The sequence below is a fragment of the Aquarana catesbeiana genome, linkage group LG04, assembly GCF_042186555.1.
Source record: "Aquarana catesbeiana isolate 2022-GZ linkage group LG04, ASM4218655v1, whole genome shotgun sequence".
In the NCBI taxonomy this organism is placed as follows: Eukaryota; Metazoa; Chordata; class Amphibia; order Anura; family Ranidae; genus Aquarana; species Aquarana catesbeiana.
In genome coordinates, this window is record NC_133327.1 from 575,973,034 (window position 1) to 576,261,391 (window position 288,358).

General features: G+C 41.4%; 1 protein-coding gene and 1 long non-coding RNA gene across 8 annotated transcripts; one reads left to right on the forward strand and one right to left on the reverse strand.

The window, feature by feature from the left end:
* Positions 1-2,929: 2,929 nt before the first annotated feature.
* LOC141140686 (uncharacterized) lies at positions 2,930-13,291 on the reverse strand. Of its 2 annotated transcripts, none has more exons than XR_012243982.1 (2): positions 12,049-13,291; positions 2,930-3,336 (listed from the first exon to the last, which is right to left on the reverse strand). It is a non-coding gene; the product is annotated as an uncharacterized lncRNA (long non-coding RNA). The 2 variants fall into 2 exon arrangements; XR_012243981.1 differs by having other exon boundaries at positions 12,041-13,291.
* On the forward strand, positions 11,236-214,852 carry BCL11A (BCL11 transcription factor A). Of its 6 annotated transcripts, none has more exons than XM_073628108.1 (4): positions 11,236-12,108; positions 16,882-17,211; positions 207,241-209,257; positions 213,310-214,852. In XM_073628108.1, the coding sequence occupies exons 2-3, from the start codon at positions 16,983-16,985 to the stop codon at positions 209,253-209,255; spliced, it is 2,244 nt and encodes a 747-aa protein (XP_073484209.1). In that variant the 5' UTR covers positions 11,236-12,108; positions 16,882-16,982; the 3' UTR covers positions 209,256-209,257; positions 213,310-214,852. The 6 variants fall into 6 exon arrangements, with proteins under 6 accessions (XP_073484209.1, XP_073484208.1, XP_073484211.1 ...); XM_073628107.1 differs by having other exon boundaries at positions 11,244-12,040; XM_073628110.1 differs by having other exon boundaries at positions 11,254-12,040; positions 207,241-208,977.
* The last annotated feature ends 73,506 nt before the right edge of the window (positions 214,853-288,358 follow it).

Genomic DNA, 288,358 nt, shown 5'->3' on the forward strand with positions numbered 1-288,358 from the left:
GATTCGGTGTGAATGGGGGCTTAAATTATAACTAAAGGCAAGACTTTTTTTTTGTTTTGGATAGAGCAGAGCGGAAATAGAATGCTTGTCGTCAGTTTTTATTGCTGTCTGTGCTCCCGTTAAGGAGATTCACCCTCTCTATTTGCCATGTTTACTATTATCATTGAAAGTCAAAGTAAAAATAGTAAAGAATTCAACATTTTGAGTTGTTCCCAGAAAAGTAATAGAGGGGAAATCTTCCAATGGGGACACTAGTTCAGGTGACCCGGGGATCTTCAAGGAATTCTCTTAACTTGCAGGGATTTCCCTTCACTTACTGTTTGGCTAGAGGACAGGAAGTGAGGGGAAATCTCCCCAATGGGACACAGATGGCAAAAAATAAAATCTGACAGGGGTTATAACCCTCCCTTACTCTATTCAAAACGAAAAAAAAAGTTTTGTCTATAGTTCTACTTTAAAGCTTATATGAGATTTTAATTAATGGGTTTACTGTTTTGCAAATGCCCTACTACTTGTATCTATTAGAACATGCAGAATAACAGTTAAAGCAGTATTAAACCCAAAAGCAAACAATTATTCTATTGCGGCTTACCAATTCTTAGATGTGATCACTGCATTGTTTTTCTTTTTTAAGCTTTCTTTCTTCTATTTTCATCTGGTGATCCAGCCAGCAAGTCTGTTGTTTTCTAAAAGCACAAGCTCTCCAGAAGAATGTATCAGTTTACACGGATGTCACAAACCATTTAACACTGGCAGGGGTGCTTATAATGATCAGCTGTTATTTATTCATGTAAAACCTTTATCCCAAAAGGAAAAAAAAAAACTGTTGTAACTGATTATAAAGTGTGAGCTGGAGTTTGGCTTCAATTTGTTAGTGTATTTAAATCTGCTAATATTAACACTCCCCTCCCCCCAGACTGACAGTGCTGCTGACAGCCTCCTGTGCTCCTTCCTCCAGAGTTGTGTCTCAGTAATACAAGAGGTGTGTTTTTGGTCAGATAACCAGGTGAAAACAAAGGGAAAGAGAAAAGAAATGAAAACTGATCCAGCCACCACATGTAATGATTGGTAAGCTGCAATATGTTACATTTTTGGTTTTGGGTTTAAAACCGATTTACCCACTTAGCGACCACCCAGTGTACATTTACTGCAGCTGGTCTGCGCCATATCATTTACCTAGTAAGTGATCTGACATGTAATCTGGTTTCCGCTGTGATTATACACAGCAGGAGCCCAGTGGTGAGTATGGCGGACTTGATGTCCACCGTTTAGACATTACAGAGGCAGAACAACAATCTGCCTATGTAAACAAGACTGATTGTCGTTCTGTCAGAGGCGAAGTCAAAGACCTGTGTTCCTGCCTTCCCCTCTTCAAAGCACCTCCCCCACAGTTAGTAAGCACAACTAAGGCATACATTTAACCCTTTGTTCGCCCCTGATGTTAACCCCTTACCTGCCAGTGTCATTTATACATTGATCAGTGCATTTTTTTTAGTGCTGATCACTGTATTGGTGTCACTGGTCCCCCAAAAGTGTCACTTAGTATCAGATTTGTCCGCTGCAATGTCGCAGTCCCGCTAAAGATCGCTGATCACCGCCATTACTAGTAAAAACAATAAAAAAAAAAAAAAACACAAAGTCTATAACACAAAAGGGTTAATTTACTAAAGGCAAATAGACTGTGCACTTTGCAAAGTGCAGTTGCTGCAGAGCTTTGTAAATGAGGTAAGGCTTCACTTTGCAAAGAGTACCCAATCACATGCAAGGAAAATAAAAAAAACTGCATTTTTGCTTGAACATGATTGGATGATGGACATCAGCAGAGCTTCTGCTCATTTACTAAGCTCTGGAGCAAGTGCACTTGCAGACTGCAACTGCACTTTGCAAAGTGCACAGTCTTTTTGCCTTTAGTAAATCAACCCCAAAGTGTCATCAGTACAGTGGCAGTGCATATTTTTGGCACTGAACACTGTATTAGTGTCAGTGGTCCCCAAAAAGTGTCAAAATTGTCAGGCGTCCGATTTGTCTGCCGCAATATCGCAGTCCTGCTAAAACTTGCTGATCACCGCCATTAATAGTAAAAAAAAAAAAAAAATATCCCATAGTTTGCAGATGTTATAACTTTTGCACAAACCAATCAATATACACGTTTTGGGATTGTTTTTACCAAAAATATGTAGCAGCATACATATTGGCCTAAATTGATGAAGAAATTAGATTTTTTACATTTTTTTTATTGGATATGTTTTATAGCAGAAAATAAAAGGATTGGATTTTTTCTCAAAATTCTCGGCCTTTTTTTTTTGTTTATAGCGCAAAAAAATAAAAACTGCAGAGGTGATCAAATACCACCAACAAAGAAAAACGTTATTTGTAGGGAAAAAAAGGACATCAATTCTATTTGGGTGCAGAGTCGCACGGCCGCGCAATTGTCAGTGAAAGTAACGCAGTGCCGTATCGCAAAAAATGGCCTGGTCATGAAGATGGGTAAATCTTCTGGAGCTGACGTGGTTAACAAAGTTTTGTCCCAACTACTAATATATTTATTGTTCCAAATCACACCTGATATTTCATTCTTCCAGCGAACATGTCCAGAATAATTCTGTAGCCCAATGAAGATCGGTATTGCATTGCAAACAAATGGTGAAATGCGGGTCCAAATTGTACGAAAATGCGAATAAATCTTTGCCCAAGGTAATCGATCCTTTTAATCCTCACTGTGATTCTCCTTTAAGAATGATGATGAAGCCAAAGTAATGTAGAAAGGATATAACAAGCGACAACATGAGCACTGGTTTTCAGACCGCAATTGCGTACACGCCACCCCAGGACCATTGAATAAAGCCCCAACTGTCCGTAATTATGAGACAGATATAAAATCCCCGCAGGCATCCCACTGAAAAACACAATAAAACTGGCTCACGAGAAATTATTTTAACATTCCCTTTATTTACTACAGCCTGAAAAAGAAAGAAAAAAAAAAAAAAGGTGCATAGTATAACCACTGTGATTTATAGAGATTTCTGGAGAAAATGGCATACAGAATACTAGAGATCTCACCAAATGTGTCACTCTGTGCATATCATAATTACAGGAAATACATGAAGATTTATTCAAGGGACTTGTGAATGACATTCATAGCTATTTCTGAAAAAAAAGTTCTGAGATCTTATCAGACGGGAGGAGATTTGAGATAAATTGGGTGATTGTGGGGAAAGATATTTGGCTGTGCACAGCTGACTTCCTGTCCAGTGATCCCATAGAAAGATATAGCAGGCTGCCTTTTCCTAGCTCCAGATGGCCGATAATGTCTGAAAATTCATTACAGTCAGCTACCTAAAAAAAAGATAAAATACTTGAGGATTATGTAAGGCGGTGTTTGTAGTAATGAGGATGTGCAAAGTGCAGTAACCATTAACAACCAAGGCTGACTTCACTTTAACCGATCAGGATAATGAAATATATATAACGACTGGTTCGGCTTCTACACTTTGTCGGTGCTGTCCATCCTAATAAAAAAAAAGTTTGCTTAAAATAATTCCAACCGTTTTTTTTTTTTTTTTTGTAAAAGAAATGTGAATTTTTAAATTTTTTTATTTTACAATTTCATGTTTCCACACAGTTGGGCGATTTTTTATTTTTTTTCATGTGATTGTGCTACTAGAATTGCCCACCCTTAATCACTAGTGGTTAAACATTATTCTATACCAGTGATGGCGAACCTTGGCACCCCCAGATGTTTTGGAACTACATTTCCCATGATGCTCACCTACACTGCAGAGTACATGAGCATCATGGGAAATGTAGTTCCAAAACATCTGGGGTGCCAAGGTTCTCCATCACTGTTCTATACACTTAGGGAACAATATAGCGTAGCATGTAGAAAGGATTACACATTAATGATTCCTTTCAACTCTATGGGTTTGATTTACTAAAGCCTGTTCACTTTGCAAGGGAAATTGTACTTTTGCAAGGGAATTTTCCCCAGTGAATGTGTTAAAAATTTCACACTTTGCAAAAAATTTCCAATCCCATGCAAGGAGGATTAAAAAAAAAACAGAATTTTTGCTTGAGCATGATTGGATGTTGGAAGTCAGCAGAGCTTCACTACATTTTCTAAACTCTGGGGAAATTTCCCTTGAAAAATGAACAGTCTAATGTTCGCACAGTGCTCTTAACTTACGCAATCAAACGCTATTCCATTCGACTCTATAGGGTTGATTTACTAAAGGCAAATAGGCTGTTCATAAAGGAAGTTGCACTTTTGCAAAGGGAATTTTCCCCAGTTCAAACAGAAGCGACAGTGCTGCTACCCATACTACATACAGATGAAAGAGCTTCTGGGTGCCCGATCCACAGCCATTTCACTGAGTGCATATATGAGTTATGACTAAGGCCTCATAGGCTGAAACGTGTCAACTGACCTTATCTGTGGTTATGTACCGTGGTTCTTGAATAAAGGAGAAGATTTTGTTAAGAGCAACTATTGGTGTGTGGATCACCTTTCTATATAATTTTCCCCAGTGAATGTGTTGAAATTTTACACTTTGCAAAGAATATCCAGTCCCATGCAAGAAGAAGAAAAAAACCTGAATTTTTGCTTGCACATAATTGGATGATGGAAGTCAGCAGAGCGTCACCTCATTTTCTAAGTTCTGGAGAAACTTCCCATACAAAATGAACAGTCTTTTAGTCCTTTTATAAATCAACCCCAGGTGGTTACAGGTACGTATTGATTTTTTATCCTCTTATTTCTTATTTTACTTGTGAATAGCAGCCATTTTTTCAATACTTTTTGGATCATATGGCCAAATGTTATGGGAACACTTGAACATCATACCTTAATGAAATGCTTGGACATGCAAGAAAGAAAAAAAATTACAAATAAAATCAGCATTTTTGCTTGCACATGATTGGATAATGGAAGTCAGCAGATCTTCACCTCATTCTCTAAGCTCTGGGGAAAATTCCCTTCCAAAATGAACATTCTTTTTTTGCCTTTAATAAATCATCCCCATAGAGTGGTACATGACCATACTGATTTTTTTTTTATCTTCTTATTTCTCATATTTCGTGTGGCTAGCAGCCATTTTGTTCAATACGTTATGTACATTATATAGCCAAATGTTTGTGAATACTTGACTATCATACCTATATGAGATTCTTGGACGTGCAATAAAAAAAAAACAGTTTTTGCTTGCAGAAGTCAGCATAGCTTCACCTCAGTCTCTAAGCTCTGGGGAAAATTCCCTTTAAACAAAGTGAAACTTCCCTTGCAAAGTGAACAGTCTTATTTGCCTTTAAAATGGTAGTAAACTCGCCAAAAGAAAAAACGATTTAACCAATATTACAATCTAAATATTTATTTAGAAATAAAATGGGCACTAAGAGTAAGCCCAAAAATCATTCCTACTGTAAAAATACTTTATATTTGAAATGCTGCTGTTCTGTAATAGTTGTCGCCATATCAACTGTGGTCTTCCATGTCTGTATTCCAATATAATTTTCCTCTCCGTAATCAAGCGCATGCGCACTAATAGCCGTATCCAAGCCTTGAGCAAATCAGAGACTATCCTGTTGCTGGCTTAATTGGAAGCATCGCGGGATGTCGGGGCTGATGTGGACAATAGGAAATGACGCAGCCCTGGCATAGACACTGCACTTTTCTGGCAGGGTCTCTGCTTAGTGAAAAATTTTGGACATATGGCGCATGCGCGGGCTACGTCATTAGCCACAAATATACCTATAACTCACAAGGCAAGCAGGTAAGGAGACATTCTTCTAAAGCAAATAATTATAAAACCTGCAATTGTCCACAGGAAGAAAAGTCGTCATATTGGAAATACAACTGCTTTAATAAATCAACCCCACATGACCAAACCGATTTTTTTATCTTCTTATTTCTCATTTTAGGTGTGGCTAGCAGACATTTTTTTCAATACATTATGTACATTATATGGCAAAATGTTTGTGAACACTTGAGCAGCACACCTAAATGAGAGTCTTGGACATGCAAGGGAAATAAATACAAAATCTGCATTTTTACTTGCACATGATTGGATAATGGAAGCCGGCAGAGCTTCACCTCATTCTCTAAGCTTTGGGGACAATTCTCTTGCAAAGTGAACAGTCTATTTGCCTTTAGTAATGCAACCCCAGCGACACCAAGTGTCACCTCATTCACTAAGCTTTGTAAAAAAAAATCCCTTGCAAAGTGAAGTCTATTTGCCTTTAGTAAATCAACACTGGATGAGCTTCACTTCATTCACTATGCTTTGGGGAAAATTCCCTTGAAAAGTGAACAGTCTATTTGCCTTTAGTAATGCAACCCTGGCAGAGCTTCACCTCATTGACTAAGCTTTGAATAAAATTCCCTTCCAAAGTGAACAGTCTATTTGCCTTTAGTAAATCCACCCTGGCAACACTGGCAGAGCTTCATCTCACGCAGTAAGCTTTGGGGAAAATGCCCTTGCAAAGTGAACAGTCTATTTGCCTTTAGTAAGACAACACCGGCAGAGCTTCACCTCATTCACAAAGCTTTGGGGAACATTCCATTGCAAAGTGAACAGTCTATTTGCCTTTAGTAAATCAACCCCGACAACACCGGCAAAGCTTCACCACATTCACTAAGCTTTTGGAGAAGTTCCCTTGCAAAGTGAACATTCTATTTGCCTTGAGTAATCAACCCTGGCAACACCGGCAGAGATCATCTCACGCGCTAAGCTTTGGGGAAAATGCCCTTGCAAAGTGAACAGTCTATTTGCCTTTAGTAAATCAACACCGGCAGAGCTTCACTTCATTCACAAAGCTTTTGGGAAAATTCCCTTGCAAAGTGAACAGTCTATTTGCTTTTAGTAAATCAACCCCGACAACACCGGCAAAGCTTTACCACATTCACTAAGCTTTGGGAGAAATTGCCTTGCAAAGTGAACAGTCTATTTGCCTTTAGTAGATCACTAGCGATCAATTTGGGGCAATTGTTAGTAGCACGTTGGCATTAACAAAAATCACTCATGGGTGCCCAGCCTTGGCTTGATGGGTCTTTAGATTCTAGAAATTCTTACTAATATCCAGATACATTTTCACATGTGTCAAAAATTAAAAACGATGACAGTGCAGGCTGTGTTTTACCGATCTTAAGGTATAAGTAAAGTGTAGAAGAGAAAGTATCTATGGGCATATACAGGGCGGTGTACACAGAGCTTTATGTGCTCTCGAACTGTGGTTGGGAAGTCACCTCTTTGGTCTAACGGCTGCATAATAATAAATAAATCCACTGTAACTAAGTGCTTTTGAATTTATTGTGAATTTTGTTTAAGAAAATCAATATAACAATGCAATTTATTGATTGAAAATAACCACTGAAGGATTTTTTTCCATAACCTCCCCTCTCATTTTTAAACTTATATAATTAATTGTTTTTCATTACAGAAGCTACTCTGTGTGGTCTGAGCATTAGAACAATGCATACATTTCCTCTCTGTGTCATCTATCAATATACCTGTGCGCGGAGCAATATTAGATGCTGGGTGCATATTTTACTTCGGTAAGTGATTTCTTTTTTTTTTTTTTTCTGTATTTTCTACAGATGTGTTCTGGGCAATCTAGACGCTAACGGTTACACAATTCTCTATAGGAAATAGCAATTTGAATAACACTTCTAAATGGATTTTCTTTTTTTTCGAACATTGCAAATTTTCAGGATATTGTGCTGATGTTTGCAGTGTGGCTAATACAAAGTAAAAAAAAAAAAAAATGAATTGGAAATGTGGCAAATGAAACCGATGTATATAAATAGGGGTTGAAGTCTGACATCCCTGAAACATTATTGGGCTAAAAATATAATTTCTACAACTATGATTTGAGCATTTTTTATGTTTAATCCTAAATAGATTCTTTGTACTAGTATAAGACGTGTTTAGGTATATTGTGCTGCATATTTACCCAGAGGCCTTTTCACTGGTCATTTATTGATAGGCATAGGTCTTTCTCTGTAGAACATATGATTTTTTTTTTGTATAATTTATTATCTGACAGCAAGTTTTGAAGCTCTTACAGTGCGAGGGTTGGGAAATATTACTGATGAACCAGTATATTTACTTTCATTGCCAAGAAAAAGGGAAAATATTCAGCTCTTTAGGTTGTCAACTCCTAGAAGCTAGGCGTTGTCTACTTTTGCCTAGGTTCCTCTTCATAATACCTGTAAACCCTTTAGAGATTGTACAGCCCAGTGTAAATTGCTGGCACTCCATAAAATCTGTACAAGAATAATAATCAAATTAATTAATGGTTTCTAATAATATCAAAAATTCCATCACATCGAGTGCAAAAATTTCCAGCCCCGAAGTGAAGAATTCAAATGAGCCCATTGAATGCCTTTAGATGCTAGCAAGTACTTCAGTGGGATATCTAGATAAATATATGTTTTCCTCATAAGGTACGCTAAGAAACATATGCAGAATGTATGACATGAAGCCATACCTCCAAACTCCTCCCACTCTTTGAATGTAAACACCCCCCCCCCCTTTATACATGCACTAATGCAAATGACAATAAATAATGCAGAGTCAGAAATGATGCATCAGCGTTATGCTGATTTAAAGAACTTAACATGTTATCTTTTCCCACCATATACGTTAATTTATAATACACTCCTTGGAATAAACATTGCACCCAGCACAGTTTGGAAAGCAGATTTCAGAAGTCCTGCTTGTTGCCTGCCCACTGCATTTCCGCATCTTGCTAAAAATGTATGCCAACAAAAGGAAGTGGTAGATATCGATTGGAAAGTCTTTTTTTTTTAGCCAAGCTTAAAGTTCTGGAGGACACTGTTGATGCAATGAATGGACCCAATGAAGAACCTTCTCAATCCTACCTACGCGTTCCACTAATTTGCCTCTCGATTTTAAGATTGGAAGAATTTTTGTAACCTTGTTGAGACTCTTTTTTTTTTTTTCCCTCTGTAGATTATACTGGGAAGTTCACTGTTTGTGAATAAACTTCAGATCCAAGGGGGTGCTACTGCTGGAACTACATTGCCTCTAATATACAGGGCTCTCTGCCAGCAGCAACTTGTGTGTAGGATTCAGGCAGAGTCTTATTTCCAACAGCTTTTCTGCACATTCCTTAATAAGCTTCTTCAAAGCCGTCTGTGCCCCCAAGACAAAGTCCTGTCAGTAGAAACACAGCTACAGTTTACTTTACATTATTTTTCTTTATCTTAGAGTACCTCTACAATTCACTAACATGGGATGGCTCTGACATAAGACTAAGACACTCATTTCCACCACTAGTATCCTTTTTATTATCGATCACTAGAAAGTTGAAAATAGACATAAATTTGAACCAATTTGCATTGTCCTTTTAACTTATTTTCTTAAAGGGACCATTTAGATTTTTATAGTCCTACAGGGACACTATGCACCCCATTCTAAAAATAATGAATATGAGCAAGCCTTTTCTGTGTCACCTTTGCCTGCAACTTTTTCACATTTTTGGAATACCACTAAGTATAGAAGTTTTATAAGCTGAATCTCTCGGTATAGAATTTACTCAGCTAGCAGATAATACTTTGCTGGACAAAATAGTGATTTAAAGAATGGCAATAGCAGTTCTGAAAACAGCACTTGACATCTTATTTTATTGGCTTGTTCTAGATACAGTTTTTTTCTGCTTTAAGTTGCACTGGCCAAGGCAAGTCTTTGGACGTCTTTTCATTCCTTCTGAGCACTTGTGTTTCTCTGACCACTGGCTGGCTTTACCAGTCACCTTAAACCAGTTGAACTCTGCCCTTGTTTCTTGTGGCCTTCCAGCTATAGAATCTTATGTCCTCCCTGCTTCATTGTCTGCACATACCTATCTCTCCTTCCTGAACAACCCCTCCTCCTCGTACTTAACTCCTTCTACTCCGACAAAACATTTTTACTCCTATAATGTGCCTAATGGCATGCATTCATCTTCAATATATCTATCTATCTATTATTCTATCCTAAACACCCCCTCCTACTACTTAACTCTTTCTGCTCCGACACAACATTTTCAATCCTAAATGGCATGCATTCATCTTCAATATATCTACTATCTATCTATCTATCTATCTATCTATCTATCTATCTATCTATCTATCTATCTATCTATCTATCCTGAGCATCCCCTCCTCCTCCTACTTAATTACTTATACTTTGCCACAACCTTTTCAGGTTTAAAATGTCATCTATCTATCTATCTTTCTATCTATCTATCTATCTATCTATCTATCTATCTATCTATCTATCTATCTATCTATCTATCCTGCCACATAATTTGGGTATTCTAAAATGTTTCTTATGACATGCATTCATATTTTACCTATCACTTTACCTATCTATCCTAGACTGATCAATCTATCTATCCACTTACTTTTGTCTAGTTTATATCTATATCTATATATATATAGATATATATATATATATATATATATATATCTATATATATATATATATATCTATATATATATATATATATAGATAATACACACACACACACACATAAATATATATATATATATATATATATATATATATATATATATATATATGAATGTTATACAGGAAATACATAGATATGTATATAGTATATTACATGTTTTTATATGTATGAGTGTCAAGGTTTATAACTATATTAATATATCTCTATATCTATATAGATAGATATATCTATCTATATAGATATATATATAAAAAACATGTTTTATATGTATGCATTTATAACTATATCAATATCTCTCTCTCTCTATATAGATAGATATATATATAGCTATCTATATATTACATGTTTTATATGTATGAGTGTAAGGGTTTATAAATATTAAATAGTAAACATTTGATGGAATAATCACGCAATCAACATTCTGTAACGCAGATATAAGTAGATTGCATTGCTTATTCTAATTTGCATCATAGGTAACATAAGGCACAAAACATAATTGTGACAGATAGTAAAATTTAAAGTGTTGTTTTATCCCCCTCCTTTCCCAGAGTAAGTTTTTATTTATTTATTTATTTTTTTTAATTCAACTTCCTAACCCCTCCCTCTTGTTTAACTTCTATTTATCTGTCATTTTTCCCATCTGGAAAACTTTTTAGTTTTTTGCTCCTGTAGGTAGCGCATAGTTGTGCCCCCCCCCCCCCTTTTCCTGTTCATCATGGACCTGAGCAGCCTTTCCTAGTCCAGCATCATCTTGTGTGTCACCTTTCTTCTCTGCTGATTCCGCAGCCTGTGAGTGTTTGTTTGGATCTCCCAGGGTTGGACGTATAGAGTGTGTTTATGTGATAGAGGCTGTGATCTCTTTCCTCTGTGCTATCTCCACAGCAGGATCAGATTCCAGCTCAACATTGTGCTTCTTTATTTTTTTTTTTTCTTTCAATAAGCAGCAGCTTGTGTCTAGCCCCATCTCCTCTCTCTCTCTCTCTCTCTCTCTCTCCTCACCCTCCCCCTTGTACTGTGAGTGCCCTCATTCCCACCCCCTCTCCTTCCGATCACTGTCCATTGGCTTGCCCGGGTCTGGTTTTCCTGTCCAGCCCCTTATGAGTGTCCATTGGTGTTGCCGTCCCTCCTCCTCTTCTCTCCCCCTGGCCCTGCCCATGTTTTGTATGTCTCTGTCCATCCAGCTCCTGACGTTCAAGTTTGCAGGGACGTCACGTCCGCACTTGAACTTGCAGCTCAGGGGGGCTTTTGCCATTTTTTTCATTTCTCTCCTTCTCTATCTCTCTCTCTCTCTTCTTTTTTTTTTTTTCACCCCCCTCCAAAAAGGAAAAAAAAAAAAAAAAAAAAAAAAGGCATGACGGCTGTCCCACAATTCATCTTCCCCGCACCATCTTTGTATTATTTCTAATTTATTTTGGATGTCAAAGGCATTTGATGAAGGTATTTTCTCTGGAGTCTCCTTCTCTCTAACCCTGCTCTCCCGATGTGAACCGAGCTCTCACAAGCCACCCACCAACCAACATGTCTCGCCGCAAGCAAGGCAAGCCCCAGCACTTAAGCAAACGGGAATACTCACGTAAGTACCTTGCTTAATCCGTGCTTTACCTGCAGGCGGACGTAGCTTCACAGATGTTTTGTACAAAGGTGAGAAAGGGAGGAAAAAAAAAAAAAGTAATTTCATCTTGACTTAATAGCTTTCACTTTCTTCTAGTTTGTAGAGATCAGCTACTTTTTATTCTTTTTTTTTTTTTTAAAGAAATTGTGGGAATAAAATGCCTTGAGGAATCCACACTGGACATTTGACAGGGATCGTGCAGCCATGAACTCAAGCTTGCATGCCGGATGAACCTAAATGCACCAAAGGAGGCACAGCGCTGTCCTTTGAAAGGCAAACTCTTCTTTATCATTGAAGTTTGAACGCTGCAACCTTTAGGTGCAAGGTTTAGCAAAGGGATCAGGGCTTTGTGGTTTTTGCATAAGGGAAGGCGAGCTGAGGGTCTGAGTCTGCTCCCTGCGTTGCTTCTGTCCTGCTGTAGCGAGCTTGCTCCATGGAGCCCTGTGAGAGCAAGGCACACAGTATGTGTGTGTGTGTGCTGCACGGGGAGATCTGATGTTTCCAGGCAAGCAGCCCTTTTCAAAGAAATCTCTCCCCAAACTCTTCTTTCAAAACTTCTCCTCGTTTGCAGCTGGCAGAGGAAATCCCTTCCGCTCCCTCTCTCTCGCTCTCTCTCTCTTTTACTATTTTTTGGAAGATTTTCAAAAAAGTGGAAGTGGATTTTGATTGGGAAAAATCCTCGTGTCTGAATGTTTACAAGCACCGCGTGTGCAGAGCTTCTTGCCAACAACTGAGACAGGAAAAGCAAAATAATCTCCAGAAAAAAAAAAAAAAGTCAGCAGAGAGGGAGAGAGAGAGAGAGGAAAAAAAAAATGATCAGAAGAGGCAGATCTTCTGTCGAAGGAATCAAATTGACTGTCGAGTTGTAATCTACAAAACGTTAAAAAAAATAAATAAATAAAGTGTGGAGGGTATTCTGTAGGAAATTATTAATGTTATTTTTTCTGAAAGGAGCCGTAGTCGTTTTCCCTCATCTCGGAAACAATGAGTGAATTGTCAGCAGCTTGTAAACTTGCAATGTAAAATTACCATGCGTATGATCTCTGTCAGCCCTGCTTAAACCATCTACATGTATGTATTCTTAATGGCGTCCGCATTTTTCTAAACAACCCTGGAATGTCTAGAGGCGAGCACTGGGGATTTTTGAATTTCTTTTCCTTTTTTTTTTTTTTTCATTCCAGGTGTTTTGATGTCCACCTGACAGGTCTCACCCCCCCCCCCCCCCCCCGAGCTCATGCAGCTCATTCCAATTTCCAGATATTGATCAGTATGATAGGAAATTGTGTTTTTCATCATTAATAAATAGTGGCTCATTTTCTCAGTAGATTTACCTTGGGTTGATGACCTTCTAACGTACCAACAGAAAGAGCAGCAAAGTTACAATGTAACAAATAACCACATATGACCCTATAGCATTATTTTCCCTATGGGACTTTCGAGGAGGTTCGTTCAACGATTCATTCTCACATCAAGCTAAAGCTTAAGTTTTTAAGCTTAGATCTCAGATTAGACGTAGGGTTAGAATTTCTCCATTGTCTGTTATTTTTTGCTCTTGTTGACTGCTTTAATGTTTATTTCTGGTATTGCTCACCCCCCTCCCCATTGCCAAGGGAGCTCCGGGGGACTTGATCGACAACATGAGGTTTCACTTAAGACATGCTTTGTGATACCAGACCTGACCGCTAGGGAGCAGAGAGAGATCAGGAAACATGTACAAACTTGAACCTGACCAGTTCAACACATATTCCTACATTTTCATAATTTGTTTTTCTTCATGGTGGGGGGGGAATGGGAAGCACATTTTTCCTCCTTCTCATTTCTTTGTCCATATCCACAATTTATGTTGCTTTATGTAAATGAGGCAATACGGACCATGAATTAAACTACCTTGGAAAAAAAATTGAGCCCATTGCTCCTTCACACTTTGGCTGCCGGTCATGCGTTTTAACCATATATACATATGTTAACGTCTGAGACATGCTCTTGATCCTCTTAAAGGAAATATTTGAGGTTTTGAAAAATAAGAATGCGCAAAGTGGAAACATTTGGCTTCTAGAAACTAGATGACGTGTTTACGCAATATATTACATTTAAAAATTAATTTTGTGTTTAAGAGGAAAACAAAAAAAAACATTGCTCCAGCTAACATTTTATATCCTGTTTTATTTCTAAAGAAGTAGTCTGTTTATTTTTTGAGTTGAGTTTTGACATTCCGAGTTCTAGACCTTTGTTTTTTCTTTAAGTTTACATTGTTCTGTTCTCTATTAACTCAGATGAAGGGAAGCAAGAAGTCTTGTGTAAGAGAGGGGGGAGGGGAGGGAAACAGGTTTTTCCTAAAACAGAGAGGTTCCTTGTTGACTGTCTGACATGTTTGCCTTTCATCCACGTGTTTGGACAGAGAGAGGAAGAGGGAGGGATAGAGCCCTCTGTTCAAGCTCCCATTGTGCCATTATTATTTGCAAAGTTCACATCAAAAACGATGGCTGTCCGGCCCGAGATCTTTATTATTTATAGCAAATCCCAGACTAGTCCGGGCACAGGATAACATTATTATTGTGTTAAGCTGTTCCCTGCTTTGCACTTCCAACCGTCAATGAGAAAGTGCAAGTATTTTCTTCCAGGGAGAATAGGAACGACACGCCAGAATACGATTAATTACAAAAGTTCAGAAACTCGAACTCACCCTAATGACTCGCCAGGTTTACATTTTACTACCAAAGTCCAGCGTCCGTGTGAAATTGAACACAGGTTTCATGTCCATACACCTTTTTTTACACGTGTGCAATGTGGCTGAGCTGTCACCCATAGACTCCACTGAATCTCATTTTAATAATAATGGCAACACTTGATAATGAAATCATTTTCCTGCATTATTTCTATACATCAGTTGCCAAATATATGTGTTGAACGCCATGTAGATTGTACTTATTTATCAGGATGTATTCCCAGCTAATTAGATATAATTTACGTCGAGTGCGCCGGAAATGTTAAGGTTATGGATTTTATATCTGTACATCTGATCATCTTGTTATTTTCAAGAACTTTGCCTCCTATAAAATTAATTAGGTGAAATGTGGAGGAGTAATCAGCTACCTCTGAATAACCACTTCATTTCCTGGTTTTGATTGTAAATCAAGCTGGTGACAGCACTCAGTAGACTTTTGCCTATTTTATGCTCCTGTCTTTTTAACTATTCCTGAGCCTCATTAACATGACTACATCTTCAATGATTTGACAGTCCAGAATGCCACTGAATTTCAGTTTATTTTTATACCTGATATTGATTTCATTTTAATCCATTACAAGATTTAGCAGATTCAGTGTTTGAAATGACATGTGACCCATTCATTAACTTAACTCTATAGTCTACCTAATTGTGAAATGAATTCATCTCTGCTTGTCAGTACAATTCATGAGCTTTATTGCTGATATGCATCCCTTCATTGCGGCATGGAATTAAGTGATCATGCTTGAATAAGACATCAAGAAAGAGATCTATATGATTGTGGTCAAATGGAACCCCTATACAGTTAGGGGTGATGTAAAGGTCTGCAGTCCTAAAGGCAAAAACTTCTGGGATGGAAGGACTTTGTCCTAGTTGAGGCTCACGTCTAGTGAGGTATCACTCTTGTGTCTTTCATGTTGCTCAACTGGGAGCTACTCCAGATCTCCCCCTTTAATATTCACTCTGCGTGGGGCTGAAATAAATTTAACCTGAGTTCAGTAGATTTTTGCACTTTACCGAGATCTGTTCCAATAGTCTGCCACCAAATTAAAATCTATTTTTTGATTCTCTGTGGCTTTAAGTTCATTAAAATGTGAAATTGGCAGTCTTCTTAAGAAGGTCAGAGTGATTAACTGTTTGATAGTTATGTTGGGCACCCTGATATTTTCAAAATGGGTTTTCTTTGTGCTTTAATTGACATTGTGGTGTCACCGTTGTCTTCATGTGACAAATTGCAGGGCACCTTTTTCTTTCATTTTTTAAAAATTTTTTTTGGCTTGTTAGGATTTTCATTTATTTGCAAAGGGAAATATTGTCACTAAGCTGCTTTCTAAGAACGACAGGGCACTGACACCGTCAATAGGGTTTCTTTGGAGGCATTATTTTAGCCATCTTATAAAACGACTTGGAAGTCCATGCAGACAATCTGTCAAGTTTGACAGCAGTAGAATAGGTATTTCAAGTTTAAGGAATAGAGTCCTATCAGCTGTTATGAAATGTGGCATTCACTTGACCACACTGACTTCTACATGATGGTGAAACATGAGTGTAAACACGTTTGGAATATATTTTAGAAGCTTCTCTGGCCACGTTGAAAATAAATTGATAACTGCTGCACTTGTATCGATCACTCAGAAGTATTCGGAGGATGCATCTTCAGCTGATTTTTGCTGAAGCCAGTATTTCCCCCCCGCTTTATTCTGATTCATATACAGAACATGTCAGCTCCTTTTTTTCCTCATTCCGATGACAGCTGCAAACAGCATTTTAGGCTAGGGCAATGTAAAGACCAATGGTTAAATCGTTTTTCAAGCAAAATTTACATAGGTATTTGTTCAACATACATTCACAAGCTTTAACAATATCATCTCATCATGCTCATAACAACGGGTGCAAGTTCTGGTGAAACCCTGACATTTTTCCAGGTTACGTTGGTTCCACCAGTCTGTTAAAGGCATTGATATCTGTAGAGTTTGTAGTAAGTAGTTGTAAGTAGCATGGGTTGCATTCTATTTTCCCCCTATTTTCTCTTTCTCAAGAGAGCTGATATTTTTTTCTTTTGTGTTCCATCCTGCAGCCGAACCTGTCGAAGCCATTTTAACAGACGACGAACCAGACAACAGCACATTGGGAACTGGAGAAGGGGATCATGACCTTCTTACCTGTGGTCAGTGTCAGATGAACTTCCCATTGGGGGACATTCTTATTTTTATTGAGCACAAACGGAAACAATGCAATGGCAGCCTTTGCTTAGAGAAGGCTGTGGATAAGCCGCCCTCGCCTTCGCCAAGTGAACTGAAGAAAGCGTCCAATCCTGTGGAGGTTGGCATCCAGGTCACTCCGGAGGATGACGACTGTTTGTCAACGTCATCTCGAGGAATTTGTCCAAAACAGGAAAATGCAGCAGGTAAATCCGATGAGTGGAACGTTACTGTATGTTTCTCTTGGTACCTTGAAAAACATGACCTTTGCTATGAAAAAGTTTCATTTGACGTGTGATGTCCTTGTACTAGGTGCACACAAGGTCATCTATGACAATGTCTTTCTAAGTTGATAAAAGTATTATTATGACTTCTCATTCACAGGCTCCACAAACAGTTTCACTGTTCTAAGAGTCATACGTAAGGTGTTTAAGCAGCAGCCATAGCATAGGAAATAACCCATAGCAACCAATCAGATTTCATGTTCGCAGCAGTCAGCAACAATGCAAGATGATTGGTTATTATGGCCTACTGCACTTTACACATTGCTATTTGCCTAATTTACTAAGCTTGCATCTATTTCTAATTTGTAGAACATCCCTATCTAAAGGCATTTAAATGTAAAGTATTCTAAAAATTTATTTCACAAAGCTTCAGAATTCTTTAAACCCAGCAGAAAAACAGAGTACATCTAAAGTAGGTGCTGCAAGGGTTAAAACATGTTTCAGCTAGCCTTGGATCCATAGTGGCTGTCAGCATGCAGACTGTAATTAAACACAGCCCCATGGCATAGTGACACCCTGACCTTGACTTTAAGATGCCATTTTCGACTGGCCAGACCAGAGTAAAGAGGGCAGTTGCTGAAGCGCACAGACATGCTTATTCGAAAAGTTTAAGGGCATGTTGGAAATTTCAAAAGGTTGGTTTGACAGGAAAGGCCGCTCTCTGCAGCCTGTCTCTTCAGCCAAATGATAAATGCCTCTCTGTGCTTTCCCATACCTCTGATGTGGCTTTGACAGATGTATCTTTATTTTCTTTGCGGCTTACACAACCACATTTCTTCAGTATGAGCCAAGCACTGATTTTTTTTTATTTGTTGTATTAAAAAATAGATATTGAAAACCTATAGCATTAAAATACATTAACAAGGAATCCATTAGTTTAGTTGTCGTCCTTTATGAACTTACAACAAGACTCTAAAACCTGATGAAGTTTTCAGCGTTGCGGAAATGATATTATAAAACTGCTGTAGTCCTGGAATTGCCGTTTCAACTCCAGACAAACCTCATTCCCAAGAATAGATCACAAGTGTATTACTCTTTATGAGATCCCCTCTCTTTTGTATCTGTTGTTTTAACCTTTTAGACACAGACAATGAAATGTGAATTGACTCTGCAGCCCAGCACAGTGTGAGAAAGAGCACTGGGTAGTGTATTTAGTATCAGGTCACTGTGTGAGAAAATCAAACAGTTACATCTTAATGTAGCTCTCTCCCCAATGCAAGATGGATGGTGTTGTGAACTACAGGAGTGTCTGGCACATACTACCAGCTCCTGTTCCGCAGGGGAGACAAGCATAGTCTTTCTGGGTGGCAGAATTTTGTGGAAATGAATCATCCTTTGGGGTTCTTGTCCATGCATAATGAGAAGAACCAAGCGTTTTCAAATGTTTTTGAGTTTTGTGGATCTTCTGGACCGATCAAAAGTATTATACTTACCGTATGTTATTCTAGCTAGAACTTTTTATCACTGGTTGCTCCGTATTGTTTTAAAAACCTCATATGATGGGGTGATGGTAAACTCAGCATTGCAGTTTAGGTTTTGTTCTTTACCCTCAATGTCAGAGTAGGTGTATGATGGGTCTGTAGACTAGAATATCTGGCAAACTTATGAAATCATCCTAGATTCATTATCAGTGCCAGATTTCAGGTATGAAGCTAGCCTTGAGCCAGCAGATCCAACTGGCTGACCAGATTATTTAAACAACAGGATCTTTTTGAGCTTTGGCCATATACAATTGCAGCTAAATCCTGTAGATCGTTTTGCTTTAGTTGAGAATCTTTAAGGAACACAAGAGGCTTTAGATACTGATTTTTAATGCCTCCCTACACTAATGGATGTGCTACCAAACTGTCAATCCTAAAGAGTCAATGTCTGATTGTAACTGATCGGATATTTGGTTGTGATTCCCGTACCCATACAGTGCTTATTGGCAGATTTGGTCTTACATATATTAGGCTGGCCATACATTATACAACTTTCCTTTAGATTTACCAAAACCATATAATATGAGGTCAAACCTAAACACTTATAATTTGTATGCAATAAGGCAGGCCCTTGCACTACATAGTTGAAGGTAAATATAAAGGAAATTGAACAAAAATATTGTATAATATATAGCCAGCTTTAGTCTCCCAACATGTTTGTACATTGTACCTTAGCAAGAAAATGTACGACTGTATAGCCTTATGCTATCTACAAAAATGACATTAAAACAGTTCTGTATTTGCAAGTCATTCAGTATAAACAACTTCAGGTCATTTGGGATGAAACAGATCTCTAGTTGTATATGACAAAAGAGTGCAGGTAGTGCTTGTAATGTGCACAGATCTATTTCACACTATGTGCGAAAGAATGGAAGCACTGGTTTGCTGCTTTTGGTGTGTGTGGGGTTAAGCTTCTTTCCTCTCCTGAAGGCCAAGTTTCCAGTGACCATTTCCAATTGCTGTCTTTCATTGAAGGGACCTGCAGCAAAAGAGCAGCTCATGATTAATGAAGCCAGAGCTTGGTGGAAGGGATCTGTAGCCTTTAGAGATCCAAAGTCATTCTAAATAACCAAATATGGAGTAACGCTAGAGTGATGTAACATCGTATTTACATATCGGAGAGCTCTGTTTAAAAGACAAAACACAGTATCTGTCAAGAAGGAATTAAAAGCAGACTGCTTGCCATTGTCCCAAACAGGTCACTCAATTGATAAATTCCACATGCTGGGTTTGATGCTACTGTACCAAATAGATGTCTTCAGTTGGATCTGTTTTTACAGTTTGTGTCAGTTTGCTTCTATTACCTCTAAGGATATAGCAACTTTTTTTTAAAATGTAATCCTAACAGGTTTCTGCATTTACAGCCTTTGATCCATTAATAGTTTTAATCCAGAGATTTGGATCCATTTAAAAATACAGCTAAGTTCCTTCAGGGATTATTTCAAACGTTCTTTAACAAGCAAATTCCGAATGCACGGTAGTTCAGTAAATGGTGTTCTGTGTAATCTTTACACTAAGTTGAAATGGATCTAAGGATTGTTCTATCAGGTGCAAAATTCAATCTCTACAGAACACATCCTTCTGCATATACAAATACTGCCAGAAATGGGATTCTTGATAGGTCTAGTGTTTAGCTATAAAGACAATTACATTTATTGTGGTTAAATTAGACTAATAGCAAGACCTCTAATTTTGGTTCAATTTACTTACAAGAATACTATATATATTTTTTAGTAGTGAAAATGTATATGTAAAAATAACACTAGTGGGTCACCTACTAAAAGTCAAGAGTTCCTCTTAATCCCACTAGACAGTTCAAGTCAAGATCCAGTATGAGATAGGGTTGAAACTAACAAACAAAATAAACACAACGTAATTAGATGCTTCAGCTGGGTTTACGTTCAGCTGGCATAGATGGACTCTCAAGTTAAAGCCCACCAACTCCAAGCAACTAAAAGTGCTAGCATGCCCAGCATTCTGCATTTCCTGCACTGTGACACCTACAGGTTGTGCTAGTCTTGTGTACAGATATGTTTATAAAGAGATTTTTAAAAAAAATAAGATCTACCTTTTTATCGATCACACAATGTTGTATTTGATAAGGCCATACAAAGTGCAATGGGTTTGCTAAAGCCAAAGTGAGCAATCAGAAAGTAGTTTCCAGTTATTTTAGAGGTGTGACTGACTACTAACCTTCTTCCTGACTGTCTGTTATTGGCTATGGCGCCCTATTTTTTGCATTATGCTATTAAATAAGCTTTGTTATGTTTTCAGCTACTTGCTGTTCTTTTGTGATTTAAAATAAGAACCAGGAATATATTTGGATATCTTTTCCTCTGGGTTGACATAGCATCAAAGTCATCAAGTGATGACATTTTAGAACAGAGAGCTTCTGGTTCTTGAGTTGTTACCCACTTGTGTAGAGCATGGAATGGAGAGGACCATGGGGCTCAAATACCAACGGGGTAAATTTTACTCCAACCTGTGTACACTAGATGTACTCAGTTAGCTTCAGGGGAATTTAAAACATTGAAATTCCCATAATCTTAGTATTTGAAGTGAACAATCAGTGTTTAAATGACCCCTGTAGTACATCAATCTGTTTACTATACCTAGCTGTATCCTGTGTCTTAGATAAGTATCCACAATATAAAGTATCACTCATACCTAAACCTAAATACAACTCCATATCAGCAAATGATACAATTGATTGGAGCATCGCTTATAAACTGGAGGGGTTACGTACAGAATGATAACTAGATATTCTAACCATACAATACAGGACACAGGACTTGTATTCTTAGACCATGGGTCAAATGCAGCTACCGTCAAGTGATTTGAGACTGGCAATATAAAGTATCGCTCATACCAAAACTTAAACCAAGTTCCATATCTGCAAATTACGCAGCTGATTTGAGCATTACTTGCGAACTATAGGGGTTAAGTAGAGAGTGATAACTATCTTTTCCATCTTGCTCTCTCGTGTGTGTCCTGTATTTGTACGTAAGTGGAGCCAGAGAAAAGATTGTTTTGAGTTGCCTGTGACTTGAGTGAGGTTGGGCAAATGTTCTACCACCCTTGCTGTGATGAGAAATCTGTCTGTGTATGGCCAACCATTGTTTATTAGTTTCATGCTTAGCCAGACAATTAGATCTTTCGCTAGATGGACCTTTGTGACATTTTGTGTTTTTCTATATTCTTTAGATAAATACCATAGCGTGCAATCTGAAAAGCTGCAATCAGCTCCTTGCTTTGTTTAAACAGACAGGTACTACCCATGTAGTAGTAGCAAGGCATCATTATCTTTTTACTAGTTGTCAAGAAAGGCACATTTTCCAGATCTCTGTTATCACACACATGCTGCTTCGTTGGCAGGACTTTCCTTATAACCGGGAGTAAAACAACACATTTTTACAAGATCACTTAGAGATGTATATATACAGACATGAATATTCTTTACGCCAAATCAGTTCAAACAGCTTTCACTTATACAATTGTTTCTGATCTATACACTTTAAAAATGACAGAATGCAGCCCTCTGTTTTTGGCATGCTGCCAAAAATACTACATTTATCTCAAAAAAGGGAAAAACCAAAAAGACCTCCCCACATCTATGGCTTGAATTGATTTAATTAACATGCGGTCATTATAAAGGCCCTGCTGCATTGTAAATATAGCATAGAATGTCTGCAAAATGCATAGGAAATCACAAATGTATTCCTTGCATCTGAGGAATTGTGTTCCTAAACGGGGGGCATGATGTTAGCTGCCTACACTGGAAAGATTTAAAATCGCCTTGAGAGGGCTGAAGATGTTGCTGGCTTTCCCAGCATTTATTGGGTTAATTGTCGTACCACATTGGTAGCAGTAACAAAAATATATAGACTGTTTATCTGAACGCAATATTGCATAGTTAACCATATTATTTAATAAGGCCAAGCGCAAGTGTTGGAAAGCATAGCAGTCAATTACAAATAATCTTCCATTATGCTGACTGCTGTAATCTGGTTGCTATGGGTAACTGCACACGTATTTATAATTAGACTTGTATGTGTTATGTCTCTGTAATAGTGTGCACATTCTTTAAATACTGATAAATCGTTAATTTGAAAGCCTGTAAAAGGCACTGAAGAGGATAATGATGGCTGCGTAACTGTGCAAGTTTGTCTTTGAAATACAAAAGAAAAAGGTGTCCCTCATATTAATTTGTGATATGGAGAGATTCAGTGACATTTGGTTAAGGTGTGAAATTCTAAATACAGAAAAGAATTGTTTTGATTCAAACTTTTTTTGTTTTTTTTTAATCTTCGTATTAGTGCTGCCTAGCTTGTCCATAATTGTAGGCTAGGGGTGTAGAAAGCATTGCTAAGCTCTCACATTACAGTTATCATTTATCTATGGGCACTTTTAATCTAAAGCTACAATGCTGTGCCGTGGGAGGGACTGTCAGTGGAGACAATGATAACATTTGTGAAGGAGTTGCAGTGAGGGACGCCGGTGCTTCAGTCAGGAATTTTGATTCATCCAACGTAAACAAAATTGATTTCCTTGTCATGTGATTGCCAATCTTTACGTTCAACAACCACGGGTGCATTTATTACGTGAAACGTATAAAAATTGAGATGCCCTTTGGAGACGCTGAAGTAGCTGATTATTCCAAAGGCAGGAGCAATGGCTCCTTTCATATTGAATTAGGCACCGTTTTGCCAGCTACGTAGTTGGCGCTTGCATGCTAGGGTACCAGTTTTTTGCAATAAAAGACGCTTAGCATCAAGCTGGACATGGCTTGGCAGTTTGCCATCCCTTACTATGAGATCTAATCAGTAAGCATCTTTATTTGCTTTCTGCTGGTGGAGGTTCTGTTTGTGCCATGGGTAGGCTGGCAGTTATGTGATTAGATAGAGGGGTTTGTTCCTCTTTTATTCACGCCCAGACGCACACCTAATACACCCTTATCCTCACTGGAGATCTTATTGTATGGCTTTCCTGCTTAGGTTATTTGTATCTGAGCACACACTGATAGATTTCCTCTGTGCTGCCTAACAGATCCATTCAGGTTCTGGAGATGGATGTTTATGAATGAATCCACTAAGTGATAAATCTGCTTAAACTGACTCTTCATTCTGAAGTCCACAATACGTGTATTTTTTAAAAACTTGTCAAGACGGTATATTCCAGTAATATTCATCACAGCTGAACTTTATCCTGGAATTGCTGTCAACTGTTGGCATTTTAAGGTGTTATTATAGCAAAACATTATGAATATACCAGATTGGACTACCTGTTTTCTTACAGTAGCAAGAACAACGGTATGTGAAGAAGGATGGTTGTGTTAGCTCTAATATGCAGATTTTTTGTGTGCCTCGGTGCCCACCACAACCCTTGTAGACTCTTTTTAAGCCTGGTGTGGCATAGTTGCCAACATTTAATAATCACTTTTAGGAAACCTATGGTCAATGTGATATGCAAGGCCTATTATAAGCGTTATACTGAATGTTCAAAGTGGATTATATACCCCAATTAATTATTTAGTAAGACTTGTATGCATTTAACAGCTGTTATGAAAAATATATATTAACTTTTGAACCGATTCTCGTTAAAGATGATGGTCAGTAAAGAAAAGAAATGTTTCCTGGTACTTATGTCGCCATTCGAACCTGGGAAGGCACAGATAGTTTGTGCATACTTATGTGACTTGTCACTGAAATTAGAGGAAAGTATACTGTGTCTTTTCAGCTGCCTTTCTTTCTGTATACCTCAAGCCTTTCTATATCCAGTAAACATTTAAGCACACTTTGGAAAGATTTTGCTGCTCATCGAAGGGTTGAGAATTGACTGAATCCCATTAGGCCTACTTGTGGTTGCCCAGGTAGTAGTGGAACTGGACTTGTAGAGGAAAAGTTGCAGGTGTGATAGTATGACTCTGCTCTTCTGCATTATGGCAGTGCAGACTTTTGTATTATGTAGGAAATATTTTAAGTTACTGCACCTAAGAGAAGCCTTTAGTGACTTGATATCAGTGCATGCAAATTTCCTGGCAGTGCAACAGCAGAATGTTAATGCTGTACTCACCTTTCTCCGTAATAGAGCTGTACACAGCTACAAGCAGCAATTCTAATGTGCAGGCAGTCCAGGGAATTGTACAATCCTTAGCACAGTGCGTGTGACAGGGTTGTTAAAATTTTCGATATGCCTGTTTCCTTTTTCATCTGTGCAAGTTACCTTTCTTTTTCTTTCTGTCCAAGGCTGACTTTTCTTAATTGGCAGTTATGACTACAGTTTGCAAAGGGTAAAATACAAACAGTTTCAAACTTTTTACTGCATGCATTTTAAAGAATACTACAAAACTTGACAAACTGTCATATCGGTTTTTGGCATCACTTATTGGATTAGCTTCAATATTATTCCATACTAAGCGATTTTTGTCTAGCCTTACAGCGGCTACCTCCCATCCTCTAAAGCTGAAAGGTTGGTGTTTTCATTAGACACTTTCATTTCCTTTGTTTAATGATGGGAAGGAGTTTTAGCAATATGCCCATTTTGCAGGCAGAACATCTTCGTTGGCAGATGGACCAAATTAACAGAGTGTACAAAGAAGAAAGAGGCATGCTTATAATAAAACACACTTGAACACATTCGCCCCCTTCCCAGTTTGCTTAGTTAAAAGAGCGTTAACAGTGTTTTTACAGTTTCGTATGCTCTTGTGAATCCACATTGGGCCATAATGGAACCTGTTTGTGACTAGGGTGCTCCAGGGTGTTAACTGGACAAATGCTTGTCAATCACAAAGCTGCATATGGTGTGTTTGAACCAGACTATGGAGAGCATTTTAGACAATGAAATGGAATATTTTAACAAGGACAAAGCCATCTAAGAGGCACAGAGTCACACAGGCTTGGTCTAGACTAGGAAAATATCCACAAGAGACTTTCGGAGAATTTGTATATTTTAAATGCTACCATAGTAAATGTGTGCACAAAGCTTAAAAGTCTATAAAACATACATAAAAATGTAGTGGAGAACTTCAATTGTAAAGTGTAGTAAATGCGTACATTAGTGTATATCGGTTTCAAAGATACCCAGCATCTTTACAAAGTCTATAAGTGAAAAAATGAAGTTTCAAAGTGCTAGTATACGAAATAGAACTACATTTTATTGAGCTTCTGTGGCTGTAAAATATAAAACAGCAGTTTGTGTTATGCGTTGACTTTTGGCTCACCTTTAGCAAATTTCAGAATCTAGTTTTAACAACTCCCCCAAAAAATTCCCTTGCACAGATGTGTAGACACGAAGAGGTGTGTTTGAAACTAACATGCCTCATCCTTTTTATACGACCTAGAGTTTTTCTTCCCACCCGAGAACCTTCCTAAAAACCTCCCTCTAAAATTCATCAGTTTTCATCTTTAGAAGGTTTAGAGTGTTTTTTGGCAGTCATACACAAGGCAAAGCGTAGAATGACTTCTTACAGGTCCTCTTGGTTTCCTCCATAATGTTGTAATATTAATGTTGGAACTTAGCTTAAGTATATTAGAAAAGAATTAGAAAAGGAAAGGATGCCTTTACTGAACTGGGTTAGTGAAGACCCATTTGTAGGCCATAAATGGCAACAGTATAATATGCGTAGATTGCCTTTTTGACAATTGTATTTGTTACATCTAAATAAAGACAACAAACCCAGGCAATGCACTTAATAAAAAATTACAGAAACCAGGTTATTTACCTATAGTTTTTGTTACATAAGATTGGGCATTTAATATTTTAACTCCACACAAGCCAATATGTTTGTTCTAATTTTTTTTAAGCCATTGCTGCGATCAATCATTCAAAATCTGAAACTAAAACAAATGAAATAGCAACAAAAAAATAACTTTTACTGTTTAAAGCATTGCCAGCGTGGTTGTACTGTGAAATATATAAATCTTAAAGAAAGAAATAAAGAAGTATATTGTAAAAAAAAGATATAAAACCCAATATAAATAAAAAATTTTTTTGCTCTTAAAAAAAAAAGAAAAAAACATTTTTTTTTTTTTTTTAAACCAAACCTTTCAAAAGCTTCAAAGACTACATTTTCTTCCGATGGTAAGGCTATGTGATGAGTAGCAGAGGGGAAAGCAAGAAGAAAGAAAGCATTTCTTATTCTCAATACAAGTGGATTGCTTAACAAGTCAGTGCAGGCACATACTTGTTTGTACAATAGAGATAAAAATTCCTGTATAAAAATAATTCACTTGCTGACAGCAGGCATTGTGCAGGGGCTGCCTCCTTTGTGCGGGCCGCGGGTCTGAGATCGAGGATCACGACTTCTGCTTTTTATGCAGAACAGTCTATCACGATCGCTTGCTGAATTCTGCCTAAAAGTTAATTGCTTAATTTTTAGAAATATTTCAACCTCCCTTTGTGACATTTTCTTCTTTCTTCTTCCCTGGTAAGACGGCTGTAGTGTTCTGCAGACGCTGCAAAAGGGGAAACGTTTTTGGCAGGTTAAGAATTGTGGCCCATTCTTGATGCATTTGCATTGCGAGCTATTGTCTGTGTGTAGTCTTTTGTCTTGGCTCTGATAGCGTCTATGTAAACTATTGCTGGGATCTAGTTCCTTATACAATAACTTTACCACTGGGAGGGATTCTATGTATCGAAGACCTGTGGCTGAAAAAGATGTCTGGAGGAATTTTTTTTTTTTTTTTTTTACATTTGTTTTTTGTGTGGATTTTATTTCAATTTAAATTGACCATTTAAAACACGTAATGACATCTGTTGAGAAGCTCATCTTCCCTGAGCTAATGTGCTAAATTGGTTTCATTTAAGTTTAAATTGCCTAAAAAATAGTGGTTTCACATTGGAGATATTTTCTGACTTTGTGAGAGTCGTTACTATACAAGGATGCTCCTGTCGCTGCTCTCCTATTTGTTTTAAGTTTTGATCCTATCCACACATTCCATAGATGAAAATTGGGTTTCTTTTTGAAGGCATAAAAAATCCAAATGCTAGATTCTGCTAAAAGTGATACAATTGGCTTTGCATCTTTCTCCGTTGTGTATAAATTATGAAAAAACTAGAGAAGTGAAGGCTTTGTTAGCAAGGTATATTGTAAACATACATGCAGTCTTTAGAGGAAAGGTGTGAAAGATAGAAGACTGAAAATTAGCAAGAATTGGGAACTGTTAGGCTCAAGATGCATAAAGGAGGTCTTCATCACATCTCGGCATCAAGCAAATCACACTTAATGGAAATATTATGATATGGAAGTGTAAAATTCAAATGTGAGACCACTGGTGAGTGAGACCGGCCGGCACTAAGTGAGATGACAGGATCCTGCAGCTCATACTGTGGAGCAGTGTCTCTACACTACCACTTTTAGTAAAGAAGAATGGTCAGTATGCATGAGATAGCAAAGGTAGAGTTTACCATCCCAGACTACGAGCCAGTGCTTGTATTTGCAGGCCTCTACCATCTCATAAGTGCTGCAAGAGACAAATGTGTCTGGCATAGACAGGGTAAAATATGCACAAACACAGCTAGACAGTCATTCACTGACACTTTGGATAGCTGAGCTGTTAACACTTTCAGTCCTTTAGAGTATTGTAATCACATGCATTTGATTGACTACAAATCTCTATTTCTATATCCTTATAATTCTTTAATCACCCATGCTAATCCTAAATATCTATTAATCTAGAACAGAGGCTATACAGCAATAATGCATTGACTTTTGAATATATAAAAAACATATACATCATCAGATCAATGCAAGTATGGCGACTTTACAGTAACTCACAAATGTCCAAATTACCATGAAGAGTTTAATTGTAATGGCATGCTGTAAAGTGGCATACCTACATAATCTATAGCTACCATAGTTTGTAACATAATGTGTAACTTGTTGAATTTTTTTTTTATCAGAAAACGTTTGTCTTCCTACCTTAGTAGTTGATTGTTCTGGGAACTGGAACTGAGTTTTGCTCAAAGATTGACTGGGCCTTAGGTCCTTGTAACATGTCATATTTTTTAGCTATTGTTGACAATTTGGTCATTTTGATCATAGAGAATATTTCAGCTATCCAATAATTGAAAATCTCATATGATAATAATTGGAAGTGTTGTAAAATATCTGTTGTAGCAAAACACTACTAAAAATATACTTACAAAAACATGGAAACAATCCATTCATTGAACAGACTTTTGACAGTCCAAATAAGTGATATCTATATAGCACAATGAAAAGTTAAGCCTAAAAGCAAGCTTGTATGTCTACACCATGGCTTACAATTGGTTGACAAGCAGACAAATATCATGTTGTTTGTTAGACTGAATATAAGATTACTCTATATAAGTCTAGCAACAGTCAATGGATCTCGTAGAACAATGGTTTTGTTGACATTTCCAAAACTACAGTTAAAGCAGCTTGTATGAAATTTGGTAAAACCAAAGAGTATGAAATCCAAAAAATGCTGTTCATAAATTTTGATTCATCTGTGTTACCAATGCTTTTGTATAGCCCTGATAGGAAATCCAACCCAACCAGTACCTTTACTGTGCTGCTGTTATTGACAATCATATTGTTCCCATAGCTGATTAAACCAATTCATGGGGGGGGGGGGGTTCTGGAAAACCCACAGGAGATAAAGTACATCTGGAAAAAAAAAGGCAGAGGCGGTTTCCCTCCAGGATAAATTTAGTCTGAGAATTGGATGTATTTAGACATCACACGTTTCACTAACACATTCAAATGGGAGGTTCCTTATCGACCTCATTCTGTTTTCCATATCAAACTGGATGTTAACAAAGAAATATGCTGTATGTATTCTCTTGAGGGTCTTATTTAAATGTAGGGGATTCACATACAATATTTAGCCAACACTTGGGGTTATTAAACACAATTATGACAGCAACATCTATATGGGTCATTGATACTACCCTATATCTGCTACACATGGGATAAAAATGGTATAGGTGGAATTTAAATTAGTTTTTGAGAAGATGACTAGCTTGGTATTTTACTTTGTCTAATATATAATTTCTCCATCATAAATGCACTTTTTTGTTATTTGCACCCAGGTTGTCTGTGGAAGCGGATACACTCACTTCTTTTCAATCATCATTAGGGTCATTTAGAACTGTTTTTGTGGCCACAGTTATGATTGGCCTGCCTGGCAGAGAAGTTTTGGAAATGTTTGACAGAAGATAACTTAGAAGATAGCATATGTTTCCATAAGCAGTTTTATACTATGGTTGTTCTAATGCAAAGCTGCAATTCTACATGTTTGGTAGGACATCAGTTGCATGTGATTCTAGAAGAGATAAGCAGTGCTTCCCTGGCCCATATTATAATAAAATGTCTGAGTGACCTATCAGTGGGAATTTTAGTAAATCAAGTCCCCCTTTGTGTGATCTGCAAACTTAGGTACCCCTAATAGTCACTTCACACCTTACCAAATCGATAGATCTGTAATCAACCCATCTTCAACAGAACAGAACTAAGGCACTCTTTCACTGTTCCCACAGCGTATACAGTGACTTGGCAATAGTCAACACATGGTGCCCATACACAGATAAACATAGAAATCATTTGCAATTGACATGACCATGTATATATCTTTATTGTGATTATTATGCTGAAACATCTATACTTGACAAATCATTCTTTTTTCTATGTGTGCTAACTGAGTATGGGGGAATCATAGCAGGTATGTCTGCAAGAACTGGCTCCGTGTTGTCTTCAACAGCCAACCAACCAACCAACCAGCTAACCTCCCTTTTAATGATTCTAGTTCAGAAAATAAAAGTAAATATCAGAATCCTATTGGTTGACAAGGACATTACTTACAGTTCTCATCCTTTTATACTAGAGGCCCAACTGGGCTACTGTAGGTTAGTTCATTTACAGTATATGTATAAAGATGTATGTATTTCAGAACTTCTTGTTTTTTCTGGACCCTTCCCCGCCAAAAACCATCACCAGAATAGATTTATATTAATTTAACAGTTATTTCTGGCAGGAAAAATCAAGTAACGGCCAGTATTAATATTAGTTGGAACATACATCTTTTCGAAACCGTGAAATTGATTGATGGTGCTACTTCCTCAAAAAGAGTTACTAAACGGCAGTAATAACTGATTTTGTCTCACATGGTTTGTCTAGTACATGCAAATCTCAGTTTCTAAAAGGTAGCTTGAGACACGGGTTTGCATTTGACTGTCCAGAGTCACCACAGCGGATATTTAAAGTGGTCTGTGTGATATAGCCTAAGTTTCACTTCTCTGAACATTAGTCTGTTCCTTCTCTGTAAATGTAAGCCCAGCTGACCGTGCAAACACAGGACATGCAACCTCCTACAGCTGCATTGGGATATACTAGAGAAACAAGTGAATTTGTGGAAGTCTGCAATAGTGCTTAACACTTTAGAGCTAATTCTTTCTTATTTGTACGCCCGCTTCTTCTTTCAATGTAAGCATCATCTGCCTAACTTCAACCTTATTGTTCATTAGCAGGATTAAATATTTGTATGTTACTATTATATTTATATACTTTTTTATATCTATGTAATGGTGTAGCACATCTGAACAATGCTGGGCGTTATAGATGGTCGAAGCCCAAGCTACATGGGCTTCGACCACACGTTCCATGCACATGTTCTGCCCTTGAATGGTTGTTGGTATCGTCATATTTTCCCCATTGTGCAGTAACTGGTTGTTGAACCAGTAGGCATGAATTCCGCGTGTTGCAATAATCACCCCACTAACATTTCATGTCTGCAGCTAATCATGCGCAGTTGCTGCATAGTCGGTAACACATAATCATGGGCAATTGTGCAACTGAAAATCATGCCTGTCTTAGCAAAGTAGCATTTGCTCCTGTCTTAACAAAGTAGCATTTACAAGCTATGAGATTGCTGTAGGCTTTCATAAAAAATTAAAAAACAATCTTGAAACTTGTTGCAACTGATTAAGGGTCTTTTCACACGGGACGGATCCGAGATGATCCGCCCCGTGAACATCCGCTTGCTCAGCGGGGTTCGCTCCGTTGTTCCCCGCTGAGCAAACGAATGGAAAAGTAGGTTTTTCCTCCGTTACACTTTTTCGGAACGGAGCGGGTGGGATGTCAGCGGACATGTCACCGCTGACATCCAACACTCCATAGAGGTCTATGGAGGGTCCGTTCAGGTCCGCCGTTCAGGTCTGCCTAAAAAACTGACAGGCGGACCTGAATGGATCGTTCATGTGAAAGAGGCCTAAAGCTTTTGCCATAGAAACGGTAAGTCTATCTAAATGTGTCTAAGGCCTGATTCACACCTATGCATTTTTTATTGTGTTTTCAGTTTTGCAGAAACGCACTACTTTCCATTTAACATGGTTTCCTATGGGTCAAATCTGTGCATTTTATGGAAAGGGCCAGGGACCAGCAGGTTGTGTTTTTGGTTCTTATAGGCTTCAATAGATCAAAACGTGTATTGAAAAAAAGCGATATGCACCTGGAATATGCATCAACTGCAAGCTGCATAGGTGTGAACCACGCCTAAATGAACAAAAGCAAAACCTGACAAACTATTTGTTTTGTGGAGAGGACAATCTAAGGGTGGCCCTACATGTCCCGATGACAACATGCAGTGTAAGCATAGCTCTCTGGTATCCCTGATTTAGGGTGTCATTTGGCACTAAATACCTCTGTCCAGTTTTCCTCTTCAGTTGTCCCTCTGATGTTTAGGTTTGTAAAAATAATTTACATTTTAACAACCAAAAGTTTTACGCTACTACATCACACCCAACAATAAATTATTGAATTAGTTAATTAGCAAAGTCATGAAAAGTGGTGTTTAAAAAAGTGTTCTGGGTTTAACCACTTAAGGACCGAGCCTCTTTTTTACATGTGGTGTTTACAAGTTAAAAACTGTTTTTTTTTTGCTAGAAAATTACTTAGAACCCCCAAACATTATACATTTTTTTTCTAACACCCTAGAGAATAAAATGGTGGTTGTTGCAATACATTCTGTCACACCGTATTTGTGCAGCGGTCTTACAGCGCACTTTTTTTGAAAAAAATACACTTTTCTGAATAAAAAAATTAGACAAAAGTAAAGTTAGCCCAATTTTTTAAAATATTGCAAAAGATAATGTTACGCCGAGTAAATTGATACCCAACATGTCACGCTTCAAAAGTGCGCCCGCTCGTGGAACTGCGACAAACTTTTACCCTTAAAAATCTCTATAGGTGACGTTTAGAAAATTCTGCAGGTTGCATTTTTTGAGTTACAAAGGAGGTCTAGGACTAGAATTATTGCTCTCGCTCTACCGATCATGGTGATACCTCACATGTTTGGTTTGAGCATCGTTTTCATATGCGGGCGCTACTTACATATGCGTTTGCTTCTGCACGCGAGTTTGGTGGGACGGGGTGTGTTTAAATTTTTTTTTTCTTATTTATTTTACCTTTTTAGTTTTTATTTTTACACTGTTTAAAAAAAAATTGTGTCACTTTTATTCCTATTACAAGGAATGTAAACATCCCTTGTAATAGAAAAAAAGCATGACAGGACCTCTTAAATATGAGATCTGGGGTCAAAAAGACCTCAGATCTCATATTTACACTAAAATGCAATAATAAAAAAAAAAAAATGTAATTTAAAAAAATAATTGAAAAAAAATGGCCTTTTAAGAGCTATGGACGGAAGTGACATTTTGATGTTGCTTCCGCCCTGCAATGTCATGGAGACATCTTCTCCTCCCTCGTCGCCATGCCAAGGAAGGAGGAACATCCGATCGCCTCCGCCGCTGCCGACGGCTTCGGTAAGCGGCCGCGGTGGGCCCCTCTCCCACCGCTGATAAAAGTGATCTCACGGCGAATCTGCTGCAGAGACCACTTTTATCTTGAAGCGGACCGCTGTCCGAACAAGAGGATACCGGGGTTACGGCAGCTAGCTGCTGCCATAACAACGATATCCCCCGTAAAGTAAGGACGTACATCAGCGTGCGGCGGTCCAGAAGTGGTTAACCAATCATTTTTTATGCATTGATTCTCTCAGACCTGCGTAACTGGGAATGTGGCAGAGGTATTTTCATGTACCTGAAAGGTGGCCCTCTTTTTTTATCTTAGAAAGTTGGGAATTATGGAGTAAGAGATATGAGCATTGATTTTGATAAATGGACCTTACGAGTGTAGACAGCAATAACAAGCATGTTAAATCCACAGAGGCGCTGCCAATATGTTGAAAAATCCCATTGTGGCCGTACGCCCATTGTTCCCTTTTTTGTAGAGAAAAGGGACCAAACCATTTAACGTGCAAGTGGCATATTTTCTTGTCATCCAAATCGTCAAGATAATCGAAGTGGGTCCTCGCAGTTTTTGTGTCAATAGGTAAAAAATCTTTCCTTATGCCATTCTCAGTGAGAGATCCATTTCTTTATGGCTTCCACAACAACACAAGAAATGGTAAAATAGGGATAGTCAGAGGAGATCGAGAACAGAAAGTAGGTGCAGAAAGGAGCGCAGCGGAGTATTTCAAAAAGTTTCTTTACCGGAAAGCAGTTTAACTATATGAAACCTAAAGCAATGAAGGAGTTAATTGTGCTTACTCTGAAAACGTGAGTGAAATGAGGCAAAATAAGGCCACATAAAAACATAGCGAGGCCTGGGGCACCACTGCCTTCTGCACCCCTAAGCACCTCTCTATAAACGCGACCCTGCAGGTTTGCATTAGAAAGAAGGATGGGGGGTGGGGGAAAGCAGAGGGATACACTGCACTGTGTTTTTGGATGAATTTTACTGATAATTTGCTAAAGCTCATTTGAATTTTAAGCACTGCTTTAATCTTCAAAGGCTAAATTGCTTTATGAATATGCATGGTGTGGGCAGACTTTAGTTCATTACCTAGTTGTAAATTCTAATGACCATTAGGTCCTTGCAGTAATTGCGAATTGTTTTGCATTTTTGATTGGCTTATTAACATGTGCATTCGGCACACATCAGGCCGGCCTGTCAGGCTGCTGAAGGAAGGAAAAAAAAAAAGGTGAAAATTGTTTATAGCACCAAGATTCTTAAGACTTTTCATTTGGTGGAAATTGATGATGTAAAAAAAAAAAAGATAGATTTTTTTTTATTTTTTATTATTTTCTTCTCTTCTCCAGAGTGAAAGTTCACCAAGAGATTTGACATATTTAATTTACATGATGACTTTGCACTCCTTCATTAATGCAATTTGCATATGAAGCTGTTGTTAATCACTTTTGATCATGTTTTGTGTATTAGCTGCCTCAGTGGCTCCCCCCCCCCCTCAGTTGCTCAGACAGAAAGCTGCAAAATGATGCATCTCCTTGCCAACTTTCCTTTAGTGAATTGAGGAATTAGGATCCTAACCTCTAGTAATTAAATATGTTTTATCAGTTTTCCCATTTACGTTAAATACAGTTGCTGGAATGTACAACGAAACTGTTCCCATTTGGGGGAGACATTCCTTCAAAAATGGAGATCTGTTTCCCCTTCTTTCCCAGCGGTTTAGCTGGATTGATCTTGGCAGCGAGGTTAAGCTGCAAGCAATTTGACAATGGTGAGAAGGAATGCTTTAGTGCTTGCGCGGTTCCACCAGGCTGCAGGATTCCAGGATATAAACAGTGGCCTTTTAGAAAGATCTATCATTCATTGAGGCCGAGCTGCTGTTAGAAAAAAATCAGAAAGGTGCGTTTGTACCTCTGCCCAATGCCCAACAATGACATGGATCTTCTTTTGCTGGAATATACTTTATTTTCTCAAATTATTGTCAATTCCCAGAATCAACTTTTGATTGAATCGGAAAGACTCTGCGATTCATACATTTTTCATTTGCAGATCTGTCAGGCGATCGTGATTCATGAATTGTATGATTCTCAGCTGACGGGACAATTCTGCAGAAATGTATTCAGGCAAATGAATACAAAAAAAAATCATATTTCACTGTTCTTAAATCGATACGCTTATTTTTGGTATTAAAAGGGCGCTAAAACGTTGAGATTGCTGTTAGTTTGGCGCTGTGTTGATTTTCCTGCTTTTTTTGTGGGGATTTTCTACATGTTAGTGGAATTTATTAAGTTAGCCCCCAGTCTCTACAAGTTGGGTTCGATAGTGTTTAGTCAATATGAAGACCATTCTTCTAGATTTGCAATTTCTTTAAAAATGTAACCATTTTTGCAGTGTTATACCCTATGATGGGGTCAAAATTTTAAAGCTTCAAGTTGATCAAATTTCAGTTCCTTTTTAAATTCATGAACAGTGTTTGAAAGCATGGTTAAGGCTATTATTTCAGTTCCTTTTAATACTTGGACACTAGTTATGCATGTATATGTTTGTGTGTGAAGTGTGTGATAGTTATATATATATATATATATATATATATATATATATTCATACATACACATTCTTATGCCCTGTACACACGATCAGACTTTCCGCTGGAATATGTGCGATTGGAGCTTGTTGTCGGAAATTCCGACCATGTGTAGGCTCCATCTGACTTTTTCCATCAGAATTTCACATACACAAAGTTTGAGAGCAGGCTATGAAATTTTCTGACAACAAAATCCGTTTGCGTAAATTCCCACCGTGTGTGGACAATTCCGACACACAAAGTGCCACGCATGCTCAGAATAAATTAAGAGATGAAAGCTATTGGCTACTGCCCCATTTATAGTCCCGACGTACTTGTTGTACATCACCGTGTTCAGAACAATCCGATTTTCCGACAACTTTGTGCGACTGTGTGTATGCAAGACAAGTTTGACCCAACATCCGTCGGAAAAAAATCCATGGATTTTGTTGTCGGAATGTCCGATCAACGTCCGATTGTGTGTACAGGGCATTATTGTTTATTACATACAAGTTTTTCAGTGTATTGACCCACAGAAACCAATCAAAATTCCTTATGCAGAAGTCTGATCAGCACAAAAATTCTGATTGGCTGCTAAGGGTTCCTGCACTTAAGAATTAGTGCACGGAAGAGAATTATTGAATAAGGTAAACTTTGCCTAACAGTTCATTTAGATTGCCTTGTTCCTGAACCTCTCCGTTAAGTAAACCTACATAGTTATTTATTTAGGCCTTTTTTCAATAGACATCTTACCCTAAGCCGGACCTAATAGTGCCCTTCAACTCGTCGATGTGGTATGGTAAAAGCACGCTTCAGTTCAAAGTTGTTAATATTCAGCCTGGAAACAGTATCCAGAGCACAGATAAATTATTAAATGCTTGAACTTTTTAGGCAGTAAGATGAACTGATGGGGTCCATCTGTGAGATCTAGGGGCTTTTTATTTGTGTGTGTCGAATGATTCTGCCCTCTACGACTCCATAGCCTTTGGTCTCTGGCCAAGTGCATGCATAATTGATTCCACACTCGCTATCATTTTCTTGATGTAATTGCTTCAGTGAGATATGATGAAATCTAATGGATAGTTTACCATTTCAAAATGATAAAAAAGAGTTAATGTCCTTGTCTGTGTTGGTCAATGCTAGCGGTGTGTGACGGTATTGCCATTTTCCTTTTCTGTTGCTGTTTACTGATCATTAGAGAAGATGGTCTTGTGTGTTACTCAAGGTTTCTGGTGTACCTCCTATGTGTCTGTTCAGGCTATAGATCTGAGTTGGTAATCTAACCTGAAAAGTGGCCATCAATACATTTGCATTAGTCACTTTTTCTCAGTTTTGTTCCTCTTTATGATCAGCGGACTTCTCCATTAAAAGAGTGCTGACAATAAAAAAACAATCAGGATATCAATTTGTGTCTTTAGTGCAGCAGGTGAGAATGAAAAGGAAAAGTGACTGGTTGCTACAACAACCAAGATTACTTTTTATATATACTTTCAATCAGAAGACCCATTAGGCAAAAATTTGCTTTGTAACAGTAAAGGTTGGACGTATTAAATAACTGCCAGTTCTAAGTCATGTGACAAACGTGAACATGGCTTAAAGTGAAGTTCCAGCGTTTTTTTTTCTTTTTCTTTTTAAACATGCCCATGTTGTTTCCAGTGAATCCTACATCAATCGGCATTAATATAACATGTCGGTTTAGTAAATATCTGCTTGCTGACCAGCCGCTGTCATTATACTGCAGCAGGTTGGCACAACTGTAAGAATTTCCGTTGGTGTATGTCGGCCGCTTTAAGAGCTATAGGAGGCGCGACATTGGAGCTGATGCGCGTGGCCGGTGACTGTGATGTCTGCCGGTGACCCGTGATCGCTTCTAAGAGAGCCAGAACGGGGATCTATCAATGTAAACAGACAGATCCCTCTTCTGTCAGGGAAGTAGAGAGAGATCTGCTGTTCCAAGTAGTCAGAAAAAGCGATCTCTCTCTACTCCCAGTCAGTCCACTCCCCCCAGAGTTAGAAACACCTCCCTAGGGAACACTTAACACTGTCCGCCACAATGTCACAGTCCCGCTAAAAATCGCTGATTACGGCCATTACTAAATAAAAATTTTTAAAAATCTAAATGCCATAAATATATCCCCTATTTTGTAGATGCTATAACTTTTGCGCAAACCAATCAATATATGCTTATAGCATTTCTCTGACCTCATAGTCCACTACTCCTAAATAATTCTGTTGCATATCAGTAATCCTGTATCAACACAGGGGAATAGGAATAGCAGAAAAGTGTTGCTGGTAGCAACCAATCAAGGATAGACAATCATGTAAATGGGACATAGTGTTAGGAGCAGTGATCCATTACTAGTTACAAAAATGGGGTTTACACCCGTCCATCCATTTATCTATCTATCTATCTATCTATCTATCTATCTATCTATCTATCTATCTATCTATCTATCTATCCTTCATATGACCCATGCAAAGCTTGACATAATATGCATCAAGTATTTTTTTTTTAACCACTTGACCTTCAGAAGATTTACCCCCCTTCATTACCAGGCCATTTTTTGCGATACGGCACTGTGTTACTTTAATTGACAATTGCGTGGCCATGCGGCACTGTACCCAAATAAAATGTATGTCCTTTTTTTTCCCCACAAATAGAGCTTTCTTTTGGTGGTATTTGATCACCTCTGCGTTTTGTATTTTTTGCGCTATAAACGAAAAAAGACACAGACAATTTTGAAAAAAAAAGAACAATATTTTTTACTTTTTGCTATAAAATATACCCAATAAAAAAAATGTAAATAAATAAAATTTCTTCATCGATTTTGGCCAATATGTATTCTGCTACATATTTTTGGTAAAAAAAATCCCAATAAGCGTATATTGATTGGTTTGTGCAAAGTTATTGCATCTACAAACTCTGGTGTTTCTTTTTTTTTTTTTTTTTTACTAGCAATGGCGACGATCAGCGACTTATAGCAGGACTGCGATATTGTGGCGGACAAATTGGACACCTAACTGACACTTTTGACACTTTATGGGGACCAGTGACAATAAGGTCACTTTCACACTGAGGCACTTTGCAGGTGTTTTAGTGCTAAAAATAGCACCTGCAAAGCGCCTCTCCTGTCAATCCAGTGTGAAAGCCCCGAGTACATTCATACTAGAGTGGTCCACTTGCAGGACGCTAGAAAAAGGCCTGCAAGCAGTATCTTTGGGGCAGTGGAGGAGCGGTGTATACACCGCTCCTCCACCGCCCTGCCCATTGATATAAATGGGCAGCACTGCCGAAGCACCTGTAAATCGCTTCAGCAGCGGTGCTACAGGGGCGGCATGAATCCCTTTGGCCGCTAGCGGCGGTTAAAAGTGCCCCGATAGCGGGCGAAAAGCGCCGATAAAACTATGATAAATCGCCACTGCCGATGCTCTCACCGCCCCAGTGTGAAAGTAGCCTAATACAGTGATCAGTGCTAAAAAATATGCACTGTCACTGTACTAATGACACTGGCTGGGAAGGGGTTAACATCATTGATCAAAGGGTTAACAGTGTGCCTAGCCTGTGTTTACTCACTGTGTGAGAGGTGCTTTCACTAAGGGAAGGCAAAGATCTGTGTTCCTGCTTTGCAGAAATACAGGATCAATACCTTCCCTTTTGACAGAATGACCATTTGCCTTGTTTACATAGGCAGATTGTCGTTCTGCCTGTGTCCTATGTAATTGGCGGGTGCTGGCGGACATCAAGCTCACTGTACCTGCTGCTGGGCTCCCGCTGTGTATGATCACAGTGGGAGCGGGTCGCCTGCGGCGTGCACGTGCCCCAGACCCGGAAGTGTCAGATCACATACTAGGATCTAGCACAGAGCGGCCGCAGTAAATGTACGGTGGGCGGTCCACAAGTGGTTAATAGTGTAAAGAAGAGTCTGAAATAAGTCATAGTACTCAACCAAAATCCATATTTGACTAATCTAACCACATCTGAAATGTGATTGGTTGCTATGGGCCACTGCACTTTACACTTCCTCTTTGCTCCCTGGCTGCCTTACGAAATAAACCGGAATGGCTGCATTCATAGGCATCGCCTCTACTGTAACAAAGCAAATGTAAAGTGCTCCATGTTGAATCTTTTTCATCTAGAGTGCTCCAAGAATACCAATGAAATGTTAAAGGACCAGCCAAATTAGCATGAAATCTGACAAATAAGCCTGATCCATAGACAAGAAGCTTAGTTGTTCCGCAGAGCCTATGAACCGCGCTCTGAAATATCATGTGAAATGAAGAGAAACGTTAATGGCTGCTAGCACTTCACATGATGCAGAAATACATGTGTTTGCTTTTCGTACTGCCGTGTTGTCTTTGGCAAAGCCTTGGGACTGAAGCGAGGGTTTTGTAAGTCATAATAAAGGCGAGCACATGATGTGACATTTGATCAACAAACACACACTTATGCCAAAGAATTCTTGCCATTCGCTGAGTGTAAATCTGTAAAGCAGTCCAGTGGGATTCCCCCCTTCAGTGAGTGATAAGAGGGCTAGAATACAGCATGGCACAGGCCTCCAATGTGGATGTCACAATTGTAGAAGCTAATGTGGGATTGGTAGCTGAGCTGGGCTTGAGATGGGGTATACCGGCAATGTTCTTAGCAATACCTGTAGATTGTATCTTTATATACAAGAAAGTCATTATCCACCACAGAGGTCTTGTAAATAAGCAACATAAGCTCTGTTACTCAAATTATTACAAAAAATGTCAATTAGCAGCCCCATTACTCCATCAACATACCATCAGAGGGACATTTCTGAAGCTTGGAGCATCTGAGAAAGAGCTGGTCACGGCTTGAAATGTCACTTTTGATGACGTGTTGATAGAAACGTTATGCTGCATTTTTTTAACATATTTGAAAAAAACTTTACTTATCTATAAGAAGTGAATGTGTATGATAATTTTCCTGTATGAACTGATCGCAACCTCCTGAATGCCAAAAGGGTGGTGATCCGGGCACCTGGTGATCATTAAAGGAGAAGTCCAGCCAAAGCTCAGTTGGCTGTACTTCTCCTGTGGATGACAGGAGTTCAGTTCGTTTTGCACTCCTGTGTCCTGTTTTCACCAGACAGCGGGCTGAAGTCTGCTGTCTGCTGACGTCACAGAGCCGGTCCAGGCCCGGCAAGATCGCAACACTGGGGTCAGGATCTGCCCACATGTCTGGACCGGCACCCGGCTCAGCCTTTCAGTGAGCCACTGAGAGCCTGAGCCGGCCACTCCCCCGCCCTCCACTGCTCAGCATTGCATTGAGTGAGGAGAGGCAGAGCAGAGATGAATGTCAGTCACCAGCTCTCTGCTCAGGGAGCTGTGAGAACCGAGCGTTCTGCGTTGTTTGATCGCTCGGTTCTCAGTGTTAGAGCCGGCAGGGGACAGATGCAGCATCGGATTGATGCTGCATCCACCTAGGTAAGTATAAATCTGCAAAAACTCCAAACCCCATACCTCTCTTTTAAAGCGACTGCTGGCGTTGGCATCTTCCCTGTCTTCATGTGCTGGCATGGGATGACTTAACTCTTGCGCATGTTCAGGAGCCACTCATCCTGGCACACAGGGATCAGCATGCACAGCTCGGTTTACAATGCCGGAGAAGACAACGAGCAGGCGGGTAGGGAAATTTTATTGCATAAGCGTTCCACTTTAAGCTTTAAGGCTAAGTTTAGGTATGACAATTTTTACAAAGTTACACCTTGGACCAATGTAAGTATGTATATGTAAGATTGCCCTGGATGATGGAAATTACTGTAGTAGGCACACCACTACTTTGATCTCCACCATGCCAAGTACCTGCCCTGCTACATTGTGAATACAGGAGGTTTCTCACTCAGCACAGGTGCCATGCAGGGAGCACTTTGCATTCTCTGAATGAATGCAAAGAGTTAATTGATTGGGGGGAGGAAGGGCAGCAAGGTCACAATCTCCACCTTGTCCAGTTAGAATACACTTTGCATAAATTGAGAACATGCAAAGTGATCTTTGAATAGTGCCTGTGATGAGTGAGTGACCTCCTGCGTTCAGTAAGCAGCAGGGCAGCCTCTCAGCACATGACTCGGAAGCTAGTGGAGATCACTGTAGTAGCATTGCCTACCACAGTGATTCTCGTCATCCAGGGGCATCCCACACGTATGACACATACATAAACACACTGGTCAATCTGGACTATGTAACCATGTAACAATTGCCATACCTAAACTTCAGCTTAAAAAGTATGCACTCCTTATTTTGAAATATGTACATTGTTTTTAATGCAATCTGCTAAAAAAAAAAAAAAAAAAAAAAAAAAAAAAAGAGCCATGACAACTTTGATGTCAGCGTGGGCAACAGCTTCTAGGCTCCAGGCCCTGGTAGTTTCCTCATTGACTCAAGAATGCTTTCTGTTTCATCTATGAGTACATCATCAAGATGTTTATAGCCAGAATAAGTTTAGGCAGTCTGTGTTGTCCATAGCAACCAAGCAGATTCTCATTTTTCTTCCTCCCAATAAAGGAGAATGCAGTTGGTTGCCAGGCAACAAAGAGCTGTTTTTTTTTCGACAGACAATTTTATACAAGACCCAGAGTGTTTGCCTGTCAGTTCACACACATGTATTTGTTATATTGTAGAAATTGTGCTTCTGGCAGGTGTTGGTAAAGGCGTCCATAGATGATGCAATTTTCTTTCCTGCAGCCACGGATTGCAGGAAAGAAAATCGTTCAGTCATTCTAATGCGTTCTCCCAATGGGGGGTAGCAGAGAGTCACCCCCCCACCCGGGAGAACACAGTGATTATTGCTAGTGGCTTTAGCTGCTGGAAATAATCGCATTCTAACAACCAACATGCTGGTTGTACCCAAGTAAATCAATGGATCAACTTGGGTACAATCAGCCTGCCCATACATGATTTGAATCTCGGCCTATCCCCGCAGAACCGGCTGAGATTCAAACCGTCTATGACCAGCTGAACAGTGAATTGTTGGCCTTGTTTTATGTTTTTGCATCAGGGCCTTAGGGGTCTTCCTGTACCCGATTACCATTGTTGATGATGGCTGTTCACTTAGAACCTGACTTTTTCGCACTACACACAGACTGTAGGTGGTATGGATGGTGAGGCATCTCAACTCCCAGTCCTGCATGGCAGATCTTGATGGGCACCCCGATAGTCCTATTGGGGTAGTTCTGTCATAGCCACACTTTATTGTGACCCACCATACAGACTTTTTAAAAAAAAATGTGTAAGCTACGCCTGATATCTTCCATTTCTCACAGATAGGTGGACTTATTACATTTGTTTTAAAGAACGTTTCAGGCTGTTTAATGTCCTAGAGCTGTAGCACTTGTGTTCACATTCTACACAGCCACCGCTGTCCTACTAGATAATAATAGAGAGAAAAGAAACAAAAAATAACACATATCGCCTTTAACACAGCACTACCATTGATAGATACCCTCGTTAATCCTTTCCTTGCCAACACAATGCACTGCTTGCCTCTCTAATGCTTGAAAAGGCTGCTCTGTGGCTTGATTCATTTCCCGATCTTGGCTATAGAGAGCTATGGCACTGAAAAGCTTGCAGTGATAAATAGTGTGCATTCTGTGGAGGTGAGAGCACAAAAATGAGAGTGATCGCCTTTGTGTTGTCTAGGTCCTGGCCATGTACTTTCTAATTCCCGAGGTTTCTTTCAACAATTCTGTCTGGACTAGGAGGGGCTTAAGCCAAGTGGTCCATCACATCTGCTCCGGAGAAAGTGGCAAAGAATGGAAGTAAGTTGTAATAGGCCGCCAGCACAATGGAAAAATTGTACACCGAGAGCTCCAGCCTCTATAGTCCTAGTGTGGCCAGACTGGTTTAGCAGACAGAATGATAGATGGCTTTGTCAAGGGTCCCAGGGTGTGCCCTGATCTTAAAACACTTTGTTTATCTTGAATAGCAAGGGTAAAGCAGCAGACATAATCAGTGTCTAGTTTGTAGGCGCTTCATGGGATGTGGGGGGTGGACTGGAAAGAAAATATTATTTAACCTCTTCATGCCACCATTGCAAAAAAACAGGATTATAGTCAATATTATGCTGCCAAGTGCTTTTACAGATCACATACAAGTAAATCTGTTGTCTACAGCAACAAATATCCAAAAAAGCGGCAATGTTTTAAATGGTCATCATTCACAGCGCAGTTCTGCTTGTGACTTTTTGTCGGGATTCACACCTATGTGCTTGCGCTAACGTGTGTTAAAACCAGAATCTGACCTCGCTCCAACATGGTGTATATGTGCATTGCCATTCATTCTGAATGGGATCCCAAGGACATGTTTGATCATTGCACCTGCACTTCAGGGCATCATATACATATACACTATATTACCAGAAGTATCGGGATACCTGCCTTTACACGCACGTGAACTTAATGTCATCCCAGTCTTCGTCCGTGGGGTTCAATATTGAGTTGGCCCACCCTTTGCAGCTATAACAGCTTGAACTCTTCTGGGAAGGCTGTCCACAAGGTTTAGGAGTGTGTCTATGGGAATGTTTGACCATTCTTCCAGAAGCACATTTGTGAGGTCAGGCACTGATGTGGACGAGAAGGCCTGGTTCACAGTCTCCGCTCAAATTCATCCCAAAGGTGTTCTTTTGGGTTGGAGTCAGGACTCTGTGCAGGCCAGTCAAATTCCTCCACCCCAAACCCGCTCATCCATGTCTTTATGGACCTTGCTTTGTGCACTGGTCCAAATCATTTGGTGGAGGGGGGATTCTGATGTAGGGTTGTTTTTCAGTGGTTGGGCTTGGCCCCTTAGTTCCAGGGAAGGGAACACGTAAGGCGTCAGCATACCAAGACATTTTGGACAAATGGGCTCTGGTGCTGTTTTCAGGCACATTAGTAGTACAAGCAGCACCCTGGTGCTGTTTTTAGGGTAATGCGCAGTACGGGTTGCACACGTGGAATCATGGAGCATCATGTAGACCCAAAGATTTAGGTCCCTTTCATACGAAGGGTTCAATCAGGTCTGCCTGATTGGACAGTTAATTCACCCCTATAGACCGGTGGGTGTAAACTGACTTGTATCCATTTGCACCTGCCTACTTCCAGTCTGATCCAGCTCACTAAAAAAAAAAAAAACAGAAGGGAATCCATCCTCCTCCCTCTAGTCAGATCGGATCAGAGGACAGTGGGGTGTAAATGGACAGCAGAGTCCATTTACTTCCGGCCGCCCATAGAGGCCGTGTCTACTCAGCATAAACTGAGCATACACAGACCTGTCGTCCACCCGCTCTGCTCTGATCAGCAGAGAATCAGTGGACGGGTCCCTTGCTGATCAAAATGGAGTTTGCCCCATGTGAAGGGGCCTTAGATGTATGATGACTTGACTGGAAGTTCAGGAAAGTGCTGAGGAGACTTACGCAAGGTACAGTAAACTATAGCACCTAAAATGTAAAACTGGGCCTCAATAAAGGAAAAAAACATATATTAACTTGTGGTTGGGAGGAGTGTAAAAAGCAATGTAACATTGGGGGTTTAATACTACTTAGTTAAGAGTACATTCAAAGTGCAACGTTTGCCTTTATGCAATACAAATAAATGCATGAAAATGTGCTTGAAAAATATTTCTTGAACATCAACAATTATCCATCATGCTGGAAGATATCTCAGACAGTCATTTTTTAACATTAGTTATTGCTTTTTTTCATTTGCCAACTACAAACAATTCCTAAGTCTTCATTCCACCAGCCTGAAAAATTTGGTAACGTCTAGGAAATGAGCTTTGTTGTTAAATGCTTGAGGTGATTGTAACCGTATTAGTGCACATGCAACAGAAACAATTGAGTACTATCCTTGATACTTTTTTATTTACATTAACATACAATTTTTCAGGACAAGCTTTGGGGTATGTCTCCTTCATCAAGGTCCAAGCAGCACATGCTTGGACCTTGATGAAGGGGACATACCCCAAAGCTTGTCCTGGTCCCAGCAGATCCAAGCAGTAGATCCAAGCAGATCCAAGCAGTACATGCTTGGATCTATAGTATATGAGTACTGCTTGGACCTTGATGAAGGGGACATACCCCAAAGCTTGTCCTGGTCCAAGCAGTAGGTCCAAGCAGATCCAAGCAGTAGGTCCAAGCAGATCCAAGCAGTAGGTCCAAGCAGGTCCAAGCAGATCCAAGCAGTACATGCTTGGATCTATAGTATATGAGTACTGCTTGGACCTTGATGAAGGGGACATACCCCAAAGCTTGTCCTGGTCCAAGCAGTAGGTCCAAGCAGATCCAAGCAGTAGGTCCAAGCAGACCCAAGCAGTACATGCTTGGATCTATAGTATATGAGTACTGCTTGGACCTTGATGAAGGGGACATATCCTGAAAGCTCATCCTGAACAATTGTATGTTAGTGCAAATATTATAGTATCAGGGACAGAACTCAATTGTTTTTGTTAATAAATGAAACACTGTGAGCAAAAATATTTATTAATCATTTTTGAATGTATTACATTCTGCTGTAATTCTTTTGACATCTCTGGCATGGATCACACTGCAGTCTCCTCGCCCCTTCCATCCATTGCATCTAGCGCGTACAAAAAGTCTTTGCAAATCCCTTGATATTTGATATTAAGCCATGTGGAGTATTAACCTACAGCCTGAACGGCAAAACAAGCTTCATTATTTTACCTTTTTAGACGGAACATTAAAATCAAAGGCAAAATGCAAGTCCTTTCTGCATTAGTGTAGAGCCCATGCTGTTTAACCCTTTTGTGGCCTGGACAAAAGATAGCAGGGGTTAGTGCGGAGCAGTCATCAGCTCCCCATGGCACTGAATAGGTTAAAGGAGATCTGGCAAGCGTGTAGAGAGAGAAGATGGGTGGGGGTGGGATGATGCTGTCCATTAACAGATGAACTTGGATGAAGTCCAGGCTTTTGATGAGAAAGTGTCATAGCCCAGGAGCATTCAATATTTTTTTTTATACCTGCTGACTGTTCATCATAGTCTCTTAGGTCTTGTGGCTTGAAGGCAGAAACAAAACAAAATGGCTCTATTTTTATGTGTGTTCTCTAGAACCAGTAAAGACCAGTCATTTGGCCAGGCAGGCAGGTGCCATGGTGTTTTCCTGTTTAGTTAAACATAAAGGAAGCACACAAAGATATAGTGATGATGATAAACACAGTACAGCCAGATATTACAGGGATAATGACAGACCTTGTACTTGCTGAATAAGCTAAAAGGCAACTTGAAAGGTTCTGTAGTCTTTTGAGCCAATCAGAAATGATCTTTCCTTGGTCTGATTACAGTAATGCTGTTGGTTACCAGACTTTGCACATTCTCATTGCGTTGTCTTTTTTTACTGCCGTCTGACTTTTGAGTCCATGCTGAGGAGGTTCACCTTCTCTACGTGTCCTCCAGTACCACTGTCACTGGGTCAGAAAGTGATGAGAAATCTAAAATCTAGAGTTGTCACCACAACAGGAAATGAGGTGAACATTTCTAGTAGTGAAACAAGTTCTAGTGACAACTATCTAATTTGTCTTTCCATCACTTTTGAAAGACTTCCTCTTACATCCTGACAATGGTTGTAACCATTCCCTCTTATCCAAAATACAAAACAAAAAAAGTTTTTACTTTAGATATACTTTAATATAGGAAACAGAAAGCAGCAGCATTGTCTTTGTAATTTATTCTGATATATACTACTTGTAAACTGAGATATGTAAACTGATTCCTAGATCACCAATGATTTTTCAAATTGTTTGGATTAGTGGGTGTATCAATGCATAGATCGTAAGAGTCCATATTTAATCTGTTACAGTCCAACTTTTCGGCCTAAAAATCCTAATTCTGTAGAGCATCAGAATAAGGCTCCTTTCACAGGGGTGTTCTGATCAGGTCCACCTGTCAGTTTTTCAGGTGGACCTGATTGGAAAGTCCATTCATCCCTATGGGTAGGTGGGTGTAGACTTCCTGTTTACACCCGTCTACCTCTGGGTTCGATCGGGTCTGCAAAAAAGGAAAAAACAGAAGGGGAATCTGTCCTCTTTGGTTTAGTCGGAGCAAATCGAAGGTAGTCGGGTATAAACAAGTACAAGTCAGCGGAGTTCCTTTACTCCCAGCTGCCCTGGGCTCGGTCCGTGTCCGCTCTGCAGAAACTGAGTGGACAAGGATGTGTCATCTGCCTGCTCTCCTCCGATTAGCAGGGGATCTGTGAACTGATCCCCTTCTAATAGGAATGAAAGCTGCCCCATGTGAAGGAGTCATAACAATACACAAGTACAATTTTGTGGTACTATCTGTGTGATAATGTCCTTAGAGGATCCCATCACATGCAAGTCGTGTATCTCATACCTTTTCTCTGCACTAACACTTAAAAAAAACAATAATCTCTGAAATGGTATAGTCCTGATGTTATCAGATGTGATTTTTTGACAAAACATTGACTGCCCAATTGGCATAACCAACCTGGTATCATTGTGGCTATAAGATTGCGGGTACATACAATACCTGAAGAAAGAATTGTTACTAAGCACAAAATACATTTGCAGTGTGTGCAGATATTGGCCTGCCGGTGCTGTTTGTTTTTTTGGCCCATATTGAAAGAAGGTCATCTTCCCTGATTCTTTTTAATGAGCCACTGCAAGTAATGTAGTTTGATCCATCACAAATCTCTCCTGCCACCTTTCTAGCACACAGTTTGCACAACTTGATGTTCTATCATTTTGATGGCAACTTGATGCCAAGTACTCCTTTAAAGTAAATTTGTTTTGAGAGAAATATGGGGAAGAGTCACACTCTTGACCTTTTGAAAATGCTACTTACCTGGCTGTTCTGCTGACCCATTGACTTTAGAGACATAGTCACTTTGCCCATTCAGAGTAAAGCGACACCCCAGCACCATTGAAGCCTTGCTTCATTACTCTAATGAAGTTGGGCTTCTGTGTATCGAGTAGAATGTGACCTTCCTTATGTGACAGTGCTGTGGCATGAGTGGCTAAGAGTCAGCTTTGAACACCATGACATGGGTAGGGCAGTGGGTAATCTCCCATGCTGTCCAACACCAGAGCTTACTTGGGGTGGACTCCTGCGGTGGGAAGGCTGTAAGGGATTATGTATTGGTGAGTTTGCCTTGTTGGGAGGTGATGGATTATCAGGGAACAGTGCAACTTTGCCATGAATCAGCAAGTGTCAATGCCTCCTTAAAGCGGTAGTAAACCCTCCGAAAGAAAAGCGATTTTAACAAGATTATAAAATAACTATTCATTTAGATTCAAATAGTTACTAGGAGTAAGCATAAAAATAGTTCTTACTGTAAATATTATATTTATCCGAAACGCTGCTTCTTCATAATAGCCGGCGCCACCTCAACTGTGGTCTTCCGTGTCTAAATTATTATTTATTTCTGCCTGCAGTACATTTTCGTCTCCGTAATCCCGCGCATGCGCAGTAATAGCATCGCTCCATCTGTGTCTCCTCAACCCTGTGATGTTGCGAGGATCCTCTTGTGGATGAATTAGGAGGAAGCATCGTGGGATGTCGGGGCTGACGTCGACAACAGGAAATGACGCAGCCCCGACATAGACACAGCATTTTTCCGGCAGGGTCTTGGCTTGCGGGAAAGATAGAAGATACGGCGCATGCACGGGCAATGTCATCACAAACGAATATAGCGGATACTCGCAAGGCATGCAGGTAAAGCCAAAATTATATATGGCAATTAATTTTAAACACTGCAATTGCTAATATAATAGAAAGTCATAAGAATGGGTATACAACCGCTTTAATATTGACCTGTAATAGGTATATGGATTAGAAAGGCTAGACAAAAGTCAAAACGGCATACTCCTTCCTGGACAGTGACTCAAAATGTTGACGCAGAAGGGTCAGCATGATAACCAGGCAACCAGCAGAAGAAGCAATCTGTATATTTTATGACAAGTCTCCTGTAAAATATCAGTAATTTCCCCCCAAAAACCCAATATAGTCTAAACAGTAATTAGGTTTTACATTGTGTCACTTTTATGTTTTTTAAATTTATTGAATTTATATCAAAATACCTGTCGATCCTGCCAGTGACTTCTTGTTTGTTGGCAGTGGCAATGATCTATGGGGTCATCTACCCTCTGTAGCGTTGCCACTGCTTGTGTGCATGCTCCAGGGTGTCTACAAATCTTCCTTTTGACTTGAATGGCCTGAGTGGTGGTCAAGACTAACCTGCTGTGAATTGTAATGACAGGAGGAGGCACTGTCATTGTGACTCTAAAGCTGGCTATACAAACCTTGTGTTTCATACGATTCCTGTGAATCGGTTAAAATTTGAGCCATGGGAGGCCCTGCTAACACCACCTGGCTGCACAAACTTCGATTTAGAGATCAAAGGAGCTAAGCAGAAAGATTGGCTGAACAGTTACTACAGCCAATCAATGCTTTCATGCTGTTTAGAGGAGATGGGGGAATCTATGGATTTCTCTCGTTCATCACATTGGGTACGTGTATGGCTAGCTTTAACTGCCCTATTTGCCTTGTTTGATCGTGTTTGCTGTCCTATAGCCCAGCCCTCACCTCTGTAATTGACAACGGCTTCTGTGCATCCTTTGCAGTTTCCAACTGTAGCACTCTAATGCCCCGTACACACGGTCGGATTTTCAGACGGAAAATGTTCGATGGGAGCTTGTTGTTGGAAATTCTGACCATGTGTAGGCTCCATCGGACATTTTCCATCAGAATTTCCATCACACAAAATTTGAGATCTGGATCTCAAATTTTCCGACAACAAAATCCGTTGTCGTAAATTCCTTTCGTGTGTACACAATTCCGACGCACAAAGTTCTACGCATGCTCGGAATCAAGCATAAGAGCCGCACTGGCTATTGAACTTAATTTTTCTAGGACCGTCGTACGTGTTGTACGTCACCGTGTTCTTGATGTTTGGAATTTCCAACAAGATTTGTGTGACCGTGTGTATGCAAGACAAGTTTGAGCCAACATCCGTTGGAAAAAATCCATGGATTTTGTTGTTGGAATGTCCGATCACGTGTACGCGGTATAAGCTGTGAGGAAAAGAGGGAACCGAGTGATTATGTGACTGATAATACAGTAAAAGCCCTCATAAGAGGAAATTTCAGGGGATTTTAAAGAAGAATTTCAGATATGGATAGTATACCTCTGGAAACCCCTCTAGAACAGGGTTTTTCAACTAGGGTTTCTCCAGAGGTTTCTTGTGGTTTCTTGAGCAATGAGTAATTTCTGCCTTTCAGATAAGTTCCCATTGAGACCAATTTTAATTTCAATTTTAATCTCTAAGGGGGTATTTCTTCCCAATATCCACAAATATAAAGAGTATTCTTCCCACTGTCCATCACACTACTGTATCATGATTTGTAGATAGTAATTTTTAGTAGGGGTTCCTCGAGCCTGGAAAGTTATTTCAAGGGTTCCTCAGTGTTGAAAAAGTTGAGAAAGGCTGATATAGATGCCCATGGGATCCCTCCAGAACAGAGTTTCTCAACTAGGATTCCTCCAGGGTTTTTACCTGTGGGATCCCTCTAGAACAGGATTTCTCATCTAGGGTTCCTCCAGAGGTTTCTAGCGGTTTCTTGATCAATGAATAATTTGAGATAAGTTCCTATTGACACCAATTTTACACACGATCGGATTTTCCGACAACAAATGTTCGATGGGAGCTTGTTGTCGGAAATTCCGACTGTGTGTAGGCTCCATCAGACGTTTTCCATCGGAATTTCCGACAAACAAAATTTGAGATCTGGATTTCAAATTTTCCGACAACAAAATCCGTTCTCATAAATTCCGATCATGTGTACATAATTCCGACGCACAAAGTTCCACGCATACTCAGAGTCAAGCAGAAGAGCCGCACTGGCTATTGAACTTCCCTTTTCTAGTGTCGTCGTACGTGTTGTACATCACCGCGTTCTTGACGTTCGGAATTTCCAACAAGATTTGTGTGACTGTGTGTATGCAAGACAAGTTTGAGCCAACATCCGTCAGAAAAAAAACATGGATTTTGTTGTCGGAATGTGCGATCGTGTGTACGCAGCATAAGAGGGCAATTCTTCCCAATAACCACAAATATAAGAAGCATTCTGTCCATCACACTAATGTATCATGAGTTGTAGATATAGTCGTTTTTAGCAGGGGTTCCCCAAGCCTGGAAAGTTAATTCAAGGGTTCCTCTGTGTTGAAGACGTTGAGAAAGTCTGATGTAGATTCTGAAAACAGCTATAGCAGGCACCGCAGCTACAGTGATCTTCACTAGCAGTGTCACGTGCTGCCCTGCTGCATTATGAACACAGGAGGTCATCCAATCAGCACGGACATTGGACAAGGTGGAGAGTGTGACATTGATGCCCTGCATCTCCACCTTGTCCAATCAGAGAACGCTTTGCATTCACTGAGAAAATGCAGAGAGATCTTTGAATGGCACCCATGCTGAGCAGGTGCCCTGCAAGCTGGACCAATGTAACTTTATAAAAATACCCATACCTGGAATTCTTCCTTAATGATTGAAAATCAGACAGATTCCTTAGTACTGGTTGTGCATTTACAAACACTTCAAGCCTCAGTCTACAGGTCCTGTTGATGATAGGATGGCACTGTATTCCAGTATATTCACCAACGTTTGCTTACACCTGCCACACACTGTAGATTCGTCACTTTCAGGAAGAGATTTGTGACTGCGGCATGTTTTGTGAGTGTCGGCGTTTGCTGCCATTAATCAACCTTATACTTGTCTTGTTGGAGGATTACCAACTAAGGCTCAGGTATTTCTCACGCTGCTGTATATACTGTCTGTTATTCTTATCAGACATGGTTTTTATGTTCTATTATAATCCTCCCTAGTAAGAGAAAAATCATTGTACATACAGTAAGTGTCGTGTAATAGGTTGCAGCTTCCTCAAATACACGGTAATGCTTGAATACATTCTCACACTTTTAGCTGCACTTGCGGATGGATTAATAATACATCTCCTTTAAGAACTGCCTTCAGCTTTGATGGATGGGAAACAATTTAAGGTTAACTATTAAATGTGGGCAAATCTAATAAAAACGAAAATATGTCCCCCAAGTTACTGTTCCGTTGCAATCACTATCATTCTCTCCTCATTTAGCTATTATCCTTTAACGAGCCCCTAATGTATATACAGTGGTCTGCAGTGGATTCCTCCCTACCTTATTTACAAGATAATCAGATTTAACCAGGACTGTAAGCGGCCAATTATTGTAGGAAAGGGTACGACTGATGCAAGGACATTAACACTCACCTTTGAGGGTTCAAATTAAACAGTAAGTGGCTCAATCCCAATTATTAAAGGAAATGTCTTCTTGTTGTTTAAGAGACTTGTTATTACCATTAGTGCAGTAAGGCCACGGCGCGTTCTTTTATTTATCAGCTGGCAAATGTTTAGGCATTAATAGAAGGTCACTGCGCCAATTGGCATTGAAATGAACTCTGTGACTGGGTTAAAGGGAATGTATAGTCTTTTTTTTTTTAAGCTTATTTTAGATACGCATATAAAATAAATAATATTGATTTAAAAACACCTTTATGATATGTGTCATTGTAAATTATATATGCAAATATTTGCTTATTGCATAGGCCTGCTTTTTTGTGCAACACAGTGTTTGTGCTTTACTGCTTCTCCCCACAGTGCAAATCTACTATACAATTTACACAACGTTGAAGGTGTCATTCTCTTTGTCATGTGACAGTTTTGAGGCCTGGTAATTGGCTGTTAAGCCAGAGTTTCCATCACAGGAGTAGCATGTAGTAGTATGCACCTCTCCCTCCAGCAGTGCATTGCCAGAGTAGCCAAGCCAGAACTATGTTATGTGAGAAGGATGTCATCAGACCATATGTGTGTTCCCTAAGTGAGCAAGGTGACAGAGTCTCTTTATCCCCTTTCTGTTGCCCCCATCCCATCTGGCTCTTTAAGAGGGTCGTAACGCTGGAGTTGTTTCCCAGTCATCATTTCACTGTGATTGGCAGTTACAGTGATCACGTGATTGATAGCCCATCCTGCCAGCTCTCAATTTTTTCTTTGTGGCCTTGAGCTGTTGGTGACAGTGCGGTCACAGCGCTGGTGGTGTGCGATTGCATATATGTGGCAGCATGGTTCACCTCTGTGCTGCACTATATATGCCTACAGCTTTCAGGAAGGGGTTCGGTACAGTTAGGCCTCATGCACACTATTTTCATTTTTGTAAAAGCTGTTTCTTCTGATAGCAGATAATCAGCATTAAAAATGCACCTAAGCCACGTTCTTTTATGCCCAAATGCTTAGCTGCTAAGACCCCTTTTACACTGGGGCGGTTTGCAGGCGCTATTGCGCTAAAAATAGCACCTGCAAACTGACCCGAAACAGCCACTGCTGTGTCTCCAGTGTGAAAGCCCCGAGGGTTTTCACACTGGAGCGGTGCGCTAGCAGGAGGGGAAAAAAAGTCCTGCTAGCAGCATCTTCGGAGCGGTGAAGGAGCAGTGTATACACCGCTCCTTCACCACTCCTGCCCATTGAAATCAATGGGGCAGCGCTCAGAGGCGCTTTGTGGTGGTTTGTAACCCTTTCTCGGCCGCTAGCGGCCGAATACCGCTGCTAAAACGACGGTAAAGCCCCACATATAATAGCGGCGCTTTACCGCCGATGCACCTCCCGCCCCAGTGTGAAAGGGATCTAAGCGCGCTTAAGCATTAGGCCATTCTAGCGATTGAGCGTATATTAATTTCAATGGTCAGAATAAATGACAATTCTGCCCACTGAAATTAATAAACACTCAAGTGCTAAAAGGGCCTAGCGCTTAGGTGCGCTTAGCTGCATTTGGTGTTTTTTATGACCAAAAGCTCCTCTCCTGAACGCGTTTCAGGAGAAGGAGCTTTGACTGCCTCTAAATGCTGTTGATCGTAAACTCCTCTAAAGCCTATGTGGTTGATTTACTAAAACTCAAGAGCGCAAAATCTGGTACAGCTGTGCATGGTAGCCAATCAGCTTCTAACTTCAGCTTGTTCAGTTAAGCCTGGAAGATGATTGGCTTCTTTGCAGAGCTGCACTAGAGTTTGCACTCTCCAGTTTTAGAAAATCAACCCCTCTGTGTGCATGGACACAGAGGGGTTGATTTACTAAAACTGGTGAGTACAAAATCTGGTGCAGCTCTGCGTAGAAACCAATCAGCTTCTAACTTCAGCTTGATCAATTAACCACTTCAACCCCGGACCATTTGGTTGGCTAAAGACCAGAGCACTTTTTGCAATTCCGCACTGCGTCGCTTTAACTGACAATTGCGCGGTCGTGCGACGTGGCTCCCAAACAAAATTGACGTCCTTTTTTCCTCACAAATAAAGCTTTGTTTTGGTGGTATTTGATCACCTCTGCGGTTTTTATTTTTTGCCCTATAAACAAAAAAATAGCGACAATTTAGAAAAAAACCCATTATTTTATACTTTTTGCTATAATAAATATCCCCAAAAAAATATATAAAAACATTTTTTTTCCCTCAGTTTAGGCCAATACGTATTCTTCTACATATTTTTGGTGAAAAAAATCGCAATAAGCGTTTATTGATTGGTTTGCGCAAAAGTTATAGCGTCTACAAAATAGGGGATAGTTTTATGACATTTTTATTAATATTTTTTTTTTACTAGTAATGGTGGTGATCAGCGATTTTTATCATGACTGCGACATTATGGCGGACAGATTGGACACTTTTGGCGCTATTTTGGGACCATTCACATTTATACAGCGATCAGTGCGATTAAAAATGCATTGATTACTGTGTAAATGTGACTGGCAGTGAAGGAGTTAACCACTGGGGGGCATTGAAGGGGTTAAGTGTGTCCTAGGGAGTGATTCTAACTGTGGGGGGAGGGGCTATGTGTGACATGACACTGATCACCACTCCCGATTACAGGGAGCTGTGATCAATGTCCTGTCACTAGGCAGAACGGGGCTTGTTTACATCAGCATTTCCCCGTACTTCCTCACCGTGAGACGATCGCCGGTATCCCCGCAGCCATCAAGTCCGCAGGACCTGTGATGGTGCGTTAATATGCCTGTACGTGCCCTTCTGCCGACGTATATTGGCATGAGCCGGTCGGCAAGTGGTTAAGCTTTGTCCAAAAAAAAAAACTGGAGCTGCACTAGATTTTGCACTCTCCAGATTTAGTACATCAACCCCATAGGCTTTTATAGGGGTGTGTTCAGGGGCTTAGGCAAAAAAATGCCAAATTCCCAAAAGTTTAGGAGCAGCAGTGTGCATGAGGTGCACATCCAAATGTACTTGCTGCAAAGTAAGAGCGGGGTTTGGGAGAATAAATCTTTATAAATGTAGGGCTCTTTAAAGTGGTTGTAAACCCTTACATATTCCCAGTGAAGTGAAAGGCCTCGGGTGATACACAGATTAAACAAATCCTCCTGCATAAGTTTTGCCTGTTTATCTGCAGCCATTTGTCCTCTACATCCATGTAAAATTCAGAGATGAAAAAGATTTTTCACAGACTCGGAAAGCAGGCGACGGGGAGTTGCAGTTACACACTGTACAAGAGCTCTGAGAGCTGATTGGAGAGAAGGAACCACACCCCCTTCCACACAGCTCACAGGAACAGAGCTGAGGCTGTCAATCAGCTGGAGGTACCTCCCCAGTCACCTTTTTAGCTCTTGGTGTCAGGAAATCTTGTCAGAAGTGACTCATGCTGATAACAGGGGAATGAGATAGCAGACAGAAATGACACTTAGTGCTTTAGAGAGAGACAATCTGCTTTGTTCAGATTTCATGTCTGGGGTTTACAACCACTTTAACACAACCAGTGCTGGGCTCCGTTGCTCAACACAATCCCAATACAAGAAGTAGTAAAAAAAAACATTGTTTTCGATAGTATGTTGGTGCTGAAAAATGAAAAGGACTGGTTGAATTTTATTACCATGAGCATTGGATGCACAGAAGCCCTACAAAAAACAAGAGGGGGGTGTGCTATGCAATGCAATGCAATGTACTGTAAAAACCAAATGTAGGTGCAGTCTGCATGCATTATCACATGGCTTTTAGTGTGAATGAGCCCCTAGAGATGTGAACTAAAGTCTGTCTGCTGAAGAAACTCATCAGCTACTAGCAGGGTGGTTAGGGATTTTTTATTTTTTTCCAAACAAAACAATCTCCAGTGTTTCTGTTACTAATTAGTAACACAATGAAAGCACTTTGAATTCCATCCTAAAAAAATGTGTTGTTATTATTATAATTTGGCATCCCAAGCATTCATTCATAGTTCCTGGAATTAGCTCAGATGTGTTTGAGCTTGGCAATGGTAGATAATCGTACGTGGCACCATTGTGAAATCCTGCTGTGCCCAAGCTGCGTGTGCCATCTTGTCACTTGTTGTAACCATTCTGTCACCATATTTTTTTTCTGTAAAGAGAGTCGGTAGCACTTTATTACAGACTGTGTAGGTAATCTGATATCTGTCGTAGTATCTTAGAGCCTACAGATATTTTAATGTATTTAAACATTATCTGATGTCTGCAGGTGCCTTTACCCTGATCCTGTCCCTTAAGCCTCGTACACACGATCGGATTTTCCGATGGGAATTGTGTGATGACAGACTGTTGGCGGAAAATCCGTTTGTAAGCTCCATCGGACAATTGTTGTCAGATTTTCCGCGGACAAATGTTGGATGGCAGGTTTTAAAATTTTCCACGGACAAATGTCTATTGTTGGATTTTCCAAGCGTGTGTACACAAGTCCGTCCGACAAAAGTTCAAAGTACAAACACGCATGCTCGGAAGAAAGGACGAGCCAGAAGCGGTCGGTCTTGTAAACTAGCGTTCGTAATGGAGAATAAACATTCGTGACGTGGCAAATTATGAATTCTCAAAATGCAGCGCATTCTCTTCTTCTTTAATGGGATAATAATGAAGCTGCTTTGCTGGTGATTCTGATGGATTTATTGCAAACAAATTTTCAAAGGCTTTTTTTTCTAGTGATATCAATAATAATATTATTAGGCTTTTTTTTTGTGGGGGGGGGGGGGGGCAAGTTACCATGACACCATTATCCTGTAGTTTTTAGGATCAAAGATACAACTATGTTGTTGTCCCTTGTCAATTTTACATTGTATTTTTTTTAAATGTAACTGCCTACTCCCAAACTGTCATTTGAATTAAAACACATAACCAAATATTATTCTCCACAATTTTTTAATTGTGCATTAAAAAAGAAAACAAATAAAATTAGACATGCTATCTGCCAATAGAACTTTAACCAAAAAGTGCCCTCTATACATCCAAAAATATAGAAAATATAACAAATCAAATCATTATTATTCAACCAAAAAATAAAATAAAAGCCTCATGCATGTGTCCTGCTTCTTAATATAGGGGGTCAACAATGCCAAGAGTTGGTGAAAGCTGGGGATCCGTCATCCGGAGATAATTCTGAAAACATCCGGATTATTCTCCTGGAGCTCCCGCAGCAAAGGCATATGACATAATTGGTCACGATTAATAAAGCAACCAATTTTTGGTCCAAGAACTCCTCCTCCTCCTGTTCCTGGACTGGACTTGGGTCAAAGTAATAACTCCAAGGCCAATAATAAATAACACGTTATCTCCTCTGATTCCGCAACATGTCTGGTTAACGAACGGCTGTTCAGAAACGAACTCTAAAGCACGAAATGAAATGCGCGAACTGAAAAGCGCGAATCAACACTCACCAAAATTCTACTAACACGAAATTAGCAGAAGGAGCCCAAAGGGTGGCCCTAAAGCTGAAAAGCCATGTAGTACGTCACTACGTTCATGTTTGTTGGGCGACAATTCCTTGCCGTTTGTATGCAAGACAAGTTTGGGCCAACGCCCTTTGGACAAAAGTCCACGGTTTTGTTGGCGGAAAATCCGATCGTGTATATGAGGCTTTATAGAAGTTCTTTTCAAATCTTTAAACCAATGTTATAGGATTTTCTAACCAGACTTTCCAGAGATCCTACATTTAGCTGAAGAGTCAATATTCTGGTTGGATTGTTTCTACCTGTTGACAATTATTGTTTTGAACCCGAAAGAGGTCAATGCTATAAACCAGTCTTTTTTAACCAGGGTACCCAGGCACCCAGAGGTGCCTTGACAAAAATTGTATTTAAGCCGGAGGGTGGATGAAACCTACCTTTTAGTTACACAAAGCCACAGGTTTTCATTGTATACCTTCTAGCTTCCTACCTCCTAACAACCAATGACATCATCAGTTGATAAGGAGAATGTCCGTTGCCTGCATAGCATCCTTGTTTGACCTTCCCTTGCCTCTCTCCATCAGCTTTGGGGTCTCATTAGCTAAGTGATGGAGAAAAACTGAGGGAGAAGAGAATCACTGGAATACTAGTCAGTACAAGTTTGGAAAAGTGTATTTGCTTTGGAAAAATAAATCCCCTCTAACGTTGGGTGTCCTACATGTATTAATGTTGCTGCATTATGTAAAACTATTAGAATAGTTTTTAAATTTTAGAATGGGGCGCCTCAGAACTGTTTATAATTTTGGAGATTGCCTTGAGATTGTCCATAATAAAGGGTGCCTTGACTGAAAAAAGGTTGAGAAACACTGCATAGTCATCCGCTAAACACTCCCCTTGCCATATATACAGATGTGCACATTCACTAGATGTGAAAGTGCATGTTCGTTGGACAATCTATCATGGATCTTAGAGGTGGTGAGTTATTTTCATGCAGTAAGTGGCATGTTTGTATGATGCCCATGGTAACAGGAGGTGTTCATTTGTGACTATTTGCAATGGCCAACCCAGACATTTTTTGTGGCTAAAGTTGTCCATACAAGGCTCAAATTTCTGCTGATTTCTGTTTTCCAAGGGTAGCCCCAGTCAGGAAAATTTTCAGCTGAACAGTGACTTCAGCCTATCAGCTGCAGTCACTGTTTAGTAGAGCTGCACGATTCTGGGAAAAATGAAAATCACAATTTTTTTGCTTAGAATATCACGATTCTCTCATGATTCTCTCGGCGTAACATCATCTTTCACATTATACAAAAAGCTTTACTGTTTGTTTTTTTTTATTCATTAATGTGTATTTTGTTCCCAAAAAAATACATTTGAAAGACTGCTGCGCAAATACAGTGTGACATAAAATATTGCAACAACCATTTTATTCTCTAGGGTCTCTGCTAAGAAAATATACCGGTATATAATGTTTGGGGTATTAATTAATTAATGTATCATTAATGTGTATTTTGTTCCCAAAAAAATACATTTGAAAGACTGCTGCGCAAATACAGTGTGACATAAAATATTGCAACAACCATTTTATTCTCTAGGGTCTAGGCTAAGAAAATATACCGGTATATAATGTTTGGGGGTTCTAAGTAATTTTCTAGCAAAAAATACTGAATTTAACTTGAAACCAACAAGTGTCAGAAAAAGTTTTAGTCTTTAAGTGGTTAAACTTCCCTCATTTACAGACCAAAGTTCATTCCTTTGATCTAAAGAACAAAACGTTACAATGTTTATAGTTAGCTCAGAGGCTGAGGAATGTTGTGAAACTTGGCAGACTGCCTGTTTTTTTTTCTCTTTGTTTTTTGCTAGCTGTTGGCTTGAGCAGAGAATTCTGCATAGAATCTGGAAAATGCTTTGTTAGGATCGCGAGGGGGAAAGAATCTCGATTCTTAACTATTAATCGTGCAGCTCTATTTATTAGGTATTCACTCAGACAGCCGCGGGTGCATCAGCTGTCAGAATACAAAGCCAGCAGGATAGATTCGTGGATGGAGAAATCTGTATGTGTATGTCTAGCTTATGCTTGTATCCCATGCTTGTATTATGTTGCAGTGCAGTTATACACCAGGAAAGGAGAGAACACTCACTTGATTCTACCATGTCACTCCCTTGCTGAAGGAAGCAGCGAGGTGCCATACAGTCATTGCTGTTTTGCTGAATAGCAAACTTCTGCAGATTTTCAAACATCAAGGGAGTGACACCAAAGGAGCAAGTGAGTTTTGTCTTTGGAAATCCTGTCGCTGGCAAGTTAATGCTAGCAACAGGATTGCTGTTGTGACATGGGTATGAGCTTTCCTGTATTAAAACAGCCAGTATGCAGCAATTTCTTTCTTTGGTGTATACTGCTAAGCTGAACTCCACATGTAAAACACATCAGACAGACATAAATTAAGGCAGCTCTGCATTAATTAACATGATAAAAATAATAATAATACATATATAGATATCTATATATATAGCTATATAGCTATATATATAGATATCTATATATATAGCTATATATACAGTATCTCACAAAAGTGAGTACACTCCTCACATGTTTGTAAATATTTTATTATATCTTTTCATGTGACAACACTGAAGAAATGACACTTTGCTACAATGTAAAGTAGTGAGTGTACAGCTTATATAACAGTGTAAATTTGCTGCCCCCTCAAAATAACTCAACACACAGCCATTAATGTCTAAACTGCTGGCAACAAAAGTGAGTACACCCCTAAGTGAAAAATTTTCAAACTGGGCCCAAAGTGTCAATATTTTGAGTGGCCACCATTATTTTCCAGCACTGCCTTAATCCTCTTGTGCATGGAGTTCACCAGAGCTTCACAGGTTGCCACTGGAGTCCTCTTCCACTCCTCCATGACGACATCACGGAGCTGGTGGGTGTTAGAGACCTTACGCTCCTCCACCTTCCATTTGAGGATGCCCCACAGATGCTCAATAGGGTTTAGGTCTGGAGACATGCTTGGCCAGTCCATCACCTTTACCCTTAGCTTCTTTAGCAAGGCAGTGGTCGTCTTGGAGGTGTGTTTGGGGTTTTTATCATGTTGGAATACTGCCCAACCGGAGAGCTAAATGTACACATTAACCACTTCCCTACCGGGCCAATTCTGACATTTCTCTCCTACATTTTTTTGCTAGAAAATTACATAGAACCCCCAAACATTATATATGTTTTTTTAGCAAAGACAGAATACAATGGCGGTTGTTGCAACTTTTTATCTCACACAGTATTTGCGCAGGAATTTTTCGAACGCGTTTTTTGGGGGAAAAAAAACAGTTTTGTGTTTAAAAAAAAAAAAAACAAAACAGTAAAGTTAGCCCAATGTTTTTGCATTTTGTGAAAGATGAAGTTACGCCGAGTAAATAGATACCTAACATGTCACGCTTCAAAATTGCACACACTCGTGGAATGGCGCCAATGTTCGGTACTTGAAAATCCCCATAGGCGACGCTTGAAATTTTTTTACTGGTTACATGTTTTGAGTTACAGAGGAGGTCTAGGGCCAAAATTATTGCTCTCGCTCCAACGTTCGCGGCGATACCTCACATGTATGGTTTGAACACCGTTTTCATATGTGAGCGGGACTTACGTATGCGTTCGCTTCTGCGTGCGAGCACACGGGGACAGCGGCGCTTTAAAAAAAAATTTTGTTTTTTATTGTTAATTATATATTTTTTTTTTTTTTTGACACTTTTTTGAAAAAAAAAAAATTGATCACTTTTATTCCTATTGCAAGGAATGTAAACATCCCTTGTAATAGCAATATGACATGTCAGGTGCTCTTAATACTGAGATATGGGGTCAATAAGACCCCATATCTCACCACTAGGCTGGGAAGCCTGAAATAAAAAAATAAAATAAAACGATCGCCGCTTCCCACCCATTTTTGAATGGAGAGGCCGGGCGTGACGTCATAACATCGCGCCCGGCTTCCGACGATCATAGAGACTCCGGTGTTCTGTTGAGAAAGTTCCGCTCGGCGGATAAGGACCCCCCTCTACTGTGCAGGCGCTGCGCCTGCGCAGTAGGATCCGGCGGAAATAGCCGAAGATGAATAGGGGAAAATCAGCTGTACACGGCGCCTGTAAGAGGGCCCCTCGCGGGCTCGCTTCGCTCGCCACGCTTCGCTCACCACTCTTCGCTCGCCACGCTTCGGGGACGGCCTCGCTTCACTCGGCTCTTTTTTATTCCCCCTCTAGGTCCACTTGGATGGTGTGGAAGGAACCTGGACCCAGGGCGCAGGCGCCGTGTACAGCTGATTGTAGATTTTATCCTTTGGCTATCTACGGCGACTGATATTAGTTCGTACTGCGCAGGCGCTGCGCCTGCGCAGTACAGGGGGGAACTTATCCGCCGAGGGAACTTTCTCGGCAAGACACCGGCGACCACCTGGTCCGCCGGAAATCTCTATGATCTACATCCGGCGCCGGCGGATCCACTCTCCGCCTCACCGATTGTAACGGTGAGTCGAAGCAAGCACCGGAGGGCGGCGGGAGGGGGGACGTCCCCTCTCACCTCCCATAGGAACGATCAAGCGGCGGAACGGCCGCTATGATCGTTCCTATGGTGTAGAGATTCGCCGGCTGAAACCGGCAATATCTGAATGATGTCTGTAACTACAGGCATCATTCAGATATACCCGCCCAAAGCCAAGGACGTCATATGATGGTGGGCGGGTGGGAAGTGGTTATAAAGGAATACATGTGAAATGTATTAACATATTTGTCCTTTAATTCCTCTGATTTACATACTCTGAGAGAGGAACACCATTATTCATAGTCTACTTCTTTGCATCTTCCTGTCCTACCAGATAAGTTGACATTGGTAGGTAGCTTTATAACCTCTTTTTCTTGGACTGTTTATATGCATACAGTGAGAAGGTTGGACATCTCTTAATTTCCTGCACTGCTGTTGCTGCTTTATATAGCAATGCACTGAATATTTCTGCAAAATCTCCTTTATAAATGTCATTCTAGTTAAAACACTTGATTATCACCTGCTTCATAGCCTTCCCATTCATAACTGCTGTCATGCAGCAGCTGGGAGGTCACTTGTTTGGTATGAGACATCTGACAAGTGCCACATAAATGAAGAACACAATATGTACTTGTACAACAGCCTATATGCATCTCCCATAAACAACGAGACAAAGAAATACTTGTCAGTGGGTGGTGAATGACTGTATAAGCCAGGCCCCGAAGCCTTCTTTGCCAAAGGGTTAAATGTGTAATATTACCTTGTGAACACCTGGTGGTCAAAGCTTGGCCCATCATTATTATGTAAATTGGAGGCACATCATCTTTTATTCATGGCGGGCAGAAAGTTTATCTGCATTATTAGCTTTTAGCAAGAACTGGGAGCTCCATAACCTTAGACCTCAGAAATGCGAGCCATATATTTGTGGATGTCTATAGACAAGGCACTTTCCTATGAATTTTATCGTCCTTGTACTGCTGCTTTGGAAAAAAAAAAAAGAAAATAACAGCTAAAGAGAGACAAAGTACAAATTAATTTTGATGGTGATAAAAACTGTGACAAGTCCTTGTGACTCTCAAGTGAAAGTAAGCAGTCATCAGTTACTACTATAGTGTCTGATCAGTTGTTAATGTCTTCTCGGTAAACGGTAGTGCAACTGCATACAGTATAATCACACATCAGAGTCTGGCTGTGCCCCAACTCTGATAGCAGCTTCTGCCTGAATTGTACTGAGCTAACCTAGATTAAGGCCTGACTAGGCAAATCTGCAGTAAGGAGCATTTTACTGTAAAAAGTAAGAAATCTAACCAAGTGGTCTGTGCCATAGGACTATTTTCATAAATCTGTATGATGAATGGGACCAGGAAAAATATAAACTGGGCCCCCTTGTTGTTGAAAAAATATAACAATCTACATCAGTAGTTTTCAAGCTCCAGGCCTCCCTCCTCTTGGGCCTCCAGCCAGTTGCAGATCCCCTAACTTACTACAGTGCCTCTGAGCCCCCATAATGCTTCCAACCTCCCATAATTGCCCACAGTGCGACTCAGCCCCCACAATGTCCCCCAACCTCCCACAGTGCAACCAGCCTGCCACATTGTCCCACAGCCTGCTGCAGAACCTCCAGCCCCCTCCATAATGCCCCAACCTCTAACAGTGTTCCACAGTACCTCCCACAGTGCCTCCTAGCCCAAGCAGTGCTCTCCAGTCTCCTACAGTGTCCCTGCAAAGCCTCCAGCTTCTTGGAAAAACCCCAGCCCCCGCATCCCCAACAGGGCCACCAAGTCTGCTGCAGAGTCCCCTAACTCTCTAGAACCCCCATTCCTCCACAGTGACACCCAGCTCCATCCAAAGCCCTCCAGCATTTCAATACATATTTTGCTTTCCTATACAATTATTATGTGAGCATACACTTATTTGATGTTGAAGCATGGAAGGTCTTGGTAGAATTTACCATGTGTACAAACAAATAGCAACCACCCCAACCTATAACTAGCCTTTACCGCAAAGAGCACATGGAAAGGAAACGCACATCAAAAACAAGCAAAAATTCCCAGCTCACCAGCTAGCCTGAAAAAAATAAAAATAAATAAATGTTACATACCCTGGTCTCAGTAGGGTTTAAAACCACATGTCATGACAGCTGCCAAAGGCAGGAGTATTCCTTTAAATGTTTTCATTGCAGTTTTAGTATGATGATGCCATCACATATAACGGGAACATTTCTGTATATTGGGAGACTTTTGATAACTCTCACTCAGACTGCAGGTCACAGAAGGCCTCTTCAAATGCACCACAATTGTGATACTAGGGGATACTGGGGAAGAAGAAATCATAAATGAGGTCTCATGAAGCCATTAGCCACTGAGATATGTTTAGGTGTTCACAGACATAATAGCGTATCAACCTAGCCTTTTCTAGCCAGAAGACGGCCTAATGTCTATAAAGCTTGCCATACATGGGTTAAACCGAACAGATCCCCCCATCAGCACAAGCAAGGTGGATGGAGGAATCCTCCTCACTGTCTTATTGCATTCTGATAATGGTACTCCTTCGCTGTCAGTATACACTGATCAATGCTGCAGCCGATTGGCTGCAGGTGCTGATTCAAAGAAAATGTTATCACTAGATTGACTGCTCTTCAACAGGAATGGATAGATGGATTGAACTTCGGTCAGTCCAAGATGAATTTTGATTCATATATAGTCAGCTTAAGACACCTGTGGACACCAATGGCCAAGGCTTCTAGTGGAGAATAGAAACTGGACAGATTTAAAAACCTTGTCTTATCACAATTGTTTTACTCCTGATAAGCCAAGGGGACCGTTCTTGTCTAGAAGCCACTGAGGAAGGTTTAGACGTACTTGTACTTCCAGGTGCCTTTTACTATTAGTGGCCAACTTTAAGGTGAAAGTAGTGAAAATGCATCATTATGAGTCAATGGGTCTCAAGCATCACCAGAAATTAAAGTTACTTAATAAGTGTGAATTCACTTTACATTTTTTTACTGAAAAGAAATGATTTATCTATCCCCTTTTTAAGTAAGCTGTAATAAATGGTCAGCCCAAGCAAACAGTCAAAGTTATGGGATGTGAGGATGCCTCTCTAGTTTTTTTTTGTTTTTTTTTTTTTTACTAGGACCCTGTAACTTTTTTAGTTAAGCTTCTAGATAGAGGAAAACATTGGGAATCCAATAAACATGTAGTTAAAGTAGATGTAGACCTGAACTGAAATGAATGCCATTCAATTAATTTTAATAAAATGCTTGTTTTCACCGTTTTTATCCCTGCATTTGCTGCTGATCTCCAGCAGCCTCCTTACAGGCACATCCTGTCTGCATACGCTCCAATGATGGCTGCATGTCATTTCTCAAGATGGGTTTCCTAATGGTGACAAAAGACGCTTTTAGTTTCCATTGGAAGCCTGCTTGACAAAGTGACAACACAGGAGCACGGCCGAGAGACGGGGACAGTGTTGTCACCTTATACCAGAAAATGAGTGAACAAGGACCTTCCCTACTAGGATATTATTTTAATGAAAGCTGCAGAATTAAAGATTTAAAGTAACCTTTGTATTTTCATTAACATGTTCAAGATTATGTGAGATTTTACATGTACTTGAAATGTGTGAATACATATATAGCATATAACACATTCATAAATCACATGCCACTGGTAGCCATGTTAAAAAAAAAGAACACAGTAACTAAATATAATAATCATTATTGTCAAATATTTTTCTAAACAGTATATTTTGCCCAATCTTCTTAAAATATCAAGTACACAATACTGTAGTAATAGTTCACTGTTCTGAAAATTCTTTATGTTGCCTATAATTTTGCTGGCATTTCAAAAATCTATAATGTCATGAATTCAGTCCTTCTTAAAATAAAAAAAAGAATACAAAAAAGATACAGCAGAGGAAAAAGCATATTTCTCACAATGAAAATTGGAAAAAAACATGTCATTACGGTGTTTTTGTTTAGTCGGCTAATCAAGTGTGTGATAGATATCTCTTGATTTTTGAGTTAAATCACCTTTAAAATGCCGCAGACCTGTGTCTGACTGGTTAATAGGCTGTTGAATGAGTTGTGTATTATTTTTACTTCAAACTGATTGAAATGTTGACTAAAAATCAATGCTGTTGAGTAGTGATAATTTACAGTGCTCTGCGTGCTAAGTAGTTGTGCTGTGCACTTGCCGGGGCCTACGTCTGGCGCGGGAAAGCTGTGTACCGCGATGAATCAAATGTGTTATGGGTCAGCCCTTTTACTTGTTCCATCATGGCTTTTACACAGTTGCCATGTAATTTATGGCGGCTCTTGCGTTGTCAAACATTTTCATTGCAGCTTCCTCGGCTTATCCCTGACACAAACACGCCAGCTCCGTAGCCACTATTGTTCCGTAATCGGAGACGGCGACTATAAAACATCAAATTACACTATCTTCAGGCTAATTTAAATGCACCGCAGATTGAAATCAGAGCTCGTTTGTCCCTGATGCAAATTATTAAGTTCTAATTATAAATATCCATTTAATTACTCCATACATTTTTATTTCGCAGACCAATTTTGGCAATTCAGCATGAGATACATGAGAGAAGATCTGCAGTAATTAATTGTGCACTTTTCAAAATGTAAATGGTGGTGCAGGCAGACCTTTTTTCCGAGTGACTGACTACGCTTTGCACACGGTTTAAGTCCCAGGGTGCGTTTATTTTCTCTAGTGCTATAATATTTTCACAGTGAAAGATATTCTGCCAAGGTGTCTGAGCCCGGCTTGGTGATCTATTTCCCCTTCCTTAAAAAACATTTTAAACTAAGGTCAACACGACCTTGGGATTCATTCAAATTATAGTTCACCAATTCAGAGATTTTCATTTTTCCCCAATTTTCCTCACACTGGGATGACCAAACCAAGGCAGCAAAGGTTGATTCTTGCAGCAAGTGAGTTGTGTATTATGGATAAGGCACGGGCAACATCTGGTGATGGGTAACTGTAGTGTAGGCCTGGGAAAATTGCCAGTATCCCAGAAAGTATACTCTTCGAAAACAATACAATAATGTTTACATACAGATAAAGCAATAATGAAAATTGACAAGTACAATATACCACAAGTGGTTTTGCGTTCCACCTGCAAAGGGTTATTCACCAATGCCTGCCATTGCTGCCACCAACTATAATTTGATCCTAGGATTATAAAGGTAAATGCGCTGGCAAATGAGGTGGATTGCCATCTTCTGAGTTTTGGCTACTACTGAGTCCTCTGAAGTTTGGAAATATAACAGTAATGACTAGGTATTGATCCATTGACTCAAAAGAGTTGGTTTGCTAAATTGGAGAGTGCAAAATTTGGTGCAGCTCTGCATAGAAACTAATCAGCTTCCAGTTTTTTTGTCAAAGCTTAATTGAACAAGCTGATTGACTACCATGCACAACTGCACAAGATTTTGCATTGTCCAGTTTTAGTAAATCAAGAGTCACTGTTAATGGTCTATATGGTACAGAAGCAAATGGAACCTGACCAATTCCCACCTGCCACCCCCGAGGAGCTGCTTTTGTAGTCCCAATGCTTTCCATACTGTATATATAGGTGGCATAGTTTGATGTAAATCTCTCTATAGCTGAAGCCTATAACAATACATGCTTCAATACATACAATACATTGTGCTAACAATACATGCTTCAGTTATAGGTAGGTCAGTAGCAGGCTTAGCTACCACTACACTGAGTGGTAGAGGCACTATCTTTCTGGTATTACAAGAGCGTATCCTCCAGTATGTCAACTGGTGGTGGTGGATTGTCCTTTATGAGTTTTGGCTACCACTGAATGCTGTGATGTTTGGAATTCAACAGTTAACGACAGGAAATGATTCACTGGTAAACTTAGACAGCTGCTGGTAAAGGTTGATGGTAAAGAACAGAATGAAGCCTAACCAATTCCCACCTACCATACCCGAGGAGCTTCTTTTGTAGTCCCAACTTTCCATACTGTATATGCAGGTGGCGTTGCTTGTTATAAGTCTTTCTATAGCTGAAGTTTGTATAGTACAATATACATTTCACTTATGAAAAGGTCAGTAGCAGACATAGCTACCCCTACACTCAGTGCTACAGGCACTGTCTTTCTGGTATAGCAATAGCGTATCCTCCAATATGTCAACTGGTGGTGATGGATTGCACTTTGAATGCTGTGAAGTTTGGACATTTAACAGTTAAGAAAAGGAAATCATTCTCTGGTAGACTTAGACAGCTGCTGGTAAAGGTTGATAGAAAAGAAGAGAATGACCAACTTCCACCTACCACACCTGAGGAGTTTCTTTTGTAGTCCCAATGCTTTCCATACTGTATATGCAGGCGGCGTTGCTTGTTATAAGTCTTTCTATAGCTGAAGTTTGTATAGTACAATATATGTTTCAATTATGGATAGGTCATTAGCAAGCATAGCTACCACTATACTCAGTGCCACAGGCACTACCTTTCTGGTGTCACAATAGCGTATCCTCCAATATGTCAACTGGTGGTGGTGGATTGTTCCTTTTGAGTTTTGGCTACCATGGAATGCTCTTAAGTTTGGGAACATAACAGTTAAGGATAGGAAATCATTCATTGATAGTGCCTGTACCACTCAGTGCATCTGAGTCTATCTTTCTGGTATCACAATAGGGTATCCTCTAATGTGTCAACTGGTGGTGGTGGATTGCCCTTTGGCTACCATTGAATGCTGTGAAGTTTGGAAATTTAACAGTTTAGGTTAGGGAATTATTCACTGGTAGACTCAGATAGCTGCCGGTAATGGTTGATGGTAAAATAAAAAATGGACCCTGACCAATTCCCACCTACCACACCTGAGGAGCTTCTTTTCTAGTCTCAAGGTTTTCCATACTGTATGTACAGGTGGCACCGTTTTTTTTAAGTCTATCGATAGCTAAAAGTTGTATAGTACAGTGTATGTTTCAGTTATGGATAGGTCAGTGGCAAGCATAGGCACCACTACACTCAGTGCTACAGGCGCCGACTTTCTAGGATCACAATAGCATATCCTCCAATATGTCAGCACTAGATGCTATGGGGTCTATAGGATGAATTTTTCATCACTGGAACAACCCTTTCAATGTGATTATGCTTGAGTAGTGCTTGAAAAAGTAAAAGAGAAAAAAAATTAGCCAGAAAGAAAAAAATAGCATCTACCTATACAGATGCTTACCTTTTGATAAAGATACAATTATCAGAAATCATTTCACAACCAACAAAAGATATGTCTGTGTGGCCAGCTTTACGCATTTATAGAGTGTAGTGATACTTTCAATATGAAGTACTTTATGCTTTTTGAGGTGCTCATCACAATAAACAATGGTGTTATTTCTGCACAATATTTTCATTTGCTCAGGTTTCCGTTTCCTTGCTTTCCCACGTGAATCCCCTGAATAATTAACATATAGCTACGTTTTCCCATGTTCTCATTATAATTAAATGGTAACAAAACACTAATACACCACTTAGGAAAACAAGGGAAAACAATGAAGGGAGACGAGAGTGGAAGACAGCTTTAAGGAAGAACTCCTGATCTAGCTAAAGCCCAACACTAAGCCACCAAAATGTATCTCTTGCATGGGGGCTGTGCCTGCACTTGAAAGGGTTAATTGCTTCTTTGGTCTAGGCGGGGATCAAAAAAAAAAGTCAGAAACCATGAATGATTGTTTAACAATCATAATAATAATAATAATAATAAAAGGTAAACAGAGTAAACGTAGTCAAAACATAGCCAGAGTTCAGGAACCGGAACGGATAGACAGACAAGCCAAAACGTCAGGGAGCATAGTAGAACAGCAAGCAGGATCTGGAGCCAGAAGGAATGTCAGCCAAGCAAGTCTTTAACAGGAACACAGGAGAGCATATCTAGAGCTGTGATCAAGGCAAAGGCAGAGATCATCTGGACTGGATGGCTTAAATAGGCTGGACTGACGAGCAGGATCATCAACAGGTGAGTCACTGTGGAGCAATAGGAGCTGGCAATTAGCTGACAGCTGAGCAGCCAGCTTTGAGAAGGAAGAGCCCAGCTCTGGCAATAAACAGTTTATTTTTTTTCTACTTTCTTGGCAATTAGAAAAGGCTAATATAACTAATAGAACCTGACACCCTCAGAAATGATGTTCCTGTGCCTACTCTTCCACTACAAAATGTTAATAGCACAGTTTACAAACAGCATAATAGTTAACATGGCACTATGAGATCTGATCTTTTATTCGCTACTCAGCTATAACATTGTGAAGTGGAAGGGAAGTAGCTCAAGTAGATAATACTTGAATTCTTCCGCAAAAGGTTATTAAAAACCTTAAAGTGGTATTAAACCCAAAACCAAAAAATCTATATATTGCAGCTTACACATCATTAGTTTTTTTTAGTCTCTCCACCCCCCCCCCCCCACCCTCTGTTTTTTCTGGCCAGTAACACACCTCCTCTATTGGAGTGCCCCCAATCTGGATGAAGGAGCACAAAGGGCACCTTTTAGACAACAGCATTGTCCGTCTGGTTGGGGGGGGGTGTTAGATGGACTATTAGATTTAGATTGAAGCTGAACTACAGCAAAAAGCTTATTTGCAGTTACGGCAAACAGTTTTTTCCTCTTGGGATAAAGGTTTTCTATAAATAAGTAAAGCTGATCATTGTAAGCACCCCTGTCAGTAGTAAATGGTTTGTCTCAACCCTATAACTGCAACATCTGCAGCAGAGCTTGCTCTGTTGAAAAACAAAAGACTTACTGGCAGCATCGCCAGGTAAAATAAAAGCAAGGAAGCCCAAAAAGGAAAACAAATGCAGCCATCATATCTAATTATTGGTATGCTGCAATATAATAAATGTTTGCTTTTGGGTTTATAACTGCTTTAACCATCTTTCAACAAAAAAAAGTTCAAAGTATCCAAGTGGTCACCTTTTTAATTGTTGGATAAAAAGGGGAAGAGATAACAATGCAGAAGCCAAATCCGTAATTCTTAGTACCGTGGCTAACAAATTACTTTGTCGGTTGTCACTTAGCAATTATGCCTGTTCATATATCTTAGTAATTGCCTTTTCACAGAAATATTTAAAAAGTTACATTGGTTTAGATTGCCATTTTACAGGTAAAAAGTTCATACATGACCTGTTCTTTAAAAGGGAAAAGTCCTCCTTCAGTGCTCTAGCACAATGGTCTCCAAACTGTGGCTGGATGCGTCCCTTTACTTTCTTTTATCCGGGCCTTGGGGCAATATCCCCCCCACTGTGAGCAACACTGGGGCATAGATCCTGCCACTGACATCGACAATTAGGCACTAGTCCTCTCATTGACACTATCTATGGCACACTATTCCTCCCATTGATACCAATGATGGGCCACTATACCTTCCATTAATACCAACGATGGGGCACTATTCTTTCCATTAATACCAACGATGGGGCACTATTCCTTCCATTGATACCAACGATGGGGCACTATTCCTTCCATTGATACCAACGATGGGGCACTATTCCTCCCATTGATTCCAACGATGGGGCACTATTCCTTCCATTAATACCAACGATGGGGCACTACTCCTTCCATTAATACCAACGATGGGGCACTGTTCCTTCCATTGATACCAACGATGGGGCACTATTCCTGCCATTGGTACCAACGATGAGATGCTATTCCTCCCATTCATACCAACAATGAAATGCTATTCCTCCCATTCATACCAACAATGGAACGCTATTCCTCCCATTCATACCAACGATGGGGCGCTATTCCTCCCATTAATACCCACGATTGGGCATTATTCCTTCCATTAATACCAACGATGGGGCACTATTCCTGCCATTGGTACCAACAATGGGGCGCTATTCCTCCCATTAATACCCAGGATGGGGCATTATTCCTTCCATTTATACCAACGATGGGGCACTATTCCTGCCACTGGTACCAATGATTGGGCGCTATTCCCCCCATTCATACCAACGATGGTGCGCTATTCCCCCCCATTCATACCAACGATGGGGTGCTATTCCTCCCATTCATACCAACGATGGGGCACTATTCCTCCCATTAATAGTAATGACGGGGCGCTATTCCTCCCATTAATACCAACGAGGGGGCATTATGCCTTCCATTAATACCAGCGATGGGGCACTATTCCTCCCACTAACACCAATGATGGAGCACTATTCCTTCCATTGATACCAACAATGGGGCACTATTCCTTCCATTAATACCAATGATGGGGCACTGTTCCTTCCATTGATACCAATGATGGGGCACTATTTCTCCCACTAACAACAATGATGGGGCACTATTCCTCCTACTAACACCAATGATGGGGCACTATTCCTCCTATTAATACCAACAATGGGGCACTGTTCCCTTCATTAATATCAATGATGGGGCACTATTTCTCCCACTTACACCAATAAAGGGGCACTATTCCTTCCACTGATACTAATAATGGGGCACTGCTACACCCCCTAATACTAATGATGGGGCATTGTTTAATTCCACTGATGCAAGAACATTTTCTTCTCCCAATGGCTACAGTCCGGCCCCCGTAAAGCTTGAAGGACAGGAACCTGGCCCTTTGTTTAAAAAGTTTGGAGACCCCTGCTCTAGAATATATTGAGGAAGCAGGGGTTATGATTTAGTGCTGGCTGTGCCACTGTAGATTGAAGAATGACACCTGAAGGTCACTGAAGGAATACTGGCCAGGGGAAAAATGTAGACTAAAAAAACTAAACTACTGTATGTAGGCTAAACAGCATTTAAATCATTCTTCTCTAAAGCAGGCCATACACAGAGTGAATGTCCACCAGTTCATGATGAACTAGAAAAACATTTTCTCTGTGGATTGCCCTGTCGGCCCCCTCTTATCTTACTAATGGAGCCAGGCACTGTGAAGGAAAATGGAAGGAGCTGACCAATCAGATGCAGGCACTGTGTGGGTACTTTGACCGCCAGCAGCAGCGGCTTTCAACATACTATAGCCGCAGCAGGAGATTCATCCATCCTCCATGAAAAAATTTCTCTTTTTTTTTTTTTTTATCTACCCGCAAGTTGAACAAAAAAATGTCAGAAAAAGGCTGATGTCAGACGGGTGATTTATTCAGTCATTCCCCCTTTTTTTGAACACTTTCTCACTAAGAAATTGATAATTATAGATTTCTATGGAAATTAGCATAACTGGCAATTTTTTAAGCATTTTATTAGTTGCCCAGTGATTACATTTCAGCAGACTTTGGTCAAAAGATGGACATCCGAGCAATGTATTCCCTTTATATTAAACATTGTGTAATGCTATGCTATTCATTCTGGCTCAAAGCCTACTCTGGAATCTCTTTTATTCTTCAATACATTTTTTCCTGAATAATAAAAAAAAAAAATGTAAAAAAATTTCAGCAGTGTTTTATATCATTGAAAAGATTGCCAGTGACAGTCGCTCTTCATTCACTTCTGTGGGCTTTAAGTTGAATTATAGGTAAAACTTTTTTTTTTTTTTCCATTTTGGATAGGGTAACTATGTAAGGTTTATTGTTGCCCTCTTTGTCCCATTGGGGAGATTTATATTCACTTCCTGTCCCATAGCCAAACAGAAAGTGAGAGGAAATCCCTGCAAATTAAGCGAATCACCTAGTCACCAGATCTAGGGTCACCATAAGAAGATTTCCCCTCTATTATTTTTCTGGGGACAACCCAAAATCTGGCATTTTCTTTACTTTCCTTTTCAATGAAAATGGTAAACAGGACAAATACAGAGGGTGAATCCCCCTAACGGGGACACAGACAGCAATAAAAACTGAAAGGTGTTCGAATCTGTCTCCACTCATCCAAAAGTAAAGAAAAAAGTTTTGGCTTTTGTTTATACTTTAACTACAAATCCCAGAAGAAGAACACTCCAAACCAACGCTGCAGCACTAGTTTAGCTTGTAGCTCTTACAAAACGCTTCTTATCCACAAATCACCAGCCACTCTATCGACAACCTCGTTAGCCGCAAATCTTTGTTAATCGCTGCCATTAGCGATCAAAATCCTGTCTGATGACAACCTTAAAGGAAACTAGTACTGAGAAAAAAGCTGCCGCTGCTGATGGCTACTTTTAAAAATTCTAGTTGCCTGGTTGTCAAGCTGATCCATTGACTTCAGTTTATTCTGAGTTACTGACCTGGAACAAGCATGCAGATTCTGACAGATCGGGAAAGTTCTGATTTTCCTCTCATCCAGTTGTTTGTTCCATGTCTTTGCTTAATGTCTCGGAAAATCCAGGCAGCTAGCCATTGGTGTGTGCAGTCAATTGCATTGGGGTGTGCGCCCCAGAGCGCAAACACACATGAGTGTATATCAGCAGAGCAGTGGACGGTGTCAGAAGAGCAAAGATTGGTGTCAGTAAGGCAGTGGACGGTGTCAGAAGAGCAAAGATTGGTGTCAGTAAGGCAGTGGACGGTGTCAGAAGAGCAAAGATTGGTGTCAGTAAGGCAGTGGACGGTGTCAGAAGAGCAAAGATTGGTGTCAGTAAGGCAGTGGACGGTGTCAGAAGAGCAAAGATTGGTGTCAGTAAGGCAGTGGACGGTGTCAGAAGAGCAAAGATTGGTGTCAGTAAGGCAGTGGACTGGACGGTGTGAGTCGTTTTTTTCTTTTTATTATTTTTTCATCCTGCCCTTAATGGATTCATCAGGACTATGAGAGACGACATTAATACACAGCATCTAATGCCGTGTACACACGGGCGGACTTTTCGGCATCAAAGGTCCAACGGTCTTTCCAACGGACTTTCGACGGACTTTTGACGGACTTCCGACGGACTTTCGAACGGACGGACTTGCCTACACACGATCACACCAAAGTCCGACAGGCTCGTACATGATGACATACGACAGGACTAAAATACGGAAGTTCATAGCCAGTAGCCAATAGCTGCCCTAGCGTCAGTTTTCGTCCGTCGCATTAGCATACAGACGAGCGGACTTTTTGACCGGACTCGAGTCCGTCGGAAAGATTTGAAACATGTTCCAAATCTAAAGTCCGTCTGATTTTCAACCGAAAACGTCCGCTGCAGGTCCGATGAAGCCCACACACGGTCGGATTGTCCGACAAATTCGTCCCGTCGGACCAGTCCGGTCGAAAAGTCCGCCCATGTGTACATGGCATAAGGCATCTTAAAATGAACAATTGCAAGCAGACCGGCCCCTAAATGTACTTTCCTGTTCGCAAACTTTAAATTTGACACTGAGCTGCGCATGCAGGGTGCATTCTCCGCACGCCTTGGTGCCAGTCTAGAATGAACAAACTCATGTAGCCATTCAGGGGAGTTAGATCATTCTCTCTCCAGTCAATCAAGACCGCTTAAAGTGGAAATATATGTAAAAATAAAAAATAGGTGTGCAGGCAGGATTTTTAATGCAGAAGAGACATAGGGGGTTATTTTAGCGTTTTAGCATTTTAGCTTGCACATGATTGGATGATAAAGTCAGCAGAGCTTCCCCTCATTTCAGATCTACCCCTGATTTTATCATCCAATCATGTGCAAGCTAAAATGCTGTTTTTTATTTTCCTTGCATGTCCCCCTCGGATCTACAGCAACTGCACTTCCAAGTGCACTTTCAGAACAATTTCCAGTGCACTTGTAGTGCAAAGTGGATTTGCCTTTCGTAAATAACCCCCAATGTCTCTTCTGCATTAAAGCTACCTACCTGCCTGTCTGCCCCTGTACACGCGCTCACTCTGGACATTCGCATGCGTAAGAGTGAAGTCAAATTGGCCTGGCCAATGAAAGCAGCTGGCAATTGATACTCGGAAGCCAGCCACTCCAACATGTTAGCAGCCGGCCGGGAGCTGTAAAGTTTGGCTTTAAGACTGGGAAGAAGATGGGGAGAAGATATCGGCGCCCGCGAGGAGCTTGTGAATGTTACATCAATGGAAAGGATGTGAATATTTGTGGACTTTAGTTCTGTTTTTAAGACAAATCGATCCATATTTATTACTGAAATGCAGTCAGATAGCATCAAGAGTAATAAATATGCTTTTATTTTGGGGGGGGGGGGTTCTTGATATGTTTTTGTGGCAAGGGTTAAAGTGATTGTAAAGGAAAACATTTAAAAAAAAAAAAAATTAACAAACATGTTATACTCACCTGCTCTGTGCAGCAGTTTTGCACAGAGCAGCCTCAATCCTCCTCTTCTCAGGTCCCCCGCTGGCGCTCTGTGCCCCTCCCCTTTGCATAGCATGACGCTTGTTTTTGGGGGCACTCGTGCGTGCGCATTTAATTTCCGAGCTGACTCTCTGCGTCTATGAGACACAGAGTGCAGCTCATCCCCTCCTGCCAGGTCACTGACTATGAATGACAGCAGCCTTCGGCTCCTGCTGCTGCATCTCAGCCAATCAGGAGGGAGAGACCCGGGAGAGCCTCAGGTCTTGTGCACATCGCTGGATCGAGATCAGGCTTAGGTAAGTATTTGGGGGGGGGGGAGCTGCACACTGAAAGATTTTTACCTTCGTGCATAGAATGCATGAAGATTTAAAACCTTCTACCTTTACAATCAATTTAAAATACCCTGTGCTGGCAGCATGCAGGAGAGTCAGACTGCTGATCTCACACACAATAGAGCAGCCTGGGTCTCCAGCGGTTTGACACACCACTCTTCTTACTGCACCAATCAGCAGCTCCTTGTGCACTGCTGTTAAGTGGAGCACTGTGAAGGGAAGCATGTCGGACCGCTGGACACCCCGACCACTGTGTTGTGTGTGAGAGCCGTGGTCTGACTCTCCAGCATGCTGCCAGCACAGGGTATTTTAAAGCCGGCCAGCAGGGACCAGCCAAGTTTCAAATCATCTATGAGCAGGTTGATTATACCCACGTTGATCCATCAATCGACTTGGGAACATCCAGCATGTTAGATTTCTACATGTGATTATTGCCAGCGGCTAAAGCTGCTAGCAATAATCACTGTGTTCTCTTTCCTGCAACCCGTATGGCCTGCCTAACTCTTGCTAGAGCACATAGAAGGTAAAGGAAAACTGTCTATTCCTGTATCTGCAACCTGACTGTTTGCATTGCAGTCAAAAATAAAGAAGTTTATTTGAGCTTTAACCTCCCTGACGGTAATCCCGAGTGTGGCTCGGGGTTAAATTTCAGTCCCATTAGCGGTAACCCCGAGCCACACTCGGGATTACATTGCAGGATCCTGGTGCAGCGTTACTTACCTTGTCCCCGGGATCCTGCGATGTCCCCCGCAGTGTCCATGGGCTCTGTCTCCTCCGAAGCCTCTCCGTGCCAGGCTCTGTTCCCTGCGAGCGGCGCGACGCACGGGGGGCGGAGCCTGGCGGCAAATTTTTAAAAATGTAAAAATCATAACACATACAGTACTGTAATCTTACAGATTACAGTACTGTATGAAATTATTTCACATCCCTTTTGTCCCCAGTGCTTTGGCCCATGCCCTGCATGCAGTTTTATATTATATATACTGTTCTTTCTGCCTGGAAACTGGAGATTGTCCATAGCAACCAAAAAGCATCCCTTTATGTCAAAAGTGGCTTTAGATCAGCTAGAAAACAGCGATAGTAAATTAGAACACTTGCAGAATTGAGCGATAGTGAATTGTGGGGAAATTTATTATTATATTATTATTTTTTTAAATTATTTATATTTATTTATTATATTATAATTTATGTTTTTGTGTTTCAAACTTCATCATACCCGGGATATCTACTAGACTCTGGTTTGGACAGATTTAAGTGTGTTATTGTTAAGAATTACAGGCCTACAATATAAAACGCCAAATTTCCATGCAAAATAATTGTACCGCTTTCAGCACCTAAAATCCGACATAATCATACCACCAGGGAGGTTAAGGCTTTACCATCGTAATAGCCTGCTGTGTGCTGTATGTCAGGTCATGGACCTCTCCCAGTATCTGTGCCTGGCTATCTGTGCTTGGCTAGGGGTAGCCTGGATACTCAGATCAGAATTCAGCCAAATTAGAACAGGTATCAGATTTGCCACTGTTGCTCTTGCCATATAGTCACATACTATGTGTGAGATATCTATACAACCAGGCAGCTGGTGTTGTAAGGAGTATAAAGAAGTGCGCCTCTCCTTGTGATCAGGTTATATAGACAAAAGCAAACACCTCTGCAAATACATAAAGCTCTCTAAAACACTACAAACACACCGCCACTGTTCTGCAACTGAGAAGGTAAACATCTGCCACTGTAATAACTTAGTGTGAAGTGTAATGAAGCTGATTGAGCTGCTGTGGTTCCAGCATTGGGCTGTGAGACTAGAAAACTGTGTTAGGACCCCCCCAGTGACAAAGGAAAAGTTCCATAAGCCGTACATTATGAAGTGTTGGGACTTACATTTTGCAGAGGCTGGCCTCCTTATATGCAGGAATACTGGGCAGAAGCTCCCAATGTTCATGTGGTGACAATGGGATTGATTTGTCAAAGGAGTGGAGAATTTGAACTATCTAACAGTAATGTTCACTTGGCTTAGTGAATAGGGATTTTTGCTTGCACACGATTGGATGATTGAGGTGAACTGTGCTTTACCTCAATGTGTAAGTCCAGGACAAATGAGGCTACGTTCGCTTCTATATACACTATAATACCAAAAGTATTGGGACGCCTGCCTTTACACACACATAAACTTTAATGGCATCCCAGTCTTAGTCTGTAGGGTTCAATATTGAGTTGGAGCTATAACAGCTTTGACTCTTTTGGGAAGGCTGTCCACAAGGTTTAGGAGTGTGTCTATGGGAATGATTGACTAATCTTCCAGAAACACATTTGTGAGGTCAGACATTGATGTGGACGAGAAGGTCTGGCTCGCAGTCTCTACTCTATTTCATCCCAAAGGTGTTCTATCGGGTTGAGGTCAGGACTCTGTGCAGGCCAGTCAAGTTCCTCCACCACAAACTCGCTCATCCATGTCTTTATGAACCTTGCTTTGTGCACTGGTGCGCAGTTATGTTGGAACAGTAATGCCGCGTACACACAATCAGACATTCCGACAACAAAATCCTGGATTTATTTCCGACGGATGTTGGCTCAAACTTGTCTTGCATACACACGGGCACACAAATGTTGTTGGAAATTCCGAACATCAAGAACGCGGTGATGTACAACACGTACGATGGGCCGAGAAAAATGAAGTTCAATAGCCAGTGCAGCTCTTCTGCTTGATTCCAAGCATGTGTGGAATTTTGTGCGTTGGAATTGTGTACACACGATCGGAATTTCTGATCGGATTTTGTTGTTGGAAAATCTGAGAACCAGCTCTCAAATTTTTGTTGTCGGAAATTCCGACAACAAATGTCCGATGGAGCCTGCACACGGTCGGAATTTCTGACAACAAGCTCACATCGAACATTTGTTGTCGGAAATTCCGACCGTGTGTACGCGGCATAAGGGGCAGTCCCCAAACTGTTCCCACAAAGTTGGGAGCATGAAATTGTCCAACATATCTTAGTATGGGTGGCACAGTGGTGTAGTGGTAGCACTCTCGCCTAGCAGTAAGAAGGGTCGCTGGTTCAAATCCCAACCACGACACTACCTGCCTGGAGTTTGCATGTTCTCGCTGTGCCTGCGTGGGTTTCCTCCGGGTACTCCGGTTTCCTCCCACACTCCAAAGACATGCTGGTAGGTTAATTGGATCCTGTCTAAATTGTCCCTAGTATGTATGAATGTGAGTTAGAGACCTTAGATTGTAAGCTCCTTGAGGGTGTAGGGACTGATGTGAATGTACAATGTATATGTAAAGCGCTGCGTAAATTGACAGCGCTATATAAGTACCTGAAATAAATAAATATGCTGACGCCTTAAGAGTTCCCTTCACTGGAACCATAGGGCCAAGTCCAACCCCTGAAAAACAACCCAACACCATAATCCCCCCTCCACCACATGATTTGGATCAGTGCACAAAGCAAGGTCCATAAAGATATGGATGAGCAAGTTTGAAATGGAGGAACTTGACTGGCCTGCACAGTCTTGACCTCAACCCAATAGAGCCTTCTAAAACTGACAGGGGGTATATTTCCTGCAGCAGCTGTGAAGCAAAGCATCATAGCCACATCATGTGTATATCCCTGGCCACTGCCTTTGCAGCTAAAGGTGGTAGGTGGAGAGGTGATAAAAGAGTGGCATACCACCCCTCAACCACTAGTGTGAACAAGTCCTTATTCATTTGAAAACCTTACCACATTTTTCAGAAACGTTTTTGTACCTTTTTTGTTTTGCAGCCCAACACTTCCTGCTTCCTCACCTAGGCGAGAATGACAGAGGGTCCCTGCTGCCTTCTTGGCAGTCCCAGGAGGGGCATATGTGCACTGCGAGATCCCCTCAGTCGCAGACTGATCTTTGCCAGGTATTTAGAAAGTAGACCTCTGCAGCATGTCTGCACACTCATGAGGGATTCTAAATGCACAAATGGTAGAGGTCTCTACAAGGTCCCAAATGCTCAAAACCGGCAGCATGTGTGGGCATGCGCAAGGGATTCCCCTATGTGTGCACAGACTTTCAGCAGGTCCTTGCCAGGTTTCAAATACCTGGCAGAAACCTGTGGTGCATCTGCACACGTGTGGGATATTTTAAGATGGTGGTAGAGAAGAGGAGCAGCGGAAGGGGAATTTTGCCATGGTGAAGTTCCTCTTTAAATACTATAATGACTATAGTAGGACCCACAGGAGAAAAGTTATCTATCTATCTATCTATCTGTCTATCTGTCTATCTGTCTGTCTATCTGTCTATCTGTCTATCTGTCTGTCTGTCTGTCTGTCTGTCTGTCTGTCTGTCTGTCTGTCTGTCTATCTATCTATCTATCTATCTATCTATCTATCTATCTATCTATATATCTATCCATATAAGCAGTTCTACTTTCAGACACTTTTCACTCTTTAATTATGCGGAGAAAACAGAAAAGAGACTAACACATACAACTACTTAGACTACTGGAAAAGCAAAGACAATTTATGGATTAGTTCTTCAGAAAAGTCACATTTCAATGTGATTTTTTTTTCATACATATTGTATTAGGTGAAGTTTGTCAGGATTCAGTAACATAACATTTTTTTGCTGTTGCGAGAGATTCTTTTGTTTTTTTTCCGTGCGCGTGAAAGATGTTTACGGGTCCGCACCTCCATTGGCTGGTGGAAAAACCTTCAGCTTGAGAAAAAGCCTGCACACATTGCCTCAGGTCAGTCGGCAAAATGCATAATCAATACGGCAGCTTGAAACAGAATGGTTGAATTTTGGGCAATTAAATATTTATAAGAGAAGAGAGAGACAGAAGTAACAAAGAATCACCTAGTGAGGACTCATAAAGGAAGAGTAGAGAGACGATCGGAGGGGCAGGTGCCAGTTTGCACGTTTTCAAGCGATTTTTTTTTTTTTTTGCTGTTCTCTTGCAATGCACAAAGATTTGCGATAAGGAGAAATATTCCCTCATGCGATCATGTTCGAGAATGTGAGGCAGTCTGAAAAATACACACACGACATGGATTCCTCCATACTCAGATTATCTCCTAATCTGTTATTTTTGGTGATCGCGGAAGAAATGATGCCTTGTTTTTTCTATATCGTCCTGTGAATAATAGCTGAGCTTCCAAAATTTCTATAAAGATTAGGCAAACAATCTGTACTAGTTAAAGCATTATGAAATCTGTGTATATTTAAAGCTTAAGTTATTGCTTGTTAAAGATTTTTAAGAGCTCTTGTAATACTGTAGTGTCTGTTTTACCTGCAAATGACACTCATAGACAAGCCAGGATTAAAGGAAACCTCTGTCATTACTTGCCTCTATCTGAAAATGTGCGCTTCCTGGCTGTTTATGGTTGAAGTTTTTTCTGAGACACTGGCCCAGAACAAGCATGCAGGAAGTGAAATTAGAGTCAAGTTGGAATTCAATCTGCTTGTTAAAGATTTACCTTCCTCCCCCTCTCTAGATCACATCCTAGAATAATTTTTAACTTTTACTTTTTTGTTCCTGTAGCAAGAAACAGCTTTTCTTACTGTAAAATTCTTGCAGAGGCATCTGGTGGGAGGAGTGATCAGCAGGGCCCTTAGGGAAATCCCTATTGACATAGGTACGTCCTCTAGAACTACATCTCCCAAGAGCCCTTTCCTTAAACACAGTGTGAGATTTAGAGTGGCCATTATTATGACATTGATATGTACGGTCTTTTATAAACATTTACAGATGCCCTCAGTAGACATTTCTCATCAGTGTTGACTTTTTTTTGTTTAAAGCCTATTGTTCCTTCAACTGATTAGCTTAAACCAGGGATATGCAATTAGCGGACCTCCAGCCATTGCAAAACTACAAGTCCCATCATGCCTCTGCCCCTGGGTGTCATGCTTGTGGCTGTCAGTCTTGCTATGCCTCATGGGACTTGTAGTTCTGCAACAGCTGGAGGCCCACTAATTGCATATCCCTGGGTTAAACAATGGGTATCTACAGCCTGCATAGTAAGATACAGTCTTGCAAGTATGTTTCCATGGAGTAGTTAAGCTGGCCATACATGGCTCGAATGTTGGTTGATTCCTGTGAATCAGTGGAAATTCAAGCAGTGAGTGGCCCTACCGACACCACCTGGCCCAAAAAAACTTTGATTAGGAAATCGAAGGAGCCGGGCAGGAAAAGTCAGCTGACCGGTGGCTACAGCCAATCAGCTGTTGTCCCTATTTGGGTATTCTGAATACAATAGTTGGAAGTAGGAGATGTATCCATTCATGCTGTTTAGCATGGATGGAAGAATCTATGGATTTATGTATATGGTCAGCTTTATTTGGTAATAGGCTTGCTTTCAAAGACTTAAATATATGGGTACCTTAATCTGAACAGCCATTCTAGATATCTATTGTGGTAAAGTCTGTGGTATTTGTACAACATGGAGATACGAAGTCAATGGGTGATGCAATCCATCTTGCCAGCTCAAAGGTGAGACAAAAAGAATAGGTGGGAATTTTATGCTAAAGGTTCCTAGACCCTAAATCAAGTCTGTGTAAAAATGGGTGCTAAAGGCCTCTAGACGCTGAGTGGAGTCTGTGTGAAAAAGAGTGCTAAAGGCCCCTAGACCCTGAGCAAAGTCTGGGTGAAGAAGGATGCTGAAGGTCCCTAAACCCTGAGCAGAGTCCGGGTGGAGATGGGTGCTAAAGGCCCCAAGACCCTGAGCAAAGTCTGCATAAATATGGGTACCAAGGGTACCTAGACCCTGAGCAAACTCTGGATAAAGATGGGTGCAGAAGGCCCTTAGACCCTGAGCAAATTCTGGGTGCGGATGGGTGCTAAAGGCCCCAAGTCCCTGAGCAGAGTCTGGGTGGAAATAGGTGTTAAAGGCCACTAGACCCTAAGCAGGGTCTGGGTGGGGATGGACGTTAAAGGCCCCTAGACGCAAAGCAGAGTCTGGGTGGAGATGGGTGTTAAATGCCCCTAGACCCTGAGCAGAATTTGGTTGGAGATGGGTGCTAAAGGCCCCTAGACCCTGAGCAAAGTCTGGGTGAAGAAGGATGCTAAAGGTCCCTAAACCCTGAGCAGAGTCCAGGTGGGGATGGGTGCTAAAGGCCCCAAGACCCTGAGCAGAGTCTGGATGGAAATGGGTGTTAAAGGCCACTAGACCCTAAGCAGGGTCTGGGTGGGGGTGGACGTTAAAGGCCCCTAGACGCTAAGCAGAGTCTGGGTGGGGATGGGTTTTAAATGCCCCTAGACCCTGAGCAGAATTTGGGTGGAGATGGGTGTTAAAGGCCCCTAAACACTGAGCAGAGTCTGGGAGAAAAATTTGTTTTACTGCAGAATACAAACAAGTGAAACCTCTTAGATACAGTACATAAAAGCCAATACTCATAAAATAATTGTACAATGTCCCAGTGATCCATTGCCTTTTTCTCAATACACTTTCAAACGTTCAAGTAAAATATTGCAGATTGTAATATAAAGGAAAAGCACAAATTGCAACTGTCACACCTAGATTAGACCTATTATAACCACATTGTTGGACAAGCAGGGTCAAAAAAATCTTCAATTTAGGAACAAGCTATCAGGTTATATTTATTTTATTAAAAACAAAGATAGTTTATTCATATTAAAGAAATGTTCTTTCATGCTGATTTTTTTTCTGTCTTGTGACCTTTTCTCCTTTTTATCCAGTTAAATAAACTCTAGTAATCCCCACACTGTTACTCCGTACTAATCATTTTATTTCTTAAAAGATCTTTAGACCTTCATGCTTTTAGCTGGCGTGTCTACTGTGGAAACGACTGGGCAATTTTTGTTTCAATCTACAAGTCTCTGGAGTACCAGTTCCAGAGACTGATCAATAAGTTCTGCTGTCGACCTCACTGTCTCTATAGGCCTGATGACCTTATCTTGTCTAAAAATAGTATGTGCTCTTGCTGCCTACAGAACCTTGACCTGCAAAAACCCATTTGGAACATAACTGACACATTCAGTCAGCTGTATGTCTCAGACATGCTGTCTGTGGAACGGATACTCTTTGCTTCCTTTTAGTAGGACATAACTGTGTTTCAGGGGTGATAGGAAACCCTTTTCCTTTGCTTTGCTTGGAGACAAAGAATAGGTAAAGATATGTAGATCAAAGACACATTTTTAGGGATCAATATCTGTTTCCAAAATTGTTTTACGCTGTACTTTGTCATCCAAGCGTAACCACAGCATGGCCATTCGTACGGGGAATCCTGAAATCAGGTACAGGCAATTGAGTTTTTATAGGACTTGCATCCATCTATGTTTAAAGAAGGCTGACCTGCTTCTGAAAATACAAGTTGCCTGGCTGTCTTAGACTTTGATACTTAACCTGCAACAAGCATGCAGCAAGTGAAATCCTAAAACGTGATATGTATACTTGGTCAAGTATTTGATCAGCATCAGATCAGATCTCCAGCTGTCCTGTTTCTGCAGAACAGTTCTTTGAAATTAAAGCCAGACTCTAGGCAGATACAAAATACACAATGAATGCAGTTCTTTATACAATAATAACACAATTTATTGTATTTTTTAAGACAAACAATGTAAGTACCTGAATTGTACTTGATATTGGCCTCTTGCAGTCCTGGTACAGCAGAGCCTAGATTGGGAGACGAAAAAGCAGCACAAGGAGACAATCAGTTCATGTTCTAACAAATAGCATGTTGATAGGAGGAGAAAGCAGAGTGACAGAGCGATAACCAAAAGTGTACTCCTAAAAAGTTCAGGCGCTGTATGGAGAACCAACCTATGGTACTCTGTGTAATAAATGTTAGCCCTCTGCAGCTAGAGGGGAACCAAAACTTGGGGATGGTTTTGTTCAAAAGAACAATCAGTTTTGTTCAGAAGGATCAGTATTACAGCCTGCTGACAGCTTTCCATCTGCTCTACAACTGCATCTTTGTTCCATCCCAAGCCTTGTTGTGGTGAGTTGGTTCAACATCGCCCTGTGTTGGTGACGTCACATCCAGCGCGCCACCAACTACACCAGCTGCATCTTCCAGCGGTTTAAAGTCCAATGTCTGGTCTATTGGAGCCTCTCCACAACACTGACCCTTACGGGTTCCACCAGTGGTCTGTCACCTCTTCCATTGGGTGGATGCCCATGCAACATCTGCCACCTATACACTTTCCGTTCAGGACATGGGTTGAGTTAAAATAAACTAACATGGTCAGCCTTTGTCCCTTTACCTAACACAGTCTTTCTGTGGCTAAACAAATCCCAGAGTGAGCTAAAAACTAATAAGACATTTGAGGTTTGTAATTCTGGCAAAAAAGCCACAATTTAAAAAAAAGTTTGTGTTAAGGTTAGACATGTAATCATGCAATGGAACACTAACAAGTATTCTTTTTTACTGCTAAACCACAATGTTCAGAATTAAGAATTTACAGCAGAAGATTTTATACTCCAAAAAATATCAGTTGATGTTGATCAACATTGGTGAGCCACTAAGTAAATGTAGGTTAACCAAACACCTTTAGACTTCTCTTATGGACTGTGAATAAAGGATATGGTATTCAGCAGCTAGCAGGACCCACTGTTGTCACCATACTCCAACAGTGACTGCGTCTGATTCGATGCATTCATTGTTTGGCCCACAATTTTTTACCCGGTTTCTTTGACAAAAACTGATTGAAAAATGTAGTTTTGTTTAGCTGGGTGGTGCTGACTGGGCAGCCCACAGCTTGAATTTTGACCAATTCACTGGGTGTTGCTGACAGGGCAACCCAGAGGTTGAATTCTGACCAGTTAAGCTGGAATTGGCCGAAATTCAATCCGTGTATGAACAAGTTTAAAGTTAAAGGAGAAGTACAGCCAAAGCTCGTTTGACTGTACTCCTCCTATGGATCACAGGAGTGCAGTTCATTCTGCACTTCTGTGACCCATTTTTAGCAGACAACGGGCTGAAGTCCGCTGTCTGCTGATGTCACAGAGCCGATCGCAGCAATGGAGTCAGGATCCTCCCACATGCCTGGACTGGCACCCTTTCAACCTCTCAGCGAACCGCTAAGAGGTTGAGCCAGCCACTCGCGACCCCTCCACAGCCCAGCGCTTTAACGAGCGAGAAGGGGGCAGAGCAGAGAGCTGCTGACTGGCAGTCAGCAGTTCTCTGCTCACAGAGCCCTAAGAACCGAGCGACCAGCAGTGTTAGATTGCTCGGTTCTCAGTGTTAGAACTGGCGCAGGACAGATGCAGCATCGGACTGATGCTGCATTCACATGGTAAGTATGATTCTGAAAAGAAAAATCCTATACATCGCTTTTAATTCCCTGCAGTGCTGCTCTTCTCTGGGAACTTCTATCCACAACTCTGGTCTCTAGTGGAATACTGACTATTCTGACAGCTCTCCGGCTTACCTGTCCTTGATTAATGCATACTTCTTATAATTCAATTACAATGTTGTCTATAACATGGGAAAGACACATGAACATGAGTGATAAAGGTACTGCCGCCCACGAATGGGTTTACAATATGGCAAAGTCTCCCCCAATGGGGTTTTTCCGCGGCCAATTTACGGTCATTAATAAATTTGTTTTTAGAAAAAGTTTTTTATTTAAGAAAATAACGTTATTTTCTTAAATAAAAAACTTTTTCCAAAAAATGTATTAATGACTGTAAATTGGCTGCGGAAAAACCCCATTGGGGGAGACTTTCCCATATTACAATGTTGTCTATTTTAACATTGACAAGTGTCACAGGGACAACATTTTGCTAAAGTGCGTCATGAATTTAGTTGCATTCCTGGGTTTAAGTATAAAGACTGGGGCGCATGTACAAAATCTGGAAGCTAGGAAAGTCAACAAAAAAACATTATGTTTCAATTGTAGGTTTAAAAATGAAAGCAAACCTCTGTCTGGCTGTTTATGGCCTTCCGTTTTTGCTTATATGACTCCTATAATGACATTTTAAGTTGAAATTTGTTCCTGAAGACATACATTCCTCTCTGTGGTATACATGTGATGTTTCCATAACATACTGTTTCTTCCAACGCTCTCTTGAACCGACCGCTCTTAACTCTTTATAAGCCACTGGACAATTGGTTGCATTGACTAAGCGAGATAAAAGTCAAAATGCAACATAATACTCATGTAGTCTGTGAGATAAAACCCCCAAGCCGGAATATTGGAGGGCTAAATCTTGTATTATAATGGAGGTTTTCCTTAAGGCCTTGTGAAAGATGAAAAGCTACGCTTTCAAAGCTGCAGGAAGGTGGCATTTTGTTTTCCAGATAACAAAACCCGGGACTTTTTTCACCTCCTGCCTTAAAAGAGAGGTCATTGGTGGTATTAGTGGGGCTAAGGCTAATCACATAAAAGCCCGGGTGGGCCAAGCCCTCATGGCATATTGGTTGCTTAAGAAGCTGAGACTGGTCACATTGAGCCGTTCCCATACACAACTTAAGTTGCACCAAATGCCCGCCCCTGCCCTGTTAATGCACAAGCCTATTATTAGCAAGTGCTAGTCAGTTATCTGAGAGTGGCGCATTTAGCTGCCACCTAAGTGCCTGACACTTTGGTTTACAGCAGATTAAATTAAATTTTAGACTGGTTTGGCTTCATTGAAAGCAGACAAAAGAAGCAGCTGTTGTGGAAATGTAATCTGGCACCAACAAGTACAGGGTGCCATGACGGAAGGCTTTTTTTTTTTTTCTTCCCCTCAATCCCTTGTTGGAGGTTTGAAATGCACAGGTGACTATTTTCAGATTAGGTACCTGACAAGCTGTTCTCCACAGGGACAGGAATTGTCAGCCATTGTCCTACCATCAGCGAGGCTTTGTCTCACCTGATAAAAGGAAAGATGTTTGCTTAGATGGACAGCTTATGCCTGTGTTTCTGCTCGGCAAAGATCATTCAACGTTGTGATGCATCATGTGCGTAAATTGTCTTTCCGAAATGGATGTTTTTATGCCTTCTATATGGTGGCCAGCAATACCGAAAAAAATATTATACCCACTTCCTATGCACATCGTTCTAACTGCAGTCAAATGCATATGGCTGCTCTGAGATAGTATATTGTATTAACACATCATTTTAAAAATGATTAAAATAACTGATTATTTATTTATATAAAGGCAGAGCTAATCAGGGGAAAGAAAATATATTTTTTAGTGTGCTTATATACTGTATATATTTTTATACTGAAGCTTACCAGTCCTCAGATGTGGTGGCTGAATAGGCATTTTCTGTTTTTTTCACTTATATTTTTACTTGGTGATTCTGCCAATAACACATGTCTGTCCAAGGGTGACAACGCTCACTCCCTGTACTGTATCTATGGAGGAGCAGTATTGTGACCCTAGGACAGGAAGTGGTTTGGGACTACAGAACATCTCCCCCTCTCCTCCTCTTCATGACTTAGGAGGGACTAGGCCACAAAGAAGAGCTGGGTAGGCCTGATAACACTGCTAAGGTTGATGATAGATGGGCGACTCTGCCGCTAGCGATCCTGCTGCTGACAGCTTGTCGAAATTGCCAGAGGCAGGATTGTAATGGGGCTGCCTGTTAGTCCCTATTGAATTGCTCGCTCTGTAGCTGAGGCAGCTAGGTGTCATTCATTAGCATTCGGGCCATCATCAGAATGGCATCACACTGCATCTGGCTACAGAGAGAGAGATTCCATAGTGATTTCATAGCCTCTTTGGCGATACTGGCACAAGTCACGGTATCACCCGTCTGTCATCGGCCTAAGGCTGGCCATAGATGACTCAATTTTTTTTCGATCAGTTAGCAGGCTTATTGGGAAACAAATAAATAGATCCCCCCATCCACACAAATAGATGGAGGAATCTTCCCCATTGTGCCATTGTATTCTGACAGTGGGACTCCTCTGCTGCCAGAATACACTGATCAACGGCTGCAGCCTCAGATCGACAAAAGTGTGCCAGCATTCCTGTTCAATACAAATCAGTCGTTAGATCAACTTCTGTTAAGCAGGAATGGCCATGCATAGATAGAAATTCAGCTGGTCCCTGGTGAACTGGCTGAATTTCAATCCATGTATGGCCAGCTTTACAGCACAGCAGAAGCAAAATGTATAGGAAGTTAGGCAAGATTCTTCTGGCAAGATTAACAGGTATTTTTTTTGCACATATCAAACAGGTTTCACTTTTAATTTTATATTTAACTAACCAAAAGGACTATTTTTTTTTCCGACGGATGTTGGCTCAAACTTGTCTTGCATACACACGGTCACACAAATCTTGTCGGAAATTCCGAACATCAAGAACGCGGTGACGTACAACACGTCCGACGAGCCAAGAAAAATTAAGTTCAATAGCCAGTGCGGGTCTTCTGCTTGATTCCGAACATGCGTGGAACTTTGTGCGTCGGAATTGTGTACACACGATCGGAATTTACGACAACGGATTTTGTTGTCGGAAAATTTGAGATCCAGATCTCAAATTTTGTGTGACAGAAATTCCGATGGAAAATGTCCGATGAAGCCTACACACGGTCGGAATTTCCGACAACAAGCTCCCATCGAACATTTTGCGTCAGAAAATCCGACCGTGTGTACACGGCATTAGGCTCCATGCACACTCCATGCACTTTTTTATAAGATCAAAAAAAAAGCTGGATGAAAAGTGATGATGAAAAGTGATAATTGCGTTTTTTGTGCCGGCTTGTAGTAGCTTTTAGAAGCGTCTAGGAGTGTTTTATTTGCGTTTTTACAGTACATGAAAAAAAAACAAAAAACTCCTAGAAAAAAAGCTGTTAGGAGTATTTTAGTAGCGTTTTAGTAGCGTTTAGGAAAACTCTTCCCAAAAAAATTTTTCTGCTCCTAAACGCTAAAGCTTGAAAAACGCTTCTAACATAAAATAGTGTGCACAAAGACATAGGATAACACTTTTAGCTTCTAGAAGCAGAAAGCATGCTCATAATAGCAGAAAGCATGCTCATTCTAGAAGCTTAGAAAAATGCTAGTGTGCATGGAGCCTTAAGGCCCGTACACACAATCAGAAAATCGGACGAAAAATAGCACTTTTGAAGCAATCGTATGATAATCTGATGGTTAGTACACAGCTTTCGAGAGCCGATCACCACAGATTATCCGAAGGGACAAACGCAAAAAATGTTCTCGTACAATACCAGATTGTACATTTTTTGTTTAATCAGTACAGTCTTTGTCCGAAAATACAATACAATACATCACTTCTGACTTTTTATTCTGTCGTATGAGAATTTTAGTAACCTCTTCATTTTCGCATGCAACAAAAAACGGATGGTCATTCGTCTGATGATCTCACCATGTGTACGAGGTATTATGGGGTTGCAATTCGTTAATGTAAATCCCACTATCTGCATTCTATGAGATTAAATGAGTGGATAAGAAATATGTCAGGGTGAGCTTCTCCCACAGGCATAAAAATGTGGATTTCTGAAGTTTCTATTTCTAGAATATCTAAGGAAAGATATACAATATATACACTTCTTTACAAGATCTGATAGAGGCTAGTGTCCACTAATTGGGTGTCATTGTCCAGCAAGGCTGTTTCCTTTCTATGCCTTCGAGGAACTAAATCATACTCTCCAGATGGACATCTTGTTAGCAGCCAGTGGAGAATACCCATCCTCCTCCCTGCTGGCCGGAGGACAAGAGATGAAAATTCCTCTGAGGTCAATATGAGATTAATCAGAATTACCTTTCCATAGTAGGAAAATCTTACTCGTCACATATTACCACTGGGTCAAGTTGAGGTTGCTTCCTTCTGATTTGCAGCAGTGCACATTCACTGAAATAGACATCTAGCTTCAACATGTAGCTCAGCAGAGGTGTGGAAAAGCCATTTTTTAATTAAAAAATGCTTGCTCTATGTATGTTTTATAATTTACAAGAACACTGGTAAAAAGTTGCTGAAATATTATATTGAGTTAATTATTGTTGTGCTAAGGCTAGAGCTACATGCAAGAATTTTTCACCATTAAAATGTGTAGAGATTAATGGCTAAGAGCAGCAACTGTGAAACAGATGGAGCAATTGGCTCCCTATTAAATGCAGTTATGATTGATTAATTGCACCTGATTGGAGCAATGCATGAAAATGCAAGATTAATAACTACTACATGCTACTAGTGTAGTTTACACTATAGGGAGTCATTTGTTTCATATGTTTCACGAGCAATTGCTTCTCTTATCGATAAATCATTAGTGATTGCAAAAGCGTGACTGACCTATCAAAAATCTCCCTTGTACCCCTAATCTAATGGCTTCTGCAAGCTGAAAATGTTAGTCTGTTTGGCAGCCCTTCTGTCACTAAATTTGCAGTCATGATGTAATGTATAAATTGATATCTTTGTGATATTATTGTTGTTATTATTATTGTGAGATTGTGATATCATTGTGATATCACTGTGATGACATCATCTAGATCAGTGTTTCTCAACCTTTTTTTCAGTCAAGGCACCCTTTAAAATTATAGACAATATATTGTAAGCTCTAATGAACAGGGCCCTCTGATTCCTCTTGTACCAAATTGTAATGTAACTGTAATGTCTGCCTTCATTTTGTTAAGCGCTGCGCAAACTGTTGGCGCTATATAAATCTTTATTATAATAATAATAATAATCTCAAGGCATCCTTTAAAATGATGGACAGTCTCAAGGCACCCTGTTCTAAAATGAAAAAAACAATTCTAATGCCCCGTACACACGGTCGGATTTTCCGACGGAAAATGTGTGATAGGACCTTGTTGTCGGAAATTCCGACCGTGTGTAGGCTCCATCACACATTTTCCATGTTTGAGAGCTTGCTATAAAATTTTCCAACAACAAAATCCGTTGTCGGAATTTCCGATCGTGTGTACACAAATTCGATGCACAAAATGCCACGCATGCTCAGAAAAAATAAAGAGATGAAAGCTATTGGCTACTGCCCCGTTTATAGTCCCGACGTACGTGTTTTACATCACCGCGTTCAAAATGATTGGATTTTCCGACAACTTTGTGTGACAGTGTGTATGCAAGACAAGTTTGAGCCAACATCCGTCGGAAAAAATCCTAGGATTTTGTTGTCGGAATGTCCGATCAATGTCCGACCGTGTGTACGGGGCATTATAGTTATACATAATCCGGCAGCATGGACACACTTAGGACACCCAGCATTAGAGGTGATTTATTCTTCCAAAGCAAGTACACTTTGCACACTAGTACTGACTATTACTCCAGTGTTTCTCCTCTCCCTCAGTTTCTCTCCATCACTCAGCTAATGTGATCCCAGTGTTGATGGAGAGGGGGAGGGGAGGGTCAAACAAGAATGTCGTGCAGGCGATCAACACCCTTCTAATCAACACTGATAATATCAATGTTTGTTAGGACACCGGTGGCTGGAAGGTTGAAAGGGTGCACAATAAAAACCTGTCGCTTTGTGTAACTAAAAGGTAGGCTTGTTCCACCTGCTGGCTTGTATACATTTTTGGGCAATATTTAGGCATTTTGCCAAGGCATCCCTGAAGAAACCTCAAGGCACTCTGGTTGAAAAACGCTGATCTAAATCGCCTTCACAAATACTGCTGCAAAGCCCTGAGAAGCATTTCTACCATCTTGTTTCTTCTGAACCCTCTGTAGCAAAGTGAATGTGTGTCCCCAACACTACTCACCAAGGCCACAGCAGTGTACATGAATCCAGATATTATGGCTTGTCCACTTTTGAAAAACTATAGACCCTTGGGTGATATAGTAACGAGTGGAGTTAAAGCAGTTCTTCGCCCTAGGAACAAAAAATGAAAAGTCAGCAGCTACAAATACTCTACAGTCCAGGGGTCTCAAGCTGGTGGCCCTCCAGCTGTTGCGAAACTACAAGTCCCATGAGGCATTGCAAGGATGACAGTTACAAGCATGACTCCCACAAGCAGAGGCATGATGGACTTGAAGTTTCGCAACAGCTGGAGGGCCACCAGTTTGAGACCCCTGCTCTACACTTACCTATCCAAGGATCCAGCATCGTACTCACCCGAGCCAGGAATTCACTTGTCTTCGGTCCCCGCCTCCATCATGTTAACTGTGGGCAGCCAGCTGTGATTCCTTGCGGCTTCACAGCCGGCGCATGTGGGGGCCGCACTGTGCTTTGTGAATGGTCTTTTGGCCTTCTGGGACCCGTGACGTGTCCCAAAAGGCTACGGGCAGGGAGGTGGAGGAGGAGAACTTCTGGCGAATTCGCAACAGTGATCCAGCCCCATGTGGTAGTCAAAACCAGGTACCTACCCCCCAAACAAAAAAAACTGTCCAAATGTAGTAGAGGAGGTAGAAAAGTGGAACTTCCCCTTTTGGATGAAGTTCTGCTTTAAGTTGCCCATACACGGATCGAAATTTCATTGGGAATCAGTTAAAAAAATTGTTCCCTGGATGACTATGTAGGAACCACCAATCAATTTCAATCAACTTTTGTTTGTCGATGGGCCGGGTAGAATATTATTGGCTATTTGGCAGTTGCGAGCATTCTGACTCCAATAGTTGACACTGCAAATTCGACCATCCATGATGAGAAAATCTTAACGTGTATGGCCAGATTTAATCCAACAAGACAGCAATAACAACAATGAGTAAAGAATAATACCAGGGAGGATATAAGGAAGGAAATCATCGGTGAAGGTACACAGAGATGTCTCAATAATAGAAATATACTTTTCAATTAAGTGGAAAGTCCTTTTAAGCACCGGGAGCTTTTTATTCTGAGTTTAAAAGATGGGATTAACACTCTTCCCTCTGAGTTTAAAAAAAAAAAAACAAAAAAAAATGTTTTTTCTTTCTTGTGAACTAATCCACATCCATTTTTCCCTGAAGGGATCTTGTCACATATTTGGCAAGGGCTAGTGAAAAGGTCTGAACATGTCTTTAATCTTAGCATTTCACTTCTCACAGATATATCTGCCTCGTTAAAACCTGGTATGTATTTAATAAATAGTTTTTGGCCAATTTTTTTTATTCGCATGCCAAATTTAATAACAGCATCTCATAATGCTGAATAGGATAAACCAATTTAAAGAGCAATGCAAACCACTCTAAAGTAGGTAGTTGGTTTTAGGTTTTCAGTAAAGCCTTTACAGCTCCAATTCTTAGACAATATTAATAGGTCATGTTACTCTTCCAGGTAAGAGCACAGGTATATTGATTAGTAACATATTGTAGATGGTAAAACGAAATATTTTGCCTTAAAAAGAACTGGCAAACGTACCCTTTTTACCAGTTTGGGAAAATCTGCTTTAAAGACAATCTACAGCCAAAACATTTTCTTTGGTTTTGTAAAGAGTAGGTGCAAGGGGTATAACATTTATTTTTGTGGTCTAATGCCGCGTACACACGACCGGACTTTCCAGCAGAAAAGGTCAGACGGAACGAATTCGTCGGACATTCCGATCATGTGTGGGCTTCATCGGACCTTTTCTGTCGAAAAATCTGACAGGCCTTAGAAATAGAACATGTTTCAAATCTTTCCGACAGATTCGATTCCTATAGAAACAAAACGTTAGTCTGTATGCTAGTCCGATGGACTGAAAACGACGCAAGGGCAGCTATTGGCTACTGGCTATTGAACTTCCTTTTCTAGTCCGGTTGTACGTCATCACGTTCAAAACGATCTGACTTTGGTGGGATCGTGTGTAGGCAAGTCCGTTTAGTCGGAACTCTGTTGAAAAGTCCTTCGGAGTTCAGTCCGACGAGGAGTCCGCTCGTGTGTACGTGGCATTAGTCCTTCACAGAGATGTGTCCACTCCAATCCTGTCCCTCAGATACCGGGAGAGAAGGTTTGGGGAGATCTCTTCAGTTGAGATACATAACACAATTTAATAAGCTTGTATTAGCTGAGTGGGGAAGAAAGTGTCACCTCACTTCCTGTCTGATTAAACTGTTGTCAGCAGGACAGGAAGTGAGGGGAAGTCTCTCTAATGGAGCCCCAGTTGCAGTGAAAACCTGGAAGGAATTTTCATTTTTCTCCACTCACTTCAAAAGTAGAAACATGTTTTTGGCTTGACAAATACTAAGTTCTGTTATTTATATGTGTCTTAAACAAAAGTGTTTCATGGGATGTTCCAAGAGTTACTTACATTTGATGTACATTTAAGCAGTCATGAACTTTTGCCCTTTTACTGTCATTTCATAGTATTTTGGCCAGGGAAGGTCATGAATGAGGAAAGCTGAGAGCTATTGATTTGGTTGGAAAATGCTGACTGGCAGACTGAGACTTCACTGCGTTGCCTGTGTATGGAGTCACAGTGTGCATAAGGGAGAAACCGATATTCTAGTATTATGGATGGCCTTGCCATACCACATGTATATTGTATCCCATAAGAATTAAACATGCTTTGTATACCTTTGTTACAGTCTGCTTAGATTTAGAGCAAGAGTTTTCATCTTTGGAAGCATGAATTGTGATTGGCCAATGTGTTTATAGACATACTGGAGCATTTCAATATTTAGTATTTTATACATGTTGGGACTATATCAAAACTGGTATCCAAATAAAGTCAGTCAGGGCAGTAGTTATTAAAATAGAGCAACTACAGTTGAAACTTAGCTTATAATCTCTGTGTGGGCAGACTTTAGTACAGTTAAAGTGGAGTTCCACCCAAAAGGGGAAGCTCTGCTTGTTTGCTCCACCCCCCCTCCACTGTCACATTTGGGACTTTTTTTGGGGGGAACAGGTACCTGGTTTTGACAGATACCTGCTCCCACTTCTGGGTAAGATTGCCGATCGACGATCTCTGACATTTCCTGACCCCCCTCTTTCCCCCTACTGCCTTCTGGGACACGCACAGGTCCCAGAAGACAGTGGGACCATTCAGAAAGTGCAGCACAACTCGGGCATCTGCAGTAGGAGGCTGTGAAGGCTTCACTTCCTGTTTCTCTTACTACAGATGCTGGCGCCTGAACCCAAAGCCGATTGAAGAATCAGCTTGGGTAGGGACATCACTGGATTCCTGGACAGGTAAGTGTCCTCATATTAAAAGTCAGCAGCTACATTATTTGTAGTTGCTGGCTTTTAATTTCTTCTGAAGGAGCCTCAAGCTTCTCTTTAAGCTGTAACTAACATTGGCACAAGGTCTGGACTGTACTTTGAGATGTAAGGTCGGAATTCAGTGGGAAATTCAAACATGCATAAAAATAAACTATAGAATTTTGCACCCTACCAGTCCTTGGATGTAGTGGCTGCGTTAGTTTTCATTCTTCAGGTAAAGGACATTTTCAGTAAATACCTGTTGATCTTGGCAGAAATGAAGTGTCCTTGTCACTTCTAGTGAGCTGAAAAAAACACAAACATCTTTATCTTTCTTGCGTAAACTACTACACCCATCAACCCAACATGTAGGGGAGATGAACAAATGCAGACATCTTTAAAGCTCATTCTGTGTGACAACCATGGCTCCCTCCATAGATATAATGAAGAAATTAGTGTAGACACAAAGAAACAAGAAGTATGCTATTCACAGGATTACCTGGTGAAAATACAGGGAAAACAGCCTCCAAAAGAGAAATTAATGCAGCCACCACATGTAAGGGCTGATAAGCTGCAACATTACATTTTTTTGGGGGGGGGTTTAGATATGCTTTAATGTCTGTAAAAACCACACATCAAAACAATTAGTGGATTTAGTGATGCGAGCAGCTGTATATATATTCCAGTGTTCTTGTAAAAATCAGGCTGGGCCCATCTTCTACACCTCCTGAATCTTTTTTTTTGGTCAGTGATGCCACCCATCAATTAAAGGATCAATAGGAGGATGGGGAGGTGTAACCAAAAGTTGAGCATTGAATTTTTTTTTCCGGCCATATCTCTTGATCTGCTGATTGGACCGACATGCGTTTTTCAGTAAAAGCAACCTCTCTTCAAACATTTTTTTTCATTATTTGCTCAGTCAGACTTGTCCAAGCTTTTGACAGATTTACTTTAAACAGAGTGAGGAGCACCCCTGGAATTATGCTGGCATTGCATCCTTTTTAGTTATTCAACTGTATAGGGCAGTCAATGAAAGGACAATTTAGGACTCCTTATTCCTGAGCTGTCTGAAATCTTCTTGGGATAATTAAGTACTGCACCTAATTTCAAGTGCAGGACCACCTATAGAACTCTGGGCCAAATCATACACAGACTGCCTAATCGGAGTAAAATTGCATGAGTATTCAACACAGTCTTTCCGGTTCAGTGTATTATTTATTTAGTGGTCTACAAACCTACATGGATTTGTGTAAAGACTTTAATTATACTTGTCGAATTTAATTAAAACGAAATCAGTCTTGTGATCTTTGCTGCAGAACGCTGTCATGTAATACAGTGTAACGTAGCGGCATTGAAAGCAGCTAAGCTTGGGTCAGGGGTGGATTTAACTATTAAGTCACCTGATAATTGTTTAAATGCATACACTGAGATAAACCTATGTACGAAATATAAGAAGGGGTTTATTTAACCCTCTCCATCCCTGAATACACACACACACACACACACACATTGTATGTGTGTGTGTGTGTGTGTATATATATATATATATATATATATATATATATATATATATATATATATATACAGTATATATATATATATATACACACACACCTTTGAATGCCTACTAGTCCTTGTGATTTCTTGCTATATTCATGTGTAGCAACAAGGAATATTTTTTTGGATTGAGCACTGGTAACACAAATATTTTATAAATAAATAATAATAAAAAAAAAATTATAATAATATATATATATAAACAGCCGTGCTCAAAAGTTTGCATACCCCGGCAGAAATTGTGAAATTTTGGCATTAAAATCTGACTGATCATGCCAAAAAAACTTTCTTTTATTTAAGGATAGCAATCACATGAAGCTATTATCACATAGTTTTTTGGATCCTTTTTAAATCACAATGATAACAGAAATCACCAAAATGGACCTGATAAAAAGTTTACATACCCTGGAATGTTTGGCTTTGGTACAGACACAGATGGTGGCACACACAGGTTAAAATGACAATTAAAGGTTAATTTCCCACATTTGTGGCTTTTTAAATCACAATTCGTGTCTATGTATAAATAGTCAATGAGTTTGTTAGCTTTCAGATGGATGCACTAAGCAGGCCAGACACTGAGTCATTAGGAGGTAGAAAAGAACAGTCAAAAGACCTGCGTAACAAGGTAATGAAACTTTACAAAGATGGAAAAGAATATAATAAGATATCCAAAGCCTTGAATATGCCAGTCAGTACTGTTCAATCACTTAATAAGTAGTGGAAAATTTGGGGATCTCTTGATCATGGCTTCATGTGATTGCAATCCTTAACCACTTCCGGACCACCGCATGCCGATATACGTCGGCACTTTGAAAAGGAATATTGTTGTTATGGCAGCAGCTAGCTGCCATAACCCTGGCATCCTCTTTTTCAGCGGTGGTCCGATTTCTAATAATGGTGGTCTCTGTGGCGAATTCACCGCAAAATCACTTTTATCGGTGTCGGAAGAGGGCCCCCCCCTCCCGCCTTGCTCCGGTGTCCTCCGCCGCTTACCGGAGCCGTCGACAGCGGTGGAGGCGATTGGACCCTCTCTTGTCAGTGGCATGGAGATGAGTGAGGGGAAGATGGCCCCCACCTATCTCCATACCATTGCAGGGCAGAAGCGACGTCAAAACATCACTTCCGCCCATAGCTCTCAAAGGGCCATTTTTTTTTTTTGCATTTTTTAAAATGTCAACATTTTTTTTTCATCGCATTTTAGTGTAAATATGAGATCTGAGGTCTTTTTGACCCAGATCTCATATTTAAGAGGTCCTGTCATGCTTTTTTTTCTATTACAAGGGATGTTTACATTCCTTGTAATAGGAATAAAAGTGACACAATTTTATTTTTTTAAAAGAACAGTGTAAAAATAAAAAATAAAAGGTAAAATAAATAAGAAAAAAACTAAAACTTTTTAAACGCGCCCTGCCGAGCTCGCATGCAGAAGCAAACACATACTGTATGTTAGTAGCATCCTCTGTAACTCAAAACATGCAAACTGTAGAATTTTTTTAAACGTCGCCTATGGTGATTTTTTTAAGGGTAAAAGTTTGTCGCCATTCCACGAGCGGCTGCAATTTTGAAGTATGACATGTTGTGTATCAATTTACTCGGCGTAACATTATCTTTCCAATATAAAAAAAATTGGACTAACTTTACTGTTGTTTTAGTTTTAATTCAAAAAAAGTGAGCTTGTAAGACCGCTACGCAAATACGGTGTGACAGAAAGTATTGCAACGACCGCCATTTTATTCTCTAGGGTGTTAGATGAAAAAAATGTATAATGTTTGGGGGTTCCAAGTAATTTTCTAGCAAAAAAACCTGTTTTTAACTTGTAAACAACAAATCTCAAACGAGGCTTAAGTGGTTAAACAAAAGACAGTTTTTGGCATGATCAGTCATATTTTCGATATTAATGCCAATATTTCAAAATTTCTGCCAGGGTATGCAAACATTTGAGCATGACTGTGTGTGTATAAACATATATATACATATTGCAAGTACAATGGTTGTCTGGTGTCGTGGACTGGCCTACAAACATACTGTACAAGAGCCTTCCTTGATCCAGTAGTAAATAACTTAAATGGCTGATCGTCTTTTAATGTCTGTCGGCACCTTTAGGTGGATGTCACACTGGTAATTCTACCTACGGTGATACCTTTGCATCGGCAAAATCACCAAAGTACAATTATGCATTACCGGCTGAATGTCGATCTTGCTGGTCTGGCCGGTGAGGAAGCAACACCATAGGATAAGAAAATGAATGGACTCTTAATGAACCTGTGGCTGCATTTTATTGTAGCAGAATCAATTGCGTAATAGGATCCCAAGACTGCTAAGGATCTCAATGGGGACACAGACAGCAATAAAAATTTAACACAGGTTCTAACCCTTTCCCCTTATGCAAAACCAATAAGAAAAAAAATTGTTCTCAAATAACAGATACATTCTGAATGGTTGCTATGGGTTACTGCACTTCTTACAGTGATCTTTGCCTTACACATTTGTTTTCGAGCCTTAGGGAATTCACAAGTAAACATGAAGTAAGGATAAAAACCTTTTCATATTAGCAAAACTATCAATGTATTGTGATTTATTTATTTTTTCTCAGCATCTAATATATTGAGGTCTCCACGCGATTTATGAACCTGGTCTAGAATTAACTGCTGTAGAAGTTAACTTCAGTTTGTCGCAGGCTGGGTGCTCTAACCCGTAACGAACCTCGCCAGCCGGTAATAAACTTCTGCAATTCTGCCATTTGTTGACAAGTTTGTGAACTGTGACTGAGCTATTAATATATTAAAAATGACAAAAAGTGGAAAGAGCAGTTGCCACATGAAAGAATTAAAGTAGAACATAATAAAATGACTGGGCATGTAAAGAGAAAATAATCTATATCAAAGATTTATGCAGAGGTATTTTTTCCATTTTTTTTTTTGTATTAGCAAACTGTTGGTAAGGTAAAAGTCCTTATTGCCCTAACAAAGCAAGCTGATTCCATGCTTTATTTTTCCAATGCATAATAGAAATGGATAGACACAATGGTTGCTATAGACAGATGACACTTTTTTTCCCCTTGTATATCTGCTTCTGCTACCTGTTGTCACATTTCCAGCTCTGCAGCCCTGCATCTGTTATTGGCCCTCTTATGACTCAACCCCCCTCCCTTCCTGGCAAACTCTCGCAAAAGTGAGAGAGAGAGGTGTGCATGATGTCATAAGCCTAGGCTAATGACCAGACAAGAGGGGCTGTATAAGGTATTTACTGGCAGAAAAAAAAATGTTTTACTATCCAAAGGTAAAACAACAAGGGCAGAAGATTTAATAGATAGAAAGTTGAAAGAATGACTAAAGGTCCGCTTTAAGCAGTCTTCAGTGGTGACCTACCACAAATTGATCTCCCACCTACATTGTACACTGACCACCAAAACATGGGGACAATTTTCTACTGACCACCAATGTAAAGGGTCACTTTTACAATGGCCACTAATGTTAGGTGATGCCACAGTTTTTTATGGTCTGTGTTTCTTTTTGTTACTATTATTAATTACCGTATATACTCGAGTATAAGCCGAGTTTTTCAGCACATTTTTTTGTGCTGAAAACGCCCTCCTTGGCTTATACTGGAGTCAAGCACTTTTCTGCAGCAGAGAATGACATTTTCTGAACCGAATTTGGGGCCCTGTATCTCGGGGCCACCTGGTGCTGGGAACCCCAAATTTGGTATGCACACCCAGTGGAACTAGAACTACAACATATTCAAAGCTGGAGCTATTAGTTTTCTGAACCAACTTTGGGGCCCTGTATCTCGGGGCCACTTGGTGCTAGGCGGTCCGTTTTCATCCGATCTCCCCGGGGGGGGGACCTGTCATTCACTTGCACGGCGGGGATCAGCGGAGAGATCCCCCCACTGAACAAAGTGGAGACCGCCGGGTGGACCGGCCGTGTGAAAGGACCCTTAGACTGTGCAGTTATGTTCTTCAGTGTTTGCTGTACACTGATTAAGAGCTGTATTTTGCCCTTATCCGAACACATATTTTGTATTTATGTTTCATGCAAAGCGCACTTGCTGCCCTCCCCCTTCCCAAATGCATACTTATATCCATGGGTTCCGACATTTGTTTACAACCAACCTGAAAATCTTCTGTGTGCTGGCCATACCTTCATATTATCCTCCCAAAAACTTCTCTGAGGTTGTGACCCAATGCCAGGGACAAGCGTTTACTGTATTAAATCAACAGGCCAAAATATTTGTGTTAGGTAAGCCAGAGTATTAATTCTTTGTTGCTGAAGTTGCTATTAAAAATTTCAGCTATGTTATCATGGCATTTTTCTTTGTATGTATGGTATCACCACACATTTGTAGTGGTGACACTTGCCCAGTGCACAATAGTAAAACTAATGCAAAATGAGCAATTGGAGTTTTGGAATAGAGAGTTTCTCATTTCTGCAGATTACAACAAATATTTAGTTGTTTGCATTCTGATCATGTGCAAGCATCTTCAGCACTTAATGGCCCTCTCCCATTTCAGGCTTGCAGATAACAGCATCTTCAGCAAAAGAAGTTCCACACCCCCTTGATTATATATACTATACACCCCCTTGAACATATGTAATATATACCCCCTTCAACATAGGTACTATATACCCCCTTCAACATAGGTACTATATACCCCCTTGAACATATGTAATATACACCCCCTTCAACATAGGTACTATATACCCCCTTCAACATAGGTACTATATACCCCCTTGAACATATGTAATATACACCCCCTTCAACATAGGTACTATATACCCTCTTCAACATAGGTACTATACAACCACTTGAACGTATGTAATATACAGCCCCTTCAACATAGGTACTATATACCCCCTTGAACATATGTAATATATACCCCCTTCAACATAGGTACTATATACCCCCTTCAACATAGGTACTATATACACCCTTCAACATAGGTACTATACACCCCCTTGAACATATGTAATATACACCCCCTTCAACATAGGTACTATATACCCTCTTCAACATAGGTACTATACAACCGCTTGAACGTATGTAATATACAGCCCCTTCAACATAGGTACTTTACAGTATACCCCCTTGAACATAGGTACTATATACCCCCTTCAACCCCCTTGAACATATGTACTATACAACCCCCTTTGAACATAGGTACTATCCCCTCCCTTGAATATAGGTGCCATGCTTTTTAGGCTGAAATTTAGAAATATCCCAGATAAATACCTAGGCTTACTGAATGATAACTGTTTATATGAATTGCTGCAGCAGATCAAAATAACTGCCTATAATAGTACAGTTATGCAGATTGAAGCTCTTTAGGCCTTCATGATTAGATTAGTACTCTACTACCCTTAATACTGCAAAAAGAGAGGACCATCTGAACAGAAGAGAAAATATTAGCATTATAAACATGTTAACAAGTGCCCATTAGTACTTTATGTCTGCGTGAATTGCATCTTTAAGTGTTTTATTGGTAATGGAACAGAGAACTGCCAGGCAAAATGATATTAATTTTCAAATTGGCAAGTTATTTTAATTCAGCTTCCTCGTAGTTATCACCTATCACTCGAACAACAACAGAAATATTTTTGTGTGCTGGACTGTCATCCTCAAAAAGAATTGATAAATCAGAATGGCGCAGTCCGCTAAGAGTAGTATTTTCTACATTAGTGTACATTTTCTGTAGAAGATGGAATTAAGTATCTTATGAAGTGAAGCCCTGCCATTCGTGGTCAGCTTGTTAACCACATTCATATATGATAAGCGACAAGGAGTCGTAGTAAAAAAATAATGCACTCAAATATTTTAGTTAATAATGATATAATATCAAATATTTTAATGAATATTATAAATGAACTACTTTGCTTGGCTTGATATGTATGTTTAATGCAACAATTTGTGATACTGATCAGCATCGTACTTTTGCCAAGAGGCTGCTGAGAGTAAATTCATTAGTTGCTGATATTGTTTGCTGAAATGTTGACTTACTTTCCATAGGTTGGGGAGCAGACTCTACACTTTTTTGTACACGACCTCCTAATAAACTATGGGGCTTACTTATAACAGAGAGTGGATATTGCTATCCGCTCTTCGTCATACTCGGCAGGGCTAAGAACACCATGGCCCGCATTTTGTGGCCCTATTCATAAAAGACGGGCGTTCGGTATGGAGCGTGTGGACCCCCCTGAGTTTTCTCTGCTTAAAGCAGCAGAGAGAGCTACATGATTGGAGGGGAGCCGGTCAAGTGACTTTGACAGGTCATGTGATTGGGGCTCATCTCCAGACTATGTGTTTCTTTTAGAACACATGCCAATTACTCAATTGTATACCGCTAGCTTCAGAATCCTGAAGGTGGCTAAGTGCTAAGGACACTATGGTGATATATATAAAGCTGTAAAGTCACAGTAATTTTATAAATGGTGCTTTATAAATGAACCTTACATTTTTTTTATTTTAAGAGTGTGGAATAATAAAACAAAAAACAAACATACTTACCTCAATGCTGCAACTGTCCCACATCAGCTCTAAGACCTAGCCTTTCGTCTTCTCGGAGTGGAGAGCAGTGAGTGTCATTCATCGTTCTCTGCACTGCTCCTCCAGTGCTAAGCGGAGCACTGGGTTGGAGCTGATAGCTGGACCCAGCTGTCAATCAGGCAACTGGGTGGATCTCGACAAAATGTTCGAGATCCTTCCAGAGCCTGGAGAGGCTCTGTCACATCAGCCGATATCAGGCAATGGACGGCTATTAGCTGACTCTAGATCACAGGAGAGCAAATGAAAGCGCACTTCTGTGACTTACAAGAGAAGTATGGCTAAAAAAGGTTTGACCATACTTCTCTTTTATAATAAACAGTTTGGAAGGTTTGTATTAATTAACAATTAGTTTATGATTTTTTTTTTTTTTTTTTAATGCAACTAAGCTGTCTAAGCACCCGAACTTTAACTTGTTGTTAGCTTCCTGCAATCCCCTTTATATCAGAACTCAAACTGAGTGTCAATCAGGTGTGCTGCATGCACGTGTTCTGACAGGAGAAGGGAGTAGAGAGATGAGCTCATCGGTTTTTGTGCTCCTTTACTGTCCAGTCACAGGGCTGGGGGCAGGGACCCGACCAAGCTGTATTACTTTACTGCAATAGAGAAAGGTCAGGCCACCAACCTAGCGCTGATGTCCACTAGGGCTGTGAAAATCTCAGATGGAGAGAGTTACAAATCTTTGGACAGTTATCATTTATGTATTTAGCCTTTTGCCTGTCACTGGGCTGCAACTCCATAACTCATAATGCACAGCATGTTCAGGGAAAGAGCAGGATAAATTCCTTCTTTGTGGTCACAGCTGAAGAGGAGTGACCATCAGCAAAACAAATATATATATATATATATATATACTTGTATATGGCATTAGAAACTACAGACTTTGATTTATTTTTTTAATCGAAAGCTCTAAACTTTTTAAAGCGGAGTTCCACCCAAAAATGGAACTTCCGCTTTAAGTGATGGTGACCCCCTGACAAGCCAAATTTGGCATGTCATTTTTTTTTTGGGGGGGATACCCTCTTTTTAGAGGCATCCAGCTCCCACTTCCTCCACTGGCTCCGCGGCACCGGAAGGAAGTTCACCTCTCCCCCCTCCTTCCATGCAATCTTCTGGGACACGTCACATGTCGCAGAAGATTGCCCGGCTATTCACAGTGCGCAGCGCGGCTCACACATGTGCAGTGCGTGCGCGGCTGTTAAGCTACAGCCGGGCGCCCACAGTAAGAATGCCAGCACTGTGGAGAGGAGGGGGAGAGGAGCTTTGTACGTCCGCATCTCTGGACAGTGGGACAGGTGATTATCTGATTATTAAAAGTCAGCAGCTACACTTTTTGTAGCTGCTGACTTTTATTTCTTTTTTTTTGTTCGGCGGAACTCCGCTTTAAATAGTAAAATGAAGTTTTGTTATGGCCACATAACATTAATCTATTGCTTACCTGGGTTCTCATCTAAAATGAATGCGTCTCCTAGAGAGAGGGGAGACACCCATAATGTTGCTGGACCAATGGGAATGAGAACGCAGGCAGGTAAATGTAACATCATTGCACCATAAGACAGGTGCTTGAAATGAAGGAGAAGATGGATACAGCATATTCAATGTGGTTCATTTACTAAAGTCAAATAGGCTATTTGCTTTGCAATGTAATTTTCCCATAGCGAATACGGTAAAATCTCACTTTGCAAAGAATACTCAAGCATGTGCAAGGAAAATCAAAAAAATTGCATTTTTGCTTGCACATGTTTGAATATTGAAAATCAGCAGAGCTTCATCACTTTGTTAAGCTCTGGGGAAAATTCCCAAGCGAAGAGCAACTTTCCTCATAAAGCAAACTGTCTATTTGCCTTTAGTAAATCAACCCCATTGTCTTAAGGCTTACCATTTTGTAGCACAAGTAGATTTTTGCACAGATAATAACTGGTCTAAGGCTATAAGAATAATATCGTCAGCAACTTGCAAAAGAAAAATATTGATCATTAGTTTAAACTAGGGTGTCAACCAAAATTTTGTGGACTTTACAAGTATTGACAGATTTTCCAGGACATCCAAACAAACCAACACCCAACCTGAGAGGAAATTAGGCCTTGTAATTTTGAAAGAACAGTCTTGACTATTCATTTACTGGCAATCCCTGTTGTAATGTTTAAGTGCTTGAGTATGTGCTGCTGTGTTATTCAGTCTAATGAGAGGACCATGGGCTTAAATCAAGAATCACCCCTTAGGGAATGATCATGACATCTTTTGTTTTTAAAGTCAAGCAGAACATTTACTGTAAAGCTAGATTTTACACTTATATAGTAACCTGGTGAAGAGATGACCGGAAAATCAATGAGTTTGATTCATTAAAATGAGAGAAAACAAAATGAGCACGCAAGTAAAGTTGTTGCCCATGATGACCAATTATGTTTCTTGTTTAGTATTTACATAAAATGAAAGGTGAAATCAAATTTGCTACTATTGCTAACAACTCTGCCTTGAATCTAATAATGAATTCTTTAGTTTTCCAAATCAGCCGCAAAGAGTAATAATATAGAGTAATGTAGGATTGTAGTTTAGAATAGGCGTTTGCCACTGTCAAGGAAATGCATGCCCACGGCGGCTAGCTAACCAGGGAGTGGTTCCTTGACTTGGGGTATGAGGGTATAAGGGCCACCAGTGACTTTCTACACTAGGTAGAAGTAAGGACCACAGAATGCAAGGTCTTGTAATTAGAAGACCATCAAAAAAGAAGTGGTACCACCCCCCTGATTCACAAGCACAGGTGGCCCACCAAAAGAACTGCACATAATGGGGCTTACATTGGGAGATGGTAAAGAAGAGCATATTTCATACCTGTGATGTTAAAGGAAGTTAAATGGGAGCATCCTCTTTTTTGTTCATGGGGGTTACTTATAAAAACTGGAGAAAAGAAAATGTAAATGGTATTGGTACTCTTAGGGACCAATCAGACTTCTTGTCTTCTTGAGTAGAAGTTGAAACTTAACCAGTCGCTTATGACAACAACTACCTTTGTGTTCCCTTATTCATACATTCATAAACTATATATTATTACAAAATTGTTCAAGTTGACTTGTACTATGTGCTGAAGTTTTTGGATTTGACAGTTGACTGACAGCACTGGGTTTAAGCGACATGAAGGATATGGTCTATTCTCTTTGTGAGTATGAGTAAGTTGAGGCATAATATATAGCCTGGGCCTAGGATCCAAGTGGCTCCACAGTGACAAAGGGATTGATGTGAAGACTTAAGCCTGCCATAGACAGTTTGAATCTCAGTTGGTTCAGCAGGAACCGGCCAAGATTCAAACCATGAATTTATGCAAGTTGATCCATCGACCAACTTGGGTACAACCAGCCTGTCCGATTTTTCATGCGATTTTTGCTAGCGGCTGTTATAGCCACTGGCAATAATCACTGTGTTCTCCCGGCGGGGACGGCTTCCCCCGCTGGGAAAAAACAATGGCTCCACTGGAGGGATTCCCCCATCAACACTGATTGACTTAATTATGGCAACACTATTGTTACCATAGAGGTGTTTTAGGCTAGGTTGGGTACACTTTAAGAATGTTTTGCATATGTAACAAGACCAATATATGGACCAGGTCCACAGCTTTCTTTTATTTTACATCCATATTGATGTTTTTCTATCATCTACATTATGGGATTCATGTAATTTTATAGATAAACTAAAGGACTTTACCTATTGATTTGGACTCAGAGATCTTGGCAGTCCCATTCTATCTTTAAAGTGGTTTTACCTTTCCTAATAATTGTCTAGAAAGCTTGAAGACATATAAGAGTAAATCCTTTCAACTTTATATGTGGCCTTCAATATGGTGCAAAGAAGTCCCAACTGGAGCTACACAGGTCATGCTGAAATTGACAATAAAAATGTTAAAAAAAGACCTCACAGACGTGCTGGGGATGAAAAGAGCTTCTAAGCTACTTAAAGTACGGAAACGAAAAACCAAGCTTTTTCCCTCTCCATTGAACTTGATGAAAGACATTTGAAACTTTAATATTATCTGCCGAGTATTTCATTGTTGTAAAAAGTTGCGGGCCTATACAAAATATAGCTTTTTACCGGGAGTTACATAACCCTACAGCTGTATTCCTTGAAAATGTCTGTTATGGATGCTTTTCTCACAGCAGCTAGCAGCCCTTCTTGTTTGTGTAAATGTCAGATTTTATGTAGCTATTGACTGTACTGCTGGGCCTACGTGTCTCACCACTGTAGTGGAGTTGGCCTGGGGCGTTGTGCTGTGTAATGAAGCCTTTCTTCCAGCCCTTCATGTCATTCAGCCTTATCGTGCACACTGTGCATGGGCTTGCATTTGCCCCTCTATCTTTATTACGATGGGTTTTTGTTATTTATATAACTACTCGATAGATTGCGTGTATATAATTATTAGAAAGATCACTTATGGGCAATAGAACCTCCCATATTTGTCCTTCACAATGAATGGACACACAGATACTTATAAGCTGCCCCTTCTGCAAATGTGGAACTTGTTTGTTTAATTTTGCTCCTCATCAGACACTTTATAAGGACTTTTCATGACCATATGAATCCTGTGATGTGGGACAATTCTGTTTTTTGTTGACTCACTGGAGGCTGGCCATATACCGTTAACAGTTCTTATTGTACTCTTTGCTTATAAGAAGCCTAAAATCACATGTTAACCCCACAAGTGTTGCCAAAGTCTGCCAACCATTACCTCGTGTTTTACCTTTTTTTTTTTAAATACTAGGAACTCAGTCAGTATTGTAAAGCATTGGCACTTGTACAGCCGGGTTATCGCTGTTTTTCCACTGAAGGGAGGTAATTGTTTAATGAACATGTGTAGTACACAACTGTCTCTGTCTGGTCCATTCAGCAGGGAAGCCATTCAATGAATGAATGAAATTGTTCTATTTATCTTTTTCTTAAAATAAATAATGTTCCTTTTGTCTTTATCTTTTTTATAATATATATATATTGAAGCATTGGGTTTCTGGGGTAGGCTTAAATAGAGCTTGTCATTTTTTATCTGAATACAGGAGCACTGAGCCCACTGTACCATATACTCAACCACAGTATTGGTAGCATTTCCTCCAACCCCCTTATAGTGGTGCAGGTTAATCTTGGTCTTAGTGTAAGTGCTGCTGTGTCTGGCATTATATACGATGCCAATTGTAAGACAAATTCAAGGCTTTATGCTAGTTGATTGCAAAAAATGATATTACTTATGGTTGTCCTTAAGGCCGGGTTCACACATGTGCAGCCACGGGTTTGTGCCTGGGGTCTGGTGCGTTCCTGTACACCTTTTTAGATGTGATTGAGGTCAAAATTTTAGCCTGAATTCGCACCTGAACGGGACCCAAAGACGCCCCAGACTCTTTTTCAACCCAGACAGTGGCTGCCCCGGATATGTGTGAACCGGCTCCATTGAGAGCCAGTCACACTTGTCTGTCATGGGAATTGAATGCAGGGAAACCCTCATTCAATTTGCACATGTGTAAACCCACCCTTAAACTTTTTCTCTATTTTTGGATAGAGTAGGTAAGGATTAGAAGCCTTGTCATGTTTCTGTAGCTATCTGGGACTGCAGTCACAATGGTTTCACCTGATAGGATGTTAGGGAAAATTTACAGACTGCAATAAAGAGCTGGCTGGGTTCCAGCCTTTTTCTTCTTTACTAAAAAAAATTGCATTTTTATTTCTGTCTATGTTGCTACTGAATATTTTCCTTACTTTCTGTTTGACAAAACTGCTGTTACGCTGATAGAAAGTGAGGGGATATGAAATGCATGCATGCCTCTGTAATGCAGCCCTGGATAGCAGTAAATCCCGACAGGGGTTCTGATGCTTCCCAACTCTATCCAAAACTTAAAAAAAAAGTTTTGTAAGGACAAAGACTTCAATTAATACCAAACTAGAATAAATTATACATCTGCCTGCAATGCATCTTTAAGGACTTGATGGTAACCTTGTGGACAATCACCTGTGAACTTTAGACCTGTCTCTCTAGCGCCTTTACAGTATAGTCCAAGTAAGCTCTTTAATGACAGATTTCCCATAACGTGGTCCACTTTAATTGCATGCAAAGCAGAAGACATTTCACGAGAGATCTGATCAGGTCTGGTTGTCCATTTTTCAACTGGACCTTCCACTCTCCTCTATTGAGTGCCGGATGTGAACAGACTTGTGTCCATTTACACCTGGCTACCTCTGGGTCCGTTCCGATCTGACAAAAAAAAAAAAAAAAAAAAAACAGAAGGGGATTCATTCGCCTCCTGCTGGCCAGACAAGTACAACACCTTTTGTAGACTCAGCAACTGTTTTGACACATATGCATGATCACAGAATACAATTTTATTGTCAATGTGTCATAAACTGACCATATATGTAGAAACAGAAGTGAAGAATAGGCACACCACATAGCAAGACATCACATTTCTTTTATTACCCAACCTGTACTACAAAAAATGTAGCTGCTGTCTGATTGGCTGGAATAGGCAGCATAGAAATGTTTTTTTGTCTCTGGTTTTCATAAATCAGCCATTATTTTTAAGACTTGTACACACTAATGCCCTGTACACATGATCGGATATTGATCGGACATTTCAACCACAAAATCTGTCAGATTTTTTCCGACGGATTTTCTGCCAAACTTGTCTTGCATACACATGGTCGCACAAAGTTGTCGGAAAATCCAATGCGTGGCACTTTGTGCGTCGGATTTGTGTACACACGATCGGAATTTAAACGATTGGCTTTTGTTGTTGGAAATTTTTTTTTTCCTGCTCTCAAACTTTGTGTGTCGGAAATTCAGACGGAAGAAATCCGATGGAGCCCACACATGATCGGAATTTCCGACAACACAATCCGATCGCACTTTTTCCGTCAGAAAAACCGACCTTGTGTACAGGGCATAATAGTTGTTAGTCCAATGTTAGGACAGCGATCTCCCTCACTGAGCTATTTTGTTCTGACAGGGGGAGGCCCCCCCGGCAGAACACTTCGGTCAGCGCTCTCAGCCATTGGGTGAAAGCACTGATCTGGAGCCGGTCGGCTGCTGGTTTTTGCAGCATGCACGTCAGATAGAAACTTCTGTCGGACCGGCTGCCATGCACACGAGCCAAATGTCCGCCCGTTTTTATTGAACTGGCCAATGTCGCCTGATATTCGGTCCATGTGTACTAGGCTTTAGTGTAATACTCTTTGTATTGTATGCACTGGGGAGAGACATGTGGGGTTGCCCCTGGCTGGTAAAAATGGAACTTGTTGCTTATGTTATTAATAGGAAAGAGTCTATAAAGTTGGTATTTTTTTCTAAAAATGTAGCAACCCTGTACATGGGCAAATCTTTTCTTAAGCGGCCCATACAATATACAATTTTGTTGTACAATCTCTTTTAAGTCTACCATCACCTGTTTAGTGCAAAGGCCTGCCTGAGTTGATACAAATGGAATGGACTGTACAAGTGTGTCCCCATACTACCTAGTTTTAGTAAATATAAAGGCGTACAAAATTTTACAATCAGATTGTATAGTGCACTCTTTTTCTGGGGGTTCTTTAAAGATTGTTAGAGGTTACATAGGCAATAAGCAATTTCTATCATTAACCACTAACATCAAATATATTTTTAGCTGTCTGTAAGGGCAATATTCTAAAAGGCTCATTCTTCCCACTGACCACCAATATAAAGAGCATTATTCCTATTGATCACCAGTTTTAGGGGGCTCTTATCTCATTCATCCCCAACGAAAGGGGGCACTTCACTGGCCTCCAATGTAAGGGAGCACTTTGCACTGAAACCAGTCAGAGCCTGGGTTCACACTTATGCAAATTGGATGCAGGTTTCCCTGCATCCAATTTGCAAGACAGGAGATTGTGATCGGCTTTCTGTGGAGCCGGTTCACATATCCCCAGGGCGGCTGCAGAGCGGATTGCACAGGGGTCCTGTGCGTCTTTGGCTCCATTTCAGGGCCAAATTCAGGAAAATATTCGGCCCTGATTTGTCCCTGAAGCAGAGAACAGGGATGCACTGGACCCCTGCTGCGAGCCGCATGCGGCTAGATGTGAACCCAGCCTAAGGGAACACTACAATTTTTGCTATCCAGGTTTAATTTCTTGTCAATAATATTATAATCATTTCATTTCATTATTATTACTGAAAATAATGTTGCCATATAGAGCAGCCCTGAGTGCCAAATACAAATGCTCATTCTTTTATTCATTCCTTTATCTATAACTTCTTAATGTGGCACAATATAGAGATAAAATAATTATTAACTGGCAAAATCCCTGAGACCTGAACGTTATTTCAGGGGTTCCTCCATAACAGAAAGACTCGTATTGTGTATATGCAGACAATTGCAATCAGATGAAAAATTCAGCCCGGTTTAGCAGACAATAATCACACTGCGCATGGGCCCATATGACATCCCCAGCCAGTCGGTTTTGGAGAAATATTTGACCTGCTGGGGTGTTGGATACCATGCATGTACATTGCAGTGAGCACAATTTAAAAATCTGTTCTGCAAAAAATATCACCTTGAAGTGTTAAAAAATAATAGAGGCTGCCTTTTTCTTGACAGAAAGAAGAAGTTTTTATTCTGCATATGTGAATGCTAACATGGCCTCATCATTACATGTATAGCCTATTGGGTAGCACTAAATTGTAAATGTTCCAGTGTCCATAGCGTGGAGTTTATTAGAGCGCCTAAGGCAGACTCTTTGCAGCAAGCAGCTAGTTCTTGGAATTACTATGATCTGCATTAATTATCCCCAGTGTGGCTGTGTATATCTGTCTGGAATCATCTCTATAACATCAAGATAAAGGGCGTGGAATGGCAATGAAGGAAGCACAGCTGAAGTCATTTATTCTGTACTCCGCCAGAACTGCAAACTACTGACTTATAAAGCTATACAATTATACAAAATTAAATACTGTCATAAAATTGACTTCTCAACTCTCTCAAGGAAAGACTGGCTGAGTCTGAGGTTCAATGTACACCAAATCAAGACACAGGTAGTAAATGCAAGGTAGTCTAGGTAGTTTATTTTTTATTTTTTAATACAAGCTGCCATAACTAACCATGTAAGGCTTATTTTTCTATGCCAGTGCTACGATACGCTACAGAGTACAGAATGTGTACATGTAATGAGCCAGAAAAAGTGTACCACACCAACAGGTCTGTTTAGACTGCAAGGATGGGAAAAGTTTAAGGCTGGTTTGCAAACAAGAACAAATGAATAGCAACAAGGATGTCAAATTTTAGATATAACATAGGTGACAACGCAGCTTCTGGCCCAATTCATTTAGTTGTAATTAAATACGTTAAAAGAGAAGTATGGACTTTTTTTTATGCACATTTATTATACTTACCTAGGTGGATGCAGCATCAGTCAATGTTGCATCTGTCCTCCTGTCGGCTCTAACATTGAGAACCGAGCGATCAAACACCGCCAATCACTCGGTTCCCACAGCTCACAGAGAGCTGGTGGTGACTGTCAGCAGCTCTCTGCTCTGCCCCCACCCCCCGTGCACTCACTGGAGCGCTGGGCTCTGGAGGGGGCGGGAGCGGCCAGCTCAGGCTGTCAGTGGTTCGCCGAGAGGCTGAGCCAGGGGCCGGTCCAGGCATGTGGGCGGATCCTGACTTCATTGTCGCAATCATGCCCGAGCCTGGCTCTGTGACGTCATCTGACAGCGGGCTTCAGCTGAAAACAGGTCACAGGAGTGCAGAACGAACTGCACTTCTGTGATTTATAGGAGAAGTACAGCCAAATGAGCTTAAGCAAAATTAGGACTTTTTGTTGAATACCAAGGATCAGCCATAGTAATTTTTGAAAAATTAGGCAGGGACAGAGCATTGTCATCCCATATCTGGAAGTGCCTGAAGAAGGACCTTAGTAGGATCACCAGGTACTTTTTTAATGAAAGGTACAGATATATATATATATATATATTTTTTTTTTTTTTTAATATCCTTTGGTAGTTAAAAGAGTTTTCATGTGTAATTCAACTATGTAGCTGTTTGCCTGGAGTTATACATAACAAGCATAAGTATAGCCTCGTAAACACTAACTGACAGCTCAGGTCGGAGCCGCTGTACTAACAACATTTTAGTACAATAATCTTCCCTGCTGTGGTATCGTGTTCTGACAGGGCCCCCCCTGCCCCAGAACACTCCGGCCAGCGCTCTCTGCCATTGGCTAAGAGTGCTGACCGAGAGCAGATCTGCAGACCTTTTTTTCGGTCATGAACCTTCGTCAGAAGCCAGCCAAATGGTCAACTTCTGTCGAGCCGGCTGCCATACACACGGGCCGAATATCGGCTGGTTTCTATTGAAGCGGCTGATGCTGCCCAACATTTCGCCCGTGTGTACTAGACTTAACTCTCCTTTGAATATACATTGTTATCAAATTCATGCCTACTTATATACTTAGGAAGAAGAATGTTTAGTTTTTGTGAAATAAGGCAAAGTGATTTATAAATCCTTTTCAGCAATTACAAATCTAAAATAATTAAAGCCATGTCATATTGCTGCCTTAAAGGCATTATAAATAGGCCGAGGGGTTTTTTTTTTATACTATATCTGCTGTTATTAAAACTTTTTTTTAAATTAGAACTACATGTGTATGACTGCTGCAGTCTTCCCATGCTGTGCTGGGTTTAGTTTTGAATTGTTTTGCAGACAGAACATTAATTCATGCTAAAATTATATGCAGGCCTGAGAAATTCACTTCTCTTCTTAAATGACTGTACGTTTATATTTATTTTAGTCTCTGCTAACTACTTCATCAAGAGAGAGTCCATTACAAGTACCTTAAATAACAAACTGAAATGCATCATAATCAGGTATGGAGTCAGCATAGTCGTTCCACCACAATCTTCTGTGATAAATTACAGTTAAAGTAGGCCATTGTGAGGACGGTCTGAAAATTTCTCATCTGTTCAGTAAGAGGTTGTTTTGCAAAACCTGAACACATATGTTAAGCAGCCATTACTCCTAAAATCAATCCATTTTTACGCAGAATTAATAGTTTATTGATATTTTTAATCTGCAGAATGAACATCAGCTTTCGGCTGCAGCCAACAGACCGTGTTTCCGTCTTAGCTATAAAGTGTGTCATATGTTTCTGAAGAAAATGCTTTGTAAATTACATTTTTATTTCTCTGAACTAATGTAGTTATTTGTGGATAATCCTCAGAAACATTCTTGTGCAAAATCTGGTTGATAGTTGCTTGGGTTAATTACTCTGCTGATAAAAACTGCAAACTTGAAATTTAGACTGGCCAACGATGTCTTTGTCTGGCCAGCATTAGATACTATTGATGACAGTACTCTTTGGAACCAATGTCAACTGGGGCACCAAAGATCTTTGGAAATGCCTTTTTCCTATACAGTAGTTATACAGTAAAGGACACAGGATATTTAGTCTTTAACCATGGGTTATTTGCAGTTACCTTCTGGTGATTAGGACATCTCCTATATAATCCCCTCCACTCCCTGCTAGGCTCAGTCTTTGATAGTGTCCTTAGGTGGTAGATGTCTTCTCTCTACTGAGAGAAATGGATTTCTTTTGTGTCTTCTTCGTTTGTCTTTTGTTTCTTTTGTGTGGGTTTGTTTTCCTCCTAAAAGATTCTTCTATAAAGATTTCTGGCTGCACTGTAACGACTGTGACTCCTTTCTGCAGCTTCCAGATTAGTGGATTCCTTGGCTGAGCCTTGGGTGCCTGTATCTGGACCCCCTCTGAAGACAATGCAGGGCCAATCTGAAATGTTTTTTCAGGCACTGGATTCTTTATGGGCACTGTCTTTGGCATGTAGTGCATTGTGTTGAGTTAACCCCAAGGTGCTGTGGTCTGCTGGCGGTGGAGGCCTGTCCCTAAAGATCTATTCAAGGGTATACCCATTGTGGAATGTGAAGTCAGGATGGGGTCTGATCCCTGAAAGTGGTATTAAACACAAAATAAAAAATGTGATATATTGCATATTATCAATCATTAGATGTGGTGGCCACATTGGTTTTCTTTTTTAGGTTTTTTTCTCTGTTTTCACCTGGTGATATGGAATATATTAGCGTGTCTACTCTCAGAATGAAGGAACAACAGCGACACCTTTGGACAATGGAATTGTCAGTCCGGGGGAGGGTAGTGTTAGATTCACTAGCAGATTTAGATACGCTAACAAATTGAACCTGAACTCCAGCTAACACTTTTTAAGCTGTTACAGCAACAGTTTTGTTCCTTTTGAAATAAAGTTTTTACATTATTTTAAATCTGACCATTGTAATCACCCTTATCTGTGGTAATTGCTCTAACTGCTACATCTGCAGGACAGAACAGACTTGCTGGCTAGATCACCAGAGAAAAATAAAAGAAAGAAAGCCTAAAAAAGAAAATGTATGCAGTGGTAAATGGTTTGATTCAACCCTCTAAATGCTACATCTGCTGGACAGAACAGACTTACTGGCTAGATCACCAGAGAAAAATAAAAGAAAAAAAGCTTTAAAAGAAATCGCATGCAGTCATCATATCTAAGAATTGGTAAGCTAAAATATAATAAATGTTTTCTTTTGGGTTCCATATCACTTTAAATAATTTTAAGTCGTAAAGCCTGTTTTATGCTAACATTTATACAAAAAGTATATGTAATACAATAAAACAAGAGCCTTTCCCTACACCAAGTCATTGACAGCCAAGGCCGCAGTGTTTATGATTCTTCCACATATCTAGGACTCATTTGTAGTGAAATAACCACAGGCTTCATACACAAAAAGTATTTGCTTATGAATGCGTTGCCCAACCCATTAGTAACCCCATTGTTATGTCTTCCTTGCAAGGTAATAAAGGAGAGATGAAGCTGGTTACCATGGACAACATAATCATGTTTTCTTTTGCACACATACAGTATATAGTGGGCCCAGTCTTCTTCTGTATTATCATTGCTTCTGTATTATGTATATTTTATTTTTTATTTATTCATTACAGGTACTTACAGTAAATAGTGCCGTCAATTTACGCAGCGCTTTACACATATATTGTACATTCACATCAGTCTCTGCCCTCAAGGAGCTTACTATCTAAGGTCCCTAACTCACATTCATACATACATATATAAGGGCCAGTTTAGACCGGAGCCAATTAACCTACCTGCATGTTTTTGGAGTGTGGGAGGAAACCCACGCAGGCACAGGGAGAACATGCAAACTCCAAGCTGGTAGTGCCATGGTTGGAATTTGAACCAGTGACCCTAGTGCTGCCAGCTGGAAGTGCTAATGTATAATGAGTGCAGGGCTCTGAGGAAGAAGGTCATCCTTCGAAACGCGACAGATGGCAGTGACTACTGCAATCTCCTCTGTTACGATCGGGAGTCTATTACCATCTTAAATAATTGCTGTCATCTGGAGACTACTTGTATCATGAGTTTTCATTTATATGTTTGTGAGTAGTTTTCTATTTTATTTTTAAATAAAATATTTACCTAAGGATAATGCACAAGGTCAGTGCGCCCTTGTTTTCTTTCTTTTCCTTTTGACTGTTAGGATACCCCTATCCTTGAGGGCAGCAAGACCAGAGACATTATCCATTACGAGATCTAGTCCATCTGGTACTCGTTCGTGTGCAGAAGTGTTTTGTTTTCTGCTACCAAAAAGTGCTAATGTATACCCTGATTTTTAGAAAACAGGCCTATTTCAATAGGAACAAGTTTTGATTAGTTTGTGCAATCTGATTTGAAATTTAATGTAAAAATAGAGATTTATTGTCACTTCCTGTCTAGAAAACACTTCAGAAAGTGATGGAAAATCTCTCCAAAGTAAAGGTGCAGTACATCCCAGTTCTCAGTTGTAACAGGTATCCAAATTGGAACGTTATCTCCTCACCTCCCGTTGTGCTTCCAACTGCATCATTTTGGTTTTCCCATTCATTTCTACCCTGGTACAAAGGTCCCTGGGACAAATAGAGGGGGTGAATATCCCCAGCAGGGATACAGACAACAATGAAAACCTGACAGGTTTTCAACCTTCCTTTCTTCAAAACTAAAAAAACTAAAAAAAAAACAAAAAAAAACCCTAGTTTTTCTTTAGTGCTGAATCTTTAAATTTGATCATTTATGCGTATATCCAAATCTTGTAAAAGTTAGGGCACCCAAACCTGAGCACAAACAATATGGTTGGATTGGGTGTCTGATTAACTGGACCTTCTTTCATATGGTTATGCTTATCTCTGTGACCTCATTAGTCTATTTCATTGATGCTGGACAGGTCTGGCCAAGGTGGCTGTCTGGACATATGCCTTTTAAAGCGTGTACGTGTCTGGGTGGGACATGGGGCAGCAGCCTTTGGAACAGCTGAATGCCCTGATGCACGCTGGTCACAATAGGGTTGGCCCACACTCACTGGCTCCTTTCTGAGTCTGTTTGCTTAGTCTGGGCGCAGCAATAAAGAAAAAAACAGCCACCTGTATGGCGTGTTGATAGAAAGATAAGGAGAGGTAGAGAGTGTGTGATCTTGCTTCGCTCAGTAGGACAGAAAGTTGCACATCAGTTCATGCAGATAAAATGTTTGTCCAGCTGAAACCAATCCCACCCAGCTATAAGCACGATGAGTGATTCCCAGAGGTGACAGCTGCTCTCATACATTTCACCTGCATGTCCCAACAGGGCTCTGTACGCTTAGTGCTTGTTATTACTGGAAAAACCACAAAACAAGCTGGAGAAGAGAACTTTGAACTAAGGCCTTCTTTCTTTTCTTTGCCTTGCTTGTTTTGAAACTCTCATAAAGTCTGCATAGTCTATCTATGGTCTACAGCACAACATTGCCCTTAACAGACAGAGAAGATTCTTTGTTTTCTAAGGTTCACAGAACAGGACATGTGTTATCCTGCATCTGTCTATGCTGGAGAACGTCTTGTTTGATTACCACTCCAAAGCGAAGGTGTGAAATAGTTTCTGAGTATATATGTGTATGTTTGTGTGTGTATGTATGCATGTATATATATACAGACACTCATCAGATACTTTATTGGGTACACGTTGCTAGTATCGGGTTGGACCCACTTTTGCCTTCAGAACTGCCTTAATTCTTCGTGGCTTAGATTCAACAAGGTACTGGAAACATTACTCAGAGATTTTGGTCCATATTGACATGATAGCATCACATCCCAAAGGTACTCTATTGGATTGAGATCTGGTGACTGTGGAGGCTATTGGAGTGCAGTGAACTCATTGCCATGTTCAAGAAACCCGTTTTGATGATTTCCAAAACTACTGGAATTTTCACACACAACCATCTCTAGGGTCTACAGAGAATGGTCTGAAAAGGAGAAAATATCAAGTGAGCGGCTGTTGTCTGGATGAAAATGCTGTGTTGATGTCAGAGGTCAGAGGAGAATGGGCAGACTGGTTTGAGATGATAGAAAGGCAACAGTAACTCAAATAACCACTTGTTACAACCAAGGTATGCAGAATACTATCTCTGAACGCACAACACATTGAATCTTGCAGCAGATGGGCTATAGCAGCAGAAAACCACACCAGGTGCCACTCCTGTCAGCTAAGAACAGGAAACTGAGGCTACAATTCGCACAGGCTCACCAAAATTGGACAGTAGAAGTTTAGAAAAAGGTTGCCTGGTCTGATGATTCCCGATTTCAGCTGGGACATTCAGATGGTAGGGGCAGAATTTGGCGTTAACAACATGAAAGCATGGATCCATCGTGCCTTGTATCAAATGTTCAGGCTGATGGTTGTGATGTGTGGGGGATATTTTCTTGGCACACTTTAAGCCCCTTAGTACCAATTGAGCATTGTTTAAATGCCATGGCCTACCTGAGTATTGTTACTGACCATGTCCATCCTCTTATGACTATAGTGTACCCATCTTCTGATGGCTACTTCCAGCAGGATAATGCACCATGTCACAAAGTTCAAATCATCTCAAACTGGTTTCTTGAACATGACAATAAGGTCTCTGTACTCCAATGACCTCCACAGTCACCAGATCTCAATCCAATAGAGCACCTTTGGGAAGTAGTGGAACGGGAGATTCACATTATGAATGTGCAGCCGACAGATCTGCAGCAACTGCGTGATGCTATCATGTCAATATTGGTCAAAATCTCTGAGGAATGTTTCCAACACCTTATTAAATCTATGCCATGAAGCATTAAGGCAGTTCTGAAGGCAAAAGGGGGTCCAACCCAGTACTAGCAAGGTGTACCTAATAATAAAGTAGCCGGTGAGTGTACATAGACTCTATAGCAAAATCATTGTAAGTCCCAATGGCTCTCTAGCTTCCTTCTATCGATACCTGGCTGTGCCATTACTAAATGAGATCCAACATTGTTCATAATAATTTTGCTGTGATGTCTGAAGTACGTATACAAAGACAATGATTTACTGAATACTGTTACAGATCAGATTAATCTATTACCATAGTCACCATATATTCATATAATACTATGGCTCCAAAGAAGGGCTACCTTAAAAATGAAAGGGGGCCCATTTGTCATTTAACTGGAGCATTCTGTAGTTTTAGTTGACTCCACTGATATTAACACTGTGACCTTTTTGACTGGATGGATGTCCATTTGGCTCCCCCACATCAATAGCCGTGTTGGTTTTGTGGAGTTTTCTTTTAATCCAGTGATGGTTCCTTAGTTCTTTTAGTGATACATGCATATCATTTCCCAATAAAGCTGCTTACTACAGGACCTATCTCTAAGTTGGCTACATGCAAGGGCTCAAATGATGTTCGTCAGAAGATATGTAGAGAATCTGCTCCTATCTCAAGTTGTGGAGATCCCAAGTTTGACTGAGTGATCAGTGAATTCTTTCGGGTCACCATTCTTTGTCAAGGCTACTGAAGATATAGAAGACAGGAATGCAGTACTGGGTCTCTTTACACTGAGGTGCCCCTCACCACTTATAAAGTAGTGTCACTACAGTCAACCATAATAAACTGCCCAAAGACGGACATTTCCTATACGCGCTTATGAAAAACTCTAATGTATCAATTATCGTCTGTTGTAAATGATTATCAGTAATTTTATGTTTGGAATTTCATTACCAGAATTGAATGTAGTAGTAAATATGATTTCATAAATGATAGCTTCTATTAATAAGAGTAACTGACAGTTAGGAAAGGCTAAACCTTGAATAGCATTCCGACGTTAAAGCTGCTGGCCCCAGCCCTTTGTAACAGTATCCTGAGGAGAGGCATTCAAAAGAAATCAGCGGTCACTGAGACCCTTCACATTTCATATCTCATCTGATATGCAGCAAGGGTGTCTCTTGGGATGTGGTCCTGCTTTCATTAGGACCCCAATGCACTAATATACACCAGTATTCTGATGAAAGAAATGAACAAGCTGAGACTTATAGTACCGTAAGTGATTTTGAAGCCTGTGATGTGGTGGGTGAGATGAATCTCTTTAGCCATGGGATGTATGTGCTTTTTTTTTTTTACAACCTGGCTTTTATTAGATTTTTTTCAAGATATTATATTTATTTTAAAAAGTGTCTTTTGTTTGCCTACCCCTTTCCCACCTAGATAAAACAGATAGGTACTGCAGCTGAAATAACAGCTTTGGGGTACAGATAGGAGCTAAACACTGACCGTCTTGACCAGAGAGCATTGAAGCCACCAGACCCCTGCAGTTCTATTCAAGACTCACGCTCAGAAATGTGATTGAAAGCTTTCACCATTTTTCTTTTCTCAGTCTGGAGGTTTTTATAAATAACCTGCAGTGTCTACAGAAGACATGTCATAACAGGAAACGGTCTTCACCATGAGCATATCTCTGGAACATTGAGAAAAGAAAACTTATGTAGGTGTGCGGGGGGGAGAATCACTGTTTAAATTATGGCTATTGTGTCCAGCCTTTACTAGTAATGGAACATGTGAGAATGAATGTGCTTTTTTAAAGTGCAACATGTGTTAAGGTGTCTGTTAGAGGAGTTGTGCCACCCCAGACTAACTGATCGGTCACTCTCTTTCTAATTCTAACCTGTATGCATAACAAAGGGGGGCCTACTAATGGAGTTGGGAATCTCAATGCAATACATTGTGTGAATATTCACCTAAGTTATCCAAAAACTTGAAAATCAAATTCCTGTTTACTTTTTCATGATTGGTGAACTGGAATTTGATTTCACATGACTGGATAGTTGAAGTGAATATGGGTCTGTATTCCTTTAAAATGTGAGTCTGAACTCCTTTAGTTAATAAGCAAAGTGTCTCTCAAGTAATGCTACCTTGTAATTGTCTATCTATGGTCACCAGCATACCTTCCAACTTTCTGTGGTGGGAATGAGGGACACCTTTTAGCAGAAGTATGTAGGTATAGGACCCCCCCCCCCTCTTAAAGGACACATGTACAAAAAAAATTCTTGGTTAAACCCACAAGTGCTTTTTTAGCATCACTATTCGTTTATATTGGCTCTTGGAATTTACAAATGCAGCAATTTAGAAATCGGATAAAGAGGTTTAGCCCTCTAAAACATTTTTTGAAGGATAAGCGGTGCATTATATATACAACTATATCGATCAGACCAAAATAAGGGACAAATGAGAAGGAAAGAGGGACTTTGACCGGAATGAGGGACAGTCCCTCAAAATCAGGGACAGTTGAGAACTGTGGTCACCAGGGTTGTATCTAGAGATATGGCCTCAGTACATATGTTTATTATATGTTTTTCCTCCACCTCTTACCATAAAATGAAAAACCCAGATAGTGAAGGCAAATTATACTACAGGAAGTCCCCGACTTACGAACGCTCGACTTACGAAGGACTCCTACTTATGAACGGCCTCAATGCCTGCTGCTTGTGCTCCACGCTGGTCCTGGATACCTCCGAGCAGCTATCTTGCCACATTCCACACTGCAGTACTTCATGTACTGCATGGCCAGAAGAGCCCCAGAAGCGGAAGTTACACTTACAAGCAGTGTTTTGACTTACGAATAAATTTCACTTACGAACTAACCTACAGTCCTTAAGGTGTTCGTAACTTGGGGACTGCCTGTATAAGACTATACAGTCTATTCTTTAACCTGCAATAAAAGAAAAGATTCATATTACCAACTGTTATCTAATGTGTAGGGTCTTTGTTCATCTCTGCCAGGTATTCTGTGTATTTATCCACAAGTGTCTACTGGCTACTAAAAGAACCCCCAACACCCCACAAAAATCCCTATAACATTTATTTTATGGGCTTTTAGTACTGCTTTGGTAATCGCAGCCACTGATATCCACGCCCCTTACAGTAAATACAACCATGATATATTTTTATGTTGATAACATTAAGGTAATCATATGTCAAAAAAGTGAACATTGTCACTTGTGTTTTGCAGTTTTGTATAATTCTAGTTAGGTTTGGTTCACCCAGAAGTGTAACTATTACAGGGTTGTCTGGTAGCATTGCACTGATTCCAGTATCAGTGCCAATGCTAATTATTTGCACGATTACTTGTACTAGTGCAAACGCTCCGATACTAGACAGATACCTTCAAGTCCAGGTTTCAGTCTGATTTGTAAAAAAAGATCAGTGCGATTTCATTCAGCGTTTAAGGTGCAAATTTTTAAAGTTTATGACACTGGAAATCGCACCTGAACCAGACTGAAAATCATACCTTACTTCGCACTGAAATAGGTATTGGTAATTGGTATCGGTGAGTACTTGAGTGAGTACTGGTGATCACCCAACCATAATTCTGTTACCATATCTTGAACTGTCAATTCACTAGCATACCTAGTTCACTCCATATCTCCTATTTTTTTATAATTCAAAGTCAATGAACAATTCAATAAAGAGAATGGGCAACCCCTGTCATTGCTGCATCAGGAAAACAGACTTATGCCCTGTACACACGATAGGATTTTCCGATGGAAAATGTGTGATAGGACCTTGTTGTCGGAAATTCCGACCGTGTGTGGGCTCCATCACACATTTTCCATAGGAATTTCCGACACACAAAGTTGGAGAGCTTGCTATAATATTTTCCGACAACAAAATCCGTTGTCAGAAATTCCGATCGTGTGTACACAAATCCAACGCACGAAGTGCCACGCATGCTCAGAATAAATTAAGAGACGAAAGCTATTGGCTACTGCCCCGTTTATAGTCCCAACGTACATGTTTTACGTCACCGCATTCAGAACGATCGGATTTTCCGACAACTTTGTGTGACCGTGTGTATGCAAAACAAGTTTAAGCCAACATCCGTCGTAAAAAATCTATGGATTTTGTTGTCGGAATGTCCGATCAATGTCCGATCGTGTGTACAGGGCATTAGGCTTAACGTGCACGGGATGTTTTACAACCTCCCCTTAACTATTTGATTTGACAGGTAGTACCGTCTGTTTTGTCGCGTTTATAATGCCGCATTTAGCCGCGTTTGCTTTTAGAAGTGTTTTTTTTTAATAGTCAAAAATTAAAAACGCCTGTAAACGAAATGAGGTTACACACGAGTTACCACGTTTACACGCATTTGCAAGCTGTTAAAGGCATTTAGGATGCCTCTGAACATCCGTTCTGAACGCATTTTTTTGCTTTCCAAAAAATGCTTTTAAACTCAACTGCCTAGAAACAACTATAAACGACCCTGTGTACATGTACTGATAAGATAACATAGAGGAGAGTTCAGGGTCCTCTGAAAAAAAACACCCAACTGCTCCTAAACGTCCGTTTACCAGCAGCAGTGTACATGAGGCCTTAGAAACACAAATTCCAAAATTACGCCATTGTAATTCCGAAGAACCTTATAAAACGGCTGGGTGATGTACTGCTCCAAGAAAAGTTTACATGAATTATCCTTATATTTCTAGGCCTGATGGTATATAGGCTTATAACCATGACTGTATTTAGACATCATGCTGATCTAGGCAGACATGATTCATGATGCCCTTATTTACAAGCTCCATCCCTTGTGCCATGATTATTTGGGCAAAGCATATTGGTAGAAAAAGGTATTGGAGGCAATGTGAGGTCTGTGAGAAGCTCTTTACTATATATAAAGACTGAACAAAAAGTAGAAATGGTTTTACTTTCTTAAACAGTTGTGAGTCTTCTAATTACCGTCAATGGTTCCAGCATCTCTTTCATCTTCTAGTTTTCTTGCTGAAATTGGCCACAAAAGCACAGAAATAAACAAAATAAGGAAAACGTTTTTACACTAGTTATTTTCACAGGCTTGGTGCTGCCCCCTCTAACCCCACTGTCTTTTGTTTTGGCCAACACATGCCATTGTGGTAAATACAGCTCTACTTATACCACAAATCTGTGTTTTACTTTAAAGCAGCCATTCTCAACCAGGGCTACTCCAGAGTTTTCTAGGAGTTCCTTGAGTTGTGGCTAGTTGACATCCCATCTGGTCGACATTGCGTTGAGGTTACTGGTTCTGAACATTCAGTGGTAGAGACGAGAATTCAAGTGTACATAACAATACATGTATTCAGTGCATGCTCCAAAAATAGCAGATTAGAACATTGAGTAGATTACAAGGGAAAAGCTGGACTACAGAATGCAGGTCAGGGTGTGCATTGTTTTTATTTAGGAAGCCATTCTCAACCAGGGCTGCTCCAGAGCTTGCTAGGAGTTCCTTGAGTTGTGGCTAGTTGACATCCCATCTGATGTTGCCTGCATATTTCCTGGTCCAACCCCACTTGGCAGAGTCAGTGACATGACACAAATTATTTTTTTAAGCTGTCTGTACGAGTTGCACTATGACCACCATGGTAAATTGGGTATTCTTCCATGACTTCCAATGTCAGGGCCATTTTTCCCATTGATCCTCCAATGAATTCATTTTAGCAGGGGTTCCCTGAGATCTGAAAACCATTTCAAGTGTTTCTTTGGGATAAAAAGTTTGAGAAATGCTGCTTTAATGAGTATCAGCGTACTAGAGTTGACATTGCGCTGAGGTTACTGGTTCTGAACATTCAGTGGTAGAGACAAGAATTCAAGTGTACATAACAATACATGTATTCAGTTCATGCTCCAAAAATACCCGATTAGAACATTGGGCAGATTACAAGGGAAAAGCTGGACTACTGAATGCATGTCAGGGTGTGCACTGTTTTTATTTCGGAAGCCATTCTCAACCAGGGCTGCTCCAGAGCTTGCTGGGAGTTCCTTTACTTGTGGCTAGTAGACATCCCATCTGATGTTGCCTGCATATTTCCTGGTCCAACCCCACTTGGCAGAGCCAGCGACATGACACAAATTATTTTTTTAAGCTGTCTGTACGAGTTGCACTATGACCACCATGGTAAATTGGGTATTCTTCCATGACCTCCAATGTCAGGGACATTTTTCCCATTGATCACCCAATGAATTAATTTTAGCAGGGGTTCCCTGTAATCTGAAAACCATTTCAAGTGCTTCTTTGGGATAAAAAGTTTGAGAAATGCTGCTTTAATGAGTATCAGCATACTAGGGTTGACATTGCGTTGAGGTTACTGGTTCTGAATATTCAGTAGTAGAGACAAGAATTCAAGTGTACATAACAATACATGTATTCCGTGCATGCTCCTAAAATACCAGATTAGAACATTGGGCAGATTACAAGGGAAAAGCTGGCCTACTGAATGCAGGTCAGGGTGTGCATTGTTTTTATTTAGGAAGCCACTGTCATCAATCCTGCAATGTGATTTTAGCAGCTAACAGAAGAGCCAGATTAAACATCCTTCCGAATTACAGTCATACAGTTTGTCTGCAGATATTTTGTTTCTATTATGAATCGACTAATTGTGCAAGTCCTCAGCTTGAAAGCCGACATCCTAAAATAAATCTACACAGTGATGGGGAATTCACATAGGACTTACCCACTGGGATATTTATAGCATGTCTTTTGTCTCCTTTTTTCCAGTAAAAGGAAGGCATAGGATAAAAGGATATGAGTTTACCAATAGCCTGCTGTTTGCAGGTACAAGAAGATTTATTTTAAGGATAATTTAAAATGGTTTTATCTGTTGTTCCAGGCTTGCTTAGCCAATGAACACTTACAACAATTGGGAAAGCACTTCTGGGCAATTACCTATAGCAACCCAATTGGATTTGCATCAGTTTAGAGTAAATACAACGGTGAAAGGTGGTTCCAGTTTGCTGTGTTGTCACTGGCTTTACATGTTGTTGGTTTCCTTATTAAATATAAAGAGACTCGTCCTTGTTCCCTTAGAAAACTGATATTTCTTGTCAGTTCCCCTTTTTACAAATTGCACATATTTCACATGTCAGCAGGAAGCAGCTGAGGCCAAAAGGCAAGGTGAAATCCTTCGTCTGTGTTGTCAGCAGAGGACTTTGTCTCAGTTGTAATTTGAGATTAATTAGGATTAATCAATGAATTAGAAATTTGACAGGCAGGGCTTTGGGCACCAATAAATGCCAAAGCTGTTTTCATGGTTTCAGAGAAAGCGGAATACCCCTTTAACACAAAGGCATGTTTAGAGCTGAAAATGACAGCACCCCTCGTTCTGCCCTGTTCACTTAGACATTGATGACATCACTCATCCTTACTGAAGTCACTACCCACTAACAAGCATGCAGGTTAGAAAGTCAGAATTCCCAATCTGCATGCTTCGTACAAGTCAGTGGCTCAGACATTGAAACCATTTGGATCAACATGACAGCCAGGCAATTAATGTTTTTAAAAGATGTCAGCAACCTCCACACTTCATTATCACAGGTTACCTTTAGTGAGACTTTAGGAGTTATTTACTAAAGACAAATCCACTTTGCACTACAAGTGCACTGAAAGTACACTTGGAAGTCCAGTCACTGTAGATTTGAGGGGGACAGGCAAGGAAAATAAAAAACAGCATTTTAGCTTGCACATGATTGGATGGTAAAACCAGCAGAGCTTCCCCTCATTTCAGATCTTTCCCTCAGATCTAAAGCGACTGCACTTCCAAGTTCACTTGCAGTGCACTTGTAGTGCAAAGTGGATTTGCCTTTCGTAAATCAACCCCAATGTCACCTGATCTTACAGAGCAGAGTGACCGTGCCCCCTGATAGTCAATTAGCAAGGCATGCTAACTGACCTTCACTCCCTTGCCATCTTCCAGCTGCAGAAGTCCACCCTGGGTAGGCTCCAGATGACACCCATTCCCCCCATGTAGCCGTACAGGCTGCTCAGGAACAAGCTCTTTCACATTGGAGAGGTATCATGCTCCTCTATACCTGGAAGTCCTGATGATGGGTGATTAAGTACCTTGCTAAGGGAGTGGGCTATCGAGAGGGACTGTCACTTGTTACTTGAAAAAATCCCAGTCCAGCCAAATCTTTATTTTTATTTAGTTTGGGCAAGATGTCCAAAGACCTTCTATGCCTCCATTGGGGATATTTTCTTTGCATTTCCTATTTGGACAGTAAGACAGGCCATAGATGATTAATTTTCTTTTTTTCAACCAGCGTGTTGAACGAAAGCAAATTAATCGATATTCCCATCCTCACACTCAATGTGAATGTGATAATCCCTCCCCTAGTATTCTGACAGCGGGCAGGCTTCCCCACTATCAGAACATACTTATCAGCCCTGCCGGCTATAGCTGGCTGCACTGATCGAGTGAAAATTTTCCATCAGGCTGGGTACAAAAGTTGATCGAGAGACCGACTTCTGTAGAACCAGCCTGCCCATAGATTGATCGGAATTCAGCTAGTCCCCTGGCTTTAGGGTTCGTTCACGTTATCTCTCTTGAGGTACACTGATGTGCATATATCAAGGCAGGTCCAATGCAAGGACACAGTTCTCACTAGGGTTGTCCCGATACCGATACTAGTATCGGTATCGGCACCGATACCGAGCATTTGCCCGAGTACTTGTACTCAGGCAAATGCTCCCGATGCTTCCCCCAATACCTGGAAGTCAGCTGTGATCGGCGCGTGGGGGAGTTACAAGATTCTCCCCCCGCCGGCTTTCAGCAGCTTTAGTGACATACATCGGTGATCGGTCACCGCTGTATGTCACTGCATCCTCCTCCATGCCCCCTCCGTTCCTCTGTCCCCCTCCGCTATCCCCCTCCGTTCCTCTCTCCTTCCCTGTGTCTCTCCGCTGTCCCCTCCGTTCCTCTTTCCTTGACCCTGTGTCTCTCCGCTGTCCCCTCCGTTCTGCTGTGTCTCTCCGCTGTCCCCCTCCGTTCCTCTCTCCTTCCCTGTGTCTCTCCGCTGTCCCCCTCCGTTCCTCTCTCCTTCCCTGTGTCTCTCCGCTGTCCCCCTCCGTTCCTCTCTCCTTCCCTGTGTCTCTCCGCTGTCCCCCTCCGTTCCTCTCTCCTTCCCTGTGTCTCTCCGCTGTCCCCCTCCGTTCCTCTCTCCTTCCCTGTGTCTCTCCGCTGTCCCCCTCCGTTCCTCTCTCCTTCCCTGTGTCTCTCCGCTGTCCCCCTCCGTTCCTCTCTCCTTCCCTGTGTCTCTCCGCTGTCCCCTCCGTTCCTCTCTCCTTCAGTGTGTCTCTCCGCTGTCCCCTCCGTTCCTCTCTCCTTCCATGTGTCTCTCCGCTGTCCCCTCCGTTCCTCTCTCCTTCCATGTGTCTCTCCGCTGTCCCCTCCGTTCCTCTCTCCTTCCCTGTGTCTCTCCGCTGGACCCTCCGTTCAACTCTCCTTCTCTGTCCCCTCCGTTCTGCTGTCTCTCTCCGCTGTGTGAATGGACAGAGTCAGCTGACTCTGTCCATTCAGATAACTGAAACATTGTAATCTTCTGTGATTACAATGTGTCAGTTTATGAATGGAGAGGAGCCCCTGTCTTCTCTCCATTCATTCTCAGTGCAGCTGAGGCTGCAGAGAAAGGGACTGGGGAATCTCTATCCTCTGTCTCTTTCTCTGTCTCAAGGGGGAGATATCAGAGGTCTGTTAAGACCCCTGATATCTCACCAAAGCCCCCCAACAGGGCTGATTAAAAAAAAAAAAAAAAAAAAAAACATATAAAGAATAAAAAAAATATTATTGTAAAAAATAAATTGTAAAAAAAAAAAAAAAAAAAAAAAAAAAAAACCACACACACATACACCGTTCACCCCCCCCCCCCCCCCCAAAAAAAAAGAAAACACTGTCACGTGACATTAAAAAAAAGGTATCGGTAATCGGTATCGGCGAGTACTTGAAAAAAGTATCGGTACTTGTACTCGGTCCTAAAAAAGTGGTATCGGGACAACCCTAGTTCTCACCACAACGCTTTGTGGAGGTGGGTTGCGGCTCCACGTGTCATAGCACCGCATGTTACTCTGCAGTGCAAAGACATGAATGAAGTGTCATCTTGTGAGACTTCAATAAAGTTAAAAAAAGGGTAAACAGCGCCTTGCGTTTAAAGAATGCAGATCACTGCCCTTGTACAACGGACATCAGCCCGCACTTTAGCATTACTATACTGTGTCTCTTCTTATCCCAGAAAAAACTTCCTTTAATTATTTTGGTGCTGTCACGTGGGACAGGAAGTGAGGTGGAATCTCCCCACTTGTGTCACAGAAGCCAATCAAGTTCAAGAAATATTTACTCAAAAATATATTGAAAACTCACCAAAAAGAAAGTTTTGGCTGAAGCTGGGCTTTAACTAAGGTCAATGACAGAGCATGATCTGTAATTGTAATGACTTCCTTTAGATGAGGACAAAGCCTTTTATATTGTCTCAAACATAGAAGTCTTATCACCCAATAAAAGTGCACCTGCACATTTTAATTTTTTCCGTTTATTGGCTTTACATGGTGGAGGATAGTTCTGACCCCAGATTAATGGTTAACAATCAGTTTTTGCATTATGCTCGTTATTCAAGTGCAATAAAAAGTATGTGACCGTCATAAAAGTGAACATAATAATCCGAACTCTGTCTTTCTTATATCAGTGTTAATAACTGACTTTTCAACAGCTGTAAAAAGGACTTCAAACACTGGAACAACATTATTGCATTAAACCATTTCTAATAGTCTGCAGCAGGAAAAAAAAACACCATCCATAGTTACAGAGAGTGAATAGAGTTGGGGACCAGAAAATGTTCACATTAAAGTCCAGCTTTGTCTAAAAACGGGGCAGTCCGGCTTTTTGTTTATTCGGCATGTTGAAATTTTTATTGTACATGTTCTCAAAGTCCCCTACTTATTCCATTACAAACCATATCCTTGCCCATTAGTACACTAGTTCATGGCTGTCTTTAGTTATGCTGATTTCTTTGTCTTCTACCTTCATTTGTTCCGTTGTGATCATACCTATGCACTTTCAACGAGTGCTGCGAATAGGATAAACGATATGTACATTTTGTACCATGTTGCATCTTGCTGTCTCCCTGCATTATTGTGGGTTGTATTGACTTATAGAAAATTAAAAGTATTATATTTAGTTCTAGGTTATCTTTCTATTCTCTTCTGTATTAAACACAATAACCCAGTCAAAGAGGCAGTGACCTACAACAATCCATAGCAGTCAACTGGGAAGACCAGCTTTTAACAGTCTAGCCATTACAGCTAGAGATTTGATTGTTGGCATATACACTATATTACCAAAAGTATTGGGACACCTTCCTTTACACGCACATAAACTTTAAGGGCATCCCAGTCTTAGTCCATAGGGTTCAATATTGAGGTGGCCCACGCTTTGCAGCTATAACAGCTTTAATTCTTCTGAGAAGTCTGTCCATAAGGTTTAGGAGTGTGTCTATGGGAATGTTTGACCATTCTCCCAGAAGCGCATTTGTCTGGTCAGGCACTGATATGGACGAGAAGGCCTGGCTCGAAGTCTGCACTCTAATTCATCCCAAAGGTGTTCTGTCAGGTTGAGGTCAGGACTCTGTGCAGGCCATTCAAGTTCCTTCACCCCAAACTCACTCATCCATGTCTTTTTTGGACCTTGCTTTGAGCACTGGTCCAAATCATTTGGTGGAGGGGGGATTATGGTATGGGGTTGTTTTTCAGGGGTTGGGCTTGGCCCCTTAGTTCCAGTGAAGGGAATTCTTAAGGTGTCAGCATACAAGACATTTTGGATAACTTTATACTCCCAACTTTGTGGGAACAATTTGGGGATGACCCCTTCCTGTTCTAGTGAACAATAAAGGTCCATAAAGACATGGATGAGCGAGTTTTGGGTGGAACAAACCAAGCCCTAGAAAAATAATTGCTTTTAGTGGGTTTTACCATCGCTCTGCCCATGACAGTGCCCTGACTGGCTACTCTTCTTGAACGAGGAAATTGCAATTAATGGGGCTTAGCCCTTAGCAATAAAGTAGTTTTAGATAGGGCCACACAGAGGAGTGTTTGTGACTAATGAAGGTAATAGATAATATCTGGAATGCTGTGGTATCAGCTTCTATGCAGGGCTTTTTTTAGTTATATAAAACTGAAAAAACATACTTGCAATGCACCCCCCTTCCCTCCCCAATTCCAGGGGTTAAATGCTCGTTAGGTCTAGTGGTAGATTAATAAGCTGTAATGCTTACCTTTTTTTTTTGCTCTGGTAGACTTCCTCCACACTATGCAACTGGTTCCCCAAAGCTTCTTCTGCAAGACCCCGCAGCCAGCAGGTGCACTCTGGCATCATCAAGTACAATGCAGGACCCATAACCCTGCATTATATGTGAGGTCGGCAATGGCCTGGCCGCTACCTGGAGCATTGGAGAGAAGAGATGAGCACCTAGATCATGGTGGAGTAAGGAGGAAAGGAAGCATTAAAGCTTGTTCCCTCATACATAGACTTAACAAGCTGCTGGCTTTGCCGAGCGTCTTTGGACCCAGAACTATACAGGCACCATCAGTTGGTCAGTCAACCACAGCTCTAGGAACCTCAAGCAAACTTTGAAGGAACCCTGGTTGAGAATGGCTGGTTTACTATCCCGTGTATACTAGATAAAGTAAAGACCAAGGGTTTACTGAGATGTGGAATTTATTTCCAGGGTTCTTCAGTTTTGTAATGGTTGAGAAAGGGTTGGTTAGCCTGAGTTGCAGTGCCTTCTTTTGGAATTTAGCTTAGGGCTATGCTGCTGTATGTTTTTAAGACAAGATCCAAGATGTGTCCTAGAGAGAGAGTTAAACAATCAGTTGATTTTATAATTTCAGTAGATCATCAGATCTGTCATGGGAGCAGCATAATCTATTTATATGCATCTACAAGTATTTTTATTCTCTTTGTCTCCCTTGTAAGCGTTGCATTACTTACATAAACCACGGCTATTTGTTTTTGTCACTTAACAAGTGCATTTGTGTTTGCATAATTGTGTTTGAGTTCAAGACTATAGTAATATCATTATCCTTTCCATTCAGCTAAAAAGGGGCCTGATATACGATAGCTGCTTTTGATAAGTGTCTCTACAAATATTTATACAGCAAAGATAACTCTTTCAGCCAGTATTGCAACACAAACTGCTGTCAGCCATCCAAGTTTTTCTTTTAAAAACATCACCTAATTTCCCTCGATATCGGCAGTAATAACACTGACTGATCAAACACAGCAAGGACACTGCAGCAATTGAAGTCGACTGAGGTCCAATCTTTTGAAGGCTGCTGCTACCTGTTTTCTGTTGGAACACACAGACCATTTCAACACTTACAGTTTCGTTAGACTTGGAGGTTCTACAGCGCCACCTTCAGTCAGTCTCAGCTCCTGCAGCTTTTCTGATAACAAATTTTGTAGACATTTATAATATTATATATATATATATATATATATATATATATATATATATATATATATATATATATTTTTGTTCCAAAAAATATAAAAATATATATAATAATCTGAGCATCTCCCTTATATATGTACATTCTGTGTGTGTGTATATGTATATATATATATATATATATATATATATATATATATATATATATATATATATATATATATATATATATATATATATGTGTGTGTGTATATATAATTTTTTTTTTCATTTCTGACTATGTGTTCCTAATGTCCTAAAGTACAGAATGTATGCATATAAGGAAGTTGCTCAGGCGACTATATTCTATATATATATATATATATATATATATATATATATATATATATATATATATATATATATATATAGACACACACAGAATGTACATGTATAAGGGAGTTGCTCAGATGATTATATTATTTTTAGAAACAAAATTAAATATCCAGGTAGACATAATGCCTAATAAATATATGTATTCTTATAAATGATATATGCATTGGATTTGGTGGCTGAATTTGTCTTTTAATCAGGTTTTTGTAAATTGCTATGCAGCAGGTAATGGAGAGAGATGCCATACGCTAGGACCCAGTTGGGTTGTACTACATTGCACAGCGTTGTCAGTCTAACACAGGGAACATGTTATTTAGCTGTGGGAGAAAGAAGTATTATAACCTATTAGTGTACAGGCTGAGATGTTTTCTGGACCAACTTTTACTGTTTAACAGTCATTGGGTTTGGGGTAAACTGAAATTTTTACTTCACTTCTTTGCACAATTTAGCGGTAGCGGTGTTAAGGTGCCCATGGTCATTAAAGGGTGTTGGATGTACAGACTGGCCAAGCAGCATATTAGGGTTAAGTTGATTGTAAGCTGTCAAAATTGGGGCCCTCCCCTTGTTATTTTCCTGAAATATACTGTATTGTGAATGTACTGGTGTTGTTTTACTAAAACTGGAGAGTGCAAAATCTAGTGCAGCTCTGCATAGAAGCCAATCAGCTTCTAGGTTTTTTTGTCAGAGCTTAATAGAACAATCTAAAGTTAGAAGCTGATTGGCTACCATGCACAGCTGCACCAGATTTAGTACTCTCCAGTTTTATAGTAAATCAACTTCACTGTCTCTTATTTTGTTATGTGCTTTGCAAACCGTTCTCGCTTTACCAATCCATTATAATTATAAGAATCGATATTAGTGTATGAACAGCGTTACACTGACTATTTCAGTCACTGTTTTCTCCCGAACTTGCAGTCCCCCTGAACTAATATATATAGGTATCACAACCAAAACAACTAGTTCCTTCACATTTCTTCTGCACAAAATAATACTGACAGGTGAAGTCTGAAAAATGGCAATACCTCCAGTACCCTTGCAGATATTTTACAAAAAGTTGATAACTTTTGTTGTACTAGAGGTCCTAGATTGCCATAGGCTAATATTATTTTCTGGGAATATTAGTTCTACTGCAGCTTAACAGATAGATAACCCTTCCATCAGCTATAGAAGGTTGTCTTTGTAAGTGTTTAATACAAATCAAGCAAAAACCTTCCAAGGACAAATCTTTTAAGATGGGTGCAGTCACTACAAACCCAAGGACAATTGGCAAGCGTGCTTTGTGTCCTTCCCTTTTAAATCAGACACTAGCTTCATTTTGCATGCAGAGATTAATGAAAGGAGACCTGTTTGGTTGCTGTGGCAATTAGGTGCATTGTTTTTCCTTTTTAGAGTAATGATAAATCTATTATTTTCCTAAAAGAGAAACATACATGTGATCAGGATGAAACTGCGGGAAAAGGCAGTTTTGGTGAAGTAGGGCTGTGCCTTGAAGTGAATGAGACTATTGAAGTAGAAAATGAGTGTGGGTACTCTCCAGTGAATGCAACTCATTTGAAATGAGTGGGACATGACAAGCTTGCTAACTTCTGATATAACCTTGAATTATGTTAGTATTTCATGTGCAACGTTCCGCCGTCTAAAGAACTTGGTGAAAACGACGGAATTGGAATCCGTATGATTAGCACCCTTTTCAAACATTCTGGACAAATCCTGTATGGTATGTTGTACAGTAGTCTGAATGTTTGCAGTGCATACACATATGCACATGTACCCTGGGGGAGGGGTCAGGTCAAGTGACTTCAAGAACACTTTATGGATATAATTTAGCACCTCTGGGGAGGGGTTGGTTTGGACTGAGAAAGTCTTTGTGCAGCATCTTGTTACAGGCTCCATGGGTGTGTTATGCAAACTATCACATTCAAAGGCCACAAAACACTGGGGGGCTAAAAGTATCAGCCAAAGTTCTGCTTATAAGCAAGATGATAAGGGAGAAATAAGTAATTTGTTTACTGCATATGCTAGTGTTTAGTGGCTGACATACACCATAATATATGTCTGCGAAGGAAAAAAATAAATAAATGTGTGTGTATATATATATATAGATATATAGATATATAGATATATATTATGTATGTATATAAAATATACAGTTGTGCTCATAAGTTTACATACCCTGGCAGAATTTATAATTTCTTGCCCATTTTCAGAGAATATGAATGAGTATTGCCCCCTTTAACATCAATGACAGCTTGAAGTCTTTTGTGGTATTTGTGGATGAGGCTCTTTATCTTCTCCGATGTAAAGCTGCCCATTCCTCTTGGCAAAAAGCCTCCAGTTCCTATAAATTCTTGGGCTGTCTTGCATGAACTGCACGTTTGAGATCTCCCCACTTTATTCTGCTGTAGCCAATGACAGGTCGATTTGGCCTTGTCTTTTGGATCTTGGAATGTCCAGCAATGTTCCTCCAGCATTTTTTGATAACATACTGCATTCATCTTGCCATCAATTTTGACCAAATTTCCTGTGCCTTTGTAGCTCACAAATCCCCAAAACATCAGCGATCCACCTCCATACCTGTAAAATGTAGCGTTTATGGTTGTGGCCAAAAAGCTCAATTTTGATCTCATCACTCCAAATGACTTTGTGCCAGAAGGTTTGAGGATTGTCTCTGTGCTGTTTGGCATATTGTAAGTGGGATACTTTGTGGCATTTGCGTAGTAATGGCTTTCTTCTGGCGACTCGACCATACAGCCCATCTTTCTTCAAGCGCCTCCTTATTGTGCATCTTGAAACAGCCACACCACATGTTTTCAGAGAGTCCTGTATTTCACCTGAAGTTATTTGTGGGTTTTTCTTTGCATCCCAAACAATTTTCCTGGCAGTTGTGGCTAAAATTTTAGTTGGTCTACCTGACCGTGGTTTGGTTTCAACAGAACCCCTCATCTTCCACTTCTTGATTAGAGTTTGAACACTGCTGATTGGCATTCTCAATTCCTTGGATATCTTTTTATATCCCTTTCCTGTTTTATACAGTTCAACTACCTTTTCCCGCAGATCCTTTGACAATTCTTTTGCTTTCCCCATGACTCAGAATCCAGAAACGTCAGTGCAGCACTGGATGAAAGATGCAAGGGTTTGTCAGGAGTCCAGAAACTCATTGACCTTTTATACACACACACACTAATTACAAGCAAACAGATCACAGGTGAGGATGGTTACATTTAATAGCCATTCAAACTCCTTTGTGTCAACTTGTGTGCATGTCATCAGGCCAAAATCACCAGGGTATGTAAACTTTTGATCAGGGTCATTTGGGTAGTTTCTGTTGCCATTATGATTTAAAAAGAGTAAATACAGTTGATTGATAATAAGTGGCTTCAGCCAAACACTAACCGTGAGTGAAAGAAATGTTTTTGTGTTATCATTCATATTCTCTGAAAAATGGCCAAGAAATCATAAATTCTGCCAGGGTATGTAAACTTATGAGCACAACTGTCTTGGGTACAACCAGCCTGCCCATAGATTGTTAGGATATTGACCAGTCCCTGCTTTAGTGTCGATGCATCTATGGCCAGCTTAGCTTATCAAAGCGCATGAGATTCTTAAATGTCCTGACAATTAGATTCAAGCCGGTAGCTGAAAATGACAGTTGGGCAATGCAAATTTTAATGTGATTGGTTGCTGTTGGATAGTTCCTATTTTAGATTTCTTTTTTTATTTCTACAAAACTTTATTGATCAGAGAGCTAACAGAGAGCCCTGCTTCCAGCATCTGGTAGCCAACTTTGGACTCCCATTCAGGATCCTTGCGAGCATGGGCCATTAGCCGCCATGTTTGTAATCTTTTAGACTTCTTAATATCTGAAGTTCACTGAGTTTAAAGTAAACCTGTTAACTATTTTAAATGTTTAAAAGTAAACGTCCTTTCTAAGCGCAGGCACCACAAAACGCCCACTATTTTTATTAGCCAGAAAATCCATTTCTGTATACCCCTTGGATCTTTATTTCAGTTTATTAGGGGACCTTCAGGAATAAGCCCCACTGCTATTACACTGTCCAATAAGAGTGATTTTTTTGGGCTACTGAGGCACTCTCCTCGGACAGGGGAATTAGCTCTGAAGTCGGAGATGTTTGGCCTCTGGTAACACAATAAAGTAAAATCAGAGAGGCACCTGGAGTAGGCTTTTCTGGCCTACAAAGACATCATCTTGTGGTTTCTGCTCACACATGTAAACATAAAATGTAGAAACATAAAAAATGGCTGACTTTAAGAGTGTCTAATTTGATTCGTACTGCTTTTTTTTTTTTTTTTTTTTTTTTGCGCTTGTACGTATATTTTACTTTTACGGCATGTTATGCGAGTATTTTGTCAATGTATGCATAATCGTTATTAAATAGGGAATTGAAACTTTTTTAGCAGTGAAGCTGAAAGCTATTTTTGCTTTATCTCTATTTTAGTAGCCATCCTGCATATCAGGAGACCAGTCTGTTAACAGGGATATCTGCAGTTAAACCTGTCAAAATTGTTATCACTAGACACCATGCTGTCAGTGTGCTTATAAATTTGCTCAAGCAAACTATCTCTAACAGTTGTCCAGCTTGGCATGGCAGAATAAAAGCCCCCCCCCATGCAAGACTTTTCTTTTTTTCATTTTACAGCAATTACCAAATAACTAAAGCAGGAATGCAAAATTGAATATTCAGTTTGCTTTCAGCTCAGTTCTATTTTAGCTACTTTTTTTTTCAAAAGCATATCATTGCATACTAGCCACAGGGAATTCACATTTGCTTTAAACTTAGATGTCATGTGAGGCAACTTTCTAAGTTATGAACATTCTTCTATCCATTATTTCATAAGCTTAAAGCAAACCTGTGTCCATCAGCGCTGTCACATGGAGCTAAATTAAAGTGAGCCTGTTGGCTTTGCCCAACATGGACTGAACACAAAATTTGCTTTCTGGATAAAGTGGCTTTTCGTTTTAGCTGCGCTTGAGACACAGGCAGAAGTAAAGGCACACTTCTGGAAACCTGCTCCTTGGGTTCATTGAATCCTAAAGGCAAAACATAGGAGAACGCTTCAGCTTCTTTGGTCAATTAGGCCTGAAGAAGGAGAAGGCCTTTCCCCTGAAATGTTTTGGCTGTATTTGATGCTCTTAACCAATAAATGTTTAAAAAAGACTTTTAAGTGATATGACGTTTTATACTGGGCACTCCTCAATGTCCTTCCCCCAGAGTTTATCATCCGCTGAGTGCTCCTATTGATGTTATTAGAGAGGTAGCAGCCTAGGACCGAAACAAGATCCACATTCATTATACCTTTATCACGGATTAGCTCCTTTGAAGGAAGACCCACTCCATTGTATATACATCAGAACCAAGCCTCATGTCTATTGTTCTAGTGCTATCACACACATCAGACACCTACATCTTCCTGTTGGCTGTCTTACACATAGTCATGGACAGGGGTCTTGGGTGTACCTATAACCCAATGTACAACTATTACTCTAGGCTTTTTCCCAACGGGCTAGCAGGTTTGCAGATATGCTTGTTGCTACTTTATAGAATCTGGCTAAAATATTCACTTTAAAGAAACCTGTACTAAGAAAAATATAGTGGCTGCAGTCGCTGGCCTTTTTCTAAAAATGCTAGTTGCCTGGCTGTCTATTATTTAATACTTATCCATTGACCCAGATCAACCATGCAACTGAATCAATGTGAAGTCAGATCTCCTTATTTGATTCTTTTTTCCTTGTTCAAAGATTTTAAGGCTGGGTTCACACTACTGTATTGAAAATTGGATGCTGGTTTCCCCACATCCAATTCTCATGAGAGGAGAGTGTGACCGACTCTCAATAGAGCCGGTTCACACATCTCCCGGGCGGCCGCGGAGCACACAGCAGAAGAGTCCTGTGCATCTTTGGCTCCGTTTCAGGTCCGAATTCAGCCAAAATATCGGACCTGAAACGGTGACGCATCGGACCGCTGCTGTGCACATAGTGTGAACCCAGCCTTAAGTTTATCAAAGTGCGATACGGAGATCATAATAGAAAAGAAAGAAAATATATGCCAAGTACAAGCCAGCAGCAGATCTCAAGCCATAAAAAAAAAAAAACACATTTGGTATCAATTGTTTAGAGAAACAAAGCAAATACATATGACACAAGAGGATAGGCCTCAGTTGGAGCAGGCTAAATAAGGCTTATAGTCTAGGGACGGAAAGAGTAGTGACATCAAAGCCTAAGCAGAATAGGAGAGGACATATTCAGTAGAGGACACTATCAGGGATTCTGGCAATAGGTGTTAAAACTGCCATTTGATGTCTCCAGAGATCTGTTAATAACACCCCTGGGAGTTACTGGGGGACCTCAGTCAGGATCGGTCCAAGTCAGCGGAGAGTGTATGGTCCCAGAATGTCCGGGGTAAGTTTTGAATCTTTTTTTCCAAGTTTGTGACTCGAAAAAAAAATTGAAACCAGAGATTCAGAAATACAACCAGGCAACTAGCATTTTCAGAAGGAGAGCTCAGCAATAGCAGTCTCCATATTTCTCATAGCAGAGATGTCTTTGTTCCTCACTATAGGGGATATTCTTATGTATGGGAACAATGGATAAGGGTTGCCATTGTCCACCATTGTCCACAAATGGTGATGATGTACCAGCACCGCATATTGTCACACTGACAAAAGTTAGCTAAGATCAGCAACAGATATATAATTATTATGATACACCAGAAAGAATATTCAGTAAGCCCTTGTTCACACCAGTGCAATTTGTCATGCGATTTTAAAGTTCCAAATCACATGACAAGTTGCACTCCATTGCCAACAATGGAACCATTCAAATTGCTGCGACTTCGAGAAAGGTTTCTGCACTACTTTTTTTCTGATTTCATTGCAACTTGCCAAACAAAGTCACAAGCCGCAATGAAATCAGAGGTGCAAATCGCACTGATCTGAGGCTTTGAAATTGCGCCTAAGCAGCACGATTTGAAAGCCGAAGGTGTAGTTAAAAAGTAGAGGTTATTTGAAACATATATAGAGCAACCAATTTACTACACGTCAATCGCTGAAAGATTAATTAGAGCAACCAATTTACAACCAATTAATTAGAGCAACCAATTTACTATAGGTGAACCGCTGAAAGATTGCTCTAAATGACTGAATTTTGCTTTATGATTTTTTTTTTTCTCCTTATGGTGAAAAAGATATTCATTAATTCAACTGCTCAGAAGCTCATAAGGAACTGCAAATGCCTGATAAAGGTTTGCATAGCATGATGGGACTTGTAGTTCTTTAGTAGTGAAGTGTCTCACTTTGCTTTGTACCACTATTGAATTTGTACAATTTGTACGTCCCCTTTAAGAGGTGGGGCTAGCAGGTGTGCGCTTGCCATGTCCGCCAGTCTCCCGGCGATCGTGTCACAGAGAGCCGCAGAACGGGGAAGTGCCTATGTAAACAAGGCATTTTCCCGTTCTGCCTTGTGTCATCGGGAGCAGTGATCGCTGCCGTGTGAGTTGAAGCCTATCCCCCCCACAGTTAGAATCACTCCCTAGGACACACGTAACCCATTCATCGCCCCCTAGTGGTTAACCCCTTCCCTGCCAGTGTCACTTACTCAGTAATCAGTGCATTTTTATAGTACTGATCACTGTATAAGTGACAGTGGTCCCAAAATAGCGTCAAAAGTGTCCGCCACAATGTCGCAGTCCCGATAAAAATCGCTGATCGCTGCCATTACTATTAAAAAAAATAATAATAAAAATGCCATAAAACTATCCCCTATTTTGTAGACGCTATAACTTTTGTGCAAACCAATCAATATACGCTTATTGCGATTTTTTTTCTACCAAAAATATGGAGCAGAATACATATCGGCCTAAAATGAGGAAAAAAATAGTTTTTTTTTAATATTTTGGGGGGATGTTAATTATAGCAAAAAGTAAAAAATATTGTTTTTTTTTCAAAATTGTCGCTCTTTTTTTGAAAAAATAAAAACCACAGAGGTGATCAAATACCACCAAAAGAAAGCTCTATTTGTGGGAAAAAAAGGACGTCAATTTTGATTAGGTGCAACGTTGCACGACCGCGCAATTGTCAGTTAAAGCGACGCAGTGCCGAATCTCAAAAATGCTCTGGTCAGGAAGGGAGTACAATCTTCCGGGGCTGAAGCGATTAATATTATACAGGATTTATATAGCAATACAATTCAATACAGGAGGAATCAGAGGGCCCTGCTCGTTAGAGCTTACAGTCTAGGAATACCTTTGTTGTCATTGCCAAAAGTACATATCATTATCCAAAATTGCTGCACTGATCAGGGTAATCTAGCATGTAAATGTAGGAATTTCATGGTAGACATATCCAAATTGGAAATTAGGTGACCTTTCCTAGGAAAACAATTTCTAGGGACAAACATTCCAAACCTGGGTCTGTCTCTGGAAATCACCAACAGTATTTTGTCATATAGATTCTGGCTATTATCTATTAGTAATGGTAACTGTTGTTCCCAACATGCCTCTGTAGTTCCCTTTTACAGTTAAGCTCACCCAGACAGCCTCGTGTTGCAGAATCGTTTCAGCCACAAAGCATTTTGCAATGCATTGCTGACCACTTTGACAGCGGCTGGCATTTATGTAGAAAAGCGTGGCTGTTAAAGACAGAAGAGACATGATATAAATCCCGAATCTGTAACAGAATTCACATGTCAAACAGCACAGAGCCCCATTTATCTTCTGATTTGCCGAGACAAAATAAAAGCCCCCCCTTTGTTTTTCTATTAAGATAGCAATATCACCCCACAGCTGTGTATTTAGTTAAGACCTCTACTCCTTTTTTCTCCCACCGGGCTTGATTAGTGTGTGATACAGGAAAGAACAATGCTTGAGAGTAGGCCACCCACCAGCGCCGGGTGTTATAAATGTATGGGTTAACTGTGGGTTGCAAGAACACTTAGTATTCCTGAGGGTGGCAGAACAATGGGTAGAATAGCACTAGGAGTGCAAGTAACATCAGTCAACTTACTGACTTTCTAACCCAGTGATAAAATAGGAATATATCAAGAGAAAGATACACTGTGCAACAATTGTGCATTCTGCTTTGGCCCATTGCCTCTCCTGAATCCTGCAATCTCTGCAGCAGCTCAGATAGGATAACACTCGACACAATCTGCACTCATGTGTCCAGCCTGTGTTGTGTACATGGATACGAGGGAAAGGGCAAAGGTAACAACCGCATGTGGACTTTGCTTCTATTTATTTCAGTGGCTAAACTTGGGGGTTGTCAGCAGAGGAGGTACCCCCTGGCAGTTGTCCTATGCTCAGGTTGCAGCAACAAGTAAAAATGAATTGGATGTGCTGAAAATGGACTTGTCCTTTAACCCCTTCACTGCATCCTGCAGGAGACTTGCATTGTTTGGTGTTCTGTAGATGTCTGTTTAATGGAGTCGCTGCAATAAAGGGACATGCAGATGTTGCTGATCTTTTGAGCTGCAGGACTTGCAGTAAACATCTGTTGTGGTGCAAAGGGGCCCATAAGGTGAGGCCCACAAAGAAGTGTTACTTCCCTCTAATTACAAGCTGTTTGCATAGCTCCCAACTGTCCCTGATTTCGAGGGACTGTCCCTGATTTAGAGCAATGTCCCTCTGTCCCTCTTTCCTCCTCATTTGTCCCTCATTTTGGTCTGATCCATATAGTTGTATAGAAAATGCACTTTTTATCTTAAAAAAAAAAAAGTGTTTCCCAGTACTAAACCTGTCATCCAATTTCTAAATTGCTGCATTTGTACATTTTAAAAGCCACTATAAAGGAATAGTAGTGGTAAAAAAAGTCCTTGTGGATTTAATTAACCTTTTTTTTTGGTTAATTCTTCTATAAGGGGGTGTGACAGGGGGCATGTCCTATGCCTTCATACATTTGTTAGTAGGTGTCCCTCATTCCCATCTGTTGGGAGGTATGTGTTTGCATTTCTTGTAGTAAGCCCCTAGCTTTTAAAAGCTGAACTCCAGGATAAGCAAATATTGTCTAAATGCAAGAGTCAAGGGTATTCTTATTTGAATCTTGGTGTGCTTTGTGTATTTGTTCCTAATCTGTGTTATAATCCAACATGGAACTTTGCCTCTGTGCAGAAGCTTCCTATAATAAAGACAGATCACTGCTGTTCTCTGTTCTTAAGCAGGATGACTGGTCTTGTATCCGCCCCCTCCTTTCATTTTCAGCTAGCAGCCTGTAGTGATTCAGCTTGCTGGGTGTCCACTCTCTGCACAGGCTATGTGTAGCACAGCCATGATGTCACCACTTTTTTTTTTATATGGTAGTGACTGGGTTTGCAAAGGCATTTGGTGCACACAAACGGGTTGGTTTACTACTAGAGAGTGCAAAATCTGGTGCAGCTGTGCATAGAAGCCAATCAGCTTCCAGTTTTTTTGTTAACCCCCCTGGCGGTATTCCCGAGTCTGGCTCGGGGTGGATTTTACATACCAAAAGCGGTATCCCCGAGCCAGACTCGGGCTTGCATCGCAGGATCCAGGAAGAGATTACTTACCTTGTCCCCTGGTTCCTGCGATGTCTCCCCGCTGTGATCGGCGAGCCGCTGTGTCTCGCTCGATTCACAGTGCCGAGCTCCGTTCCCTGCGAGCGTTGCGACGCACGGGGACGGAGTTCGGCGGCAAATTCAAAAAGTGAAACACACAGTATAGATACAGCATACTGTAATCTTATAGATTACAGTACTGTATCAAATAACTACACATCCCCTTTGTCCCTAGTGGTCTGCCCAGTGTCCTGCATGCAGTTTTATATATATAAAACTGTTCTTTCTGCCTGGAAACTGGAGATTGTCCATAGCAACCAAAACTGTCTCTTTACATCAAAAGTGGTTTTAGACCAGCTAGAAAAAAGCGATAATAAATTATAATCACTTGCAGAATTGAGCGATAGTGATTTGTGGGGAGATCCGTCATCAAACACTAAAAGTAATAAAAGCTAAAATTCTGGAACTGAGCAAATTTCAGTGTTTTTGATTTGATTACATTATTATATAATTTTTATTATTATTATATTATTATGTGTTTTAATTATTTATAGTTATTTATTATATTATAATTTTTTATTTCGTTTTTCAAACTTTATCATACCCGGGATGTCTACTAGACTCTTGTTTGGACAGATTTAAGTGAACTATTCCTAAGAATTACAGGCCTACAATATAAAACGCCAAATTTCTGTGCAAAATAATGGTACCGCTTTCAGCACCTAAAATCTGAAATAATCATACCGCCAGGGAGGTTAAGCCCCGTACACACGATCAGAAAATCGTACGGAAAATACCGCTTTCGAAACGATCGTACGATAAGCGGATTATTAGTACATAGCTTTCGAGAGCCGATCATGACAGTTCATCCGATATTATTCTATCGGACATGCACACATTTTTTTTACGTACGATGCCACATCGTACTATTTTCATTTAATCAGTACAACTATCGTTCAAAAACGCAATACAAATGCATTACAACACATGACATCACTTGCAAATTTTTTTTCTGTCGTACGGGAATTTTCGTGACTTTAGTAAACTCATCAGATTTGATCTGAGATTAACATGCAAAAAAAAAAATGGACGATCATTCATAATCTCATCGTGTGTACCGGGCATTAAAGTGTTTGTGAAGTCAAAAAAAAAATTTGTAGATTCTGGTCCCTTAAAGCAGATTACACAGCACAGCACTTGTGCTGTGTAATCTGCCCCCCTCTAAACTGTAAAAACAAAAACCCTGAACATTGCACTTCCTGTATCCCCTCTCTAAATAGACCACGATAACTAGGGTAGCTCCGCCCTGATCACCGTGGTCTAAGTGTGTTCCTCCATCATACGCTCCATCATCCATCATACACTGTCCCCTCTGCTTTCCTCTCTCACCCCCCCTCCTTCCTCCCTGTCATCTGCCTCTGTGTCTGTCTCCGTCCCGGCCCCGCCCCCCCCCGCCTTCTATTGCTTGTAAAATAAAATCATTACATTCACACTGCCAGCCTCTCTATTAGAGGCAGGCATAGCACACTATGTCATTCGTTTTACAAAACGAGCAGTGTAAATACCTAATTTGAGCGGTCTTCAGGCCGGGCACATGACTCGTGGCCGCTTTACAGCTCCGAGACACGGCTTCTGTGGAGGAGATGAGCGGTCCCGTGATCTCTCCGGCTGACATCAGAAACCATTCATCAGAGCTGGAAAGTGGCCGTGAGTTATGCCACCGGCCTGAAGATAGCTCAAATTAGGTATTTACAATGCTCGTTTTGTAAAACTAAAGACATAGGGGATTATTTACGTAAGACAAATCCACTTTGCACTACAAGTGCACTGCAAGTGCACTTGGAGGTGCAGTCGCTGTAAATCTGAGGGGTAGATCTGGAATGAGGGGAAGCTCTGCTGATTTTATCATCCAATCATGTGCAAGCTAAATTGCTGTTTTTTATTTACCTTGCATGTCCCCCTCGGATCTACTGCGACTGCACTTCCAAGTGCACTTTCAGTGCAATTTCAAGTGCACTTGTGGTGCAAAGTGGATTTGCCTTTCGTAAATAACCCCCCTAGTGTGCTATGCCAGCCTCTAATAGAGGGGCTGGCATAGTTGCATATATATGGGTTAACAAACCCTTTAAAGCTTAATTGAACAAGCTGAAGTTAGAAACTAATTGGCTACTATGCCCAGCTGCATCAGATTTTGTACTCTCCAGTCTTAAGCTGGCCATACACCATACAATTTTCTTATTCAATTTTCTTTAGATTTACCTTCAACTATGTAGTAGAAGGGCCTGCTTGATTGCATACAAATTGAAAGTCTTTAGGTTTGACCTCCTATTATATGGTTTTGGTAAATCTAAACCAAAGTTGTACAAGAAAATTGTATAATGTATGGCCAGCCTTAGTAAATTAACTCCACTGTCTCTTTTTTGTAATGTGCTGTGCAAACCATTTGCTCTTTAACAATTCTTTATAAATATAAGAATTAATATCAGTGATTGAACAGTACACTGATTATGTTGCTAAGCCCACAACAGTAAAATCAGTCTGTATATGCAATAAAGCATGCTTGTTATACTCATTGTGGAACATAAGGGGTTAATCTTCTGCATTGTGTAAAAAGGCTGTTTGATACTGTCTTCTCTGATCTTCCCCTTCTTCCACAGTCCCCAATCCATCTGCTAATAGTACAGAGCCTTTGGGGCAAACTGCACATGCTCAGTTTGGTGTGTACTGCTAGAAAGTTTTTTTCTTTTCTTGGGAGGGTGCATGTGATCAGCACAGGGCCAATCAGCACTGTCCCGACAGAGGTTCAGGGGTCCTGCAGCCTCATAGGACAACCAGGGGAGGATCAAAACTCCTCCTACAAGCTTTAACCAGACACTGATAGAAGTCACAAGACTGCTCTAACTGCTGATGAGAAAATGTATTTAGCAGTTTATATTTATTAAAATGACTGCATTTCCATATTCTGTGTACTGTGGGAGACCAGATATAGTGAATGCAGGGTTTAGTAACCCTTTAACTGAACAGGATGAAATTAGAAGCTGATTGACTACCATGCACAGCTGCAACAGATTTTGCACTCTCCAGTTTTAGTAAACCAACCCAAAGTGTATTTATATCAGTTATGATTATTGAGGACTATATTTAAATGAAAGTTTTTGTGCCCAGAGTTCAGTTTTAAGAGTTCTGTACTAGAAAGGGCCATGAGTTTTGTTTTGAGTCTTGATAAGGCTCTAGCTCAGGGGTAGGTATCCCCCGGCACTGGTGCCGCAAGCGGCACTCGAAGCCTCTTTTGCCGGCACTCGACTCCCTCCCAATTTCCAATTTCAGAATTCCTCACATTTACACATTGTAAAAGATGGGAAACATTGTCTGGTTCTCTAACTTTACTGTAGCTGCGATCCTCAGCTCTTGTGATGGGGAAGAGATTGGGTGCAGTTCTGCTAGGGAGGGCGGTCCCTGTTTCCAGGAGGAGGAGGAGGACTGTCATTGGCCACTGCTAAAGCCAATCACAGTCCTGCTAGCCCCACCCACCAGCTGGAGGAAGATGACTTGCTTGGTTGACACTACCAATCTCAGAAAGGAGGGATTTCACTGTGATTGAGAATAATACAATCAGGTGACAGTTTGTGGAATTACTGTTGAGCTTCTGGGAACTTTGTGAAATTATTCCTGAACCTTTACGTCACTTACTACTGAACCCCTGCATTCTGTGTCCCTTTAAGCCACAGCCAGTATTCAGTGCAATGAAAATCACACCCAACTTTTGCTGTAGCTCACTTTTTCTCAGCTGCGAGGGCCCAACTTATGATCTTACACACAGGCCCACTGCTTTCAGAAAATGCCCCGACCTGAGTTCATTATTGTGCATCCATTCCAGATGCTTGTATGTGACATCATATACATCACATACATCACATACAAGCATGTGGGCTGGATGCGAGAGGTGGATCAGCAGGATGAGTGTGCCAGGACAGGTAGATGTGTCTCATCTCTGCTTCCTTTCACCACTCTGCATATCACGCATATCATAGATGAGAAGAGGGTACAGCGGTGGAGCAGATGAGCAGGAGGGTACAGCGGTGGGGAAAATGAGCAGAAGGGGTTCAGAGGTGGGACAGAGGAGCAGGAGGGTACAGCGGTGGGGCAGATGTTCAGGGGGGTTCAGTTTTGGGCCAAATGAGAAGGGGGTTACAGTGGTGGGAAAGATGAGCAGGGGGGTTCAGTGTTGGGGCAGATGAGAAGGAGGATCAGTGGTGGAACAGAAAAGCAGGGGGTTAGAGCAGTGGGGCAGATGTGAAAGGAGGTGTATTGGTGGGACAGATGAGCAGGGGGAATAGAGGTGGTGCAGAAGAGCAGGGGGTACAGAGGTGAGACAGATGTGCAGGAGGTACATAGGTGGGGCAGATGCGAAAGCGGGTTACAGTGGTGGAGCAGATGAGCAGATGGGTTCAGTATTAGGACAGATGAGAAGGTGATTCAGTAGTGAGACAGAAGAGCATGGGGATACATCGGTGGAGCAGATGTGCAGGGAGGTACAGTGGTGGGGCAGATGAGAAAAGGGGTACATTGATGAGGCAGATGAGCAGTAGGGTTACAGTGGTGGGACAGAAGAGAAATGGGGTACAGTGGTGGGGCAGATGTGCAGGAGGTACAGTAGTGGGAGGGATTAGAAGGGGGTTCAGCGGTGGGACAGAAAAGCAGGGGGGTACAGTGATGAGTCAGATGAGCAAGGGGGTTACAGTGGTGGGACAGATGAGCAGGGGGGGTTCAGTGTTGGGGCAGATGAGAAGAGGGTTCAGTGGTGGGACAGATGAGCAGGGCGGGTTCAGTGTTGGGCCAGATGAGAAGGGGATTACAGTGGTGGGAAAGATGAGTGGGGGTTGTGTTGGGGCAGATGTACATGGGGGTACAGTGGCGGGTCAGAGGAGAAAGGAGGTATATTGGTGAGACAGATGAGCAGAGGGAACAGAGGTGGGACAGATGTGCAGGAGGTACAGTGGTGGGGCAGATGTGCAGGAGGTACATTGGTGGGGCAGATGAGAAAGGAGGTTGCAATGGTGAGGCAGATGAGAAAATAAGTTCAGTGTTTGGACAGATGAGGAGATGGTTCAGTGCTGAGACAGAAGAGCATGGGAGTACGGTGGTGGAGCAGATGTGCAGGGAGGTACAGTGGTGGAGCAGATGAGAAAGGGGGAACATTGGTGGGGCAGATGAGCAGGGGGTTACAGTGTTGGGACAGAAGAGCAGGGGGTTACAGTGGTGGGACAGATTAGCAGGGGGTTATAGAAGTTAGGGCAGATGTGCAGGGTGGTACAGTGGTGGGGCAGATGTGCAGGGGGTTACAGTGGTGGGGCAGATGTGCAGGGGTTACAGTGGTGGGGCAGATGTGCAGGGGGGGCAGTGAGCTGAGGTGTGAAGGTGCATGAATTGGGGCTGATCTGAAGTGTGGAGTTGCAGAAATTAGGACTGATCTGAGGCGTGAGTGCAGGATATTAATTCCTCACTACTACTCAAGTAGTTTACAGCATTTACTTAAGAAAAAAAAAATTTGTTATAAAATCTGCACTCTCAATTTCTTTGAAAACATTTTTTGGCAGACTGTGCTCAAAAGGTTGCCTACCCCTGCTCTAGCTTTTGTTCATGTCAGGGCCCTGTCAACTCTAGTGATATTTACTTGGTGTACTTTTTGGATAAATTTGGGAAAAGTCTGTGTCAGATTTTATTTCCTGTCTGAGACTTAATTATAGAGATTTTTTCTCACTTCTCATCCATATGACAACCATACATTTAATGGGAGGTACTGACATCACTGGTACGGGAAGGCATGGGCAGCAATAAGAACATTGTTAGAAGTTTTAGTCCTTCCCCATTCTAATAAAAATATGTTTTATCCTTGTTTGGGTTCCTGTTGGATTTGAGGGTGGGCCACATGGGCCATGGCCGAGGGCTGCAAAGACCTGGAAGAGGCAGATAACCCCTTGTTTCATTGTTAACACTTTTCATTCCTATTGAAGCAGATGTTGCAGATGTTAAACAAAAGTAGTGCTCCTTTCATCAATACCAGGGGTCACCAAACTTTCTAAACAAAGGGCCAGTTTATTGTCCTTCAGACTTTAGGGGGGCCAGAGTGGCCAGTGGAAGTAGAAAATGCTGCAGCATCAGTGGGAGTAAAAAATTACATAGTGTCTGTAGTCAGTAGAAGGAAGAATAGTGCCCCATCATTGGTATTAGTGGGATGAATAGTGCCTAATTGTTTATATCAGTGGAAGGAATTATGCCCCATTGTTGCTGGCAGTGGACAGAATAATGTCCCATCACTGGTGTCAGAAGGAAAAATTCACCATTGTTGCTGTCAGTGAGAGGAATGGTTCTCCACATAAAAATGGCCTGCGATGTAGGAGAAATTGACAAAAATCAAGACCTACCTCTTACTGCTTTAGCACATGCCCCATCTACCTGGCAGTAACAGGACTAGCAGCATCCCCTTCCTTTACAGTTTCATCAGTGTTCAGTCACTTGTATGAACAGTGGAGGACCTTCCGGGGGATTGGTGGCACCAATGACATAATTCATACTGCCCTGTAAGGCAGTGTCAGTAAGAACCTATGTCAACAGGCTTTAGGCTTGTGATGAAGGTATGAGTTTGACATCAATTTAAGACACTTCTGAGATCATTCAGGAGTCACACTGACAGCGACTGCATTGAACCTGAAGTTGACCTCCTTCTGATCTGCATGTGACCTTCAGGTTTTTTTTTTTTGTAAATCAAAAGCTCTTAAATTGCCACCTTTCCTGAGAAAAAAGAACTGTCTTAGGGTCTTTGTCAACAGGCTTTGGGCTTACATCAAATGGCATCAGTATGACATCAGATCATTCAGAATTCATTTATAGGCAAATTTAAACTCCAGCTGACCACCTTCTGACCTGCATTTGACTTGCATTCTGATAGACTTGTATAGGAATGCAAAACCCTTTTAAAGCAAGCAAAAGCCTGTCCACACAGACCCTTAATAATAATGACAAGTCTGATTTTACTAGCCAAATGGCAGCACTAAAGAGAATAAATATAAAGCATTGAATGTGACTTGAAGCAAACATTCTTTAGTGGAGCATCAATCAATCTGTAAACCACAGGAACACTGCTTTATAAATATGCTCTTTCTACCTATCATTTTAAAGTGATATGAAAACCTCAGTTTTTTAAGCGCTTACAGCATCTGATTTATAAACTTTCTGAGTATACGGCTTCTTTATCCTTTATTGCATGCCTATGTTCCAGTTTAAGCTGGTGCCATGACCGCTGCCCCATGTTTCCTTGGAGCCACCCTTGTGTGCAGGAACTAGAGTTGTCTCCTTACACTCTCTGCATTATTAGAAACACACAGCCCCATAGCTTAAAGGGGTTGTAAACCCACGTGTTTTTACCTTAATGCATCCTATGCATTAAGGTGAAAAAACACCTGGCAGTGACCAGCCCCCCAGCCCCCCGTTTCTTACCAGAGCACCGTATTTCCCTCGGACACGCGCTGTCCCTCTCTGCAGGGGCTGGAGGGCTTCATTCTAAGGTAAGCATTTCATAATGTGCTAGTATGCGATGCATATTATGCCATTTTCTTGCAGGTTTTTTTTTTATTTATTTTTTAAAGTTTGTGGTTTACTATCGCTTTAACAGAGGAACACTAAAAATATTAACATTCCCCAGTAAACTAATAAAGTTCTTACCCCAGCACTTTCAATGCAGCTGGCTCCTGCTCTCTTGGTGCTTTCTGCCGACGGGTCTTCCTTCTGGGTTCGCGTGTTCCAGCCGTCTGATTGGCAGAGTTGCAATGAAGTCACTCCCGTGCACGCACACGGGAGTCACGACCACGGCACAGAGCTCTGAAGGGACGGCACGGGTATGCCGCCCCTTCAGAGCGCATGCGCCAGTGATGTCACAGGCTGCATGCAGTGTGAATATCTCCTGAATATGTGCAAGTTTAGGAGATTTTCACTGTACCTACAGGTAAGCCTTATTACAGGCTTACCTGTAGGTACACGTTTACAAAAAGACTTCACTACCACTTTAAAGGCTAAGTTCACCTTTTAGAATATATTACACATTACACCTGTATTTAAGGTGTAACATGTTCAGCAGCCCCCCTTAACCCCTGAGTTCCACCCTACCCTGTGACAGTGGGCTGGGGGCTCCTCTCCCTTGCAGCTGCTGTCACATTTAGTAGTTCATTAATTCACAGTAATCTGTGAATGAATGTACTACATGTACCATCTGCCACCATGACAGACTGCTTGTAGTTCTTAGTGGACTAGGAGTGTGCTGATCAGCGCACTTGTAGTCCACACACTCCTTCCAGCTTTCTAACTGTAATCCTGTACAGAGGTATGGACAGAAAGCTGGAGGGAAAGTGCGATAAACTGATTGTTGGCAATACTTTGCAGGCTCCTGTAGGAAAAAATAATAAATACACATATATTTTCCTGCAATTTGTACATTTATTATTTTTTCCCTAAAGGTGGACTTATCCTTTAAACTAAAAAAAAAACACAGAGGGTTTAATACTACTTTAATACCGATTCACTGTTTGCAAGAAGAAGTGCAGAGGTATGTCTATCCTTTCTGGAATTTTTCACAGCAGAGACCGGAGGCAGAGCAAGGTTATTAGGTCTTATATATGAATGCATCTGAAATTGTCCTTGTTCCTCACAGCCCTCACATTTTTAAATAAAATGGAAAAAAAAAAAAAACTCCAGTTGCACAGAATGTGACATATTTACACAATGCAAATTCAAACAATGTAATAGTTATACCTAAGACGTGTAAAAAGAAGACACAATGGACATAGCTGATATCTTTCTCAGCTTTGGCCTTGTCACATCTGCTACTCCAGCATTTACAAAAAGCAGCTGCAAGCTCCTAGCCAGGGTCTTGTCTCCACATGGACACATTTCTTTGTTTATTTGCCTGCGTTGTTTGAATCAGCCTTTCAAAATTAGTACTGAATGAGCTAATGCCAGTCTTAGCTCAAATATTCAAATTAACTTTGTAAACTTTCGTTCTGATGTCTGTATTTTCCCTTGTTATGGTGGAAAATTCGGTACAGCCTATAAGAGAGAACATTGTCTGGGGTAAAGTATGTTTTAATGGAAATGTTCCGCCTTTACATGATTGTTCTCATACATCAAAACAAAAATAAGAAAAGCGCTGTCATTCAAATCCCAATTCCTATTTCTGTGCATTCATAGGAATGTACAGGTAAGGCTGGTTGGAATCTAAGGAGGTAAGTCCAGTAAAGAAAAGATGCACATTTTGAATTGACGTAAGCAAGCACTATAAACGTTTGTCACAGACATAAGACATTTTGGAGACACCCCAAAAAAGACTAATCATTAAAGGAAAATTACAGCCAAAGCTCACCTGGCTGTATTTATCCTGTGGATCACAGGAGTGCAGATCGTTTTGCACTCCTGTGACCTGTTTTCAGCAGACAGCGGGCTGAAGTCCGCTGTCTGCTAATGTCACCGAGTCGGTCCAGGCTCAGGCAATCACGACAATGAATTCAGGATCCGCCCACATGCCTGGACTGGCACCCAGCTCAGCCCAGTGCTCCAGTGAACGCGGAGGGGGAGGGGGAGCGGCAGAGCAGAGTGCTGCTGACAGTCAGTAGCTCTCTGTTCAGGGAGCTGTGAGAACCGAACAATCAGCGGTGTTAGATCATTCAGGTCTCAGTGTTAGAGCCGGCGGGGGACAAATACAGTATCAGACCGATGCTACATTCAGCTAGGTAAAAAAAAAAAAAAACAGATTCCCATACTTCTCTTTTAAAGTAGATGTAAACCCATTCATTAAATGTAATTTCCAAAGTTGTTTTCAATCATTTTAAATATGCAGCTTTCATTTAAGTGTTAGTTTCAGAGTTAGTACAACTTTCCCAGTCCAGGGATTCGAAAAACTGTGCTGTATGGAGCAGATCAGAGCAGTTCTGATTGGTCAGCACTGGCAGATGACTACGCTGACCATTTAGAACCACACTAATCTATCCCAGCGAGCCTAGGGAAAGAAAATAAAGAACAGCATGGTTTTCAAACCTCAGGACCACTGCACCGGGCTGGGTGGACAGTAAAACTGTATCACCCACAGAAGTGGAATTATTTCACTATTTCATATTTTATCTGAAAAGTTGAACACTTAACAAATACAAACAATAACTGAGGATCTCGTCGTGAAGGTCCTTCCTGTTATGGTTACAACTATCTTCCAGTTTTGCTCCTGTGCTTTCAACCTGTCATAGAGGCCTCTGAAGTAGACTACAGGTGGCAGTGGGGACACACATTGCGGGGACATGGTCTACTGATTTCACCATCAGGAAGCCAGTCCGGAGCATGTGCAACCGGCCCTGGAGTACATGTAAACAGGAAGTGGCTGAAACAGGCTGGAAGAGATCTAACAGCCCGGAGATGCAAAAATAAAAGGATGAAAAGTGTTTTATGGGGAACTAAACTTCATTCAGTTAGGGTTTAGATCTACTGCAACGTTCTGGTGTTTTTTGCTGATATTCCAATTGTTTATCTGACCATTTAAGATAGCCAACTGTCACTCTCTGGTAAAAGATATATCCTTTAACAGAAAACCCTTATGTAAGGCTGGGCATCATACACCACTGCCATATATATATTTTTTATTTTAGAAAATAATGCTTTTGCATTTTTTTTCAAACTTTTCTGCATTTCAGTGCTGCTAATCTTCTTCTTGTCTAAATGTTATTTCTCAGCATTAGCGGTAGTTTCATGGTAATGTTCAGGGTGGGCTTCCTGGTGGTGACAACAGTGTATCATGTCTGTACAGTGATTGGCAAACCTAGCTCCCAACTGCACCCCCCCCTCCATTTGGAGGGACTGTTTTTTTGTACCCAAATCTCTTTGCAATTCTATTTTATGCAAATGTCCCTTTAACTGCCAAAGTATTATACTGCGCTAAACCTTTCATCAAACCTGTAAGGCCTCATGTTCACTGCTGCTGGTAAACGGACAATCATAAGGCAGTTGGATGCTTTTTTCAGCTGCCCCTGAACTCATCCAATGTTATCTTATGTGTACATGTACACAGGTTCGTTTAATGCCGTTTTTAGGCAGTTGAGTTTAGAGGCCTTTTTTGGAATGCAAAAAAATGAGTTCAGATGCTTCTAAATGCGGCAACTCGCATTTAGCCGCCTTTCGTTTACAGGCTATTTTGAAAAAACACTTCTAAATGCAAACTGGGCAAAACGCAGCAAAACGCGGCATGTAAATGCGGCAAAACGGATATTTTAAACATAGGTTACTATCTGTCAAGTTAAATCGTTCAGGAGAGGTTGTAAAAACGTCCCGTGTACATTAAGCCTAACTTGGTGCTGAAAAAAAAACACTTGTGGATTTATCCAAACATTTCTTGTGTATACATTTTTCATAGCCCACATAACCAGGGTCTTCACAGGTGTGTGTCTTTGGTCTACATCTTTAAGCTGAAAGGTGTCCCCCTCGCTCATCTGAGAACTTTTTGAGGTATGGGCACAGCTGATTATAATGTCCCCCAAAGACACATGTAACAGGTTGGCAACATAGGGGAGAAGTTGGGAGACAGAAATAGAGTGTTGAAGTTCTTCGTGGCAGGATCCCCAGGTATTATTGAAAGTGTCATTAAAGTGGAACTTCACCCAAAAGGAGAAGTTCCTCTTTATCACATTTGGTTTATTATTATTTTTTTCGGGAGGAGCAGGTACCTAATTTTGATAGGAAGCGGAAGGCCTGCAGCCTTCTGGGACACATCACAGGTCCCAGAAGGCTGGGGGACTATTCACAAAGCGCAGTGCGGCTTCCCAAGCGAAACATGCCGGTGTCCTGATAAAATAGACAACTTGGCAGAAAATCGAACCCCGTCACTTCTGCTGTCTTTAAGCCATTAGTAATTGCAGATTTGGACGAATTGATGTTTGAACACAACACAGTCTGCTGAATACAGTCCGGTACAGGAAGATTTTGCTGTTTTCACAGCACAGCGGCTAATGAGGACAAAGTTGTCGCTGCCTCGAAGAAAGGCCATTTTCTTGGTTAGTATCGGAGCGGAGTAACAATCTCTGCTCATAATATCGTGCACTGGACTCTATTCAGTTGCCGATGTTGAGTCCAAACAGCAGTTTGTCAAAATCTGCAATTCATGATGATGGAAGGAAAACGGAAGTGACACAGGTGGCTCATTTTGTCAGATTGGACATTTTGTCAGAACACCGGCGCCGGGGGCCTGAAGACTGGCGAAGAACCAGTCTGGATGAAGACAGCACTAGATTCTTGGATAGTAAGTGTCCTTTTATTAAAAGTCAGCATCTTCGGTATCTGTAGCTGCTGATTTTTCTTTGTTTCTTTCTGGGGTTAAACTCATTGCAACTTATTTGTATGTATCATAAGGAAATAGAGCACTGTAACCAACAGTCGTTGGATTGCGTTAAAATATTTTTTTAAAGTATATTTTTTTGGCATCTCTGTGCCAAATTCAGTACTATACTACTGAAGTACTCCAGGGAGCTTACAGTACAAGTACTGTAAGCTCCCTGGGGGAGGTGCTTCCTACCATCCAATGGGAGCTTCCCTGCAAAGTGTGTCATGGGGGGGGGGCAGCAGGAGAGATGTCTCTATCAATTATATGTGCTGGAACTGTCTCCCAGTCCAATGCAGATTACCACATGGGACAGAAAACAGAGAAGAGAGAGCAGATGTCAGCCAACCAATGGAGCTGCCCCACAAGCCGATTACAAGATTCTTGTGGGGCAGCTTCCAGAGGAGAAAAGAGAGAGTAAATGGCTTTATATAGGGAATTGGAGGAGCTTGTGCACTCCAAGTGGCAACGTAGAATCAATAGGTCTTTACTAACAATGAAAATATGCCTGGTGGACAGGTTATGCACCCAGAAAAGGACCATTCTTTAACAGTTTAATGACACACAAGAAGTTTTGGGTTTACTGACATTTTAATGAAAGCTGCAGATTTAAAAAGATTGAAGGTGACTTGAAATATAATTTACACATTAAAGATTATATGAGAGTTTGTTGATTGGATTTACATATTACTTTAATAATAGACATCTAGCACCCCCTTAAAGCGGGGGTCCACCTATCTATCGTTTTTTTTTTTTGGAGTTCATTCAAAAACTTTTCTTCTCATCATTATCTACTCACATGTTCTGTGTAATAAGTCCGCCTGTGTCCGATTTCGTTGTAAAGAATAACTTATAAAATTCACTGAAGGCGGTTTCCATCTTCATTGTGGGCATTTGAAGCCCACAAGCATGTATTTCCTGGATGCGGTGAATGCTGTGCTCCCAGCATTCACCGAGATGTTGTGATGATGCTGTTGCACAATGCATGCTGGGAAGCCTGAGACTAGCTCCCAGGGGACTGTGGGAGGTCTGGGAGAGGCTAGAAACACGCCTACTCCCATGGGAGGACAACCAGGAAGTGCTAAGAAGATTAGAAAAAAAAAGGTAATTATGGCGATTTAAATTTTTTTACACAGCATGTCAGCATCTAGGCAAGGAAGAGAATGCATAGAGATAATGTTCAAAATTTGGGTGGAACCCCGCTTTAAATGTCTTATTAAAACGGCCAAATCGGTCATGGTATGGCAAGTATACTGCACATACACCATATTACCAAAAGTATTGGGACACCTGCCTTTACACACACACACATGAACTTTAATGGCATCCCAGTCTTCGTCCGCAGGGTTCAATATTGAGTTGGCCCACACTTTGCCGCTACAACAGCTTCAACTCTTCTGGGAAGGCTGTCCACAAGGTTTAGGAGTGTGTCTATGGGAATGTTTGACCATTCTTCCAGAACCACATTTGTGAGGTCAGGCACTGATGTGGATGAGAAGGCCTGGTTCACAGTCTCCGCTCAAATTCACCCCAATGGTGTTCTATCAGGTTGAGGCCAGGACTCTGTGCAGGCCAGTCAACTTCCTGCACCCCAAAACTCACTCATCCATGTCTTTATGGACCTTGCTTTATGCACTGGTCCAAATCATTTGGTGGAGAGGACATTATGGTATAGGGTTGTTTTTCAGGAGTTGGGCTTGGCCCCTTAGTTCCAGTGAAGGGAACTCTTAAGGTATCAGCATACCAAGCCATTTTGGACAATTTCATGCTCCCAACTTTGTGGGAACAGTTTGGGGATGGCCCCTTCCGAAATGACTGCACACCAGTGCACAAAGCAAGGTCCATAAAGACATACATGAGTGAGTTTGGGGTGGAGGAACTTGACTGGCCTGCACAGAGTCCTGGCTTAAACCCGATAGAACACCTTTGGGATGAATTAGAGCGGAGAACGCGACCCAGACCTTCTCGTCCACATCGGTGCCTGACCTCACAAATGTGCTTCTCGAAGAATTGTCAAACATTCCCACAGACACACTCCTAAACCTTGTGGACAGCCTTCCCAGAAGAGTTGAAGCTGTTATAGCTGCAAAGGGTGGACCAACTCAATATTGAACCCTACAGACTAAGACTGGGATGCCATTAAAGTTCATGTGCGTGTAAAGAATGGGTGCTCAACCTATGGCCCTCCAGCTTTTGCGGAACTACAAGTAACATGAGGCATTGAAAGCTGCTGACGGTTACAAGCAGGACTCCCAAAGGCAGAGGCATGATGGGAGTTGTGGTTCTGCAACAGCTGGAGGGCCATAGGTTGAGCACTCATGGTGTAAAGGCAGGTGCCCCAATACTTTTGGTAATATAGTGTATCTGCAGCTAGGAATCCAGATATTTGTCGTCAGTCACAACCAGGAAGCCTGTACACGTAAATGACGCTCTGACAGAAGTCATAGTTCTAATCATGTATCCGCATGTATCTGGACATCCAGCTGTGGTCAGGGACAGATAATCGGTCCTGGACTCAATGTATGTATGCCCAGGGCCGATCGTCTGTCTCTAACCACTTGATATGTGGTTACATGCTCCCAGTGGCCCTTGTCAGCCTGTCATTGACTTATATATGCTGTTTGCAAACACCGAACCCCCGAATGCAGATATATGCAGTATAATTACCACACAACGGCCATTTTGTCCGTGTAAATGAGGCCTAAAAATATATGCTACAAAATAAACACGGGCAGTTTGTTCATAGTACTAGCTCACAATATTTGTAATCATTAGATGGCAGTAAAAGCCTTAACTTAACCAGATAATACCAAATTATTTATATTATATATAACTATTGTCTCAAAACAGTTGATATGATTATGCTTGCCAGCATTCTGTAACGTTGTGGTGTATTCTCTTGCCAATAGTAAAGGTTTTTTTTTTTCTCTTTTTAACTATGCGTTGGCATACCTACATGTAGAATGTGAGTTATGTTGCTGATAGTATCTTGTTTTTGCAATGCTTGGACTGAAAAAAAAAAAAATGCAAAAGACATATGGCCTAGACAGCATTGTTTAGCAAGAGTTGTGTGTGAAGGGATAAGGCTTCCGTGTCTGGGCTGGAAAAGATCGGAACATCAATGTGCCCTTCTATTCTCTACTTCCTCCTTCAGCCCGTGTTTTGTTAGAGAACAAGTGTTGGTCAAACAAGCTTTTGTTTGTGGTCAATCACTTGGCACACAAAAAAAAAAAGTCTGGCCTGCGACAATGAGGAAGCTGCGTTCGTTGCGAGAAGGGGGCAGCTGTCATATTATGTAAAAAAAAAAAAAAAAAAGATAGAGGGTTTGCAAGGTGTTGGTGTAATCGTTAACCTCCAGGGTGCTGAGGTAGCCACTAAATCATCGGAGACTCAACATTAGCAAAAAAAAAAAAAAAAAAAGGTTATTATGGGAACATTGTTCATTCTTCACAAGTCCACATGCAGCCGACCCCATGAAGGGTGTATAAGCTTTCACCTCGTCGATCAGTTTAGCATATGTCAGCATCCTATGTGAATTTGTTGTTTTCTCTTGTGGGAGCGAAGTGCTGGAAACTAGATCCAGCTGCCTAGGTAATGAGGCCACTAGACTGCACCCAAAGGAGTCTTGTAGCCGCAGATCTGCTCCAGTGTGTATTTTTCTGTGCCTCTCTATTCATACCCCACCCCTGTCTCTGATTTTACAAGTGCTATGGTGACCTTGGTCCTTGAAGTAAGCTTTGATTACCCTGTGGGACTCTGCAGGTGTGCGGTTGTTTGGTGAGTGATAACTAAAGAATCTGCCGAGATGTTATTTAAGGAAGCGGCTATGACATTTTGCATACTGCTTCGTACTTTTTGCCACCTTAAAAAGCACTGACAGGTCTTATTTCCAAAGGCCGTTTGACAGAGACTTCAGTTTTGGAGTACTTACAACAACATTTTCAGGAGTGGGAAAGCTGGGGCTCACAAAGGCTACTGTAACTTACTGGAAGCCGACCGATATAACATTTATTTTTTGATGTGTAACAAAAAAATAGCATAGTTGGCACTGTTTAATATGGACTGCTGCAGCTTCTGTCACCATTTGATTTTTTGTTTTTCTCAGATTTTTCCTCTGTGAATTGCAATGGTGAACACTAAAAATATAACTAAATATATATATGTGTGTGTGTGTGTGTATTTATATATACACTATATTAGCACAAATATTGGGACGCTTGGGTTCACACTATTGGGAACACAGATATCGCATGTGATTTGCACTGCATTGCTGTGCCGACCACATGCGATGTCTGTGCAATGCAAATTCAGTCATACAGTTGTATGGCTGAAAGGGGTTGTAAACGTACGTGTTTTTTCACCTTAATGCATCCTATGCATTAAGGTGAAAAAACACCTGGCAGTGACCCCCCCGTTTTACTTACCTGAGCCCTGGAACTCGACCCGGCAGGGACGCGCTGTCTCTCTGCCCGGGGTTCTCGGCTCTTGATTAGATAGATTGATAGCAGCTCAGCCATTGGCTCCTGCTGCTGTCAATCAAATCCAATGACGCGGGCGTCGGGGGGGGGGCGAGTCCTGCTTTCGGCCTCTATGGATGCCGAATGCTGGACTCTGGAGCACGCCTGCATGGTAACCCTCCAGGAGAGCGCTTCTCCCAGGGGGTTATCTGATGTGGGGAGGAGCCGCGAGAGCCGCCGGGGACCCCAGAAGACCAGGTTCAGGGCCACTTTGTGCAAAACGAGCTGCACAGTGGAGGTAAGTATGATATGTTTGTTATTTAAAAAAAAAAAAAAAAAACTAACCTTTAGTGTCACTTTAACTTGCATTGGATTCGCATAAAAAACGTGCAGGAACCTTTTTTTTCCCCACACTGGAATCGGATCGCATGGGTGTTCACATCCATGTGATCCGATTCCTGTCCAAATTCACAGTTCACACTGCGATCTGTAAAACCATCTGGGGGGGTCATTAACTTTGTATTGACACCCACAGCAGTTTGCAAAGGGCAGTGTGAACTGCCTGCGAGGGAGATGCAAAGTGGGAACCGGCACTGGAATCGTGTTGGTTTCCGCAACGCAATAGTGTGAACCCGGGCTTAATGGCATCCCAGTCTTAGTCCGCAGGGTTCAATATTGAGTTGGCCCACCCTTTGCAGCTATAACAGCTTCAACTCTTCTGGGAAGGCTGTCCACAAGGTTTAAGAGTGTGTCTATGGGAATGTTTGACCATTCTTCTAGAAGCCCATTTGTGAGGTTATGCACTGATGTGGACGAGAAGGTCTGGCTCACAGTCTCTGCTCTTATTCATCCCAAAGGTGTTCTATTGGGTTGAGGTCAGGACTCTGTGCAGACCAGTCAAGTTCCTCCATCCCAAATTCACTCATCAATGTCTTTATGGACCATGCTTTGTGCACTGGTCTAGATCATTTGGTGGAGGGGGGATTATGGTGCGGGGTTGTTTTTCAGGGGTTGGGCTTGGCCCCTTAGTTCCAGTGAAGGGAACCATTAAAGCGTTTGTTAAAAACAAAAAAATCCTGTTCCTTTAACCACTTGCCAACCAGCCTCCACACTTATACTGCGGCAGGTAGGCTCTCCTATGCGAACCTACATACACGTACGTCAGTCCGTGCATGTGAGATTGCGGGAGCGCACCCGTGGGTCCGATGGACTGGATGTCCGCTGGCCACCCACGATCGCTGTATACAGAGGCAGAACGAGGATCTGGCATTGTAAACGAGGCGGATCCCCATTCTGACAGGGGACATCTCAGAGATCTGCTGTTCCTAGTGATCAGGAACATCTATCTCTGTCATGTCCCAGGCAACCCATCCCCCCTACAGTTAGAACACGCTGAGGGAACACATTTAACCCATTGATCGCCTCCTAGTGTTAACCCCTTCCCTGCCAGTGTCATTTATATATTGATCAGTGCATTTTATAGAACTGATCAATGTAATAATGTGTCTTTTGGGATCAGATTTATCTGCCACAATGTCGCAGTCCCCCTAAAAATCGCAGATCATGGCATAGCATTACTAGTAAAAACAATTAAAAAAAAAAAAGTCCTAAAAAATGTATCCCATAGTTTGTAGACACAAACCAATCAATATACACCTATTGCGATTTTTTTTTTATAACAAAAATATGTAGAAGAATACATATTGGTCTAAACTAATAATACATTTGTTTTTTATGTTTGTTTTTATTTGGATATGTAGTATAGCAGAATGTAAAAACATTTGTTTTTTTTTGTTTTTTTTCAAAATTGTCACTCTTTTTTGTTTATAGTACAAAAAAAAAAAAAATCCGCAGAGGTGATCAAATACCACCAAAAGAAAGCTCTATTTGTGGGAAAAAAAGGGCATCAATTTTGTTTGGGTACAACATCGCACGACTGCGCAATTGTCAGTTAAAGCGACACAGTGCCGAATCGCAAAAAATGGCCTGGTCATTCCCGGGGCTGAAAAATGGCCTGGTCTTCCCGGGGCTGAAGTGGTTAAAGCATGTTATACAACACAGTACTTGTGCTGTGTCATTTGGCCCCCTGTAACACCTGAAATACCTGGCTAATCCTGACAGTTTCAGTCATCATGGTGGTATTCCCATTCAAGATCCCCATTTGGCTGCAAAAAAAAAAGGAGGCATCCAGGAGGGGTATTTTCACCTCCTGAATTCCTGGCAGTGGCTGCTCTATCCTCCTCTGAAAAATGTTACACCACAGATCACTTTACAGCTCTGCACATGTGAGCAAGCCTTTAAAGCCCAATTGCACATTTATCTATTTTATTTATTACAGGCATTTATATAACACCATCAATTTAGACAGCTCTTTACATATTGAACATTTAAATCAGCCTGTGCCCTTATTACAGGTTTTTATATTACGTTCCTATCTGACCTACACACAATGCTGTATCCTGGCCTAGGCCGACAAGGCCCAGGCCTAGGGCAGCACGGAAAGTGTCCCCGCCATCTTGTGCTACACTGTTAGCGTAGCACCAGTCTTATGGGGAGGACTGGGCTGAGAGGAAAATTAGTCTAGCGCCCCCATAAAGGGGCTGTACTGCTTCCGGTATGCAGGCGGCTGGCATTCCGCAACTGTGGGGGGGCAGGGAGGGTTATAACCCACGTCAGTTTATTTTTTACCATCCCTGTCCCATTGCAGAGATTTCCCTTCACTTCTTGCCCCATAGCCAAACAGGAAGTGAGAGGAAATCTATGCAAATTAAGGGAATCCATTGCCCCCCCCCCCAAGGCCCTCAAAACTAGTGTCCCCACTCGAAAATTTCAGGGCGGGTCTTAAACAGCAAGGGGTGTGGCCTTGACAGGAAGGGGTGGGTCATTTTGTTTAAATTAGGGGGTGCACGAGTTTCGTCAGGCCTAGGGCAGCACAAAACCTAAATACACTACTGCCTACACACACAAACTAGGGCCAACATAAACAGGAGCCAATTACCCGACCAGCATGTCTTTGGAGTGTGAAAGAAAACCTGAGTAGTCGAAGGAAACCCATGTGAACACAGGGAGAATGTGCAAACTCCGTGTACGTAGATAGTGTTAGGATTTTTTTACACTAATGCCCTGTACACACGGTCGGACTTTCCGACGGAATATGTGCGATCGGATCTTGTTGTCGGAAATTCCGACCGTGTGTGGGGTCCATCGGACTTTTTCCATTGGAATTTCTGACACAAAGTTTGAGAGCATGCTATAAAATTTTCCGACAACAAAATCCAATCCTTTAAATTCCGATCGTGTGTAGACAAATCCGACGGACAAAGTGCCACTCATGCTCAGAATAAATTAAGAGACGAAAGCTATTGGCTATTGCCCCATTTATAGTCCTGACGTACATGTTTTACGTCACCGCGTTCAGAACGATCGGATTTTCCGACAACTTTGTGTGACCGTGTGTATGCAAGACAAGTTTGAGCCAACATCCGTCGGAAAAAATCCATGGATTTTGTTGTCGGAATGTCCGATCAATGTCCGACCGTGTGTACAGGGCATTACTCTGCAGCCTTGCAGCAGTAAGAATAAAAAATGGAACTCTTGCTGCAATACTCACCTCCTCTTGGGAACTCTCCACCGCAGACTCAATGCTGTGTGATTCAGCACTGGTCCTCTTCTGGACAACCAGCATCATTAAATCCATTCCCTGTAAGTACAGGGCTATGGGGAAGGGGGATCATAATGGTGCATTGCACTCACACTATAATGATGCAGAGAATGGTGCTGATGTCATCTGCTCAGCGACAATGACTGCACTGAGGACCACCCAGCACCACATTGGAGGTGATGAGGATTCTGCGTGTCACATGAGCAGCCAGAAGACATCAGAAATAAGTTAAATATAAGAGTTCTGAGTAAAATATAAATTGGAACTCACAGTTGTCTGTATACCTTTTGGGGAGATTTTCCAACACTTCCAGCTCCGGACAGCAATAAAAATTTGTCAGAAGTTATAACTGCTTCCCAAACTATAAAAAAAAGGTTCTAACTAAAATTCTAGTTGTATATCTGTATTTCTGTCCAGGGCAATTCACCCTCCCCCCCCTTTTCCAGTGTATATTCATTGATCATGGGTATCTGTTTTTTTTGCTCTCCACTGGCTATACATCTAGACTCCTTTTTGCTGTGTATGCTTTGTCCTGAGACCTGGAACAGCCCACACTATGAAGAAGAGAGGGGCACAGTCCACTAATGACAATATACTGATTGTCTGTGGCTGTCAGCTGGCCTACGCTAATGGGAATGACAGTTGATGGAGTTCTTTTGACATTTTTTACAGCATGTTTCCCCTAGCAGGATATAACAGTGTTGTTTATTAAGCAAGTTTTCCATACAGGCTTGGCATAATTTTATGGCAATAATTTTATGGAACACCACTTAAAATCAATAATTATTCCACAAATAATTCCTCCTTTCTTGAAATACTTTTTTATACTATCATTGTAATGTTGTATCCAAGGTTTTTACCTGTTGATTCTGCCATGGCTTGTGGAGGAGGGCCATGAACAGTAACTGAATTTTGAATTAAAATTTTTAATTCCATCTGTCTACATTCCTGTGAATGAATAACATCATTGTGCCCGACACCCATCACCCTATCCCATTGTTGGCCATGATTACAGTGTTAACACTACCTCCTGCTATAACAAGATCTTCTTCTCCACTCCTAATTAGAAGCCGCCTACCACTAAGAGAGGATCAAATACGATCAAGGCAGTCAGGTGACCATATTAAATAGTGTGAAAATTAATAGTAGATGTGGATTTAAAAAAATACTGGCAGACTATTATTGTCTCACCCTGGAGTATCTTTATTTGGCCATACTTGCCTTCTTCAGAGATGTGACGATTGTACCTTTACCCTCTGAATGTGGAATGTCCTTTTATAGTTAACACCTACTGATATGTTTTAATAGGAACAAATACGTTGTTTGAAATTTGCATGTGACGACAGTGAATAACTAGCATAGCAAAATTTACTATTGCTTTTAATTTTCACACTATTTAATATGGTCACCAAACTGCCTTGATCGTATTTCATCCTCTCTTAGTGGTAGGCAGGTTCTAATTAGGAGGGGAGAAGATCTTTTTGATAGGGCCCCCATCCCCGTGACCATTTTGCGAAACTTGCAGTTTCAATTGGAACAATGGCGTAACTGAACCTAACATAAAGTATACTCTAAATCGAGGACAGGCAGCAAGGGAGCTGCTAGCGAAGTCAGTATACTACTAGGGAGCCGTGCTGTGGATAGAAGTTGCCAGAGAAGAGCAGCAGTGCAGGGAATTAATTTTTTAACCTTAATTCTCCAGCTAGTTGGTAGCTCACCAACATTTTTCAGCATCAACTGGTCTTTGTCTGAGTATTCTAAGCCCTCCCATCCCTTTTACCACCCCAGCCAGAAGTGCTGAACATTGTGGTTTAGTAGTCAATTAATGAAAAAAAAATATATTCTTATTTATATTATTACATATTTGGCAATGCTGCTTTGCACAATTACCCTATACATTTAAAACTAACAGACCTCAAATATCACTTTTTAGCCGAGAAAGACTGAGATTTTTCAGCCTTATGGAATACTGTATTAGGCATACAAGGTCAAAATCGAAGTGCTGGCCAGAATGACCAGAAGCTCTGAAGGCAATAAATCTGCTCAAAAATAGAAGGAATGCAAAAGACGATCTGTGACCAGCAACAGCAGAATCCCAAAACATGTTCCTGTGCATCCAAGGTCAACTCTTCTAGTAAGGGGACATCAGAAAACCTTCCTAGTGGGGTCCCCCTTCTATCCTCAGGCCCCATTGCAGCCTTATGGAATGCTATGGCTGTATGTTGTGCTACTGTATGACTATACAGTATAGTCTGTGTTGCATGCTTTGATAATCAGTAAGCTCAAAGTTCACTCACCATGCTTATGAGATTGCATGCCACACCCCTCCCAAAAACGCTTCTTTCCCCAGATACAATATATAAAATAACGACTCAAGATACCAAATGTTTTGGCAAATAAAATGGCCGCGGCACTTTATTGGTTTTTCACATAAAATATTCTTCAATTCTCTTTTATCATAAACCAAATGACATCATGAATTCAAATAAACCTCAGTTCTTGCTGCTCAGTTTTTGGAACTCGAGCATCAGTACCACATATTTTTTTACATAGAAAATAAACAGTCCCCCCGATGCCAGGGTGACCCAACCACATAAAGTGCTGGGGTGGGAGGGAGCTTTCTTCTTCCTGTCTTGCCGCTGGGAAAGAGGGAGAACTCTATCTCCCCAGCCCTAAAATAAACTCTCCCAAGTTTTACAGAAGATTCCCTGGCTTCCCATTGGTCCGCTAATCTGGTCCTGAAAAAAACTTAAAGGGGACAGCACCCTAATCACCTGCTGGTCTGAATGTTGTAATCCAAAAATAAACATATGAAATAATGGGATGGGGTGGCCACAATCTCAAGCAAGTGGGCCCATGTTGTGCCCACTTTATACATTCATACTGTTCAGTACTCTTAAAAATATTTATTCACCAGCATGAGGACAACATGTGCATATATGCAGACATAATGGGGGAGATTTACTGGAGCACTCAGAATCCGGCATGGTAGCCAACCAGCTTCTAACTTCAGCTTTTTTAATTAAGCTTTGGCAATAACACCTGGAAGCTGATTGGTTTCTGTGCACAGATGCACCAGAGAGCTGCACTCTCCAGTTTTAGTAAATCAACCCCAAAGTTTTAGTGCAAAGTCAGAATATCACTTTTTTGGTTATATGCAGTATATTCTGCTGGTTTGATTTAGATGTAATTTGCTGTTTGTTGTTAAAAAATATATATATATTTTTTTATTTTAGACAGTATTTTATTTTTACAAAATAATACTGGCCATAAGTATAATATAATTATGTCATGAGCGCTACAACAAACATCTATTAATTTGCTGTAACAAGGACACTGTTTAGTAGCTTGTTAATGTTCAACTAACTGTAAAGAATTTATGACTTTCAGAAAGCTGTTAATGTATTAGCTAACGTGTATGTTTTTGGTCGGCCAATATACTCATCAACTGTTCCGTGATGGGTTTATCTAAATGACATTTCGTACCTGTGTCCTTTCTTTCACATTTCCTGTAATCCTGTTACAGCACTGTCCCATTATCTTAAATAGCGTGATCTTTAAGTGCAGTCGACTCTTAACTGGATTGCCACGGACACTGGGGAAGAATCTAAGTGAACCTGATGCAATTTCTAGAACACCCTGCCGTACCCTTGTCTTTTGGTTTATTTGCCACATTAGAGAATAATTCATCTAAGTAATCTGACAAACAGGGAGGAATGGTTCCATTTTCACTGACAGATGACACATCGAAAAAAGTTGTTTCGTTGGATGGATTGTGGCACAGAAACAAACGACTATTTAACCCCTTCAGCAATAGGAATATTATGCCATCACAACATTAGCAAAGATCTGCTGATTACTTCAAACTTGTAGACAAATATTGGTTTTGGGTCTTCTATTTCTGCAAAGATGTTTTTGTCATAATTGGATGTTATCATGTTCATATTTTTAAACTTGGGAGCAAACATTGCAATATGCCATTGAGGGGACAGTTCTCTGAGATAAAGGATTAGGGTTTGGGGTGATTTACTAAAGGCAAATAGAGGGGTTGATTTACTAAAACTGGAGAGTGCAAAATCTGGTGCAGCCCTGCATAGAAACCAATCAGCTTCCAGGTTTTATTGTCAAAGCTTAATTGAACAAGCTGAAGTTAGAAGCTGATTGGTTAGCATGCACAGCTGCACCAGATTTTGCACGCTTCAGTTTTAGTAAATCAACCCCATAGTGTGCACTTTGCAAAGTCCAGTTGCATGCAAGTGCATTTGCTCCAGAGCTTAGTAAATTAGATAATGCTTCACTTTGCTGAGAATACCCAATCACGTGCAAGGAAAATGAAAAAAAAATACATTTTTGCTTGCACGTGATTGGATGATGGAAATCGGCAGAGCTTCTGGACATTTACTAAGCTCTGGAGCACCTGCACTTTGCACAGTGCACAGTCGATTTGCCTTTGGTAAATCAACCACGCTGTGTGTACAAACTGGAGTAAAGGTAGAAGCATTGCCTAGAGCAAGCAACATTGACGTTAAAGCAATTATTCATTTAGCGCAGGTAACACCTGATTGGTGGCAATGGACAACACCTCTACATTGCCTATATTTCAATTGGTATAAATGACACTTGTGTTTTGTATACAGACATTAGTGCCTGGCTGTACTTTAGATGCTAACATACGCAGCTGAAATACAATTTTGCTTGGAAGCTGCAAACATCTGAATGATGGGTATTTCAGAAAGTGATTTGTGCTTAGGCCAAACTCATTGCAAGGATAATTGGAGTAGCATGGGATTAGAGATGTGTGTTTCAATGGGTCAGTTTTAATGCAGGAGTCCTGAAGGTTACCACCTAATAATTTTGTTTTAAAAACTATTGATCCAATACTGAATCAAATGATGAAACTTTACTGGTCTGTTACCACATAGATTGCTGAGGGCCGTTGCTCATAGCTGGAGTGTATGCTCCCAAGGCATCAATCCATAGAAGAAATTAGCCGGAAACTCGGTATGTTCTAAGTTCTAAACTCTTTACTAGGCTACATCAAAAGCGGCACAAAACGGATGATTTTGATGTAGCCTAGTAAAGGGTTTGAAACGCTTTGCTGGAAAACATTTGCACTTTGCCCATCATATTAGTAAATAAGTAGTAGTCCCTCTACCCCAGGTTGGCACTTGATGAGGAAGTAAACTATTTCCATTTTAGACAGTAAGATCATACTCAGATCTAGGGTACTGCTCCAAAACCTCTACTTCTTGACATTAATGGACCATTCAGGTGTGGGCTTCTTACAGCTCATCTCTGCTCCAACATAGAAAGAGTTATGAACTCTTGGTGCTTTATGGCATAGTCCACATTGTGTACCTACTCTATCCTTATGTGCAAGCCCTTTGAGGGTGAAACACGTATAGGGAGTATGGTTTTCTGGGTGAAGATTACATGTGTTCAGCTTTTTTATTTATTATGAAATTAAACACCAAGAGGAGCGTGGCTTGCATCTTATCAGTGAGCAGAGAATGTCACTGTATTGGCCTATAAGAGAGTTCTGCGCTGGGTTCTACTCACACTGAATCCTGTATAGTTAGTTCTCTAGTGAACTAAGTCATGTGCACCATTTTTCAGTTTTCAGAGTGAACTGGGTTGCCATGAATTGTAGATCAGCAGTTCACTATGGGGGAGATTCTCTAAAGCTAGAGCATGCAAAGTCTGGTGCAGTTCTGCATAGAAACCAATCAGCTTCCAGGTTTTATTGTCAAAGCTTAACTGAACAAGCTGAAGTTAGAAGCTGATTGGCTACCATGCACAGCTGCACCAGATTTATTATGCACCAGCTTTAGTAAATCTCCCCTATGAGTGTTCAATTGCCATGGATTTGCCTGAATTTCTCCAGACTCGGTTTTGTGAGATTCAGTTTCATCACCCGTAGTAATTGTAATCTCATGATTGTGGGTAAAAGTAGACTTCACAACATTTGCAGAAGAATGTATGATATAACTTAGGCCCAACAAACTCATCGATACCTCTGTTGTGCCTGATTTCGGAGGTAGAACTGCAACAAATGTAGCTTTAAAATATTTTTCAGTTTGGATTGAAACAAATATTTCATTCTGTATTCACTCCAACAACACGATGATGCTATAACAAACTGTTCTGTTCAACTGGCCATATATGGTGAGATTGGTTTTCCTGACCTTACTCAGGAGGACTTGAGTTGTTCTCTTGGCCAACTCTTTGTGATCAGTTTAGCACCCAAGCTTAAATTCTGGAATGTATGGTGGAATGGAAGTTTCTAACCAATGGGAAAATGCAGTCATCTTGGGACATTTTTTTTGCAGCCGTTCAGGATTTCTTCATGTATATTACTGGACAATACCAGGCAGGGCAGCTCTTTGGGCTCAGAGTACATATGCTGGTTATTCCCTGATTTGGTCTAACTCATGTGCCACATAACTAATCTGTATATCGTTAACTACACACAGTTTTTTTTTCCCCTAATAGTCTTAATGATCCAATGTATATAGTAATCGGATGTGGAAAATGCATGTACGTTACTAGGATTTCCAAGCATCTCAAGAATTCAAAAGGCACTGTGAAGAGACATCCATAATTCAAACAAGCTGCTTTCACACTGTGACTGCCATACACATAACTTGACTTAGAGTTGTAAAATAAAATTAAAAACCATATATTGTTTTTCATACAACACATCTGTGGTAAAATCATATGAAAATACTGTGTAGGAAAATAAGTACATTTAGTAAGGGGGGAATTCTGGGGAACCCCTGCCAGGTGGGAAATAGGCTTGCAGTTTTTGAAGAGTTGCAGCATCCTTTGCCGTTCTTTAATGCTGTATGTATTGCACAGTTGCAAGAGAGCTCTCCCAGCATGCTGTAAAGTTTTTGTAAAATTGTTCAGAATAATGATGCTGCTTAAACAACAAAAGGAAACCAGTGTTTAATATGTAGAATATCACTCAAGTCAGAAGTAAAACGCATATCTACTAGTGATTGCTTTGATAATTAAAAATACGAGGGTTCTTCAAAAAGTTTCCACACTTTTTTTTAAACTCTTTTAAATATAAAAAAGTGCAAAAACTTTTTGAAAACCCCTCGTATTATCACTAATGCTTTTCTATGAGCTAGTTTTATCAAACGTGTTCTCATCATGGGCCGCATCAGCATTATGGTTCCCCTCAAAGGACCAGTTGTATCTGTAAGACTAGATGTCCAGAGCACCCAACCCCCCTTACATCAGATGTCAAGAGCCCCCTCACATCACAGTGCATCCCCCTTACCTTGTGCTGCTGCTGGGAAGAAGCTGGGGGCAGAGCTGGGGAGCAGAAAGTTCTGGTCTGCAGGAGGACCAGAGGAGGGATGTTGTCAGCTGCAGGATCTGGTGGAGGAGTTCTGCTCTTCTCTCTACTGCCCACTGCTAAGACAAGGTGAGAGGTAGAGATGAGGGGGGTGCCGCAGCTGCAGGAGAGGTGGGCCACATGAAATAGTCTGATGGTCTGGATTCGGCCCGCGTGCCTTGTGTTTAACACATGTGCTATAAGCCAATTTTAGAATTAGTATTGGTAGCCATGTAAAATGTCACATAATAGTGTGTTGCTTCTTAAGCTCTGGCTGCTTTCAGATTATTAAAAATGTGACATCCTTCAGGTGAATTTCTAGTTGATACCCGTGACCACTGTAGTTTCACTTCTATTTCTGCAGCCTGAGCTACCATATTACAGAGCTGAAATATTTTGCTCATCCCTGATGAGTAAACGGAACAAGAATGTAGATTAGTTTTAGAGCTTAGTTTAGAGTTTAGCATAGGTTAGCATTAGGGCCAAAGATAAGGAGGGTTAGGTTTAGGGTTAAGTTTAGGTTTTAGGGAGTCATTTAAAGGTTAAGAACTCACTTCAGGTCTTATGATATAAGTATGAGCATTAGAGTGAGAATTAAGTATTAAGGTATTAAGGGACAGGTAAAGGGTTAAGTGATGGGGGAGGGGGTTGAGTTAAGGCATGATTTTAGGATTTAGGTTAAGTATACTAGAGACCCAAAATATCTTGTTTTACAATGAAAGTGTAAAGATGGCATCAGCACAACAAGGATTCCTCAGAACGGTCCAAAGCTTTAATCACATGGTCATACGGCAACGTTTCAGAGCCACGCAGGGCCCCTTCATCAGGCAGATGACACTTGCCTGACGAAGGGGCCCTGCGTGGCTCCAAAACGTTGCCGTATGTGTACTGTGTGCCCATGTTATTAAACCTTGGTGTGCTGATGACATTTCTACACTTTGATTGTCTACGGTTTCCAGCCGGTGTTCATTACAGCACCCAGCATTACTGAACAGCCATTCTCAGGAAAGTGTGCTTGGGGAATATTACGTTTGGATTTGTTTTACAGTGAAACTGCTCTGACCTTGAAATGCCTTACTAATTTTGCAATACAAAAAGGTGTTTGGCCATTGGAAGGCATTTGGGCCTCATAAACCACAAGAGGCTTATTTACTAAAAGAGCATTATTCATCATAGCCTGCATTCACGTTATCAAGCAGACTGAGATAAAATGACTATTTTAAAGTCCCCTAAGCCTGTTTGTATATTTAAGCCAAGGAAATGCCTCTTTTTTATCAACAGGGTTGTTTTTCCAAAAGTGCACTGGAGATATGTTACATGTCATTAGGCTATATCTAAAGCCAAATCTTTCCTTTTTTTTTTTGGATTGCACAGGGAATGGTTTTCTTTTAGTGCTCCAATTTTAGAGATTTCTCTTGACTTCCTGTCTCAGAGACACAAGGATCAAGTGGCGGAATCCCTACTTAAATAGCTGTCACTGAAACAGCTGTAAATTTTGAATTTCTAATGACAGTCAATCACTCCAATGCAATGACAGCACTTCCACACTCTAAGGCCGGCCATACTATGTTCGAATCTCTTTCCGGCTAAAACCGGTCGAGATTCGAATTGTTAATGGGCAGGCTGAACCTACAAAATTGATAGAATGATCAACTTGGGTACAACCAGCCTTCTGGATTCTCTTATGGTTATCGCTAGCACCCGATATAGCCATTAGCAATAATCTTCTCCCAGAGGGGAGGGCTTCTCCCCCGCCCCCCCTTACCAGGATGAGACAATTACTCAGCAGGAAGGATCCCCCTGTCAGCACTGTCTGTGGTGATGGGGAAATCGTGTGCAAATTCTTTCCTGCAACCCGTGGTTGCAGGAAAGACATTTGCACAGTGTATGTCCCGCCTAGGGCCTCTTGCACACCATACTGATGTTTGAACAGCTACATTTTTTTTATGTAGTTTCAGGGCTTTATTTTGGACGTATTTGCGTGTATTTGTGCATAACCGTATTCTTGTGTTCTAGCTCCCAGAATTCTGTTGTGTAAACTATTCATGCCCATATTCGCATATGCATGTACTTGCACATATTTGCTTATACCCCCAGATAGCAAGGATAACGTGCCATAAATTTGTGGCAGTGTTGAATTGTCAGTCTGTTAACTTGCTGCACATTTTCACTGGCAAGTTGTACACTTGCAGAGCACTTGAAGCACAAGTTCTAGTTGACACTTTTCCAATTTGTAGAAAATTTGCATTGCAAGTCTCTAGCAAGAGCAAAGTTGCAGTGGTGAGTCTACAGCAAGAGCTCTGCAAGTCTACAGCATGAAAATTCAGCCACAGTGACCCCTGTGGTGGGATGACTATTGCACAACATAGTTCAACCAAAACTTGCAGCAGACTTGCAAAATGCTTGCAAAGAAAGTTAATCTGGAGCCATGCAATGCGGACTTGCTGCAATTGTGCAACAAACCTGTGAAGTCTGGCAAGTCCAGTAATAGCTTAGCAAGTCATTTTCAAATTTGCAGCACAATTGCTTGCTATTTGGGACCAGCGCAAAATACTGACCAGGAACACAGATTTAATTTTAATTTTTTTAATATGCAGTGCTTGTTTGCGCACTTGTGTGTACAGGCACATTATAAACAATGGGCTGGATTTTAGATGAGTAAAGAAAAAAAAAAAGCTGTACTGAGCTTTTTTCAAGCTGCATTGTGCAAGAGACCTTAAACCAAGCAAAAAAACGTGTGCATTACATATTCATGAAATGTATACACATTCTTATTGGCTGACTTAGTATTCATGCCCACAGAGGTCCCTGAATTGGAGTAAATTGTTTGGCTTTTCTTGAGGTTTTGTATTTTGTGACAGGTGCACTTTGAAAGCTTCCTTTATAATACTCAGTCTTCCCTAACAGATATAAATAAATGAATAACTTATATTGCTAATCGAAACTAAGAAGATGGCTCTTTGTCATCGCCGTTCTGCGATGACTGTAAACAGCCCGGGGACTTGATCTTTGTACTACACTATTTTTTCCCCACAATCCTGAGACACGATAGCCTCATCGCATGTGATCTTTAACATAAAGCTCCACCATGCAGATGCCAGTCCAATAATAACCTGGAAAGCGTGGACACGTTGTGACATTAGCTGACCTCCCTCCCCTGTTTGACTCTCCCGCAAAAAAAAAAAAAAAAAAAAAAAATCTATTTATAGCAAGTTTTGTCAGCGTTTGTTTAATGTGAGGAAACAGGGTATACGCGCGCTGTATCCTTACTAGCGAGCTTCCTGCTAAAGCTGGCAGGCCAACTCAAATTCCCTGACATCGTAAAAAGTCTTGATGTCCCTGCCAGCCTAGGGAAGGTCAGTCCAGTAACTGTCACTGGGATGCCATCAAAAAGCCAGAGCTGTCGATAGTGACCTGCATTTACAGACGCACAAAAAAAAATCAGAGGGCTTTCTAATTAACTGCAGACTTCTAAATTAGAGTAAAGCTGCCCGACAAGCCCCCTCATATGCCGTAAGTGTCAAGGCGCAGATAATCATTACATCTAACAAGCCTCTGATTTTTAACAGTAGCTATGAGACTCAATCAGCTCATAATGGCTTTATTTCAGAATGTTAGAGCAGATTTGCAGGTCCGTCCCCTCGATGAAATTAAATTTCTTGCTTTCCCACTCAAATATTCAGCTGGAATATCTAATTTTAGTCCATGCCAACATTAGCAATACCACCTCCGTCGGACCACCCACTGAATTCATTTCTTTTTTTATTGCTCAAGGTAAATGATCCACTAAACAGTATGAAAATGTACAGTGACAAGGCGATCGGTTTCTGCTTTATAATCAGGTTCGGCTGGAATGCAGGTGCATCATCCTGCAGATTATTTGCACCGACACAAATTAAGTTGTTTAGCCTTATATATATGTTTCCCTGCAGATATAATATGTGCAGTATGTTAAGACATGAAAAAAAAATAAACATCTTTAATAACCTGAAAGCAACATATGTGCAAAAAAAACAAAACAAAAAAACACATAGATATATATGGAGATTTGAAAATCGGTCTGGTTGCTGCAAAGATTCCTTTACACAGCAAGATAAGAACATAGAAAGCAGGGTTGTGGAACTACACATACTACGAAGCATTGTAAAACTCTGACATTCACAGACATGACTAGGCATGGTGGGAATTGTAGTTCCTGAACAACTGGAGGGCCATAGTTTGGAGACCCCCAAAGTATCAGCTTTTTTAGGAGAGAAAGGTAATTGAATGAACTAATAACTACCAGAACTGTTAACAGCCAGAATTGTTTCTAACATCCTCTGCCTGCAGCCCTGATGAAGGGGAGTTGTGTTGGCCCCAAAACGCGTTGGATTGTGTTTGAGTTACATAGGTAATCTGGTTGAAAAGTCCATCCAGTTCAACCAACAGAGAAAAAAACACACACTCAAATAAAGAACTTCTATATACACTATCCGGTACCCACATCTGATCCAGAGTAAGGCAATAAAAACCCCAATAGAGCATGATCCAACCTGCTTGTTGTAACCAGTTGGACAAAAAAGATTATGGACACTCAAGGATATTTCGAGGATGTAAGGGCGAGTATGGACGCCCGAAGACGTTTTGACCTGCTTGTTGTAACCAGTTGGACAAAAAAAGACTATTGACTCCCAAGGATATTTCAAGGATGTAAGGGCAACTATGGATGTCCAAAGATGTTTTGACCTGCTTGTTGTAACCAGTCGGACAAAAAAGACTATTGACTCCCAAGAATTTTTCATTTGGTGCTCTCTTTGTCCTATTCTACTTGAACAACCAAAATTAGGACAACTTGGATCTAATCTAATCTAATCTTTTTTAGATCTACCAGCAATTATGTAGTGGAAGGACCTACCTGATTGAATACATATCGATTAGTTAGGTTAGTTAGGAACTCCTTTTATATAGCTTTGGTAAATCTAAAGTCAATTGTATAAAGATTACACAGTCATTTACCAATCGCATACCAATCGTAGCAAAATCGTACCTCATTTGGGGTGCCAATTAGTATGAATGGCAGCCAAACAAGTCGCATTTTGCAGTGATTGCCACATGATTTTGAATCACAGGCAGAATTGCAGTCATTTTGCCAGTGGTTCCAAATCGCCAAGTGTGAATGGGACCTCAGTCTGACCACAACTAACCTGATCTTTGCAACAATTCCCATATTTGGTCTATGCACAGCCCCCTCTTCAATTTGCAAAGCAGGACTAAATGCCAAAATTAGGACATCTTGTACATGTCATCATTAATGGGCAGGAGCTATGGGAGTGAATCCTGTCATAATCTCATCATTTACAATTATACAATTGGGTTGGCTTGAAGAATAATAAACACTACTGTCTCAAAAAAATTAGGGCTTAAACCCACCGCACATGTACAATCTCATTTAAATCCAATTCCAAGTACTGTATTGGTAGTGGATTGGTTGACTAATTTAGGTAGGGTTTCATGTTACATAGTTTTGGTAGATCTAAAGTTGATGGTGCAGAGATTGTAAAGTCAGATTGTAACATGTATAGTGAGCCTTGGAATTGTCTGTATTATATCACAGCCTAAAATCAACATGATTGCGCACCATGATTCATAAAGACATAGATGAGCAAGTTTGGGGTGGAGGAACTTGACTTGCTTGTACAATCCTGCCTTTGGGATGAATTAGAGCGGAGACTGGGAGCCAGGCCTTCTCGTCTACATCAGTGCCTGACCTCACAAATGCGCTTCTGGAATAATGATCAAACATTCCCATAGACACACTCCTAAACCTTGTGGACAGCCTTTCCAGAAGAGTTGAAGCCGTTATAGCTGCAAAGGGTATGCCAACTCAAAATTGAACCCTACGGACTAAGACTGGAGTGCCGCTAAAGTTTATGTGCGTATAAAGGCCAGTGTCACAATACTTTTGACAATATGGTGTATTTGGTAATTGTCTTTTCTTTTCATATGCATTTTACAACTTTCAGTGTTGCTTATTCCTGCTGCCTCAGTACTGCTCTCTTGAACCTCTGGCCCTCAAAGAAAAGAGTTAACAGTGGACAGTGCAGTCTCCAGCCAGTCTGTTAGCTTAAAGAAAGGAGTGGGAGATGGAGGTAGGAGCAAGGAAGGGCCTTTCTAGCCTGAGCTACGGGGCTTTGTGTTTTTGTTGAAAACACAAAGCCCCATTTAGAGTTTGGCTTTGTATCTATTCTACCACTTGTTATGGGTTTTTTTTATGACTATATAATAACATGATTATGCAGTATAGAGGATTGAGACCCTGTCTCTGCAGGCCTCTTGAACCCATTGGGAAAGAGAGCCCTGACTGTTGGGGGCATAACCAGGGCGGAGTATGGTGACTAGGGGTCACGGTGGATTGGTGGGGGGACGGAGTGGGGTTGGGCCTGAGCTCACTAAGGTGGTTGCCCCAGGGGATTCTGGGCCTTTTTGGTGAAGAAGATCGGTAAGAGCTGCCCACCCTCCCGCCCTTTATATGGTTGGTACGTCACAGCTTTCTGCGGTTTTTGGTGACCTTGCCAGCAAAACACGGCGGTAAGAGGTACGCCCTTCACGCTAATTGGGAGATAGACGGCAGTCCGGCACTTATGGTAAGGACAGGCCCCTCAGTTATCTCCCTTTCCACCAGTCGGAACTGAGTGCTCACAGTGCTACTGTGACTGGCACTGTGGAATGTTAAATGTATGTTTAAGTTGTTAAAGAGTTGAATTTAATAAAAGCTGTGGCCTTGCCCTTTCCAACATGAATGGTGGTAAGTGGTCTTTATTGGATGGGAAGAAAGGGTTAAGGTCTAAGTTGGATGGATCATGGTTGGACCTGGGTTTATTGCACCTCAGCAGTCATGTCTTGTTATGTTTGTTAACTATGATGCGTTGGCATCAGTGGTCTTAATCCACAGTAATGAGTTCATTGTTTTCTTTCTCAATTATAATACATTTATTTGTAAAATAATCATTTCTCAGATCAATCTTTTGCTCCTGATTCCACAGATACGATAGAAAAAAATGAAACAGCCAGGCACACACATCCAGGGCGCAACGTTTGTATGCTAAGCATTTTTTCCAGTGGATACTCTGACAATCAATAATCTCCCAGCCTAACTTGGCTATCAATTATCGCTGCAATTATTTGTCTAGCTGGACATTTAAAATGTCATCAGAAAGGCATGATTACATATTCTAGCACGCAAGGCACTGTATAATCAGATGAACCGAATCCAGTTGAACATGGCTAAAAAGGTTTCTCCACTGATGTCTGATGTGAATACCTCTCTGCTATTTTTTGGGGGTTATGATGACAGTTTGTAACCTTGATTGTTACCAGGTCACACATGACATCATCAGTTATATGATTAGAAATTCTATAACTATTTATGACATCACTATGGATTATAACATAAAAGCAGATGCAAAATGCCACAACTCTACACTTATCTGACTTCGAGAAACCTGGAATCTACTTCCTGATTGTATACCAACAGGACACGATTTAAGGGGAGACTGGGACAGGACAACATTGACAGTAATAATCACTTGACAGAAATTCTAAACTTTCCCTATTTTACTAAAAAACGTGTTTTGGTGCAGCCTGTCTCTGAAAAAGGGAGACTTCCTATCACTTCCTGTCTTGAACGGAAGTGAATGGTAATCTCCCCAATGGAGACAAAAGCCTGTTAAAACAGGATTTCTATCTTTTCTCCTCTCTACCGCCAATAACAAAATGTTTTGATTGGCTCTAAAAGAAGCCTGTACAGAGAGAAATGTGTGTTTCTGAGCTCCTTCTAAAAAATGTCAATTGTCCAGACGTCTCTGGGGTTCATTTACTAAAACTGGAGGGTGCAAAATCTGGTGAAGCTATGCTGAAACCAATCGGCTTCCATTTTCTTTTTTTTTTTTTTTTTTTGGCAAAACTTAATTGAACATGCTGAAGTTAGACGTTGATTGGCTACCATGCTCAGCTGCACCTGACTCAACCCCTCTGTCTTCATTTACTGAGCCCTAAGCAAGAACATGCATGTAGTAAGTGGAGTCAAATATCCTGATTGGTGTAAGTTCATTAAGTGATGGCACTGAGCAAAAGAACCAGGAAATCTAGCGTTTTCCATTAGAGAGGTCAGGCCTGTTAACTTTATTTCTTACAGTAGAGGTTTCCTTTAAATAGACCTGATAAACTTTTATGGCTATATTATACCTTAATACCTTTATTTATTTTGCTGCATTATGAATTTTGCTAATGAATACAGTGTTATCAGCAATGTTGTGGACAAACCAATATTATCATTAAGAAGTCGTTTTTTTGGCAGAATTGCTTTTTGCCTTACTTAATGCTGTTATTCACTATTGTTTATTTATTAATGGTGAATCTGCTATTAGCTTTTTTTTAGCCTAGACATAAAAATAAATGTCTGGTAGTAATGCATTTTTGCATGCCTAACATTTAATAGCATATCAATTATTCTTAAGGCATTTCTACTCAAAATTGGTATTTCAGTTTTTATGATCGTTGATTTTGTCTAACCTTGGGTTCTCCAGTGGCAAAATATCCCACCTAATTGAAACAACTATTACAAGGTCAGATGATGATGTCTTAATGTTGCTGTGCTCCATAAAACAGACAACCAAATATCTGAGTAGCGTAGCTGCAAGAGTGACAGCTTCCGCCAAAGCATTGGAAAGGGCAGAGATACATATTACTAGCGTCTATCTGAGATAAAAGAAGCCATCAACTTATTTAAAATCCAAAAATGAAAAGGCCATGTTCACCTTTAACAGTTCACTATTATTAATTTGTGACCAAGATTTAAAATTCATCATTATGTCAGGTCGGTCAAGACTCTTTTTTTACCACCGGCTTAATATTGTCTAGACAAGATCTGTTGAAGGACCATCGCTTGGACACTTTTAATGAAGGTTCTAATCTCATAGTAATCAGCAATATCATAAGATCAGTAAGCCAAAAACTGTTATTTTCATACTAAACTTCTCTGCACTAACATCCCCCCATCCCCAGCTTCTTACTACCCCTATTGGAAATCAGCACCTTCGGCTCACTCTGACTTGTTTGGGCAGTTCTGGTTGCTGAAGATACTTTCTGGGACAGCCTCACGCTGAAGGTTTAGTACGCAGAGCAGAAAGTAGCTGAGATAAAGTATTTTTGTCTATTGACAAATTTCTGGGATAATTAAATGGTTATCACACAAGGATCATTGATGTCATAAATCTAATTTTCCTATAACTGAAGTTTTTTTCTTTGAGAGTATGGGAATATATTACTTTCACAATGGAATTTTCCTTTTACCACAGAAATGCATGAAAATAGCCTTTTCACAAAACCAAAGTTGTAGCTGGTAAGGTGTGTGGTACAAGAGGTGGAATAACTATTAATGATGGGAATCATGGTAAAATCATTTTAGTGCCTAATTGGCTCTCTAGTAATCATCTTAAAGGCAATCCCACTGCTAATGCCTGTGCCATATTAAGGCAGAAACTACTTAGCGATTTCATGAAAGTTCCTAAATTATACATACATTGATTTAATCCTAATTATTTGTGGAACACCGCTGTCTGGATAAATCAATTTGCAGCAAAACAGATCTTGGCCAATTGTGCTTTTAAAGCAATTGTTATTATACATTGTTACCGATGATGTCATCATATTTAGCTCCATGAAGCTATTATATTCACCACAGTGGGCATAACCAAGGAGCGGACAAGTGGCAGCCTGCATTAAGTAAAACATACTTCACAGAGTATAGCAAGAATAGTATAAAATGGGGTCATCTGCTTGTACGGTGCCAATTAGGTTCCTGAACAATTCCCCATTTACCCTGCATGGACATACAGTGCTCCATGCATGTCAAGTGATCTTTTTCATTACTGCTTATTTGGCAGTACTATAGTGAATACATAACCAAGAATAGCTCCAAGCAGTACCCTTGCTTGTCGGTTTCATCAGTTGGTTCCATCAATTGCTAGCCAACCTGTTATTACCTGCAGTGCCATGACAATAAGCACTGCCTATACTATGTAATGGGCAGTACCTAGCCTCATAGTGGGTGTTTGCAGAATGCAAACAGAGGTTCGTGCTCATGCAGCCACAACGCATTGCGCACATGTGCAAGGCAACAGACTCAGAATGTTGATTGACTATCCTGTAGACTTCCCAGGTGTATAGCAACTAAGCCACAGACAATGACTCTTTAAATCAGTAATGTCACTATGCCAAGCATGGTGGCAGGACAAGTGTGCTTTGTGGTAGCATCAAGCCTTCTGTGACATACTTGCAATTACTTTTATAAAAATTGATTTGGTTAGCCATATTGCACATAGTTGCCTTGAGAAGCATTAGAATGCATCTTGCAGAGTAAATGTATTTAAGCCTGTATTTTGCAAAATATGGGTTTATTGTACCATTCCAAACTAAAAAAATGTGGTTGCAAGCTCTCACTACCTATATTAGGGTACCATGATTATTCCTATACAGCCTTTTTTTAAAAATCAATCGTATTTTATTAAATTTTAAGGTGCATAAACAAGTATTACCAATACAATTTCGCTACCGGTAAGTAAATAACATAGATTTCAAATAGTAACATTCCATGAGTTGCTGTCCAATCTTGGACATATGGTAAACATTTTGACATGGAAAGAAAAAGAATAAGAGACCGGAGATAATGACCCAAACATTCTGTAGGGTGTAGTTCGGTATGTCAAGTTCTTTTAGGCTGATCGGGTTTGTAAAAGGGTTATATAATAGCAGGTATGCAAGAGAGCAAGTACATAAATGCAGTAACTGGTTTTAGCGACTCCAGGGAGAAGAACCGGGCCGGGTACTTCTAAAAGAGGGGAGATCTCAAAAGATAGGCTTGGGAAACATAAAGTATGGCTTCCCTATACAGCCTTTTTTTTATTGACAGAGACAACAAATCATAAACAAATCATTACTCAATTGTTTGTGATGCAAGCGATACACTGGTCTGCACGCATAGATTAAGTAGCTGTCACATGACAGGTTGCATCAGGAGGCAGTATTTTTCTATGCATGATGACAAACCTGCAGATGACACTGAATTCAGACAACATAGACATCATAAAAAAAAAAATTACAAGCTAAATTCATGCCAAATTCTGCCTAGAGTAAGTGATTTCTGAGGAAGAGGGGTTTTGATGTTGGTCCCAACAGAAAGGTTTAAAATCCAGCAGAAAAAAAATCCAATTTTTAACTGAAACGTATCCAGTGTTTATATCCAGCAGAGCAGTCATGATTACTAAGAGTGGAGAATGCAATTTCTATTCCTGGGAGCAGAGATGAAAGTGGCCTTAAACATCACATTACATCACACTTCTCTGGGGAGTTCTTTTGTATTGCATTAGTAACTGAAAAGCCTAATTGGGTGATTTTGTATTAGTGTTTGTGCTTTTACTTCCAAGCCATATGGCTGTATTTGAATATGTTTATTCTGAGCATGTGAGAAATAATACATTCTATTAGATGAGATGATAGAACAAATAGGTAAAGTGGCACAGCTAAACTCCACACCTGCAGCATTGAACATTTTTACTTATATGTGCTTATAACAATAAACGCCGCCATGTCTGCATATCATCCTCTCTTGCTTCTTGTTTCCGTATCTTCATTTTGCTGTGAAACCATATGTAGGTTAAAGTGAAATAAGACCTGTCATATATATATGTTTATGGTGGGGAATACCAGACACCTGGCTTCTATAATTAGTCCAATTTGAAAGGGGTTGTGAAAATGTTTGTCAAGATTATGTGAATAGTGTGTCAAGATTATGTGAATAGTGTGTCAAGATTATGTGAATAGTGTGGAACAGGTCATCTAGTGCCCCCCTAGTTTATTATGCTTATGTCAGTGTATTTTAAAGATAGTAAAATATTTAAAACATAGCTGCCCCCCCGCACCGCCTTGCCTACACATAATACATGAACAATAGGTGGGTTGCACATGTAGTATATAGCAATGTGTAGGTGTATGTATTTATCTACAGTCCACAGTCCATATGGACATATGGACTGTGGATTGCCCAAATGGACAGCACACGTTCCTGGAATGAGCTTTTAAGGTACTGGGCGCTGTAGCGACCACCAGCTGGATACTGGAACCTTTGTGATAAGTAGATGTTCGCCAGCACACCAAGGATCATCAATTTCATCCAAAGGTTTTTTTATACAAGAAAGATTACATAATAAAATGGTGCAGTGCAATGTTTTGGAGCCATGCAGTACCCCTTCTTCAGGCATGTGGTGACACGTGCCTGACGAAAAGGGTCCTACGTGGCTCCGCACTACACCATTTTATTATGTAATCTTTCTTGTATAAAAAACGTTTGGATGAAATTGATGATCCTTGGTGTGCTGGGGAATATCTACTTATTTATCTACTTTATCTCTCTCTAAATGCACATGTGTTTGAATTACACATTTAGTATATAGCAGCATGAGTAGTGGTACATTCAGTCATGTGACCTCGGCATTTATCTCTAGTAGACCACACACCACTCACTCTTTCTCCCGCCTCACCCTCAGTCTCTCCTCTGCTCTTCTTCTTCTTCTCTAACCACACAGGCTTTGCTTCCTCCCTCTGCTCCTCTGGCCTCCCACCTTTTCCTCCAACCATCTGCATTTCCTCCTCTTGGCTCATTTATTCCGGTGTCACAGGTTCCTTGGCCCACTTGCACCCCGCTTTTTCCCACCCACCCTGCCCCAATCTTCTTTGCTGCTGTCTGGGCGCCGCCATCATAATAGAGAGCTGGGGGAGAGTGTGCAGGCGCAAGGCCAGGCCACCTCAAAGGAATGACGAGCAGTGCAGAGAATTAGGGAACATAAGTGCACCCACACAAAAACATTGCACCTAGAACAGCTGCCTCCCCCCTCACCCCGGACGTGTATGGGAGCAAAAACAGAAGATATTGCTTTTTTCTGAAGGGAGGCAAATTTAAAGACACTCCCCACCACTGCTTCCCTCATCTCAGCTGCCTCAAAATATTAGATGTTAGGAGGGAATGATGATGTCACCTATTCCATCACGTGACAGTATTCAGGCCTTCCAATCGGTTCCTAAGCCCAACTACTGCATCATGGAAGGAGCTCACAGGCTTCTCCTAAAACTGGAAGTGCCATATATTGGGTCAGCTGTAAAGGAGAAGGGGGATGAAAAAGGAGAGGCAGGGGAGGGGCTGTGAAAGTGAGTATAACTACTACTGCGGCAGAGATTGAGCTTTAAAGAGACTCTGTCACTATATCCTCAATAGACAAGGTGGCAGATTCTCTTTCAAATGAACAGGTTGTATTTACTCAGTCCCTCTTAAGACTGCAGATTATTGACTGAATCTGTGTGACTAAAGCCAGCCATGCTTTTATACATTTTCTTTTTTTGATCAGCCCGGAGATTGAACGAAAAAAAAAAAAAAGCTGATTCCTCCATCCACGCTATACAGTGTGGATAGATGAATCCTGCTGCTGGACAGACGGCCCCACTGAATAGCAGCTACATCTGATATGAAGATGTGTTAGAAAAATACAAAAAACTTCATAACACACAAGCCTCTGTTTTACCATTGATTTCAGTAGGCCTTCTTTTTCGGAAAAAGCACATTAATGTGAACTAGCCACACAGTACTGAGTGGGATTTCTATTCCTAAATCATTTGCATACATGTGTTTTATGGTTACCAATGCAATGGTGTAAAATGACTGAATTATAGTGTCAAAAGCTAACTGCAGCTTAAAGTACATACGATTTTGCAAATACTAAATAAATGACATTTAGTTTGCTAAAAGCTCTATGCAATATAATCATTGACCTTTTTTTTTTAAATAAGATGTTTATTTTACCTTTTTAAATGCTTTGTTGCATCTTAACGCTGCTGATCTCCTGCATTCGGCTGCTGACGATGATCAGTGTATTCTGACAGCAGAGGAGTCCACACTGTCAGAATACAATGTCTTACTGGGGGGAATACCTTTATCCACCTTGCTTGTATGGATGGAGGATTCCCAGCACTTAGGGTCCTTTCACACTGGGGCGGTTTGCAGGCGCTATTGCGCTAATAATAGCGCCTGCAAACCGACCCGAAAGTGCCGCTGCTTTCATTCCAGTGTGAAAGCCCCGAGGGCTTTCACACTGGAGCGATGCACTGGCAGGACAGTAAAAAAAGTCCTGCTAGCAGCATCTTCGGAGCGGTGAAGGAATGGAGTGTATACTGCTCCTTCACCGCTCCTGCCCATTGAAATCAATGGGATGGCGCGGCTATACCGCCGGCAAAGCGCCTCAGCAGAGGCGTTTTGCGGTGGTTTTTAACCATTTCTCGGCCACTAGCGGGGGGTAAAACCGCATACCAACGGTAAAGCGCCACTTACAATAGCGGCGCTTTACCGCAGATGCCCGCCCCAGTGTGAAAGGGCCCTTACAGTCCCATTTTTACTCTTTGGGGTTGGGGATCGTACTGGACTGACTCACTCAGTTGTGGATCTATGGGTGGGTAATGGTGGGGGCAGGTTGGAAGAGTTATCTCCTGATGATTTCCCAACTTATCAGAAAAGTGGCAGTAAGCCCTTTTTGGGGGCTGGCGCTGCTACCTCTGGGTACGGCCTTGAGGTCATTGCCGCATGTACTTGTAAAGGTAGGTAGAAAAGGAGCGCCCGATATCCAATGAAATGCGAGTTGGAAGGTGAATTTGTGATCATTTTATTGAAGGTAGCGACAAGTGATCAAGCCAACGCGTTTCAGGGAACAGAGACTCCCCCTTCCTCAGGGCTGTTGCTGTATGCTAATGGTAGATGGGGAAGGATCCCAAGCAGGTGTGTCTGTGACACCGAAATCAGAATGATGAATGTCATGCAGTGTTTGCAGAGACAGCACAGAGCTCTGAAAACACAGCAGACATTCATCGTTCTGATTTTGGTGTCACAGACACACCTGTTTGGGATCCTTCCCCATCTACGATTAGCATACAGCAACAGCCCTGAGGAAGGGAGAGTCTCTGTTCCCCCTGAAATCCGTTGGCTTGATCACTTGTCGCTACCTTCAATAAAATGATCACCAATTCACCTTCCAACTTGCATTTCATTGGAGATCGGACACTCCTTTTTATTTACCTTTACAAGTCCCATTTTTACAGAATTCAGCTGTGACATTACTCCTCTGTGTGTTGGTAACGTGCACACTGACCTTGCACTATATTTGTACCTGTCATTGAAATATAGAGACTACTGTATTGTGCTAACAGTAATATTTTTGTGATGTATTTACTAATATTCTGTAATAATACGTTTCTTTAGGGCCAGTTCCCACCATTCATTTGGATCGGCTGCAAATTGCAAAAGTAGTTCTTGCACTACTCTTAAAAATGCACTGCGCCCTACTGCATTGTACTGCAGTACTGATTTGGTGCCGTCTGCATTTTCTACCTGCATTTAGAGTGCAATAAGAAATACATTTGCACCTGAATGCTGATCTTAGAGACAGTGCGTTAGAAAACCGGCCCTCAGTGAATTTATACACTTTTTTTAACCCTTGGAATCAAATGGATTACAAAATTTAGTTTATAGAAACATCACCATTGATCACAGTTTATTTTTCATGTTTGTTAGTCAATGAATAGTATTTGTTTTATGTATTAAACCTCTGGGGAAATATTTTGGTATGCATGTGAAGATTAGATAGAAAGATTACTTCTTGTATGCAAAACATTGCTTTGAAGCTGGCTAAATTAATCCTTTTTTATTTCTGGTAGCTGAAAACATTAGACAGAGAACATTATAAATTTTACAACGAAGATAACCATATTTCAGAAATAGAGTCTGTTTTTTGTTCTCCTTGTTGAAATGCAGACACAAAGGTGATCATTGCCTGGGTCAGTCCTTTTTATAGTTACTATATATATAAACTACAAATTGTCCGTGGGATAACATATAGGATAATTACCCCCCTTACACACTGTAAGTTATAAGGATGGGGCGGTGCGCTTGCGGGATGTTATGAAAAGTCCTGCAAGCAGCATCTTTGGGGCGGGTTGGGAGCACTGTATTTAGCGCTTCCAAAAGGCCCTGCCTATTGCAATGAATGGGCAGCTCTTCCAAAGCGCCTGACAAGCATTTTGAAAGAGCCGCAAAACAGGAGTTTTTAACCATTTTTTTGGGTAAAAACCGCCCCGCTAGCAGCCGAAAAGCACCGTTAAAACGAGCGGCACTTTAGTATTAACGGCGGACGCTGTCAGTGTGAAAGTAGCCTTAAGTTACCACTTGAATGCACAAAGCTTCAAATCATAATAACCCTGTTAATTTATTGAAAAGGGGATCTAAGCAATCTATTCAATATATATCTAATCAAGCAGGCCCCTACACTATATAGGTGTTGGCAAATCTAAAGCAGATTATATGATCAGAATGTAAGGTATTTAATAAACTTTGTACTGGTTGGCAAAGGCCCACTTCATTTCAAAAGTCACACCAGGATATGCTGTGTGAATGGGCATGGCTTATTATAAATAACAGAGATTTTATACAACGTAGTTGCCGTGTTTATACAGTTCCTCATTAAGATGATGATTAAAAAGTCTTAAAATGACACATTAATAAAATGCTTTCAAATATTTTGATTGGAGCAGGAGGACCGAAAGCTACTGCAGATACCCATAGATTACTAAATAGGTATTATGGAACCTTTGTCCCTTTAGGTCCACATTTAACTGTCATTGGCTGGACTTAAAATCAGAAATTGCGGTGCTGTAGTTAGATGATAGTTTCATGCCTGATGTCCATGTTTTTATTTCAGTAACACTGGCGAGATGCTGTTGTCCCTATCTGTTAATAACGGAAAGAGGAGAGGGAAGGAAGTCTCTGCATGATATAATGACATAATTCCTTTTGAGCGCAGGCTAGCATTCTGCTCATTAAATCATATCCACAGCATAATACATATTAATGATTGTATATATAATACTTTATAGTAAAAGTAATATTTATGTGAAGGCTCTCATTTATCCAGGTCATGGTATAGCTCAGGGGTCTCCAAACTTTTTAGCCCGAGGGCCACATTGTAGATTTTACAAATATTCGCGGGCCGAAAAAATGATTTATTTATAAATAAATGAATAAAATTTTATTAATCTCATCATAGCCTTTCTGTATGTCTGTGTCCCCGTCAGAGTCTCCTTGCACATTGTGTCCGCATCAGAGCATTTCCGCACATCTGTGTCCCCATTAGAGCCTTTCCGCATCTCTGTGTCCCCCATCAGAGTCTCCCCAATATCAGTGTCCCCATCAGAGTCTCTCCATCAACATTGTCTCCCCAGTATCAGTGTCCCCCGCAGAGTTTCCAAATCCTCAGTGTCCCCGTCAGCAGTCTCCTCATCATCAGTGTCCCCAGCAGTTTCCCCATCAACAGTGTCCCCAGCAGTCTCCCCATCAGCAGTGTCCCCAGCAGTCTCCCCATCATCAGTCCATCATCAGTGTCCCCAGCAGTCTCCCCATCATAAATGTCCTCAGCAGTCTCCCAACCATCAGTGTCCCCAGCAGTCTCCCCATCATCAGTGTCCCCAGCAGTCTCCCCATCATCAATGTCCCCAACAGTCTCCCCATCATCAGTGTCCCCAGCAGTCTCCCCACCATCAATGTCCCCAGCAGTCTCCCCACCATCAGTGTCCCCAGCAGTCTCCCCAGCAGTCGCCCCATCATCAGCGTCCCCAGCAGAGTCTCCTGTACATGTACATTAGCCATTTGCCACTTGCCTCTTGCCTCGAGCAGCTCTCCTGCACCTCCCGACTCCCGCCTGCTGCTACAAACGTGGAAGGATCTCTAATACAAACAGCGGGCGGGACGCTGGGAGGTGCCATTCTAATGACGCCATTGGTTGCTAGGATAGTCAGTCCCAGCAGCCAATCTTCAGCACATCGTGGCAGCATGGGAGGGTGTGGGGGAGCGGCTTTGTTTGCGGGACCTGCCAGTCATACTGCCGATGTGCTGCTTTTAAATGCTATGAGTCTGGGTGAACCGCGGGCCAGGGAAAAGTCAACATTTTGCAACTCATCCAAGTGGCTTCCTTAGTTGTAATTTTTTTTCTTCTTTAGCTACACAGTGTGGTGTGTGCATACACAAAGCTAATCACCAGGTGCAATAAGAAAGTGATCACACAAAGTGCACAGGGAGTAACACATGGTTCTCCTTCAAAGAGAGGGGACCCTTGCTATGAACCTCTGGGCACAAGACTCTTGACAGGGACTAGGTACTCGTAGTTTTATGGCCAAAACCAGATAGACCCCATTCATTGGGAGACCTGCCGAGGCAAGGTCCGCCGAAGTACTAGGTGGGGCTCCTCTGAAAGGAGACTCCATGGGAGGGGGAGAACCTCAGGAACCCAACATTTATAGTCACACGTAACTCATTCCCATAATGGAATGTGTCCAGTGGTAATTGTATTATGGGGACTGAGTCAACTATGTGGCTACAAAGGCTGGCAAATGTTCCTAACACTCAGTGCAGAAGAAGCTGTATGGCTGAGTGGTGAAATGTCCTTCAACATTACAGAACGAGTCCAGTTGAATATGGTTACCACTAGCTAAAAGTAATTTTCATGCCAGATTAGTGTTTTTCTGTGCTTAGCTTGCAGTTTTGCTGATATAGAGTCCATAACATCATTCTCAATACATCCATTAGCTACCAGTTTACTAAAAAGATAACCTGTAATTTTTAATGTCATCAGATCTCATTGACAACAGTTTCATAGTATTCACATGCTTCCTTTAGCAGCTAGACAATTCAGACATACACATGTATGAAGCGTTAAAATATAGCGTCCATTTTAGGTTATTCAGGCAACACTTTTTTTGAATGAGGCAATTTTGAACACTTCCAAAGCTAGTTGGCACATGAGGAATTTACTTTGGTTCTACACTTTCTTGGCAAGGAAACATTTTTTGTTATAGTTCAGCAGTTTCATGTTGCTTCTCTCCTTTTTTTGGCTCCCACCCAAGCTTCTTAGTTGATTCCACGGCTGGTGGCTATGGACATGCCAGAAGCTGTCATTGACTCAGTTACATTTTGTCGTTCTCTTGTGTGAATTCTGAACTGTATGTCTGTGGGTGTAATTATCCTGGTTTCTTTTTTTGTTATAAATATCTCATTAGTTGTTGATAATTTTTTTCTCTTTTCCTTGTCCTACTTTAGAAATATATGACTATTAACACACATTAAGATGTTTTGTCATCATGTTCAATGGAATGTAATGACAGGGAGATAATTATGCTATTGCTGAAATGACTGACCATAGACTTTAGATGATTGTCAACCAATCTGGCTGAATGTTGGCTGATGATCTTGTGTCTGTAGGCAGTGGCATACGCTGCCAGCTAAGAGATCTCAAAGGAAATACTGATCAGACAGATTACAAAGCTTTGCTTGTATTGCTATTTTTTCCCCCCAAGATAAACTGATGCCAGAGAGGTCTGCGTATATCTTTTTCCTTCATGGAAAAAACATGAATGCCTGGGCCCCCTGAGTGTTTGTTTGTTAATAGAGGTGGATCGAGGCATGTCATCAAGTGGTTGGATCATGTTGGTAATTCTCTCCTCTGAAATCTATGGTAAAGTGTGTGTGAAGCCAAAACCTTTTTTTTGTAGTTTTAAATAGAATACGAAAGGGCTAGAATCCCTGTCAGGTTTTCTATTGCTCTCTATGGTCTCAATGGGGGGATTCACCTGTCTGTTTTAGTGACTATTGTGTTCAGTAAAGAAAACAGTGGACAATAAAAAATTTTGAGTTGTCATCGAAACAGGAGGCAAAATATTCCAATTGGGACACCTGTTCTGGTGACAGCAGTCTAGAGAGTATTTCTCCTTGCTTTGGAGAGATTTCCCTTTACTTTCTGTTATATATGTTTCTGGCTCTGTGTCTCTCATTGCTGCTTCTCCAAAATTCCAGTCTTCTCAGGGAAGAATTAGCAGTGGACAGTGCAGTCTGTTAGCTTGGAGAAGGGAGGAGGGAAGAGTAGAGAGAGGAGCAGGGGAGTTCCTTATCATCCAAGGCTATGAGGTTGTGTGTTTCTATTGATGCATGTAGTGTAGGGAAGCACAACACTAGTCCTTGCATAGAAGGGTGACTCTATAGGATCCAGAGAAAGAAAGGAGCCACTGGGGTAGCTGTCATGACACAAGCTCTACTCTGTTAAGCTGCCTATAGATGATGACTTTGTTTGTGTTCAGCCAGCAAATTCCTCCATCCACAAAAACAAGGTGTTCCCCACCAGGACATTGTGTTCTGACAGCGGGACAGAATACACTGTTCAGCAGCTGCAGCCGCTGATTGTTTTGCTTGCGTCTATCTAGCAAGGTTACTCTGTAGTATAAGCAAGGAAGCTGAGATTTCTGCAGTGTGTAAATGTGCTTTTACTATATAAAGATGCTGTACAAACAAAACTATTACAATCAGGCACGTTTCTTCTATCATGGGTGGCTTCTGATCTTACAGCATGATGATGTGTGTGTCACTAGTTTATGCCTGAATCCCCCTTTTATGTGCCAGGCTGTTTACCATAGTTACCAAACAACAGAAAACATACCTGTTTACTGTAGCTGTGTAGACAATGGACTGTTGAAACTGTCAATTGGATACAACAATGATATCTATGTAAACCATTGTCTACTCAAGCCAAGACCTGACAGTAATCTAACAGTCATTCTTTCAGTTTGAGAGCTGAAAGAACCTCAAACAAGTAAATCTCTTACTTGTGTACTGTAGCTATAGAGACAATAGACTGTTCTCAAACTGCCAAAGGAATACAACAATATCTACATTCCCATTGTATCCAACAACATTTGTTTGAGAAAGTCTGTCTATGTGACACCAGAATGCTATAAGTTTTATAGAAAAATTATATTTTATATCAAACGCAACACATTCCACCCTTGATGGAATACAACAATGATATCTACATTCCCATTGTATCCAACATTTGTTTGAGAAAGTCTGTCTCTGTGACACCAGAATGCTATGAGTCTTATAGAAAAATTATATTTTATATTGAACGCAACACACTGATCACCAGAGGTTTTCATCTTGTTCATTTGACAGACTGCTTCTGTTGAACAGGGAGGACCACACACAGATCAAAATTCGTCTGGTCCTTCTGAACTAGCTGAATTTCAATCCATCTATGCCCTCCTTAAGTGATTAAAGTGGTTGTATAGACTGAAGGTTTATTTTTACCTTCATGCATCCTATGCATGAAGGTGTGCAGCTCCCCCCCCCAGCCCCCTAATACTTACCTAAGCCCAATATCAATCCAGCAATGTTCATGAGACCCAAGGCTCTCCCGGGTCACCCCCTCCTGATTGGCTCAGATGCAGGAGCCATCGGCTCCCGCTGCTGTCAATCACAGGCAGCGAGGCGGGAGCGGGGGGGAGGGCTGAACCACGCTCTCTGTGTCTTATGGACACAGAGAGCCGGCTTGGGAGTGAGCATGCATGAGTGCCCCCACAGCAAGCTGCTTGCTATGGGGGCACTTGGCAAGGGGGAGGGCACCAGCAGGGAACCTGAGAAGAGGAGGATCGAGGATGCTCTGTGCAAAACCATTGCACAGGTAAGTATAAGATGTTCATTATTTTGTTTTAATACAGTTTTTCCTTTACAATCACTTTAAATCAGCTGCTGGAAGTGTTTAAAACTGAGGGTTTAATATGGCGCAGGTGGCTATTTTCATCAGATAATACTTCATGTTATACTATCTGTTTATTTAAAATGGAAAATAAAAACAATAGACAATATTTGTGATTTTAACTTTCATCCTTCCTCTGGATCTGGATTCTGTATATGGAGGTTTTTCAATTAATGTATTCTTTTTTAATATATTGGTTGAACTTGATCTGCTTGCACCTTTTTTTCAACCTAACTATGTAAACACTTAATTTTTTATTTATTTTTTTATAACAGTGGCTCTCACACATTCAATTTTTTTTTAGGATATCTGGCCAGGATGAAAAGTTCACAATGATCAATAAAGTTTTGAGTGATATCCTTGCTTGCTATGTCATTAACACATGCTTGACTGAACAAGTCATTTTATTTATTAACTTAACTTTAATGCATCCATTGACCCGCTCTTGCCATCAGCTGAGTCACACACTCATCCTCACAGCACTTCATGTAAAAATACGGCCTTTCATTATACAGCATTGTTAGCCCCGTTTTATGGAACAAATTTAAAAGCACGATTCTACCATTTGCCTTATGTTTAGAAATAGTTGCAGCTCAATCCAAATTACAGTGTATTTATTTATCTTATTTTTGTACTATGGCTTGATAGATTTGGTAGATCATGTCTGAACAAAATCATGTATCTTAGGTCTTAACTAAGCATATAACTGGGTATTCAAATGGACCAGAGAATCAAAATGTTCACTTTTGGTTGATGGACCCCTGGTAATTCAGTACAGACATTCTGTCAACCAATATTTATTTTTCTGGTGGAAACCTTTATATCTGTAACAGTCACAGAGTAGATAGAATATAGGGTACTCTGGTAACAGAACTGGCCACAGATGGTAGTCTGCAGTGTAGGTAAGGTGCAGATCAGGCAGACAGATGTCTTAGAAGACAAGAAGGAAGCAATCTCTGGTAAGGGTAAACAAACAGAAGGCGCTTCTAAGTGCAGTAAATACAAGACTTTATTGTCCAAGAAATAAAAAACACACTTACTAGAGATAAAAAGTAAACAGGCTCATCATAGCAAATAGGTAGTCCAGCGGTAAGAGGTCCCAAAGATGTCCAGGTTGCAGCACAATTGGATGGATCCCAGCCGACCAGCAGTGGGGAGCTGTAAGGGGACACACCAGGAAGGACAGCCGCGCTGCCGGGATCAGATCAGCGTGGAACGCAGGTACCAGGATGAGACGTCAAAGAGGGGTGGCCGAGACCAGCGTGGAACGCTATTACCCGGATGTGATGTCAAAGGAGGCAGGGCGCGTTTCGGAGCATGAGTATTGGCTCCTTCTTCATCGGCATAAATAACTGGCAGTGTGGAGTATTGATATTTTTAAGACTCCTGGACGTGCATCTTAACCACTTCAGCCCCGGAAGAATTTACCCCCTTCCTGACCAGAGCACTTTTTGCGATTCGGCACTGCGTCGCTTTAACTGACAATTGCGCAGTCATACGGCGTGGCTCCCAAACAATATTGCGTTCTTTTTTCCCACAAATAGAGCTTTCTTTCGGTGGTATTTGATCACCTCTGCTGTTTTTATTGTTTGCGCTATAAACAAAAAAATAGCGACAATTTTGAAAAAAGCGCATTATTTTTGACTTTTTCCTATAATAAATATCCTCCAAAAATAAAAATAAATAAATAAAAAAACATTTTTTTCCTCAGTTTAGGCCGATACGTATTCTTCAACATATGTTTGGTAAAAAAAAATCGCAATAAGCGTTTATTGATTGGATTGCACAAAAGTTATAGCGTCTGCAAAATAGGGGATAGTTTTATGGCATTTTTATTAATAATTTTTATCATGACTGCGATATTATTGCGGACGCATCGGACAATTTTGCCACATTTTTGGGATCATTGACATTAATACAGCGATCAATGCTATAAAATTGCATTGATTACTGTAAAAATGTCACTGGCAGTGAAGGGGTTAACCACAGGGGGCGGGGAGGGGTTAAGTGTGTCCGGGGCAGTGATTGTAACTGTGGGGGGATGGGCTAGCAGTGACATGACACTGATCGCTGCTTCCGATGTCAGGGAGCAGACGATCGGTGTCCTGTCACTAGACAGAACGGGGAGATGCTGCTTACATGGGCATCTCCCCGTTCTTTAGCTCCGTGACATGATCGCGGGTATCTCATCGGCGATCGAGTCCACGGGTCCCGCGGGCACAGTCACGGAGCTCGCGGCAGGCGTGCGCCACCGCCGGTGCGCTTGCGCGTGCACGGTAGGAAATTCAAAGTAACGTACAGGTACGTTACTTTGCCCAGCCGTGCCATTCTGCCGACGTATATGTGCTGACAGCGATCGGTAAGTGGTTAAAGCATTCAGGGATATGGGAAATAATTATTGACACTGACACACATTGAATTGGATGGACTATTGTCTTTATTCAACCTTGCCTACTATGTAACTGTGATAGTAATTGTGTTTTTATCTCTTGGGCAATAAAGTCTTGTTTTTTCTGCACTTAGAAGCGCCTTCTGTTTGTTTACCCTATGACAGTCAGCCAGTGAAGTCAAATTCCTGACTTAGCTTTGTTCAGAGGTCAGGAGCTAGAGACACAACCAGTACTACCAGGTATAGAGGTAGGGCAGGTGCTTGGGGATTGGCTCAGCACTGTCACATGTTCCTACTGCAAAGGCTGTAACCTACACTGAACTATCTTTCTTTGATGAATAAAGCAAGAGTGGAAAGGAAAGGTATGCACTAGAGGGACCTTAAAGTGATCCTGTTGCTTTGCTCTGCATGGGCAAATCACAGGCTAAATTAAAGCTTCCTAAAACATCACAGCAATTTGTGCACAACAGGATAGCATAAATATGAACCTGCCCTTTTGACTATATAAATGCATGGAGGGTGTGCAGTATAAGTCCCAGTAGAGTAATCTTTGCAAGTGACTGCGTTATTGATTGTGGGAATTTTATTAGCGATATTACTGTATATTGAAGATTTTGTCATAGGAAAAAAGTAAACTTCCGTATGTACTCAAGTATAAGCCGACCCGAATATAAGTCGAGGCACCTACTTTTACCACAAAAAAAAATGGGAAAATTTATTGACTCGAGTGTAAGCCGAGGGTGAGAAATGCAGCAGCTACTGTAAGTGGAAAAGAGGGTCAACAATGCCCATCTGCGTCCATCTGTCCACTGTGTCCATCTGCATGCCTCAGCCTCATGCCTCTGTCTCAGCCTCATGCCTGTGCCTCATGCCTCTGTCTCAGCCTCATGTCTATGCCTCATGCCTCTGTCTCAGCCTCATGCCTCATCCTCATCCTCATACCTTATGTCTCTCCCTCATGCCTCATCCTCATGCCTCTGTCTCAGCCTCATGCCTCTTTCTCAGCCTCATGCCTCTTTCTCAGCCTCATGCCTCTGTCTCAGCCTCATGCCTCTTTCTCTGCCTCATGCCTCTTTCTCAGCCTCAGTACCTTAATTGGCTTTGTGCCGGCGTTATCTCCTGGCACTGAACCCATCTGCAATCTTATCCCCCGGCGCTGTTATACATTCAGTCTAATTGGCGGCCATGCAATGTGTAACCAAGCGCCGCCTCTTCCTCGTCGTCCTCCATGTCCTCCTCCGTGATGGAGCACTGACTCGGTTTCCCAGCACCGAGTCAGTGTTCAGCCTATCACGGACAAGGAGGAGGAGGCGGCGCTTGGTTACACTGCATGGCCGCCGATTAGACTGAATGTATCACAGCGCCAGGGGATAAGACTGCAGATGGGCACAGCGCCAGGAGATAACGCCGGCACAACGCTGAGAAAGAGGCTGAGGCAGAGGCATGGCATGCGATTAGACTGAATGTATCACAGCGCCGGGGGATTAGGCTGCAGAGGAGGACTCGAGTATAAGCCAAGGGGGGCATTTTCAGCACAAAAAAATGTGCTGAAAAACTCAGCTTATACTCGAGTATATACGGTACATTAGATATAGATAAACTTTATGGACCTCTGTTTATTCGATTTATTTCTATTCAATTGTTATTATGTTATACATTTATCTCAAGAAGAAGTTTAAGTTATTTCATGTATTAGTGTCATTTTATGCTCATGAATTAAAATGATTTCCGATGACTGACATTTCCAAGTCTGAGCTGTGCTATTATGATCATTAGTTAAATCTACTCCAGTAAAATACATGTGTCTGCTAAAACCTTTGATGCAAATAGGATTCTTTGCAAGGCTTTAAAGCTTCTAGTGAGAATTACAAGGGTTGTGTCACTCTAACATATTTTAGCAAACATTTCATCTCAGTTGACCCCCAGATTTTTGTAGATGTTTGGTAAGATAATAAAAAATGGTTTCCAAGGTTTAAATAAAGATTTTTTTTCTTCAAAGCAAATGATCATTTTGCACTCCAGCAAATCAGTAGAAACATCATTTTACCACATAGATCAATCCTGATCTTTAGGCAGCTGAAGATTGCCCGAATAAAGTCATTCACATGATTATGGCAAGTAGCACATTTATTAATGGTGTGAGGTTGAGGAATGCGAGTAGGCCTCCCGCTCTCCGTATAATAGAGTCCAAACAGTGTCCTGGTAAAATACAGGGAGCCTATAAAACAGCAATGCTTTATTTGCTGTGAGATGGCTGGTTATAATTACCATTTTCAAAGCTGCTCTTTTGCCGTTATGCAAGAATTTAGGTTAACAGTTCTTTTCATTGACATTATTAAAGTATAACTAAAATGTGTTTTTTTTTTTAAGTTTTGGATAGAGAGGTGTGAGGGATTAGAATCCCTTTCAGGCTTTTATTGATGTTTGTGTCCTTGTTAGGGAGTTCACTGTATCTAATTTTCCTGATCCCCAATACCACTGGGAATGGAAACAAGGGTACATCCACAATTTTAAGTTACTACTAGAAGAGGAATAGAGGGGAACCTTTCAATGGGGGCACTTGTTCCTATGACAGCTCATGCCTCTTTCTCAGCCTCATGCCTCTTTCTCAGCCTCATGCCTCTGTCTCAGCCTCATGCCTCTTTCTCTGCCTCATGCCTCTTTCTCAGCCTCAGTACCTTAATTGGCTTTGTGCCGGCGTTATCTCCTGGCACTGAACCCATCTGCAATCTTATCCCCCGGCGCTGTTATACATTCAGTCTAATTGGCGGCCATGCAATGTGTAACCAAGCGCCGCCTCTTCCTCGTCGTCCTCCATGTCCTCCTCCGTGATGGAGCACTGACTCGGTTTCCCAGCACCGAGTCAGTGTTCAGCCTATCACGGACAAGGAGGAGGAGGCGGCGCTTGGTTACACTGCATGGCCGCCGATTAGACTGAATGTATCACAGCGCCAGGGGATAAGACTGCAGATGGGCACAGCGCCAGGAGATAACGCCGGCACAACGCTGAGAAAGAGGCTGAGGCAGAGGCATGGCATGCGATTAGACTGAATGTATCACAGCGCCGGGGGATTAGGCTGCAGAGGAGGACTCGAGTATAAGCCAAGGGGGGCATTTTCAGCACAAAAAAATGTGCTGAAAAACTCAGCTTATACTCGAGTATATACGGTACATTAGATATAGATAAACTTTATGGACCTCTGCTCTTTTGCCGTTATGCAAGAATTTAGGTTAACAGTTCTTTTCATTGACATTATTAAAGTATAACTAAAATGTGTTTTTTTTTTTAAGTTTTGGATAGAGAGGTGTGAGGGATTAGAATCCCTTTCAGGCTTTTATTGATGTTTGTGTCCTTGTTAGGGAGTTCACTGTATCTAATTTTCCTGATCCCCAATACCACTGGGAATGGAAACAAGGGTACATCCACAATTTTAAGTTACTACTAGAAGAGGAATAGAGGGGAACCTTTCAATGGGGGCACTTGTTCCTATGACAGCTGTCTAAGGACTCAGTTACATAAGCTTGGCCCTTTGAAGAGCGATCCGTGGTGGAACGTGACAGCAGGTATTCTTTTTACCTTTGCATGTTAAGGGGGAGCTCTTATGGGCTATATTGCTCCCCAACTGCAAGTGTAATCAAGGCCTACGAGGGGACTTCCTACACACTGGGAAGATACCCTTTTACTTTTTGTTGCTTTTACAGGACAGGAAGTGAAGAGAAATCTTCCTAATTAGATTTAGTTGGAAAAAAAACTAACAATATTTTAACTTTCCCCTGTTCTATCCAAAATGGGAAAAAAGTTTGGACTTTAAATATATTTCAATATATTCCATGACTGTTGTTACATGATGCATACAAAATCTCTAAGCTATAATAATAATCAGGAGCTGGCTATTATGATTTCTTGATATTAATGAACAGGTAAAAGGGAAGTGCGTAATTTCAACAAAATAAACGTACAAACTCATCTCTTGGAAGGAGCATCAATCCCATGCTTCAGCTGCCTTCTGCCAGCTCTACACTGAGAGCCAACTCAGGTTCTTGGGTCCGCTCCGAGCACAGAGTCACTGCTCTGCAATCTGCCCCTCCAGCACTCACTGGAGTGCCAGACTGTAAGGGGGCAGAAGCAGCTGGCTCAGCCACTCAACAGCATGCTGAGAGGCTGAGCCAGCTTCCGGTCAGGGGTCTAGGCAGATTCCAACATCATTGCAAAGATCCCTGCTGAGCCTGGGCCGGCTCTGTGACGTTGGCTTGCTATCAGCTTAATTTGGGTCACAGGAGTGCAGAACCAAGTTCACTCCTGTGACTCATAGGAGAAGTATGGCCAAAAGAGCTTTGAAAGAGAGCAGAGACCTAGGCAAGAAGAGTACTATGTTTGGAAACATTTTTGAGTACTCGTCTAGCTCTTTTTTCTTGGTATCTAATGTGTTTAAGAGCATGAATTTGAATGAAGGGGGGAAATGACATTCTGTTCCACAGGGGCATATGGTAGGATCTAATTTTCAAGTATGCATTTTTTGGCAGCCAGGATACATATGTGCATTAATTTCCTAATTGTTTTTTTGGTGCAGTGTTAGGGGCTTCCTTGTTATTTGCATGGAATAGATTGGTGATTTTGGGATAGGGTTCTTTTGAAAGCAGTAATGGTAGACATAAATGTATATGTTTGTTTCCAAAAAGTTTGAATGATAAAGCATAACCACAGGAGGTGGTTTAAATTTCGTTTTTATAAGTTACATTCAGAACATCTTTTGAGGAAAAAAGAGTGGAGTTTCCCCTTTGGTGCCTTTCTTGGCAGGATTCATTAATGATAGTCTTTATAGTGGTAGCCCAGTCTTTTTCTAGGAGATCAGATCAGCCTGTAAGTTTTGAAGATTGTCCCAAGATTTTACATGAGAGATGTGTGGATGATTAAGACCCCGTTTCACAAAGAAATTTGTAATTCCGCAATATCAAGTGTTTTTTTTATTTGGGGTTGAAAAATGCATGTAAACTATTGTCGGAATTGAAAGGTGTTTCAAAACTTTAAGATTTAAGTGCTGCAACACATTTTTCTTTTTAATAGGAGGCCATATTTTAAAGGCCCAGAGAAACCTTTGATACAGGAAGGGAGATATTATTTTCTATGGTCATGCACACACAAAGCAATATATGATGCAGGTTCCAGCTTTGTCTCAGTTGGTTGTAAAAAGTCTTTTTGGGACTGTTGTTTCCCTGTTGGAGAGATTCTTTTTCACTTCTAGTCCCAGCGACAACTCTCCCACTGAAAATGAGATGAGTTTACCAATCAATCCAGAGACAGCAATATATTTCTATATTATGGTGAGGACAAAGAGGAGTGCTGGATCTCTAGGGGCAATTGTAGTCTTAGTTGGTCAAGTGTATGGGAATCCACAGGCAGCTGTCTCATCTTACAAGAGCCACCAAGTTGGTTCTTCTAAAAGCTTCAGAGAATGGTAAAGGGGGATGCACCAGTCCACTTATATGTGCCCCAAAAATGTTATTATTTGTTGCACTCGGTAAAAAAGTCCAACGTGTTTTGGGGCTTCAGAGGTCTTCCTTCATTAGTGCTGGAGTTCGAAGGGCCAGAATTTGGACTGAAAAGATTAGTGTGGCATTAGTGTGGCACAAGGGCTAGAATCTGAGTCCATTCCAGCCCAGAGAATGGGGTCAGACTTCTGAAATCATGAAACACATTGGTGATTTTACTGAATTCAGCAAATAATAACATTTAATCTGGACACATATAAGGACTCATCCTTTGCACTTCTTCAATCTAAGCAATAAAATTTCTGTGGAGGTTGTGACCCTTTTCCTCCTCCATTAGAAAACTAAAAAAAGTGTCCAGAGTTCCACCTAAATGCAAACCTAATTCAACAGATAGACTGCACAGTATTGCTCTAGGGTCAGTAATATTTTATTTGAAAATCTTGATACTTTTCACATTTTACATTAGGCAAATGTTTAAAACCTAATTTCACTGTGTATGACCTAATCTTGTAAAGAGATTTATCCAAGAGCAGGATACACTTAATGAGATTAAAATGCATTGCAAAGTAAATTACAGGTCAGGTCAGAAGCATGCTCCATAGCTAAGCACCCCTCCACTGAAAATATGCTTTAATTTAAAACACCAGTATATATATTTTTCTCTTGCTCAGAATTTGCGTATTTCAGCTGTAATAAATGACTTAGATCTATTCTAGTAAATATTAGATAGTGGGAGTTCTTTAATCACCAGAAAATGATAGTAAATACACAAACATTTTGCTACCAGATCTCCAATAACAAAATGTCTGATTTTCTATATAACAATCAAAGCGGAACTCCAGCCACTAGGACAGGAAGTGAGGATGCGTGATGCAATAAAAGTCTGTCAGAGGTTCCAACCCTTGCCCACCCTAATAGAAAAATATTATGTGTAACAAACTGTAGGGTCCCATCTTTGAATGTTTCTCTTCATTTCCTTTTGCAGTTATTCAAAAGGAAATGCGGTTAAAACTGAACTCCAGGAAAACAGTTACATACGAAAATGCCAAAGGCTTTGTATTTCTTATCATCCAGTTCTGAGATTTACAGAGGCCCGTTATACAGCGATGCCCTATTTGGCATTGGAGGGGACCTGGTGCTTCCTTTTCAGTTGATTAACACTTGTAAGTCTTGTTCCCCACCCTGGATAGTATAGGAAAAGACTGGATAGTATAGGGAAGATGCACACTGATGAGCTCATCTCTCTGTCCCTTTGCTCTTTACTCATATCAGTATGTCCCTTGTTACCATATGACCAATACAGTGCAATTGACTGGCTGCTTGTGTTGCTTTTCTTCCTTCCCATTTGAGCCCTGCTGTACAGGGGATTAACTATAGGCAAATACATAATTTCAGGTATTTAAATTGCTTGCAATAAAAAAAGATAATAAATGTACTAATGTTTTGATAAACACAAGGCATTTATATCTGCCCAGAGTTCATCTTTAACCGCTTGCGACCCGCCCACAGTAGTTGTACTGCGAGCGGGCGGCAGCTCCGGGCCGGGTGGGATGTACCTGTACATTGCGGCTTTTCTTCCAGGTTCAGTGTGCACATGCGCATGCCCTCTGCCTACCCGTGCTGTGTCCAATCACACAGCTGATTTTAGCCAATGATTTGGGCTGAAGTCAGCTGATCGGCTGTGACCAATCACACAAAAAACACAGAACTCTGAAGTGTTGTGAAAAGCGATCTGGCTTGTATTGTGAAAAGCGATCTGGCTGTTTCAGGAAAAAAAAACGGACAGATAGTAACGTAAAAGCAGCACACATTACACATTGTTAGGCATGATTGCCTCTCGGGGGATCAGGAAATTATTTTTTCCCCTGCTGTAGCAAATCGGATCATGCTTTGCTGGGGTTTTTTGCTTTCCTCTGGATCAACTGTGGGTATAGGATTGTGTATATGGGATTTTATGATTTTTTTTTTTTTTTTATTGGTTGAACTAGATGGACTTGTGTCTTTTTTCAACCTGATTAACCATGTAACTATGTAAGTTACTCCTTTGATTTCCCCTAGATGTTAATCCCTTCCCAGCCAGTGTCATTAGTACAGTGATAGTGCACAGTATTATTACTGATCATTGTATTAATGTCACTATTGATGTCAGTGACCCTCCCAGCCAGTGTCAGCTAGCACCAGATTTCCCGCCACACTATCACAGTCCCGCTATAAGTCGCTGATGACCACCATTACCAGTATAGTGTCATAGCTGCTTAAATTACAGTATATATACGATAGTTAATTAATTAATATACACTTATTGGGATTTTTTTTTTTTTTTTAGCAAAGACATGTAGCAGAAGGCACGTTGGTGTAAATTTATGAGATCATAATGATTTTTTATTGAATACATTTTATAACAGAATAAAATATTGGGGTTTTTTTCAGTCTTTTGGTGATCAAATATCACCAAAGGAAACTATTTGTGTGAAAAAAATTATACAAATTTCATTTGCGCACAGTGTTGCATGACTGCACATTTGCCAGTTAAAGTATTAAATATAAGTATAAGTTAAAGTATTAAGTATAAGTATAAGTATATAGTTAAGTATAAATGCTGTGGTCATTAAGGGGTAATACCTTCCAAAGCTCAAGTGGTTAAATCAACAGGGACACAAATCTAAAATGTTTTTTCTTTGGGTTTATTTATCTGGACCTAAATTTGAGAAAATTATGTGATACATTTCTTTGCGTTTTGGCAGTAGACGCTTTGCTTGCACACAACCAGGAGTTTTCCTTTTTACCCCAGTCAACTTCCTGGCAGGCAACCTAACTCTTTCATTTTCCAAAGGTTGCCACTTCCTAATGTCACATCAGTTTCAAGAGGAATACAAAAATGTGCACTGAATGTGTTTTGCATCAGGAGCCCTTGGGTAGTAGCCAATAATTTGAGTCAGCAAACCATATTGTTTTGTTTATGTCTTTAGTCTGACTAAACTGTGACAGTGTATTGTTAATGTCAAGAAAACTTTTGTCTTTAAAGGACCACTAAACTAAATACAACTTTCCTTAAAATAAATGCTATTCATATTAGGTGCAAAATGAATATAACAGTGAGTTCTTATGCATGGACAGTGTTAGAGATATTATAAATAATATCACCTTGAGTAACCTATTGTTGAGTAGAGGTTGATTAGAGACTGAGTAATAGACTTTAATGGGATTACTAAAATTTCACCCACAACAATCACAGCTTTTTTTCCATATATCACAAGTGTTCATATTCTTCTAAATGTTTTAACTGTAAACTATACTTTTGAGCTAAAAATGTTCCTCTGTCATAATTTAGAATCAACATATATATTTACTAGTATATGCCCACAGTTTCATTGCTTCTGCTTATTCTTTTAGTAAAGTAGAATGTATAGTTTTTGTTGTACTTTTGATGATTTGCTAACCGATTAATAATTTATGTTCCCATTGTTCTGTTTTTCAGGCAAAGATGAGCCCAGCAGCTATACATGTACAACATGTAAACAGCCATTCTCCAGTGCATGGTTTCTCCTGCAACATGCACAGAACACTCATGGCTTCAGAATCTATCTGGAAAGTGAACATGGCAGTCCACTTACACCCCGGGTAGGCATTCCATCAGGACTGGGTGCAGAATGTCCCTCACAGCCACCACTCCATGGAATTCATATTGCTGACAATAATCCCTTTAACTTATTGAGAATCCCTGGATCAGTATCAAGAGAGGCGTCTGGTCTTAATGAGGGTCGATTCCCACCAACTCCCCCACTATTTAGCCCACCACCAAGACATCACTTGGATCCTCATCGCATAGAACGCCTGGGTGCAGAAGAAATGGCTCTCGCTACACATCACCCGAGTGCCTTTGACAGGGTGCTGCGACTTAACCCCTTGGCTATGGAGCCACCAGCTATGGATTTTTCACGGAGGCTTAGAGAATTAGCTGGAAACACTTCTAGTTCCAGCCCGCCTTTGTCTCCAAATCGGCCCAGCCCTATGCAAAGGTTACTGCAGCCATTCCAATCCAACAGTAAACCACCATTTTTGGCAACTCCACCCCTTCCGCCTCTTCAGTCTGTACCTCCTCCTTCGCAGCCTACTTTGAAATCAAAGTCCTGTGAGTTTTGTGGGAAAACATTTAAATTTCAGAGCAATCTTGTAGTACACCGTAGAAGTCACACTGGAGAAAAACCTTATAAGTGTAACCTTTGTGACCATGCTTGTACACAAGCCAGCAAACTCAAGCGCCACATGAAAACACACATGCATAAATCGTCCCCAATGACAGTTAAATCAGACGATGGTTTGTCCACTGCCAGTTCTCCTGAGCCTGGAACCAGTGATTTAGTTGGCAGTGCAAGCAGTGCCCTCAAGTCTGTAGTAGCTAAGTTTAAAAGTGAAAATGACCCAAACCTGATTCCAGAGAATGGTGACGAGGAAGAGGAAGAGGAAGAAGAAGAAGAAGAGGAAGAGGAGGAAGAAGAGGAGGAGGAGGAGGATTTGACAGAAACAGACAGCCGGCCAGATTATAGTTTTGCCCTAAATCTTGAAGCTGCTCGTCACCATGAAAACAACTCTAGATCTGGCGAGGAAAGTCGATCTATGCCTGATGTCATGCAAGGTGTTGGCCTTGGTGCAATGCATCACTTTAGTGATACCTTTCATCAGGCATTGGTCGAGAAACATAAAAGAGGGCATTTATCTGAACCAGAAGCTCAAAGAGACACTTGTGATGAAGACTCAGTGGCTGGAGAATCAGATCGTATAGACGGTGGTACTGTAAATGGGAGGGGTTGTTCCCCCGGTGAATCTGCCTCAGGAGGCTTGTCAAAAAAATTGCTTCTTGGTAGTCCGAGTTCTATGAGCCCTTTTTCTAAACGCATCAAACTTGAGAAGGAATTTGATCTCCCTGTTGCAGCTATGCCTAATACAGAAAATGTTTACTCCCAGTGGCTCGCTGGTTATGCCGCATCTAGGCAGCTAAAAGATCCATTCCTCAATTTTGGAGACTCTAGACAATCGCCTTTTGCCTCTTCCTCAGAGCACTCATCTGAAAATGGTAGTTTACGTTTCTCTACACCTCCAGGAGAGATGGATGGGGGAATTTCAGGCCGTAGTGGCACAGGAAGTGGAGGAAGCACCCCCCATATTGGTGGTCCTGGAAGGCCCAGTTCTAAAGAGGGCAAGCGCAGTGATACTTGTGAGTACTGTGGAAAAATCTTCAAGAACTGTAGTAACCTCACTGTTCACAGGAGAAGCCACACTGGTGAACGTCCTTATAAGTGTGAGCTTTGCAACTACGCCTGCGCGCAGAGTAGCAAACTTACCCGGCACATGAAAACACATGGTCAGGTGGGAAAAGACGTTTACAAATGTGAAATTTGTCAGATGCCTTTTAGCGTGTACAGTACCCTGGAGAAACACATGAAAAAATGGCACAGTGATCGAGTCTTGAATAATGATATAAAAACTGAATAGAGGTATATCAATAAACCCCATGTAGATTTTTTTTTTCTAGACCCTTGTGATAAAAAAAAATAAAATAAAAATAATGAAACCCGAGGATACAAGAATGTGCTTAACACTAGCACACCTGATTTTTTTTTTTTTTCTTTTTTAATAATTTCTTTTATATTTCGTTCTCACCGTTTGAATGCATGTTCTTTATTGGGGCAATACTATTGCATTTTACGCAAACTTTGAGCCTTTCTCTTGTGCAATAATTTACATGTTGTGTATGTTGTTTTTTTTTATTTTTTATTTTTTTTTATAGAAGCATGTACGGTGTGTTTTATAGCTACTTTCAATTGTCCCTGAATTAGTTGCAAAGCAAACATTGCTGTTTCCAGTTCCGTTCTGACAAGTGACCATGCTGCGTACATTTTGCAATACATATCATGTACAGCTTTGTTTTTCAATGTGCAGAGGGGGCATCTCTTTGACAAACCTCCAGGGACAGAAATTATAGTGCTGCGAATGCTGGCAGAACCTCATTTCCTCATGCCAGGGGTTACCTGTAGTATTTAGAGAAATAAAGAAAAAAAGAAAAGAAAAATTATAAATTAAAAAAATAAAAACGCCTTGGAAATTTGCTCTTTAACTTGGTTAAATCAAAACATATCTGAGTGCCTTCAGTCTATTTGAAACCATTTAAATGGTTCTTACTATGTTGAAATGACAGTGTAGCTTAATTCAACATGGATATGTGTAGGTCTCCATTGATCTAGTGTATAATTATAATATAATGTATTTCTTTTAACTGAGGCTACCTAAAATATGACCTAGTGCATTCTAGTTAATCATCATTCTTCCATTATATTTATTTAATGATATGTAAGCTAGTTGTTCTTGCCGTCAGCTTTGAAGGAATTTGAGTCTCCTTTTTTCAATGTTACCTAACATTTTTGTAATTAAACTTTGAATTAAAGCTAAACTAAAATATAATGGCAAGGAGTTTCATTTTATTGACTCTTTGTAAGTACCTTGGAAAAAAGGAGAAAAAAATTAGAGTAAATTATTATTAATATATGTGGTTGTCTGACTGACAATCATGATCTCAAATTCTGCACTGTATGGAAAGTTAGCTAATAAGTATATGCTATCAAGTGGCACAATAGAGATATGGACACAAAGTGGTACCTTTTTATTTGAAAAGAAACAGGCATATAAGCTAGATATAATGATGATTAACTATGAACTATTGAGGCTTGCCTTGAAAATACCCCGTTTAAGTAAATGGAAAAAATAAGAAAAGAGAAACACAATTTAAAAATAAGATTGCTATATGACATTATATCTTCACTCCTGAAAGTTTTTTTATCCTCACTCCTGAAAATTTTAGTTTGTTTTTTTTTTTTTGCTTTGCACTGTATTATCATTATTAAGGATACACAGATACATTGCTGCAATGTTTCAATATTAAGCTACTATCTGCCCCAACTGGTGTTCAAATAGCACTTGACTCTTCCAGATAAAGGTGTACCTTTTTTTTTTCTTAATCAGAGGTACTGTGGTTGAGTATAAAGAATGCTCAGATACAATTAAATGCACTGTACGAATTTCCCTGTTTACAGACTTACACATAAGGGAAATATTGCAACTATTTAAAATATATATAAATATATAAAAAATGCATGTGTGCACATAAATGTGCATACAGACATTTACACCTGCATAAACAGATATATATACGCACACATACATGTGTGCAAGTGTATATGTGTGTATATATATATATATATATATATATATATATATAATATTTATATACACACACATACAACATGTATGTGTGTAAATATATATATATATATGTATATACATACATACATAAATGTGTATATATATATATATTTCTGCCAGTTATTTACTTGACTTACAGAAAACATGTAGGCAATGCTGTGAATGGAAACAGACCACCGCAAGTACTTAAAACAAATGATTGCTTTGGCTTTTACATTACAGGGGTATTTTGGTGTACAAAAGCAGTTTTAATAAAAATGTGGATTTATTTTCATTTTGTTAAGAAAGCATCACTTTTGTTTAGGGTGACTGTATTTTAGGGCTTCATTGTTTAGTAGAAGACTTATTCATTGCAAATAAAATGGTAGAGGAATTTCTATGCCTTGGATATCTCCCGAATCCGATCCTTTCAGGTTGTATAAAAAAAAAAATGTGCATTTTTTTGGGGGGGAGGGAAAATTCCTTATTATATATTACTTAAATATAGGGAAAATGCACACTCATGTTGATTCCTATGCTAAAACACATCTATTGTCTCTCTTTTTTTTCCTGTATTTTTAGAATGGTATTTGAATTTAAATGTTTGGCTAGTGTAGGAACTATAGTATTTATATCGAAGCTTGTATTTTTAACAGTTGCTTGTTCTTTTTGAAAAGGTATCACAAGGTACCTTTTTATGGTAGTGGAAAGAAACACAAGCTGCCACAATATATATTTTTTTTATTTTGGCAGGATAATATAGTACAAACTATTTGTACATTTCAAAACAAGAAAATAAAAAAATAAAAAAATCAAACAGGACATTGTACAGTAAAGAAGCCATATGATGGCTGGTTGGGAATATCAATTAAACTGTCATGCAGAGGAGCCGTCTTACAGAGGGCTGTACATATCTTTATTTTCTTCTTTTCTATGGCTGCCATACTGTATACAGTACCACAAGCTGATGGCATTGGTTTGTTCTATAGTGTGCTTTCTGTCCCTCTTTTTTCACCCTACATTCCAGCATCAAATTGTCATGTGCAGTAAAAGAAACACACATTTTAAATTTTATTTTCATTGCCAAAAAACAAAATGGTGCTTTATATTTAGATTGGAAATAAATCATATGCAAAGCATATTAAGGTAAAAGATCACTTAAAGTCAATACTTTTTTTTTTTTGTAAATGGCAATGCAGAATATTTTGTTATTGGCCTTTTCTATTCATGTAATTAAAGCTGTTTGTCGTAACTTGAAATTTTATCTTTTACTATGGGAGTCACTATTTATTATTGCATATGTGCTTTTGTTTAAAACTAGGGCACATATATTGGTCTTTTTAAAAAAATTCTTATTTTTTTATTTTATTTTAATGACCAAAGGTCATGCAAACCTGGCTTTTATTGTATTTGTTTCTGGTCTGTTAATTTCTATTGGATAAACCACTGTCTGTGTTTTTTTGGCAGTTGTCTGCATTATCCTGTTCATATACCCATTTTGTCCCTTTTATTGAAAAATAAAAAAAGAATAAACTACACAGCATAAGCCTCTTGTGACCTTATTTGAAAACTTACATAATTGACATGGTTCAAGTATCAGAAAAAAATATATTACAAACTCCTTATTTTATAGTACACATTTTGAAATCTAGCCTTAGATGCTAAAAAGTAAAACAAGCATTAACGCCTTAATGTCTTCTATAATTCTGATATTAGATATTTATAACAATTGTGTATGGTTCTTAAAACAAATCTTTTATGTTAAGAATCATTTATAAAGATCACACATTGTTTGATTTATTCAAAATGAGAACTTTGTCAAGGTCTACAAAAATTTATTAAAGCAATATAAACAACATTTTGAAGTAAAAAGTCAGGCTGCAATACAAAACATAATGTAAATTAAGCATACAATACAATATGTAATACTTTAAAGACCACCACCACATCAATCTACATTTCACCAGCTTCACTTTTATGTTGGTTTCATATTTGTACAAGCTATAAATCCAAAAATGTGTGTAAACATTACATTCAGATTTCAGTTCAAATCAGTTTTTGTTTCTCCTTCAAGCCCTCATATTTGTTATCCATTTTACAAACCATGCATGCATTACCATCTGTATGGCTTTTAGGCATATACTGTATATAGCATTTTGATTTTTTTCTGGGCCTTTGTAAAAAAAAGAAAGATTCTATTAAAAGAATACTCTTTCGTATGCATAATGGTTTGTAACCTTTTTATTCCCCTTGTCTTTATGGCAGTGCATTTTTATTTACTAAGAGTGTGATTTGTATCCCTTTTTTCTAGGGGGAAAATACAGCATCATTAAATCTAAGGACAGAACAATCAAATTTATATGGCAAGAAGTCTGAAAAGATATGCAAAAGTGTTAACAAATATGCATACCAGTATGGGCAGAAATAAATAACACCTAGCTTGGGAGGAGAAGAAGAAGAGAGAAGATCAACATGCTGATATGAACAGGCCAACCTATTGTAAATGAAAAAAAAAAAAACATCAACTAGACCTCTGCATTAAACATTTAGTTGAATAATTTTGGCCACTACACTGGACAGGGATGCTTTAATGTACATTGCTTTCCTGTATCAACATGATGTAGACTCTATTGCTATATACCCATCCACTAATCATGTTTCCAGGAATGATCTTTTATCAATGACTTAACGTAGGAGGTCACTGCTATAGAAAAGAATTTTAAGATGCTATTACAATCCCCTAAAGGCATAAATTTGATCCCCCAAAGGCACCTTATTAACTGATATGTACCATAAATGTTAACATAATTCAATTAGATGCCCATTTTGTAGGAATAAAAAAGTGGTCAGAAGTATAAAATTACTATTTCAGCTTCCTGATAAGGAAAACCCCACTAAAAAAAAAAAAAAATCACTGGGTTAGTATTTTTGCAGCTCCTTTGTCTATTTATGACTTCTTGATACCCTTATTTAAGAGATAATATACAGTGCTGCCTCGGTAACTGGGGCTTTAAAAACTAGTCAACAAGAACATAACTTACAAATGACATGTTGTACTCTGAGCTCTAAAGGAAAAATAGTAATACAAAGTGTGACATTTTCTAACTGTGTGATAAATTAACGGTGTTATAAAAACCATGAACCATTGAGGCCTTTTCAAGTTTGTTAGAATTCTGCACCAGATTTATATGGCATCCATAATGTGTTCTTAAGCTGCTGTAAAATTCCATGCAAGCATGACCTAGTGTCCAGAGAAACTTTTATAAATATATTTCTATGTTGAAAAATGTCAAACTGGAAAAAAAAAATGATGTGGTTATCATTAACTGTTTACTGTTAGATTTTCAAGGCCTACTTGTAAAAGTATTTTAGAAGCGAAACAGTGTCACAATAGAATCTTGTGGAGGCAAAATAATTTTGTTAAAAAATACTTTGTTTAACACTGATGAAGATCGTCAGTAAAGCAAGGATTTTTTTTCTGGTTCAACTCCATATACTATTTCCATTTCTATGTTCCTCTGAGTCGCAATAAATCCAAACTAAATGAGAAATAGTTTCAGTGCCTGAAATTCTAAAAATATTGCTTGCATTATGGGATTAACAGGAAGGGAGGGGGGGTCCTTTTAATGCAGTTTGTACATATTATGATATTGTAAGTTAAAAAAAAAAACTGAAAAAAAAAAACAAATCTGCCAGTTCTTATGTTACTTGTTACCCATTTTGGGTGAATTTAATGTGATGTAAACCGTTGTTATATACTGAAAGTATATTCCAAGAATCATTGTTAATATACACTATACATTTGCCTTTTAAAGGGCCAAAATAAAAAAAAAAAATGAAATTGACACAATAAATTGTAAACATTTAGGTCTGCTTTCTTCTCTCATTTTGTATTTTTTTTTTTTAATGTTTAAATAAAAGAAAAAATGGTTTTGACCTTAAATGATGGTTTTGACCTTACAAAATGATGTTAAATGAAACACATTGTTTATGCCAAATACAAATGATGGGAATTCAAAACTGCAAACTATGTGTAGGAATACCTGATATACAAGGGGAATCAACAGCATGCAAGACCACAGAAAGAAAAATGACTCTTCCAAGTTCAAGAGAACATTGCTGCTTTGGGAATTGGATATAATCAATACGCTAATCTACGCAGGCACATGACATATCCTTCTGCCCTTGCATATGTTTAGCATTTTAACAGCATCCAGAAAGTTTGGTGTCCAGTGAAGGCCTGTTAGTTGTTGAGAGGGTTAATAGCCTGGTACGCAATATTTCTTAAACAAGTAAAAAAAAAAAAAAAAAAAAAAAAAACTTAGAGAGTCTTGTTTCAGATACAGATGTCTGTTGAACCTCAAAGAGTAACCTATGACCTCATCTTTAACTTTTTTTTGTGTGTATGAGCCAAATTTAAACATGTGCTGGGTTAACTCTAAAGGCTCTGAAGCTAAAGAAATTGAATTTGTCTTTTAGCTTACTATTTAACATAAGTGCAACATGCTATTATGTTTTTAAAGTGATCCAGTTGCTTCAATACACAGTTTCCTTACAAATATGATTGAATATGCAAGCTCATAAAGTCACAACTCCAACCACAACTGTATAGCAATGAATCACCATCCAGCTACAGTAAATGTATTGCTTTGCAATGTTTCTCCAGATGGAGGCCTGTGACCTGTACATAAGTACTGTATATATCCCACTTAGTTTTAGCTGAAATTATTCTACACTGATCTGTTACATGCATGCAGCCATAGAACATCTGGAGTAGTAGCCTGTGTCTACTTTTTCTTTGAACTCTACCACTGGAATTTCATAATTTACCTATGTTTGAAGGCTCAAGGGGACTTCTTGAAAATTCTTAGAATATTTGCAAAAGGATCATCAATTATAAAACTCTCATGTCAGAATCTCATAACTTATAACACATTAGCTGATAACACCTGGCAGACCCATGTCAGAAGAGGTCTTTGTATAGCCATTCAGTTTTACTCCCAAAGTTTCAGATATCAAACAATAATATTCATGTTGGCATTGATCCAAGCTCCTGAAATATGCAAGCTCAAAACATGCTTTGTTATTATTATTTATGGTATTTATATAGCACCGTCAATTTACGCAGCACTTTACATATACATTGTATATTCACATCAGTCCCTACTCTCAAGGAGCTTACAATCTACGGTCCCTAACTCACATTCATACATACTAGGGTGAATTTAGATAGAAGCCAATTAACCTACCAGCATGTCTTTGGAGTGTGGGAGGAAACCGGAATACACGGAGGAAACCCACTCAGGCACAGGGAGAACATGCAAACTTGGTTGTATGCAAAGGTACAACAATATTAAGGTTTTTATTGTCTTGCTTCATAACTTTTTTTTATCATATACTAATGAGGACTTTAAATGAACTATTCATCAGAATCACTGGGAGCATTTTTTAAGTAATATCATTTGGCTAATATACTGTTAATAATATACACTATATTGTCAACAGTATTGGGACACCTGCCTTTACACGCACATGAACTTTAATGGCATCCCAATTTTAGCCTGTAGGGTTCAATATTGAGTTGGTCCACCTTTTGCAGCTATAACAGCTTCAACTCTTCTGGGAAGGCTGTCCACAAGGTTTAGGAGTGTGTTTATGGGAATGTTTGACCATTCTTCCAGAAGAGCATTTGTGAGGTCAGGCACTGATGTTGGACGAGAAAGCCTGGCTCACAGTCTCTTATGTGGCAAGAGCAATGTCTGCCAGCCCCCAAAATTATTAGTTAGCCATGTGCAACCCATATTGTGTTTTAGGTATAAAAACTGCAACGCTTTTTCAGGGAACAGTGGACCCTCTGTGACACTGAAGGGTCAGGGCAGACTGCAGTTAAATGATTAAGGCCTGATGGCCGAAACACGTTGGTTTTTTGATTGTTGTTTATCTACATTAATAAAACTATGTTTTTGCCGCCATCCATGGCACCAGCCTTGCTCCCTTTTTTGCACAGCCAGCAAATAAAATTAGGGGTAGTACAAAAATGTAAGGCAATATTAGAGAGACAAATAGACTGGAGGTTAGGGCATGTGGCAGGTCACAGAGTCCAAAAAGGACAAAGAGTAAACAAAACACCTTTAAACAGGCACTGACTGGATGGTCAGATACATAAATATTCCTGATTTCTGCCAAGTGTGGAGATGTAGCATTACTGGACTGCAGTCCTTTTTATGGATCAACAGGTGGCAGAGGTTGCAGTCTGATCTGCTGAGTCACAATAGAGTAGTTATGGTAATGGAGCAAAGGCAACACAACACAAGGCAATAACTTTGTCTGTGACATACTTTATATGGTCCCTCTTGTCTTCATAAGCCAGCTTTCTCTGAATCTGATGCAAGAATAGCAAGGCCAAGAAAATAGCACAGGATACACAAAACAATGTATACAGCAAGTGTTTTTTCCAGGCACATGGGGTTACCATAAAATACATTGTATACTTTAACAGACTGACTGAGTAATTCAAAACAGATTATGAAAGCTGCACAAACATGGACTCTTTACAGCAAAGTAACTGTGGCTCAATCATGGTAACACGTGACTGCATAGCATAATCTCTCACAGCCAATCTTTACCACCCTTTGTGGCTGTGACACAGCGGAGCTCTGCAGGGGATTTTCATTGTTGATGACTCCATATGAAAAAAAAAAACAGATGAATACTGGAGATGTGTAAATAGTGGGAGATCCCCATATATTTCCAGAATTATCATAAAGGTTTCCAAAATATCCTGAATGGTTTCTTTTCTTTTCCCTGCTGGCTATGCAAGTAACTCTCAATCACCATAAGTTTACTGTGTGATCGTTATTTCACAGAATAGCTGGGAATTCATCTGATGAGATATCCCTGCACCTTTGGCTGCGCTGTGGACTTTGGTCCCTTGTCTACTTTTTTGACTACAATAATATTATGCCCTAAGCTCCTGAAGAATCGTTTTTGAATACGCGTAACATGTAGAGCTGAGCTGAACCACGACACACCGCCTCTTCTAAAATTATGTTACTACATCAAATTCTTGGGGAGTGACCTTTGGGTTTCTCATTACAAAGTATTCCAATTTTATATGATACATAGGTGGTGTGTTGTATGCTTTAAGGCACAATTGTGGATGGTCAATGTTTTTTAAAGTGTTTCATATGTTTCTGTAAATAAATAAATGTATATACTTTTTTAGAAAATTATTAAGTGTTAAGCCTATAAAGTCCATCATCCAAAAATGTATTTTCCAAATATAATATATCGGGACGTGGCATATGTCTACTCACATCTCGTATCCACAGTACCACTCTGTGATGATACGATTCCAATTTATCTATAGTCTCTAAAAGACTCCTAACAGCAGAGGGGAAAATGTACTAACACTGGAGTAGCCAGAATCTGGAGCAGCTGTGCATGGCAACCAGTCATCTTCTTTCTTTAATTTTGAAAGTTAGAAGCTGATTGGTTACTATGCACAGCTGCTCCAAATTCTAAGCATTCCAATTTGAGTAAATTCTCCCCCAGAGAGTCTAGCTGACAATCACTACTTCAGTAAAACAGTTCAGAACACAAACAGCTACTTGTGATAATCCTCATAAACCGCTCTCAGTGAATTCCAGGAAACTCTAGTAACACAGGCAATTATCCTGAGGGATCCATGGTCATAGGGTCACCCCACTGGAATTGGGTTACTCCAGTAGCAAATGAAGAGTGGCTACTCACAGTAGCTGGGACTTCCCGAGAAGCTTCATTCTATTAGGTTCCTGACCAGCTGCCCAAATGCCAGTTTTGATAGTGAAGGGCTGCTCAACTAGCTGTAGATTACTTGCCTAGTTAAAATGGGAGTTTAAATGGGCCCATGTGCCTGCATCTGAGCATGGTGAATAAATGGCCAATTTGCTACAGTCCTTTTTCACTCAGATTTGCTGTCCCTGGCAAGCTATAAGGCCATTCAAATTCCAGGAGTCCAGGGTAGCTCCTGAATAGTCCAAAATAGGCCGGGTGACACTGGACAACTGGAGGGATTCAAGAGCCACCCAACTGGATCTGGAGTACTCTGGTAGCAATTGAGGAGGTGATTCCCACAGTAGCTGGGTATTCAGGGGTTACGACAGTGATGGGCTGCCCACCTGGTTGCAGATCACTTGCCCAGCTTCTGCTTCTGCCTCATCAATTGTGGCCTTTCTGAACTGCTATGGGGACCATAGGAACTTCTCTTCCCTGGACATGTTCAGGAACCCAGGGATTCTACTGTGTAACTAAACAAAAAATGCATCTTGTGTGATTCTCTCAGAGGCTTTGCTTTAAAAATGATAGCTCACAAAAGTGTGCATAGTTAGAAGTGTTACTGCTTCATAATTTTCAGGTTTAATTAGACTGGAAGACATTCATATGTCTCATGCCATACACTCCATGACAGACCACATTTTTTATGAGCCTCCCCCAACCTCGTTTGGCCACACCTCCTCCTCTTTAACATACTATTCTAAGCAGGTTTGAACTAGGGAGACAAAAAAACCCCCCTGCTCATATCATGACAGAGTAGCAGCCGTTATTTCGATCTTTGTAAATCAGCTATCAATCAGCATGATGTAATATGAGGGGTGGAAGTGGACCTAAAATACATAGGGACATCAGTCTTTTAACTACATATTAGCTATTACCCCCATTGCAAGGAACATGGATAAAGTGTTAGCTGGTTGTACATGATTTAGTGAAACATTACTAAAAAATCTTTGAAGAGAAATATATAATGTGTGTATATACATATATATATATATATATATATATATATATATATATATATATATATATATTGTGCCCATGGCAGATAAATGCAGGTTTGCCCCAGTTCTCCAGCCTCTTCCATGATGACATACTACGCACTAATGAAGGAAGTATATCAATGGGATTTACTAAAAGACTGTTCACTTTGCAAGGAAACTTTCTCTTAGCTTAGTGAATGTGGTGAAAAATCACTTTGCAGAGAATACATGAAAGGGAGAAAAAAGTTGCATGCAGATGATTGGATGATGGAAGGCAGCTGAGCTCTATCACATTCAAGTTAAGAAAACATTTGCTTACAAAGTTAAAATTCCTTTGCAAAATGAACATTTTATGTGTAATAAAACTGGCCCCAATCTGTAATATTTCTTATTGTTTTGATTAATATACTTTTTTGGGTTGGGTGTTAGGTGAATACAAATAGGTAGAAATCTAATATGTATGTTAAAATCGAAATATATGCAACATCCCTAAAGAATGTGCTGTGTGCATAAACAAAATTTTAATTTTACTTTACTTCAGTCCCACACATGAATATATTGTGAACATTTTCTGAACATTTTGAAGCAGTGGAACATTCTAGAAAAATAAACACAATTTGTGAGCTTCAGATTGAAAAATAAATACTGCATGAAAGGAAAATTAAAATAATCAAGGTCTTTTTAGTTGTAAAATGTGTGATGTCAGGGCACACATTGATAAAAGTAGTCTTTTCACTGGCACTGGAGGAAGCAACTATGGAGTTGTATGTCAAATAGCAACAGAGTATAAACTTATTCTACATTTAAAGAAACTAGAAACATGTCAGCGCAATACACTTTTTCTGGAGCCCAATGTCTACATCAGAAAATGTTGGAGACATTTTAAAGCCAAATTCAAGCCAAGACATATGTTTTGGGAATTTAAACTTATAAACTCTGTCAATGTTTTAATACCATCAGTATTTTTATTGGAGAGATATTTCCTCCTTTTCTATCCTGGTGACCACAAAGGAAGAGAGGCGATATCTTTAATCAGGGACAGAGACAGCAATACAATCCTGACAGAGATCCCATCCTTTCTCCATTTTACAAAAAATAAAAAAAAAGTTTCATTATCATCATTGGGGAGATTTTGCTCACTTCCTGTCTACATTGGAAGTGAAGGATGATCATGGCAACAACAGTAAAACCTGGCAGAGCTAAAAAAGGATTGGCTGGAGTTGTGCTTGCATTTTGGTACCTACATGTGGTCCTCTCACCGCATCATAATTAACTAGGTCTGAACTGTGAGAAAAGCTCCTCCTCCTGATTTTATGCAAGATTAGTGCTTTACTATGTATTAGCTGTGTTATCACAGGTTGGGTAAAGATGTGACAGGTTGGGTAACAACACAACATGGGAGGATGTCAGAACGTAACTGAAATAAAATCATCCCTCCAATATAAAACACATCATTTCTGAAAAATGGATCAATGCCTCTACATCTGAGCACAGACAGAAGAGAATAGAATATGTTTTATAGTTGTATTTATTTTTCTAGCTCAGGACTACTTAGGCTTAATCATCCACCAGAAGAGCATTCCAGCTGCAAATACCATTAGACACATAGGGGGTTATTTACGAAAGGCAAACCCACTTTGCACTACAAGTGCACCACAAGTGCACTTGAAAGTGCACTTGGAAGTGCAGTCACTGTAGATCCGAGGGGGACATGCAAGGAAAATAAAAAACAGCATTTTATCTTGCACATGATTGGATGATAAAATCAGCAGAGCTTCCACTCATTTCAGATCTACCCCTTAGATTTAGAGCGACTTTACTTCCAACTGCACTTGCAGTGCAAAGTGGATTTGCCTTTCGTAAATAACCCCAGTAAACCCTTCTGGCATCCACCAGGGTTTGCAGATGGTATTTCTGGGCTTTCTGGACTCCAAACTGGATCGGCTAGGACAGCAAGTAAATATGCAAAGATGTTACGCTTAGTAGTTTCAGCAGTTGTGTAAAGCAACACACAACTTTTCTCTAATACCATAGCTGGTTTTAAACATTCAGCAGGTTTGTATTGCAATCTGGGTCCCTGCTGAGGGAATATCACCTAACTTCTCATCCCAGTGACCTAACTACAAGTGAAAAAGAACTAAACATGGACAGAAAGAGTGATTCCTACATCAGGGATTTCCAATCTTTCTAAACAAAGGGCCAGTTTACAGTCCTTCAGACTTCTGGTGGGCCGGACCGTGAGAGAGATTGTGCTCACTTCCTGTCTCACTTAACATACAAGAGGTCACTGCAAATCTTTGTTGAGGGTTCAGAAATGGTAATAAAAATCAGACAGTTGTTGGCATGTGATTATAAAATACTGCTACAGATCCTTTGACATTGGGGTTGATTTACTAAAACTGGAGTGTGAAAAATCTGGTGCAGCTGTGCATGGTAGCCAATCAGTGTCTAACTTTAGACTGTTCAATTAAGCTTTGACATGAAAAAAAAAATGGAAGCTGATTGGTTTCTATGCAGAACTGCACAAGATTTTGCACTCTCCAGTTTTAGTAAATCAACCCCACTGTCTACATTTCATAAAGCCTTCCAAATTTTTCTGGGAAACCAACAAGGATACAAAGTACAAAGTACATAAGCAAAGGAAACACCCCTGTCATGCCACCATAATGTGGGCCATAAAAAGTAAATGTTAAAGGAAATTTATGGTCATCACTGCATACACTTCCATTTTATAACATCAGCATTGTAATAACAATACAAACAATATTTATTATAGACAATCCAATATAATCTTACTTGAAGAACCTCCTTTCATGTTGTGATTTATGCCTGTCTGCTGGCCATCTCCACAATTTCCTGGATTCCCTGCACATTTTGCAGCTTTTCCTCAGCTGTTTACTTCCAATTTCTGAGGACTACATATCCCATGGTACCTTGCTGCCTGCAAACAGTGATTCCTGTGCTGACTCCATCTCCTGAAACCCCTCCTCTCAGCACCTCTGTAACACCTCTGTAGTTTTGACACGTACACGTTCACACTTATGCTGTGATTGCCTCCCCCCACGCTCCCAAGAGGCCATTCCCTAAGTGCAGCATGACTTGCGCGTGTTCACATATTCAGTGGGGAGCTGGCTGTGAAGCTGTAGGGAGTCACAGCTGGCTTCCCAAAGTAAACACGGTAGTGTTTTTGGTATTTATTTTTTTTTCACTGCTACTTTTACTATATAGTGTTTTTTCAAAATAACATAAAAAAATAAAATAGAGGATGGATGAAAGATTCAGTGTAGCATAATACTTTTGATAGTAGAATAGCTTGCATTTTTATACTTTGTCCCCTTTTATATTCTATACATCAGCCAAAAAGAAGGAACACCTGAGGAGGAAAGAGCAATTGAGGGATTTGGTTCCAAAAAAGACATATATAGTTCTTCTTAACTAGAGACAGTTGGGAGCTAGGCAGTTTCAAGGTCTGAACATCTGATGTGAAGGGGTTCCCACTCTCTCTGTTAAAGAATGCAACAGTTGGAGTGGGAACATGAAAAAGGGGCCAGGAACACCCACAACTCCAAAATAGGGGAACAGAACCAAGAACGATGGAGGAAAAACTTACAGTTGGAACCCACATAAGATAAAAAAAGGGCAGCGAGTGACATGATTTACCAGGTTGCGCTATTTAATTTAAATTTCAAGTTTTGATAACATGGGTTCTAAGTCCTTAAAGTGGAACTAAACCACTGATTTAACAGTTTCCCAGTTGCCCAAAAGGCATTCCTTTGAATGATAACTGTTACAGATACTATTGTGCTTATGTCAGCTTTCAACTGAACTGTCAAGTCATCAAATGGCTGGTGACATAGCTGATCACATGGCCAGCACCATGGCAACTGCAGATCAAATAGAGGCCAAGATGGCAGCGTCATTGGCTGGAAAGCATAGAAGGGTTTAGTTCAGCTTTAAAGCTTTCACCATGGCTACATGGAGGGATCTACTGTACCTTCAATCCACACAACACTGCTACTACTCACTTAACCATGGCTCTACTTGAAGCACACTTTGCCACAAGTCCCTTATTGTGGCTTCTCCAGTAATACAAAATATTGTTCCTTGAGCATATTTTACACAATATCAACAGCAGTGAGATAAAGATCAAGCAGTTATTTACAAGCTTAGTGGGGAGGGTCTAAGGATATTGCTATATTGAAAAAAAAAAAAAAGATACACCACTGCAGAGGTCATTCAAAGAGAAAATAATAAAGAACACAACCGAGTGGCAAATTGTCACCAGCATTTCTTCTGGATTAGCTTCAAATTAGCCATATGGGGTTACTTAGGTAAAATTTGCTTAGAAAAATGCTTCACAAATATATATATATATATATATATATATATATATATATATATATATATATATAATTGGTGTGCCATTGGAAATAAGGACTTTATAGCAGTAAACATAGTGAAAACTCATGGTGAAATATAATTACAGCGATAACAATAACAGGCAATTAGATTTATTTGTATTTAATTACTACAGGTATTTATATGATTTAAATTATTTATGCAATAGAAATATGGTCCTTTAAACAAACAACTATGTCTGACAATATGTAGGCAAAAAATAATAAAAAAAATTACAGTCAGCAGGTAACAAATGGGTAATTGTTAGTAATAAGTTACAAGTAGGCAAAGATAATGCATGGGAGACAAACGTGCAATTATGACAATATCTGTGCAACAATCAGGCTATTGTAGGTAACTGATGGGCAATTTTTACAATGGACAAGCAACAAAATATCCAAGTGTGACAATAAGGCTCGGTTCACACTGCCATGACTTGGCATCCGACTTGTGAGACCCCAAGTCGTGTGACATGTGAAATCCCATGTTAACCAATGAGAGCTGTCTTAAAATTAGTCCTACTGAAGTCGCTCTGACCTCAGAAAAGGTCCCTGTACTACTTCAAGGTGACTTATATTCTCTTCTATTCTATACTTCTATCAAAGTAGTACTTAAGTCGCCAGGAAGTCGCCTGACAAAGTCGCACCGCAAGTCGACTTTCAGGTCGTGGCAGTGTGAACCGAGCATAATTGGCAAACAATTCATGTTCCCATGTCATGAGGGACCTATTTTGGAACAGGTCCAGTATAGTTTAAAAGAGCATTTTATGTGAATTGCATCCAGAAAGAACAGCAAAACTACATTGTGGCTAAGTGGTTAGCGCTTCTGCCTAGCAACACTCAGGTCATTGGTTCAAATCCCAACGATGGCACTACCTCCCTGAAGTTTGCATGTTCTGCTTGTGTTGGTTTCCTCCCACAATCCAAAGACATGTCAGTAGCTTAGATTGGTTCCTGTGTAAATTGCCCCTCATATCTGTATGTATGATTGTAAGCTCCTTAAGGGCAGAGATTGATGTGAATGTATAATATATATTCAAAGTACTGTGTAAATTGATGGTGCCATATATGTACCTGTAATAAATAAAATTGTCTCAAATTTAGCTTTCCCATTGACACCAATTCTTTTCAGGACAGTGACAAATTAATTTTATTGCCCCCCCATCCCACAAGTTGCATTTTGGGAGGAAGAGTCACATGTTCCCCATGCATGGAGATATCAGATAGAGATATCAGATAAACAGAATGGTTGGGGAATGAGCAAGATGTGAATATAAAGGGGGGGTGTGGGGTGGGCTTTGGGCGATGAGTAATTAAAGCTGAACTCCAAGAATTACATGTTTTGCATACTAAAATTAGATGCCCCTGGAAGATGTCATCTTTGACGAAACGGTGTAGGGAGGAGCGGCGTGCTGACGTCACCACATACCGCGCTAGTTCTGGAAGCAACGGGCAGCTATCGTGAGCCGGCCGGCACGTGTTTTCATACCAAACGCTTTATGTTCTTGGCAAAACTGTAAGTGCAATACTTTATTATTTTAATAAATATATTTTATAAACGAGTTACGCTATGGAAGTTTTCATGTTCTTTCATGGGGAATGAGCGTGCATCTGCTGTACAGAGGATACTCCACATAGAGAGTCCGGGGACATCTAGCCTTTCAAGTTCAAAGACCCACGGCTAGGGATAAGAGCCACAGGCACTTATGATCTCCTTAAACAAGAGATATAACAAGCTGGTAAGCGGCAATAATATTACTGGTGGAGGAACTTTCCTGTCGCACTCTATCATTCCCTCTTTGGTGTTGTGGTCGCATGTTACTGCCATTTAGAGGGCTGAAACATCACTACTTGGAAGATTACTATGAATTACACATTCAGTGTATATTTTTTTTGCACATTTCACTTGTGATTGCATTTATATATTTATGTAATAGTGTGATAGGTGGAGTCTTCATATCTCCATTTGTTTAGATGAACACTTTTCATGTCACATTTTTTGATCACCAAAATTATATAGTGCAGCTTTTTTTCGTATATTAAAATTTGGGCCAGCTTGGCTTAATCTAAGTATGCATATCTTACATCTGGAGGCCCGCAGGGGATGCACCTCTACCATTCATAGAACGCCTTGTATTGTTTTTAAAGGATCACTAAAGATATATATTTTTTTTAAACTAACAAACATGTTATACTAACCTCCACTGTGCATGTTTTACACAGAGTGGCCCTGAACCTGGTCTTCTGGGGTCCCTCGGCGGCTGTCTCGGCTCCCCCCGCAAGGACTCAACACCTTCATGCAAGCTCCCTCACATGGTGTTGAGTGCTTGCGGGCACTCTCCCCTGATACAGCTGGCGGCCGTAGCCGCTCACTGTATCACTCGGCCCCGCCCCCTGCGCGCCGCGTCATTGGATGTGATTGACAGCAGCACGAGCCAATGGCTGCGCTGCTTTCAATCCATCCACTCTAGCCAATCAACGGCCAGGCTGAGCCGCGAAGAGGATGTCGGGGGCGAGCGCGGGACTTTCGAGGATTCAGGTAAGTAAAATGGGGGGGCTGGGGGGGGCCGTATTGTCGGATGTTTTTTCACCTTAATGCATAGAATGCATTAAGGTGAAAAAACTTTTACCTTTACAACCCCTTTAATTAATTCTTTGATAAGATGAGAAGGGACGTGTCTTTAGAATCTCCTCCTCATCCAATCAGAGCATTCCTTGTATTTATTGAAAAAATACAGTGTTCCCTGAATGGCAACAGCAGTTGTCAGTGTTAAGTGCGTAGAGGGAAAGTCGCACTGAACCCTGAAGATTGTGGCTATCACTGTATATAGCATGGGCTATCAAAATGATTTACGGTGTCCCAGTAGTCTTCTGGATATCAGATATGCATACTTTCATCGAGCCGTGCTGGCTTAGAGTATCATTTTTGGATAGAGAAAGGGAGGGTTACAACCCCTGTCAGTTTTTTTTTGCAATCTGTGTCCCATTGGGGATATATCTCTTCATTTCCTGTCCCATAGCCAAAAAAAGAAGCGAGAAGAAAAATCCTCAAAAGATCCCAGGGTGTCACAAGGGTGACTAGAACTAGTGTCCCCATTGGAAGGTTTTCCTTAATTATATTTCTGTTGTCATCCCAAAATTTAGAATTTTCACTTTCGATGATAATGGTAAACAGGACAAATAGAGAGATTGAATATCACAGACAGCAGTAAATACTGACAGGGGTTTTAATCCCCAAAAAAATCCAAAATCCATACCAGACCCTTATCCGAGCACGCAGCCCAGCAGGTCAGGAGGGGGGGGCAGATGAGTGAACGCTCCCCCCCTCCTGAACCATACTAGGCCACATGCCCTCAACATGGGGGGGTGGGTGCTTTGGTGTGGTCGGGACTCTGAGGACAAGGACCTCTTCCCGACAACCCCGGGTGGTGGTTGTGGGGGTCTGTGGGCAGACGGCATCTTGGAATCTGGAAGCCCCTTTTAACAAGGCGGCCCCCAGTTTTCGGCCACCCACCCTATGTGACTGAGTGTGGGGTACATTGTACCTCTATTCATTCACCCAAAAAAGTGTCAAAAATAAATAAAAACAGTACACAGTTTTTTGACAAAGTCCTTTATTAAAAATGAAGAATGTCCCCTTTCATAGCTCCAACATGTCTTCTCCCTCTGGTTTTCTCCCTCTGGTTCTTCTCCCTCTGGTGATGTCTCCTTCCTCTGGTTCTTCCTCTGGTTCTTCTCCCTCTGCTGTCTTCTTCCTCTGGTTCTTCTGCTGCTTCTTCTCCCGATGCTGTCTGCCATTTCTGCTGTCTGCCCCTTCCTGACCTGCCAGGCTGCGTGCTCGGATAAGGGTCTGGTATGGATTTTGGGGGGGACCCAACGCCATTTTTTTTTTCATTTTGGCATGGGGTTCCCCTTCAAGGTCCTCAGAAGACAAGTGGCATGCCACAAGTCAGATCAGTTAAGCGACTTGGAAGCGACTCACATTCAAATCAATGGATTGAAATCATGCCCAAGTCGGATAAAAGTAGTGCAGGAACTGTTTTTAAAGTCAGATCGACTTGTGTCGGACCAGTTAAGACTGCTCTCAGAGGGAACCATTGATTTATACACGTCATGCGACACGTGCTCCCAAAATCAGAGCGTATGTCGCACCAGTGTGAACCGGGCCTCAATACAATATAAATAAATATATAAATAAATACAGATAATTTTTTTTTCTTTTATATATGTTTTTTGGTTTACTATACCCCATGAGGCTCATGATCGTGGTTCTTTTGACTGTACATTTCCCTGGTACTGTCTTTTTTTGTGTATTAAATACAATATACCAGTACAGAGTAAAAACTTTTACAGATGATGGCCGGCAAAATATTACTTCCCAAGATACATTTAATAAAATAAAGTATTTTATTATTATTATACATTTTATATTATTTTATTATGATTTAATTTTTAATTATTTTATATAATTTTTATATTGTTCTATATTATTTTTGTATAGAGGGGAGCCCCTTCTGTTGGGGGTTCAGGGCAGTTGCCCCTTTTTCACCTTTAACCCTTTCATGACTAAGCCTATTTTTGAAATTTGGTGTTTACAAGTTAAAATCCATATTTTTTGCTAGAAAATTACTTAGAACCCCCAAACATTATATATATATTTTTAGCAGAGAATCTAGAGAATAAAATGGAGATTGTTGCAATATTTTATATCACACGGTATTTGTGCAGCGGTGTTTTAAACGCAATTTTTTGGAAAAGGGACACTTTCATGAATTTTAAAAAATCCAAACAGTAAAGTTACCCCAATTTTTTTGTATAATGTGAAAGATGATGTTACGCCGAGTAAATAGATACCAAACATGTCACGCTTTATAATTGCACGCACTCGTGGAATGGCGACAAACTATGGTAGCTATGAATTTCCATAGGCGACACTTAAATTTTTTTTTACGGTTACCAGGTTTGAGTTACAGAGGAGGTCTAGGGCTAGAATTATTGCTCTCGCTCTGACGATCGCGGCGATACCTCACATGTGTGATTTGAACACCGTTTACATATGCGGGCGCGACTTCCGTATGCGTTTTCTTCGCTGCGGGGACGGGGGTGCTTTAAAAAATTTTTTTTTTAATTTATTTGATTTATTTTTAGACTTAGAAATTGTGTTTTAAAAAAAAATGTTTTTTTTTTTTACTTTTATTGCTGTCACAAGGGATGTAAACATCCCTTGTGACAGTAATAGGGGGTGACAGGTACTCTTTATGGAGGGATCGGGGGTCTAAAAGACCCCTGATCCCTCCTCTGCACTTCAAAGTATTCAGATCACTGAAAACGGCGATTCTGAATACTGTGTATTTTTTTAAATTCGGCGCCATTGGCAGCCGAGTAAACGGGAAGTGACGTCATGACGTCGCTTCCGCGTTTAGATTGAGAAGGCTGGAACAAAACCGCCCACAGCTTCGTTCCAGCCCGCCCACAGCCGCCTGAGGCAGCTGATTGGATACCGGGCCTCCCGATCGCATGGGAGGCCTGGGAAGAGCGGTGGGAGGTGGCGGGAGGGGGGGGATGTCCCCTCCCGCTTTTCCGGTATAACAGCCGAGCGGCTTTTAGCCACATCGGTTGTTATATATGGGTAGCCGATTGCCCGCTCGACACAACGGTACCGGGATGATGCCTGCACCTGCGGGCATCATCCCGCTATAATCCCGGAAAGCCGAGTACGCACATAAGCGTACAGTCGGCGGGAAGGGGATTTATAAGTCTGCCATTGACTGTAGTTCCTGAGATTTAAATATCAAGTACAGTACTTACAAATCAATAGAATCAAGCACTGTCCTCCCACAGCCAACTCTTCTAACCAATGTGGGTCCCTGGCACTGTTGTCATGGGTTTGGATATTTTGTGACTTCGTGATAAATCACAGCCCATAAACTCACAAGTGTCACAGGGAAACTGGTACTGCAGCCTCCTGGAACATGGGACTTGTCCTGGGAGGGGGGCGGGACAAGTAACATCACGCCTAGGCAAGAATAATTATTATTACTGTACAGAATTTATATAACACCAAAAGTTAGTGCAGCATTTTACAATTGCAGTACAGTTGCAATATAAGAGGGTTATGAGGACCCAGCTCACGTGAGCTTACAAATTAAAAGGGAGAGCAAAGTGGTACAAAAGATAACAACTGTGAGGGATGAGCTGATTAAAGAATAAAACATTCAGTAGTTAGGTGGAAATGGGATAGGATTCCCTGAAGAGATGAGTTTTCAGGGACCAGCTAAAGTGGACAGAGTTGGAGATAGTCGGCCAGATTGGGGTAAGGCGTTCCAGAGGTTGGCAGAGGCTCTGAGGAAATCCTGGAGGCGAGCATAGGAGGAGGAGACAAGGGAACTAGAGAGCAGGAGGTCTTTGGAGTAGCATAGAGGACAGTTTGAGTGATATTGTGAGACAAGGTTGTTGATGTAGCTAGGAGCAGAGTTATAAATGACTTTATGTTAGAAGGCTGGCTGGAGGCTAGCCTGAATTTGTAGGAGGAGTCTGAGGGCTATATATCCCTCCTCCTCTATCAGATTCTTTGTTGTCTCATTTTTGGGTTAGTCGACACGTTGTGACATTTTTTACAGATTCCACCATTCATGCTGAGGAGGGTGGATGGACGAATTCCCCGCTGGGGGGTATTGTATTATAACACCCAGTGCCAGTTGGTGCTCGGCCGGCAATTTTCCGCCCGGCTCCTTTGGTTTTGGGGTGCAGGATGTCGGGTGGGGGGGTGCCCGCAGGGCCTGGCTAAGCGCATTCTGGCCAGTTTATTAGGAAATGGACAAAAAATTAGTTCAGTGTATAATCAGCTTTTAAACCATAGCTCTTAACTGTCTCGTTTGCAGGCACTGCCCCTGTTTTGGTGCCAGGTCTTTCTTTCCCCTCTCCTCCTTAAATTGTCCGTCCAGGGGAAGTTGGGCTGTAGCTTACTATAGATAGCTCGTTCCATGGCAGTGGTGTCATCTTTTCAAATGAGAGTTTATTTTCAGTTGGCATGATTTGCTATCTTGCCTTGGAGGGAGGGGGCAGAGAAACCCGCTGGTCTGTTCCTTGAAGATCCGGGGAGGGACTATGCATACTGGGAGTGGATTCATGTGATTGGAGCATGAGAATTTTTTATTTCTGGTGTTAAGCAGTGCTCTGAGTACACTACTGTATGACAGATGTTAATATTAGATCTACTCAGGTCTCTTGCTGGATTTTTACAATCTGTCAGCATCAGTCATCATTCGCAGCATTTCTGTCGTAGCTTTTGAGGATAGCATTCCTGTTGCAGCTTTTCGGTCGTAGCATTTCTGTCATGGCATTTAGTTCGTAGCATTTCTGTCGTAGCATTTAGTTCGTAACATTTCAATCATAGCATTTCTGTCGTAGCATTTCCTGTCGTAGCATTTCATTCACAGCATTTCTGTCATGCATTTTCCTGTAATAGCATTTCCTGTCGTAGCTTTTCATTCATAGCATTTCTTGTTGTAGCATTTCATTCGCAGCATTCCTGTCGTAGCATTTCGTTCGCAGCATTTCTGTTAGCTAGTACTCACATCCAGGATCTGTCATGTCTACAGATTCATACAAGGTTTAATTGATTGTTGTTGCACAATCTTCTCACCGGTATACCATACACCATACATGCACGTTCACCTTTACACCTTTACTACTACCCACCACGGTCTGTGGGTACCTCAGACCTGAGTGTTCATTTTTAATTACCTGTCTTGGTGCTGCAGGTTACTCGGGCTCACTTACTGCATACACTAGGGTGGTGTTGTCATTAGGTTCATATTCACACGCTGTTGGTATTGTCATTTCTGCACCTACATCCTCATACTTGTCAGGTACAAAGGGATGTTGTTGTTTCGTGGGCTGGTTGTCTGTTCTCAATTTCTCTAGTTTGTGTTTCCTTAGATCAGGGCATGTTGCGCGTTTCGAAAGCAACAAATTCTCATTCATCTCTCCAATGCCCCATGGGGGCTCAGTGCATGGTAGCACCCCGTCATTAAGGGGTGGGACCATTCCAAACTCATAGCTGAGTTTATCGCTGGTGTACCCCTTTCCTAGCCTCAGCTGGGGGGGCAGTACTTTTCAGGTTGTTATTCCCAACTCAGTCCCATCCTCTTCCATCCACCAGCGCAGAACATGTTTCTACGCATGGTTCTTTGACTCAGAGTCATGCAGTACTTAATGTGCTCTTTACGTCCATGCTACAATTGCTAGTCAGGATGGAGGGGATCATAGGCCGCTCGGCTAGAGCGGAGTTGTCAGCTGTGCCCCCGGCTCCTGCTCTTCTCAGTGCGCCTGCAGATGATGTTGGAATTTCTTTACAGTGGCAGCTCCTTCACCTTTCTGGCAATTAGTAGATTTAGTCTGTTCTGCCAGACTGATAGGTCGGTAGAGTCAGATCCATACTTACATTAGGTGGTGGACTTGATGCACAAGCACAGCGGGTTCAGTTTCCATGATTACCATCAGCTTTTGCTGCAAGGTGGTGGCCACTTGGGCATAATACCAGGTGGTGACATCTGAGAGCAATTTGACATGCAAAATTTCAGCAGGCATTTCACCATACAGGAATCCCCGGTGTGGGCCAAGTGGCAATCATCAGCCCAACTTGGATTTTCAGTAGGCTTTCACACGGGCCTCATCACTCTCCCGTCCGTCTTTTGAATTTAGTCACTGGGCTTCAGTTGTCAGTTAAGCTTCCATTGTCAATGAGTTGCTACAGGCCAGAAGTTTCCAAGGGGTTCGTGATTTGTCCGGTTCTTCCTCCACCTTTCTGTATGAAGGGTCAGGCCCTTTGGGGTAGTCAGTGGCCATTTTTCAACCAATATCGGTCATTTTGGCGATCTGACTGCGCCTATTTCATATATTCCTAGCCTCAATTCCTCATTCCCGCAGTTGAACGTTCATTGAAGTATTCGTCGGTGGGTCTGGCTGTCCAGCACGTACACTCTACAGATAGGAAGGGGTTCTTGGCTATCCTAGCTGATATCACAATGCGTTCAAACTACTTCCGTCAGTCCTGCCCTCTGGCAAGTTTGCGTATACTTCGGCATTGTTCGTTATTTGCCCAATACTGGCTGCAACTGTATTTTTCTTTTCAGATGGTTGGCCACAGCCTATTAAGGTATATCGGGGTCCCTTCTCGTCTTGTTCTTCATGCAGGTGGACATGGCCAGGCCTGTCTTTCAAGTTGCACGTCCTGGGACAGTTTCATTAGGAGGTATTACAATTGGCGCAGCTGGAGTTTCTCGTCTTGATATGTAGAACTGGGGACAAGCCTGGTTACAGATGAACCAATGGTTCTTTATCCAGAGTGTTCCGAGGGCTTCTACCAAGGGTGGGAAGGTTTTGTAGGTTCATGTCTCTGGCTTTCGCTGCATATTGCCTCTGCGATTTGACCTCATCTGCCAACACTATCAAGTATCTATCAGGGGACCAGCATTTCAGGCTCCCTACAAACTCCTGACAATCTGTCCTTTTTTGCAGCTCACCCTCTCCAAGCCATGTTAAGGTGAATTCAGAGAAGTCAGGGATGTTCTCTTTGGCACGGCTACCAGTTACTGGCCAGGTTTTCATGGTGTTTCAGACTTCCTGTGTACTACCCTTGGCGCAGATCCCAGTTAGTGCTCTAGGCAGTCCCCTTTCACTATGTTTAAAACTTCTACATAATTAGAATTGATGGACAAGCCAGGGGTTTGTGGTTATATTACTGTACCAAAGTAACGGTATCTGATTTAAGTATTTGTCCTTCTCTGCGGTTATTCCTCTGGTCAGCTCCTTCTCCCTTTCCCCATGCATCCTCTCACTACTAACAGATCGTTCTCACGTCAGGTTTACTTGCCAAATTAGGCTCAAATCCAAAACCCTTTTCCGGATATTCGTCAGGATCGGAGGCAACCTTTGTAGGTCCCGAACAGGGGGTCCCTTCTTTATCATCAGGTACATGGGGCGCCGGAGATCTTCCTGTTTTAGTAGTTGCATACGCAAACCCCTTTTCTGTAGTCATACAGGCTTTCGCTATTTTCTGGACTGATGGTTGTTGCTGGCCCTTTATTAAAGCTTTCACATCACACCTACTTAGTGTCTCTTTTGCCCTCTTTTAGGCATACTGAACAGCTAGGCCAAGGCACACCTCAGGTCTTGGCAGTTACAGTGATCGCATTTCCAAGTGAAGACTCTGACTACAAGTTAGAAGGCTGGCCGGAGGCTAGCCTGAATTTGTAGGAGGAGTCTGAAGGCTATATATCCCTCCTCCTCCTCTATCAGATCCTTCATTTTCGGGTTCCCACCCACCCGTTCCCCCATACTTTCATTATTTCATTTACATTTCATACATATTCACTCAGGGTATGCCCTCTTTTAGGCGTACTGACCAGCTAGGCCAAGGCACACCTCTGGTCTTGGTAGTTAGGGTTATCGCATTTCCAAGTGAAGACTCTGACTACAAATGTTTGCTAGCATTTTGAATTTTATTTATTGCTTGATCAGAAGCCAGTGGAGGGATTGGCAGAAAGAGAGGTGGCAGACAGTGAGTGCCTGGTAAGGTAGAAGAGGAATTGAAAAAGTGGAAGCGTGCACTTGTCAAATAAAAACTAAACTATGTTAGGGGCAGGGGTAGGGAGGGGGATAAGTGGTACTTTCACTTTAGAGAGAAGGGCCCTTTAAAGTGGAACTAAACCCATCAATTTAACTGCTTCCAAAAACAGATACATTAAGCCCGGGTTCACACCATAATTCGCTGCGGACCGCACAGGAGCGCTGTGCGTCCTTGTTCACCGTTTCAGGGACGAATCAGGGCCGATTCTATGCCTGAATTCGGCCCTGAAACGCAGCCAAAGACGCACAGCGTTTTTGTGCAGTGCGCACCGCAGCCGCCCCGGAGATATGTGAATCGGCTCCATAGGGAGCCAGTCACATTCTCCTGCTATGCGAATTAGATGTGCGGAAACGCACATCTAATTCGCATAGGTGTGAACCCGGGCTTAAGGCATACCGTGAATGATAACTGACACTCTCAACCAAACATTCAAGCTATCAGTTGGCTGGTGTAATAACTGATCACATGTACAGCACCATGGCAAATGCAGATCAAACAGAGGCTAAGATGGCAGCTTCCTTGGCTGTAAAGGAGAGGAGGGTTTAGTTCGGCTTTAACCACTTGCCGACCACCTTCTGCATATATACTGTGGCTCAGCGGCTCAGCTGCACAAACCGACGTACCTGTACGTCGCTCTGCGCATGAGATACAGTGGGGGCATGCGCTGATGTCCGCCGGCCACCTGCGGTCGCGGTACACAGAGGCAAATCGAGGATCTGCCTATGTAAACTAGGCGGATTCCCGTTCTGACAGGAGACAACATTGAGATCTGCTGTTCCTAGTGATCAGGAACAGCGATCTCTGTGTTGTCCCAGTAAGCCCATCCCCCACACAGTTAGAACACACCCAGGGAACACAGTTAACCCCTTGATCGCCCCCTAGTGTTAACCCCTTCCCTGCCAGTGTCATTTATACATTGATCAGTGCATTTTTTTAAGCACTGATCACTGTAATAATCTCACTGGTCCCCAAAAAGGGTCACTTGGGGTCAGATTTGTCCACAGTCCCACTAAAAACCGCCGATCGCCGCCATTACCAGTAAAAACAATATATATTTTTTTTAAAAGTCCATAAATCTATCCCCTATTTTGTAGATGCTGTAGACTATTTTGTAGACGCTAGAACTTTTACGCAAACCAATCAATATATGCTTATTGAGATTTTTTTTTTCAAAAAATATGTAGAAGAATACATATTGGCCTAAACTGATGAATACATTAGTTTTTTTTAATATATATATATATATATATATATATATATATATATATATATATATATATATATATTTTTTTTTTTGGATATATATTATAGCAGAAAGTAAAAAAATATTGTTTTTTTTTTCAAAATTGTCAGTCATTTTTAGTTTATAGCGCAAAAAATAAAAACCACAGAGGTGATCAAATATCACCAAAAGAAAGCTCTATTTGTGGGAGAAAAAGGACATCAATTTTGTTTGGGTACAGTGTAGCACGACTGCGCAATTGTCAGTTAATGCAACGCAGTGCTGTATCGGAAAAAATGGCCTGGTCATCAAGGGGGTAAATCCTTCTGGGGCTGAAGTGGTTAAAGTGGTTGTAAGCCCATATTACAAAAAAAAAATGTGCAAGTCAAAGGCATAATGAGTTAGTATGCATCACATACTAGCTCATTATGAAATACATACCTTAGATCAAAGCTGTTCTAGTGGTCCAGTACACCACTGCGACCGGCGAGTTTTTTCCGGGTTGCGCTGTGATTGGCCGGAGCCGCGATGACGTCAATCCTGCATGCGGGAGCCACCGATCGCAGCACAGGCCCTTTAGAAGCGGCACGATCGAGCCATTTCCTCAGTGCGCATGCGCCAATGACGTCTGCACAAGTGTATATGGTACCATGCAGGTTTAGGAGATATTTCCAGTACCTACAGGTACTCCTTATTATAGGCTTACCTGTAGGTACAAGTGGTATAACAGGGTTTACAATCACTTTAAAGTGGTAGTTAACTCTCTGCGTGGACTTTTACCTGCCGATAAATTTACAATCGAGCGTACCTGTAGTACAATAAATATTTTCTAAACATGCACTGTTTAGGAGGTATACAATAGCAATAGCCGATAATATTACCCACGCATGTGCAGTGACGCTCTACATTCGGGACAGCGCAGTACACTGTGTAATGCAGAGTGCCATGGTGCGCCAGTGGCTCGTGCATGCATGTGCGGGTGGGACATCATTGCAGCCCAGCCATTTAAACGGCGGGAGCTTGCGAACAAAGAAGGAAGACCGGGTGAAGATGGAAGCCTTGGCAGTGGTGAAAGCGTGGCTCTGCAGGGCTTTGTTTCAAAGGTAAGTTTGTCATTGCGTTGCATACTAGCACATAATGACATAAACCTGAAGGGGGTACATATTTTTTTTTTTTTTTAGCAAGTTTACTACTGCTTTAAGTAAACTTGTTACTTTGCTCTATTTGGGAAAAACGCAGGTTCACGTCATTGTGTTCACTTAAGACACTGGACAGCCAGTTATCATTAACAAGGCATTCACATCTCAGGTGACACAACAGGATCTGACATCCTGTTGGAGTTTCTTGGAAAAGTTTATATATATATATATATATATATATATATATATAGCACAGCTTACTGCACAAAGCTAAACCCAATAGCTCATGGCACAACTTTGCTTCTTCAGCAAATAAGACTTATTTTTCTATTATTTTCTTTTATCTATGTATTTGAAAAAAAAAATATGGCAGGTCATATTTTCCTTTCCCCCAGACTCTTTTATAATGTTGTTTTCATTTCCGAAGATAATTTATAGTGGCGTGAAAATAGTATTTAAAGAAGTGACGGGTTGATGTGAGGTGTGCGGAAACATTTATTATGACCTCACATCTTAGATATTTTTAAAACAAAGTAAAGGTAAGCCCATCTCTAAATCACACAGTTCCAGCAAACAAAACATTTCTTCATAGAAAAAAAAATCCTTAAAGTGTTTTCAGTTTTTCTACTGCTGATAAGTATACACCAATATACAGAGGAGCTGATACTTCAAGTAGATGGTAACATAATCACTAAAAAAATTCTAGTAAAAAAAACCAAAAAAACATACAAATAGTTAGTTACAAGATAAAATAAAACTAGCTTTTGCTACATTATTCATCGTTAATCCAGAGTTCCCCTGCAGTACCTTTTTCTGTTGCCAGATATCCTCCATCTGATGGTCAGAATGATTTAACCCACTTCCTCTGTGCCCAGGTCCTGCCCCAGCCTGTGATTGGACAGTGAAAGGAGAAGCAGCACAGTGATGAGCTCAGCTTTATGTCACTCTGCTTTCTCCTCCTATCAGCATGCTTCTTATCAACACATGAACTGATTGGCACCTTGTTCTGCTTCTCCCTTTTCACACTAATGACTGCAAGAAGCTGATAGCAGGTCAAATTTGGTACTTGCACTGCTTACATTTAATAAAAAAAACACATTGAATGACGTATTAATGATCACCAAGCTGTATTGCTTTGTATCATTTATATGAGTTCAGCTTTAACCAGATGTTTGTCGATCTGGGTGAACGTCATATGACGTCCTCTTGAATTGTGCCTCGCACGGGGCAGCACTGCGACATGATCTGTCGCTAGCTGTGAGTGTAGCGGCTCGCTGCCAGTACCATGCGGTCGCTGTGACCGATCACATGACAATTGTAAATAATGGATGGCTTCCTTTCCTGGCATCCATTTTGAACAATTGTGTTGCTAGCTTTGACTGGTCATCACACTGATCACATGGTACAGGACCAATCACATCCCATCTATACCATGTGATTAGATGTGACCAATTACAGCTAATAAGAACAAAACACGCTAAGGCCTCTTGCACACGATACTCCTGAGCGTCTACTTTTTTTTTTTCACGCATATGTATTTGGCAAATTTTGCGCACATTTTCGCGCATGAGTAGAAGCTTGTTCTCGCATTCACAATGTCAATGGACAAATCTGTGCAAATTTGTGAGCAAATTTGCACCAACGCGCAAAAATTACGCAAATGCGTGCATTTGCGTGCATGAGGCGTGAATTACTGACCAAACATGCAGATTTTTCTATTTTTTTTTAATTGAAGAATATACATTGCTTGTTTACACGCCTGCGTGCATAGCCACATTACAATTAATGGGCTGTGTTTTAGCTCAGTAAAAAAATAAGCTGTACTGAGCATTTTCAAGCTGCAGTGTGCAAGAGGCCTAAATAAATCAGTTTCATTCAGTAAAAATGGTTGCTTATACCAGTGAAATTCACTAGTATAAACAATCATAAGAATCAATCATCATGTGTAAGAAAGAAATTTTTTACATACTGTCACCAGTCAGTGTCCCTGATCACTGCCACACCCGTTATATGATAACTCTGTACTGCTGCGGTGACAGTGTGTAAAAAAAAAAAAATTGTTAAAAATAAACTTTTAATTTTCATTTCTCTCGTTTCCAAAAAATTGTGACAAAAATTACAACTTCAAAAAACTTGCCATGCCTCTTACTAAATACATTGGACTGTCTACTTTCTAAAAAAGGATAATTTGGGGGTTATTTGTACTGTCCTAGTGTTTTCAGGCCTGACGTTCACACGTATGCATTTTTTAGTGTGTTTTGCACTTTGCAGAAATGCACTACAGCCCATTTAAAATGGATTCCTATGGATGTAGTTCATATCTGTGCATTTTGCAGTGCTGCGTTTTTTTGGAAAGGGTCAGGGACTTTTTTGCCCACAGTAGATTGCGTTTCCTGACAGGCTCCATGGAAGCATACGTGTGGGTTGGCCCCGCCTCCATAACTACCCAATAGGACTCCTCTCCCATAAATTTCAGCTCTGGACTCCTAGCCGTGTTCCTTTTTTGTCCTTCTCTGTAGGACCATATGTTTGGTTCTCCTACCTGAAGATGATTCTCCTACGATCAAGATCGGACGCACGATTTGGTGTCACGTCCTTCCGATAAGCCTTGACTGTTAAGCAGGGTATGGAGTGTATTTGCAGAGTAGCGCTGAAGAACTGGAAGCATGTCTGCCATTGGAAACAAGCGCGCACAGGCCTGATTGCCTAGAAGTTTGCAGGCGGCCATTATCTGCCTTGAAGTCCGGTGTGTGTGTCTATGCCATGTTCTTGGCCGAATCGATCATAGGCAGTGGTAAGAAAATATCGCCTTCATGGCAGCAGTGTTAGTATATGTTATTTTGTTTTATTTCATGTATTTCCTGCTTTTCTGATGTCCTTCTTCTGGGTTCCGCCGTCGCTCTGTGCATGCGCGGTCCCCGAAAGAAAGCGAGGCTTGGTTCGTGCATGTGCGTGAGTCTCTCGGGCCTGGCGCTGCCGTGACGTCACACGGCACCACATTTAAATCCTGGGGGAGCCTGCAGAGCCTAGGGAATGATCATGGGCTTATGTGGCGACTTCCCTGAGCATCTGCAGAGTTTTCCCCAGGTACTTACTAGTGCTAAAAGGGGTTTATGCTTTTCCCTTACTGGTATCTGATTTTGCTTTCCACCTGCAGTGACTAACTTGAAAGTTATGGATTCTTCACTGCCTTCTGGTGGCCAGCTCTCTCGCAACAGGTAAGAATGTGGGACATTGTGTATTTTTTCCTATGTTCTGCCGCCTGCTAGGGGGGAGGAGTGTGGAGTATAGGGCATTATTGTGACATTGTGTTTCTCTATCTTCTCTATCTTTCTTTCTCTCTTTCCTCTTCTCAGCCCTTCTAGGTCTGATCAACGGCACAGTTCCCGCAGAAGGAGCGGGTCTTCCAAATCACACCACTGGCACTCCTCTGGTTCTAGACACCATGGATCCTCCTCTAAGTCCAGACACCACAGTAGAGGGTCTCCTCACTCCCCATCATCTCACAGTAAGGGGCCGGAGAGATCATGTTGGGGATGCAGGGCCCCAGTTCCTGCCAGCAAGTCTCTCTGTGACCGCTGTTTCCCTAAAGCAGCTAATGAGAGGGAAGGTGCTGAAAGAGTCGCTACAGGAGAAAGATTCTAGAAAGCCTCATGATTCCCCACCAGATCCACTCATCTCCCTGTCAGGAGAGGGACAAGTGCACGAGACATGGGGGTCTTCCCAACCTAGTCACCAGTCAGCTCCCCCTTCAGATAGCGGGTCAGAAGCAGATGATCCTGGGATGGCTTTGAATACGCCTTGGTTCCTTCTCTGGTGAAAGCTGTTACAGAAGCTCTGAATTGGGAAGACCCAGTAATTTCTCCTCCTAAACAGAGGACATTTTTCAAACAGCATAGTAAGGAGCGTCAATATTTTCCTTCTTTCACTGAAGTAGGTGCTATAATTTCTGAAGAAGGGGGCAAAATGGACAGAAAAAGCTCTATGCAATCAAAAATTTCAAAGCTATATCCTTTCAAGGAAGAAGAGGTTAAACACCTTGAGTCAGCTCCCTTGGTGGATGCAGCACTAATGAGACTTGTTAGGTACGTGACTCTTCCTCTGGAAGATACGGTCTCATTTAAAGATCCTTTGGAGAGACGGATTGATTCCGACCTGAAACAAATTTATTTGACAGCAGGTACAGTTTGCAAGTACTGGCCTTAGCAGCAGTCTCAAAAGCCTTGGAGGCATGGTCAGATAACTTAGACGAGTCTCTGAGAAGTATCTCTGAAGAGATAGCCAAGAGTTCCCCTATTCAGGAAATCAGGCTGGCATCTGCCTTTCTGGGGGAGGCCTCTATTGATGTTATTCACCTAGTGGCCCGGGTGATGTTATCAGCGGTCACCGCCCATCAGGCCTTGTGGCTCCGTCCCTGGTTGGCAGATCCAGCGTCTAAGCAAGCTTGGTGCCATATTCCCTTTAAGGGCACGTCTCTTTTTGGCAACAAGCTTGATATGGCCATAACCCGGGCCATGGGTGGTAAGTCGGGCTTCCTCCCTCAGGATAGGCATTTACAGAACCAGAAACGCACCTTTCAGAGAACACAGAATACCGATCGTGCAAGGGAGGCACGCAGCTACAGGCCTAGTCGTGAGTTTACAAGGTCCTGGAAATCCACGCAGTCCTCTTTTACAAAGCCTACAAAGGGGCTTCCTCTGGTAACGGAGATTCCACTAAGTCCTTTTGAAATTGGGCCCGCTCAAAAATGTCAGGTGGGGGCTCCTCTTCTCCACTACTGGCATGTTTGGGTGGCCTCAATTTGGGACTTATGAACTGTCAAGCCAGTCTCCTCAGGCCACACCTTGGTTTTCAACAGCATCCCCAGGCTCAGATTTATGCCTACAAGTCTTCTATGTTCAGAATAAAAGAAACAAGTCCTTTTAGCTTAGATAACATTGGATCAAGGCACAGCCATTACTGTTCCAGATGGCGAATGAGGCTAAGGCATGTATTCTCCTCTATTCTTGGTGCAGAAAAAGAACGGCACATGGAGGCCAGTCATAGACTTGACTCATCTCAACCGGTTTATTCAAAAGGAAAAAATTCAAGATGGAGTCACTATTAACGATCCAACAGTCGGTCCATCCAGGGGACTGGTTGGTGTCAATAGACCTGAAAGATGCCTACTTCCACGTTCCAGTGGCAGCAGACTTCCAAAAGCTCCTTCGCTTTGCAGTAGGCGATCAACCCTTACAGTTTACCTGCCTTTCCTTTGACCTCATGACATCACCTTGGGTGTTTTCCAAGGTTCTGTTAGCTGTTGTTGCTTTGCTCCGAGTCAAAGGAGTTCGTCTTCATCACTACCTAGACAACCTTCTCCTTCTAGCTCAGGACAGAGCTCAACTCCTAGAGCACAGGAGCCTAGTAATTTCCACTCTCCAAGAGTTTGGGTGGCTCCTGAATCTGGAGAAAAGTCACCTGAATCCATCACAATCTCTGATATTCCTCGGTGCCCACTTCAACACGTTGGAAGGCACCATCTCACTACCCGAGGAGAAGATTGTGGTGATCCGGGACAGGATCCGATCAACCCTCGCTTCATCTCACCTGTCCGCTCTTTAATGTCTGAAGGTGATTGGCACCATGGCAGCCACCATTCCCATGGTGAAGTGGGAGCAATGGCACACTCACCCATTCAACAATGGGATTCCCCCAGCAAGAGTCAGCGCATCCTCCTCACTCCATTCATTAGAGTGTCTCTCCTTTGGTGGCTTCAAGGGAAAAATCTTTGCAACTGTCACTCGATCCTTCCCATAACCTGAGTTACAATAACCTCAGATGCCAGCAATCGGGGCTGGGGCGCTCATTGCTTATCGGAAGTGGCTCATGTCTATCCGCCATCTAATAGGAAACTCCTCATTGATGCTCCGGTTGGACAATACAACCGCGGTGGCTTACATAAGAAAGCAGGGTGGAACTCGCAGCTGGTCTCCCCTACAAGAGGTGGAGCCAATCGTGAACTGGGCTCAGAGGAATTTGTCCAACATTTTGGCAGTTTACATTCCAGGCAGGCATGTACTGGCCATTGGGACTACAGGGAGTTTCCCGGTGGGCCGATGGCTCAGTGGGCCGATTTCAGTGACAGTGGACCGCTGCCTCCCTCCAGTCCTCTGTCCCCCCCCCCCCCCCCGCAGTGCTCACCTCCTCTCCCTGGCTAGTTATGCAGCGCGCCTGAATACAGACATGATGCTCAGGAGTCAACACTTAGAAGCTCATCATACGATCTGGAAGGAGGGCGGCCTCACTTTCCTGCCTAATCTTGTTCCATTGGGGGGGGCGCCAAACTGATTCTTTGCCCCAGGTGAAATAATGTCTAGCTTCCCCACTGATACTGCCTATAAGAGAAATAATGTAAAACGGCTAATAGCTAGTGGGGGGGGGGGGCTTGGGTGGCAAGCCGGCATGGGAGAGACCTGTCAAAGTGGGCCAGTCTGGGTGAAGTCCAGGGCCAAATTTTTGTCCCAGTCCAGCCCTGATTCCAGGGGTTCAGAATGTACAGGCGGACTTTCTATCTCGTGTTCAAATCAACAACAATGCGTGGTCTCTACACAAAGAAGTGTTCAAATGGCTCCTAACACTGGGGGTGTCTCCAGAACGGACCAGTGGAGGTTCATCAGGGCGTATGCCTTCTCTCCGGTACCTGTGATACTCCAGTTTCTCCGCAGGCTCAGAACAGAGGAGGTGGAAGTCATAGCAATAATTCTGTTCTGGCCCAACAGACCATGGTTTCCCCTCTTAACACTTCTCAGTTAACAAGACTCAATTTTTCTGCCTCTCAGGCTGGATCTTCTGTCACAAGGCACAAACCTGCATCCATGTCCTGCTCATCTACACCTCAGGGTCTGGTTTTTGAGAGGGGAAGGCTTGAAGCCTTAGGTTGTCCAGAAGAAGCCATTCCAACTCTTCTTAATGCCAGAAGGAAAAGCACTAATAGAGTTTACGAGCGTATCTGGTCCAAGTTCACAGAACACATGTCCTCTAGACCTAATCTTTGTGGTTCTCCAGAAATCCAGGATATCCTTAGCTTTCTGCAAACAATTTTGGATTTGTCTCTAGCAGTAAGTTCACTTCGTGTACAAATATCAGCCATCCCAGCATTTACAGGAGTTTCATGGGCTAATCACTCCCTGGTTCGTCAGTTCTTTAATGGTGCTATCAGACTTAGACCTCAAAGAAAACCGAGGTTTCCCAAGTGGGATCTTCTTCTTTTTCTAGATTTCCTTTCCATGCTTGGAACAGATCCTGATAAACCTCTATCAGTCAAAGACCTTACACTCAAGACCGTCTTCCTGGTGGCAGTAACTTCAGCCAAAAGAGTGTCTGAAATCAGAAACTTAGGTTCAAAAGAGCCTTTCCTGACCTTTTTTCCAGATAGAGAGTGTTAATTCTCATGCTGCGCTCAAATCCTAAAGTAACATCCATTTTTCACGAAAATCAAGAAATTGTGTTGCCTACCTTTGGGACAACAGAGGGTCCATCCCCTCGATGTGGGACATACTTTGAGTCGTTATTTGGAAGTTACGGAATCTTTTAGACAAACAGACTTTCTTTTCATTCTTTTACATGGAAAATACAAAGGAAAACGGGCCTCAATTAGATCCATTTCTGCTTAGATAGTACAGACCATTCAAAGGGCTTATAAAGCAAAGGGCCTGGCTCCTCCAGAGGCAGTGACTGCACACTCAACTCGGAGTATCTTAACCTCTTGGGTGGCCTCTCGTCATGTTGCGCCTGAAGTTATATGTAGAGTGACCTCTTGGTCATCTATTAATACTTTTGTGTCTCACTATTGTGTTGAACCAGCCGCCTTGTCATCCGTTAATTTTGGTTTGCAAGTGCTGTCACTTGACGGTGTTAAATACATTTTTTTACTTTGCTCAGCATTTGTTCCCACCTGGGTGTGTTTGGTGAGTTATTTCTCACACGTATGCTGCCATGGAGCTTGTAAGGAAAACAAAAAATTTATATCAAATACTTACCATAATTTTCCTTTCCTGATAGGCTCCATGGCAGCAGGAGTCCCTCCCAATGCTTAGAGTAGACTAGTTACGAAACATGGCTAGGAGTCCAGAGATGAAATTTTTGGGAGAGGGGTCCTATTAAGTACTTGATATAAATTTTCCATTTTTGCATGTAAAAAACTTCAATGAAGTAGCACCAAAAATGCAAGGGTTGCGTTTTTGATGCATTTTGCGTGTTGCGTGTTGCCTTTTGCATTTTTTTTTCTCTTTAACACACTGAGAATAGCTGGTTGCTAAGGAGCTTACCAAACCGAGTCAACAGCTGTCAGTGGGCAGTGATGTCACAAGGGGGTGGGGCCACCAGGTGACATCACCATGTGACCCCTCCCCTTACCTATCAGATGGAGGAGCAGGCAGTCCGCAGATAGCCTTCGATGAGTTCTGAGCTTTTCTTTTTTTTGGGGGGTCTGGAGGCGTGGCAGGCGGTGTGATTAAGGGTGGATCTACATCGGGGGGACATTGTTTTTTTAATTTAAATAAAGGTATTGTCAAAAACTGTGTTTGTGTTTTATTTCTTATTAACCGGTTCCCGACCGGCGCACGCCGATGTACGTCGGCAGAATGGCACGGCTGGGCAAATGGACTTACAGGTACGTCCATTTGAATTCCCCGCCGTGCCATTGCGTGCGCGCCGCCAGGGATACCCGCGATCGCCTCACGGAGAGGACGAACGGGGAGATTCTGATGTAAACAGCATCTCCCCATTCTGGCTAGTGACAAGTGTCACTGATCACAGCTCCCTGTCTTCGGGAGCAGTGATCAGCGTAGTGACACACACAGCCCATCCCCCCTACAGTTATAATCACTCCCCTAGGACATACTTAACCCCTCCCCGCCCCCTAGTGGTTAACCCTTTCACTGCCAGTGTCATTTACACAGTAATCAGTGCATTTTTAATCGCACTGATCACTGTATAAATGACAATGGTCCCAAAAATGTGTCAAAAATGTCTGACATGTCCGCCATAACGTCGCAGTCACAATAAATATCGCTGATCATCGCCATTACTAGTAAAAAAAAATTATTAATAAAAATGCCATAAAACTATCCCCTATTTTGTAAACGCTATAACTTTTGTGCAAACCAATCAATAAACGCTTATTGCGATTTTTTTTTACCAAAAATATGTAGAAGAATACAATCCGCCTAAACTGAGGAAAAAAAATGTTTTTTTATATATTTTTGGGGGATATTTATTATAGTAAAATGTAAAAAATAATGCGTTTTTTTTCTAAATTGTCGCTCTTATTTTGTTTATAGCGCAAAAAATAAAAATCGCAGAGGTGATCAAATACCACCAAAAGAAAGCTCTATTTGTGGGAAAAAAAGGACATCGATTTTGTCTGAGAGCCACGACGCACGTCCGCGCAATTGTCAGTTAAAGCGACGCAGTGCCGAATCGCAAAAGGTGCTCTGGTCAGGAAGGGGGTCAAATCTTCTGGAGCTGAAGTGGTTAACACTTTTTTTGGTGAATGAGTAGGGGTACAATGTAGGGGGGGCGGGATCTGTGGGCCCCCTTGTTAAAGGGGGCTTCCAGATTCTGATTATCCCCTCCCCTACAGACTCCCACAACCACAGCCCAGAGTCATCAATATGGGGACAAGGTGCTTTGGGGTGGGGGGTGGGGGGGCAGAGCAAAAGCACTTCCCCATATTGAGAGCATGCAGCCTGGTATGGTTCAGGAGGGTGGGGGCACTCGCTCGTCCCCTCCCTTTCCTGACCTGCTGGACTGCATGCTTGGATAAGAGTCTGGTATGGATTTGAGGGGGTTCCCATGCCATTTTTTTGGGGGGGGGATTTTGGAGTGGGATTCTTCTCCCAATCCATGCCATTTGTTTTCTGGGTTTTTTTTGCCAGTAATTCTTGTTTTTTACTTTCAGCTGTCAGCGGGGAACCCCGCTGACAGCTGATAAATCATCAGTTGCTAAGGACGAGGCAGCCGGCTTCCTGGCCTGCTTCTTAGAAACCAGCTATATACAGTGTGTTTAAAGAGAAAAAACAAACAAACTGCAAAATGCATTAAAACTGCATGCAAAAACGCATCATAAACGTGGATGCAAAATGCAAAACACATCGCAAAATGCACCTGAAAACCACATCAACCACAACTGCATTGATGTAAACCTAAATGAAATAAAATTGGCAGGAGGTTGTCACTGTAAAGCCATCAGTACATTAGGATTGATTGATTTTCAGATATACCATAGTTTGTGGACTCTATAACTTTACTACAGACTAAATAATATACACTGAGCTACTTTTTGCCCCACAAAATTAGCAAAATACATTTTGGCCTAATTTATGAAGAAAGATTATTTATTTCAAAATTTTATAACAGAAATTAAAAAAAACACTTTTTTTTCACAATTTTCAGTCTTTTTTGGTTTGTTTAGCAAAAAATAAAAAAAACAGTGGTGATTAAATACCACCAAAGAAAGCTCTATCTGTGTGAAAAAAAGATAAAAATGTAATTTGGGTACAGTGTTGCATGACCGCGTAATTGTCATTCAAAGTGCGACAGCTGAAAATTGGCCTGGGCAGGAAGGGGGGTAAAAGTGCCCACTATTGAAGTGGAAAAACTGCAACATTCATTAATAAGCTCTGGTGATTCTGCATTGTCACTCTATTAGAGTGGCTTTTAATGAAGACTAAAAATGGCCACAATTTACAGGCAAGGTCCGCTGCCTGTAAACCCATCCTTAGAAAGGCCATGCAGCCATTGCTAAAGATCATTTTAGCCTAGAAGTGATCGTAAAGAGGCTGCAGGAGATCGGCAGCATTTAGATGTTACAAAGGATGAAAGGTATGCATTTTGTAATAGACATTTATATAGCACCAACAGTTTACACAGAACGCTACATTCACATCAGTCCCTTCCCTCAAGAAGCTTACAATGGAAGGCCACTATCTCACACTTTTAGACAGGAGCCAATTAATCCACCAGCGTGTCTTTGGAGTGTAGGAGGAAACCAGAGAACCCAGAACAAACCTACGCAAGCACAGCGAGAACATGCAAACTCCATGTGCATGGTGTCCTGGCCAGGATTCAAACTGAAGGCCCAAGTGCTGCATAGCAGAAGTGATAACCACTAAGCCACTGTGCTTGCCTATTATACTCAATGCTTTAGCTAGGTAAATGTAATTTATTTAGGGTTTATATCTCCTTCAATCCACTCCACTAAGTACAGTTGGGCTAAACTAGCTGTATAGGGTAATCCAATTGTAATTTAACCCATTCTGTGAATAAAAAACATAGATGTAAGAAGTCGCCATGATTTCAGATTTATTGTGGTTTAGGGAGTCTCCAAATGCAATTTCAAGAACAACAAATTGAACAAAAATGGTGTATGAGGTCCCAGTGCCAGTAACAAATCCTGTGCTCCTATGATGCAACAGAGGCTCGTTTTGCTCTGTGTAAGCTTCACTGTCAGTCGGCATGATATAATGGAGCTTTAGACAGAGAGACATTTCCAATAAAATCCAGCTTTTGGTGTGCTAATAACACATTAGCTGCGTCCCCAATGCAAGGGAAGAAAATTAAAAAACTGGTTATATGTTGTGCACTGTTGTATGTTGTAGTTTTCATTTTTAAAAGCACACCTTGCTATTCCAGTAGACTTGTTTGAGAATATTTAGAAATAATTCAGCTTTATTCAGTAAAGAATTATTATTCCTAAATTGGACCTCGCCGACCCTGGGAATGCTGAGTACAATGGATCCCACCTCAAAGCAGTCTCTCTATTCATATACTGTATACATACATGTTTCCAATTGAATATAATTAATCAATGGTTATTATATTTATGGGATTGTCCCCGTGCAATTGATAAAAAAAACAAAAAACACAAAAGCAAAAAAATAGCTTGATGGTGCCAAAAATTGGATTCAAAAGTTGAACCAAAAGTCCTCAAAGAATGTCCCAATGGTAATAATAAACAATGATAATAATTGGAGCATGGCCCATGTAAGGGAACAGTTCATGTATTAGAAAAGCTACCTGCATGAACCGGTGTCGCTAAACAACAGACCAAGGATTCCTGGAGAGTACATAAACATGAGATCTTCAGCACACTCAGCTAAGTGGGAGCAATCAAACTTACTGGCCAACAAATGTGTACATCAGTTTTGTACATATTTGTTGGTCAGTAAGTTTGATTGCTCCCACTTTGCTGAGAGTGCTGAAGAACTCTTGTCTCTGTGTTATTTACACCATTGTGTCATTACTGTTGACTAGGTTATGTTTATTCACATTTGTTTTTGGGTTTGTGGGTGCAATCCAAGTGCAATTAGTAGAACTTGTGGTCAAGGCAAAACAGTTCATAAAAAACTCTGTAGGAGGAGACCCAACCAGAAACACTCACAAATGCCAACAGTGTGTAGCAGAACAGGTACCAGCCGAACTGACAGTGTCTGTCTGAAGGGGCAGAATGTGGCCTACCCAAATGGGAAAATGTCGAAGGAGACTGTGAACCATAAGCTTTCCCTTTTCATCTGGAACCTTTCCTTCCCACAAATACTGTCCCTGACAGACGGGAGACCTGTCCCTACACTACCCACAAGCAAATGTCTGCCAAAACCTGGGGGCAGGGGTATCAATCTATTTAGACAATGTCCAAGGTACAGGAGACAGCTCAAAACATGGCCCCATCTCCCCCACTTATATACACCTCAACCGGAGACTCACACACCAACTGTTGGTTGGCGTGTGATGTCACATGGCCCACTACTGCGCTGGTGCCAACTGCGGGCAGAGTGATTGCTCAGGGACAGCCAGCAGTACAAATCCAGATTGGCACCAAACCACACCATGGAGAAGAATATAGGAGGAGGTGAAATACAGAAGTCGTAAAATAAACATAATAAAAGGCATTTGGGGGCTTGTTCCAAGAACAAGGTCCTGACCATCCTGACACCCAGCAGGGTGCTGGGAAGGACGTGGACCCCCTCAATCTGAGTAAGTCCAAAGTATCCCATACATATGAAGACAATTTCACTATGTGTGGTATAAAAAAAAATTGCCTTCACGGAGTCCAGCTTAATGTAAGTACATAGGTATAGGTTACGTTACCAGGGTGGCATCTGCATAGGGGTGGCTGACAAGCAGGTTAGCTGTGCAAGTCCTAATACACAGGACTGAAAATAAGAGGATGGTGAAGCAGGCAGCTGTCCCTAATCTATTCCTCCTTGAGCAAAAACTTTTACCTAGGGCTAACCTGCTGTCCCTCACCAGTGTGGCTCCTTTCCCTGCTCTAGCCACGCACAAAATGTGTGCCACTGCCAATGCCAGCAGGGTGCTGTTATTTATTAGCACTGCACATACTAAAGATGGCCGCCAAGGCCATTCAGGGCTGCTGTGTCAAATTAGATTACTTCTCCTCTGATGACACTTATGGAAATTGCAGAGGAATGTTCCTCTTAGTCTCCACTTCCCCATGCACAGCAGCACAGCACCAGCGGCACCTACAGCATGGAGGATATACTACACCTGCCTACAAGCAGAGTAGGTAACCGAAGCAGGGATTGCAGATCTTAAACAGTTTCAGTATCACTCCTGAATGTCTCCAACACCAAGGTGGAGCTGAAAATGTTTGCCTGGTCAGGAAACATGCCCTAAAAGTTCTGATTTTGATCATGGCTTTAGTGGGAAGAGCAGGATGTATGTTGTCATCAGCTGCGGCAGTTGTAGATGGTGATTAGGTTCTCTTAAAATAAAGACTGCATATTCTTCCTGATACAACCCCTTTAACACCTTGGTGTGAAGAAGTCCTCACTCATGTAAAAAGGCACATTTATATGAAAGTAACATATATTAAACAGGTTATCATATATCAAAAACACAAATGGTAAACTGGTAAGATATTAAACTGAGAAGTATCAAAACTCTGCAGTTCATTTAGTAAGGAATGCAAACACTATTTCTTCTACTTCCTAAATAACTTACAATGTTTGTACTATGTTCGGGAGACTAATTTTAAATAACCTCTGTAGAATCACCTAATTTCAGGTGTGTAGACTATACAACAAAATGAGACACCTTTTTATTACAGCTGTCTTTGATTTTCAGTGTTCCAGCAAGAGAAAAGACACAGCGCTTCTAAATTATCCGAGTTACTGAAAAAGTAGTTTTGCTGTTTTTATATAGTTGTGGAAAAAAAGAAAAGCTTATGAGCCCGATGGATGAATAACTCCTCAATTGGGACCTGATCTTTATTATAAAGAAACTCAGAGCAAACTGCTATATATACAGTTGAAATATATTTACTGTTTTACATGCCAAAGGAACAGCTCTTGAGATTTGCACATTTTCCACAATCCTCATCCAGGCAAGTGAACTTGTATAGTTCCTCATTAAGCAATTCATCTTCCTAGTTTACAGACTCAGCTTCCTATGTCACCCCTTTACAGTCTCCACATTAGACAGTGGATCAGAAGCATTCTACTGCCGCATACACTCGGTCGGATTTTCTTACGGGAAATGTTGGATGTGAGCTTGTTGGCTGAAAGTCCGACCGTGTGTATGCTCCATCGAACATTTGCTGTCGGACTTTCTGCCAACAAATGTTGGCTAGCAGGTTCTCAAATTTTCCGCCAACAAAACTTTGTTGTCGGAAAGTCCAATCGTGTGTACACAAGTCTGTTGCACAAAAGTTCACATATGCTTGGAATTGTCAGGGCTGGCTCAGCCCTTCCTTCTCTGAGCTGGCCGCTCAACTGTCGGCTCTCATCTCTCTCCACAGTTAACCAACTGTTGTGGATCTGTTCATCAGTCCCGCCTACTTAAAGATCTCCAGCTCACTTCATTCCTGCCTTCGCCCTGGTCACATCACAAGAAACCATCTCCTGCGTTCCTGTTTAAAGACTGCCTTTGCTGACATCCCTTCTGGCTCCTTATCCTGCTTGCTGTTCCTCTACTTGGATCCCTGACTTCTGGCCTGGCTGATTACCCGATCTGGTTACTGACCTCTGGCCTGGCTGATTACCTGATCTGGTTACTGAACTCTGGCCTGGCTGATTACCCAATCTGGTTACTGAACTCTGGCTTGGCTGACTAACCAATCCGGTTACTGGACTCTGGCTATGCTTTGATTAGGCTTACTTTATTTACCTTTTTATTTTTATTAATAAACAAATATGATTTTACTGTACTTCTGTCTCGGTCTGGTTCATAGTTTCTGACAGTAGGCGAAGGCCATGAATTCAGAAGATACAGTCAATCCACTTGTTGGATGAGCAAGAGCATGGATCAGTTTGCCATGGCGTTACAAACGCTCCTGAGTTGCACGGCTCACCTGGAATCCCCCACTGTGGCTGCTTCGGTACAACCTGAGTTGCAGGCCATCCCTGCTGCTGCGCCAGTCTCTGTGCAGGTACCCGCCTTGAGTATTACCTTTATAAGAGGTATGTCTGGTTTGTCCCCACTTCCCCAGCGATTTGGGGGCGATCCAGTTCAATGCAGAGGGTTTCTTAACCAAGTTGAGATATACTTTGAGATGCTGCCCCAGGCGTTTCCCACGGACAGAAGCAAAGTAGGGTTTGTGACATCTTTTCTTTCAGAGAGAGCCTTGGCCTGGGCTAACCCTCTATGGGAGATGCAAAAACCTGTTGTCCTGAGTTACCCTGAGTTTGTGGCCTCCTTTAAAAGGGTATTTGACATTCCCGCACGCTCCGCTTCTGCTGCCAAGTGCCTCATGTCCATCAAACAGAGTACGAGAAATGTTGTCGACTACGCCATTGAGTTCCATACTCTGGCAGCAGAGATTGCTTGGAACAGTGAGGCCCTCGTGGCTGCTTTTTCTCATGGTCTCTCGGATTCCATCAAGGATGAGATAGCAGCCCAAGATATACCCACTGAGCTGGAGAGCTTGATCTCGTTTGCCATCCTCATTGACTCCAGACTCAGAGAAAGACTTTCTTTTAAGGAGCGCTTGCGGAAGCCTCCTGTACGTTTGCCTCCGAGCTTTGCAGTCCCACCCGTGCCTCCCTCACCTCCCATGCCTCCTGGTACCAAGTCGGTCAGTGAAGATGAGCCCATGCACTTGGGCTTCACGCGTCTCTCTGCAGATGAGAGGGCCCTTAGGAGGAGGGAGAGATTGTGCCTTTATTGTGACCAGGCAGGTCACTTTTTGAAGTCTTGTCCTACCCGTCCTGGGAACACCCGAACCTTGAGGTCCTGTCATGGACAGACCTTAGGTGGTGTTGTGTCGTCCCCAGTTATCCAGAAGGATAAGCCCCTGGTTTCAGTTACCCTTTCTTGGGCTAAGTCATCTATCGAGATACAGGCTCTTATCAACTCTGGGGCTGCAGGCCTGTTCATTGATGCTGCCTTTGTATCAAAGCACTCGATTCCACTGCAGCTGCGTGACACTCCACTTGCCATTGAGGCTCTTGACGAGAGACCTCTACAGCCTGCCCATGTGACTCGTGAGATGGTTCCATTGTCCATGGCCGTAGGGGCTCTTCACCATGAGATAATCCAATTCCAAGTGATTTCCTCTCCTAAGTTTCTGCTGGTTATTGGTTATCCTTGGTTACAGAGGCACAACCCCTCTTTTGATTGGCTTCATGCTGAGGTTCTCTCCTGGTTACCACAATGCGGTGAAACATGCTTCCGGAAGGTAGCCAAGGTCTTGTGTACCTCTTCACTCTCCTCCCTGCCAGAGGAGTACCGTGATTTTAGCGATGTCTTTGACAAAGATTAAACCGGTAGTTTGCCTCCACACCGGCCGTAAGATTGCGCAATTGACCTTCAACCTGGTGCCACTCCCCCTCGTGGCCGGGTTTACCCTTTGTCGGTCTTGGAGGATAAAGCCATGGAGGAGTTTGTTGCAGACGCACTTTCTCTGGGTTTCATCTGCAAATCCTCGTCTTCTGCTGGTGCTGATTATTTCTTTGTGAAGAAGAGGAACGGTGAACTGAGACCTTGTATTTATTATAGGGGTCTCAGTCGTTTCATGATTAAGAATGCCTACCCGATCCCGTTGATTACAGAGTTATTTGACCGCCTCAAGGGAGCAATGGTTTTCACTCAGCTTGATCTGAGAAAGGCTTACAATCTCATAAGGATTAAGGAGGGCGATGAGTAGAAAACTGAGTTTAATACCAGAACAGGCCATTATGAGTATCTCATAATGCCTTTTGGCCTTTGTAACGTCCCGGCAGTTTTCCAGGAATTTATTAACGATGTCCTCCGAGATTTGTTGTAGAGCCACCACACAGATGTCTGTCATGTGCTTCAGAAATTAAGAGAGAACAATCTCTATTGTAAACTGGAGAAGTGTGAGTTCCATCAGGAACAGGTTAAATTCCTGGGCTATGTCATTTCCACTGCTGGTTTTTCGATGGACCCAGAGAAACTTTCGGCAGTCCTACAGTGGCCTCGACCCGTGGGATTACGTCCTCTGCAGCATTTCCTGGGTTTTGCCAACTATTATCGGAAGTTTATTGGTAACTTCTCGTCTCTGGTCAAGCCCCTGACCGATATGACCAGAAAGAACGGTAACCCACAGAGCTCGTCTCCTGAGTCCATTAAGGCCTTTGAAAGTCTCAAGGCTGCCTTTGTTTCTGCTCCTGTGTTGGCACATCCTGATCCTACGTTACCTTTTATCCTTGAGGTTGATGCTTCTGAGACTGGTGTTGGTGCCCTTCTGTCTCAGCGTCTTACCTCTGAGAGTGCTATGCATTCTTGTGGCTACTTTTCCAAGAAATTGTCACGTGCCGAGTGCAATTACAAGATTGGTGACAGAGAGCTGTTGGCAATCATTTTAGCCCTGAAAGAATGGAGACATCTCCTCGAAGGTACCACCGTGCCGGTTCTCATTTTTTACTGACCATAAGAATTAGACATGTGCACACTGAAATATTTCGTTTCGGAATTTAGTTTTCGTCTGAAAAATAAATTTATTTAGTTACTCCCGAAATTCGTTTTTATTTATTTCATTTTTCGTTAAAAATTGCATTCGTCCAAAAATCCAAATTAAGGTCGAATCTGTCATTGAAGGCTTATGGTGTCTGTCGAATGTTCAAAGAAGATTCGACGGAGCAGCTAAACTGTACAATGCCGTATAGTTTACCTGCTCCGTCGAATCTTCTTAGAACTTTCAACAGACACCATAAGCCAAAGTACGTGTGTACTTAGTTCTAGCTATTTTACTGCTCCACCTCTTTGGTTACAATCAGCCAATAACATTCATCATCATCATTATTTTTATTTATCTTTCCTTCCCTACGTCGAATCTTTCCTCCCCTACGTCGAATCTTTCCTCCCCTACGTCGAATCTTTCCTCCCCTACGTCGAATCTTTTCTCTCTACGTCGAATCTTTTCTCTCTACATCGAATCTTTTCTCTCTATGTAGAATAATCTTGGACTAATAGAGCTAAGCTTAGGCACATTCGACCACAGGTTTGATGGACACAGATTGTTATTGTCATCATCATGTCGAATCTCCTATCTATATCGAACTGTTGTAGCAACGAAAACGAAAATAAAGCATTTGTTTATGTCGGATCTTTCGTTTTTCGGACTCTGCACTTTCGTTATCGTTTCTTAAAACGATAACGAAAATACCTGAAATTCGGACGAAAATGCATTCGGACGAAAACGAATGCACATGTCTAATAAGAATCTCACATTCTTGTCTGAGGCTAAACGCCTCTCTCCCAGAAGGGAGCGATGGGCTCTTTTCTTGTCACGTTTCAATTACATTGTCTCATTCTTACCCGGTTCTAAGAATGTAAGGGCTGACGCCTTGTCACGACAATTTTCCTCCACTTCCAAGTTGGAGTTGGTTCCGGTTCCTATGATTCCTCCTGATCGTATTCTGGCTACAGTTCGCACCAGTCTTACTTCTCCTTTGGGTGACAATATTCTTGCTGCTCAGGCCGATGCTGCTCCTGAGAAACCTTGTGACCGCTGCTTTGTCCCAGAGTGTCTCCGTACTGCCGTGCTGCAGACTTACCATTCTCCCAAGGCAGCTGGCCACCCTGGTAAGAATCAACTCATTTGGGCCATTTCCCAACAATTCTGGTAGCCTAGTCTATGTGCTGATGTAACTGCCTTTGTAGCTGCCTGTTCCATGTGTGCTCAGTGTAAGACTCCACGACACCTTCCAGTGGGCCTCCTACAACCCATACCCAATGGAGAGAGGCCCTGGACCCACCTGTCTATGGATTTCATTGTGGAGTTACCCAACTTCTAAGGCAACACAGTTATCCTTATGGTGGTTGACCAGTTCTCAAAGATGTGTCATTGTATTCCACTTAAGAAGTTGTCCACTTCTAAGGAACTGGCATCCATTTTTGCTCGGGAGATCTTTCGCTTACATGGGCTACCCAAGATGATTGTCTCGGACAGGGGTAGTCAGTATGTGTCCTGGGCTGGGGAGCCTTTTGTGCACAGCTGGGAATTCAGCTTGCTTTCTCCTCTGCGTATCACCCGCAGTCTAATGGGGCTGCAGAACGAGCCAGTTAGTCCTTGGAGCAATTCCTACATTGCTATATTTCTGACTATCACAACAACTGGTCAGACTATTACCATGAGCAGAGTTTGCTCACAACAGTGCCTTAAATTCTGCTTCCAGATTGTCTCCGTTTATGGCGAACTATGGTTTCCAACCTTCCATGTTGCCTGACTCGTTTGTTCCGCAGAGTATTCCTGCGCTAGAGGAGCATCTTCGTGGTCTATGTCCCACTTGGGCACAAGTCCAGGAGGCTTTGCGTCATGATAATGATAGGTACAAATTCCATGCTGACCGCAGACACCTGCCTGCGCCTTCCTACCAGGTTGAGGACAGGGTCTGGCTGTCATCTCGCAACCTCCGACTTCCTGTTCCCTCACTGAAGTTAGCACCTCGGTTTATCTGCCTTTGCGTATCCTTTGCAGGATTAACCCAGTGGCTTACGCGTTGGACCTTCCTCCTAGTATGCGCATCTCAAATGTGTTTCATGTCTCCTTACTGAAACCGTTGTTCTGCAACCGCTTTACCACCTCGGTGCCACATCCTCACCCTATACAGGTTGAGAACTATAAGGAGTATGAGGTACAATCCATTGTTGACTCCCGTAGGTTCCATGGGTGCATACAGTACCTGGTGCATTGGAAAGGGTACGGTCCAGAGGAATGCTCCTGGGTCTCATCCTTGGACGTACATGCTCCTGCCCTCCTCCATGGTTTCCATAGACGTGGTCCTTCGAGGGGGAGGGGTCTTTAAGGAGGGGGGTACTGTCAGGGCTGGCTCAGCCCTTCCTTCTTTGAGCTGGCCACTCAGCTGGTGGCTAATTGCCGACTCTCATCTCTCTCCACAGTTAACCAGCTGTTGTGGATCTGCTCGTCAGTCTCGCCTACTTAAAGATCTCCAGATCACTTCATTCCTGCCTTCGCCCTGGTCACATCACAAGAAACCATCTCCTGCATTCCTGTTTAAAGGCTGGCTTTGCTGACATCCCATCTGGCTCCTTATCCTGCTTGCTGTTCCTCTACTTGGATCCCTGGCCTGGCTGATTACCCGATCTGGTGACTGAACTCTGGCTTGGCTGATTACCCGATTCGGTTACTGGACTCTGGCTATGCTTTGACTACGCTTACTCTATTTACCTTTTTATTTTTAATAATAAACAAGTGTGATTTTACTGTACTTCTGTCTCGGTCTGGTTCATGGTTTCTGACAGGAATCAAGCAGAAGGAGCCGCACTGGCTATTGAACTTCCTTTTTCTCAGCTCCTCGTACGTCTTGTACGTCACCACGTTCCCACGTTCGTAATTGTTGGCCAGCATTTATGTGACAGTGTGTATGCAAGACAAGTTGGAGCCAACAACCTTCGAACAAAAATCCACGGTTTTGTTGTCGGAAAGTCCGATCGAGTGTATGGGACCTACCTGTCCAATTAGTTCTTTACTGGTGTCAGGAAGTGTCCACAATCTTCAACACTTGCAGAACATTGTTTGCAGGGCCTGAATTGTAGCAAAGTAATGCAACACATTTCTTTACCTTGGCAAAATATTCAAAGCAATGCAGAGCACTTTAAAGTGTAAATCTGAAAGCGCAAAGTAAACTCAGTATTGGTAAGATCCCTAATTTGTGACAGAGGTTGTACCTATGTTCCTGGGGTACCCAAAGAGCCTAAACAGCTGGATCCAAATGTCAAAATCCATTTCCATTACCTTGAGCATGTGTGCAGCTAAATCACTTCTTCTGGAGGAGAGAGGACATTTTGTGCAAGGTAGAAGGAGTTATAAGTGTTGGCAGACTCCCGTGAAAGGGATGGGTGTTTTTATGTATACGGGTAATAGGGTGGACATATTAGCTACAGGGGAATGGGGTTAAAGATGTTAAATCTGGAACACTGGATATGGGATTGAAACTTGACTGCCCATACCTTGCACGAGGTCCAGGTATGTCAAGCTCCACCTGTAAACCATCTCCCCCCTGCAAATACTATGCTGAAATATAGAAGAAAGTTAAAGAAAATATTATTCCTAAACCAAAATATATAAACCTATAGACAGAAGAGACAAAGAAGCAGATTTTTCCTGGATAGCTACCACTCAATTTTCCCCATCCTACATAGAAATACAGTTATCTAAAATAAGCTTATTAACACAGCCATAAAATTACAAGCTGGTAAGGGTGAGAAAAAAAGATAAAACGTCCCATGTAAAACCGTTTGTTGATCGTAGCAGAAGAGTCTTTCTTTGGGCACTCTAGGTTGTGTTTGCACAGGCTCCAGTGATTGAGATCCAGCCCTAATATAAGAGCTTATACTTATGCATATCTGTTACCCAGTTACACCTACCGTACAGCAGCATTAATGACATTAAACACATTACTTTTTAACCAACATCCTATTACTACTTTACACCCCATACCCTGGAATATTTAGGACACTGCGGTATGCACATCAGGAACCTTGTTACACTCAGTATACCATGCCTTGCATTTCTATATCTCAATAAACATAGCACACCTCACCATGTAATCTCAATACTCTGCAGCATGGACCCTAACATATTCAGCACAGCTAACCATGAAGTCCAAGTACACTAGGCACACTGCTGTAAATAATCACTCAAACACTGCGTGCAGCATCCTGTTCAAATAGTATGCCACAGCATGTACCCCAGTAGACTCAGCACTTCATAGCAATACACACAAAACAACCTGTTGTGTACACAAAATGTATTTAGTACATCCCGCAATACACACCAAATACACCCAATGAACCCAGCTATACACCCCAGCTCACTTAGCACCCAGCAATGCACTCTGCACACACAGCACACCCATCATACAGCCTGTATACTCAGAAAACCCCACCATTCATCCCAACACACTCAGAACACCCCACAATACATTCCAATATACTTTTCACACCCAACAATGCATTCAATGGACTCATCACACCCCACAATGCATCCTCATAAACCCAGTACACTCAAACATGCAGCCCTATACTCTGAGTACAACCCCCCATATGTAGGCAGGTGCAGTTAGTCTTCCCACCTGTAGGCGATCTTACCCAAATACTGCAAGGGAAGAATTAATCACTTTGAGATCCTCTACAGTGCTTCCAGAAGGGAGGTGTTCCAATTGGACATAGAACTCTTGAGTAACTTGGCAGCCATCTTGGATGAGGAAAATTTTTAAGTAAGGGCACCCACATCACTTTGGTGTGCTTTTGGCAAGAAGATAGACAGGGACAGAAACCTACTTGTGAGGGACAGCACTTAGCATTGCGGGAGGTTTCAGCAAGGCAAGCTCAAGGAAGGCTCCCTCATTACTACCCTCATGGTGGTGATCGGTACAGGAGCAGTATAATTTGCAGAAGCTACTCTACAGGTATTCCATTAAGGAGCAGTACCCCCAGCAACTGAAGTCATCTTATAGTAATATACCTGGTTATGTATATGAGATTTATTCTTCACTGAACTGTGTATTAAGTGTTAAAGACTTGCTAACTCATACCCAGAAGTCTGCTCAAGACCAATATAATATACCTCAGTGCACCATATACTGTGTGTGAGTGATTCCTCCTACAAGGGTACCTAACTTAGGCCCTGCCTTCAAATGCATCCAAATATGCTAAGAACGCTCCATTATGCACCCCAATACACTCAGCACACCCCATCACACTCTGCAGATACATTTATTATATATGTTCCTCACTTCTCATGCTTACCTGAAATGTGCTATCAGTGGACCAGCAGGCTGAAAACAGACCTGCAGCTTCCATCCAACAATTTATCCTGAGCTGACATGAAGCTCTTCCAAATTTGTCCACATCACTCAAACACCCCCCCCCCATCACACCCCTTTTTCCCCCCAGAGCTTTCCAGACCAAGCATCTGCCGTAAGCTGCAGAGATAATTCTAAGACCTATAAGAGAGTAGGGCCCTATCTATCTATCTATCTATCTATCTATCTATCTATCTATCTATCTATCTATCTATCTATCTATCTATCTATCTATCTATCTATATATCTATCTATCTATCTATCTATCTATCTATCTATCTATCGAAATTGATAAACGAGCAATCTTTTTACCCACATGGGTCTTTTAGAGATTTGGAAGACCCAGTTTCTTATCTTCTTGAATTACTTTTTGCTCCCTAAATGAATGTATTTTTATTTACTGTCCACAAACCACAACGGCAAAGGCATAGGCCTAGTGGCAGCAGTCCCATGATAAATGAGACAGTCTCCTCTTACCCACACAGAAGCAGCGCTCGGCTTTATAATGTAAAGGGCCGTAAATCATTGATAAACCGGCACCTTGGTGTTTTGTCATATTTTATTTACCTGCAATCACAAAGCTTGAAGTAACATCTTACTTTCCCTGGCCGTAAGAGTCTGATATGTGACACTATTTGAACATCACCTAATATAAAATGCAAAACGAGCTATTGAATGTGACAGGTTAACACAGCTGCAATAATTCTCTTCTGCAATTGAGTTATCATCAGGGCAATTTCACCTTTCATGTCCTAGAAGGCACCCAAAACAACTGGTACAAAAAAAAACTATTTAAAGCTCTCTCACTGGCAATGCTTCCTAAAGCCTATATTTTATTTAAAATCACAGAATTCTGGAAAATATAAAGTCAGAATATATATTCACTGAACAAGTGCTGAAGTTATTTCTAAATACATGTTACGTATTTTATGATCAGCTGCCTTACCAATTTCAATTCAACATCAGATTGTCGGAGGTGCATGCACATTCCTCACATGGTGTCCTCTTCTTAGCAAATAGCAATATTTGAAAGAAAGTCACGGATTTTATGTTATACATGCCATGACTGAAAAGATTTGGGCTTGTTATTTTACTAGGACAGGTGTAGCTTCTGCAATGGTACCCAACTCAATTCAATTTCTGAAGTTCTGGAAATAGCTAATAAATTAAACTTTGCATCTTTTCAAAGCAAGATAAAACTGAACTATGGCCAGCTTTAAAGAGAACCTGTCATCACGTTAAAAAAAAAAAAAAAAAACAGATACAAACACAGAAACATCATACTTACTTGCAGCATTTTTCCTTTCCATAAACAATTTTTTATTCACTTGAGCATTTGAGCTTGCTAGGGAATTTGACCACACTACAAAGAATCAATTCCCTAGCACAAACATTGTTCACCCACCTTGTCATAGCCCTCTTCTTCTTTGAGAGTGTCTAATTACTGGCTGTGCTGGCCCAGGTCCACCTTTCCCTCAGCTCACTTCAGGGTCCTGCACAAACACTTACAGCACCCATCTATTATCACAATCTATTGCTCTCCTCTAACTTGGAACACTTTACAGAAAGAGAAAGTTTAGGTAATCTTTCCATCTAAGCCTTGATGAAGGGGGGGTTGTTGATGTCCAAAACCCTTTGATTACCTTTTATCTTCCTCTTGTCTCATTTTTATCAACAATAATTGATACAAACTCGTAAAAGGACTGTTTGGCAGTAATTTTTTCAACTTTATTTATCATATGCAACTGTGTCCCATTGGGGAGATTCCCCTTCACTTCCTGTCCCAAAGACAAAACAGGAAGTGACTTTTGATGATGACAGTAAATAGAATAAATTGAGAAGGTAAATTTCCCTAAATGGAGAACAGACAGCAATAAAAAAATGGGCAGGGGTTCTAATCCACTCTATCCAAAACTTTAAAAAAAGAGTTTTGCCTTTAGTTATTCTTAAAGTCATCAAGCCCAATAAATACCTCTTGAGTAACAGAATAATCGTTTTGAGCCGAGTGCCTTACATCTACTTTTTCTTGTACAATCACATTCAAGATGGCAGCTCCCCAGCGCAAGTCTCAGGCCTTTGTGATGGCTACACAAGGGAGGTTTCTACCAGTAAATAACATGCATAAATTATATTAAATGCACATAAAATATTTTGGAAAGATTATTATTGAAACAAATATTCTGTTTCAGGGTCTCTCTTTAAAAAAAAAAGTGTCCTCAACCCCCCCCCAACATTTAGTCAATCTGTAGGTCATTTTTTTTTTTACATCCAGGAGTACTTTAATCCACAGTTCAACGTCAGCTGGTGTCTCAGTCCTCTGATCTCCAGCACTGGAATCTGGGCAGGTTTCTATTTACCTTTGGGATGGGATTTAAAGTCTGCCCACAAAAATGCTACAAATGGCCAAAAAAACAAAAGTGATATTTTAGTTATGGGTGATGACTAGTGAAATGATTCAGAGTTAATCACTCATAGTAGCCACATCAGGTGTGAAAACTGACGAACTCAAGGGCAGTTTTCTCACCAATTTTTGTGACCCCAGACTGAAGAGATAGAGGAAACAGAGAGCCTAGGTAGGCTTCAGTATGCTCAGAACAGGGATGGTGATTGTTGCTGTTGACTATATTGTCCTTTTTGAGACTTTGAGAGGAAAACCACCATCCAGTTAGCTGTCTCATACAGAGCAACAACTTTAGAGTGTTTGCAAGATTAGAAGCATCATATGTGCTCTGAGCCATTTACAGAGGTTCTATCAGCTCTTATGCCTGACCACTGTGCCAACATTTCATAAATTGGTCCAATGGACGATAAAATATACCGGCCTGGACCACCTCTGATACTCAACATGTCAGTAGTGACATTTGGTGGCCACACACTGCCAAGGGTAGAGACTTGGGCATGTTTTATTTTACATGTATGTAGCAAGAGAACTATCTCTGCTGCACCCATACTTGTCACCTTTGTTTCTGATTCACATCATGAACTGAATCTGCCATGTTTGCCTTTTGACATACCTCAGAAATGTACAACTTTCATTTTCTTGGGAAACTGCTGGTGGGGCTGAGTCATGCTAAATGTGTCTGTTGGTATTTAGTTGCCTCCAGGTTTTATGCAAAAGACTATAATATCTGAGCAAGCAGATGCAAGTAACAAGGTAACAAGTCCAATAGAATATTTTGGTATGTAGAGGTCAAGCCAAGGGGATGCAACTCGAAAAGCATTCATCCAAAATATAATGTACAGTATATAGCAACGTCAGAGCAGGTAGATGGCAAGCTGTAAGGTTTACAGATCAGTAACATGTAAACAGATTAACATGATTAATGCCACCAGTAGAAAAAGTTTGCCTAATTGCATTTTATTTTGAATCTAGCAGGAAATCATTAAAAACCCTGCCAGTTTTTTTTTTTTTTTCATCTGTGATCCAATGTGGAGATTTCTATTCACTTGACTATAGGATTCGTCAACTGCGGTCTTATACTTATCTTAACCTATAGTAACCACACAACGCTGCGTGACATGGGTTTTAATGGCCACAACAGCCCTTTATTAACAAATTAAATAACAATAAACAGAACAACTTTTTAACACCAGGAGGGGGTCTTTGGGGTCCCATTTTTGATCAATAACAACTGTGTCCTCAGCTGTGCCCCAGCCGGCTCGAGGACATTGCGACTTTCCAATTTTCTTTCCCATGGGACCTAAGTCCTGGGAGAACCACCAACAACCAACCAAGGTGGGATCCCATACCCTGTATGGGTCCCCCAAAATTTAATAAACTGTTTTAATTCTTGACCCCCCAAAGACCCCCTGACCCGCCAGCTGTTGCGACAAATTTGAAAAGAAAATATATAAATATATTTTTATTTATTTATTTTTTTTTTTTTTTTATATATTTTTTTTTTTTTTTTTTTTTTTTTTACATCTTTTTTTTTTTTTTTTTTTTTTTTTTTTTTTTTTTATAACGATACGTCCCCACCCTATTTGTTTTTTCCCTCTTTTTTTTTTTTTTTTTTTTTTAATACCCCTTGACCAAATATAGGGCGGGAGGGAGGGAACTTCTTCCAACCAGGAATATTCCGGAATGATTACCCATCAACCTGTGCAACTACCCAAGCCCCCTTTCCAGCTCCACCCCGACACCTGACCTGATACTCCAATAAGGTAAGCTATCCCTTCCTCTAAAACTAACTCATTAAAACTTTAACCCTTACAGACCTGTTCCTCCCATAGTCATGCCGACCCTCCGTCTAATTTTCCTCCGGGTCACACTTGACTATAGGATTCGTCAACTGCGGTCTTATACTTATCTTAACCTATAGTAACCACACAACGCTGCGTGACATGGGTTTTAATGGCCACAACAGCCCTTTATTAACAAATTAAATAACAATAAACAGAACAACTTTTTAACACCAGGAGGGGGTCTTTGGGGTCCCATTTTTGATCAATAACAACTGTGTCCTCAGCTGTGCCCCAGCCGGCTCGAGGACATTGCGACTTTCCAATTTTCTTTCCCATGGGACCTAAGTCCTGGGAGAACCACCAACAACCAACCAAGGTGGGATCCCATACCCTGTATGGGTCCCCCAAAATTTAATAAACTGTTTTAATTCTTGACCCCCCAAAGACCCCCTGACCCGCCATGCGAGCTTGAGTGACACCTCACTAAAGCGAGTCCCTCCACACCTGAAGGGCCCTCTGAACCCCTTCTTGCAGTCCTAAAAACCAAAAATCAGTTCCTACCGCATTCAAATGTACGCCATCATCCCTCCAATACCGAATAGACAAGTCTTCCAGATCCCGATGACGAACCACCACACCCCCAAGACGAGACACAAAACGCCCGATCTCCCTGTTGGCTTTTATCCGGGCCTTATTCAAGCGTTCAACAGAACGCGCATGTCGCCAATTGTGTCGTGCCACTATGTCTGACCACACTATGATAACACCAGGGAAATCACGCATAAGTCGCAGGATATCAAATTTAACATCCCGGACAATATCCCTAGTGGCCCGGACCCCCATATCATTCCCTCCCACGGAAAGCACCAAAACATCAGGTGGCCTATCTACTCTGGAATAGTAGTGAAATTCCGGAAGAACCCGGCCCCACATCATGCCTCTGACTCCCAGCCATTTACACACTGCTTCACTCCGGGGAACTCCAAGCTGTCTCCCTTCGGGCCGTGCATCCGCTCTGATCGCCCCCCAGAATACATACGAGTCACCCAGAATCCACACCAGGCCTTGAGGAAAACCTGCAACAGACAACCAAAGAAAAACATAGAGCCCAAAACAGAACTACAACGAGTAAACAAAACATCATGAAACAAACATTATAGCATGTGCGGACGTACATAAGTTTTAAAACGGTCAGATTCCCACCTCCCTATCCGCATTACTATCTGTGGACTCAATCCCCAGCGAGCTGCCTCCGTAGCTGCCCCTATCCTGAAAGAATGAGTATTGAATTGAGAGGCTGGCATGCCAACCCTCAGCAAACAGCGTTTAAAGATTGACACAAACTGGAAGCGCGACAAGGATGATCCATCCTCATGCTGCAAAAAAGGCCCTTGCATACCCTTCCGAATCTGAGCGAAGCGCTGCACCGAAAGTACCGGACACACTGCCTCCGGAAGCACTTTAGATAAAGTCACGTAAACCCCTTTTCCCAGCTGATCAGTTTTTGATCTGCTGATACGGAGCTGAATGCTATCCGCCGCGATTTGCACCTCCGAAAACATCAAACCCCCTTCACCACGCTTATTTTTGCTCACCAACTCCCCAATTCTCAAGGCTCCAAAGAAAGCCAAAGAAAAGGCTGCTGTAAACAGGTGAACCTCATAAGGCGAGGAACAAACCCTGGGCAAGATTCCTACCATATCCTGTAGCAGCCCAAAAGACACCGGGCGCCTGGTATCTCTTACCACGCGCCCGCGCCGGAAACCTTTCATGGCCTGACGCACCATAAAATCCTTTGTAATATCCCGAAGGCCTTGCAGCTTATAAAGAAAAGCCAACGCAGCCAATCTCCGATTCATTTTCGATACCGACTCCCCCTTGGAAAACTGCGTCCCTATGACATACAACAACAACGAGAGCCTGTCCTGGTCCGAAACACAACCCCCCACGGAACTTACCATGCCTTCCCATTCACGCCAAACCGAAGAGTAAGCCGCCCATGTTCCCTCACTCACCGAACGCTGTACCAAAAGACCCGCTATTCCAATGCCAGTCTCCACAGATGCGCAGGACAAGGAACCGACCTCTGCTCCGCCGCCGGCGCCAGCTTCCGGAACCTGTCCCACTGAAAACGAGACAAGGCATCAGCAATGGAATTCTCTACACCCGGTACATGTACAGCTTTTACAAAACAATTCAAGCTTAAACAACGAAGAACCAAAAAACGTAACAAACGCACCACGGGCAGAGATGAAGCCGACAAACTAGACACAACGGCCACCACCCCCATGTTATCGCAGTGGAAACAAACTCGCCGGTTTCGAAAACGAGACCCCCAAATGTCCACCGCCACCACAATCGGGAAAAGTTCCAACAACACCAGGTTACTCAAGAAGCCCGCGACACGCCATTCCTCCGGCCACGCCTCCGCGCACCATTCCCCTTGACAGTACGCCCCAAAACCCAAACTGCCAGCCGCATCCGTATACAAATCAAAATCAAAGGCCGACACCACCGGGGCCATCCATAAGGACCTCCCATTATAAGAGGCCAGAAACTCCTCCCACACCCGCAAATCAGCCTTGTGTTCAGCCGAAAGCCGAATAAAATGATGCGGCAAGCGCACCCCAGAAGTAGCGGCACTCAGTCGCCGACAAAAAATGCGCCCCATCGGCATGATGCGGCAGGCGAAATTAAGTTTTCCCAGCAAGGACTGCAATTGCTTCAGCCTAATTTTCCTCGCCGCTAAGGCCGCCCTCACCAACAATCGCAAGTCCTCCAACTTAGCAGGCGGCAAGCGACATTCCATCGCCTGCGTATCAATGATTATGCCCAAGAATTGCATCTCCGTCGAAGGCCCCTCTGTCTTTTCCGGTGCAAGAGGAATCCCGAAACGCCGCGCCACGCCTTCCAATGTCCTTAACAAGACCGAACAAACCGTGGATTTCGGGGGGCCAATACAAAGAAAATCATCAAGGTAGTGCAGAACCGAGCGCACTTGCGACTCTTCCCGGACCACCCATTCAACAAAGGTACTAAACGTCTCAAAATAAGAACAAGAAATAGAACAACCCATGGGAAGACAACGGTCAACAAAGAACTGCCCTCCCCAAAAACAGCCCAGCAACGACTGGCTATCCGGGTGAACCGGCAATAAACGAAAAGCGGACTCAATGTCCGTCTTTGCCAACAATGCCCCTTGCCCATAACGCTGAACCCAACTAACGGCCGCATCAAAGGACGTGTAGGACACCGAAGTCAAATCAGGCTCAATCGCATCATTCACCGAAGATCCTTTTGGATACGACAAATGATGTATCAGCCGAAATTTATGTGGTTCCTTCTTAGGAACCACTCCTAAAGGGGACACATGCAACGTAGGTATGGGAGGGTGATCAAAGGGGCCAGCCATTCTGCCCAGCTCCACCTCCTTAGCCAATTTGTCCGTCACCACCTGAGGAAACTGATAAGTAGATTTCAGATTCTTGGGCACAGAAGCCCCAGACAAGGGTAACGAACAAGGAATGCGAAAACCAGTGGCAAAGCCCTCAGCCAGGAAAACCGCCGCCTCCCTTCTAGGATACCTACTTAGGTACGGCAGCATCGCGGACAGATTTACCGGCGTCCTCCCTTTTTGAAGCGGACTCACCGGATTGTAGCTTCCCTTTTTTGAAACATTTGGCATAGCCGTGAGAGCCTCCGCATCCGGAGCACTCATGACGAAATCGACAGGACGCGCCAAAACGGCACGCTCCTTCGTTGAATTGCCAACAATAGTTCTTTCGTTGTGAGGCCGACTGTCCGGCACCTGAACCGCCGGCCCCCCCTGGAAAGGGCTGACCCGAAGCCCGAGCTTGCACCATGAGCTTCATCCAAAGCCCAATATCTTTATGGTCCCATCTTAGCTGAGGCCTAACGGCTTTCCGCTGACGAAACTGTTCGTCATAGCGGAGCCACGCCAATCCCCCATACACTCTATAAGCCTCCCCGATAGCGTCTAAATAACAAAAGAGCGGAGAACAATTCTCCGGTTCCTTTTCCCCGATGACGCTGGCCAGTATCGCAAAGGCTTGCAGCCAATTAGAAAAAGTCCTAGGGATAAGCCGCCAACGTCGCCTCTCCTCCTCCTCCTTTTTACTCTCGTCCGCTTTGCCTTTATCTATATTGAACTTTTCCAATGGCAAGAGGGAGAATATCTCCACATAGTCACCCCGCCAAATCTTCTCCCTAACTTCAGGTTTGAGATGTACCCCCAACGGACCCTCAAAGCACACATAAACCTCACCATGTGCTTTATCTCCCAAGCGAACCCCATCTTCCCCGGACTCCTTGGCCTTCCGCGACTCCGAGCCACCGACCCTCATTGTCTGAGAAGCAGACTCAACTAGCGTCGAGGGTAATGGGACCTCCGTGTCCGTTCGTCCTTCCTGCTGTGACACCGCGCCTACCTCTGGCGGCAACGTAGAACTGCGCATGACGGAGGCATCACGGCCCAAAACATCCGACGTGGCCACGGCAGGGACCCACGCCCCCGTCGGCCCCGCTACGGGTCCGGAAGGCCCGGGCGGAGCACAACGGTCCAATAATTCACGAAAACCCGCGAAAAATTCCGCCAAACCCCACACACCAGTATCCCTACCCATCGGACCCAATTGCACCCTGCCCTGTGACCCCCCCTGCTCACCCGGCACAAACCCGGCACCCTGACCTACAGAGGAAACAGAAATAAAATTGGACTCACCAGGCTGCCTGCGTGCCGAATCCCGAGCAGCCGCATTTCCGGATCCCAGCTGACTCCGCACCGTAGGGCGCACGGCAGGTGATCGCCCATCGCCGTCATCGCTGGATACCTCGCCGGATTCTGCTGACGACTCACGCACGGACTGTGCCGCAGACGTCCGCCCCCTCGATTCTTCCGGCTCCGCACGCCCCGGCGTAACATCATCTACATCCGCCTCCATCGGAAAGCTGCGGGGTTCCCTTGCACCCCCAACTGTGGAAAGGGGTCGCCTGCCCTTTAATTGGGCCTGGCCACTCCCCCGTTTAGATGTCCCTTTTTTGCTATGTGAAGCTGGCTGCACTTCCTCTGGAGAAGCAGCAGAGGGCGCTGACTGCCTTCTGCTGCCTGTTTCCTTAGACTTCCCACGCCGAGCCGCCGTGTCTGTCACAGGAGAAGGAGCTGAGACTGCTGACGATGCCACCGTTGAACGCAGGTTCCGGACCTCCTGACAGGCACGATCTGCCCGCTCCACAGCTCCAGAAGGGACAGGGCTCCCGCCCCTCCCTGCATCCGATCGTGTCCCGCGCCGAGCCGGCCTCCTGCTAGGCACATCAGCAGGAGAGCCGGCCGCCATATCCCGAGGCTCTGTAGAGGGGGAGGAGGGGGAAGGAGAGCGCAGCGTCCCCCCCTCCCGCAGGTCCCGCCGATGTTGGGGATTCCTCCCAGGTCCTCCGCTGGAGCCAGAAGTGGATGGCACAGCAGGGGACACTGAAGGGTTCCGAATGGAGCTCCCATGCGGCCGCCGGACCTGGGGGGTATGTGAAGGGCTTAAGCGCTCAGGAGGGCGAACCCTCCTAGCGCGTTTAGAAGAAGGGGGGGACCCAGGAGGAGATGGATCAACCCCCGACCCCCCTAACATGCCAAGCAACTGCTGCTGGAGCCACTGTGGACCCCGTGTAGAAGCTGCAGCCCTGACCTGGTCCCATAAGGCCTCTAAGTCACTCATCCTGTCTGCACTTTTCTCCGCAGGGGACCAACTTCTTCCAACCAGGAATATTCCGGAATGATTACCCATCAACCTGTGCAACTACCCAAGCCCCCTTTCCAGCTCCACCCCGACACCTGACCTGATACTCCAATAAGGTAAGCTATCCCTTCCTCTAAAACTAACTCATTAAAACTTTAACCCTTACAGACCTGTTCCTCCCATAGTCATGCCGACCCTCCGTCTAATTTTCCTCCGGGTAACACTATATGTTTAGTAAAAGAAACATTCTAATGTGAGCTAAATCCCTGTTACCTATCTACCTTAGTGACATAAAATTATTAAAACACAAGACAGGCCAAACACCTGTGCCAAAAGAACTATTAGGTAAATCTAAAGACTCCTGTTTGATAGTTAAATTGCAGTTAATATGCACGCCTCATAAATTGAATTAGTATTCAAAGTTACTATTTGTTAATGCATACATGCTAAGCAATTTAATAAACATTCCCTATTACTTAGTTTGCATGGTATGTGATGCAAACACTTACTATAGTCCCTATTCCCTGTAGCTGGCTCTGGGTTCCTAAGCACAGCTTCCCCTAACTTCATTTTTGGGGAGAGCATGTATCAGGTCACATGGAACAGCAAAGGCACCAGCAGCCATTCAGTATGGAGGAGGAAGAAGGAGAGTGGCTTGCATGGACTGCATGTTTGCAGGAATGCAAATTCATTCAGCACTAGTTTTGTCCAGGAGCATGCACACAAGTGTGGCTCAAGAAGACCCTTCAAGGGAAAGGAGCCACCTTGTAACCGGTAAGTGGCACAAGCACTGAGGCTACTGCCTGAAGCAAGAGGAAAGAACTTTCAAACAACAGAAGAAACAGCATGTAAGAAAAGTCTCCAACTTAACAGGTGAAATTTAATAAAAAGTCAGGCTGCATACACACCTGAGCATTTTCCGCTCGTAAAACGCCTGAAAAACACCTAAAAAACGCCCAACAAACAAAATCCCATTTACTTCAATGCCACCTGTTCACATCTGAGTGTTTTATCACCTGAAGCAAAACGCCTGAAGCTTAAAAAAGTACATGAGCTTCTTTTTAGGCAGATTTTTCTGCTTTTTACATAGGTGAACTTTTGACCTGTACAAAATCGCAGGAAAAAAAGTGGTAAAATCGCTGCAAAATCGTAGTTATAATGCACGACTTTTTTGCCTAAAAATGTGTGAATGCAGCCTAAAGCGTAAATCTAACTTCAAATAAAAAATGTCTCACACGCTTCCCCCTCCCAGACACTGCAGCTCGTAGTGGGATGATTCCAGATGATTTCAGCAACAGAGGCAGTGCTGCCAATCCAGAAAGCAGCGAGCAAGACTAGGTGTAGCCAGGTTCTGATTGACAAGCTACAGATTCGTGCTGAATCAGCAGGGACAATGCTGAAAGTCATGCACCTTGCAATATCTTCTCATCTCACTGCACTGCAAGCTGGCACATCCTACATGAGAGTGGCAATTCAGAAACAGTAGGAATTCAGAAGCAATGCAGCATCACAGGAAGCTGTATTATGTAGACTTCACTGGCAGCATCAAAATGTATTTATGGGACTATACATACATATTAAAGTAGAAGTTCAGCCTAATACTAACTAACTCTAAATCTACGACAGCCACATTCTAAGACTAATCTATTTAACATTATAAAGCAAAGACAGCTATACTTGCCTTTTCTAAAGCTGCTCTGGTCCCATGCTGAGCTGTCAGCGGCGGCTTCTCTGTGTAGACATGTGCAGGAGAAGCAGTCAACAACAGAAGTTCCATAGTAAGTCTATGGGTGACGTCCCTTCCCAGGATTTCACAGCCATTGTCGGCTGTCTCTTCCACACAGCATCCGCTGCTGGAGACAGGACAGGATTGGCTGCAGAAAAGGTAAGTATAGCAATGTTTTCTTTACAGGGTTAGATCATAGGCGTGCGCAAGGGGTGTGCCCAGGAACACCCTAATCCTGGGGTTGGCAACCTGTCAATGGTGGGAAGTAACAGGTAAATCGCAATCCTTCCTTGCCAACCATCAGAACCTGGACAGGATTGGTGGCTGGGTGGAATTTAGTGGATCTGATCTGTATTTTCCTCCTGCAACAGCTGAAAGTAGGCTTCTCCTCCTCTCCCTTTTGTCAACATTCAGCTGCCACAGGAGGAAAATATAAGGGATTGGTACTAAGATATGCCACCCCGCCACCCCTCCTTTCCCTGTTCCTCTTCCTTCTGTTGCCCGGGTCTCCCATGTGCTACCTTGCTCCCCCTTCCTCCCATTGTTTCAGGATGGAGAGTGGGGAAGAGGCCAGTAAATATGTCAAATGCAAATGTGTTGGAGCTTTGGGGTGCACAACTTAATGCAATAGGCTGCGCACACCTATGGGTTAGATAGATTAGTCTAAAGGCCCGTACACACGATCGGATTTTCCGACAGGAAATGTTGGATGTCAGGCTGTTGGCGGAAAATCCGAACGTGTGTACACTCCATTCGACAATTGTTGTTGGACTTTCCGCTAACAAATGTTCGCTAGCATGTTTTCAAATTTTCTGCCAACAAATGTGTGTTGTCGGATTTTCCGTTCGTGTGTACACAAGTCCAAAGTACAAACACGCATGCTCGGAAGCAGAATTGGTCGGTCTTGTAAAGTAGTGTTTGTAATGGAGAATTAACATTCGAGACGTGGCAAATTATGAAATCTCCAAATGCAGCGCATATTCTCTTCTTCTTTAATGGGATAATAATGAAGCTGCTTTGCTGGTGATACGGATGGAGTTATTGCAAACAAATTTTCAAAGGCTTTTTTTTTCTAGTGATATCAAGAATAATTTTATTATGTTTTTTTGTTTTTTTTAATTTGTGCAAGTTACCACAACACCATTATCCTGTAGTTTTTAAGAGCAAAGATACAACTATGTTTGTGTCCCTTGTCAATTTTACATTGAATTTTTTAAAATGTAACTGCCTACTCCCAAACTGTCATTTGAAGTAAGACACATAACCAAGTATTATTCTACAAATTTTTTTTATTGTGCATTAAAAAAAAATTAGACATACTATCTGCCAATAGAACTTGAACCAAAAAGTGCATTCTATGCATCCAAAAATATAGAAAATATACTAAATCAAATCATTATTCAACCAAAAAAATAATGTCAAAGCAATAAGTCCAAGGCCAATAATAAATAACACGTTATCTCCTCCGATTCTGCAACATGTCTGGTTGACGAACGGCCCTTCAGAAACAAACTGACAAGCACGAAATGAAAAACGCGAAAAAAGAAAAGCGCAAATCAGCACTCACCAAACTTCTAATAACACGAAATTAGCAGAAGGAGTCCAAAGGGTGGCGCTAAAGAGCTGAAAAACCACATAGTATGTCTAGTACATCACTATGTTCGTAATTGTTGGCCAACATTTGTGTGACTGTGTGTATGCAAGACAAGTTTGAGCCAACACCCTTTGGACAAAATTCCACGGTTTTGTTGTCGGAAAGTCCGATCATGTGTACGGGCCTTTAGAATGTGGCTGCCAGTAGATTCAGAGTTTATTTATTACAGGTACTTATATAGCGCCGTCGTTTTAGGCAGCACTTTACACATACATATTGTACATTCACATCAGTCCTTTACAATCAAAGGTCCATAACTCACATTTCTACATACACATTTTAGGGCCAGTTTAGACAAGGGCCAACTAACTTACCAGCATGTCTTTGGAGTGTTTTAGTTAGTTTTGGGCTGACCTTTTACTTTAACTTGTAATTTAGTGCTGCAGTGCATTACTTTTTTTTTTTTTTTTTTTTTAACAATTGGCCATATTTCTACTTTAAATCTATCTAGCACATTGTTATCATGTGGATATTACATGTGTATAATAATTTATGGGTAAATGATTGCTCCCACTGGCCTGTCTGATGCTCAAGATCATAAGACTGGACTCCTGGACTTTTATCTCAAAGCGTAACTTTTATTGTACCTATTCTTTGTATTACTGGTAATATATGTAGTCCAGGTCAGGTTTAACAATTAGCATTTTACAACATGTGGACTGTGCTTTACTTCTTTATCTCCACAAGATCCAGATCTTATCCATCTTAGTGGAGTCACAGGACTTTGCCCTGCTGGCCATACTTAACAATTGCTTTTGAATAGTATTTTCAAATTATTAATAAAAACACTACATGTGCCACAGGTAATTGATAATGCATGCTACTTGAGCAATTAATCGTTTCACACAGGTAAACATTTTTATATAGTATATTTTGTCTAGACAAGATTAAAAAATAAATAATTTCACTGGTAATTTATGATATATGCATGCTATTAACATGTTCACTTCAACTAGTAACCATGTATCTTTCCAATGACAACAAAAAGTGTTTTGTGAACTTGGTCTGAAGATACAGATTTCAGTTTGGCAAAAAGAGATTTTAGTGCAGTATCCATGAAGACTAAGACTCAAAAGGGAGAGTAACTATGGCAGGTGGGCAAGGCTGAGAACTTTGACACAAAGATCTTTTTAGCAGAAACTCAGAAAGACATAAGAAACTGTTGGGAGGTTCAACTTGCAGCAATTTACTCAAAATTGAGATACAAGGAACATACCTTGCACGTAGCTGTCTGAAGACGAATATACAGTATATAGTGTGAACTGTATATGTGGTTTAGAAACATTGATTTAGGACTGATGTGTTTACACATAGCTTTCAAGCTGAATTCAAAGTCGAAATCAGACCAGAATTTTTCATTGAGTGAATCACAATTATTGATGCATTTTGAAATTGAGAGATTTAATTTCCTAGACATTTTGCTGAAAATCAAGAGATTGTAATGTGTAATGACAGTGTTTTTTTCACATTTCTAAGTGTACAATTGGCTTGTAAAAGCTTCTGTGGGTTTCAGGAACTCCTGTCAACTATCTAGAACCTGTTCTTGTACCAAAAAACTTTTTCACTGAAAGAAAAAAGTAAAACAAATATTTAGAACACTAAATTAAACAAACTGCTCTAATCCCCCCAGCCAAAAAATATGATCAACGTCTTTATTGGTTTTAGTTTCTTAGCAGGCAAGGTAAAAGAAGAGTAAAATTTTAGGTAACATGGGGTCAAATGTGACATGAAATTAGGAATTCCAGCTATAGACAAATTGGTTACCAGCAAAATCTATAATTATATGAATCATACCTAAGTAAGAGGTTCAGTAAATAGTATCCTAGAGGGAGCCTAGGTCTAACATAGTACCATTCAGCCACAAGCTTGAAAGCAGAGTGGCCAGTGCCTGGGCATGTAGCAAGCAATTTGGGTTGACTCTAGGAACCAACATGTCAGGACATTTAGTTGGTCTTGACCAGCAGGGTAGTGGGCGAGGTTTTGCATGTGCATCCAAGTCTGTGTCTAGGTCATCTGCCCATTTCTGTGTATATTTAAGTGGATGCTGGAAGGAGGGAGATGACAGCACAGTTCAAAAAGATTAAGAACCAATTGGGCTATCTGAGAAGAACATGTTTGATTGCAAGAAAAGTTTGACTTGTAGGTGTGATGAAAGAGGTGGGTAAAAAAGGGAATCTGGCCCATGTTAAGGGTGCAGAAACACATTATGGCTACCTCATTGTCCTGCTGCAAGCTGTGAAGGAGCAAGTACTGCCCGGCTAGGTCAGTAATACCTTTGGGCAATGAAAAGCAGAGTGTTGCAAACCAATGAGGACTCCATGGTGCCTGGCCTTATTGCTGGCTAGGAAAAGCTGTGGAACATTGTACTGAAAGTGCTAAAGAAGCAGAAAAGTGTGTTTCCTACTAGCATGATGTGTTATGGATAAGAAAAACTGGTTCCTTCGGCAAATCAGCATATCAAGTGTCAAAAGGAAGAATCACTAGGAGAGAGGAATTAAGGGGCCCTTTTTCTGATGCCCAGGACCTTCAATGAGCATCAGAAATATTCCAGGTGCACATGTATAATGAGGTAAGCACTAAAGAGTTATATTATATGATGAGCAGGGCAGATAAATAGGGCTCATGGGTGCAGAGGTGATTTGCTTGACACGACTGATGCAACACAGACTCTGAGAGATAATGAGTGCTGCGGTGGCTCCAGTATCAGATGCAGTCCACTGTAGCTGACATGAACTTGGGACGCTGTAGGCAAGGACAGGTCAGTAGGAGGTGCTCAGGTTATATCCTTCATTAGGTTATATCTTTTATGCAGGTGTGAAAAAGGATCTGGAGAGTGGATGGAAAACCAACATAAGGTTCATAATGGGGCCTCAGGTCTATTAATCCACACTGGGCTGGAAAGGATGTGGCATTGAGTGAAAATGGTACTGTCTTTTGGGGCTGGTTGTTCTAACATTTATCTGGTAGTGGTCTGGAATATCTCGTCATGGCCAGCAGAACAAAGTACAAAAGAGTGACCACTATGAGTATGGCTTCAGCTGAAGGGTTCTGGTGTTTGGTTGCGAGAAGAGCCACTGTGGTGTCAAGATCTGGGGAGCAGACTGCACCTTGTCATAGTGTTTTGGGGTATCGGGGCTGGTGATTTGGAGGAAGCCTTTAGCATGCTAAAGAGGGAGAGATTCCAGGTGATCTTGTATGGCTTCTGGTGAAGCACCACTATACTGTTCCCCTTTAGAAGTAGAATGGAGACAGAAGGGTAATCGTCACTTGTACCTGATCTGATGCTTGAGGAGTATTTTCAAGTATGGTTTCATAGCTCGTGGCAGGAGATCATTTGTGACGCCAGGTCCTGAAAGCATTGGTATTCTTGGCCTTGGAAGGACAAGGTAGGGTGTTCTCTGGCTAAAAGGAGAAGGGTCTCCTTGGTGTAAAAATAATATGTTAATGTCTCACAGGGGACTATCTGGTGCTCTCTGCATCCTCAGGATGAGAGGTAAGTAGCTTGTTCACTTGGTAGAAGTTTGTAACCTCTTTGTCATGAGATTCTTTTGTAGACTAGAGGACCCCCAAGTCTTCCATATGTTTGCCTATCTCTTAAATGTCTTTAGACAGGCGATCAGTAATTTGTCAGGAGTTCGATTGGAAGGCTTTTTGGAGCATTGTACAGATCTTCTCCGTAAATGGCATTGGGAGTCACCCATAGATTAGCTTGCTGTGGGTCTCGAGCAAGGTCTTGACTTCAATGAACATGTCTTTGCTGGAAGAGGATTGAGATGGCAGGACAAGAATGTCTGGGATATGTGCCAGAGCTTCATGAATGGTTTTGGTTTCTCCTTTTTAGTTTTTATTCTGGCATGGACCAAGTCATGTCAAACCTCTGATGTAAGGGTAAATTATCCCTATGCACTGTTATGCCGTGTACACACGACCGGACTTTTCGAGCGAACTGGTCCGACGGAACGAATCTGTCGGACAATTCGATTGTGTGTGGGCTTCATCTGACCTTTTCTGTCAAAAAATCTGTCAGACATTAGAAATAGAACATGTTTCAAATCTTTCCGATGGACTCGAGTCCAATCGAAAAATCAGTTCGTCTGTATGCTAGTGCGACGGACAAAAAAGGACGCAAGGGCAGCTATTGGCTACTGGATATGAACTTCCTTATTCTAGTCTGGTCGTACATCATCACGTTCAAAACGATTGGACTTTGGGGTGATCGTGTGTAGGCAAGTAGGCTTCGTTGGAACTCCGTTGAAAAGTCCTTCGGAGTTCAGTCCGACGAAAAGTCCGGTCGCGTGTACAGGGCATTACACTGTTCACTATTTTTATGCTGCTCTCAACCAGTGCGACGGATGCTAGGTTAGTTTGATAAGTACCATAGTGATCTACGCTGATTGCCATTTTATACACTAGTACTCACATAAGTTAGTTAATTGCATCCAAATGAATTCCTTAATTTGTTTATGGTTCCTTATATTGTCATTTATTTTTGCTTGGCGATAATATACTTGTTTGGTTTAGTATTACTTGGCCTGTATCCTGTATCCTAAGATCATTGTGAATCGTATTTTACTAACTAATTCATAGGTGTTTGTAGCATCTCATTACCTAACCTGGTGTGTCAGAGGGACCGAAGCAGTCGTGACAAAGACCCTTCATACCAAGTAGCTACATATTCATTTGTAAATAATAATTTTTAAAATTAAACTAAAGTAAGTCTCTAAATTGGACTTTATATCAGTCCCCTGTACAGCAGCATTTAGATTGAAAGAGGGAGGGGACCAGTCAGGTGAGCAGCATGTAAATGTGCTTAAACATAAGAGACAGCAGAAAAAGGATCCCACCACTCTTCTGCTACTCCTACACTGTCCATTCAGCAGGCCTGAGATAGATAGATGATACCAATGTACTCCCTAACTGTAACAGAGGCTGGCGGAGCTGTGTAATACTGAGAACTAAATAAACACAAATGCAGATTGTTTGACAGGTAAAGCTGCATCCTTTTATATATTTTATCTGTGTACTTAGTTGTTTGCCTAAAGGTAAAGGATATCTAAAGGTTTGTTTAAAATACAAAAAACAAAACATGTTATACTTACCTCCTCTGTGCAGTTGGTTGCCCCGATCCTCCTCTTCTGGGGTCCCTCAGAGCCGCTCTTTGAGGGGTTGGAGAGCCGCTGTCCCTCAGGGCACTTGTGCGGGCGCGCTCCCGTGTCCTGCTGCTGCGTCTATTGACAGAGACAGCAATACTCGGCCCCGCCCCCCGGCTCCCACGTCATTGGATTTGATTGACAGCAGCCGGAGGCAATGGCGCTGCTATCAATCTATCCAATCAGGACCCGAGACAAGGGCTGCAGCTGGTGTGTTCGTCCCCGTCGCTGGAAAGACCGGGTTCAGGTAAGTAAAAGGGGGGCTCTGGGGGGGCAGCTGCATCACAGGAGGTTTTTCACCTTAATGCATAGAACCTTGAGGGTTTATAACCCCTTTAAACTCCTTTAAACTTTAAGGTTGAATATATTTTTAGTAACCATTTTTCAAGTAAAGCAATAGAGGGTACAAAATAAAGAAAGGGGTGTAGGGAGTAGTGGTAAACAAATGCCAACAACCAAATGGTACATAATGTTAGGTCATTAAATGCAAGTAACAGTGCGTACAAGTTGCAATTAGCATCCTAAGCATCCTAAGCTTTCAGCACGTCTAAGTAGTTGGACATATAAATCTGAATAAACCAGGGGTAGGGAGGGGAGAGGGGGAGGGAGGAGGGGTGGGGTATGGGGGAAGGTATAGATATACAGTTAGTGTGCCTGTTACAGTTCGTTCCGTAATGTGGCTGAGACAAGATGGTTGGAAAGCCGCACACTGGAGCGTGGTCATCAACTCATATGGACCACTTACCCCAGTGATATTACGGCCACCAGATATGGAGGTAGGTTCCCTTTTCTCTGTGACAGCGCAAGCAGGTATCAGGAACATTTGGGAATATCCCGTGGACCGAGACTGGATCTCTATACCATCTAGAGAGTAGTTTGTAGTTCTTCTGCACGTAGCTGGAGGTCGAAGATTTATGGGTGAATGTGAAAGAGGTCTGCCATTCACCCGGGAAAACCTCTTTAAAATATAAAGTAATTGTAAATGTAATATTTAAAAAAAACAAACAGGTTGCATTGCACAGAGCAATCCTGTATTGGTTGGGAGATGATGCACGACGTTGGTCAGTCCACGACCTACGTGTTTCGCTCCCGTAGACGTCCAATGACGAAACGCGCAGGGAGTGGCCTGACCAACGTCGTGCGTCATCTCCCAACGAATACAGGATTGTTTGACGGTTTAAACTCAGATTTTTTATGCTTGAATTGAACTTTTATGTGGGTACCATTCTGTTACTTTTGGAATAAAGGTATTAAACGTTTTTACGCTATGGGCACCCCTTCTCTTTTATGTTAACATAACACGATCCGGGATTGCCAGGAACTGCTGCACAGTGGCATAGACTGTGACCGCGCAATACCCCTGCAGGGGTGAAAGTATCCGGTGAGTGTTTGCACAGTAAGAGCACGAATATCAAACACTGTCACTAATGAACACTGGAATAAGAAGATTGCATTGAATAATATTGTTTACCAAGAAGAATAAGCTTTCAAGCACAACTATCACCTGTGCACTATAATTAAGACTATTCAAAGCAACATTGTTTTTTCTGATTAACACTTGTTATTTTGAGCACAAGTCACTTTACCATTGACTGGATTCCCCCCCCCTTCCTTTTTCCTTCCCACTCACCTTAGCACTTCAAATCAATGTACGGTATGAATACATGAGCATATTTTGATATAACAGCACCACATGGTAAACAGTGAGTTGCATAGGATCAGCCACTGTCTGAAGCAAATTACATACACATCATTTTCTATTTTTATGCAAAATCACTTGTTTTTCAAGTATTTTTATCAACCAACATTTTCATACTTTCACTCACCTATCAGAGGTGACTTTAATATGTTATCACAGTGTCATAACACTTTGCCATAAAACCAGAACAGCGCCGCACCCACACCTAATTTCTTCTCATTACCTCAGCAAAGCCTGTGGGACCAGAAAGTGAGGGTAGAGAGCCACTGCAGACAGGCACAGCGCTGGTTCGAATGAGGGCTCAGGTAAGTGTAAGGGGGGGGGGGGGGTGCAGGGGGTAAGGGGGAGTAATACTATCTAAGCATTTTAGTACCTTAATGCAAGGAATGCATTAAGGTAAACAATGTTTAGGCTTTATAACCACTTTAAATTTATTTTTGACTGGAGTGCACCCTTTATGCAAGGCTATTTTAAAACTAATAAACAAAACTTACTGCATGACTACTGGTGAAAAAATACTATCAATTTAAATCTTAGTAATGTCACAAGAAAACCACATGGTTGGTGTGAAGATTTCACTAAACACTAATGCCTTCCATGAGAACAGAATGATGCTCTTCTATTTAAGCATAGTAATTGGGGGATAAAACATCTGATATGCGTAGCCTAATTAATTCAGCAAATTCAATAAATCAGTCAGGGTCAGTCAGAATATTTTAGATCTTCAGCTTTTTTCAGTTGATAGTGGCAAGCGTCTTTTGTATGCATGGTATGTATTGTGAACGGAGAACGTTCTACTACACAGAAAAATATATTCCTTTACAGTTTTAGTCTTTATCTAGCCATTTATATTGCACAAGCTAAGTTCTTCAGCCACACCTTATAGGAGAAAAAATGTCAAAATTATTCTTGGAATGTGTTTTAGCTTCAGCGACCTTTTAGTTATTTATTTCTGTCTAAATGAACTTGGACTTTTATGTAAATACAGTTTAACTCAAGGACCAGAAAGGTCAGCCTAATATCCCTAGCTGTATACAGTGATGATAGAACTGTTTCACAAATCAGCAAATTAAAAAATTGGAAACTGCAGATTTTTGAATTTTTCTGATATTTAGAAAATCCTAAAATTCAGGATTCACAATTATCTGGATCCCTGAATTGAGCGATTCTCAGCAGATATGGTAAATCTATGAGCAGATCTTCAGACAAATCTATAATATTTTCTGAATGTAACATAGCTCCCAACTGTGCCTGATTTTGAGGGACTGTCCCTGATCTAGAGCAATGTCCCTCATTCCTCCTCATTTGTCCCTCATTTTGGTCTGATGTATATAAAATGCACTTTTTATCTATCAAAAAGTGTTTTCCAGCACTAAACCTTTCATCTGATTTCTAAATTGCTGCATTTATATATTCCAAAAGCCAATATAAAGGAATAGTAGTGGTAAAAAAGCACTTGTGGGTTTAACCAATCTTGTTTTTTTTGTACAATTCTCCTTTAAGGGGGCGTGACAGGGGTGTGTCCTATGCCTGCATACTTTTGCTGATAGGTGTCCCGCATTCTGATCTCAGAAAGTTGTGAGGTATGGTGTAACTATGTTGTGAAATACTAGTTTTAAGTAGACTTACCCTTTAATTTAGGTGATGCAGAGCTTAGGTAAATAATGATGTAGCACCCTCTACCAATAGGTAGGTGCTAGTAATGTTTTTTTTTTACTAGGAACTGTCAGCATAGGAAAATTTAGGCAGGCTTATGCTGCAAGCTAGGCCTGTCTGTTTTGATCTGGGGGCTGGAAGTGGTCAGAGTAGCAGTGGGTGTGACCACCTGTGCTCTAGTTCTGAGGCGCCTCCCCTGCTTCCAGGGAGAATGTTCTGGAAGAGGGGCAGGGACTGGAACTGGAGTGGCAGGCAGCTCACGTGGGAGCCGTGACCAATCACCATCTGGTATTGTCAAGGGACGGGCCTCCTATATAAGCTTAGGTAACGTGCCACTGGGGGGAGAAGTCGGCTGAGTGAAGTGAGGAATGGAATACTAGGCAGCAGCAGGAGGGCACCCCCATCTGGTGGGGGGGTGCGCCAATCGCAGGAGGAGGCCCAGGGAGAATCTACAAGGGAACTTTGCCTCTACACGGTCATTGGCATTGCCTTTGTCACCACACGGTAGGTGATAAAGAACTCCTGGAGCAGAAGGGGCAGGTGAAGCTGTCGGAACATATAGTCCGGTCAAGTTCCTCATCAAGGACTCAGGGCAGTGAAAGGTCGGTGAGTGTTACCACAGTGGAGGGCTGGATGTGCCAGGAAGTCTGTGAGGGAACTTTGCTTCTACATGGTCATTAGTAAAGTCTTCATCATTTACACGGTGAATGATGGGGAGTCCTGGATCAGAGGAGAGACTTTGGGGATCTGTGTCAAATCGATGTGGCCTGAGGGCACAGGATTTGCAAGTTGGGCTGGCTGGGAACAGTAGTCCACCGTCCATGAGAAAGCTTTTAAACTACTGGGCCTCCTGGGAGAGGTACTGCAGGCTTCAGGCCCAGTAGCAGTGAGCAACCAGAGCCTGCTAAGGGACCTATTCAGAGTGGGTCCTTCTTGCCTTAATAGAAGAAGATGTGACTTTACTTCAGTTAAGAATAAGTTTGTGCAGGAGGGGAACTTGAGGAGAAGCTTTGTGCGGGAGGAAAGAAGTTTCTGGGAACATCATTTCTACACGGTCAGAAGTGGTGTCCTCATTCTCTACACGGTATTGAATGAGGAATCCTTGGAAGCAAATAGTCTGTAGGAGTAGAGCAGAGGAGGAGCAACAGTCTGCACGGAGATGCAGGAGGAGAAACATAACATTTACAGATGCACATCATACCTTCTGGCTCTAAATATATGTTAGTGTGTATAGTCTTTAAATATGATGGCAATTAATCGATCCTATGGGCATCCCATTTACCCTTTTTTCCATCCAAGTTGTACCCCCCAATAAAACAACAAAAACAAAAACAAAAGACTGTTCATTGTCTCTGCAAGTGATGTATGAAGTCTGGCAGCGGGGTGAATTGGTGAATTGTTTGTTACTAGCGGCAACTACATTGCTACACTGAATTACAAGATTAATACCCGTTTTGTTCAGAAAATGGTAATATCACTGCAGAGCAGTAATATTTGACCCAACTGTAGCACCCTCCTAGGTAGGTGCTAGGACTAGTTAGATTTAGTGCTGGCTCACTATGTTCAGTTGAGCTGTGTGTGTTTTTGTTAGGTAAATTTAGCTTGCCTCACTGTAAGTGTGGCTGCATTTGCTGTGTCAGGCAAATATAGCTGTGCTCATTGTAATCAATGCAGCTGATTAACTAGGTCAGTTCGGTGTTCTCATCTGCTACAAGTCTGATTGCTCCCTCTGCTTTCCAGAGAGCTGTAGCATTCTCTGGAACATACGGTAGGTGTGGAGCTATGCAGATAACAGTATGAATATTTATGCAGTCCTGGCCAATCCCAAAAAGCAAGGCCCTGAAGGCTGCATAAATAATCTGAACCGCTGAGCTTCTGCGCCTTCTCCTGCAGAGGTTTAGTCCAGCCAAGAGGACTGCTGCCCCCCAGAGCAACTCTCAGGTACCTGACTATGGAGCCCAAGATGACAAGGGTGGCCTCTTGCGCAATTCCCATCCAAGAATCCCTGGTAGTGGAGACAAGGACTGCTAGGGAAGTGGAAGGGTGCAGGTGGCAGGAAACTGTAATAGTGAGCTGTAGCTTGAAGACACAGGAGTCCTACAATGGTGGTATGGAATCTGGTCACAAGCCTTGTTCAGCGGCAGCCAGGCAGACAGGTGCAGGGTCAGGATCAGGTTCAAGGTCAGGAACAGGCAAAAGTCATTAGCCTGCTGGCAGTGGGGTACCAAATCAGGAAGTGGAGATGTAGTCAGAAATCCAAGCCGAGGTAGGTAACATAAGCGAGCAGCAGACATAACATGCAGGGGTGATCCAAGAGAGGTGTCAGATATAGCCGGGTCATTAACAAGGTTAGCAGACTTTCTAGAATCAGGAACACAGCAACTAGAGCTGAAGACAATCCAGCACTAAGGCCAGGCAGACTCTCACTTTAAATAGGTTGCTGGGCGCAAGAATGTGTGGATGCGTGCACACACCTGCATGCGCCAATGCACATTTGCATGCGCATTCTAGTCCTTGCTTGTCTTAAGGCTTCTATGCTCATAACTCTGCTGCTGCATGGGAATGAGCTTTCCTGCTGCATGAGATCCCTGACAGCAAAGCTGCCATGTTCTTGTTGTTCGCGAGGCTTCCAGTGGGTGACCTGAGGGCCTGGATGCTGAAGCTACAGAGAGCTGACTGAGTGACTGTCTGATGAAGATCTAGTCTTGTATCATTGGAGAAAAGGTGTTGCTTGGAAGTTGAAAGGAGGCAACCAACTGCCCCTGGACATTTTGTGATTACAGACTGCTGTAAGAAATCCTAGAGACTTTTGGGCTACTGCCATCCCTCTTGTGCTAGAGAGTCATCTGTGTGCTTGCTCGAAGGGGACATTGTCTGGTATACTGAAGAGCTTAGTCTATATGAATCATTGTGAAGAGACTCTGCTTTTAGTGCTCTAAATGAAGAAATTTGTATTTAACTGTTTCCACCACAAAGCAAAGTCCACAGTTCGCTATAAGCAAGAATTTCTATTTCAGCTTTTCAGAAAGGAGTTTATTGTCTTCAATCTATACATAGTTCTGTTTTTGTAGTATCCCACTAAATTCCCTCAACCCTATCCAAGTTCTCCAAAAATAAAAACAACAAAAAAGAACACCCACAGGCTGTTTATTGAGGAAAAGTGTGGTTGAGATTGTGTGCCTGGCTGCGGGGCAATCCACTGGGGAAGAACCTGGGCAAATTTCCAGCCGCTCCTGCAGAAATAAGCGCTGCATAATATACAGCCATAATAACATCATTCTATATGCATCGGTTTCAGGTGGCATTTAAATTTCAGATATATGTAAGGACCTAGGACGGTTAAAATTTAAGATTACATTGGAAAACTTCTTGTCACAAACTGTACATGGTGGAGAGCGAGCTGGAGAGGGGGCTTTTCTTGCACCTCTTGTCCAATGCCTCTGGTTTGTGGTGACAGGAGATGTAAGGATGCTGAGTAGCATGTGGGTGGATGTAGCGGGTAGCGCCAACTGTTTGTTGCAGGACACAGATGACTGTGGACGACAAGACAGATACCAGAGACAGGAACAAGGTGACACTTGACTAGAAGACAAGGCAGAGGCAGATTCAGGAAACAAGCCAAGGTCAGTTTTCAGCCCATACCAAATCAGGAAGCAGGATACAGAATCCAAACACAGGCTGAGGTCACAACAGGTAGACAGGAATCTAAAGGCAGGTCAAAGGCAACCCAGGTCATACACGTGAAGGCAAATGTAGCAGATCAGGTCACAGATAAATCAAGACACTAGCTGAAGATCACACAGCAATCTTTTCATGTCACAATCCATCTTAAATAGACCATTTTGTGCCAATATTACTGCAGAGTGTACACTTATGCCTATGCGCACACTGGTTAACATGCACGCTAATACTTGCAATAGTCTTCTCAATCTAGCACATACAATGCTATGAAAAAGTATTTGCCCCTTTCTGATTTTTGATTTTTTTGCATTATTGTCACACTTAAATGACTCAGATCATCGAACAAATTTTATTAATACACAAGGATAACCTGAGTAAATACAAAATGCAGTTTTTAAATTTTGGTTTAATTTATTAAGGCAAAAAAGCTGTCCAAACCTGCCTGGTTTTATATAAAAAAGTAATTTGCCCCAAACCTAATAACTGGTTGTGCCACCTTTGGCGGCAACAACTGCAATCAAGCGTTTGCGATAACTGGCAATGAGTCTTTCACATTGCTGTGGAGCAATTTTGTCCTGCTCTTCTTTGCAGAATTGTTTTAATTCAGCCACATTGGAGGGTTTTCCAGCATGAACGGCCTGTGTAAGGTCATGATATAGCATCTCAATTGTATTTAAGTTCGGGTTTTGACTAGGCCACTCCAAAACCTAAATTTTGCTTTGTTTGAATCATTTGGAGGTGGACTTGCTGTTGTGTTTCGGATGATTGTACTGCTGCATAACCCAAGTGCACTTGAGCTTGAGGTCACGAACTGATGGCTAGACATTCTCCTTTAGGATTTCCTGGTAGAGCTCAGAATTCATGGTTCCATCAATTATGGTAAGTCCAGAACGTGCAAAGCAGCCCTAGGCCATCACGCTACCACCACCATGTCTGACTGTTGGTATGATGTTCTTGCTATGAAATGTTTAATGCCAGATGTAGCGGAACACACACCTTCCAAAAAGTTACATTTTTGTCTCATCAGTCCACAATTTCTGCCTAAAAGTCTTGGGGATAATCAAAATTTTTTTGGTAAATGTGAGCCCAGGGGCGAATCCAGGGGGGGCAACCCCCCCCCCCAGAAATTAGCTGCTGGTGAGTAAGCGGGCGGCTCGGCGGGCAGCTTGGTGGACGGGCGGCTCGGTGGGTGAGCAGGTGGGTGGTTCTATGAGCAGCTGGGCGGCTCGGTGGGTGAGCAGGTGGCTCGGTGGGTGAGCGGGTGGCTCAGTGGGTAGGCAGGCGGCTGGCCAATCAGCAGGCCGGTGGGCGGGGGAGCAGAGAGATTACATCATATCTCACTGCCTGGCACACGCCCTGCATCCCTGCAGTTCTGCCCTCACTGTGCAGGCAGCCGCAGGCAGCTGCAGGCAGCAGAGAGATGATGTAATCTCTCTGCTGCCTAACTTCACTCTGGGACACAGCAAGTAAAATCCCCACCTTAGCAGGAAAGTGTCAAAGCAAGTGACAATTGTAGCAGGCATGTGACAATCCGCAACTTGTGGCAGGTGATGTGGCAAATGACAATTCGCAGCCTGTGGCACTTGACGTAGCAAGTGACAATCTGCAATGTGTGGTAGGTGACATGGCAAGGGACAATCTGCAACATGTGGCAGGTGACGTGGCAAGTGACAATCCGCAACTTGTGATAGGCGACGTGGCAAGTGACAATCCGCAACGTGTGGCAGGTGACGTGGCAAGTGACAATCTGCATCTGGTGACAGGTGACGTGTCAAGTGATAATCCACAACTTGTGGCAGGTGATGTGGCAAGTGACAATCTGCAACTTGTGGCAGGTGGCGTGGCAAGTGACAATCTGCAACGTGTGCAGGTTATGTGGCAGGTGACAATCTGCAACGTGTGGCAGGTGACAATCTGTAACGTGTGGCAGGTGACGTGGCAAGTGACAATCCTCAACCAGTGGCATGTGATGTGTCAAGTGACAATCTGCATCTGGTGACAGGCGACGTGACAAGTGACAATCCACAACTCGTGGCAGGTGATGTAACAAGTGACAATCTGCATCTGGTGGCAGATGACGGCTGCAAGTGAAACGCCCAAGGATCCCACTGATTCTGCATTATGGTGAGTTGAACTATTTCATTTTACATACCAATGTAATAATAGAAATAATGCGCTTCAATCATCCTGACACCACAACAACCATGGTGCCAGGATGATTGAAGTGCCAATACCAGCCATTTCCCTCATAAATTGCCTGCAAAAAATCGTATATTCTGGCAGTGCCCCTCCTGAGACTAGACTCTGAATCCTCCCCTGGGTGAGCCTTTGTGTTCTTTTTGGTCAGCGGTGGCTTTGGTCTTGGAACTCTCCCATGGATGCCAT

What these genes read in the sequence shown, in the direction of transcription:
- BCL11A (XM_073628107.1), top strand. Translation starts at nt 11,986, where the DNA reads ATGTCTCGCCGCAAGCAAGGCAAGCCCCAGCACTTAAGCAAACGGGAA. An exon ending in AAGCAAACGGGAATACTCAC is followed by an intron (nt 12,041 to 16,881) that starts GTAAGTACCTTG and finishes TCCATCCTGCAG; the next exon opens with CCGAACCTGTCGAAGCCATT. An exon ending in AAAACAGGAAAATGCAGCAG is followed by an intron (nt 17,212 to 207,240) that starts GTAAATCCGATG and finishes TCTGTTTTTCAG; the next exon opens with GCAAAGATGAGCCCAGCAGC.